A 288,358-nucleotide genomic window follows, 5' to 3' on the forward strand; every position below is an offset into this window, starting at 1 on the left:
GTTTTCAAGGTACCAGAATAGAAAAGAGAGGTGGCTTTCCAAACATGTTGAGATCAGGCAGTATATTTCAGACAGATGTCAGCCCTCTACATATTGCTGAATAGAGGAGTTTGGTCAGCTATGAAGTTGAACCAAGCAGATTTGCACTGCTGTTGAACTTCAAGATCCATCTGGAGTTTCTGCTACATGAGGAATTTTCTGAAATGTGCTTATAAGATTGGGAGGCAATTTGACTGAAAATGGTCAATTAGCATACAGCATTTCTGTGCAAAGGAAGTTGAGAACCACAAAAACTACACACCCCAGCATCACCAGAAAGTGCCGGCCTAACAATGCTGAAATGGACCAGGGAAGAAGGAGACATACTACAACTTTATTTGGTTCCCTTACGTTTCAGATCAGCACCAGAGGTCCCTCACCTCTCTACTGCAAAGGGATGCTGTATAGTGTTTATGCAGCTGCCAGACCAGATCCTTTCTCCCACCTCCATTTCCCCCCAACTTATGCAGCATGGCTCGGTGCAGGGAATGGCTAGACACCAGGGGACAGGAATTTGTAACAATTTTGCAATTTTCCAAGGGAGAAAAGACTGCTGTGACTAACTTTTCTTCAGACAACCCAACAGTTCCCATCCTTCCTGGACCTAACTGCCCTCCCCTCCACTTCAGCCATCCCCCACATTTTGAACAGCTCCTCTTTGAAAGGAGTTGGTAAGATCAAGAGGGTGGGTAGCAGAAGCGTTGAAACTATGTAATCTTCTAAGGGACAAAAGACAGCTGTCACTAACTTTAGATGAACTCTAAGTTCCCTAAAAGCAGCAAAGAATCCTGTGGCACCTTATAGACTAACAGACGTTTTGGAGCATGAGCTTTCATGGGTGAATACTCACTTCGTCGGATGCATGCTCATGCATGCTCAAAACATCTGTTAGTCTATAAGGTGCCACAAGATTCTTTGCTGCTTTTACAGATCCAGACTAACACGGCTACCCCTCTGATATCTAAGTTCTCTATTACTGTTCCATCCCCAACCGGGACCTTTCTAACATGCACTCTCCTGTCCCCTGGGACTATCACTGCCTGATTGTGCATTTCTCAGCCAGAGGTACAATGATTGCTCGTTAATAATTTATTTTTAAGACATATGTGACAGTGCTTCTCATATTTTTCATAGTAATGTTATGATATGATTGTGTCACAATCATAATGTATTTTATGCAAGATAGGTCACGTGAGGTATCATTGGAAAGATTATGATTTACTGAATAGGATTATCCTATTTGCATACATGTATCATTTTTGTATCCAAAGTTAGGAATATTCACTATACGTCTGTACTACAAAAGTGACAGAATACAATCAGTTTGGCTGACAAACTGGGAATTAGTCAAGGACCATTAGGGAGAACAATAGGTCTTTGAAGATGCTAATCTCCCATCTTCCTGAGAATCTTTCCTGGGATGCTACAAACAGCCTCTGACTCGTGGCTGCTTTGACACTGCAGTGTCATGTGATCAAGTCACCTGGTACTGGACTCCATGATAGAATACCAGTATTTTTCCACTGGGGGTCAGGAAGACACATTGGAAAACAAAGGATTCCCACCACATGTAAAACCTATTTAAGGCAGGGGAGTGATATAATCAGTGTCCATTCTTCACTGAATCCCCAGCCAAGATGATTGCTGTGAACATCTAAGAACCTAAGGGCTTGTCTACACTGGCAGTTTACGGAGTTGCAACTTTCTCGCTCAGGGGTGTGAAAAAACACACCCCTGAGTGCTGCAAGTTTCAACGCTGTAACGTGACAGTGTAGACAGTTTATGTTGTGTCTTGGTCTGAGACCATTTTGGGGTGGAGTGGAGTAGAGGCAGGAATGCAGCATCAGAGTAAGAAAGGATATTGGCAGGGGAAGGTGGCGGTCCATTATAACTTACCAGCCTCAGGGTTCTCCCGCCACAGCTTGGGATCCTCCTCATGTTCATCAGGGTCAGGGGACAGTTCCTCAATTGACTCCTCTGGGCAGAGGTGCAAAATCACATTCACCTCATTCTCCAGGGCATTCTCTACAGTCCTTGCTGCCTTTTGTCAGCAAGGTGCACAACTTTCCCTCCTGGCTTTTCAAGCTTTTATACACCTTGCAATGCTTTTATGGCTTTGGTGAACAAATGGAGTGTTGCCTTGAATTAGTGATGCAGGATTGCAGTCCAAAGGTTACAATTGTTTGTATAGGTTACTTCTATATCTGCCCACAGTGATATGAAGTCTTTTAGAATAATTCCTATTATTAAATAACTATATTGACATTTCACTTTGGCTTAACCACTTGTAGCTTTTATTTGTGCACACCTTCCCATAACAGGTGTGTGGAGTTACCCAGGCAGTGCTCTTTTGGAAGTCCAATCCATCTAAGATAGCAGTTCTGACTGTATAATGAAAGGGGAGGAAAGTGCTTTTCTCTTTGTAGTAGCCTGATATGTAAAATACACCCAGATATTTCAGAGATGGGCACTACAGAAGAAATGCACGTGTTTGTAACCATTATAATCTAGAAGTTCTTAAGTAAAAAAGTAAGCAAAACTCCCACTGACTTTTGGCCGAGTAACTGAATTGACACTTAGTGGGTCAAATCCTCAATAATAGCTAACGTTAGGAGGCTTTTTTTTATATGTTACAGCCATAAACTTTGCCTGCAAATACCAAATTATCAACTTTCAGCCCTACATCAGAGAGTGCTACTCTTTATTTTTAATGTGCCCATCATCATGGTCTGTGAGCACAAATGCAAGACAAATAGGAGCAGAGGAGGAACTACAACCCTGTGTGTAACTTATGAGGTGTTGCTCTTTTCATTCTTTTGGACCGTATAAAAATGCAGACTCAGGTTTCAAGTGAGTTTGTTAATATCATTCTCATCCACACTCCATGTGAATAATAGCCTAAAATCACTAAATGTGCAATTATACTGAGTCAACAATCTGTACTGGGAAGCCACTGAAGGCATCCAGGCAGCCTGAAATAGTGTTTTCATGAGGGAAGAGGAGGGTGTTAAAAATTGTTTAACTTGTCCTTAATTGCTGCTTTGTTTAGTATAAAATTTAATTCTTGAGCACTATCCATCTGTCTGTCACCTGTATGAAAATAATCTAGAAAAATGTTGGTTAGGATACACTGTTACAGCTTTGCAGTTTATATAATTCCCACACTTTACAGACTTACTACATAGTGTAGGAAGGTATAAATATTTTGGACTAAAACAGAGCAGAGTGTATTAATACCACTATTAGATACCATTCTTGCCTGGGTAGTATATAATCATTCAAGGCAGATACTCTCAATTTCCTCTCCACCCCTAGAATCGTTTACCAACATTTCTCTACCATGAATAAGGTAAGCCACTTATCGGATCCTGCTCCTTACCTATCTAAGTCATATTGATTTTTATTGCCCTGTCCCTTTGTATTGACTCTCCTACCACAGCTTCCCATTAAGATGAAATTTCATCACATTACTGCATGTTCCTTCCTCAAGGTTATTGCTATAAAAAGCTAAACTAATTCACTCGAATTCTCAGTTTGTAGCCTTTTTTCAGACAGATACCTCTTCTACAACAAGCTGCTTTCACTCACAAGTACCATGTGCCTTTGATATGGAAACCAATTCTTTTCTTTTCTTCTCAAGTATTGATCTTGTAGATCAATCTTTTAGGAAATCACCTTTTTAGAAGCTTTCACCAAACAGAGAAATCATACCCATGTGTCCTCCATCAGCTCTCTCTTCTAGTTCCTTAAAACAATAAGGTGTCAAGTATGATCTCTCATTTATCAATCCTTTCTATTCCTCATTTTAAGATGACTGTATCATTTAGGTGTACTTTTACTCTGTCCCACACCAGTTTTTCCACAATGGCCTGTCTTAAAATTTCCCCACGCCATGTAGTTAAAGGTAGATTATGATAATTTGCGTTTCTATAGCACCTTCCATCTCAGGATCCCAAAGAATTTTACAGACATTGAGGAGTTAAGCTGTGCAACCGCCCTGTGAGATAGGTAAGTATAACTATCTCCATAAAGAAAGGACACACTGAGGTACTAAGAGATTTTGTGGAAGCCTGTGGTGAGAAGGGGATAAAACCCAGATCTTCTGACTCACAGGACTGTGTTTCATGTAGTTAGTTCTATTTTTTTAATTACCCTGATCAGATGCTCTAAGTGTCTTTACAATAATTAAGATCTCAGAGGCTGATTCTGCCTCCCACTCTAGCCCTTGTCTGCTGCTCTGCCAACATATAGAGTTCATACACAATCTGCAAGTGGATAAGGGGGAATTACCCCAGCACGGGAACAAAATAGAGATAATGTAAGCAGCCTGACACTGTTTCCCCTGCAAGCCACAGCGCTGGGGATGGTGTATGGATGGGGCTGTCAGAGGGAGAGATTGTGCCCAAAGAGTTGAGGGCAGTGGGGATTCTGGGCTACTGAGCAGCCCTGGGGATACTCTAATGTATGCCAGGGACTACTTTGGCCCTGCGGCAGGGCAGAATCCAGAGGACAAAATGTTAGCATTACCTTTGCCCCCATTCCTTTTGCTGCACCTTTCAGGAGGCAAATGGATTTTAAACATGCAAAACAAAGAATAAAAACTTACCTCCTGAGCCTCTAAAAAGACTCTGTTGCGCTAACCTATATTAGCTACATGATTACCCTTCCCGGACTTAGGAGTGGCAGGCTTTGCTATGACCGCACTTAATTTAGTGTGTAGCTCCTCCCCATCCTTTCCCTCATTGTTTTACTGCAATCAGTTGCACAGAGTACTTCGTATATTCTTGTCAAATCAGCTCTGCTGAGAGTCAGTGACTGTGTTCTTCTTCTTCTTCTTCTTTTTTTAAATTCCTTCTTTGGTCGACAGTAAAGCCTTTAACTTGAATATTTATGGTCAGAATTGCCTATTTCCCCTGTCCCCCCAACTCTATAGACTTGATGTTATTTTTAAAAGTAAAGCCCAGGTGAGGATAGGGTAATGGTTTAATCCCACAGCTACATTCTTAGGTTTGTTTTTGTTTTGTTTTTTTCTAAAGTGTCCAAACAATTGAATGAGGATAGCATGTCTAGAGACTGGAAAAAATAATTCAAGGTGACTCATTTTGTAAAAGGGTCAGAGGCAGAATTTATTGTTGGAATAAATCTATAGTGGGTATTTACTACCAAGCAGCTGAATGAAAGGAGAAAAATATGAATGACTAAACTAATAGAAATGGGAAAAGTATATGAAAAGAGCCAGCTGAGAATTTGCTCAACAGTGGGTTATTGCACCAGCCATTTCAGACCTGGAGATGGATTCAAATCCTGGTTCCTGCTTACGTGGCTATAAAGAATTCATAAACCTCATGCCACTATGGATAGGAATCGGGGACTAGACCTACCAGTCCTGAGGACTCTTGTGCCCAGTGTCCCATGGAGTGGAGTTTGCCCTCACTCATTTAGTGGGACTGAGGTTGCAGTCCTTGATAACAAATGAACTTTAGTTTTTTTCTTCTTGTGCTCCACAAAACCACCACGTTTCAGCATAGATGGAAGACTCATTAGTGGGGCAGTGAGTGAAGAAGTTGGCACATTGCTGGTGTCCTATGGGCAACATGGATAGGTTGCTCTACTATTTCCTTTTCTAGGCTCTGGCATGTTGGAAAAAATGAAGCTCTTAAGCTTTCTTTTAGGAATCTTACTTTCCAGTACAAATCTCCCCTATTGATTCCATATACGCACCCTCTTTCACCTACCTCCACCCACTGTTTTCCTTTCTTCTTTTCGGTCCTTTTCACTGATGTCACCACTGCATTCTGAGGTCTGACTTTCCACTCCCTCTCTTCCTTTGCAAGCCCTCCAAAAATCATGCTCAAAGTGAGACTCTGATGCACTAATCTAATTTGCAATGTGCTATTTGATTTCAGCAGCTCAACAGGATCATCCATTTGCAGAACTACACACTCTCCTGCCAGCTTGGCAGGACAAATGTTAACCTCTTACTTCAAAGCCCAGTCTTTGCTGAATGCTGATTGTTTAACCATAAATCAATCCCTAAATGAAACTAACAGCATAATCCCATATGGAAACTCCTATAGAATATAGCAGGGTGAAATCAATAGACTTCTACTGACAGTTAATAGATATTGTTCTAAAAACCTATAGAATTTAACCAGGGAAAGGGAGTGTGGGCTTCCCTTCCTCTGCTAAAAGTGTAGAGGACCTCCTTTCTCTCCCTGGCTTGGGTAAACAGCACTCTTCCAACTGCTCCCCCTCTTGACCATTGCAGTGAGTACTCCCCTTTCTTGTTCCATCTATTTTGACAACTGCATTTAAGAGAGATCTTTTTTTCAGTTATTTTGTAAGCATCCTATACCATTCTTTAACAGAGATATAATTCCTATAGGGTGGCTTTAAAAGGACCAGCTGCTATGGGAAGGTTATCATCTATTACATTCTACAGGACTTTTTTCATAAAGGATTTCTGATCATTTATGTACTCGCAGTTGTACATGCTTCTCCAACATGCACTGTGTTTTGCAGGACCCCACATCTGTAGTTCAAGTGGAAATACATTGAAAAAAGCTTTACAAATAAATATATAGCCCATAAAAAACAGAACTTGCTCCTACCAAGTCAACTCTTTCAGTTGTACTTATAGTTGGTGCCACTTATAAGTTGTACTAGTTGCTGTCTGTAGGCTCTCAGCTTCCCTGAAAATAGTTTACTCTTAAATATTTAATGACCATTTGTTTCTTTAGGAGATTCAGCTCCCGCTCATTCTTTGGGAAAAAGAAAATCTCTCCCAGCATCATTCATATTTAGGCCGCATGGTGTTTGGAAGACTTTTCAATAATCTTCTAAGCTATATTTGGGGGCCAAGAAGAGATTGCAAAACTTACTGGAGTTCATGAACCATTTTCTCCTGGAACTGACTGAGTGTATGGGGTTTTTTTTCTTTTTCTTTTTAAGTTAGATTCATTTTTTTTAAAAATGATCTGTAGATAACATGCTATGTGCGTATTATGGATAAGCTAATACTCCAAAACCAAACCTAACTCAGATTTTGTCCTATGTATAGTGGATGCTTATATATAACATGTTTTTTCGTTTGATTTTTCTCTCTCTGCTTCTTATCTCATAGTGTCTTTATGTTACTTTTCACTCTGTTCATCCCTTACTCTATTTTTCATTTCTTTTAAAGGTTGAACTGTTTTCTTTTTTCCGTAGTCTCTCCCAGTGGAAGGTAATACCAGCAGGAGCGGCACCAGGGTTTTTGGCGCCCTAGGTGGGGGTCCTTCCGCGCTCCCGGTCATTGGTGGCTATTCTGCGGCAGGGGGGTCCTTCCGTGCTCCTGATCTTTGGGGCACTTCAGCGGCGGGTCCCGTAGTGAGTGAAGGACCCACCACAGAATTGCCGCTGAAGACCCGGAGCGCGGAAGGACCCCCCACCACTGAATTGCTGCCAAAGGTGGCAAAATGCTGCCCCCCCAAATCCTGGTGCCCTAGGCGACTGCCTAGGTCACCTAAATGGAAGCGCCGGCCCTGAATACCAGTAATGTTTTACTTGAAGTCCAGCTTTCAAACCTGTGATGTGAAAATGGGTTCAAATTAGGCAAATGCTCAGTGTATGTGTGACTTAGGAAGATGTTGGCCAGTGAAGCTGTGTTTTAGATACTTTTGCTTGAAGTCTTGCCAGTGAAAACAATGTTGAGGTTTTATTTCTGTCTGTTGCTAAAGGAGAAGTGATATTTCTACTGTTCTTACCTTTTGGCCACTCCGGTCACCTTACTTCATTCTTATTAGTCGTGCTGTGGTGCAGTTTTGTTGTTGTGAAACTAAATGAAGCATAGATGGCTTTTGTCTATCAATTATAGACTAGAGCAGACCCATAAATCATGGTAAAACAAGGATTTTTCTGAAAATTGGCTATATGGACATGCACTAAGGCAACGGTGCATTAGTATCTAGTATTTTCTGATATTCTACTGTGGACTAATATGATGCATGAAGGATAGTAATTGCTATGTGTAAATCAAGCATATTTCCATGTTAGCATCATAATCATTATTTACATACTTAGAGTGCTGCAGAACCCTGTATGAACTCTGCATTGCACACAATGTTATATGATTTACAACTGATAAATGTACAGAACAGTAAAATAGCAGTACCCCCAGGCATGATTCCAGTCTCACTCATGCTGGTTTTTACATCATTGCAACCTCATTGTCGTCAATGAATTCCTCCTGATTTACAACAGTAAAGTAACATGATGATGAAATATAGAGCACAAAACCAACCATCATAATTGGGTACTAATTTAACAGCTTTGAAGCAGTCTTAACAGAAAAACCAGAGATTGAATGGATCTGGAGTAGGTTTGATGCAAGACACCTTTGCTGCTGCTAACTGTTTTGTATCATGCTGGTGGATAAATAAAAGACATCCTTCTTCAAGCCTATGAAATTTGTACCTTTCTTGAATATATAGTTCACTTAAAATCTCTGTCTAAACTTTCTAGCTACTCAAACCACATTCCCCAAACGTTGGAGTTAGATGAACATATTTCTGTTATATAACAGCATTAGGTTAATAATACAAAATGAAATATTACTGTGGGAAGATACAAGTGCAAAACCATACATATATTTGGGGGTTTGGTGGTGCAAATGCAAAAAGAATCCTGTTACACACTTCATAGGCAACATTTCCACTGACTTTACAAGGTTTCTGATGACCTGGGATCTTAGTTTTCTGTGATTAAAAAAACCCTCAAAATTCTCTGATTTAAAAAAAACAATAAAAATCCATGTTTTTTCTGTGATTAAAATGAAAGGCTGAACTTCAGTTTTCCTAGCCACAATATACATAGGTTTCAGTTGAACACATTTTATTGATATATAGTAGAACCCTGTTTATCTGAGTCTCCATTATCTGGCTCCCTGTATGAACTGAATCACCAGCTGTAGGGGGCTCACTGCCCCCAGACCCTGCCACTGTCAGCCCCAGGCAACTGGTGGTTTGGTTAATATGGAGAGCTGGATAATGGATGCTCAGATAAATGAGGTTCTACCGTGCAGGTTTTTTTGTTTTTGTTTTTTTCAAAATGTAAAAATTGAAGTGTCTCTGTAAAAACATGCTACGTTTTTCTGTGGCAAATGGGTTTCTAAGAACCCTGATGATGACATACTCTTTCCAAATACACACTGTATCCAGCATCTTTTGTTTAGCTTAACAGCTACCTTCTTTATCTAGGGCAGACCTCACAGAAGTTTGTGCTCTTCTCCCTTACTCTGAAACCCTTTTTGTTTCTTCTAGAAATCTCCATCATTTGCAGTGCAGCCAATCCTGCTTGTACTGGCTGCTTCTTGTAAATGGATGAAGTAAAGATTTATTATCATCAGAACATGTGGAAATTAGAAAATGGACTAATGGAAACCATTAATGTCCTCTCAACAATCAGATGAATTGTAGATCAATACAGTATATTAATAGATTGGAAATGATTTAATATGGTATGAACATCCAGTCTCAGACAGTCAATGAAAAGAGAGAGCAGCTCTCTACTATATATATATATATATATATATATATATTTGAAAAATACAAACCACTATCTCATAACAAAGACATGGTTCCCATCTAGTATTTTGATATCTCTTGGAAGGGATAATATGAAAGAACTGTTCAGCATCCTATTATAAAACCCACCTCGCTTTGTTTGATATGAAACAATATATCTCCTTATAAACACAAGGTTGCAGTACTATTTGTAACAATGAATAAATCCTTTGTCATGTATTCCACAGGTAAAATAATAATAATAATAAACCCCTTATAGCTTGCAGACAGTAATTGTTACTTTCATTAGTATCAATAGCTTCTTTGTTTGTAGTGCGTGCATAACATTGTAAAAAGAATGATTAAATATGATTGATATAATAGTTGTGGTCCCCACACACACTTTATATAAACCTCAAAGGAAACCTCAAAGAAGTTTTTAAAAAAAAAAAAAACAACCTCCAAAGGAAAATTACTGCAAAAGTACTTTATGCTAAACTGGCATCAGGCATAAAAAAAAAATAATGTCTGTAAGTGAATGATTCTTAAGCTTAAGGGACTAATTAAGATTTTAATGTGGTCTCATTCCTTGGAAAATATTAGAAGCCTTATGATTTAAGAAACTTTACTTCACAGATAAGAATTTGTGGAGGTCAGCCAATATATAGCTTCCAGGACTGGGTTTTAATCACAATTCTTCAATTAGGTCCTACTGGATCACATTGTGTCATTACCTGTGGGAGCATTTATGAAAACAGAGAGGATGATTTGAACTACCACAATTCCCATAAATAAGGGATCAAAAGGTTAGACCATGGTAGTTCAGTGAAAAAAAGAGAAAACAAACTATCTCCATCAGGAGGACAGCACGTTCAGCCAGACTTCACAGATTTTATTTTTTCATTGTTGGCAGTCCTCCAACACCCTCTTTCACAGGACTTGGTTTTAATGCCTTGCTGTATGCTGGGTGGGTCACTCTGATCAGAAAGAGAGTTTGGGACACACACCTACAAATATAACTTTCAAAATATAGCTTGTTAACTGTGGGAGTTCTAACTGATTTTAATAGGTTGCGTATAGTTTTCAATGGTATCCAGCAGAGGAAAATAGGCATGAATCTTGATGGCCTAATTTCTTTAAAGCGTGGGTTTAAAATGTCAGGAGTGGTGATGGAAGGTGGCCTAAATACCCCTTTCCATTAATTTTGACAGCACACACATAAATGAAAAGCAAGAAAAATTACAAAAAGCTGGTTCTTATTATTCAGATAGGAAAAATGAACGGGAGGAGGAGCCTGGCTGAAGGATTTGGTGTCACATCATTATGAATTTACTTCATAGTAATGTGGATTCTGTAAGTGCTCTATTGATGTTCAATTATACTTCAGTATTAGTTAAGTGTACCATTAAAGTCTTGTATTACTGACATAGGCAATATTTATTTAATTTAATTTTATGGCACATATTTCAAACAGGATAAGATGAAATATGGTCCAACATTCTCAGTGATCAGGAGGTTTATTAGCATTGTCAAGCAGACTGAGGACTGACAAACCAGTCCCATTAATGTATCAGAATCAAGTGACATTCTGGGACCTTGCAAATTAAGCAGGGGTGCAAGAACTGCCTGAACAGGCTTAATACTTGCTGTCCTCCAAAATGGTTATATCTGTGATCATGGGAAGGATGGTTTGATGTCAAGGACTGGGGAAGGAGGAGGAGGAAACTAAGGAGCTAAAGTTTCAAAATTGTTTTGATTTTAGGTTGCAGATGAGCATAATTCTGGTTTGAATAGAATGAATGAAATCAGAACTTGGAATAAATTGGTGGCCACACTCCAGCTCTTATCAGGTGTAATCTCACCATGCAGGCAGTCTCATCAGAGAGCTCAAGAAGTGAATGGTCTGAGTAAATGAAGAACACTCCCACCACTAGAGGTGGTCCCACCAATGGAAGGTTGAGACACATTGGCGGAACCACATGGGAAAACCTGCACTGCTGCCTGTGCTTATAACTGTTCTGTGGAGAAACAGAGGACTGCAGTTTCCCAGGCTGTCAATCTGCTAACTTTGGCAGCAGTTAAAAAAGAAAATGCAAGGCAGATCATTGGATACAATCCTAGAGGTGGGAAGCTGAAGTTGTTTTGGCATCAGAGAGGGCACTAAGTGAGACCAAGCTGGGAATACTGCTGCGTGCAGTTTGATCACTGGTGAGACTGCAAATGTTCATCAGGAGACAAACAGAATGTTAGGATCCAGGCTGCATGATGTTCATATAACAGTATTACTTGTGACTGCAAGGCAGAATCACATTCTTCCTGTCAAACACAGATGTATGGATATGTTTTATGTATGCTTATTTAAAAAAAAATGCAATATATATTTAATTAAAAAAATGAAGCAAGATTAGCCAGCCTTGGCTTGAATACGGTAGGCAAAAATGAGACATGAAGGAATATTATTAAGGTAAATGAGATCCAGAATGGAAAAATATAAATTAATGCCAGTAAGTCTCATTTTATAGGAACCAATTTAAAATGTGGAGGTTAAAAAGGACCAGTCTACCGGCAACTCAGTCAGCATTTATTTTATACTAGAGTAAGTCGTGGGCTTAGTATTCAAATTCAGCTCTTTGAAAGGCAATCCAAGTCCTATATTTGGAAGCCCAAACAGTATCATAACTGGAAGTGAAATAGCAAACTCTCTAAGTCACACCTTTAGTTATCTGGCTGCAAGCTTGTGTATGGACACTCATTTCACAGTAAGAGTGGTCTCTTGTGCTATAACCCAAGCTGATTTTTTACCACCTTAAATTATGTTGAAGTAGGCTACTCTTAGTGTGAAATAAGAGGGTCCATACACAGACTGCACTGACATAACTAAATTGCTTGTAATTTACAGGGTTATTTATTTCAGTTTCAGTTTTTGTGTAGACAAGGCCTAGGTGAAATGAGCATTTAGACATCTAGATTTTTAAAGGTATTTAGGCACATAAAGAAGCAGATTGGTGCCTACTGTCAGAAGTGACTAGATGCCTTAGGCCAGGGGTTCTCAACCTTTTTCTTTCTGAGATTCCTTCCCCCTCCACATGCTATAAAAATTCCACAGCCCACATTTGCCACAACAACTGTTTTTCTGCATATAAAAGCCAGGCTGGCATTATGAGGTAGCAAGCAGGGCAATTGTCCAGGGCCCCATACCACAGGGGGCCCTGTGAAGCTAAGATGCTCTGGCTTTGGCTTCAGCCTCAATAGGTGGGGCTCGGGACTCGGGCTTCAGCCCCATGCAGTGGGGCTTCAGCTTCTGCCCTGGGACCTCATGAGTCTAATGCTGGCCCTGCTTGGTGGACCCCTGTAACCTGTTCATGGCCCCTCAGGGGACCCCCAGACTACTGCCTTAGGCTGCTCTTTCTGTTTTGCTGTCCTTCTGTAGGTTAATTGCTTGTTCTTTTATTTGGTAGAGTCAGTTTTGCTTTCCTCTTCCTTCCTGCCCTCCTTGTATGTCCCCACTTGATGTCTCTTTGTCTCCAACCCCAACCCCTTCTCTCCACAGAGTGAGGAGTTTAAAAAAAAATCTTATTCTCAGGTCTCACTCCTTCCAGGTCACTGAAAGGGACTAATATCACATGGTGGGTGGGAGTGATTTCTAGTGTCTCACATTGGGGTCTGGGGTGAGTCCCATTTGCTCTCTCACGTCTGGGTCCCTTTCTTACATTCATTCTTCCTGAGTGAGTAGGGCTGCAGGTGTATTTTCAGATTAGCTCCATGTTCCCAGGCAGATGGGGGAGAGCCATTTGGTAAGAGTAAAGATTCCTGTACCTCATCTCTGCCTAGGCCAAGCCTGGTAAGCTGAATACAGAACAGTACACTGCTGACAGAGAGAGAGTACTTGGAGTATGAAAGTGTAGCCAGTGGCATCAGCACAAACTGTGACAGGGATATTTTTTTGTAACCCTGAGCAATGTCAGGTGATTCGGAGCCAAGAAATGAAGTTCTTCCTCTTGCCAGCACTCCAGTAGGTCACACCTTTATTACAAGGAGAAAGTAACCTAAAATCAGGTAGCTCTGTACCCATTCAGATACCCTGGGGTATCTGAGATTTTTTTAACTATTATTCTGTATCTGCGGTCAGCAGTGAAGGGCGAGACAGAGAGACTGAATCATGTAATTACAGAAATCATGTAATTTTTTCCAATAAATGAGCAAGATGTTGAGAGAGATGTTCATTTGGATTATTGCTAGTGATTATAAATATATCCCTGGGTACAGTATAGTATACAGATTCTGTTCTTTATTGCAATTGCACTGTGGCATCATACTGCATGCTTGCTGTGCAGATCCATAGAAAGTCCCATCCCTCTAATTATGTATCTGCTCACAGAGAAGCAGCTGTTGGAAGTTGCCTTACCTGTGAGTCCCAAAATGTATGCGTGTGGTTGTTTGTTTGTTTGTTGCATGCTGGGACAGTACAGCTGGTGCATAACAAACGGCGCATGGGAGTTTCCAGTCAGAAGCTATGTAGTGTGCTCAATCCCAATGTCAAGTTATGTGCCATGGAGTCTCTAGCCAGAGTCCTCATGTGTGCTCAAGTGCCATGTAAAGTTGTAGCAGAGCTGTCTGCTAAGTTTATTATTGCCCGGTCCTAATGAATTGTTGATTTATTACATTCTCTTTTGTTTGGTCACACTGCTTTGTAGTCATAGGTGTCTTGAAGTACGGGTGGACAGTCTTCTGGAAAACTCTGAACTGGGCTTTGACTACTTCAGGCTGTCTAGAGGCACACCCAGGAACTTCCAGTAAGGAAGCAGAGTGGGGAAGGGGAAAATTCGATACAGGCATACATGGCATGGAAGTTTTTCTCACTTATAGACTCAATCTGTTTATTCTGTTTGGGAGGGGAGAGAAAGAGATTGAGACATTACTAATCTTTAAAAGCCTTAAATCATAAAACAGTTAAAATACAGCTAAAATATAATAAGGTATGTAGCACAGTGTCCAAAAAAAGAAAATCACTGCACCTAATAGAGGAGGAGGTGATGGTTTTAGGCAGTGACCCTTGAAACCTCAGGGATTTGTTTAATAGGATGAGTACATAGTCTTTAAAAGTCAGCACAGATTTTTGCCTCTTAACCACTCAAGTGTACACTGTTGCCCCCATTTTATGCCCTGGTGGGTCAAAAGTGAACATTAGGATGGATACACTATTCACTCAGGCGTCACTAATTAATCACATGTTGCTAATGAGGTACTGAGTACAAAGCTATGGCCTTTTGAGCTTAATTTTAGTTCTTTGCCTTATTTTTTATTACAGGTATACTTTCATTAATGGCTACTGTTTTATGGCTTCTTCCCCTTAATAAAATGTACTAGTATTTTATGTGAACATAGTAAAACCTGCTGGCAACATCACTCTGCTTCAAAGCTTATGGCAATTTGACAATCACTTGGTTTTTAGTGCTGATTTGAAACTTCTTGTTTTTGTCTTGATCATTTTTTATAGTAAGCTGCAAAGTGGCAAAAATTAGTAAACTTTTTTTTCAGTGCAAAATGTCGTCCGCAATAATTAGATTTTTGATATGTATAGTACGTTTTGAGAAATCAAAGAGGAAAACTGACAGACATAAGTCTGCTTGTTGCATGTCCATTATAAATTACAGAATATTATGAGGGTGCTGAATATTCTGGAGAAAATAATGAATTGTAGACAAAATAGAAGGGGTTCAGTGAACAGCGACAGAACTTATAATGCACTTGACTTATGATAAAATCTCCAAACTTATTTATTTAGACATTTATATTACATTACTATAGTATCTGAGCACCTAAAAAGCTAAATGTATATTTGGATTAGTTTGGTAAGAACTGTGTTAGTAGCAGTGGAGAACATAAGTGTCTATAGATGTTTGAAGGAGAAAGGGGAATTTTTTCTGGTGCTGCTAGAGTGTATTACTAGAAGTAACGGGATCCAATTAAGAAAGTGAAAATTTAGACTGAACATCCAGTAAAGCTTCCTGACACAGAGATCTACTAGAATGACTAAATAGGTCTTTTCTATGCCCATCTACAGATGGGGCTGATTTGCAAAGTTTGGATCTAGAGGCGTTCCGAACTCCCCCAAAGAGCAGGAGATTGCAACTAGGGTTTTTCATTTGTTGAACCACAATATTTACATCTTTATCTGGGTCTGTATGTGCCCAAATCGAGGGCTTTACTTTATATTTTTTGAGCTGGTGTTTTAGGTTCCAGTACATCTCTGAGTAACCTGCAAGGGTCACATGATTGGAATGATGGGTGTTCAATAACTGAGGGATTTAAGTCTGATTTATCTGTCATAAAAGTAGGGGTAAAATAAACTCACAATGTCTACTTCCTGCCTTTATTTATGTAACTCTTTACTTCAGCTAAGACTGGTGAAGAAACAAGGGAAATCTAAGATGAGAACAAAGCAGATGAGAGAGAGAAGAGTGAATTTATTTGAACTATCCCTTTCTCCTCAAACCTGTCCAGGTCCCTTGACCCAAACCCAAGTATTATATTTGAGGTTTGGTTACAGACCCCCTGAGGAGGAAGACTGCTAGAAGGGAGTTTTCCCATGGAGTTCGGAGAAAGCAGGATCAGTTCCTGAGCCGGTAAAACTTGTCCAATAGGGTGTAAATCAGACACTAAATATATGAAACTCAGAGGGAATGTGACTAAATCTGATGATATATAAAGACAAAGAAACATGTTTTATTGCTGGGAAAGTACATGGGGGCAGGATGAGTTGCTTTATTTCCGTGAGAAGTTCATGTGTCTGGAGAACGTCTGTTAGGCAGAGAAAACAAAAAGGGGATGGCATTAGCCATGGGGACCTAACTGTGAGGCTTTGAAAGCACGGCGGGCTTTTGGAAAGGAAGGAAGTCTAAGTCAGAACCAAATTTAGGGTATTCAGCGCAATTATCATCCAACTGATAAATGGGAGAACTGAGCAAGCACAAATACAATGGAAGGTATTTAAATGTGGATGGGTTTGAAAACAAATGCTTGATGAGGTTCATAAATGTTAAATGAACAGATGGAACTGAGAGTGAAACCAGCAGGGAGATAAGGCAGAGATTGCTGTAAGCAGGGGTGGAAAACAGGAAACTCCAGTTGGTGGGCTAAAGGGTTGGGATGAAGGAGCAGGGTTTGCCAAGATAAGAGCTGGAGCAGAGGCAGATATGGATGATCCTCAGGCTAAAAGGAAAAGCACAGGTCAGATAGATCAATTAAATGAAAAATGACTCCTTGGAAGTGCTGGAAGAAGAATGAAGTGGGAAAAGAGTACTCACTGCAAATACATTGTTAGATTCCATATAGATATATTCACTATTCTCTGGCGCCATACAGTATGACATTGAAAGATTTTATCATCAGTTTTGGTCCCTTCATGTGTCCTCAAATTTGAGGCCATCACATGCACAACCATTGACGCATCCATTATACAATGTACTTGTAAGATCTTTGGGGCAGAGACCATCATTTTGTTCTGTTTGTATAGCATCTAGCACAAAGGGGCGCTAGTCCATGAATGAGGCTCATAGGTGCTCCTGCAATACGTACTGTAAGTCAGCATTTTTCTATCCACATTATACCATATACTGGAGATGAACAAAGTGATCACATTTTCTTTTGGTGAAATTTCACAATTTTAAAAGGCAAGTATATGCAGAGAAGGAACACACCAAATAGCCAACTTCCCACTTCAGGTGCCCTCTGTCCTGACCCATATTCTGATGGTTTCCTGCAATTTGGCTTTACTTCACACTATGCCTCAAATGGAAGAATTTGGGCCTGTTTATTGTATATGTGCAATAAACTAGTACAGTCATGATCACCTAAGCAATCAAGCTCTCTTCCTCTCAGGCTAAATGTTCTCACAGTTCTAGTGAATGGTATGTATACGTCTCAGTAATTCTCTCCAGTAGCAATTGTAGTGTTGAGGAAGACCGTAGGCCTAATTATTAGAGGCATTGAGATCCCACAACTCCCATTGATTTTAACGGGAATAGTGAATGCTCAGAACCTCTGAAAATCAGACTCTGGGATCTTATCAAGTTTGTATTTGCTGCCCCCCTCCAACAGTGTCAAGAATTACCATGTAGTGAAAGCATCCATTCATTTTCCCTGCAGGAATCTATGATGCTATTGATATCTTTCAACCTTTGATGATGACATACCAGGCATGAAAGATTAATGCTACTGCCACTTCCAAACTCCCATTTGGAAGGGACAGTGTCAACTCAGACATCATACTTCATCTGAAAGTGCTTTATTTACTAATATTGCAAATAATTCCTAAGATTACTGGAAGTGAAAGAGATTAGAGAGAAAATATTTTTCTATTTTTTTTTCAGTTTACTTTGTTCATTTGACACCATTTTGTGTATAGTCAGTTCCCTTGTTATCTCTGTGTAGTGTCTAAGAATAGGTATTTTAATAGCCTGTGAGTTTTCTAGTGGTGCTCACTGTATTCTATGTTTTAGAAGCTGAAAAAAACCGATCAGAACAGCATTACGTATGTAGCTAGGCCTTGTATATTTGTGTAAATATGGCTATTTGGGATCCAACGGTGCCCATGTGATTTCTTCATATTATTTTGTTGTGTGAAGAGCAAAAGATACCACAAATATTTTTCCCTTTTGTTTTGTGAAAAAAACCCTGAAAAAGTGATTGCAAAACTAAATAAAAATGAAATCCTATAAATGATTTAACTTGGTTTTTTTTAAATTAGACTAGATTTGAAGTTGACTATCTCTTTAAATGATGCATTTGGTTTAAAAGACAGAAATTCTGTCTCATCCTAGGATAATCAGCACATATCTCTGATTTTTGTCACTTTGAAATATTTATAAGACTTGTCTTATTTACAGCCAGATAAAAGCACTTGTATATGAACTTGCAATAAGTTTTTATAACATTCATTGACTATGAAGATTACTCCAGAGTGTTTATTCTCTGTATTTGTCATCCACCCTCCTTACTCTTATTTAAAACTGAGTCTGAATGCAAATAAGGATTAACCTTACAGAGTCTGGCACAACAATTGATGTACTTGCTAACTTTTTCCTACTTAGCTCTTAGCAGAGAAAATTTAGTTTAAAGAGTTGCATTAGAGAAATATCATTTTTAGTTCTTGACTTGCTGTAATGTTTTTCTTTTCAGTAACTGAAAACTTTCCTTGCCCTTTGAAGCCCCATGAAGTCTTTGTATGATAATATTTTAGATAGTGACTATCACAAGTTCTTATGGGCAACTGAAGGAGCAACCAGGCAAGTGAAATAAACTATTGGTTTGCTTATAATATATTTTTATTTCATTTATCCTTGATTGTAGTAGTGAGTATTACATTCCTGCAGAACTCTCATTTTACTAGTATTTGGTAATTCAGTTTCATGCAAATAAAGTGAAATTTTGAAATATCAGCAACTAAACACCATTGAGTTTTCTAAAAACTTTTTCAGTAAATGTAGTGCTTATAAAAGCTGTAACTCAGGTCCTAGAGAATGAAGCCCCAATTCCTCAAGAACATGCTTATTTTTAATATTGTGTGTATGTCTGCTCATATTCAGCAAAGGACATAAGCCAGTGCTTAAGTACCAAAGTTTCTTCAGTACTTTGCTAAATTGGTGTCTAAAGTCTTCTTTATATCCACAGAAAAATATTGCATAGATTCCTCACATTGTCACGTGAATGTGCTTACTTCCTGACCTGGAGTAGCTACCTCTAAGTGTCTCAGGATTGTTCACTCTCCGGGCCCATTCAGCCCTTGGCTTCTTGGCTGAAACTGCCCATGAAGGTGTCAATTAGTGCTAAAATGGTGTTGTTGTTTGTACAATGGATATCTATTGCCTGGAAGTGATTTGAGACCACCAGATTCATTTGCATAGGCCTGCAAACTGCCATCAGATGGAAACAATTTAAGTTGGTCAAATATTTAAAACACCTAATTCACAAATATTGTCCTGAGTACAAGCATTGGCCTAAATTTTGAAAAGTGACCAGTAATTTTGAGTGCCCAATTGGGTGCCTAAAGGGGCTTCGTTTTCAGAGGTGAGCTGCTCAGCACTTTCTTTACTGATTCTTCAGTATATGCTTTAAAAAGAATTGTGTATTATTCTTTCAATGCATGCTGTAACTTCTATATTTGTGAGTGTAATATTAAGTTGTCTTTCCATGTTACTTCACTTGTCAAGTGTGCTGTGTCAGAAGTAAAGCTCTAATTCTGAAAACCACTAAAAAATGTAAGCAGATGCTTATGTGCATACTTAAACACTTGACTGTGTGCTTAATTATAAACTGATGCTTAGGTTCCATTGAAGTGAATAGGAATACTCACTTGATTAAAATTATGCATGTGCTCAAGTTATACCCTGAATCAGAGGCTAGGAACTGGAAAGGAAATGAGTCATTTTTGTGTATCCATCTCTATCTATTTAAGTATCAGAGGGGTAGCCGTGTTAGTCTGGATCTGTAAAAGCAGCAAAGAATCCTGTGGCACCTTATAGACTAACAGATGTTTTGGAGCATGAGCTTTCATGGGTGAATACCCGCTTTGTTGGATGCATCCGACGAAGTGGGTATTCATCCACGAAAGCTCATGCTCCAAAACATCTATTAGTCTATAAGGTGCCACAGGATTCTTTGCTGCTATCTACTTAAGGTGATCACTTTTAGAAGTGAAAATGACAGGAATAGCAAATTATAAATGTTTGTAAGCATTTTGGATGGTTAACTTTCATATTTAAAAAAAGAAGTAACATATCTTTTAGTCTTTTCAAATGTTCTACAGTATGATCATAAAGCAAAAACAGAATTTCTGATACAGATATCAAATACAGAGCTGAATTGGCTGAAATCATAGCAGTATTTATCCTATTAGACCAATTTTCAAATGTTGGCATCTTAATGGTTATCCAGATCTTGCATCGAGACACTCTAAATAGCACTAGCCATAGGTATTTAAAATGGTCATTATCATGCCTAAACGGAGGCCATCCAAATGTGAGATTTGGCCAGCCTGTTTAGGTACCCATGTTTGAAAATGAGGTTATTATAGATGTACATGAATATAATACAAAAATATTGTCTGGAGTTTGTGGTTATATTTGAAAAGTACTATGGCTTTGTCTGAAGAAGTTAAAATGAAAGTTCTAGGTTAAAACACTGGACCTATTAAAGTCACTGGCAGAACTCCCATTGATTTTAATAGGTCCAGAATTTCACCTTTGATGTCATAAGCCAAATACAATTGCAACAGTTTTTTGTTATTTTCTTAAACTGTAAGGAAAGCATATTAGTATCTCTCTTACTACACCTTTTGGTCATTTTGAAATGCTTGCCTGGTGAAGGTTGAAGAGGAAGCACAGAAAAGAGATCCAACTTACAAAAGAGACCTGGCCAACACAACTATGGATCAAGGCTCTGTCTAGCACAGTCTGTACAAGAATGCTGGCCTGGTTCAGGCAGTGAGTCAGTGCAGTGAGGAGACAGAACAGTTGGGATTCTTCTATGAATATTGTAGCATACTGTAAAAGGGATGTGGTAGGTTGGTATGGGGTTTACTCACACGGTTCATCATTCCACTAGGACCTCTCAGTAGAATTATGCTATTGTATTACATGATTTCTTTCCTATTATGTTTATTAGATGTATCTTTATAAATTCACCAACTCCAGATGCTGTAACTGGATAGGATGGGGTGAAGGGACAATAAGAAGGAAAATATTTCACAATAATACAGTCATCATTTTAACAGCATAGAGCCCTTGTTTTTCATTTCCATAGAATGAAGGGGGCGGAGGGCTTTCTCTTTACCTTCATTTTTAATTCCTTAACCACTGCCTCCTAATCATGAGGTATAATGATTCAGCTAGAGATACAGGCCTTGATCATGCAAGTAACTATCTAAGGGCTTAACTTTATGCTGTATGAGGAGTCCCACTGCCTGTAAGCAACTTGTGTAAAATTAAACCTGCATAAGTCTTTACAGGATTGGGGCCATAAGTTTCACCTATGATGATAGTAATGAGGCGTTTCTGTGGGCATATCCTTTCCTAACTCCCAACAAAAGATTCTGCATCTCAGCTGGCAGGGCTAGGTTCAGCAAATAATTCTTTCAGTGCTAGAGGACACCTTTTTAATTAGATAGAGTTCATCTTTCAAGACACTCTGTTCCAACAATATATTTTCATGTCTGAAAACCTCCTCTGTGAAGACATTAAGTTCTTTGGTTAAAAAAGAAAACATAATTAATTTTCTTTTGGCCAGACTCCTGAGATTCTATAGAATTACTTAAAATTTAGGGCACAGAATGCAGTAGTCACCCCCCCCCACATTCATATTCCATCTTCTCTTGGGGTGAAGTTCTCACCCATGTAGAGGGCCCACACAAGACCCCTGCACCACTTATGTGTCACTTAACCTTTCAGAGGGGAGCTTAAGTAGCACATAGGTCCTGTTCAGGCATTCTGAAGCCATTCTGCAGAGCACTTAATTTTGTGTCGGGGGTGAAAGAAAGAAATATGTAGTATTCATGACCTGGGGAGGTGGGACCTCCGGTTCTGCCACCTCCAACCTCTGATGGAAGGGTTGTTGGGGTTATGGAGATGTACTGCAGCCACTAGAGTGAAGCAGGAACAGCTAAACTTGGAGTTTAAAAATAAGGAAGGACTCAATTGTTACAGTCAATAAGGCAAACATTTACCACCAATATCAGAATGAGTTTATTTCATCATATGAACTCTTTTAGTGTGTGTGTGTGGTTTTTTTTTAAAAAGAATATTCCAGCTAGAATTAGTGTGGGAAGTAACAAATTTTAAGCCAATACTTCAAAGTAATTGTACAAGCAGAAATCTTGAATCTGAAAATGTGAATCTTTTGACTGGAAATCTGATTCCAAATAAGCCATTAACATGAACTCAGAGACAGTCCCCTTGGGTATTCTCATTTATCTTGTCACTGAGACAAGCTTGCCTTTGTGATAGATGGTCCTTATACCAAAAATCACAACAATATTCAGGTTACTCCCAGTCCCAGAGGACCAGTCACTTACTCCAGCTTAATTGTACCTTAGATTTCTTACCAAAGACAAGCTTGTAGTCAATCCTATAATAAATTAATTAAAGATTTATTAAGTAAGACAAATAAATGAGTTATTTACAAGTTTAAAGCAAGTAAACATATACACACAAATGAATTTCAGTCTTAGATTCCAAAAGGTACCATTATGCTGCTGTAATATACAAACTCTGCATGTCCTTTAGAACTAACCCAAGCCAAAGAGCTTGGAGATCCCTTGCCTATGCTTAGAAATATTGCCCTCTCCAAATTCCAAGTAGCATAGTAATCTAGTTCCTACTGATCAGGGATTTTTATTCCCTTCCCCAGAGTTCAAACTGATGGGACAAGTGTTGGCACCTGTCTCCTCTTCATAGGGATGTGTGAGAGGAGGCAATGAACAAAGTCTTTGTCCTTTGTTCAATGGGCCTTTCTGTGTGCAGGATGAGCACTTCACATATTAATTAACATTTCTTTCCTTTTTGGTGAGTTATACAATTCTAGAGCTTTACAGTGCAAATACTCAATATAAATTTATATCATGGGCTACAGATGTTAAAAGTGAGATCAATATATGCAGCATTCTACTAGCATCTCATCAAGTCTAAACATATTTTTATCAACTTAACATCTATTTTAACAATGCTAATGCACAGGTGTGCCAGACTGGTTTCCAGCTATGCATCTGTCAGTGTTCAGTGTGGCCTAAGGGCCTTGACATGAGCTGGCATCTGGTCTCCCAGCATCACAACTTCATCACTAGAGCTGCCTCTTTCTCTGTATACCCTGATTTTAATCTCTTTTTGACACCACAGGGTAGGTGGTGGTATTTAATGTCTATTTATTATCTACTATAATCCATGCAGGACAAGAACACCTTTATTCCAACTACTGATTCATGCCTTGTATTAAGTATAATAGTGATAAAACCTATGAATTAATGTTATATTTATGTGGATGCCACATATTCTTCCCTATGAATTCTATTACATGTTGTGTTTAACTATGCAGAAGATGCATATTTGATGATGACCAAGGCTGGCTTCAATCTCTGCCCGCTGGCAGGTAATGAAAGCTCTGTGGAGGTAGCACAATCAGTCCCTGTAGAGGAAAGAACTCCTCATATTGCTCAAAGGAAGCCAATTAAGAAGCAGTGCAGATGGATTCCAAAGGTAATTGCAACCCATTCTCCTCGGCTGGCAGAATGATGGCTCTGATGTGGATAGAGGGGATTTAAATCAGGGTGGGAAGGGAAGAGCCTCAGGTTTGCAAGTAGCTTCTTTGGGGTGAGAAACAAGTGAACTAATGGAAATTTAAGATAAAGAAATAACCTATTAAATGACTTTTGGGGTTTTAGTCCCTCTGCTCTCGTTGAAGCCAATGGGAGCTAGAGGGAAAACATTGCATAACATTTTGAAAATCACCCCCAAAGTGTGGTTTGTAAGTGAGACATCATCAGTAATTCATTTGATATGCATCCTTATAACGATGATTGCGTGCTGTCCCTCCAACATTCACAACATGAACATTATGGAACAATACAGTACCCAGGGCAGTCTCGCTAGCAGCAGAAATTTGGCATTTCTGCTGCATTGGGTGGAGCGAGTGGGCAAAAGGGATTAGAGTGTGTATGGTGGAAGAGTGCTTTTCACTGTGGGGTCCATCTTCACAGGGGTTCTGAATGCAACATTATCCAGTGGGTAGGTTGGGATATAGTACAGGTGAACTGAGGAACATCAGGGCCAGAGGATCAGGTGATGCCTGGATCCTACAGTTCTATGCCCTACTGCTGCCACTTTGTATGGAAGGATTGTTGGGACTGTGGAGATGCACTGCAGTCACTGGACTGAAGTAGTTTCCACAGAGAAGTTTTGCAGCTGCTCTGTGGCCTTGGTGATGGTATGATTCTTTCCCCTGTGGTATCTCCGTTAAGATATGAGGCCCTGGTAAAAATCATCACACAGCTGTGAAATTAAAATCCAGGTTCAGAATCTTTATTCCCCTTTGCACTGTAAAGTTAGAGGTATTCAGATTGCACATGTGGTGGGCAGGGAAGCAAGAGGTTGGGCTCATCTCTTACATAATTCTGTATAATTAATAATTATTATTGTATTTTATTATTATGGATGTGCATAAATGTGTTATGAGACAATGAGATGAGTCTCCTTCCAGAACAGAACACTGAGAACACTTGCAAGAGGAGGCAGCTTCCTCAGGTGGGTAAGACCAATAGCATCAACTTCTTCACAATTGTAGGTTTCATTTACAAGCAAGCAAATGCATCAGGAAGCTTCAGATACAAACCCTTTAAATGCAGCTATTGTGGAGCTCCCTAGTCTTCTGCAAACATATGTTTACCAGATTACGCTCCAAACACAGTCAACTGTTACACCAAATGTATCCCTGACTAAGGGAGACTCAGGGGTGCACAGCAGTGAATGAACTCTTGTTACTGAACTGTAGAGATGCTGTGGGGTTAGACCTTCCAGTTTTGCATCTGCCATGCCCAGAGGAATCTGAGGCTGTGGGAAGATGCTGTAAATGGTCCACAAGGGGGCACTAGTCCAGCTGAGTCACTACGTGCCCCAAACTGAAGAAATAGAGGTATCCCAGAGCAGTGGACTTAGACTCTTTGCTAGGATACTCCTGCCAGTGTTTCTTCACACAGGGCCCTGCGCTGTAACCTGGTGGAAAGGGAGGGTCTGAATCCTTATGGATGTGTGCTAAGGGGGCCGAGGTACCTCTGCCAGGGAAGCAAGGGGCTAGAAGTCAGATGCACCAACCACCAGGCTGCCCAGCCCTCCAAGCACCCTATTACAGGAACATAGATTGGCATGTTTTCAGAGTTTCACTGAAGAAGGGTGGTCTCTAGGAGCTGTAAAGGAATGTATCTGTCACCCCCAGCTTTTTGGCCAAAGTTATTCCTTTGTTTAGGTGTGTATATTTATACATTGCCTTTAAGGAGAACAGGATCAGAACCACACTCTACCAATCTCAATCCAGGGGGTCTTTGTAATATGACTGCCAGTAACTGGGGAACCAGTTATTTGATTTTTGTTTGTTTGTTTGTTTTTAATAAAGAATAGCAGCAATAACCAATAACTTTCAGTCACCTCCAAGTGTTGGCAGAATTCTCTTGCTAATTAGATTAAGCTTGGAAGCCAAGAGATCACTGTTGTGGAAATAGTGTTTGCATTTCTGCATCTAAAAAACAGGACACCCTGATGTTAGTTCCTTAGAAACTTTCCAGGCTTCTGGAGGTGATGAGTCTATCTGCAGGAACACAGTAATTTCAACACTACATGGAGTGAATGCCTTAAAAATTCCTAACAAAAATTCCTAGCCTTTTTTATGTTGGCTGCTCCCTCTCTCAAAGAAAGTCAGACTATTAGTTCTGTTTTACCAATGTGGCATGAATGTTAATTACAGAATTATCTTGGCCATTCTAGGACATGTAGCCAGCTGGGCTCACTACTCTGTGTGGTAATAAACACTATGCACATTTCCTGTTTCCTGATCTCACACTGGGTATTTATATATATATATAGAGAGAGAGATTTGATGGTTGATTTCAAGGTTTATCACTCTTTCCCCACTCATTTCCTGCTTTCCTCCTCTCCAAAGCACACTCCTTCCTGAAATATATCAAAGTAAAGTACATTTCTGGGTGGGGAACTTTTATTTCTGGACAGGTAACACCCACTAGAAGCAGTTAACTTTGGAGACTTGAGATTTGAAAATAAAGATTTTTCACAGTACCCCTGGCTCTCACTACCACTTCTGCATGTTGTTGCCTGACCCTTTTTAAGGTCGATATTGTTTCGATTAATGACCAATAGATCTGACTACAATAAGATTCTTCCCCCTAAATCAGACTACACTGAATTCACCCTGTGAAGTTCAACATCTTGTGGGGAGTCTTGGAGTGGATAACAAGGACACTCACACTGAGGGCAAAATAAAACCTTAGGTACCTTTTATTAAAATAATAGCAAAAGCTTCAAAAGATCCAAGCTCCATAACAAGATAAAGATAATACAGGCGTGGGGTAGTTTGTGGTATCCTTCTATGCATAAGCTTTTAGAAATGCATACTCACACTCTTAGTTGAGCACCGGCCCTGTCTCTGACTCTTCCCTAACTTGGGTGATTGAAAGTTTACCACTCTTAATTAGTTTTGCCTAGAGCCAAATCATTTACCATGCTGCCGTAAGCAGTGTGTCTATATGTAAATGAAAAGCAATGTCATATCATAGCATCAAAGACCCATCTAGTCCATCATCTCTGCCAGTGCACTACATTTCCCCTGTTTGTTCTTATTTCATGGTCCAGTACATATATGATGGCTTTATTGCCCACATGATAATGCCTTTGGCATTAACTGATGCATTGTAACTTTATTCTATTAGCTGCTTTATTCTAATAAGGTCTGCATATTAATTGTATTTTACTATTTTAAGCACAGACCTCTCATTTTAGCTTTCTGCCTTGGTCAGGTAATGCCTTAAAATGGTTTCTTTTTTCTTATGTGATTTTCAGTAAGTTAGTGGCGTGCACAAGTGGTTATATATATATATATATTTGTCTGTTACAGCTATCCCCTATTCCATTTTGTTTCTTACAGCTGTCCCCATACTCCATTTTGTTTTTGTTCTCCTCCTGTGGCCGCCCTGCCCTGGCTGTTAAGTTGTTTACCAGGGCCACTGCCCTTCTCAAAGGGAGGGCCTCTTAAGTTGTTTAACAAGAGCCATTGCCCTTCTCAAAGGGATGACCACTTGTGCTGCGTGCTAAATGGGGCCACTGCCCTGTTCAAAGGGTTAGTCCTGTTATCACCTCTTTGAACCTGGGCTTGGTGTAGGGCAGGCAATGTCCAGAGCTGCAAGACCTATTGTGTTTTTAAGATCCTGGGCATGAGTCATAGGCCTCATGTGCTTTTGAGTCACCTATTGCACAGGGCTCTGCCCAGACATGTTTCTGTGCTCACCTGCCTGGTTTTTCCCTGTGCCTCCTCCCCTGTGACAGAGGGAGCCTATCAGGATTACTGGCGGGAAACTGCCTGAGTTTGCCTTTAAAAACAGACATTTTTGAAACCAACATCAGAAAGGTTCCTGCATTGCTGCCTGGTCTGATCAGCCACGGGTTCTGGGGGGTCCTTTCTCCGCTCTCTTTTTATTTTTGAGCATACCTCCGTTTTTTGACCCCCCCCCATGAAGAACGAATTGCTACCTGAGAGATCTCCTGATTATTGAGACTGTACTGAGCCTTCTGATGTTCTTGCTGCTTCTGCCTTTGTTGCTGCCTTGGGGACTGGTAAGAATCCCTCTGTGAAACTTTCCCTGCTTTTATTTTATTACTTTAGCTGCTGGCTCTGTTTCCCCAGCACACAGACTGAAGCTAAACCTTGGTCTGCGTCTTAAAACCTCTCAAACTCAGGGGCGCTTTGCTGCTAAAAATAAGTTTGTGCCGCTGCTAAGCTCTGCTCCTGTGGGCTTTGCCTCGGGGCTCCCTGCTTTCAGCCGTATCCCTTGGCTTCAGCCACCATCCCTTGGCTTCCTTGGGAGCTATATCCTGGGCACATACCACTCTGCCCTCTGTGACTTCCCCATAGCATAAGGTGCACCATAGGTTTTGGTTTTTTTAGTTTAATAAGTCATAGTTTGTTAAGATTGTAGAGCTTGTAAGTTCACCTTATAGTTTACTCTTTTGTTGCTCCGTATAGTTGCTTGTTATAGTTTTGCTTAGAATTGTGATATTTGTTGTTTTGCCTAGTCGTTGGTTAAGATAGATAAGGTTTTTGCTGCTTGAATTCATCTCCCCGCTGTCCTGATCTCTCCCTGAACTTTCCCGTGTCCGTTTTTCCCCACTCCAATCTCCCCCTCTGTGTACTTCTCCGTATCTATAGACAAGGTTTTTGGCACTTGAATTCGTGTCCGTTTTTCTCCCGCTCCAATCTCCCCCTCTGTGTACTTCTCCGTGTCTATAGATAAGGTTTTTGCTGCTTGGATTCATCTCCCCGCTGTCCCGATCTCTCCCTGAACTTTCCCATGTCTGTTTTTCCCCGCTCCAATCTCCCCCTCTGTGTACTTCTCCGTGTCTATAGATAAGGTTTTTACTGCTTAAATTCGTCTCCCCGCTGTCCCGATCTCTCCCTGAACTTTCTCGTGTCTGTTTTTCCCCCGCTCCAATCTCCCCCTCTGTGTGCTTCTCCGTGTCTCCCTGTTATAACCCTTTGCTGCTTTTTTCCCGCATCTGCATTCTCTCCGAACTCCCCAAACCCCTTGCTGCTTCTCCCCCTGTGAAACTTCCCAAATTCTTTACCGCTTTTTTTCCCTTTGTTTTTGGTGTCCGCTTGTTGCGTAAACCTCTCTCTAGCCCTTCTCCGCTGCCCCTCCCCTACCGAAGATCACCATCACGCTGCTCCATTGTCCTTGCCTTGCAGGGCTTCAGAGTCACTCTGCTGCTTCCAGCCGCACTCTCCTCTCATCAGTTGCCACTAATCATTCACTCTCCTCCCCCCTCCTGTTCCTTGACAGATTATCTGCTATCCTAGCCTCACAAATTAAGTCATTACTTTTCTTTTATACCGTTACATTGCATAAATTCACTTATATTCACATTTTACTTGTAATTATAACACCCCATTGGTTGCTTCCACTTTTCTAATATACTTTGTATTTGCATTGATACCATTGTGTTACATTGTGTATAAGGCCACCAACCACTTAATACATTCTATCTAAAATTGTTGACCATTTTATATAGAAGCTACCATTTTATTTTGCATTTCTTTTGATACGCTTATTGACTGTACTGTATCCCATTGTGCTGAACCCCACTTACTGTACCCCACTGTTAGAACTCCCTACACTGTTCAATAAGAAGAACCCCCCCATCATTGTCTATTGTAAACACCCTATACACCCCATCCCATCGTATTTCATTGTTAAATTCCCACCACTTCCTTTTCCCTTTAATAAAGAAATTAATTGGCACCCCACCTGTGTGGTAATTGCTCCCCAAGATCCCATATACCTGCTGGCAGGGACAATATTAATGCTTGTGAAAGATGAGTTTGATGGCACTCTAACCTGAAGTCCTCTGATTCCCTAGGGAGCAGTTCCAATATGGTTAGGAGCCAGACAACCCACACTAGGTTACTGGCACTTTCCTGGAGGAATAATGCTCAGAATGAGGAAATAGTGTTCTTGCCTAGAACATCCTCATCTTAAGTTCCCTGCTGAGAAAGCCCTTGAAAATGCCATTTGTATCAGAGGTGAGTTTTTGTTTGTTTGTTTTTAACCCTGTCTATGAGAATTGGACTAGGATCATTTCACTTGGGCCATTGGACAGCTATCTGACTTTCATTCATTGGCTTACTCTGGATTCAAATTTAGTTACCTAGAGATAAGTCTCTTATACCATAAGCATTCCTGGCTTTTTATATCTTTATTAACACAAACTTAAAAAAAACCCCAAAAAACTAACTGCATACTCATGTGATACTCAATGTTTCTGCTCACACGGTACAGACACTCCTGCACCAGCCTTTTAGGGGTAGTTTTTCAAGGAGAGATATAGGCTCCTATTGAGCTAATGGCCCCTATTAACTTTAATGGGTATCATGGCAAAATCCCACACAAAAAGCATCAAATATTTAGGGAGCAGCCTGTCAAAATAAACACCCCAGATAATTAAATCTAGTGGTAACGATAATTTGTTCAAAAGATTTTGCTTTTTTTCTGTTGGCAAATTGCTCATGAACAGGTTGATCTCAATCAGAGTTGGGGGTGCTCAGCACCTTGCAGCACCATATACATCCCAAATTGTTGGGATTTCCCCATCATCACTTGTAAGACGTGCTGCATGCCAACTAGAAATAGTTTTTCAGGTTACGAAGTTCTGCAGATGCCAACAAAAATTATGATACTATATTAAAAAAAGAGATCAATAAAGTGACATGAACAGTTTCGAAAAACTCTTACTTAACTCTTTCTAAGAAACTTGATTATATAGTTCTAGTAGATTACAGCTGGGACAATGCCAGCCATTGTAGATCCAAGAAAGGAGAAAATCTCTCAAAATTAAACTGAAATTAATGTGGCCAAAACTCAGTTGAATGTCCAAATAAAACTCCTCTGTAACTGCATTGGATGCCAATAAATGGGTCAACTTTAAACCAAGGAACTTGAAATATAACACAAGCCAAGTGCTAGTTTACTATATTTCATGGCAAGAGGGATTCTTTTTTCCAACTGAGGACATTAGAGGACACTTTTCTATGTTAAAAAAGTTGTTGTCTGATTTTTGCCTTTTTATAAGCTATTTGCTTTATTATTGACTTTTCAGTGAGACAAAAAAGGCCGATATAAAGATCTCAGTCCAAATTCTCCTAAAATAGGGATAGTTATTCTGGATTTACACCAGTGTAACTGAGAAAGGGATTTGGTTCTTCATATGAAATTTACTGTGAGTGCTCAACATTGCCCTCCTTTTGATTTTTGCCTTTTTTACTATGGAAATAGGTTGGTGATATATGAGAATTTACCACTACACTTGAAACCTCTCCGCATCCATTTTCAACCCTTAACTATGCCATTGCAACCCTATCAAGGTAGGTGTGTGGTTGTATGTAAGCAAAGGTAGTGCTAGCCCATTGGGGGACCTAAGTAGGAATATTTGGCCCCTACACAAACACACACACATAAAACATACTGAAAAAGTGAATTGGGTGTCCCCTTGAGCTACTTGGGACCATAAGCAGTAGCTTAATCTACTTATGCCTAGCTCTGAATCTGTATGTAGGCAACATTTTATAGAATTAATGCCAGTAAAATATTTGGTTTTTTAATACAGACATGAGTCTAATATAAAATAATTTTAAAATAGAAAAAGCTTTTAATTGTGCATGTGCCTTAAGTACCTCCTGCATAGCATCTCCTTTTCTTAGGTCTTTGACCATTGACAAAAAAAAAAATCTGAGAAAGATTTCTCCCTGGTGTCATTCCACTGATATGCCAGGGATAAATTTGCGCCCTTCTGTCTATTTCATTGTATTTCCTTTCCAAGACCTTTGAGACATGTCTTCTGTGAGTCATGTTCAAAGTTGGAAGGTGGCCCACTATCCTAAGGGCTCTACTGAGCATTCAGTTTAGTCAGCAGAAAGGAGAGGGCACTCCAGGGCTGATTGATGAGAGCTGTCCTGTATGTGAGCAGCCTGCAGAGAGTCTCCCATACAGCTTCATGAAAAAAGTTTTAAAAAATGCAGAACTTTGGAGGAAGGGTCTGGTTGCCTACAGTCAGACAGAAAAGGGCTGTTTGTGCAGTGCTGGAACTCAGCTGGCAGGAATAGGGAAGGGTGCTGCTTTCAGTGAGCCTCACCTCTGTACTATGGTGGCCTCTTGAGTTACCGGGGTTCAACCCTGGCAGAATCCCAGCACTGTCTAGTGTGCCAGTAGAGAAACTTAGTTTAAAAATAAAATGAGGAGTTTTGTCAGCAGTGTGCATGTGGTAGGCTAGTAGATTTTGATTTAAAAAAAATGTATAATCTCAATTGGTATAATTGGCTGAGGATTTGTGTAACTAACATTAATAGTGCTAACTAAACATAGGTATTGGGAGGTCTGAAAGAGAGTGGAAGGGGAAGATGAGAGGAATTGATCTGAAGGGTTTTCAAAAGGGGAGTGAGGTGAACAAGGAAGAGAAGAAATAAGTTTGACAGAGAAACTACTAGGGACGCAAGGTGAGTGAGGTAATATCTCGTTGTATTACTTCACCCACCTTGTCTCTCTAATAACCTGGGACGGACATGGCGAGAATAACACTGCACACAGAGAAACTACTGTCATTTATGTCTCAGAATGCTTAAAAAAGGGGAGGATGGAGGGAATAAGCAGCCATATGGAAATGCAGAAAAAGAAGAGGAAGAGTATTGGGCACAGAAAAGAGAGGAAAGATGAATACTTTTAGTAAAATGAAATGCAAATGTACATTGAATAGATATAGTAGAAAAACTGACTAACATAAGCAAACCTAGAAGAAGGCAGAGAATAAGTTATACCACAATGTACCTGGTCTGCAACTGACTTGTTGTGTAACCATGGACAAAACACCTACATGCTCTATGGCTTAGTTTACCCATCTATAATATGGTGTTGATAAAAAGAAGAGTGAATTTCAATGGAGGAAAGAAAAAGGGGAGAAAGAAAGAACATACTATCTTTTAAAAATTGTGCCACTGAAGTTTGATACTGAAAGCCGCATGTGCACTAAAAGCACTCAGAAATACATCTGCAGAGGTCAAGATTCATGATTGTGTAAGAAGGTGGGGGTTGAGGGTGGTTTAGGAGACCCAACTAGAGTTGGGAAGTGGGTCAGGGGCCCTAGGTTCCTATGTATGAAGTCCCCTGCTTCAATAGGGAAAGGCTGATATTTTTATTTAAATTAAAATGCTTTCATATATGTTTCTTGTGATGATGATGTGATATTTGTACATATGTATTTGTTTGCATCTGACGGGAAATATGCCAAAGTGTTGGAGGCCCTGTGATTTTATTAATTTATTATTAGAACAAAACTTACCATCGAATCTCAGATAAATATCAATTGGCTTCCATGTTTCAATATAAAACGCTTGCTTTTAAATGTCTTAAAGTCTTCTGCAAGCAATTGCATTTGGTATTTCAGAATTTGCCTGGGGAAAGTCCTGGATCCTGCACTTAAAAAATGTCCCTACTCTCCCTTAAACGAAATTCTCTCTGCTGGTTAGTCTAATTGTTTTCATGCATGTCAGATCTAACAGTGTTTTATATAATGTATGCCTGTGTAATAAAATAGGGTGCGAAAGTGGTTTCTCATATTTCTGTCTCTTCCTCATTCTCAGGAATTGTCCTTTGCAACGTTGTGTTTAAGGAATCTTCAGAGATGAAAACCTTTGGGTTTGTTGTTTGCATTATCAACTGAAATGGAAACCCCAAATCAGGGTAATTATTCCAGAATAAAGAAGTGTCCACAGGGAGCCAGCATAGCTCTAGCAAAATAGTTATTCTGCTAGAGCTGTGCTGGTCAATTTTCCCATCTAGAGAAGCTCTAAAAGTGGAGTGCTCAAGAAGAGATGAAAGGCTTGATTCTTGCAAACCCTTTGTGCAGACCTAGCATCTATCCTAAATACACTAGCCAGCAAAGACTTCTTGGGGGTGCTTATGACTTCATGTTCCTGAGCATTGTCATCCATAATAGGGAGATGCAACTACATACTCTCATTTGTGGGACAGCCATTTGCTCCTATGTTGTGTACATAAAAGTCCCACAGCTTTCCAATTTCTGGACCTATGCTGATCTCATTGATGTCCCATGGATTTGGAACTGAGACATAATGTAAAAGGGAAAACTTTGTTATCTGGTGCTGCTCTTTAAGTTATGCAAAACGGGGATGCTGTCATTCTTAAAATCATATAGGTCTCCAAAATGCACACTGTCCACACAGAAGTGGAGGTATCCTTAAAAGTAGATGGGACTATCTGTCCAAAGCATTCTGATCCTGGAATTTCATTAAGCCCATTGTAGAGTTAAAGGTGAAATTTGCATTGTGGTTAGGATTCTGAACAATCCCTAAATTCAGGTGTATATATTCTGGTGTGTACAGATCATCTGTGGTTTTGGTTCTACCCCATCTCTATATAAAAACCTCATTTTCCTCAAAATGTAGTGAAGACTTTTCTCTCTTCCCCTGTAAAAAAAAAAAAAAAAAAAGAAAAGAAAAAAAAGGGTAAGTGTAATCACTTTTGTAATGTTTAGATAGTTATGGTAATGCTCTTTCTCTTGTGGCAGTGTTCTATGAAAAATGCAGTCAGTTCTACCAGGTACATGAACTCTATAATCTGTGCTTCAGTCAGCTCTCCCAGCTTCATTTTTCACTGCATGCCTGGTAAGCATTAGCAGTCAAGCTAATAACGTTTCTCCATTGGCCCAAAGAGAGATGAATTTCTATTACTTTTCTAACACAAAACATGCTATTTAATCCCAGGCATTTAGAAATGCTCTCAGCCTCTTACCTGGTGCCAAGTTGCTGGGATGCTGCCAGAGGACTCCAAAAGTAGTGCTGCCAATGTGCTAGCCCATGACACAGAAACGTTGGCTGTCACTAGCTAATCTTTCCCAATCTTGCAAGAACTAGCATCGATCAACTGGATACCTGCTAGCACATAGAGAAGAGGGTGCAACAGGCAGAATCACCAGCATTTGTTTGCTGCTCGTGCCTTCATAACATGACCCATTTTCTTCTGCTGCTGCCACTTGGTGCCTCCTGCTTGAGATGGTGAAACGATTGCCTCTGATACAAGCTGCTGTCCCTTCTGAACCCTGCCACTGACATGCTGCTGCTGCCATTGCTGCTCCTTACTTCCGGTGCTGCAACGAGCCGACAAGCATAGGCTGCTTCAGATGCCCCATTTGTAGGATCTCTTACAACCCTGGATGTCTAAGATCCTTCCAATGAGATGGATGACCTTGTGGTTCTCCAGGCTGAGGCTGTTTCTGCTGCTGCAGCATTGCCATGCCACCTTGCTTTTTTCTACAGTGTGTGTATTAGCATACAACACAGAGATCAAGAAACCTCTCTTGTCAGCTCAATTCTCTCCACTCCCAGATGATCCAGCAGAAATTTTCTCAGGGCTTGAAGCCTATGCCAGAAGATCCTGGACATCCTCATAGGGTACCAACATGAGGGGAAGTGGACTTTATGTATGAGTATTGGCTCTCCATGGAGGCTGATATACCGATTTCTCTTCTTGATGAGGCTGTAACACATTGGATCTACCTTTCTGTGCCAAGTGGTACACCCCAGTGGACCCTTTCTTGTACAATGACAGTAGCACCTAAAAATCTTCCCTCTTTTGACAGTAGGCTGCATGTCAGAGGATGAGCTGGGTCTTTAAGGAGGTTGGGGCTCAGCCTCACTTGTGTCAGATTTAATCTGCCTCCCAGGAGATAGGGATAGGAGAATGCAGAGTCCAGAGATCAGGTGGCAGTCATATGACAATATATAAGGGAAGACAGTAACTCGGTCAACTCTGGTGTGGAAGACTGTTTGCGTTTCCATTAGATTTCATTATATGCCACAAGGGGTGAACTCTGTGATCTAATTGGAAGGATAAGCCACCTCAGTGTCAGCAAAGCGCTGAAAACTCCTGTTCAAAAGGACACAAGGTCCATCTACCAGTCTGGGGAAGGCAGCACAAGAGGGAAGCAATTCTGGCAGATCTTTGGGCGTAAGAATCCATTACATAGTCCCACATAGGCTAGTAAGATTCAGAAGCAACAGTTTTACTTTTCTGTGTGGTTTTCTATGCTACTTTCTTTGGGAACTTGACTAATTCCCACCCTAATTCTATGACCCCAAAAATAAATCCATCCCAGATATGTGCATAGATTCATATAGTTTAAGACCAGTATGGACCATTTGTCCTCCTAATCTGCCCTCCTATATATTACAGCCCATTAATTTCACTCAGTTACTCCTGTATTGAGCCCAAACACTTGTTTGACTACAGCATATCTTCCAGAAAGGCTTCCTGTCTTGATCCGAAGAGATGGAGAATCCACCACTTACCTTGGTAGTTTATTCCAAGAGTTAATCACCCTCATTGTTAAACTTGTGCTATATATCCAATTTGAATTTGTCTAGCTTCAGCTTCCAGTCACTGGTCCTTTTCTCCACTATATTAAATAGCCAGTTAATATCCATTATTTTCTCCCCATTAAGGTACTTACACACTATGATCTAGTCACCTCTCAATCTCTTTGATTAAACTAATCAGATTTATTTTCTTAAATCTCTGTGTAACGCATTATCTCCGGCTCTCAAATCATTTTTGTGGTTCTTTTCTGCACCCTCTTCCATTTTTCAAAATCCTTTTAAAAATGTGGATAACAGAACTGTACTCAGTATCCATCTCAATGCTATCTATAGAAGTAAAATTCATCCCTGTATGCCTACTCACCTGTTTATACAGCCAAGAATTGTATTAGCCCTTTGTGCCACAGCATTGCTGTGGGAGCTCACCTTGAATTGCTTGTCCATTATGATCCCTAAATCCTTTTCAGACTCGATGCTTTTCAGAATTCAGTGCCCCACTCTGTATTTATGGCCTGCAGTCCTTGCTCAGGAATGTACCACAGCATACATACCTTTGCCTGGTAGTTTTCACCTGCACCTCTCTCTAAAATGAATCTGGATATCACAGAGGCTGTTTCCCTTATGTAGGTTGCAGGTAATCTGGTCTGTCTGGTAACTGCTCCAGAGGCTTTTCTTTCTAGACAGTGAGGCTTTGTGTTTCTTCAAAGAGACTTGTCCTTCCCACATGGTATCCATTCCTGTCTCTGTTGTTCAAGGTGCTGGAGTACTTAAATCAGGACCTTTGCTGAGTTCCTGATTAATGAGCCTCAGGCCTTAGATACATGGCATTCCACTTCCTTTCAGGAGTATGTTAGGTGTAATCCCTGCTCTAATATGGCCCATCCCCATGGGTTGCCTCAAGATCTCTGGTACCTGTTTTCATCTTGTTTTTTCCACCCCCCAGTGCCATCCATATGTCCTGGAAGCTTATCTCCTTCATCTTTTCTTACTGGATCATGGGCGTGGCACTACACATTGGCCATTAAAGTAAGCCTTTGGTAAATGCTATCGTTTCCAAATTAACTTCTTGTTAGGCAGATCCAGCTCACCTAGTCCAGGTATTAGGGAACTAAATGTGATCAGGGCATACCCATTGTCCACAACCTCTGCAACTGCCATACTGTACTGGATGCGATTACTGTACATACACCTCTACCTCGATATAACGTTGTCCTCGGGAGCCCAAAAATCTTATTGTGTTATAGGTGAAACCGTGTTATATCGAACCTGATTTGATCCGCCGGAGCATTCAGCCCTGCCTCCTCAGAACACTGCTTTACCATGTTATATCTGAATTTGTTTTATATCAAATGGCGTTATATCGCGGTAGAGGTGTATTAATGATAATGATCCAGTAATGCCCACTAGAGTGACATACAAATGGACTATCCTGAGGAGATTGTTTGCAGCTGTGGACAGGTTATTAGTATGGTCTGAACTCTCACTATGTTAAGTTTAGAAGAGAGATACTTGCCAGCGTAGATGGGGACAGGAAAGAGAGATCCATCATGAGCTCAAGTGTTCCATGTGCTCTTTTGGCAACTGTGCTAAAGCATACCATTTGATTATCCTGGACTCTTTTGTGACTGATGTGCGTTTCTCCGACATCTCTGAAATCTATCTCCTCAACATAATGACTTGGCTTGAGGCATGGCTGGGCCTTGTTGAGGTCAGAGATACCAATTAAGGATCAGAATAGTGGTATTTGTGGTGAGTGCTGTTGGAACAAAGAGGGAGATCATACAATTAGGGCTAATAAAGTCTCTACTTCTGAATTCAGAGCTCCTGTGTTGTGAGTTTATGACGTTTAGGGAGCTGAAGCAAATATCTATAATTTTTGTTTAACTTGACATTGTATGTGGCTGAGCTTCTTCTAACATGGCTGTTTAATAGTTCACACACTCGTGTGTGGTTTTCTTCCCCTCCACAGTTCCCATTCTTCATGACCATCATGGACCCCGGTTCATGGAGTGAGAATGTTTTAGTCTGCCAAGAGGTGAGTTCAGGGTTTTGTTACTGTTTCAATAGTTAATGACATCACTGACACCTAAATCAGTGCACAGAATGCAGCTGTGTTCTGCGTTAGATGTTAAGGATGCTAGGGAGGCATTCAGATAGCAGGTGTAATGGTGGTTATATAAGTACCTGAGATAGACTGTGACTCTGTACATAGTAATATCTGTCTCTGTTTTTACTCATGCCTTACTTGGGCAAAATGCTCAATGGAGTCCTTAGAAATTAATGTTCTACATGCAGTGGCTAAAACAGTGCATTGTAAAAAAATCCCTTATGTTAAGTTCTACACAATAATGGACGGTATTGGAACCATGTATATTTTAGTGTGTTTTTATGAGAGAGGGACTCAAGTTGCAACATTTGGCTCAGGAGTCAGCTTTCAAGCACGGCACAGCCTGCAGGTGTTGTATCAGGGATTCAGCCCATTTTAAGTGGAAGGGACTTGTGTAATTGGATCTGTGGGTGGATTTCAAACATCCCTGAAGTTAAGGGTTGTTGAGACCCAGGGTTTGGGTCCAGGCCTATGATTCACACCATACTTGTATGTGAATGCCATACAGCTTCTATAGGTATGTTACAGATTAACTTCTGCTAAGTTATTGCTCTCTCTAGGAGCTCTGGCCCTGGTTAACTATGCAAGGGCAAAAATAAATCTTCCCCTTCCTTGCATAATTATGTGGAAGCAAGCCACTCACAACAGCAATTATTAAGCTCCCTGTGCTTTGTGGAGCGTTGAGACTGGTTGCTCCTCCTTCCCCTGGAGTAGGATGTTGTAAAGGGGGTGGAGGAGGTAAGGCCATGGCCATATATTGTGGGGAGGCAATTTGGTTCACTGTAATGAATGAAGCAGAATGCATTCCCTTTGTGACTAAAGAGAAGCCTTTAAGGTACAGTGATGGTGGTGTGGATCTGCACTACCCCTTACCCAGACTTGGCTTAAAAGTCATTACTTACCCCTGAGTTTTGTCAAACCTTTAGCTCCCTGACTGGAAAAATAGAAGGTTCTCCCACTCCATCTCACTCTGAGTGGATCAAATTCTGAAGGCTTTACTCATTCTTTATCTCAGGCTTTGCTCAGTCCTTACTCAGACACCCTCCCTTTGAAGTAAGTGGGAGATGGTTTAAAGACTGAACAAAATCCAAGTTTAAAGACCTCTCGATTCGGTCTTGTGACTTGATAGCTGAATAGGTCAGTCATACTCAAAGTCATTTCTCGTGTCTTACAAAAGATAATGTTGTTTTTCAACATTTCATAGCTGCACTTTCTAATTTTTTCATAACGAATAAGTCAAATATGTTTTGCATCTGTTGTGCATTACCAAATTTACAGCTAAATGATTTTGAGACTAGCTTGAGAATTATGGTCATTCCCTGCGCTTTCAGCCAGGCTTATATTTAAATTTACGCTGTTTATGTTTTTTCTGTATTTGAAGGATTAAGAGTTCTAGTCAAACTGAGTACTTCTCAACAGGGGGAGCTACACGATATTTAGCAAAACTTCTGAAATAACCACACACAATATGTCTAGACAAATGTCATTCAAATTCAGTTAGGTATATTTGGCAGATCATCTCAAGCCTCAACTAGTTATTTGACCTAAAACAAATTCCACTATAACTAACCAGTGTTAGCTCATGATCATACTCATTGTCTGAATAAATTTCCTACATACAACACTAAATAAGGAAACCAATTTCCACAGTCTAGTAATCGAGTTCCATGACTGTGGTGACACCTACTGGTACAATAATATTTATAACTATTACACATACTATTTGAGACAAAATATGACCAACTTGTTAAGCTTGGTATACAGAAAATATTACCCCTTACGAATCACTTATTTTTAAAAAATAACTTGTTAATATAATTAACATTTTGTTCTAAATGAAATGTACTGTCAAACAATTTTATTACTTGAAAAGATTTTACATTAAACATACCACTGCAGTATTGCATATCTTTTAGCAAAGTGGAAAAGAAATGTATGTTCTTAGTTCTGTAGAGTAATTGTCGTTAACTTCACTTAGGCTAGCAAAGGAAAATGCAATGATACTGTAGCCAAGGGTATGTCTAAACAAGGATAAAAGACTCGCAGCCCAAGCTCCGTGAGCCCAAGTCAGCTGAACTGGGCCAGCTGCAGCTATGCTGCAAGTCTTTTATCCCTGTGTAGATGTATCCTTAGGGTTCAGGCAAAATGAGGTCATTCTGTGTTAAATGTATCTGTCCCCTCTGTCATCAGCTTTAAATGGTGATGATTGTCAGATCCCCACCTCACAGAAAATTGCTTAAAGGTGTGGCCAGCATAACTCAATGTCTGATTTGACATAGTAGGTCATTTGGAGCCCTCATTCCATCAGCCCCAGTCAATGTAGTATGTAATTCTGTGATTGCCTTTAACTGCTAATAATTCATTTAAATTTTTGCCCTCAGAAAAGTACAATGGTAAAAGAAGCTCTTCTGGAGAAAACTATATTTGCTGAAGATAGCTGAAAATGGGCCGCAGAAGGAAAGGCATTAAGTGCAGCCAAATGGTGTGGCTCTGCAGTGCTTGGTAATCAGGCAGCACATGGGGCCTCCTATGCAATTCTGCAAAACTCTGTCTATTGCTGAGGCAGTCTCCATGGTGATCCATGGAACGGGAGCATGTGAGAGAGTGGGGTTACATTATAGATTGGCTAGGGAAGTGGCAGGGCTGGGCTTGGTGGGTCTGCAAAACGCAGGATCTACTGGTCACAAACCCTGTGTGTAGGGGAGGTCTAGGTCCTGATTCAGCAAGGTACTTCTTAAGCACGTGCCTTTATTAAAGCACAATGTTAGTCCCAATGAAGTTAAAGGGACCACTCGCACACTTAAGTACCTTGCTGAAGTGGGACCCTAGTGAGCCATAGCTGATGTGTCTTCTTCTCACTGGCTGTGAACATGGCCGACACCCTGACTTTTGATCTGAAGGGAGAAGTACTTCCTCCTACTGCATCATTGATCCCCTGAACTGTTATATTTGCATGCTGATTGAGGGAGGAGATTTTTAATTCTTAGCTGGCCAAATACATTGTGATATCAGTGGAGTTACAGCAGGGTTGAATTTGGCCCAAACATTCCTAGGAGGAGATTGGCGGCTTTTGTTTTAGTTTTTTTAAAAAGTCTAGTCTGCAGACTCCTAACATCTAACTTTCATCCTAGTTTACAGAGAAATACATCTACTTTTGTGCTACCTTTTAAAAAATGTTTCATTACTAGATTTCATATGGAACATGAAACCAAATATTTAAAGTTAGTAATGTTCTCTTTCATTTTAGTTGAGAATCTCCAGACTGTAAAACAATATTCTTAATCTTCTCCAGAAAGGGGAGGCATGGAGAAGCAAGACTAAGAAATTAGATTCCTTTCTGATGTAATGAAGAAAGATATGTTGATGTGCTCCTAAGGTACTTATAATGCGAATGTGGGGCTCTTGGACTTAACATCCCTTTTAAAATGAAATAAGTTGTGGGACCTCTATAGTAGCAATTGCTTGATTTTGTTTATTATCTTCATAAAATTTCCCTCAAAGAAGTAATACAAAAAAGTCAACATAACATACTAGGGACCCTTGTTAAACTGAACAGAGCTACCTTTAAAATGGATGATTTATGCTTGTCTTGGAACTAAACAAGACTTACTCTGGACATATACTCCTTTACTGTAGGTATGTTAGGAATTTTTGGTCTCAGCTTTTGGATTTTAACAAAACAAGACCATAAATTTAAACTACAGAATGATAATAATGAAATCAGTGGTCCTGACAAATGATTATGAACTTAATTTGAAAAAATGAAACAAAGACCTGATGTCTTGCTTATTATTTTTTGCTTAAAATCATATTTTGCATGTCTGAGAATTTCAAAGCACTTAGAAATATTAATGAATTAAGCATCCAAATAAACCTATGTAGTAGACATGCATTATTCCCATTTTAAAGTTAAGACCAAGGGAGATTAAATAACTTGCTTAAATTCACAAACCAAATTGGGGAAGTTAGGGGTAGAACTCAGATTTCCTGAGTACTAGTCCTGTGCTTTAATCTAAACGTATTTGTTTGTTTGTACACTTTTTTTCCTTATTTTTTTCATAAATCCAGTAAGTATTTGAAGTTATTTGAAGAATAAAAATCTTAGATTTAAGGGTGCAAATACATCATTAATTCAAAATATTATTGAAATGTTCAAAATTCAAATGTTTGAAATTGAGGAAACTCAGAATTAAGTTTGCCACAAAAAACTTTAAATTTGAGCTTGCATTCTTTCAAACACTGGAAATCTTTCAGCTGATTTCAGTAGGTCTTTGGATTTGGCACAATATGAGGATACTGGTAACTGCTAAGTGCTATGACAACTTTAGAAGTGGTTCATATCATTAACTACAAATGAGAATGTAATACACTGCAGTAGTACATATGATGAATTTAATTCAGTGACTAATATTTCAGCATATGAGGCCAACTGGTATATTGTTAAGTAGTAACGGTGACTATTGGGCCTACCTGTGAAGGACAGCATCTTAGTGACATGGAGAGAGAGAAAATGGAGGAGGTAGCTACAGTGGGACTCCCAGTCTGTATTTATACATTCAGAGAGTAAGGCCTGAAGGGATCATTATATCATCTAGCCTGACTTCCTGTACATCACAGGCCATTACATTTCACGCAGGCCATTAAATTTCACTCCTGTATTGAGCCCTATAACTTGTGTCTGGCTAAAACATATCTTCCAGAAAGGGATCCAGTCTTGAAGACATCAAGAGATGGAGAATCCACAACTTTCCTTGATAGTTTGTTCCCATGTTAATCACCCTCACTGTTTATTTCTGTTTTGAATTTGTCTGATTTCACCTTTATCCACTGGAAATATAAAATATATTAAAGTGTATTATCTTATTCTATCATTTAAATAACAGCACTGATAAACACAGAAATTGATGTCTTGGTCAGTGTATTAGTTTAATTAGTCTTAATTACTCCAGGGTCTGCTCTTATTGATAAAAAGTGCTCTGTAAATATAAAGCATTATTAGTACTAGTTCCTCTCCTCTGATGTTGTTGAAAGAGACTTCAGATGATTTGATTTGAGTAAGTCACACATTGATGTGGCTTTATCTGTCTCTAGATTTGGGGTCAAGTCCAGTATTGGTGACTTCCACTGACTTTGATGGGAGTTTGTTACTCATAGGGTGACCAGATGTCCCGACTTTATAGGGACAGTCCCGATTTTAGGGTCTTTTTCTTATATAGGCTCCTATTATTTCCCACCTCGTCCAGATTTTTCACATTTGCTGTCTGGTCACCCTAGTTACTCATGCCAGGGCTGAATTTGATATGTGTTTACTGTCTGAGTCAAAAATGTAGAGAAGACAGCATATTCAGTCAGCCTCACTCTTTACAAACAATGACTGTGACAACTATTTCTGCACCTGGCATCAGGTAAACTATTAAATCCAATACTGATCAGCTATTTTGTGTATCCCATCTTCACTCTTCAGTTAGAAATGTTACCAATATTTTATCATATTGTAATTTAACAATGGTAAATGTCAATAGCTTCCACACGCTGCAAGGGTTTCTCCCCAGTGAATTAGTGAAATGTTAATGTTACATTTACTGCTAGGTAATAATAGCTCTGACTTTGAAGAGGCAGGATAAACCCTATGCTATGTCTGAGCCATGCTGGATGCCTGATTAAATAGAGAAGCTAATCTGGACTGGCTGCCTTTCCCGTTTTATGATTCTATAATAGATGTAGTGAATTCCAGTGATGAGTGTTTGCCTGTAGTGCATGCCTTTTCTTATCTGACAGTCCTGGTAAATGTAATCCTTAAATTTCTTAGTGTTTCTGGGGTGTTCAGTTGATGTATTCACAATTTTGAAGAGAAATTAAGACTCTTTCTGAGAATTGTTCCAGATCCTAGTTTACTGAGCCATCTGCCAAATTAATTTGAAGTATCTATCTTTTTTTTGTTTGTTTTGTTTGAGCTTCTATGCTGAAAGTCTATCCAATTTATTATTTTTCTCATTGGAGAAACACTTACTGAGCTTTAACAGATGTTCAAATTCTTTAATTTCTAGAGTTTGCAAGTCCCCCCGGTCTTAATGAGTTCCTTCAGTACTCTGGGTTACAAGACTTTTATGTTCTCACAGAAAATTTGATTTCTCAAATCTCCCATCAAGAGTGAAAAATTACTTACCCCCTGTGACTAATGCTGGTTTTTATGGAAGACCCTCTTGTAAGCAATGCATAAGTGTTAGTACCATACTTAGTGCTTGCTTCTCAAGCTGACTGCTGATGCCTAGAAGAAGTTAGTGACATCTGAAAGTGAGTAGACAAAACTGACACATGAAGTTTTTCTCCAAATTTATTTGTTGCAGGGCTGGGAGAGATAAAGATCCTGTATCTGATTCAAAACAGAGTAAGCAAAGTTACTCTCCGCATACCACCAACAGAGCCTCAACTGCCATGGATGCTGGTTTGCAAATTAAAGATATTTCTTGGTTTTCCTTTATAAATTAGAACTAGATCCAAATCATTTTTTTCCAAACACTGGGGGCGTTGTTTGCATTAGGTAATCCAGTGTGAGACTGGACTCTCCAGCTGGACTCTCAGGACATCAAGCCTTGGTGGTTGCACAGGAACAGACCAAATGGTGAACGATTGCTACAGCCGACTGTCTAGCTAAGTGTAGAAGAATAAGAAGAAGAATTTGAGATGACTACAGATATGGACCCAAGACATACGGACCAGATCTGGCTGTGGATTCAGATTTTAGATTTGGCAGTTCCAGTTTGTGCCTGTCTCTATTTTTAGTAAAAGTTGAATAGGGATTAATTCTGCTGTCACTTACACTAGCGTAGTCACTGACTTGTGCCAGTGTAATTGGGATCAGAACATGGCCCACAGTTATTTCAGTGTGGAACAATGAACTGTCACATTATTATAGCCTGTGGGACAGATACCTCAGAATAGGCACAGCACAGAAGGTGGAGTCCAGGGGATGTGCAGGAAAAAGATTTTGGGTTGGCTGCGGGCTACTGCAGCCCCTGCTCTAACGTATGGCAGCCTTATCTAGGCTATCCATAGGTTGTGCCACAGCCTGGAGCAGTCCAGAATTGCCATAATGCTCAGCACTATAGATATTCAACCTCTGCCCTAACATGCTTCTTCCTGGCACTACCTTGGCACATCGCTTATGCTGAGGGCTGTGATGGGGGCCAGACAGCAAACCTACACTGCTCTTGCACTGGGGGAATTCTGCAGCTGCTGCAGCACCTGTACAACCCTTATATGCCAGTAGAGTCACCTACAGGGTGTGGGTTGGGGGCTAGAATTAGGTACCATACGTTAAAGAAACTCCTATCTTATTGCAATATAGGGTTATATCTCTCAAGAGCTAAGATCTGTCTGTATTTTCTACCTTTTAGCATTCTTTCTCTCCCCATGTGTTTAGTGACATTATTTTTTCAACTTTTTAATACTATTTTGCAATTTAGACCTGCAAAATCAATAAAATCAAAGTTCCCAAAATGATGTAGGTGGCAGAAGCAGCACCCCCCCAACAGAAGGTTTATTTTCTAGAACAGATTTTTTATTATTTTCTCTCTGCTTATAAATTATATGACGTTAAAATATTAGTAACATCAGCTTAAAAATTCATCACGTTGCAATTCTTAAATTCATGTTCTCTTCATTTTTTTTTCTTTTTTGTTACTACGAGGACAAACCTAAAAGCAAGCATTTGATGGAGGTGGGGGAAATCACAGCTCAACTGAGGCTTTCTTTTCATAGCACATTGAGAAGCTTACTGGCTGTAGATTTGATTATTGACTGAGGCCAGAAAATTGAAAAGATGTTTTATGACAGACCCATAACTCTATGCTTTGCTCTCAGTGATGTAGGGACTTTTACAGGCACTGATTGGTGAATAGAGTCAAAAATTGAGAGCTGCTAGTTATTGGCATTGCTAGTGCTGAAACATAGCTAGCTAACACTTCTCCTCTCTTCTCCACCTGCACCTATATCCAAACAGAGAACCTGACCATGGATACCTCTACCCAGATCCTGATGTGGATTTGCAGAGACTGTTGTCTGCATTTCCCACTCTCTGAAAGCCAGGCTGGGGGACAGTCCACTGTGAAAGGTACCTGCTGATGGAATCTCTCAGGAAGCAGGTGGGAAAGCCTACAGTAGGAGGTGGCTAGACTGAGGAGCATCCGTGCCCATGAGGAATTCATAGAGAGTATTCATATGGAGATGTCCAAGGCTGAGGAAGCTATCTATCTAGTAAGGACTGTTGTCATGCCACCAGGGGAGGAGGATATGGCTCTGTCACAGGGAAGACACTGGCTGCCTGTTACTTCTGGTAGCAGGCAGTGCTCCACTCTTAGTTCCAACCCTCCTACCATAGTGATGAAGAACTGTTATGCTGTCCTGGCAATGATCAATGAGGAATCACCCCCAAAAGTGGAGGAGGAGAAGCCATGTACCCCCAAGGATCACAGCCACTACTCCCAGGAGGAAACATAGGGTAATGGTGGTTAGTGACCCTCTTCTGAGGGGGACGGAGGCACCCATCTGCTGCCTGACATGGCATCCTGTGAGATATGCTGCCTGCCAGGGGCCCATATCTGAGACTTTATGGAGGGATTTTTAAGGATCATCCAGCACTCTGATTACTACCACATGCTACTCATCCATGTGGGCAATAATACTACTGCCAGGTATGACCCTGAGCAGATCAGAAGTGACTACAAGGCTCTGGGAGTAAGGTTGAAGGAGTTGGGGGTTCAGTGGTGGTCTCTTCGATCCTTCTGATCAGAGGTAGGGGGGCCCAAGCAGACAGATGCATCCTGGAAGTGAATGCCTGGCTGTGAAGATGGTGTCACCAGGAGGTCTTCGGATATCTTGACCATGAGATGCTGTTCCAGGAAGAACTGCTAAGCAGAGATGGGGTCCACCTATCAAGGAAGAGGAAGAGCATCTTTGGATATAGACTGGCTAACCTAGTGAGGTGGGCTTTAAACTAGGTTTGATGGGAACAGGTGATAAAAGCCCACAGGTAAGTCCAAAACATAGAGACCTGGGAGAAGGTTCAGAATTTGGGGGGAGAATGTGCCATTATAGCAGGGATAAGGGAGAGACAAGAGAGAATGTAGGGGAAAATCAAATTCGTATCATAGATGTCTGTATACTAATGTGAGATGTATAGGGAATAAGGAAGAACTTGAAATGCTAGTTAATAAAGTATGACATAGTTGGTGTCAGAGACTTGAATATTGCCATAGGAGGGTACAGCTTGCTCAGGAAAGACAGTAAGAGGGGGGAAAGGGAGCAGGTGTTGCCTTATATGTTAAAAATGTGTACACTTGGACTGAGGTTAAGATGGAAATAGGAGACAGACTTATTGAAAGTCTCTGGGTAAGGATAAAAGGGGTAAAAACAAGGATGATGTCATGGTAGGGGTCTACTATAGATCACCTAGCCGGGAAGAAGAGGTGGATGAGACTATTTTAAGCAACTAACAAAATCATCCAAAGCACAGGACTTGGTGGTGATGGGAGACTTCAACTATCCAGGGCACAGACTATCCAACAAATTATTGTATTTCTGTAGTATATTTCATTTTTATTTTTTTAAGTACAATTTCTAGCATGTATTGAGCATTGTAGGGACTGATAAACTCTGCTCTGCTACACACATGTAAATCCTCAGCAACTCTGTTGACTTCAGTGGGGTTACTGTAGCTTCACACTGTCAATAACCTAGTCCCAGATTTGGACCTTAGCGTCCAAAATATGGGGGTTAGCATGAAAACCTCCAAGCTTAGCTACCAGCTTGGACCTGGTACTGCTGCCACCACCCAAAAAATTAGAGTGTTTTGGGGCACTCTGGTCCCCACAAAAACCTTTCCTGGGGACCCCAAGACCCAAATCCCTTGAGTCTCACAACAAAGGGAAATAAATCTTTTCCCTTCCCCCCTCCAGGTGCTCCTGGAGAGATACACAGAAGCAACCTCCGTGAATCTAAGCAGAGGGAGTCCACCCTCTCTAATTCCAGTCCTGGAAACAAAAGCACTTCCCTCTTCACCCAGAGGGAATACAAAGTCAGGCTAGTAAATCTAACACACACAGATTTCTACCTGACTTCTTCCTCCCACCAATTCCCTGGTGAGCTGCAGACTCAATTCCTTGGAGTCGCTCACTAAAGAAAAACTCTAACAGGTCTTAAAAGAAAGCTTTATATAAAAAAGAAAGAAAAATACATACAAATGGTCTCTCTGTATTAAGGTGACAAATACAGGGTCAATTGCTTAAAAGAAATATGAATAAACAGCCTTATTCAAAAAGAATACAAATTAAAGCACTCCAGCCACTATAGACATGTAAATACAAAAGAACATAAAAATCCCCTATCTGATCTTTGGTACTTACAACTGGGAAACAGAAGATTAGAAAGCACGAAATAGAAAAATCCTCCTCATAGCTGAGAGAGATTCAGGCAGACAGAAGACAAAAACTCAGACACAAACTTCCCTCCACCCAGAGTTGAAAAAATCCAGTTTCCTGATTGGTCCTCTGGTCAGGTGCTTCAGGTTACTTTTTTTTCAGGTGAAAGAGACATTAACCTTTAGCTATCTGTTTATGACACACACCAATATTACTTAATGGATAATTTCTTATCCACAAGAGAATTTGCTTATCAAAAGTCAAACCATGTAGTATATTCAATAGAAGGGGGGATCTATTGAAACAACTCACTGCTGATTATATTTCCTGTAATGTCAGGGACTGAGGAATTTTTTTTGTTGTTTTTTTTTTTTGCAACAGACTTACATTGACTCGTAGTCTGTGATTCACTATAACTCTCAGATCCTTTTCTGCAGTACTCCTTCCTAGGCAGTCATTTCCCATTTTGTATTTGTGTAATTGATTATTCTTTCCTAAGTGTACTATCTTGCATTTGTTGTTGTTAAATTTCATCATATTTATTTCATATCATTTCTCCAGTTTGTCAAGATCACTTTGAATTTTAATCCTGTCCTCCAAAGCACTTGCAACACCTCCCAGCTTAGTGTTGTCCACAAACTTTATAAGTGTACTCTATATCAGTGCTTCTCAAAGTCAGGCTGCCGCTTGTTCAGGGAAAGCCCTGGCGGTCCAGGCCAGTTCGTTTACCTGCCGCGTCCGCAGGTTCGGCCGATCGTGGCTCCCACTGGCCATGGTTCACCACTCCAGGCCAATGGGGGCTGCAGGAAGCAGCAGCCAGCACATCCCTCAGCCCGCACCGCTTTCAGCAGCTCCCATTGGCCTGCAGCGGTGAACTGCAGCCAGTGGGAGTTGCGATCAGCTGAACCTGCGGACACGGCAGGCAAACAAACTGACCTGGCCAGCCAGGGGCCTTCCGAACTTTGAGAAGCACTGCTCTATCTATATGCCACTATCCACAACATTTTATGAAAACCTTGAATAGAACGAAGCCCAGGTCAGATGCCTGTGGGATCCCATTTGATATGCCTTTTCAGCTTGACACTGAACCATTGATAACTACTCTGAATACACTTTTCCAACTAGGTGTGAACCCACCTTATAGTAGATTTGTCTAGAATATGTTTCTCTAGTTTGAGAAGGTCATTGAGACGGTATCAAAAGGCTTTCAGAAGTTGAGATATCACTTCTTAAATTCTGTGGCTATTCATTGCCTGCTCTATCAACCTGGAGTCCTGTTGCTGCTCTTTGCTTGGAACTGGAAATCATATTCCAAGAAATGGAAACTGCTTATTTAAAATGTGTGATAAGGTGTCAGCATTCTGTGGCATGATGCATATATGTTAGTGAATGGAGAGTCAATTGACCACATGCTTTTTAGTGAAGCTATGACAAAAAGGTTATACCAGGAAATCCAAACCAAACAGTTCACCCCCAATTTTGGGGGTAGAGGGAAGCAGGCATAAAGTGAAGAGAGAGCATTTATAACTAAAAGAAGGCTGAGGTCCCATATTTATGTACTGTATAATCACAGATCAATCACAGTCCTGACTGAACATCAGAAGCCTTGATTTATTAAATGTTGCCTTTTTTATTAAATAAGTTATTTGACTAGCTGCTTTTGTATCACACATGGAGGTGGTGATATCCATGTGATTAACTGTAGCTATACACGGCGGACTGCTTCCCCTTAGTCCCACTAATCCATCTTCAGAGAGTTTATTCTAAAAATAAATCAATTTGCTGTAGAAATGTCCTTGCAAATATGGTTCCCCTCCCGTGCAAATACATTTTTGGTTTAGCATGGACTCTTCTCAGCTGAATGTATCCTCCTGAGTGATGAGATGACAGAGAATGGAGACAAAGGAATACAATGTCACTTAACCACATGACACCATGTTAACATCCAGGACAACATAACATGCCACAGAATTGGTCAGCTCCCCTTCTTTTTATTTTAAATCCACAGTCTCCCTCATCTAGGCACTATCCATTTTTCTAATTGAAACTTTATTAAAAAGACATCTTGTCTCTTTAAATCCTGGAACAACTATTGTATTGATGAGTCTCCCATGTCACATTACATCTGGACTGGATTCCTTGCAGCATTTCTGAAAAAGTGTCTTTAAACTTAGTGGTCTGCAGCTGGGGTCTGTGGAAATCTGTGGGCACCTTGCAGAAAGTACAACAGTTCTTAAAATAGCCTTAATCTGACCAAACCAGACTCTTCTTGTAGGTATTCTGCATCTGAATAATCTATGATAAGGTTAATATGCTTTGTCACTTATTTGGCTACACTATTCTACCAAGAGCCAGGCCTATGGTTTTAAACCATCATGTTTGTATGTAAATAAATGCCCCTTTAATTTGCTGTAATTTCAAATATTTTATTCTGTAGTTATAAATAATTAACATACCTTTTATGAGATTTTTGATTCTGTTTTACCTTAAGGCATATTCTACCCTTCAAGCAATGAGTAAACACCAATAGGAATAACAGTTAGAATATGTCTCCAGGGGAGACAATCTTCCTCTCTCCTCACCCTCCCAAATGTAAATCTATGCAATACAATTTCCAAAATATATGTTCCAATAAATCAAACTAATATTCCGTACTTGCCAGTACAATAATACAAAAATGGAATGAATCCCAAATATCAACCTTGACAGAGTTCCTAATTTTAACTTTACATAATAACATGAAGGGTGTTACCACCAGCTGCACTGCTGTCTGTTTTGCCTTCTGATTTTGAAGCATTATTTTTATGCTGAAAATGTAGGGGAACATTATTTTTTATGTGAATGTATGTTTCTTAACTAAAGGTTGTACTATCATTGTTTCCAAACCTTTCAAATGGTGGGGCAAACCCTTTTGGATGGGGCAATACTCTGTAATTTAGGGAAACTCACATGGCTTATGAAACTATTTAGTGTTTTTTTTAATATATATAATTAGTTATGTATTGTTTTTCTGGTTAAAATTTGAACATATTTTGAGTTTAATGCCCTTGAATTGGAGGGAAAAAATACAATGGCTCAAATTTATATTTTCTTCTGTACCGTTACAACAAAAAGAGAAGACCTGAGAAAATAAATACATTGTTTCATACAGCCACCAGCAAATCCTTTCTTTCTGAGGAAGGGTTGGGTTGGGGAGATATCATTGTTCTCGAAGGAATCTGAATGAATCATTTTAGTCTTCTGCCCTCTGTTGTAGGACTCATCTAAAAAGGAAAAACAGAATAAACCAGCTAATTACTCAGGCATCAGATTGCTTATCAACTGTCTTTCTAGCCACTCCCCATGACTGTCACATAGATCCATTAGTAAATTGATCTATGTAATTTATTTCTGCATAATTTCCTTTACAAAGGCTTAAGAGAACCAGTACTACTGTGACATTTTTTGTTATACCAGTATAAACTTCTAATCTAGACATGTTGAAGTGGTGTGAAGTAGATCTTGCATCACACAAACTCCTGCTACAGAGAGTGTACTTAAATTGGTGTAGTTATGCCAGTGCAAGTTAATATAAGCAAGGGCTAAGAAAGTACATTTAATGAAATGTAGTAGATGTAACCTGACTACATCAAGAGACATGGCAAAAGCTGAATTGTAAATGTCATTTTACTTGAAGAGTTAATGAACGTACCTTACCCAATATTCTGCATATTAAAAAGATTTTAAAACATAGATCCACTACAACTGCACAGTATACTTGGAAGTTGTCATACAGTAGATATTGTTATATACCTAACATGGATAATTACCTTGTGGGCCTAATTCTGGCCTGCCTTATGTTTCCTGTAAGTCTACTGACTTCATTGTCTTTGACTTGAGGGATGTCATGGAGTGTAAACCAGACTAGAACTTGACCTTACTGAACTAATGTTTTTCCAGTAAGCACTTCAAGTCACTTTGATCTAGGTTAAAAAACAAGCTCTAATTGCATCCCCTAGGAACACAGGAATTGACATACTATATGATATCTGTGGTCCACTCAGTCCAATATCCTGTCTTCAACAGATGCCAGCACCAGTAGCTTCAGAGGAGAGTACCAGAATTCCACCGTAGGCAGATGTGGGATAATCTACCCCCAACCAAAGTCTCATCCTCCTAACAGCATGTTTTCTTTTTTTTAACCAAAGCTGCACATTGACCAGAGGCCTTAATTGAGCTGTTTACAATGAACTCAGATTGCTTTCCTGAGTTGATACAGTTAATTTAAAACATTAGAAGGTGTCTGGGTAGTTCACATCTTTCCCCCCAATGAAAACGATGTAGAATCTACCTAGCGGTGCAAGTAGGGCAGTCCCGTATGCCATACCAGTAAGATATTTATAGACACAGGAAAAGTTGAACGGGGGCCGCTGAGTGGTCCCACGCTGGCAGCTCTTCCAGTGTGGCTGTAGCGCCCCCAGTCTTTCCACACAGTTGCATCTCCTGTCTGGTCTGTACAGCAGCCCCCCAGGAGCACAGGGCTGGGGTTGGTACAGCCACGCCGGAGGAGCTGCCAGCAGGGGCTGCCTGGTGGCCCCACATTCTGCTCCTTTCACTGCTCTGGTTTCCGGGAGACCCCTGCAATTCAGAAGTCTCCAGCGCAGCGGGAGGAGGACAGAGCCTCTCTCACCCTGGTAATGTGGGAAGGAACATGGGGAGGGGAAGGGGAGAATGCAGGGCCATGAGGAGTCACGTGGGGTCATGTGAGGAAGTCACGTGTCCCCTCCCCCCCTTTAGCTGGTGCAGTGTACTCAATGAATTGTAATGAATTCTACTTGTACTGCCATATCTACCAACCACCTTCGAAACTGGCATGCAGAGGTCACTAACTGATTCTCATGGTCACCACATTCCCAACTGTCTGTCTGTTCCAATGATCTAACTCCTATCACCACAGCCTGCTTTTCGGTCAACTTTAACATTCCCAGGAGTGATGTCATCAGTGTATGAAGAAGCGTCAGCCTCCTTTATATCAGTTAGAAGGTATGCCCTAGCTGAGGGTGGGATTCCTCCATTCCACATGTGTGCCCTATCAGCATGGGCCTGGCTTCTTCCACTTTCCCAACTTCATTCTGTATTTTCTGCTGAAAACTTTTTTTTTTAAACCCTCTCTTGTTGTTAACCCCCAAGCTTTGCTACACAACATAATATAGCATGTGCCACCACATCTCATATTTGCAATGAATTGATAAGTGTTCCTAATAGGGAAAAAAAATTCCTAGACTAAGAATTAAAAACAAAAAAGTCTCCACCCATCAGTATGTTCTTAAATAAAGTGTCCGAAGGCCTGAACACCCAGACTTCCATTGATTTAATTTGTAATATTGTCTGAAGGATTTTGGCATTTTCCTGATGAGACTAACAGACCTAAGACTTCTGGCCCTGCTTAATTTGGGGTCGTTAGCCCTTAATTTCTGTGCAAGGACAACTACACTGCCCAGAGCACAAGTAACATTCTCAGTTAGCACCATCTGAGCTGCAAGTGACTCCAAATTTTCTATGGAGGTGGTGTCCTTACCCCCATTCCGCCTACTGATCAGTGGAGCCGGGTAGCTGCAGAGCGGAGTGCATGCTGCATCGTATAAGTGATGGTACAGTGGGTGTCAAAGAGCTCCAGGAAGCATTCTGCTTCACAAGGCACAGTGTATCCTGGCCACAGGTACTTTGCAACTCTTTCACTGCGCCAATATGGAGCAGTCACTAACACACGCAGTCTGGTGCTGTGTTTCTGTTCTTCTGCAGCTTATTTTATGTGAATAATTTTACAGCTAGTAATTGTACAAACAAACAAGCTCTAATTTACTTTTTCAGTTTTGGGCTGGTACAAAAAAAGTGTGTGCAAACTTCAGAATTACTGGGGAACTTACAGAAGCCCAGTATAGTACAGAACTGTCACTGTGACATATAACCCTGCTATTTAATTAAAAAAATCAGTGGACAAACCAGAACATGATGGACTGAGAGACAAAATAGAACTTTCCAGGTTGTAAATGAGTTTAATACCATAGCTGTATTTGTAGGATCTCTGTTCAGATATAGTCCAGTACAATCCTATTTAGCTAAAGGACAATGTTTTTTACCATATTTGAGATGATGAACACAATGGTGTCTTTTATTGACCTAATGTGGCGATGTTTACAATTCAGTTACATTTTGACAAAGTAAACCAAATCAAAACAAAAACAAGCAAATCAACACATGGTACCAGGCCCCAGTCAACTGCAACATGAGGTATTCAGCAGGGTGAGCCTGCCTTCTTTCTGGTGCTAAGGATGCTATCACAACAGGGCTGCCTGAGTAAACAGGGAACAAGAGGCGATTTCTTGGCAATATAAAGGAAAATAATGACCCTACTGATAGTTACTAAATAAAAAAGTACATTGGATAGGAAGCAAAATGCTCAGCAAACATAAGAAAAAAAGCATTAGCATTCCTTTTTGTGCTGAAAATAAATTGCACTGTCATTGCTCTTATTCCACTTACATATTTGTTGTATTTTACTCTAGGGATATTTGTGTATATATATCTGAAGGGAGCACAGTAATCTCCATCTGTGTTTTTTTGGATATTATTTCAAATTAAAATAAAAGCTTAAATCTCTCCCAACACCTCCCCTTTCTTTTAGCCCTACAATCCTATTTAATAACAAAAACAATACATTTTAAGGAAGTTTTCTGTCTTCTTCCCTTCTCTGTTCAAACCCTGAACAAAATATCCCTTTCCCTGTACAAACAGCAGGATGCTTGGTTCCCTTATTTAGTTTGTACAGTATAATACAGCTATCCTGCTCCTATTTTTTCTCCTCTGTAAGAAGAATCTCTTCCCATTCAGTCAGTTTTAGAAAACAGTAATAAGAAAACTGTAGCATACAAGTCGGGGAGGGGTTATTTATGCAGTCTGTCCTGAATTCATAAAAGTGTTGCCTGAAGAAGAGATACAAGATTAGACCCAAATGTACTAGTGATCAAACCTGTTTGATGGTGGAACAGTTTCTCAAAGAAGTAGGGGAAACAATCGCTGGTGCTATTTTGTCTATTTTTTTTCAATTTCCTTTATATATTTTATAGCACTTGGTATAGTCACTTGCAATATTCCCATGTGCACACAGTCATTTTTTGTGCTTTTCTCACAGTGAGGGGGAAAAAACATTACAAAAAAAAAAAAAAAAGAAAATGTGACAGCAAAACCACAGTAACTGGGAGGAGAGGAGGCAGCTCAGGTCCAGGTCTAGTATCTGAAACAACAAATAACTTCTACAAAATGATTGGATTGCAAGTTGATGTCCCTTTAAAATTAGAGTGAAAAGAGAACTAGCTAAACGGCTATAGCGAATAACGCTTAAAAGCCGTGTGGGGCAGACCAACTTTAAAAAGGCCACTAGCGCCCCAATCCTGCGCAAAACCGCGTGCGTTACTCTACTGACTGGAGTAACCCTGTGTGTTTGCGGGATCGGGGCCTGAATTTGCAATCTCCAGCGGGACGGCACTACGCAGCGTCCTGGATGAGCACAGCTCTGCATGCTGTCCCACAAACTGCGTGCAGGTGTGAGGTACCGTTGTGTGTGTGTAATGTGTTACAGGAGCCATCCTTTCCCTCCCCTCTACAAGACATGCTTGTGGCATGCGAATGCGGAGGCCGCCACTTTGCAAACGTGCCTCGGAGCAGAGCAGCTCCGAGCCCCCGCTGCCTCGTCGCTCAGCAGGCAGGGCAGACGCAGCACAGAGCAGCGAGGGCAGCAAGTGGGGCCCCTCCTGTTGCTGGCTGCTGTTGTCATGGTTCCTCCTTTGCAGCCGGTTCCTACTCCCACTTCTGCGGGGCTCGGCTTACCAGCGTCTGGTAGCTGGGAGGGAAGGGGGCGGCTCGCCGTCTAGCCGCCTGATGGTTGGGCAGGATTAAGTTTCAGGGTAGCCTCTGCGTGTTTATCCTGCACCTCCTCTCAGGGCCGTTACTTGCGGGCGGGGGGGCAGGAAGGGCTGCAGAGCCAGCAAACAAGGGCTGCGAGTGGTCACCCCCCCACCCCCGGCTCGGCTGCGGGGTGCCTGGAGCAGCAAGCCGGGTAAGCTGCGAGCGGCGGGGCTGCCCCGGAGGGCAGCGCTCGCTCCGCCCGGGGAACGTTCTGCGGGAGACGCCCCGGGTCTCTGTGTCCCCCCTTCCCGCGGCAGCCCCCTTCGGTGTCACTGTGAAAGGATGGGGGAGGGCCGGGCATGTTCCCCTCTCACCCCAAAGAGGGGATTTACCCATAAGCCCCCCGGGAAGTTCCCCTGTAGGAGGGGGCTGGGGTCGTGGCCCCGGGGTTTTGCTAGGCCGAGGGGAGGGCGCCACAAGGCCTTGCGCGGAGCAGGGGAAGCAGCCGCCGCCGCCGCCGCTGCTGGTGGGGGTGGGGGTCTGAGCCTGTTGCTTCTTTCTTGCGCTGTAGTGCGGGTGGCTGGCGGGCAGCGCCCGGGCCAGGCTGCTGCAGCGGGGCACGCTCGCCGGCTGGCGTCCGCTAGACCCGGGGCTGTGGGAAAGCGCGGAGGAGGGAGGGGACCTTGGGCATGATGCTCTACCGCCAATGGTTAGCTGGCTCGGCTCTTAAGGGCGCGTCCCTGGAGGCGGCGGTGGATACTGGTCACTGCTGCTCCATGGCCGGCCTGGGCCAGGAGAGATTCAGCTCTAAACAAAAGCCACATCTCCGCTGGGTATTGCAAGTAGCTTCTGGCGTGGGTATTTTGTAACCCCTCCGAGCTGACCAGCTCGCCTTGTGGGGTCTGCACGCACAAACCCTATTTTTAATTTGGTAGTTTGCAAACGATCTTGTGTTAGTCAGAGGCCCCCCACCTCATTCAACATAATAAAGTCTGAGCTCCAGTTTAAGGGTGGCCTCGAACGTGTTGCACGCCTGATTGCCTGGAGTAGACAGAAGGTGAGAATGCAGGTTATGAGGAGCACCCTCTGTCCACACCATCAGTCCTACAGAATTTGCAAGGTGTTCTAGGTCTGCTGGGAAGAAGAACTGCATGTATGGTGAATCTGTAAAATCTTTTGCTTTGAGTTGTAGGGAGTGTATCCCAAGCTCAAATCCTTCCCCAACTTCTTGTGATTATTTGTCTTTGAACCACTTGGCTGAAAAAGAAGACCCCTCTCCATCCCCTATTCCCCAGTTTAGTGTGGGCAGGCAGAATGTTTGCATGGGAGATTCCATGAAAGCTGAAGTTGAAGAACTTGATGTAGTTACTAATAAGAATGCAGAACTATGTGTAGCCTATCTTGTGATAAATAAACTACATTTGGTGTTGGGAAATCATGATGACTCCCTGTTCACAATTTCGCTGGAATTTCAGGAATTTTGATTTTGAAAAAATATTTCTTTTATTCAACATGTTTGTATTCTGCTGGGAAAATGTCTAAATAAGGGCCAAATTCTGCCCTCAGATAGTCATGTTTACCTAGTGGGAATTGTGCAAGTATCAGAGGATAGAATTTGGTCTTGTGTCTGGATAACTTTATTTTATTTTATTTATGTTTACTTAGATGTATATGCTTTTAAACACTTGAGAAGATGAAACTAATCACATAGGTGTGGAATAAACTATAATACCTTTTGAGGGAAAGGTAACATTGTTTGTACTCTGTTTCATATTTACATTTCATGAGATGGATGCATTAGTTTCTGACTTGTGTTGTGATGTATTTCCCCTCCAGATTTAAAAATAATACCTCATACTGCACTAAGGATTTTTGGCCCATATCACCTGCTGCCTGTTGAAAAGAAAATGTTAGTTTTGCTGGGATTTCTTATAAAGTAAGAGGAACGTGAGAGAGAAGAACAGCAACCCCTTCTATGAAGTTTTGCTTGAGCACTGATTGCCAATTAGGGTCTATTATTATTTATTATTGTATTACCTGGGGTCCTTAGTCGTGGACAAGGACCCCAAGGTGCTAGATGCTGTACAAACAGAACGAAAAGACAGTCCCTGCCCTGGAGATATTGCAATCTAAGTAATATCTGTAAGGGTCCAATCCTGCTCCCATTGAAATCAGCGGCAAAATGTCCATTGATTTAATTTTTAGCAGGACGAGACCCGTTGCATTACTATATCACTCACTTCTCAAATGGACAAATTGTCGGGGGGGCTGGGGGAATCAAAACTAAAAGAGAAAAAGTGGGAGAATGTTACTTTAGAATAATGATTTGCTTTGCATTTGAAAACAAGAATGGGCACAATATAGCAAAGAAAACGTAGTGTAGTTTTTAAATGTTTAATTAAACAAATAATATATTTAAGAAAGTGAGCTTCCACTTCCTATTTAGCTTCAGCATGAATGTATTTGTCATTAAATGTCTGAGTTGACATATTATATGTTGTGAAAACTTTCCTGATTAGCCAACAATTTATGTGAAGGGAAACTGGGAAAAAATGTCAGTCACTTAAGAGAAGGAAACCTTGGATGTCTTTGTTAGCAGGATAGAGAAAACTATGCCATTTGTAGTTTTTTAGTTTAATGTGCCTAAGAAAATAAAATTATGAAATAATTCTAACAGGTCAGACATATTCTGTTAGTGTTAAAACATATTTATTTGGAGAATTAGATATCTGTTGTGTGTGACTGTCATTTTTATTTTACGGCTGTCTGGGGTAGTTGATGTTAAGTTGCTATAGCTGACATGCTTATTTTTGTATGGCGAAATGGTACAAAATGCATACTGGAGTAGTTTATATAGTGAAAATGACTTATTTATATAATAGCCCAGACATGGTCAGATAAATAATAAATATCATAGAGAGATATTTTTGAAGAGTTTATTTCTTTTCTTTCAGCATCCTAGTTTTATTTAGAGAGAGAAAACATGCATCCACAGCTACCTACCTACTCTGGTCTTCCTAAATTGATTTTTTTCCCTTGCTGATTATCCATTTTGGTACCATGCTAATGCTTTCCCTTTTTGCTAGCAGAGAAATGGGCCTATAATCAGTTACTTATGTCACTGGCTTTTATGAATATGCTCCTAGAACCTTACACTGCAGCCTACTATTGAGTAGATTTTTTTCTGAATACATTCTTCCTGCTTTGGGATAAAATCTGCCCTTAGCCATCTAATTGATACCAGCACGAGGAGACAAGAAAAAGCTTTGCCTTAATGCTAGTACATACGCCTTATTTTTATTCTTTGTGTGTCTTTGAAATCCGCAGAACAAAGTTCAATGGAACTTTTTACAGCTTATCAATTTATAGACCAGTTTGAATATTTTATTGTAGAATAAATCTCCTCGCACACAGGCCCCATTTTAATCATCAGATTTAAAACCATCTGAAGGCTTTCAGGATCATTCAGTCCATGCTCCAAAAAAGTAAAATAGAAAATACAGTACTTATGTAGATTATGATTTCTGTGAAATTTACAAGGGCCGAATAAATCAGCTGCTTAAGTGACTTTTACTAGCATCCTACTGAGGTACCTGAAGTCAGCAGGCTACCATCTTTAATGAATATGACCTCATTAATTTAATATTCATAGCAATGATATTTTTATTTCACTCATTGGGACTCCTACTGAGATCATATTGTAAGATTTAAGTTTGTTCCTTTTCTACATCTGTCTATACATTTATGTATAAATATATGCCCTCTACTATCTTGGAAAGAAACTTTGGGGCTGTTTTGGCTGGTAGTTGAGAAATAAGTGACCCAAAAAGAATTAAGGTGCTAAATTGGTGGAATTCTCATTGTTACTAGGAGCAGGTCTTTCCATTGAAAATATTAGCATAGTCAGAAGAAACCTGTTACATATTCCAATATGACATTATAAAAATATGCTGAATTTAATAATCTCTTAGTACAGAAGACATTGTTTTATATTTTCATGTCCTTCAGTTGTAAGAAAAACACTGAATCTTTGAGAGACCTTTTTTTGAACTGTTGCTTACTGTGCTGGGAACTATCCAATATCCTGTAAAATATGTAGATGTTTTAGCAGTCCTAGAGTAAATGGTTCAATTTATAAATGTTTAAGAGTGTAAACATGTTTGGATTTGAAATACTAATTCCCAAAGTATATTTGTTGAAAAGCTTGCCTTGTTTTACAACTTGTGATTAGTTTTATAATTGGTTGAAGTGACACAGATATGTACAGTAATTCCATCCACGTAATACAAGTTTACATTTCATATAAATGCTATTTAAAAAAAATGGTTTACCAGAATATAATGTAACTTCCTTATGAAAAATTCAGTTCTCCGAATAGATTTCCATTTTATAATGCTGCCTGCAGTTAATGATAATTAAAATAATTCTGAATAAATGGAATCAGGTGCATTTGTCAGTAGGAAAAAAAAATCTTAAACATGTTTAAAATTTTGAATCATACTAAAAATATACTTAATTAAAAATTACGTGTTAGTAAATAGAATACTTGCATGTACTTGTCTTATCACAGAACAGATTGTAATATTAAGAACAGGTGTATAGATAACTTCATCATACAATGTTGTGCAAAGTTCCAATTACACAGCAATGTGATTTATACAAAAGTGTTAACAAAATAAAACTTACAAAAATAAACTAAATAAAACTAGAAGCTAATTTCAATGTTCAAATTCTTTTTTCATCCATCCCTCAAGAATATTTAACATGACTTTTAGCTAAGTAAAAATATTTTTATTCATTGTCATAATTAATATGTTCAATGTATGTATTATATTTTGTGCATCTTTTTTCATCTTGGTTCATACAAAATTATACTAAATTTACAGAGATTGGGAATAAAGCTTTTCATACTGAATTATTTATAGTCTTAATATGACCTACAGTGGTTTGTGAGCTGTCTGTTTTTTAAATACTTAATTGCATTTTTACTTTAAGGGTCTCAAAATCCTCTTTCATTGGTTTAACTTTTAAAATTTAGATTTCAGGCTTCTTGGGCCTGTCAGTTACATACTGCTTAGTCAGGGGAAATTTGCTTGGTTCATGAACTGTGTAGAAAAGTGCAAATTGCTTTTGCTTATATTAAATTCTCAGTGCAAATTGCTTTTGCTTGTATTAAATCAGTCCTCCTCCCATCATGCAGAAAGGTGTGCTCTAGACTCTGCTGGCTGAGGGAACGTGGTTAATCTCAGTCTGGAACATGGATGTCCTGTCAGTAAAACTCTGTATATCGCTCCTGTGTTTCTTTTTACCTCTTTGTCTCTGCACCTCCCCATTTCTCCATTCCCATTCCCAGTCTCTCCAAGCACCACCAGCAGAAGGTTGTGATTTGTGCATTTCACAGTGATAGTGATACAGTCCATGAAATTCTTGTCTGTTTCACTCGACTTTTGTTGGCACTCCTAGGAAAGCTCTTCAGGCAGTAGCATAGCCATGATTCTCCATGGAGGTGAAAGTAAGAATATAGCAGGGTTCTGCCAGAAAACTGGGTTTTTCTTTATCCATTGCCCAAATTAACCTACCTATATATCTTAGAAACAAAATAACATGATCAAAACAAAACATTTGTATGCCCTGTGAGAGCCCAGAGTTCAATGTTTGCCTCCCGCTCGGGGTTGCAGCCGGTGGTGGCAGTGAGGCTAGGTGACAACAAGCTTACCTTTGGGGATTGCAATCTGAAGTGGCAGGGGGACTTGGCAGTAGATAGTAGCATCCCCAATTTGTGGGTTGCAGTTTGTACTCAGTGCCACTGACAATGACAACACGATAGCATCTGAGTGGCAGCCAGACAACGGGGGCGGGGGGCGGGCAGGGAGAGACAGGACAAGGATGAAAAAAGGAGTACTGAGCAGGCCAAATTCAAGTGTAAATGTAGATGTAACATTTTAAAATGTTGGTCTTAGTACATATAAAATGTGTGTCCTGAATATTCTTTTTGTTTAATTGAAGCAGATTTCTGTTTAGTTCTCTAAGCCTTATAGCCAACATTTGGGCCTGGATATCAGTCTTAATATATTCTGAAAATGCTACCGGTACAGTAATGATTGTAGGATAAAGCCTATTATGATGCTTTCTATTTTTGACATTGTGTGTTTGCTAATCCAGCACTATAAGCATTAGTTTCCAAGGTATTTATCTTAAAAAGGATTTGTGGAATACTAGATGGAGTATCAATCAGTGAGGCAGGATGAAGCACTCTCTTGGAAATTATATGATCAAATATAAAATAACTCATTAGATGTGGGCCAGTTTTTATTTTTGGTGAAGCTTTTGATGGTTGAGTTAAATGATTTCACTGCTGTAGTTAAAGGGGTACTGTCAACATAAAGCTCACGGCTAGATTCAAGAAGGCCCTACTCCTGCTCCCGTTGATGTCAGTGGTGCAGGATCGGGCACTAAGGGTTCAAAGCTGTGACATGTTGAACACTTCTTGCCAATCGCTCTGCAAAATTGGCCCTAAAGTTGAAATAAGGAGGTGTTACTTACATTCTGCTCCAACAAAAGAGGATTCAACCCAGAGGAGGGCAAGTGCATTGCTGCTGCTGCCTCCCATTGAGTTTATTCTAGGGGGTCCAGCTTTAGCTTTTATGTCTAAGATGTAGGAGGTTGGTGGATGGGACGCACTGAATCTGCCCTCACCGAGCCTCTTTCTAGTCCGTATCACCTGCATTTTGTTGCTCTTTGGGTCCCCTGTTGACCTTCCCCGGGAGAAGGGAAAAGGTGCTGCCACTTTTGCCATCTCCTTGTCCTCCCTGTAGCCTGTGCCATCATAAACCCTGGTGTGAATTTAACCTCATATTTAAATAATCATGACGATTATCATTGCCTCTACTGCTTAAAGGATAACTTAATGATTATTAAATCATTGCTTAAATTAGAACATACATTTTAAATGTGCAGTTCACTTTTTATTGGCTTGTACAATGATAACAGAGAGCAGTTTCACTTCTCTTTCCAGTTATTGAGGGAATCTAGACCAGAGGTGGGCAAACTACAGCCCGTGGGTGGCCCGCGGGATCCTCCTCCCAGGGCCCTGAGCTCCTGCCCCGGGAGGCTTGCCCTGGTCCCTCTTCTGCTGTTCCCCGTCCCTGACAGCCTCAGCTTGCCCTGCTGCTGGTGCAATGCTCTGGGTGGCAGGACTGTGAGCTCTTGCCAGGCAGCGCAGCTGCAGAGCCACAGCCTGACCTGGTGCTCTGTGCTGTGCGGTGGCTGGCTCCATCTAGGCGGCGCGGTGTGGCTGCCTGTCCTGCTGCTCTAGGCGGCGCGGCTGTAGCACCGCCAGCCACCAGTGCTCCAGGCAGCGGGGTAATGGGGGGAGGAAGCGGGACAGTTGGATAAAGGGGAGGGGAGTTTGGGGTGATGGTCAGAGCGGTCAGAGGGTGAGGAACGGGTTGAATGGGGGCAAGGGTTCCCAGGGGGCAGTCAGGAAGGAGAAGAGAGGTGGATGGACTGGTGGGGGGCAGTCAGGGGCAGCGGTTCCGGGGGTGATCAGGGGACAGGGAGAAGGGGTGGTTGGATGGGGCAGGGGTCTTGAGGGGAGGGCAGTCAGGAATGAGAGGTGTCCAATTAACATTGCTATAGTTGTGCATATTAGCATAGGCATTACAGTATTGATGAAGCCAGTGCATAGAATGGTTAGAAATGGTGTTCAGCTCTAATAGAAGCAGAGTAGTAGAATCAACATCAAGTTAAGATAGTAAACACTTGAAAACACAGTCCATGCCCTAATCAGATGTCTGTAAAAAAGCTGGATTGGGGCCTCTAGGTGCTACTTTAATACAAATAACTAATCAGAGTAGCCTATTGAAAATGAGAAGATCAAAAAGAAAATGCACCTTATTTTCAGTCTTCTAAGAATGTAATGCAAAGAATACGCTGACTCCTGCCCTCAGATATACAGGTGTAATTCAGCTATGCCTCCATATCTGAAGGTAGAATTTGTCCCAATGAGCGGAGAGTAAAATACCAGGAAACTCTTAAAATAAAAGTTTTTTTGGTTTTTTTTTAAGTGAGCCAAGAGCTTTTGTTGTAACTGTTCATGGTGTTTATATGGTTAAATACAGAGCCAGACCAAGGCATAGTAGTGAAAGCCATTATGATTGAGAAGCTATCTCTCTCCACGCCCCTCCCCCAATAAATAAAACCGAGACAAGCTTCTCATCTTGTATGTATCAGCTTCACATATCAATATACCTATAAAGAACAATCTGCTTCTAACCCATTAACATACTCATCCTTCAACATGTAAAATTACTGGACTGCTCCGATACCAGTTCCTCCACCTCTCACTCATCAATACTTTCTGTTCTATCTGGAAGAGAATTCACTCACAGGAAGGTCACCCCAATTTAGACAGAATTTATTATTGCTGGATCGGCTCCTGGCAACGAGTCATTTTGAGCAACTTTACATGTTCATGGACTGTTCCAGTGCACAGGAGCTTTGGGATTGTGGATGCCTTTTCATGTCCCTCCTGAGCTATGCTGTGTGCTCTTTGGCTGCAGATACGGAATGGGAACTTACTCCCTATTTGTTTTCAAAATGGGACCTGGCTGGGCTTGAAGGAAACATAATTGGTATGAATGGATTACAATGGCGAGAGAACTGTAGACTCGTCCATCAAATTATAGAAACCTCTCTAAGCCCAAATATGGGCTTTGAATAAAGGATTTGATTTGATAAATTCAGGTATTTGTGTATCTGGCAAGAATACTGGACAGACTAATTTGGGGAAGCCAGTCCCTCTTCAATATGTAAAACCGCCTCATCTGTCCACTCTCTTATAAAATACAGCGATATGTAATATTATGGAAGCTGATCCAGGGAAACCATGGCCTCCTTCAGTTTTAGGCTTCTTGAGATTTGATAGGCATGTGTGATCATCGGCTATGCCAGATGAAATGAGAGAACAAATTCATTAGAGCTTGTAGTGTCTGTTACTGCTCTGTGTGTCAGTATGGAGTGTGTCATGTGATAAGGTTACTTTTCATTCAGTCACTTGGAGAATCTGAATAACAAGCTTGATCTGAAGTGATTAATTGCCATGAAAAAGACAATTCTAACTGTGAATCATTGAAAGCATCCAAAAATAAAATGGTGTGAAATATTCAGACTTGTTGGAACTAAAGAGATATTTGCACATAAACTGTATTTAAAGCCACTAGATATTGGGTTTCTCTACTAACTCAAAGCACAGTCCATGTTTATCAGCCGCTCTTCATTGTTCATGACTTGTTCAAATGAATCTGGGCAGGTAGATCTTTTCTCAGTTTCTATGTAGGGAATAATTCCTCTTACATTGTTCCCAAACTGCATGATTAATTGCCCTGTGGAGTTGTTCTCCTAATCCTGCCCCCATGCCTTCATCTGTGCCCCACCACACAGAATTTTTAAATGACCAGGTCCATCATGTTTCCCACCTCTCTGGTCTCCTTGACAATACACTTCTTCTAAACACCTGTAGACCACAGTTCTTTGCACTTTGATGTGTTAACCAGATTTAAGTTAGGATGCAATATATTGGATATATATATCACAGGAACATAATATTGTTACAGATGTGGGGGTAATATTCATGTGATAAGTATCAGAGAGGTAGCCATATTAGTCTGGATCTGTAAAAAGAAACAATGAGTCCTGTGGCACCTTAAAGACTAACAGATGTATTGGAACATAAGCTTTCGTGGGTGAATAGTGCATGCATCTTACAAAGTGGGTATTCACCCACCAAAGCTTACGCTCCAATACATCTGTTAGTCATTAAGGTGCCACAGGACTCATTGCTTCATCCATGTGATAGATACATTTTATCATGCATTTGTCTGCACTCAGCCCACTAATCCATCTTTCTGGCACTCAAATGCTCCAGACTTTTGAGCAACTTCAGAACGGCACCATTTTCTTAATTAAATGAAAATATCTCATAAATATTTCCTCCCCATATGGAATTCCTCACCCCCTCCACCCAAATCTCTGCTGCAAATAAAATTGAATCTGTTTGAGAGCCAAGATAGCAAAATTCAATCCTGTGTCAGTGATGGATTTAAAATCCAATAACAGATTTCAGAGTAGCAGCCGTTTTAGTCTGCATCCGCAAAAAGAACAGGAGTACTTGGGGCACCTTAGAGACTAATACATTTAAACATATTTAAAATCCAATGTCTCTTGGTACTGTAGAGCTTGAGATGGGAGTTATTCTATTCTAGTCCTGCAGGGCTGCAAGATATTACATTTTAAACATAGCTTTTCTATTTAAAAAAAATCTATGTAAGGTAATTTTATGAATTTTTTGTGTGGCTCCTTTTGAGATCTTGTATAGTTGACTTCATGGTAGGTGAAGCTCCTGACTTTATAGGTGGATGGATTTGAAAAAAAAAATAGACCCAATCATAATTTTTAAATCTTTCTAAAACGTTTGTAAAATGGTCTGTAAAGTATATCACACATACAAAATACGTGCTGGTATATTGTTGTATAAAGGTTTTAATACAGGGGTTGGCAACCTCTGGCATGTGATTCACCAGGGTAAGCACCCTGGTGGGCTGGACCGGTTTGTTTACCTGCCATGTCGGCAGGTTTGGCCGATCACGGCTCCCACTTGCTGTGGTTTTCTGTCCTAGGCCAATGGGGGCTGTGGGAAGCAGTGTGGGCCGAGGGATGTGCTGTCCACAGCTTCCCGCCTCCCCCATTGGCCTGGAGCGGCGAACTGCGGCCAGTGGGAGCCGCGATCGGCCGAACCTGCCGATGCGGCAGGTAAACAAACTGGCCCAGCCTGCCAGGGTGCTTACCCTGTCGAGCCGTGTGCCAGAGGTTGCCGGCTCCTGTTTTAATGGAAGTAATTTTGGATGACATGCATAGCTTCACTACTCATGAGTAGCTGAAACATCTCAAAGTTGTGCTTATAAAGACCTTTACACCAGCACATATTCAGTATTAGTACACAATAATCATGGAGTTAACAAGATACATACTAGTGTTTATCTTTTCATCCCTTTTGGAGTTTTTTTTTTTTGTTCTATCCTGTCTTATGTCCTTTGTTTGTACATTGTCAGTTTAGACTGCAACCTCTTGACTATGAAGTGCTATCAGATTTTTGATGCTGTGTAAATAATTGTACTTATTCCTTTGAAACTCATAGTTTTGCTTTGTTATGGTGCAAAAACATGGATTCTAACAATTGGAACTCAAAACTCCAAAACACAAATTGTGCATATGACACTTGCAGATTGATGTTGCAGGAAGTATGTCAAGTGCTCATGCAAACAGAACCATCAAGTTTTGTACAGTGTCACTTGGAAACTAAATTTACCGCTTCTGGTTAAAATAGTACACTACACCTAGCACATCAGTAGGCAAAAACACCATTGTTATGGAAATTTAGAAACATTATGAATAATCCTAAAAATAGTTTCCATTCTTAGTTTTCCGGTTCAGAAGTGACTTTTGGAATATAATCAGCTGCTAGCTTATTTTAATTGTTGGAAGAGTGATTGTGTTGATTGTTTTTCAAGAACTTCAGTGTTTTAAGATTTGATTCTTAAAATTCTCTTAATGTGATCATTTTTTTTCTACTTCTGTTATTTTTAGGGAAGTATATTAGCTGCCATTTGCAATTTTGGGATAGAAACTAAGCAGTGGAAAACATGCTGGAAGCAATAGGTGAGGTTTTATGTTACCACTATGTTTGTAGCCAAACTAGGTTTATATGATAGATGTGAACTTAAGACATTACTGTATAAGATAATTGAGCTACATTGTGTCAAACATAGCTCCTGTACATAGAAATGTCTGATGATGTTTAGATTCTTGTGTTCGTGCATGTATTTTGAAGTGCATGTCATTTTCTAGGTTATGTTCATTATTCCTGATGAGCTATTTATTAGCATTGTCTGTTTCAGTTTCATATTTAATAACAGAGCTAGATGGAAAATCATGTACCTCTTTTGTGAAAATTAAAACAAAAAAATCCACAATATCTCTACTTAACGGTGTTTGTGTTACAACAGTTGATTGAAAGCTCACTAGCTGTGATTCCTGCACCTAAGTTTACATGAACAATTTTTCACATATAGGATCTAATTCTGCATGGCCATGTACCACTACTATTGGCTTCTGCCCTTCCATTGATGTCCATGGGAATTGCACCCACATAGTTGAGGGCAGAATTGGTTTTTTTTTTAAATTGTTTTTTAATGTTCAATGTTTTTCACTTAATGTTAAAATTTGTAAAATATCACCCATCTCTAATTTTAGCTGGTGAGAAAATGATGTTGTTTATATAGTCTTTGCCAGCTGTGGATGAGTAGGGTTCTGTGGCCTGCTTTGTGCAGGAGGTCAGACTAGATGATCATATTGGTCCCTTCTGACCCTAAAGTCTGAGTCTATGAGCTGCATGTGAGCTTTTGAAAGCTACTGCTGACTGGTAATGAATATCATTGCAGATACACATCGGGCCCTGCAGGCAGTGGAGCGCCTACAGGCGAAACTGCGGGAACGAGGTGACTTAGCAAACGAGGAGAAGTTGAGCTTGCTAAAATCAGTGCTGCAGAGCCCTCTCTTCAACCAGATTCTGAACCTTCAGACTTCTGTCCACCAGTTGAGAGATCAGGTAGGACAGTAGTATCTTGGGGAGAAGAGGAAAGATAAAATGTTGTAAAAGCTTATGTTTATCTGATTGCTGCTTGTGATAAATTAACAAAATGCACGTTGAACAGTAAAATTAACTAAAATTGAAGGGCTGATCCAAAGTCCATTAAAATCAATGGAAAGACTCCCATTGATTTCAGTAGACTTTGGCCCAAGTCCTGAAGCTCATGTATATGTATAGATGTTTCTAGCTGTTTGCCTGTAGCTTATTGCTCTGTACTGTAGGAAAATGATGACAACATGTGGAAAGTTGTCAGAAGGCTGACTACTACCACAACTCAAAAAAGAAGGAAAAGGATACAGTCATGATAAATTATTATAGGATTAGGGACAGATCCTTAGCTTCTATAGCACGATTTACTTCCACAGAACTACTCCGATTTACATCAGATGGCATTTCAGCAGCAACGCTTCTTGATGACGCCGCTTCTCGGCGGCATTTTGGCGGCTGGTCATCCGGTGCCTGCCACACTCTTCTGTGAACATGAATGTGCTATTGCAACAGAAAGGTTGGGGACCACTGTTCTAGACCGTTTGGTTTTGGTCTGCTGGTTTGTTTATTCTGGTGTTGATGTTGTGCACTGCCTTTTAGGATGTTGCTTAGGTGCCCTATAGCTATTTTAATTGAAATAAACGATTTTTGTTGGTTATTTTGAGATTCTTACAATGCAGAGTTAGGAGATGGAATAGGAAAAATACTTTCTCCCACTAAGAAAAAGCACGGATTCAGTTCAGTTCCTAATAACATCATGCCTTCAGCACTCATTTGCATATAAGTGTACTAAAGCAACCAGGATGCGCCCCCCCTCCACCCAGCAGCCTCTCTCTTTACTGAATGTTTGCTTTCTGATGCTACAGAGCAAGCTCGGTATTTGAAGATAAGGGAGCAACAGAAAAGACAAATAGAAATTCTGCCTTGTGGTTTGTTGAACTTCTCAAGTTTTAAATTATTTGATTTAATTTTTTTCACCATGTAAAAATATTCTAAACATATTAATCACCCAGCAGTGACAATCCGCTCTTCTCCTTTCTGTCTTTCACTCTGTGCATCCTCTCCTCCCCCCATCTTAAGAGCTCAAGGCACTGCTAATGAGAAAAATCCCTTCCTTGGCTGGACTGCATTCCTCAGATTTTTCTCCCTTGGAAATATTGCCATTTTACATAGGATTCAGGAATGGAAAAATAACCCCTGCAATGCAGACATATGCTAGCTTGCCCACAGTGGTCAGGTGATCAGTGCTGTAAAGTCTATACAGCAAAGGAATTAAACACAGGCACCTGGAAATTAATTTTTTTTTTTGCCTGTGAAAGGTCATGTGATGAGCAAGTGAAATCCCTGCAGAGCATTACACCAAAAAAAGCACTCACAGTTACTGTTTTGTTGTCTTTCCACTACAGTAGTGACTGTTGGTCCTGGAGTCTGTTATGTGATCCAAAATATTCCACATGTTCGTAAAACCAAATTTACTCTGACCTAAAAACTCTCCATGTGACTCAGTGAAGTATTAGTGGCAGGGGCAGTCAGCATGGCTCGTTTGGAACAGTGCTGCTGGGGTTTGGGGTTGTGGGGACGGGACTCCAGCGATTCAGAGCTAACACTAAAAATTAAGGCTGCTATGTAGGTAATGCTGCTAGCCTCCATTGAACGGCATGTTCATTTTTAAAGAGCTGTGGTGGGTGGTGGTGGGATTTGGGGCCAGTCCTAAGGCCTTTTTTTTTTTTTTTTTGAGTGCTCTGTAACCCCCTGCAGAAAAAAATGAAGAAAAACATTACAAAGAGAGCTTTGCAGAGTTAGCCTCTCACTTCAAGTTTTTCAGGATGCTTGGACCCTTTATGATTATTATGCATGCTTACAACCATCTTGATTATTTTAGGAGACACAAATACCAGATTAAATACTGTATTGAAGTCTGTGTGGTCTTGGAGTGACACCTGCTGAGCCTGACACACACAAACGCTTAAGTTTTAAACAAACTAATTTTGAGAGACCTAAAAATGCTGAGTTGTTTCTTTAAATGCTGATGTACCAAAGATATGACTGGAATAGGATTTTTTTTTATTAAAAACATTTTGAACAACCAAATGAAAGTAGTATTTGATTGCATTGAGAATCTAACTATGCAACTGTAACATAAGTTTTATCACACTGTGTAGTGTCAGTGAATTTTCTTTTTGTCTAATGCCAAATTATGTCAATATTGCAGATGTTACATACAGTAAAGCAAAGCCAATCAAGGCAAATTAGCATAAGCCAAATTATAGAACAAAGTAATATTCCTTCTTACAGTACTTACATAATCACAGGGCTATAAAGCTACTTTATGATGGAGTTATAATGGTTTTATTACTGCCAAGCAGTGCAATTTATATGTTGTGAAAAATATTTCTTATAACCACAAAAGCATCATTTTTTGTAGGACTTCCATTTGTGGTTAAATGTCACCTGGGAATGACCTCTGTCTGTATGATTAGGAGTAGTGTGCACCAGTGGTTCTCAACCGTGTCTATACTGTGACCCTTACCTAAAAAATAAAAACAAAAAACAAACAAAAAATCAGGATCCCCTTCCTATTTAGCCACAGAGAAAGGGAGTATGGTCTTGACCTTCCTTGTTTGCGGTTCCCCTTGGTGTTAACATCCTGCAGGGGAAGAACTCATATCATATACCAAGGGACAGCCACTATATAGCAAGATGGCTTTGCATAGTATCAATACTTTAAAAAAACCCATTGTTTAAGTGTGTGTGTGTGAGAGAGAGAGAGAGAGAGATTATGTTTTGAATATATGTGAAAAACTTTACTTTTTCAACCTTCCCCCCCCCAAGTTATGATCAGGAGTCAGAAGCCACTTTGTCTGACATAGTCTTCTCGCATTAAGCTAATCCTCATTGAACATTCAACTAATTTCTTTAATTAGATTTAAAGATAAAGATCGTTAAAGTGGAGTGCCACCATCAATTACAGTAGAAGAGCTAGTATTCAATAATGCATCATAGCTGTGCTGTAGTCAGTGTTTTGCTGAAAGATTTTTTAAGAAAAGAAGTCTTCCTGTGAGTGTAGATTTAAGAGCATCTATGATTTTAGTTTTTTCATATAGTGTATGCAAGGGGCATGTCAGTATTCCTGCTGTAAATTCATACATAGGAGAAGCTTTTCTCACCTTGTGCTTTCATTTTTGGACACAGTAAAGGATTTTTTTTTTCTTACTGAGCTCCTTGCCCTTCCAGCAAAGTAAGTGATTTATTCCGTAACAAGGAGGAGAAACAATACCATGATCCTGTAGAAGAGCTGCTGTTCTTAAAAAGGTCAGACCCAGGGAGTCACTGTGGTTCACTCCAACTGGGATGCTGGTACATCTGACAGATATGGAAAGTTCTAGATGCAGCACAGGCATTGCTGTCGCGCTCTTTGTGAGATTGAGAGCTCTTTTCAGAGGCAGCTGTTCCTAAAGAGCATGGTGAGAGGACAGGGATGAGGCCAGTGGGACTATGACTGCGGGGATTTGCTGGTCAGGGATGATGATAAAGGGGCATAGTAGTTGCATGGCTGCAGCTAGCTGTGCTGGTGCTCTGCATGTTAGGAAGGTAGTATACTATCCTTCCTCACCTATAGGATGATCTTCTATGTAAGACATCTCTATTTAGCTTTGTTCAGGTGGTTCAAAATCTGTCTCTTCATCAGCATTATTTTCAGACTTTCTGTGCTTTTCTGACTTGGTTTTGGAGGGTGATTTTACACATCCCATCAAAGGTGGTGGCTTGAGAACCACACAGACTGGTCAGACTTCCGTGGAGTATCAGGGAAAGGGAAAAATGGGGGCACTAAGACAGCATTTCCCTTACTCCATATGAACAGGGTAAAATCTCCCCTGGGAGGGAGGGTCCCTGCCAACCATGTGCTGTGTAAGAGACAGCTTGGCATTCTGATATTAAGTGAAGAATAATGGCCCCCAAATACAAGTCTGAGGATAAAATATTTCATATGCTTCTATTTGATTGTTTTCATAAGTAAAACAATTATAACACACATTTCTATAAACAGCTCCGCATGGTGCCTGCTTGCATTTGCAGGTTTGGGTCCATGTGTTGTGACCTCAGGTTGCACATCTAAAACTTTTTGGGCATGATTTTCATTTACACTCAGGCCACTTCACATCTGCTCTCGGAGTGTAAAGGGGCTGTAATATGGGAGTGAATTATTATACCTGCTTTAAGGGTACTTTATGGGATTATGAGTGTGTAAAATGGCCTTTTTGTAAATGAGAATCAGGCCCTTTAACATGTACTATGTAAGAAACATGACTGTTGTGATATTTGAAGATGGAGCGTACAGAGAGGGATATAGAGCAAATAAAATGTTTACTAGCCTTCAGACTGTCAAGTTATATCACTTGATCCCTATTGTGCAGCTAACACAATCCGAGCAGGTCATCCCTTCATGTCATTATACTGTATTTGGCAGTGAGCAAGGATTGGGTTTTGAATTCAGATTCCAAGGGCCAGATTTTTAAATCCTGGCCTCCAGTTGTGTGGATGTAAATTGCACAGGCAAATAATTTTGGACATAGTTTTCTGCACATAATTATGGGCCCTTTTAGAAGGTTAAATTTCTGACTTGAGGGTGCAGTCAGGTATGCAAATGTCTGAATTAGGGATTGTAACAGGGCATAGCAGGACCCCCTTAGTCCTGCTTCTACTCTGCTTCAAAAACCACTCGGAGACCTTCTGGCTCAGCCCGTGTTCTGAGGAGTAGAAAAGAATCAGATGATTCATCATTAAAAGAGATAATAGAATATGCACAGAGTTGACATTTTGTGACAGAAAGAAGAGTCATAGAATCATAGGCAATTTTCAGCCCTTATGTCTGTCAGGTATTCTTGTCCATCTTCCTGTCAATGCAGGATTGTGTCCTACAGTATATTTTTAAGTGCTCTGTCCAGCCCTGTCCACTTCTAAATAACTCAAGCAAAGAGACTGCATCATTAACCTTAGGATACTACTTCACAGTCTGAGAGTGTGTTCAGTCTACATTTTCCTTGAAATGAGAATGAATAGAATGAAATACTCCTCTGCTGTATTTGAATATGTTGGAGGATGTTTACCAGAGTGGCACTTGCAGGTAATGTGAAAGTTTAAAGCTGAGGAAGGAGATAAGTGACGGAACAAAATAATGATTATAGAATGGCAGAAATAATAGTAAGATGATTTGATTAATTTCATTACCCAGTGTAAGTACAGTAGTTAGGGCAGTGATATTGGAGTTAATAGAATAAGATTAAGTTAAGAAAATGATTTTAAAAATACCCCCAGGAATTTTGAGATTTTCTATTGATATTTGAAACTTTGATGACAACTTTGAAGTTTTCCTTCTTTATCTTTAATCTCTTGTTTTATCTCATTTTTTCTTTGGCATTATAGGACATGATGCAAGCATTTTGGTACAGTGTTTGCTGTTGTAAACGGGAAATAAGTCCATAATTACTAGTCACAGTGCAGGAGGGAGAGCAGGTGTTCCAGAGCTTCTGTGTGTGGACAGGCAAGAGTGGGGAACAGAGTCTTGACACCCTGCCTTCAAAGTGCCAGTCAGCACAGCTCTACTTGTGCATTTAAAAAAAAAAAGGTGATCTGCTACTGTCCAAGGGCAAGCAGGGAAAGGATTGTGATCCTCTGAGTTAGTTTATTCTCCGGTGTGCTCTAGGGACAGCATGATACACAAGCCCTTTTTCTCAGGGCAGATAGTAGAAATATAAACTAGGGCTGAAAGATTTTCAAAGTAGTCTAGGGGATTTAGACACATCATCTGTTAGTTTTAAATTTAAATCCTTGAGCTGACGGAGAGGTTAATAGAGAGTGACAGTCTTACCATATGGTCACACAAAAGACCAGACCAGAACTCTCAGTGAGACTTCTAATTCTGTCATCATCGCTGAGGTTTCTCTCCCTAAGATAAATCCAGATTTTTTTAAACAGGGTTAAGTTGAGTTTAAAAGACTCTTTATGGTGATGACATCTCTGTTCAAATTTGTCCTGAATCACCACAATGCTAGAACAGTTCTGTCTGTTTACACTAAAAGGAACAAATGCATTTTATATAGCATACAGATGATGCTTGCAAATTGTTTCCATGACTTTTTACTCATATTTTTATGGTTCACAACTTTATATCAATTAACATACTGTGTGTATGAGGAAAAAGTGTGTTATTTTAAAAAAAATCTAAGATAATTTTTGTGTTCTTTTTGTCATGGCAAGAAGATCTGTTAATCATGATGCTGTTTATCCATAATGATTGTTTTGCCACACTGTAAGACTAAAATTCTATAATGTTGTGAATCATCTTCAGGTAAATGTCGCACCATCCATACTTTCGGCTGGCGAATTCCCACAGCTTCCCCATCATGGTGCTAGTGTGGGTTCCTTGCCACATAACGAATCCTATTTATTGGCTCAGCAGAATGGCAGCCCTGCTAATGTGCTAGAAGCATCTGTGAGATCCGTTACTCCTCAGATTAATGGGAAATCCTCCAGCTCCAGTGATGAGTTGGAGCAGCTAATCAGAACTATGTCACAGGTAAAACAACATGCCTGCAAATAGTTAAATTTTCCATTGATGTGTTTTATGACTTATGGTAACCACAAATAGTGGATCATTGCAATTGTTGAATGAATTCAAAATATTTTTATTTTTATCCTTCTGCTTAAAGAGAAATGAATTACAGTCTTTAAAAGCAAACAACCCCCTCCCCATTTAAACTATTTTGCTGTGTGAAACAAAATATTTCTAGCCTTTTTATTTGAGAAGCACTTGAAGTTTTAGAATAAACATGGAAATATTCTCAACAAAATAGCATTGGTACTGTGCTATTTATTATTTACCACATGGTTAACTACACTTCTCTTAATGGAGCAATATTCTTCACAGCAGATCTGCATTCCGGTATTCCTCTCTCACCATATGTGAAGAACTGCCATTCCATATATGAAAGAGTGTGGATTATCAGAGTCTGTATCAGTTTTGTGGCTCTCACAGTGGAATTCTGCTGTTATGGGCTTTTAAAGGGTTAATAAAGTATATAATAGATTCAGGAATTAGATGTTAAGACCTATTAAGCCATCTAGTCCACCTCTCTGCCATTATAGTGGGCCAAAATCTGCCTTAACTTACTACTCCTTTGACTTCAGTCAGGTTGTACAAAGGGACGGTTAAAATTTGGCCAGGAAGTTCTTTCAGTGCATTTCCAGTTTACTTTTAAGAGACTCAGCAGAGAGGTTTTCCATCACTTCCCTTGAGAGATTCTTTCCCAGTCTAATAGACAATACCGTCAGGAAGTTTCTCCTGAAAGCTTAAATGTTCTCTTTCTGAATTTCATTCCGTTATACCTAGTTATACTCCGTAATTACTCTTCCTCCTTCAAATATTTATTGATATTTAAGGTTTCCCTTTAGTCACCACTCAGCCAAGCTATATGTATCTAGCTCTTTTCAGCCTTTTTCCTCCAGGTTATAACAACTTTCTTGCTCTTCTCTGAAATCCTTCTATCAGCTTCTGTATAGCTCAGAGATACCAGAATTTAGGGTGACCAGCCGTCCTGATAAAATCAAGACTGTCTCACTATTTGGGTGTTTTTCCCATGTCCCGACTGATCTTTGGTCGGGGACACAGTTTGTCCCGATATTTCGCTCGCCAGCAGCACTGTTGTGTATTTTTTTTTTTTTTTGCTCAACCGGCAGACACCCCTCCCCCCCAAAATGTGTCCCGATATTTTCTTCATCTCATCTGGTTACCCTACCAGAACTGGATGCAGCATTCCGTAGTTTTTCTGTATGTTCTAATAAGTTATTCATTTATTGACTTGAGCAAAGTCTACTCTGATTGTAAGAGTTTATTAAAATGGTTCATTAATGCTGCTTTTCAGTATATTTAATGTTTGTACCTTTTTGTTTATTTTGCTTGAACAGGGTCGCCTCATCGAGACCTTAGAGCTGGTTAAACCTCCAAGTGGTGGGCTGGGCTTTAGTGTTGTGGGATTGAAGAGTGAAAACAGAGGGGAGCTGGGAATATTTGTGCAGGAGATCCAAGAAGGAAGCGTGGCATATAGGTGAGATCATTGGTACTGAATAATGGCATCATAATTTAACTTAGTCTTTGGCGTCCTTGTTTGTGCTTGTCATTATTCACAGTACCACCACCCATTCTCTCTTACTCTTAGGCCCAAGACATTTGAACTCTGCTTTTCAATTGAGAATTAAGATTTGCATTAATAAAATTTCAGTCATAAATGTAATCCTAGTATCATATTACTGCTTTGGTAATTAGATCTCTGTATAATCATTGATGTAGTATTTTTAAAATTTATTCTACCAGATGAAAGAGTTGATTCTGATCTCAGTACCCTGGTACAACTCCTGTTTGTGTTACTGGGGAATATTGTATACCTTTTGAAGACAGAATAGTCCCCTCAGTTCTTAAAAAATAGTTTCAAAGATGTATGTTTGAGCCAATTGTTTTTGACCAAGATTCTGACACCCTTACTTTAAATGGTAATGTACTGTAGGAGTATCTCCACTGGAGTTACCAGTGCTGTTTGCAGAGTAAGGTTCTGTAGAGCAACAGTAAGGGGATCAGAATGCCATTACAAACAGTGCTTAACCTAATATGCTTACACTTTAAAAAAAAAAAAAGGAATTAACCAAATATAGCCAGAAAATGTTACCTGGAACTCACCAATAATTATTGTTTGTGAAAATATCCTTTACACCTTAATCTTGATCCCACAAGCCAGGCTTGAACAAAGAACTGTTGGGCTTAGGAGCTACATAGGAAAGCCCCTACTCCTAGAGACTATTAGCAGGTGTAGGAGAACTGATCCACTTTGCTTTCCCCCTCCAGCCCCAGATGGTTTTTTACCCAGTGGATTTGCACTGTGCATGAACCCACTGGCTGTGCCCCTGCCTAAGTTTACCTCTCTGTGGCCATGGGAAGTCCTTGTGGATATCCTCTGGTATATGCAGCAGTTCCCTGCATAGAATCTCCCTGCTCACCTCTCTGGGCAACAGATTAATATTTAAACTACTTTTGGTCTGAATGCAGCCATTCAGATGAGTGCAGTATATGGACCCTAGAGTTAAACTCAGCAACATATGGTTTGCTGTTCATTGCAGCAATCTTTTCTAGACTGTTTAAGGCCCACCTTCAAATTACTTTTCCAGGCAAGTGGTCTGAGTTGCCTTAATCAAATGGATAAGCTGAAACATGTTTTTATTGAATCAACTTCTTAATGATTTGTGAAGTGAAAACAAGTACTATGTCAGTTTTAGGATCACTTTAGTGGGATACAGAACTGTTCAATTGTAAATTAGAGAGTCCCTGAAGCAATAAATCATACAGAGGATTTCAGTTCCCAGTAAAATATTCCGGACTGGGGCTAGAGGACATTTCTTCCTGGTCACTTCTAAGTACTTTGGCCCCTTTTCCAGGCCAGGCAACCAAAGAAGTATGTGATATGGATAAACCAATTTTCGACTTGATGTGTGTTTCACAGAACATTGTCATGTATATATTTTGAAAAAGAGCCTTTGCTTGTTTGAATCTTTCTGAAGCAGTAAAGGTTAAGAGTAACTCATCTGTAGATTTCATACACATTTTTTTGAAGTAGGTCTGGGAAAGGGCTCACTGTGTGACTGTAGATCAGTACTTCCTTTGCCACAAAATGATTTATTTTATAATTTATTTGGGTGTTTCATTTAAAAGGGATCTGTTTTATCATACGTTCTCTCCCTCTTGCTGAAAAGAAAATTGGTTTTTCCTAGGATCTTGATGAAAGTATGTTCCAGTACATGGGTTCGATGAATATTCAGAACTTGCACATTGAACAAAGTAGTAAAGCACTTGGTCTGTTAAGCAAGCTCAAAGTCAAGAATAAACATAAGTTCCCAGGCTATGGATGGGAGCAGCTCAGATCTAATATGCTTAGTCTCGGATGGGGGTGCAGGGAGAAGAGAGCTAGCTAGGGGGTAGCTAGGGGGTAGGAGAGAGTGGCAGTGGGATTAACTTCAAAGGGAGCTGATCTCCTGAGTGCCATAATAGCACCTTGTAGCAAAACTGCAGGGAAAGATTAAGTAGTGGGGAAAATAGAAAACAGGATAAAAATACTGGAAAATTGTCAAAATACTATGTCTGTAGCAACATTTTTTTTTCTTGTGTGGTTTTTTGTTTTGTTTATACAATTGTGACAGAGATGGAAGGCTGAAAGAAGCAGATCAAATCCTTGCTATTAATGGACAAGCCCTAGATCAGACAATTACACATCAACAGGCTATCAGCATCCTGCAGAAGGCAAAAGATAATGTCCAACTAGTTGTGGCCAGGGGTTCCTTGCCTCAGCTGATCAGTCCTGTAGTTTCTCGATCTCCATCTGCTGCTAGCACAGTCTCTGCCCATTCCAACCCGGTGAGTACCTCCCAAATGTAAGGGCTGTGTCTGTTTGCAATTTCAGGTGCATATAGGCTTACAATATCCTGTACTACGTAACCCATTTATTATTTTTTTCCGCCGCTCCTGACTTCTTCCTCCCAAAATAGGCCAGTTGGGCTGTACCTTCCTCCTGTAAATACTGGAAACATTTCAGGATTGTCCAGGGGGCTCTGGGGCTTGGTCATGGCTTTTCTTCCCATGTGCCAAATCCTCTGTCTTCAAAGAGGCAAATAGAGCACTTCTGCTTTATCCATTGCAATCCCAGCTTTTGAAGCTTTTTGGGAAGCAGCAGAAAATGGAATCTCCTCCTGTGATCTTCTCTCCTTTTAGGGAACAGAAACTTGTGGGGCTTGCAATCTGATCTGTACTAGCAACCAAGCTCATTCTCCCTGTTTATGCTCTCGTTCTTATAGGCAGAGAAGGCCAAATGGAGCATGCAGAAGGCCAAGGTGTGGGAAGGGAGGCACAGTCCAAATGTCTCAGATTGAGGGAGACATTTATCATGATTACAGGGCTATAGCTGCACCTCTGTCTCCTTTTCTGGTCTCTCTGAGTGCACCCTCTCAGGTGTCAGGTCTGTACCAGGGAGGAAATACACAGTTCTCCAACTCTTAGACTGGACTACAGTCCCTTGTGTAACAGCAGCTCTTACCCTGCAGTTCCAACTGAATATGAACTCTTCTTTTCGGCAGTCTGTGCCCAGTGGTGTATGTCGTGACCAGAGAGCCTTCTTAAAACCAACTATTGTTTGTTTTTACAAGGAAAAAAGCATCAAAAGAGTCTTTAAAAAAATCTGCATGGATGTCTGTCTTACCCAAGGCTTACTGTCCCTCAGTTGTACCCTCAGAAAGTTTAACTTTTTCAGATGTGCCAAGCAGGTTCCTGTCTCTGTCTGGTTTCCCCAAATTCGCCCTCTCTTGAAAGCGTGTTTGTTTTGAAACTTACCACAGGTCTGCTGATCTCCTCTGTGCGTGGACCTTTTCCTGTTCTGATGCTGTCTCTTAATCTTAAAGCATTTGCGGAGAAGTGGCTTATCTTGAGCCTGCTTGTTTTTCTTTACAGTGAACACCCCAATAAGCAGGTCAACGTACAGCATAGGGCAGTGGTTTTCAAACCTATTCTGCAACCCAGTTCTGGGTTGCGACCCACGAAAGGACTGAGTCATGGTGGCTCTGGTCAGCACCACCGACCGGGCCGTTAGAAGTCCTGTCAGTGATGCTTCCTGGCTAAGGCAGGCTAGTCCCTACCTGTTCTGTCACCGCGCTGTGCCCTAGAAGCGGCCAGCAGAAGGTCCGGCTCCTAGGCGGAGGGAGCAAGGGGTTAGGAAGCCTGCCTTTGCACCCCAGCTGCGCTGCTGACCGGGAGGTCCCCGAGGTAAGCCTGTGCCCCAGTCCCCAGCCCTGAACCCCTTCCTGCACCCCAAACCCCTCATCTCTGGCCCCACCCAAAAGCCTGAACCCCCAGCCCAGAGCCCTGACCCTTCCAGCACCCCAATTCCCTGCCACAGGCATGAGCCCCCCCAAACCTAGAGCCCCCTCCTGCACCCCAAACCCCTCATCCCCACCCACACTCCCAGCCCAGAGCCCTGACTCCCTCCTGCACCCCAGCCCCCTGCCTCAACCCTCCCACACCCTGAACCCCTCATTCCCGGCCCCACCCTGCAGCTGTCGCCCCTACACCCCAAACCTCTGCCCCCGCCCTGAGCCCCTCCCACACCTCAAACCCATCATTCCCAGCTCTGTTGGGTTGCGGGCATCAACAATTTTCTTCAACTGGTCACCAGAAAAGAAGTTTGAAAACCACTGGCATAGAATATCCATAAACCATTACAGAACAGCTCCCACTTCCATCACAACATCAAGCCCAGACAGAAAACCATTGGCAACAAATATTCCATTCTTATCATATCAACCTCAGACTACCTGTTGTAGCCTGGGAACCTCTGCTTACCACTTAAGGGACAGTTCTGCATGTGCACAAAGCTGTTGACTTGATGTGGAATGTGAAATGAATGATAGCTGATTATTTGGATCTACACTGAAGAGGCTTTCGTCCTTTTCAGTGGGCTGAAAATGCCTGATGCTGTGTGATGTAATCATACTGATTTACACCACTTAAATGAATAGTACTGTTCATGTCCTAATTTCTTTGAATAGGCACAGATTTTCTAACCCATGCTACTTTCATGTTGTATAGGGAATAGAAAGCTTGTTGAATTTTCCTTGTTGAGGTAATCTCTGGCATGGAGGACTCCTCAGGCAGAATAAAATTGGCATAGCCAGTCATGCAGCCTCCCGGTGTAGCGACCCATTGGGATTGGGGTTTGGCTAGAGTGAGCTCTGCTTCAGCTATTTCTATTGGGTGAATGATCCCCTATGTAATCATAGCCGGTGTATGTCATTTACAGCAGCTGCCAGGCTAGTCTCATCTATGCTGGGGATGGAATAGAACTGGAGTAGAACTCTTGCAGTTTCCCCCTCAGTGGTAGCTGAGAATTGGGTCCATAGCCCCTTTTCAGTGCATGTATGTGACTACTGGTGAGAGTGACTCATCTACATTATAGGAGACTTTGAGTCCCAGTCCAGTGAGACGCTAAATGCTTCCCCTAAGATATTAAGCACATTTTATTCCTTTTGACTGGGTTGGGAATTGAAGGCACTTACCACCTCCCAGTATCCCCAAGAATTTGATCTGTAAACAGATTCATGGAGAGGCTACATAGTGGAGAAATTCTACTTGCTAAAGGCCCACCTTCCTTTCCAGTGGGCTAATAGTAACTGATACAGAGCAGCCTTTAGTTTTTCTTTCTTCCCTCTTTTCAAAAATATGTCATAGAAATACTGTATAAGTGCCTTGTGACAAGATTTAATAGCTGTGTTCTTACTTCGGTCATTTGCAAGCTTATTTACAAGTTTACTCCTTGTAGGTCCACTGGCAGCATGTGGAGACCATTGAGTTGGTGAATGATGGATCAGGTTTGGGATTTGGGATAGTGGGAGGAAAGTCAACTGGAGTGATAGTTAAAACCATCCTCCCAGGAGGAGTAGCTGATCAGGTAAACTCCCCCCTAACAATTTCTTCTTTACTGTTTAGTGTGGGGTAAATTTATCATGTAAATCTGCCATAATAATGTTAAGTGACAGTTTTCTTCCTTGTAGGCTGGAAGAAAAAGATGATGCTAGTAATGTATATGAGCAATTTTGTCCTTATTAATGATCATCTATAGAATGTGGGATCTGCACATACAAACCCAAAAGTGGAATCTGGTGTTCAGTCACTCTCCTAAATCTATTACTTTGCACCACTCCTATTGTGTGCTGATAAGTATATCATTTCTAACTCTGAAATAAATAGCACAATAGTCTTTCACCTGTGCATCTAATCCAACCTGAGTTGGAAATGACCAAAGGTTATTACCATCATAGTGACCTGTGTGAGATGAGTTTGGTGATCTCGCTCCATTTCCCAGGGTGGAGGTGTCTATAACACAAAACTACCACCAAGGGCACCCTTTTCAGCAGTTGTGGCAAAGAGCTCAAGGATTGAATGGGCTCAGAGACAGATTGTCCCTCTGACCTGTAGTCTCTGTAGGTCAGGACTGAGGCACTAAGGGAATGTCTACACTGCAATCGGAGGCGTGATTGCAGCATACGTAGACCTACCCAAGTTAGCTTTAATCTACTTAGTGCAATTACCAATAGCAGTGAAACCACAGCATCGGCTAGCCTATGGTGCTGTGGCTTCACTGCTACTGGTTCTTATGCCAGCTAGATTAAAGCTAGCTTGGGTAGGTATACACTTGCTGCAATCACATTTGCAGTTGTAGTATAGACATACTAAACACTGCTCGGTCTGGGGGTAGCTTGTGCTGCTGATGTCCATGCTGCACGTGTTCTGTGGACCAACAGATGAATTCACTCCCCCATTCTGTCAGTTTTAATACCTTTCATGGGTACTGAATTCACTTGAAATATTTTTACAGTTTAAAATAAAAGAAACAAGAAATAAATGAATGTTTTAAAAACTATAAATAACTGTGATATCACAGTAACTGAGAAATATAATTTATTTTAAAAATATGGTTAATCCTGAGGGCCAGCTCTTAAATAAGAGGCCCAAGATCTGTACACACACAAATGCATGTTTGTGTGTGCACAAATGAAAGCTCAGAAAATTACTCAAATTACAGGTGCAAATCAGGCATTAGTGGGTGTACAAGGGGATTTTGAAACAAAATTCCCATCTTAGTATAAAATTGCTAAATGTGCAAGCCGTTTACATAATTATACACAGTTTTGTACGCAGAAGTTGGTCTCCACTTCTAAAAATACATTCCTGTACACATACCACTGCACTTGTATCACACATGGGCATAATCTTTTTCCTCTGCCCCACCAGGAATGTATGGCATGACATTTAAAAACTACTTGCAGAGCACACATTTTAAATTGACCAATATGATCGTTTGTGTGAGGGAAGGGGGAGATGGCTGCTAGTGTTTTTTATGATAATTGTGACTGGTTGGCTGGTTACTTCCTCATCCAGCATGGAAGGTTATGCAGTGGAGACCACATCCTGAAAATTGGCGATACGGACCTGGCTGGAATGAGCAGCGAACAAGTGGCACAAGTGCTGAGACAGTGTGGAAATCGAGTGAAGCTGGTCATTGCAAGAGGTCCCATAGAGGAACCACCTCCACCAGCTGTCCCTCCATCAACCCCCGTACCAACTTCCATACCAGAGAAACAGGTACATATAAAGAAATATCAGTAAAATGTGGCAACTGTCACTCTGTTACCAGTTGGATAATATTACATTTATATCAGGGGTTAGTGTTTTAATGACCAATAGCCATGTTTTCATCCTTTAGCTATTGAAAACGGGATCTTACAAGCCCAGGGTGTAAGGAGCCTCACTGAACTGAGTGAGAGTTGTATGGATGGAGTTATTTCAGGATCCAGGCTTGAAGACGTGTGTGGTGGAAATAATTTTTAAGCATCCAGGTTGACTAACCCATTAACTTGGACGGGCCTGTTAGTGGTCCTTTGGGACAGCTGATCAATCAATGTGTTGCAGCACCTCCCTGAACTTTGCAATCCTTTCTCTAGAGTGGGCCAGCTGGATCTGCAGTACTTTCCTCTGTCTGCCTCTCCGTCTCCTCCTCCCCAGGCACATCTCTTCATCCCCATATTGTCATCACCATCTGTCAGACAACTCCGCAATGTGCCATCCAGCACACAGCTGCAGTTCCTTTCCTTGGTAACCTGACACAGCTTCATGAGCTAGCCCAATGCCAGACAGTTACCCAGCTGCTATCTTTATTCCTCCTCTGATGTTCTGACACTCCCTCTTTCCTCCATTGTTCTGTTTCTCTCTCTCTCTCGCCTGACTCCCCAAAATATACCCCGTCAACCAGTGTCTCCCCTCCATGATTTCTTCCTTTAAAATTCAGAAAAAAATGCTGAGGGAGAAAATGTTAACATAGGGAAAAAATGGAAAATGCAAGAAAGTGAAAGCATTAGTAATCTAAGTGCAATTCATATGTCAAGTTCATTTATTCAGATGTTTCCTATCATGAGAATTACCACTTTTTCACAAAGCACAGTATAGTAGGTATGTCACAATGAACTGTAAATTTAAAATAGGAAGCTGAAAATCTTTGTGTGTGTTTTTAACATAGCCTAGTTCAATGCAACGAGTAGCTACCCAACTTAAGTGTGGCAGTATCAGTCCCATAATGAGCACACAGAAATAGCCACATGTAAATAAGTGAATGAAACAAGAGAGAAGATTGTTTGTTTAAACTTTTAAGACTAAAATAGATCTTATTTATACCCCATAATAAATTTCTCATTTCAGCTTTTCTTACTATTTCTAGGAATATGTCTACTAATGTCAATGAATTTAAAACACTTCTTTAAGTTATATAGGCCACTTTGAGAAAATTCCCTTTACCTGTCTTAAAAAAAAAATGAAAACAATCTCCCCTCGATTACTGATTTTATACCCATAGCTATTTCATGTTACAGAAAGAGGATAGAATAGGCAGATAACTTCACCCCTCCTGTTATATTATAGGCAGGCTTCTACATGCCCACTTGGTGGTCTTGAAATAGTTTGAGAGGAGATTACTATTTTCACAATGCCCAAAGATTGCGGGGGTAGGTGGGGGAGGAAGAGAAGTTAGCTCTTCTGACCCTTGTTTACAAATTAGAATTTTCCCCCTTTTTAAAAAGGAAATGTCTCAATTCAGAGCATTTCAACAGAAGTTTCTTTGCAGGAACCATCAAATAGAGGAGTCAATAACCACCCTGCATATATTATTTTGCTGTAAAACAGTTCTTTTAGAAAAGCAGTTGATTCTCATGACATCATGTATCAGAAAATCTAGATTTATGTTGTTCTGGCTGTTAGATGATGTGAAATGCTGATATTGGAGATTGCAATCTTGAGGATGATATTATCCAGTGCTTCCATTACTACTACGGAAATAATGCCAAATCTCACTTCTATTTTTTAGCTCCCTCTTACCCCCCGTGTTCTTTTTTTTTCTTCCCCACCTTGTCCCTGGCAGGAGGTGTGTTGTCTTTGGGCAGCTGCCCTACGTCTGCACAATATCTCCCTTGCTGAATATAGAAACTCAGTTAATGATGCCGAAAGCTGCCGTAACTTATGTGTGGACATTTACCACCAATGTTTTGGAGACTGTCGCTGATGCAGTTCTCCCTCAGGCATCCGTGGCTCACTCTTAAATGCAGAATGGGAGGATGGGCCTTAACCGGGTAAGGCTTCAGCAGAGGGGCTTCTACAGGACATCAAAAACACAGGGATGATGCCATGAAACTGGCATCCCTCTTCATGATTCTCAGGAGAGATTAGTACTTCTGGAAACTAATCAGCTAATGGAAATGGAAGGAATTATTGGGCTCTAATCATGGATTGTTATAATTTATGTGCTGTCCAAATAACCCTGTAATATGAAGGAGGTAGGTTTAGAGCTGCAGAATTAGATGCTTTGCTTGTGCTTGACTGTATTTTTAGATGGAGTTATTCAGATAAAGAAATGGGTCAGATCTTCACCTGCTGTATATCAGCATAGCTCTATCGACTACAGTGGAGTTACGCTGGTTTACCCAAGCTGGTAATCTGGCCGCTGAACATTTATTTTAAACACTAGAAAAAAGTCAGTTCTGTGATGCCTCAAAGTGAAGTTTTCCAAGTTCTTTTTTTAATAAGACATTATTGACGTGGCCATTTAATGTGCATTCTCTTGTTGTAATCAAAGCACTTCCATTAGCAATAAATAAATGAATTAATTACCAACAGCCATTTCTGTCACAGAAGTTCAGAGGACCATAGTGGGTGTTAGTGGTGATTGTCATCATTTAAATAGCTGGAAGTATAATTGCCACCTTCTAAAATAGATATTTCAAGTCTTTCTAAAAACAGGAAACATAATTGTTTCACTGGAAATAGATTCCATTATGTTTTAAACTTGGCATGTATAAGAAAAAAATAACTAAAATTAGTGGCCATTTATTTGAAGAATTACGAGTTTGAAAAAACCTTTTTGTTTGTGGTTATTTTAAATTTAGCACAAGCCTTTGTGATCTGCTTAAAGCTGAGATTAAAGGAATGTCAGAACTGTTTGCATCCTGTATTTAAGCATGTATTGTGATATTATTGTTCAAGACATATATTGCTCAGCTTATTAGAGCTTCTACCGTCATTTATTTGTGTGTGTGTGTGTGTGTGTGTGTGTGTGTGTTGAGAAATGTCAGGATTCCAGTAACATTCTGGTGAGGAATGTTGTCTGTGTACAATATGGCTGTCTGTCTGAATATCAGGGTTGGAGCAGAAGAAAAGTTGCTACTTTGTCTTTGACATTTGTCTCTAATGTTTAACTTCATGGAATGCAGCTTCTTTTTTTAAAAAAGGTTTCCTTTTTCATTACACTCTCTTGTTAGGCAGAGACTTCTTTTGATATTGATGAAGATGGAGAGAAATTTGATGTAGAACTCACTAAAAACCTCCAAGGATTAGGAATAACTATTGCTGGTTACATTGGAGACAAAACCTCAGGTAATGTTAAAATAAATTCCTGAAGTTATTGCTTTTATATCACTGCAGCATACAATGGCCTATATGCATTTCTAATTTGGTTTAGACATTTTGGTACATAAAGGGAAAAAAGATTCATTAAAAAACATGTTAAGGATTATTTTAGGAGTTGTAACTTCAGATAGAATAGGCTAGGATCAATCAGTCTTTCATCATGAAATTCTGTTTTAAGATTTTGTAGCAGTCTTGAAAATCACTCTTGGTTGAACCTTGATACGCATGTTTGAAAAATATTTTTTAAAATTGATACAGCCATTTTAAGGTATATGACTATTTTTTAAAAATATTTGTATTTTAAAGGGAATTTTGGAGACAGTAAATTGCAGGACTTTTATTTGAAGTATTGCAGGCAGTTCTAGCTGATGTTATTTTTAAATCAGTGAACCAATTTCTGCTTTTGTTTACATCAGTACAATATAGATGTCCACTATCTCCACTGATTTCAGTTAGGTTATTTGGTGCAACTCAAAGCAGAATCTGACCCACTGAGTTTTTTAGAAAAAAATTTAATGTGCACATTTAGTAATTTATATTACTAATATTTTCAACTACATTTTTGAGAGAACTGATTGTAAAAATCTGTCATGCATCTATATGAGGCAAATTGATGCAGTACTCTTATTAAAACAGATTAATAAATTGCCCCATAATGATTTTCAAATAGCTGCTGCTGTGTTTTCTGTCCTGGTATATATTGAGAAAAACATAAAGAAATCGCATTTCGATAATATGAAATATTTGTTAGTACAGTAATCACTATCCTCATCCCTTTTGAAGGTTCTGAGCAGTAATGCAGACATCTTGACTAAATTTTATGGTCCACTGGCCTATCAGATCAAAAAAAGCTTCAATTGCCATAGCAAGGAAGGAGCACAATTTCTGTATTCCCCTTCTCCTAGCTCCACCTACTATCACCTTTAAAAATACAAATGAAATTTAAAGTGTAGAACATGTTGTGGGTTTGATATCTGACTCACAAAAGCGAGGATGTACGTCTGAAATGTTGCTAATTGAATTGCTCCATTGCACCTTGGTATACTAGGAAATCCTACTGCCTAAGGGAATGACTGATTAACTTACTTATTCCTCCAACCAAAAACCATTGTTAAAGAATAGCCCTGGTTGCACAGAAGCACCAACACACCTTTAAAAAGTTGGGAGATCATGATCTGAGTCCTTGACTAGCCCTTGCAAGCTACATTGCATATTTTGGTGTGGAGCTAACAGGCTCCTTTATCGTTGCGTGGTATGTTGAGGCAGCAGCACTTGGGAGACTTTTAGCTGTGTTGCCCTAGTACAAAGGCACTCAACTTCACCCCTCCCCCAATCCCAGACCTTCTGCAAAGCTGTGGACCATTCTAACACACATAACCCAATGAAAAACCCTCTTTCCTCGATTTATCTATCCATGTTTAATACTCCAGCTTCCACAAAAGCTGTAATCAACTCCTTATGCCTCCCCAAGGCCTGCTCTTTCTTCCTACCCCCATGTTCCTGCTCACCATCCGATGTCCCTGCTTGCCTGCCAGTTATCCCTCAGAGCATACTCTCTATAACCTCACTGGCCTTCCTGGCTCCTATGTTCTCTGTTAAGAGTGGAGCAGGTAACTAAGGGAGACAGGATGGCAGCATTGGAGAATAGAAGCAGCTGACAGATTGTGTGTGTGTGTGTGTGAGGTGTTTGGAGTTGATGGAGACTGTCATTTAGATAGTGAATCCAAAGAATTATTGAGAAAAGCAGGAACATTTTTTAAATGCTCCTCTGCAAAATGCAGTAAGTGTTTTGCTAAAATGACAATTTAGGAAATTCATTTATCCTCTGATTTTAGTCTACAAATTTGGAGATTATAATTTTCAATCATGAAAGTGTGAAACACGTGGATTTTAGTCCCGCTTTGTGTATAGGGTTGCTAACTTTCTAATTCCAGAAAACCGAATGTCTTTGCCCCACCCACTGCTCTGCCTGTTTACCAAAGCCCTGCCCCCTTCTCACTCCATCCCCACTCGTCGCTTGCTCTCCCCCACCCTCTCTCACCTGCTCATTTTCACTGCCAGGACCAAAGAGGCATATTAATCGTTTTTACAGATGTGTTCAGGTTCATTTGTTACAGAATGCTAGAGCTGGCAGCAAGAAAGTCAAAAAAGGAATTAAAAAAAAATAGAAATTTCACAAAGGTTTTCATAATTTTTTCCTTCCCCTCTTCCCATTTTTTGTAACCAGCTCCATGTTTTTTGTTCACTAAAGTTGCTGTAATTTTATGTGTGGAATTAAGGCCACACATTATCACAGTTGCAGTGGGCCCATTAAAGGTCCACTCCTGAAGTTCAAATACAAATCTATAGAGCACAACCACAGAAATGCACACCTGTCCGGATACCTATATAAATAAATCTGCAGAAACTGACTTCCACGCCTACCTGCAGATATACATGTGTATTCTTGTGTACACATCTAGCATGCACTGACACACATACTTCCACATTATTTAATATTACAATTGTTGTTTAGTGCCTAAAGACCCATCTAAGATCAGGACTCCAGGGTGGTAGTTGCTGGACATACACATAAAAAGAGAGAATCTGCAACAAAGAGTTTATAATGTAGATAGACAAAGGTGAGGAGGAATGTATGATAAATTGGCTCTTCTGCAATTAATAGTCAACAACATTCACTTTTAAAGAAATAATACATTTCTTTTCGAGTTCCCTTCTCTTGTTATGAAATGAATACATACATATTTGATGTCTTCAATTTTTTTGAGCCCAAGCCAGCAAAAGGAATAAAAGTCAGAATTAGGCTGCAAATTGTATTCACACAGGTATACTCACATGCAATACACGCACCTCCCTACACAAAGACACACAGTCTCTTATGCACATACAGTGCATGCATGCATACACTTGCCTACACAGAGATGCTTTTTCATACACTTTTCCAGGGGTGCCTAAATCACCCAGCTGGGAAGGAAGGAGAGTGGGCTGGAGGGGAAAAATGTGTGTGTGTGTGGGAAATAGGATGGGGAGGGAAAGAGGCCAAGGGTGAGAACAGGATGGAGGTGAGAGGAGGCAGTGAAGGAAAGATGAAGGGATGTGGGGGGTATGTGGGGTGGATGGGGATGCAGCGGGGGGGCAGAAGACTACGGGTGCATGAGGATGTGGGGGACATAGGGGTGTATAGGAACATAATGGGAGTGCAGCAGTGTATGGAGGTGAATGGGGTGCAGGGCTGTGGGGCATGAGGGACATGGGGGTGACAGCTGTGGGATGTGGAGAGGATGGGTGGGAGAGTGCTATAAAGGGTACAGGGCTGGGATGGGAGGTGTAGTGGGGCAGGACAGGATGGGATGGGGAAGGGATGCAGTGAGGGGGATGGAGATACAGGGGGTGGGACAGGGAGGGATGTAGTGAGGGGGACGGGGGGGTGCGGTGGGGTGGGACGGGGAGGGATGCACAGACGGGGGATGGGGGTGCAGCTCTATTCCCAGCACTTGGAGACAGGGATACACATACCTGGAACTCCTGGGTGCTGGCGATGGGGTGACAGACAGACCCTGGTGTGCCGCAGGGCATGCACTGCAGCTTGAGCCCAGCCACACGAGGATCATGAGGTGAAGAGGGCCGGGCAGCAGCAGAAGAGGCATGCACCACATGACCCCTCAACAGCCACCTGCTGAGCACTTGCGAGTTGTGTTTGCGCTAATTCCTCCCCTGCCTTGACCCAGCCAATGGAAGCTGCACATGTGGGGCGGGGCAGCACGCAGACCATCCTGGCCACCCTTAAGGCTAGGGCTAGGAGCCGGACATACTGGCTGCTTCCCAACCAGGGAGCCACGTGGTGCAGCGGCTAGCAGGTCACCCTATTTGTGTGCAGTGCCCCTGTGCTATCTGTTGTCTGGTGTTTTGGGGGTGGGTTAAGACATGAATTCCAGCTATACCAAGGCAGATTAGAAGTAGAGCTGGCTGAATTTTTTTTTGATGGAACAGTTTTCCATTGGAAAACACTGATTGGAGAGAATAGAAACATTCCACAGGAATGTGTCAATGCCACTGAAACTTTTGGTAGAAACCAGGCCTGCAGGCAGGCTGTCCACCTCTCTGGGCTGCTCAGCTGGCTTCCCAGACAGACAGCTCCCTGCCTCCTTGGGCAGCGGGCGGCTTGGACTCCCAGGCTCTGCAGCTCCTTGATAGCTCCGTCTGCAGTTCCCGTGGCTCACTCGGTCCTCTGGCTCCATGGCTCATTGGGCTCAGTGGAGCCAGGATTGGAAATTTCTGAAAAACTTTGTTTTGGTTCTTCTGAAACAGAATTTTTTGAAAATGTTCTTCCTACAGAAAATTTTGCATATCTGACTTTTCATTCCAAATTGGAATGAAATATTTTTTTGCAAATGCAAAATTTTCTTTGGAATGGAAACTCCTCTTCTTGCCCATTTCTAGTTACAATGCTGTCCTATTTTAGATAGGCAGCTTTTTCCATTTGTAAGTTCTTCCCTCTGGAAAGCCTAGGGTGACCAGATGTCCCGATTTTATAGGGACAGTCACAATTTTTGGGTCTTTTTCTTATATATGCTCCTATTACTCCCCCCCCCCTCGTCCTGATTTTTCACATTTGCTGTCTGGTCACCCTAGGAAAGCCAAGCACATATTTGTTCATTCAGACTTTTTAAAAAAATATAATAGAAAAGGAACCATGTAGCTTTGTCATATTTATAATAAATAAACCGGTGGATGTATGCAGGATGCATGCTAAATTTTCTTGCCTTTTGGGGTTAGGTCAGACCTGTATCAAGGGTTCTGTGGAGTTTTTATAGTCAGTTTTGTCAGCCATGGTTAGAATATTTGCTTACTGTAAAAAGGTCTAGTCCTGCTTTCATGGAAGGAAATGGGGGTTTTGGATAGCTAAACACTTGGGATGAAAACACTGATAATTTTGTGAGAAGAATAATGGATGTATTAGAATTAAAATCTACACTTCCTTTATGGCTTTTTCCTTACCTCACTTTGATACCACTTTTTTTTTTTTTTAGGGGCAGAGGAAGGAAATATTGTTACAGAATTTGGACAACCTTTGATATTAAATAACGTTTTTTTTTTTTTAAAATCCCAGAACCTTCTGGTATTTTTGTGAAAAGCATTACGAAAGGCAGTGCTGTTGAACATGATGGTAGAATCCATATTGGCGATCAAATTATAGCTGTAAGTAAATACGGAGATAAGACTTATACAGCCAGCTCTGAGAATGTGAAGTTATTTGCATGAGAAAATCTCTCCTGTTACTGGGAGGGTTTTTGTTGTTGTTGTTTTTGGTAGATTTGCTAGTATCATTTTAGAATACTTATTCAAACAGATAAAGATTGGGTGTGAAATGACATCTCGTTCATTTTGATTGAATATTTTGTCACACTATCTTTCCGGTCATGCTGGCTATATAAATAAGTGGGAATTTTTTCCCTCTTGTTTTGAAAGAAATCAATGACACTTTGTTTTCTCTTGGCAATAGAGAGTTCTTTATTTCTACAAAATACTTGCTTGTTCAGTAGTTCCAAGCAGACCTAATAAAATATGCCACTACAGTTCTTTAGCAGCACTGAGATGAAAGAGAATCTTTTAAAAAATACTGATATTAAGGGTGAAAGGCTGGAAGGTTTTTTTAAACTTCTCTGAAGGTTCTTCATAAGATGTATTGTGCAGGGGGATTCAGAATACAAATGCAGGAATCATTTTTGTCTTGAAGATGTCAGAACTGGCCTCTTAGCTATGTGCAAAGAAAGAGGAGAAGGAAATTACAGTATGTGCACGCGCACATGCATGCACACAATTAAAATAACTGAGTATGAAGTATGTATATTCTGTAGATAAGACCATTACTAGGGTGAAGGGATATGATTTCACTGGTAAATTTTTGAAAAATAAAGATAGCAGACAGAGGAATAGTTTAGAGTGATTTAGGTCTTGGGGGGAAGAGGAAGAGTATATTACTAAGAATTATGGAATAAATTTGAGAGAGAAAACTTAGGCTTGTTAGACCGTAGAAGAGTTTCACAGTGACAGTTGTGTAGGCCCCATTGCTCAGCCCTTTAAAAACTGTGGACTGGACAAAAAACGTAATGTAATCCTTGATTGGCTGGGGGATTGGATTTGATGGCCTAGAGTAAAACATCTTTTCCATATCTAATTTCTGTGAAGCTTTGATAAATAGCGAATAAACAGGGAAGAGGTTTTGAAGTTTTAAATATTGCGTATAATAGGAATATTCCTAGACGACTAAGAGATGTTTCCATTCTTTCCTTCTTATCTCCTGCCCTAACCCAGTAATCACAGAGGACTTTTGTTCTTGACTTGTTTTTTTTTTTTTTTACATTCACTTTCCAGACTATTGGCAGCCTTAGTGTGAACAAAGCTTCTGGAGGCCCACCAGCATTCTAAGTGCTTTGCTATGTAACCCTGCTCAGAGTAGGTCGACATGATAAAGGGCTAAGAATACTGGTTGCCACCAGGAGTCTGCTTTCACCATTGCTATTATGGCGGTAGTAGTAGTGGGCTATTATAGACACAGTGCCTGGTGTAGATCAGCCACAGTGGCATTGGGTTTTTTTCCCTCTGTCCTCCCCTTGTTTTGTGCTCAGATTAAACAAGTAGTGCCCTTGGCATTTTATTTTGCCTTGGAAAAAAATGTGATTTATTTTTTCTGACTGTTTTATCCGTGTAGTGGCTTGCTGGTTAATGAGATGTGTAATCTTTCAGGTGGATGGAACAAATCTTCAGGGTTTTACCAACCAACAAGCAGTAGAGGTTTTGCGGCACACAGGACAAACAGTTCGACTCACTTTGATCAGAAGAGGGCTTACACAGGAAAATCACATTCAGCCCCATGAGGACTTCACCGCTGCTGTTGAAAAAGACTTAATTTTCCAAACTATGGATAACAGCACAGCCAAAGGTAATTAAAACTGGCTTTGCTGTAAGGTAGCTGGAAATATTTTTCTTCACATGATATGAACTGGACATGTTGAGCCTAGTTAATTCCTAGTGTAACTCAATTGAATTCAGTGCTGCTTCACGAGGGATGAATTCAGCCCGGTACATTTTAATCAGTTTTGAGAATCAGTGGCATTATTCATTACATTTCTAAAGCAGATTTTGAAATCTGTGCACTAGTCTCTGCTGATTTGCACTAAAGCTTTGGTCTTTCAAGTCCTTGCTTCGTGTGAAGCAGTGAGTGCAAAGTTGTGTCATGCTCAAGTGTGAGTGAAGCTACATACAAGGACAAGTAGGATTAGCAAAGACGTACCTTCTGCAGTGAACAGAGGTAAATCTCAAGGGTATAAGGGCAGAGGGTATAAAAGGGGAGTGATGTGTAGGGAGAGAATGGGCATATCCTGGACAATTGATGTCTGTCTTGGACAGTGCTTCAGGTGTACCCAAGTCAGAAGTCCCTGTAAATAGTAAGGCTTGCCAGGGACTGAAATGCAGATTAGCAAGGTTTTAATGGAAGCACCTAACATTATTTCGTGTATTCACTTCTTGAGATGCATGTGTACTACCAGTAATTTGCTAATATTTTAGATTATGCAATTCCCCCATCACATAGGCTCTGTATGCATGTGAAGAATTCTTAAAACAGCTCATTTAATTCATTGATTATTATCAACAGAAATAGATCCAACTCACAAGTTAAACCATAATCATCGCCTTCATGCAAAATCTTGAGAGAATAGAAGCCTTTTACACTGTGTCTTGTAGGTTAGCATTCCTCAGGCTCAGCTGAAGCCATAAAGAAAATAAATTGCATGGCCAAGGGCCCTCCTTCTTACTGCCCAGAGACTTCCAAGCCTGGTGACTGCAGTTTAGTTAATCTCGATTTGCCATAGCGGCACATAAAGGGAGAAGCAGTCTTTGAATTAGCCAGGGCCAAAAAGATATGTGACTATATAGATCAGTGTCAGCTCCTTGACCAAAAAAAAAAAAAAAATAGAGTTGGTAGATTAATGTTAATGAGAGTTGCATGTTCTCAGAATCCAGCAATCATGTCCTTATACCTCCAAGTAACAATAATGGATCTAGCAACTTATGGACATTTTCTTCTTTTATTGAAAACTGTTCATAAAAAACAACATTTAAAAGAAAACAAAACTTCTTTTTAAATGCACCACTTTTCTTCAACACTGCAATAGAGAGGCAGATCCTACAAGGCATTGAGACCCTCTTTCTCCGTGTTGCCCCCTGTGGTAGTTTGGTCACTTAGCACCTTACAGGATGGCATGGCAGAAATCTTGGGGAGCATTAAAATGCATAGAATGGCTGAGGATCTTCTTCTTCTTTTCCAGAACAGTGTGGAAGAGAGCAGGGATCTCCACCACTGCCGTGCAGTGCTGGTGTGGTACACACTGGAGAGGACAGTAAACAACAAGAATCAGGTTCTTAATATTCAATAGAATTTTTCCTGTGAAAATGCACTGGTATGTGCTTACATAAAAAAACAATAATTTTGTACAGGTTCCCCAGTGTTAACTGCAGTACATGTCTCAGATTATACAAGTGGACAATGGAAGAGAGTTTCCAAAATCTGGTTGTATGAAAGCAAGTATTGTCATTGAGTGTAATTGTATATACTTAAGACTAAGATGAACGTCTCAGTGTTTAAGGCAAAATGTGAGGCAGTTTTGCTTTGGCAAATAGCCTTTTAGTTTAGTAAACTAATTCCAGTTGGTCTTACTCAGTCAATTCTTTATTTTTCATGTTAAGCATTTTCATTCCAACCTTCTGTAACCATCCAACACTTGTAATTCTTGTGATAGACTTCCCTGTGATATATCTACTAAACTACCTTTATTTTGGAGGTCTCTATTCTCTGATAGTGTTTGAAATTGAGACACTTCTTGTTCATTGGAAAACTGTGATTTTCCTGTTCTCTTTCCTGAAATTCTTATTTTCTATCTTCCATTCCTCCTGTCTCGTGAGCTGCTAGTCTCACTGATGTGCTATGGAAGGCTATATTATGTAATATCAAGCTCTTACAGTTTCTTGATTGGCATGTAACCGTTCTGTACATTCCATATCTAGGGAGCAGCTGAAAAATGCCATCCCAGCTAATTCTCTAATGTAACTTACTACTTTTCTGAGTTCTCTGTCAGTTGCTTTCCGTCTTTCTAGATAGATGATCAAATTTATTCATTTATTTATTTTTAAGAGGTTCCACTCAGATGCTTCATTCCCAGCTGAGTCTTCTGATCTTGGGAAAATATTTTCAAACATAAGTACCAGTGGACATCTAAATAAATGGCCTTATTTTTATTTAAGTGCCTAAATATAGACTAGAGTTTTTAAAGTAGCCTGAGGGAATTAGAGAACCATTTCCCATTGAAAGTTGATGAGAGTTGAGAACTTAGCTCCCATTAGGCAACTAAAGCTGAGGTTTTGATATGAGCGTTTCATTAGCACCCATGTTTGGAGAATATGTTCTTAGTATTCTACTAACAATTCAATCTTTGTAGCTTTGGTATTGTAGCTTTTGCTTGGTCACTCTAGATTCTCATTGGTTTGTGTCAGTATCATCATGAGAATCCAACTCTCTGTCTGTGTCTGTTAACTCTTTTATCTGAACACTGTTGTTTCCCTTCCTAGAATTGAATCAATTTAAATGAGGAAAAAATGAACAACAGAAAGCTGCTATTTCTTTGTAGTTTTCAGTTGCATATAAACTTTAGATCATGTTAGAATGACTGGAGTTTGCTGCCTTGCCTAGCACATGACTGTTTCTCACAGCATTCTCCTCTTTTGCCCCCTTCTTCTTTTCTAATAAAGCCTTTGTTGTTCCCATAACCTCTGATGTATGAGTTTTCTCTTTTTATGAAGAAAATTTGACTTAGGAATTTTATTCTTCCACTGCCCTCTAGGGACCACAGTTTCAAAAGCAGCCTCTAAATTTGTGCTCCCAATTCTGAGGGCTTGAAATGTGTGCGAATTGGGTACTTAGGCTCTTGTCACGTAAGCTGCTCTACGTGTGCACAGGTGCCCGCTCATAAGGAGCAGTTTGCAGTATCAGCACCTTAGGTATGTAAACATCAAACTGGCTCACACTCTCCGTGTGTGTGTGAGACTCAGACATTTGGGGCATGCTTCTAACTTGTCCCTCCACAGTATGAGGTTGGATTGAGGCTACTTTTGAACATTTTGCCCCAGGAGTCATCCTTACGTCTTTTTCTGACCTATACTTCCAGCTCTTTGTTTGGACTTCATGTGTTTGGGAAAAACATATATTTAAAGCTTTATACTGTATCTTACTGCTGCCAGTTTTCATTTTACATCATCATGCAATAGTATAATTTAGATATACCTATGATATGATATAATATAATTTTTATTAAACTGAAAGTGTAAGTCAGTGTAATGGGTAAAAACAGCATTTGGAGCTACCACTGTTAGTCTTAGCCCACTTTTTTGAACTGTGAGGAGATGTTATAAAAAGGAAGAAGGTACTTGCAGTTTCTCCTTTAATAGAAATGGGGATGGCATGGTAGAAGGTAACCAGAGAGACCTCGAGGGTCTTAGTTATTCAGGAAAGTCAAATAAGTGAGGACTGCATTCTTTGGAAGAGAGGAGTTGAAAGAAGCTCCTTGAAGCATACATAGCACTGAATGGAATAAGGGTTAATAGGTGTTGAAGGCTATTTGTGCTAGTGTTAAATACAAAAAACAAAGAGACACAAAAGTAAGCTAAGAAGATGTTTTTCTGAAGGAATTTTAGTATGCGGTCTCCACTCTGCAAATGTGTAATGTTTGAAATATACTACTAAGGGCAGCGATAGAAACAAATAGTGTAAGTAGTATTAAAAATAATTTGACATGTATGTTACATAGACAAAATGTTTGTGTGCTGCAGGTGCAACTCTAAAGTTGTAATAGCGCAAACTGTCTTTCCAGCCCTTTTTTCCTTATTAAAATTGCTAATGTTCCTGTATGCTAAATCTGAAACTGGGGAGGAAACGCATGTTAAATAAATAACATTTAAATAATGTATGATAGTATTTTCAATATTATGGAATACTGTGCAAGTGTTGCCACAGTCCAGGTACTTTACTTACTATAGAAATAAGATTGTCAGGTTTTCATTGTAATAATCTCGATACAATTTCTAGATTTCCAGCTAACTTCCACAGGAGAAGCAGTATTGCAGAATAAATGGCAGAGGATTATGGGTACAAATTATGAGATAGTGGTATGTAACCCCTAATTATTACTATTAAGTGTTTTTTCTAGTGCTTACCTGTAACATTTACTGCATTCAATTTTGCATTTTAAACTACCGACTCACAAAGTGTGGTGGTTGTTTTTTTTTTTTTCATTTTAAATGCTGAATGTAAAGATTTAATTTTTCCTAAATACATTTTTATGCAGTAAGCCAGACAAGCAAAAATAAGCTCAGGCTTCTGAGCAAATTTACTATTTGCTGGAAAATGGATTTTTTGGGTGCTGAAACAATTCACAAATTTAGTGAATAATTTTGGCCAAATGCAAAAGAAAAATTCAGAAGTGTCAAAATGCTTTGATATTTCTGAACAATCTATTTTACACATAATTTCAAAACAGCATTTTGGAAATGAAACATCATTTCATTTTGAAAATATTGATTCAAATCAGCATTCCAGATGTTTTGTTCAACCCGAATAAAAGATTTTCATATTGTTAAGAAAAAATGAAAATATGCAGTTTTGGTTCAAAACGAACCATATTTGTTTCAGATTTTTGATCAGCCACTGAACTGAACAATCAGTTATTCACTCAACTCTACTTAGGACCCTCCATTCACTCTGTGTAATGAGTGAATTGTTTTGATTGGTATAATGATCAAACTACTGCATGAGGCATTTATAATAAACAATGAAAACAATCAGTGAAGGGACAGATTTTTCAAAATTGCTTGCCCACAAGTATACACTCTAAAATGTGTGCTCTATTGCAATGTAACTTTTTATGTACAGTGACTGCATTTGTACTGGCTAAAGGGGTAATTTTGTGTGATAATGACCAGGTACTTATGTAACTGCTCATTAGTACAAGCAGTTACACTATTTGTATATGCCAGGGGCAGGCAACCTATGGCACGTGTGCCGAAGGTGACACGCGAGCTGATTTTCAGTGGCACTCACGCTGCTCGGGTCCTGGCCACTGGTCCAAGGGACACTGCATTTTAATTTATTTTTAAATGAAGCTTCTTAAACATTTAAAAAACTTATATGTAAAGTAAATAACAATAGTTTAGTTATATATTATAGACTTTTAGAAAGAGATCTTCTAAAAAAAATTGCAATGTATTACTGGCACGTGAAACCCTAAATTAGAGTGAATAAATGAAGACTCGGCACACCACTTCTGAAAGGTTGCCAACCCCTGGTATATGCAGTAGTGAAAATAGTATGTACTGAATTTAGGTGAAAAGATCCTCTCTTGTACACCCAGTGTAGGGGTAGCCAGAATTTCAGTTTCTTTGCTCAGGAAATTAAGAAGACTTTTCTCCTCTGTACTTCCTGGAAGTATGCAGCACCTCAGAGGAGCATGCAGGGCAGCAGGAGATTGGACCATGGCTCCAATCTCTCCACCCCCATTCACTGACTAGTACAGCTAGCAATCTACAAATGTAGTAAATTTAATTTTACAGAGCTCCAGTAGAGAAGTGTCTGTGTGGAACACCTAATTGTGAATCCATGTCTGTTGTGTAGAAGACCCGAGGGAGACAAGGTCGGTGAGGAAATATATTTTATTGGACCAGCTTTCAAGCTCCAATGAGTTGTCCTTTGCGTCTGGGGAGAGCTCTGTGGAGCTCGAAAGCTTGTCTCTTCATCAGCATAAGTTGGTTCAATAAAAGATATTACCTCACCCATCTCCTCTCTCTCTCTCTCTCTCTCTCTCACATATATCCTGGGACCAACACAGCTACAACAACACTGCAAGCGTAGAAGACATTCCTTTTAAAAAAACTGTATTAGCCTTTGCAGCTGCATAATTTCTGCTAGACTGAGCCCTTTGATTTTAGCCTTCATTCCATTTGTTTGGAGTTCCACCTGGATACCTTTCATCTATAGAGTAGTCTTTGCTACCACCAGTTATAGTCCTCTAAGTAAAATGGGAAGTTACAGCTGGCTGCTTCCTTTCAACTTCTGTGGTGATTCCGTCTTGTGTTTGATGTAAAACTAATGAGCAAAGATGCTCTTTCAAATGTGTGAACTTGTAGTTTAAAAGCAGAATATATCCGACAAGTGTAATATTTCCCTTTTAAAACTGTTTCTTTGTATGTGAATTTGACTGAAAAATAACTTTCTCAATCTTTTTAGGTGGCTGAAGTTAACAAATTTAGTGAAAGCAGTGGGTTAGGAATAAGCTTGGAAGCTGCAGTGGGACATCATTTCATCCGATCTGTTTTACCAGAAGGGCCAGTTGGACGATGTGGCAAGCTGTTCAGTGGAGATGAACTGCTGGAAGTAAGGGAGAATTAACACTTTATCTTTGCTCCTTTATATAGCAAGGTTCTGAAAAGGTGGCCTAATTTCTCATGTAGCATCTCTTGTAACATACAGTTCTTTAAATAAAATAAAATAATAAAAAAATGAACAGATACTTGTTGAATTTTCAAAGATACAGTATGTAATGGGCCAAGAAGTGTACAAAAATTCTGGATTTCGTCAAAACATAATTTTAAAAAATTGACGTAAGTTTGGTTTTTACGAAGGCAAGAGAACAGTAAGATTCATCTTGGTCCATACATAGTGCTATTGTTCCTACCTAGCTCTGCTAATGTTACTCATAGACTCATAGGTCAGAAGGGACCAATCTGATCATCTAGTCTGACCTCCTGCACAAGGCAGGCCACAGAACCCCACCCATCCAATTTTATAACAACCCCTATCCCAGGACCGAGTTATTGAAATCCTCAAAAATGGTTTGAAGACCTCAAGCTGCAGAGAAACCACCAGCAAGTGACCCGTGCCCCACACTGCAGGGGAAGGCGAAAAACCTCCAGGGCACCTGCCAATCCGCCCTGGAGGAAAATTCCTTCCCGACCCCAAATATGGCTATCAGTTAAACCCTGAGCATGTGGGCAAGAGTCACCAGCCAGCACCCAAGAAGGAATTCTCTGCAGCAACTCAGTACCCATCCCATCCAACATCTCCCCGCAGACCATTGAGCAGACCTGTCTGGTGGTAATTCAAGATCAATTGCCCAAATTAATGATCCTATCATAACATCCCCTCCATATACTTATCAAGCTTTGTCTTAAAGCCAGGAAAGTCTTTTGCCCCTACTACTTCCCTCGGAAGGCTATTCCAGAACTTCACTCCCCTAATGGTCAGAAACCTTCGTCTAATTTCAAGTCTAAACTTCCTAATATCCAGTTTATACCCATTCGTCCTCGTGCCTACATTAGTACTAAACTTAAATAATTCCTCTTCCTCCCTAACGTTAACCCCCTTGATATATTTATATAGAGCGAGCATATCCCCCCTCAGCCTTCTTTTGGCCAGGCTAAACAAGCCAAGCTCGTTAAGTCTCCTTTCATAAGGCAGTTTTTCCATTCCTCGGATCATCCTTGTAGCCCGTCTCTGAACCTGTTCCAGTTTGAATTCATCCTTCTTGAACATGGGACACCAGAACTGCACACAGTATTCCAGATGGGGCCTCACCAACGCCTTATATAACGGTACTAACACATCCTTATCCTTGCAGGAAATACCCCGCCTGATGCATCCCAAAATCGCATTTGCTTTTTTAACAGCCGTATCACATTGGCGACTCATAGTCATCCTGCTATCAACCAGTACCCCAAGGTCCTTCTCCTCCTCCGTCGCTTCCAACTGATGCGCCCCCAACGTATATCCAAAATTCTTATTATTAGTTCCTAAATGCATGACCTTGCACTTTTCACTATTGTATTTCATCCTATTTCTATTACTCCAGTTTACAAGGTGGTTCAGATCTTCCTGAATAGTATCCCTGTCCTTCTCCGTGTTAGCAATACCCCCCAGCTTCGTGTCATCCGCAAACTTTATTAGCACATTCCCGCTCTTTGTGCCAAGGTCAGTAATAAAAAGGTTAAATAAGATCGGTCCCAAAACCGATCCTTGAGGGACTCCACTGGTGACCTCCTTCCAGCCTGACAGTTCACCTTTCAATACGACCCTCTGGAGTCTCCCCTTTAACCAGTTCCTTATCCACCTTACAACTTTCATATTCACTCCCATCTTTTCCAATTTAACTAACAGCTCCCTGTGCGGAACCGTGTCGAACGCCTTACTGAAATCTAGGTAAATTATATCTACCACATTTCCTTTATCTAAGTGATCCGTCACCTTCTCAAAGAAGGAGATCAGATTGGTTTGGCACGATCTACCTTTAGTAAATCCGTGTTGCAATTCGTCACAATTACCATTGTCCTCTATGTCCTTAACTACTTTCTCCCTTAAAATTTTTTCCAAGACCTTACATACTACAGATGTCAAGCTAACAGGCCTATAATTACCCGGATCACTCTTATTCCCTTTCTTAAAAATAGGAACTACATTAGCAATCCTCCAGTCATACGGCACAACCCCCGAGTTCGTCGATTGCTTAAAAATTCTCGCTAACGGGCTCGCAATTTCACGCGCCAGTTCCTTTAATATCCTCGGATGGAGATTGTCCGGGCCCTCCGACTTCGTCCCATCGAGCTGTTCAAGTACGGCCTCTACCTCAGTTGCGGTAATATCCACTTCCATATCCACATTCCCGTTTATCATCCCTCCATCATCGCAAGGTTCCTCACTAGTCTTATTAAAAACTGAGGCAAAGTACTTGTTTAGATGTTGGGCCATGCCTAGGTTATCCTTAACCTCCATTCCATCCTCAGTGTATAGCAGCCCCACTTCTTCTTTCTTTGTTTTCTTCTTATTTATGTGGCTGTAGAACCTTTTACTATTGGTTTTGATTCCCTTTGCAAGTTCCAGTTCAATGTGGCTTTTAGCCTTCCTCACTTTATCCCTACATGTTCTGACCTCAGCAAGGTAGCTTTCTTTACTGATCCTGCCTTCCTTCCACTCCCTATAAGCTTTCTGCTTTTGTCTAATCCCCTCTCTGAGTTGCTTGCTCATCCAGTTTGGCCTACATCTCCTGCCCATGATTTTTTTCCCCTTTCTCGGGATGCAGGCTTCCGATAGTCTCCGCAGCTGTGACTTGAAGTAATTCCAGGCCTCCTCCGCATTTAAATCCACTAATTCCTCCGTCCAATCCACTTCCCTAACTAATTTCCTTAACTCTTTAAAATTAGCCCTCGAGAAGTCAAAAACCCTAATCCCATATCTACATTTGTTTATCCTTCCATCTAGTTTGAACTGAATCAGCTCATGATCACTCGAACCAAGGTTGTCCCCTACCACCATTTCTTCTATGAGGTCCTCACTGCTCACCAGCACCAAATCTAAAATGGCATCCCCTCTTGTAGGTGCTTCAACTACTTGATGAAGAAATCCATCCGCTATCACATCCAGAAAAATCTGACCCCTATTATTTTTGCAAGTACTCGTCCTCCAGTCTATATCCGGGAAGTTGAAGTCCCCCATAATCACACATTTCCCCTTTGTGTTTACTTCATTAAAGACATTAAAGAGGTCTCTATCCATATCCCAATCCGATCCCGGCGGTCTGTAGCACACCCCAAGCACTATCTCAGGGGAAGCTCTAGTTGCTTTTTCAATCTTGTTCAATCTTTAGCTGCCATATCTTTGCTTTTCCTCTCCTGGGGGGGCTCTCTCCAGAGAAGAGTCCCATTCAAGCTAAAACTTATGATGGTTTATGATGTGAATACATGGTTTTTATGAAATGACCAAACTTATTACCCACTTTTGACTATTCCGTTTAAAGCTTATTTTGGATCTGAGCCTGCTCAATGAACTTTCATAGAAGCAGGATTGGGTCCTATATTGATATATTTGTGCACAAATCAGAAAATCAAAGGAATTGAAGAGAAGAAATCCTTTAATTGGCTTTACACTGATGCTGGGAGCTTGGGTAACAAACAAGAGGAATCAGAATTGCTTGTCTATAAGCATCAATTTGATCTAGCTGGTATTACTGAAACCTGGTGGGATGATGTGCTTGACTAGAATATTAAAATCAATGGTTATAACCTATTTAGGAGGGAAGCAAAACAAAAGTGGTTGGGGAGTGGCTCTCTATGTCAAAAATGGCATTACCTGTTTCTGAGTCACTGACAACTCAGAAGAAAATGATTTTGAATGCTTATGGATCTGCGTTCTAAGAGATAAAGCACACTAATTGAGTCTTGCGACAGACCACAAAATCACCCTAGGGCAGTGTTTCCTAAACTTGGAACGCCGCTTGTGTAGGGAAAGTCCCTGATGGGCTGGGCCGATTGACCTGGAGCAGCGAACCTCGGCCAGTTGGAGCCGCGATCAGCCAGACCTGCAGCTGGGGCTGGGAAAGAAACTGCCCTGGCCTGCCAGGGGCTTTCCCTACACAAGCGGCATCCCAAGTTTGGGAAACACTGCCCTAGGGAATAGGATGACTAGCTCCTTAGGGGCCTGCGTATATAGGAAGAAAAGCTGTGAGATCATGGGGAACTTCAATCTGAATGACATATTAAAACATCCTTGCTATTTCTAAATATTATAGATGAGTTTCCTAACTCAAGAAGTGTTGTGTCCAACATTGAGGGAAGGGAGAGAATTCTATATTAGACTTCATCCTGATGATAAAGAATTATTGATTATGTAACTATAAATTAGTAGTAGCTTAGGTATAAGCGGTTGCGTCTCTCTCTCTCTGCCTCTCTCTCTCTCTCTCTCTCTCTCTGCCTCTCTCACCTGCTTCCCCCTGCTTGTTTTCTTTAAAAAGGGCCAGGTTCACAACCCATTGGAACAATCTACCAAGTATTGTGTTGAGTTCTCCATCACTGGCAATTTTAAAATCACAATTGCATGCTTTTCTAAAAGAGACTCTCTAGTTCAACTGGAATTATTTCAGGAAAGTTTTGTGCCCTCTGTTATATAGGAGGTCAGGCTAGATGATGGGCGTGGTCTTTGCTGGCCTTAGAATCTGTAAATCCAGCTAACAAGTTTATTCTGATTTTTATTCTTTGTATTTCTACTGAATATGTTTTTGTTCTGTTTTTCCTCAGGTGAATGAAATATCTTTGCTTGGGGAAAATCACAAGGATGTGGTAAATATTTTAAAAGAGCTGCCTATCAAAGTTACAATGGTCTGCTGCCGTCCCATTGCTCCACCCGTCAGTCAGTCAGAGTTGGACAATCTGACCCTCTCCGAGGTTCAGCTCACAGAAAAGGTACTACTGTTAATTTAAAAACAGCACTTCATTTATTTATTTTTATTATAAAATATACCTTATTATAAACCAACAAGATTTCATGTACAAAGATTTGAAAGACCATTATAGTTTTAAATTAGCGATGGAAAAGGACAAACTTTCCTTCCAACCTTATACTAACTTACCAGCTCCGATTAACGCAAAAGAAGTGATAGCTTTGCAACGTGCCTAAGGTTAAGATTTTGTTATGGGTGTTTTCAGTAAAAGGCAGGGACAGGTCATGGGCAATAAACAAAAATTCACAGAAGCCCATGACCTTGTTAGACCCCCAACAGACCTGTCTGTGACTTTTACTGAAAAATAGCCTGGGGGAAGCTAACAGTTGGAGCACTGCCAGGGGTTGACCTCTGGCAGTTGTTCCAATCCTGCCGCTGCTCCTGCCCCTGCTGGGTGTGTGTGGGGGTGTTGACCCAACCATGGCTGTTGCTTCAGTCCTGAAGCTGCTGCTCTGGCAGCCCTGGGCCAATCGCTGGCTAGCTGCTCTGTGGAGGCCGGCCACCACAGAAGAAGTCATGGGAGGTCCCAGAAAGTCATGGAATCTTAACATCCATGACAGAATCGTACCCTTAATCATTCCCTAAGAGAAATGGATATAATCTCCATTTGATCCCTGTTGAAGGAAAATTCCAAGTCAAGGTCTGAGAAACTCCATAGCAAGAATTTTTTAGTGAATTTGTAACTTTGAGGGTTGTAACCTATGACTGGAGAATTGCTACTATGGAACCTATTTTTAAGAAAGTGAGGAAAGATCCATGGAACTACGAGCCTTTTAGTTTGATCTCGGTTGTATGCAAGGTCTTGGAACAAAAGAAAGTAGTTAAGGACATAGATGTAAGCTGTAATTATGGTGTGTTTTAGAAAAGGTAGATCTCCTTTTTTGAGAAGATAACTTATTTTTAGACAAAGGAAATGCAGTAGATCTAATCTGCCTGACTTTCAGTAAGGTATTTGATTTGGTTCCACATGTGAAATTATTAGTTAAATTGGAGAAGATGAGGATTAATATGAGAATTGAAAAGTAGATAAGGAACTGGTTAAAGGAGAGACTACAGTCGGTCATATTGAAAGGTGAACTGTCAGGCTGAAGGGATTTAACTAGTGGAGTTCCTCTGGGATTGGTTTTGGGGCCAATCTTATTTAACATTCTCATTCATGACCTTGGCACAAAAGGTGGGAGTGTGCTAATAAAATTCATGGATGACCCAAAGTTGGAGGTATTGCCAATATGGAGGAGGACCAAAATATCATACAAGATCTGGAGGACATTAAAAACTGGAATAATAGAACTGGGATAAAATTTAATAGTGCAAGTTGAAAGTGATTGAAGAGGAGGAAGACCTGGATGTATTGGTCAATCACAGGATGACTGAGTCAGCAGTATGATGTGGCCATGAAATAGGCTAATGCCATCTTAGGATGCATCAGGCAAGATATTTCCGATAGAGACAGGGAGGTGTTAGTAGCATTATACAAGGCACTGATGAGACCTCATCTGGAAAACTGTGCAATTCTGGCCTTCCATGTTTAAGAAAGATGAATTCAAACTGGAACAGGTGCAGAGAAAGGCCACTAGGATGATCAGAGTAATAGAAAACTTAGCTTATGAGAGGAGCTTGGCTTTTTTAACCTAATCTATTGACGGCTGAGGGGAGATGTGATTGCTCTCTGAAAATATATCGGAGAGATAAATACCAACGAAGGAGAGGAATTATTTTAGTTAAGCACCAGTATTGACACAAGAACAAATGGATATAAACTGGGTTTCGTCAAGTTTAGGCTTGAAATTAAAGGTTTCTAACCATTACAGGAGTGAAGTTTGTGTAATGTACGCCATCATGTGCCAGCAATGCCCCTTCGCTGTGTATGTCAGCCAAACTGGACAATCCCTCCATAAAAGGATAAATGGACACAAGTCAGATATTAGGAATGGTAGTATACAGAAACCTGTATGAGAACACTTCAACCTCCCTGGATACACAATAGCAGATTTAAAGGTAGCCATCCTGCAGCAAAAAAAATTCAGGACCAGACTCCAAAGAGAAACTGCTGAACTTCAGTTCATTTGCGAATTTGACACCATCAGCTCAGGATTAAACAAAGAATGAATGGCTAGCCAACTACAAAAGCAGTTTCTCCTCCCTGGGTGTTCACACCTCAACTACTCGAAGAGGGCCTCATCCTCCCTGTTTGTACGTACTAACGTCGTTATCTCTAGACTGATTCTTGCCTGCATATTTATACTTGCCTCTGGAAATTTCCACCACATGCATCTGATGAAGTGGATATTCACCCACGAAAGCTTATGCTTGAATACGTCTGTTAGTCTATAAGGTGCCACAGGACTTTTTGTAACTTTGATATTAAAACACTTGAGCAATGATGTTTAATCCTTCTGTATAAGATTTATTATATACTTTTGTTTGTTACACTCCCTAGATATTCTGCACCGTCAGTTAAAATGAAATACAACCTTTGAGCTTTTGTCTCTATTTTGGTGTGCATCACTTGGTACAGGTAATTCATGAATTTTTACATGTGCCACATTAATATTATGGGGTTGGTGGGTTTTCTTTGTCTTTCCAGCCTCATGTAGACCTTAGTGAAGTCATTGGCTCCTCAGAGACAGAGGGTACTGGCTTGGAAATGGCTGATGTAGGTCAGAATATTGACGAGGTGCAAGGATCTCCTTTGGCAATGTGGGAAACAGAAATACAACACGTTGAGCTGGAGAAAGGGAGCATGGGACTTGGCTTTAGCATATTAGACTACCAGGTAACTTCTATATTCCTTATTTTAACAGAAGAAGGTAAAATATTTTGTATTGAATGTAGAGCCCATCCATCTTATAAATATATATTTTATATCTGAGGTGGATGAAAACCAGACAATATTCTGATGTTAGAGTAACCTGGTAATAAAATTTTCATACTCCTCCTGGATCTAACTCAGACATCTCATTAACTATATTCTTCATTCCTCTTATTATATTAAGAGCACAGACTATCAGTCCAGCACAGATAGATAAATATTCACATAAAGGGCTAGGTTTTTAAAAAGCACTGCTTCCTGTTATTTGAGTGCAATGAGTTGTGCACACAGTTCAGTGTATTCAGGGGTTCTAACCAGGTGATTTGCACCTGCAGTTAAGTACTGAGCTGCACACGTGTTCTGGTTTGCATCCAGAGTTCAACTGCAGTTGAAAATTATGCCCACACTTCATTTCTTCATTCTTCGAAAATACACCCCCACAGTATTTCTTCACATAGTGAGCAGTTAAGGAATTTAATAGCAATACATTGTCTAATAATGGTTCCATGTTCTGGAGATTATCAGATAAATGTACAGTTCATGTGAACATTTTGATATTTACTATGAACGTATTTCATATTTATTAGTTCTTTGAGATTTAATTAAATTGATACTGTTCTCATGTATAATACGGAAAAGTCATTCACAATATTTGTGCTTCTTTTCTTTCAAGAATATGAAGGATGAGCTAAATTTAAAGTTTATTTTATATTTGGAAGATGGTTTGTCTTTATTTCTAGCAAATTTTCAGTTAATTCTTAATTTTGACTATAGTTACTGTTACATAAGCATGAGTTGTTTTCCCCTCCCACGCCCGATGAAGATGAGCGAGTGAATGAGGGTGGGGGAGAGTGAGCGATGGAGAGAGGGGGGAATGGAGCGAGTGGGACGGGGCCTAGGAGAAGGAGCAGGGCAAGGGTTTTCGGTTTTGTTCGGTCAGAAAGTTAGCAGCCCTAATGTTGAATAAGGGGATAACTGTAAGTAGATTCCTTGCAATGGGAGAAGATATTCAGTGTGACAGGTAAAATGCAGTCCCATCTCAGATAAATGTTCTTGGAGGAACTTGTGAAGGTTGCTTCCCACTCAAGTAATGTCTCCAGAGAGATTATACTCTATAAGACATTTATTATATGGTATTGTTTACCATTCTCATGGATCTCTACCTTATTATGTCATACTAATTCCCACGCGTTGTCCAGGATCTTGTCATTTCTTCATATTAACTCTCAAGAGTCACGTGTTTCCATATTTTCAGTTGTACAGTTTGTAGTGCTAAGCTAGCATCTTTTCCAATACTTAATATATTGGCATGGAAAGTTGCTACGGTATCTAAGTTGAAGTTGCTAAATGTGTTGATCTAGGTACCACTATGTGATTTATGGTTTTAACCACTAAGCTTTTAGAATTAATAAAGCTTACATTGTATTATGTAATATCCTACTGTGCTTGCACAGCGGAAAGAAAGTAACATATTGTGGGAAATTAACGTCTGATGTTCTAACTATGTTCCTTGTGAGATTCTGTGCAGTATTATGCAAATGTATATAACTCCGATACTTTAGATGTTGTTATAGAGATTAAGTTCCTGTTCTTGGTCTTTGATTACAGTACGTTTAATTAAAATGTGTGTGTCAGGGAATGGGGATTATATTTTTAAAAGCAAACTTTACTCTTTTTATATTGCATTGTTTGTTTATAAAGTGCTTCATAAACTTACGTTACAATAGCATGTGTCGGTCTCTATTAAAATGTCTGTCTCATGTATGTATAAGGGCTCTTCTCTTATTCTAAAGTCCCTTCATGACTGAGTGAGATCAGATACTACGAGCTGCAAGGAGACTCTAAATAAACCCTTTGGTCCATCAGAGCCCAGATGTGTTAACCTTCTAAGCCTTTATCCCCAGGCATTTGAACATGTGGAAGATTGAGGGCTGGAGAGATGTTGTTACTGTGGAAGGTGTTTGTTTTTAATTGCTGGCATGTAATTATTTGTTACTCTGAGAAGTGCAGTCTATGATTCAGTAGCTTTACTGTGAAACTACATGATGTAAAAGCACTCAGCGCATGTGAGGGCTAATTATTTGTGCTTTTATGTATCAAAATAAATGACTAAATAATAATGAGGCCAAATCCAGAGGTCTTTTCTAAGTGTCCTTAGCCGTTACTGAAGTATGCTCACGTTGAAGAGTCATCTGGAGTTTTCCTGAGTAAGGACTGAGTCGGGACCTCAGGAGCTGGCCCATACAGGTTGCTAACTTTTTATTAATTAAAAATAAGCATGTGAACTGGTTTCCTTTCTTTGCTTTCAATTAGGACCCAGTGGACCCGGCAAACACAGTAATTGTAATCCGCTCGTTGGTTCCTGGTGGTGTTGCTGAGCAAGACGGCAGGCTTCTTCCTGGAGATCGGCTGATGTTTGTCAATGATATCAACTTGGAAAATGGCAGCCTGGAGGAAGCTGTACAAGCACTGAAAGGAGCACCAGTAGGAGCAGTCATAATAGGAGTTGCCAAACCACTGCCTGTAAGGATTGGGCTCTAGATTTTCATATGTTGCTGGCCAATATCTTTGCTTAGTCTATGACTGCTTTTGTGCCACTCAGATGGCATAAAGTTGCCAAAAGGCATTTTAGCTGACTCACTGAATCTTCTCTTTGCCTGTGGGAAACCCTTGGGTGGTACAGAGCTGGTATAGTACTTCTACAGCTCCTCACTCCTGCCCCCTATCTGTGGGGCATGGCTAGGGAAAGGGGAATGATTGGAGCATCCCAGCTACCAATGCAGACGCCTAGGGCTGTGGATAGTGAGGCATAACTTAGCATTGTCCTGAGGATGCTCTCAGATAGGATGGTATGTAAAAATGGTTTAAAGCCAACCTTATATCACCTTTCCAGAACTATGCTCACTCTGGTGTTAGTCAGGACTTACGCTGAACCATATACCTATTTAATATCAAACATATTTAGATTATGCTCTTTATGTTAAAAAATGTGTACATTTTAGTTCATCCAGTGTAAACCTCTTAGTTATACTGAAATGGTATAGTGTTTCAGCTAATTGGAGTGTGAGGATGTTGTGCAGTTACTAACCTATAACTGTATAGTTACCTGTTATTAATTCACTTCTGTGCACTGTGGCTGGGGGGTCCTAATTTGAACAATGAATTCAAAACACTTTGCAAACATTAATTAAACTTCAAATTATTCTTCTTCGTTAAGCAAGATTACTCACATTTTAGAGAGAGAGAAATTAAAGCACTACTATGAGAGTAAATAGCTTGCTCAAGACCACATAGAGAGACATGAATAGAAGCCAGAGCTCATAAAACCATATGCCCTTCCTCACTGACCAGGGAAACCTTTGGAATAATGCTTCTTTGAAAAACAACAGAGTAAAAGCAAAACATTAGGCCAGATTCTCCCCTAGTTTAAGTTGGAATCAGTGGAGTGACACCAATTTCCACCGTCTGAGGATCTGGCCCATTTTATTTTTAAGACCGAGTAATTTTTTTTTCTCTCTGGAATGTTACATTCCCACAATCCTCTCCTGCACAGAATTCTCCTTGATTTCAGATTCTGGCTCTTAGCAGGTAACCCTGTAATAATAATAATAATTTGCAAGGAATATTTTTTCCATCGAAAGAGATATTTTTAACTTGTTTCCTGTAAGAAACTTATGCAGATTAGAAAGAATGCTGCATGTTGCACAATAATGCAGAATTTTCAGAATTAATATCTTGTTTAAAGCATGAAAGAGGATGGGGCATGTTTAAATGTTACTTTTCTCTGGCTTTGTATAAAGCTTCAACTTTAAAATATTTAACACATTACACTTGCTGAGTTCCGCCACACTAGAAATAATATTTTGCTCTATGGGGGTGTTTGACAGATGCACCTAACAACAGCAGCAGCAAATTACATGGAAAAAAATTGATTCATCTGTACCATGCCAACTTTTGTCGTCCTCTGGTGGCTGGCCTACATAGAGGATAAGAGCTCACTACTGCTACCAGCTAACAGTTACTCCTTTAGCTCTAGTAGTAGAGACCTGTTTCAGTGATTAAAATTTTGGGCTCTGTACCCCTGACTGGACCTCGTGATGACTGTTTTAGTAAATGCTTAATTATGGGCAAAATATACAGAAGGATCAGACTTATTTGTACGGTATGTTGTGAGTTCTTTGGACACTAATGGTGGATAGCCCAATGTTTCATTACTACAGCAGGTAAAACAACATGTAAAGATTAAAATATGTATAATTTTATTTTCCTCACACTATAATTGTGATTGAGATGATGTCACTTCTGTACTTGGTATTTATTTGCATTTCTAAAACTCCCTTAACATTGCTGACTCTGCATGTCCTGTATACTGGCCACTCATCCAACTCAGAGCTTCATTCTTTCTGCAGCTTTCACCAGAAGAGGGTTATATTTCTGCTAAGGAAGATTCCTTTTTCTGCACTGCCCAGTCACTTGAGGAGGAAGGGCCAGCTGATGCAGCCCTCTTCCATGCTGAGCTGGCTCTGGTTAGTGGGCACAACTTACTAAGATTTCTCTTAAAACCCTTTTAACATTGTTTTTTTGTCTTGTCCAAATGTAATGAAAAGTCTTTTTCATCACTTTGCTTATGATTTTTTTTTTGAAGTGTTTAGCCTTACTTCACGTGTGACCTATCATGATCTCGCCAGATATCCAGATGCTGTAAACTGGCATAGATCCATTGAAATCAATAGAGCTCCACCAATCTGCACCAGCTGAGTATCTGGCTGGAATGTTTTAGCTACTGGAAAATAAGAAAATACTTGGCTGTGATTTTTTCAAAGCCAGCTAAGAGATTTGTATGCCTAAAAGAGAACTGGATATTAAAAGAGAATTGGATAAATTCATGGTGGTGAAGTCCATAAATGGCTATTAGGCAGGATGGGTAAAGAATGGTGTCCCTAGCCTCTGTTCGTCAGAGGATAGAGATGGATGGCAGGAGAGAGATCACTTGATCATTGCCTGTTAGGTTCACTCCCTCTGGGGCACCTGGCATTGGCCACTGTTGGTAGACAGATACTGGGCTAGATGGACCTTCGGTCTGACCCAGTACGGCTGTTCTTATGTAGTTCCAATTGTAATGATGGGCACTGGGCATTCAGACTTCATAGGTTGCTTCGAAAAACTTTGCCCTTTCTACATAAGCTTTTATTTAATTACATAGTAGAAACTTCTATTTACCAACATGTGATAATGTGGATGTCTCTTTTTTTTAATAATTTGAAAAGTCGGTGGAACTCTGTTTTGCCTTTAAATGACATTCTTGCTGTTCAGCTTTCTTTAAAAGTTGCCAACGTTTCTTTTTTTAATAGCTATGTTTACACTATAACATTGTTTTAGTGATGGCAAGATTTTAGAGTATAAAAACTATGGATTTTCAGAGTGCAAGCAACTTGCATAAACTGTAGATACTTTTATGCATCTCCAAAAACTGCCAATAGGAGTCCAGATTTTTAATGTACTGTTCTCTTTATTTGCACAGACCTGGGTCCTAAACTTGCATGATGCTGAGCACTTATTAAGAAATATTGAATACCTTCGGCTCTCATTGAAGTCATATTTTGATGTAGATACGAGTTGAGAAGTTTAAGTTAAATTTATGAACAACTGTCAGCATCCTTAAAGGGGATGTTTCATACAGAAAAAGTGTTGAATAGGAAAATTAACTCCGTCCACATGTTTTATCATAGCTTTATCTTAGCTTGTTTGTGAATTACAAAAGTGCTTTTTTCTAACAATGTCGTTAAATCCCACTGTCCATATCCTTTTCCTGTTCAGTCTTGCCTTGCTGTCATGGTACAGTATTTATAATATCACAGTTATTTTCCTGACAAGATTATGACTTTATTGATACATCAAAGAGAAACTAGGTAGTGGGTGAGAAATTTTCTTTCAAGCTAGTTTGCTTGAGTAAGGATTGAATAAAAACTGAGCTCAGAATTTGGCCCACAGATTTTGCCCATGCAGCTCAGCTGCTCACATTTCAAGGATGTTGATAAATTTGAGAGGGTTCAGAGAAGAGTCTGGAGAATGAATAAAGGATTAGGAAAAACATGAGTTATAGTGATAGATAGACTCAAAGAGCTCAATCAGTTTAGTTTAACAAAGAGAAGGTTAAGGGGTAACTTGATTATAGTCTTGAGTATCTACATGGGGAACAAATATTTAATAATGGGCTCTTCAGTCTAGCAGAGAAAGGTAAGTCATGATCCAATGGCTAAAAGGTGAAGCAAGATAAATTCAGACAGGAAATAAGAAGGAAATTTCTAGCTTGTCAAAGTCCGGGGCCCTGAGCACAGGGTCAGACATGAGTATCGCCTTAAGTTGGGTAAAGGCCTTTTGACACTCATCAGTCCACTTAACTGCATTTGGCTGGGTCTTTTTGGTCAGGTCAGTCAGTGGGGCAGCGATTTGGCTGTAGTGTGGTACAAATCACCTGTAGTACCCGGCCAAGCCTAAGAAGGATTGGACCTGTTTCTTTGACTTTGGGACAGGCCACTTTTGGATAGCATCCACCTTGGCCTGTAGGGGGTTTGTGGTTCCTCGACCCACCTGGTGTCCCAGGTAAATTACTCTGTTTTGGCCTATTTGACACTTTTTGGCCTTAACAGTTAGTCCGGCCTGCCTGATGCGCTCAAAGACCTTTTTCAGGTGTTCAAGGTGTTCGGGCAAGGAGTCAGAAAAAATGGCCACATCTTCGAGGTAGACAACTGCATATTCTCCCAGTCCTGCTAGTAGACCATCTACCAGCCTCTGGAAGGTGGCGGGTGCATTTCGCAGCCCGAAAGGAAGGACATTAAATTCATACACCCCCGCATGGGTGACGAATGCTGACCTTTCCTTGGCAGGTTCATCTAGCAGTACTTGCCAGTACCCTTTGGTTAAGTCTATTGTAGAGATGAACTGGGCACGTCCCAACTTCTCCAATAGCTCATCGGTGCATGGCATTGGATAGTTGTCCGGATGAGTTACCGCATTTAGCTTACGGTAGTCCACGCAAAAGCGTATTTCCCCATCTGGTTTGGGTACCAGAACCACTGGAGATGCCCATGCACTGGTAGATGAGCGTATTATACCCATCTATAGCATGTTCTGGATCTCCCGTTCTATAGCAGCTTGGGCATGAGGAGACACTCGGTAGGGTGGTGTTCTAATGGGGTGAGCATTACCTGTGTCAATGGAGTGGTATGCCCGTTCAGTCTGTACTGGGGTGGCTGAGAACAATGGGGCAAAGCTAGTGCACAGCTCCTTGATTTGTTGCCGCTGCAGATGTTCCAGGGTGGTTGAGAGGTTCACCTCTTCCACGCCACTGTCTTTTTTCCCTTCGTAGTAGACACCTTCAGGCCACTCAGCATCATCTCCCTGGACTGTAAACTGACAAACTTGTAAGTCTCTGGAATAGAAAGACTTGAGAGAATTAACATGGTACACTCTGGGTTTTAGAGAGGAATTGGGAAATGCTATGAGGTAGTTAACAACTCCCAGGCGCTCTTGGACCGTGAATGGCCCTTCCCATGATGCTTCCATCTTATGGGCCTGTTGCGCCTTCAAGACCATAACCTGGTCTCCTACCTTGAAGGAACGTTCTCTGGTATGTTTGTCATACCAGGCCCTTTGCTCTTCCTGAGCACTTTTTAGGTTTTCTTTAGCAAACGCTAAAGAGTGTCGGAGGGTGCTTTGTAGGTTGCTTACAAAGTCCAGAATGTTAGTCCCTGGAGAAGGCGTAAACCCCTCCCGTTGCTGCTTCACCAACTGTAATGGCCCCTTAACCTCATGGCCATACACAAGTTCAAATGGTGAAAACCCTAAACTGGGATGTGGTACAGCCCTGTAGGCAAAAAGCAACTGCTGCAACACTAGGTCCCAATTATTGGAGTGTTCGTTGACCAATTTACATATCATGGCCCCCAAAGTTCCATTAAACCTTTCCACTAGGCCATTGGTTTGATGGTGGTATGGAGTGGCAACCAAGTGGTTCACCCCATGCGTTTCCCACAGCTCTTTCATGGTCCCAGCCAGGAAATTTGTCCCCGAATCTGTAAGGATATCGGAGGGCCAACGTACCCTGGCAAAAATGTCAGTTAGGGCCTGGCACACAGCTTTAGCCCTGGTGTTGCTTAGAGCTACTGCTTCCGGCCATCGGGTAGCAAAGTCCATGAAAGTCAGTACGTACTGCTTTCCTCTGGGTGTCTTTTTTGGGAAGGGACCCAGAATATCCACAGCTACTCGCTGAAATGGGACCTCAATTATGGGGAGTGGCTGGAGAGGGGCCTTGACCTGGTCTTGGGGCTTTCCCACTCTTTGGCATACCTCACAAGACCGGACATACTTGGCAACATCCTTGCCCACCCCCTTCCAGTGGAAGGACTTCCCCAACCGGTCCTTGGTTCTGTTCACCCCAGCATGGCCACTGGGATGATCATGGGCTAAGCTTAAGAGCTTTTCTCGGTACTTAGTTGGAACCACCAACTGTTTTTGCAGATGCCAGTCTTCCTGGTGTCCACCAGAAAGTGTCTCCTTGTATAAAAGTCCTTGTTCTACAAAAAACCGGGATCGATTAGAAGAGCTGAGAGGCGGTGGGGTGCTCCGTGCCGCCGCCTAAGCTTTCTGAAGGCTGTCATCTGCTTCCTGCTCAGTCTGGAACTGTTCCCTTGAAGCTGGAGACACCAGTTCTTCCTTAGACTGTGGACTTGGGCTTGGTCCCTCTGGAAGCGATGTAGGTGATGGGGTTGTTTCCGTTTCTGGTGAGCCGCTCTCCGCTGGTGCACCAGGGGGTATTTCAGGCTCTGGCTGAGCCTCTTGGGTGTGGTTGTCTGCTGCTTCTGCCAGTTCAGGCTCACTGGCGCACTCTGGCGTTGGGGTTGAAGATGGATTTGCAAGCACTGTCATCAGTGCTGGCACCGGTTCTGGTGCTGGCTGCTTTTCCAGTTCCTGGTCTGGGACTGGAAGCACTGTGGCTGTTTCCATTGTTGGCATGCGATCTGGGTCCACTACCTCTGTCTGGGTCTCTTGTAACATAGACGGGGCCTCAGTGGACGGCTCAGGAACAGGAATGGGTCTGGAAGCTTGCCTGGTTTGGCTACGTGTAACCATTCCCACTCTCTTGGCCTGCTTCACTTGGTTGGCCAAATCTTCCCCCAGTAGCATGGAGATGGAATAATTGTCATAGACTGCAAAAGTCCACATTCCTGACCAGCCTTTGTACTGGACAGGCAGTTCAGCTGTAGGCAAGTCTACAGCTTGAGACATGAAGGGGTAAATTGTCACTTGGGCCTTTGGGTTGATGAATTTGGGGTCTACAAAGGATTGGTGGATAGCTGACACTTGTGCCCCCGTGTCTCTCCATGCAGTAACCTTCTTTCTGCCCACTCTCAAAGTTTCCCTTTGCTCCAAGGGTATTTGAGAGGCATCTGGGCCTGGGGATCTTTGGTGTGATGGTAGTGTAATGAACTGCACTCGGTTGGGGTTCTTTGGGCAGTTGGCCTTTATATGTCCCAGTTCATTACACTTAAAGCATCTTCCAGCTGACTGGTCACTGGGTCGAGGTGGGTTACTGGAGACTGGTGAGGTGGAAGAATAGGGCGTCTGTGGCTTTCCTTGGGTTGTAGGTGGGGTCTTTGGCTGCCATCGGTTCTAGGGTTTATTGTCGGTGTGCCCCCTGGGGTATTCGCTCCCCTTGTCAGTAGCTTTTTTGCATTCTGCCACTTCCATCCATTTGGCTCCAATCTCCCCCGCCTCAGTGAGATTTTGGGGTTTTCCATCTTGTATGTACCGTGTTATGTCCTCAGGAACACCATCCAAGAACTGCTCCATTTGTATGAGGAGGTGCAGTTCGTCTAAGGATTTAACATTGTTTCCTGATATCCAGGCCTCATAATTTTTCCCAACGTAGTAGGCGTGTCTGGGAAATGACACATCTGGTTTCCACTTTTGGGTTCTGAAACGCCAACGGGCATGATCCGGGGTTATCCCCATTCTGAATCTGGCCTTGGTTTGAAACAGTTCATAATCGTTCATTCTGTCCTTTGGCATTTCAGCCGCCACCTCTGCTAAGGGTCCACTGAGCTGTGACCTCAGCTCTACCATGTACTGGTCTTCAGGCATGCTGTACCCAAGGCAGGCTCTTTCAAAATTTTCTAAGAAGGCCTCAGTGTCATCACCCGCCTTGTAGGTGGGAAATTTCTTGTAATGTGGAACAATCATTGGCGAAGGGTTGTTATGATTGGCTGGCTGTGTTCTGTTGCTTAGCCTTTTCTAATTCCAGGGCCTGCCGGTGGGCTTCCCTCTGGAGTTCGAGCTGTTTTTGGTGGTCTGCATCTTTGGCTGCTTGCTCTTTTTTGTAGGCTGCCTCTCTTTCTCTTTCTCTCAGCTCCATCTCTTTTTGTTTTATTTCTAGTTCCTGTATTTTTTTCCATATCTCGCTTGTGCTCTGCGTCTTTGATTTGTTCCTCTGCCGCCATTTTTGCCTTAGAAGTCATGGTTCCTGTTTTCTTGTGTTGGAGTGCCCTCTGGTGTTTATTGTTGGAACTTCTGGCTCTCTGTTGCCTCCTGGGGTCTGCCTAGCAACAGTGCCTTTTTTTTTCTTCCTCTAGCTAATCTTTTAAATGTAAAGTAAACCAGAAAAACCACTTTATTTGCATGTGTATTGTGCTGGGTACTTGACTCTCAATCGGAGTGCTATAGTTTAACAAAAGACTTAATAGTTCCTTGCTTAATATGCAAGCCAAACTGCAACCAGAGAACAGAAAAAAAATTATCTCTGGTTCTTTTTAAAACCACCTTTTCTCTCTGCATAAAAGCCCTAGCAGAGAGAAAAAAAAATATTCCTACTGGCTTCTGGATCTTATCTTTCCACACCGCTGCCAACCATGTCATAACTGTCCTACTCAGATCTGACCCTTAGAGTTCAGAACATGAGAAGCTAGCATGAAACCTCCAAACTTAATTACCAGCTTGGATTTGATATCGCTGCCACCAGCCAGAATTCCAGTGTCTGGCTTACTCTGATTTCCCCAAAACCTTCCCTGGGGAACCCCAAGACTCAGATGCCCTGAGTTTCACCACAAAGGGAAATAACTCACTTCCCTTCCCCCTCTTTACCTCCTCTCAGATATCCCCGCCCTGGGTACTCTAGGAGATTCCCTGCTTCAAGTCCTTGAAACACCGCACCGAGAAATCAAATATTTCTCTCCCTTCACCCAGAGGTTATGCAAATTCAGGCTTAGTAAATCTAACACAAAGAGATTCTCTCTTCACCCTGTCTTCTTCCTCCCACCAATTCCCTGGTGAGCTGCAGACTCAATCCCCTTGAGCCCCCACAAAAAAAAAATCCAACAGGTCTTAAAAAGAAAGCTTTATATAAAAAGAAAGAAAAAGACATAAAATTGGTCTCTGTATCAAGGTGACAATATACAGGGTCAATTGCTGAAAAGAAAAAATGAATAAACAGCCTTATCCAAAAAGAATACAATTTAACACATTCCAGCAACTACACGCATGTAAATTAAAAAAAAAACAATATAAACCTATTGTCTTACTTCCTTGTACTTACAACTTGGAAACAGAAGATTAGAAAGCCTGGAGATTCCTGTGGTCACTCTTAGAGCCCAGAAAGAGAACAGACCAAAAACAAAGGACTCACACCCAAAACTTCCCTCCACCCAGATTTGAAAAAGTCTTGTTTCCTGATTGGTCCTCTGGTCAGGTGTTGTTTGTTATCCCTTTCCAGGTGAAAGAGACATTAACCCTTAGCTATCTGTTTATGACACTGACACTGAGAGTAATTAACAGTTGGAACAATTTACCAAGTGTCAAAATGGATTCTCCCTGACTGACAATTGTTTAATGAAGATTGAATGTTTTTCTTAAAGATCTGCTGTAGTAATTATTTGGAAGAAGTTCTATGGTCTATATTGTACTGGAGGTCAGAAGATCACAGAGGCCCTTTCTGGACTTGGAATGTGAAAAATGTTTGAAAATAATGCTGATATATTAATAACAATACAAAAAATGAAATAATTACAAGATTTAAATTTTCAAAATTGGGTGTCTAAATTGTATCTGTGAAATGGGAATTTGCTTGTGCAGTTACAAATTCAAGACTCGGAGACTGCGAAGTATATTCAGTTTCTTGTTTTCCATTTACAAATATAGGGCCAAATCCTGAAGTGCTTATTCACTTTACTCAATCCTTTATTCAGGCAGTTTGGAGTTCAGTCTAAATTTTCCTGCATATGGACTGAAGGTAAAATTCTCCAAAACACCTAAGTGACTTAGCTTCTTAAGATGCATTTTCAAAGGTGACCTAGGATCTTAGGTGCCTGCATCTCCTTGGTAGTCTATTTAAACAAGCTATAGGGGGAGGGAAATTAATTTGTCCCTAAAATGTGGCAGTAAGTGAAGATTCCCATTTTTGTAGCATTTATTCATCCAGGAAAACAAAAAAAAGTCTTGGGGATTTGTTGACGGCATGGGATAAAGCAGCATTTTTCCACTATCTAATATCAGTGGTTGTGGCCATTAGCCCATCTCTGCTCTGAAGTATTTGCAAAAACTCAGAGCCAAGTTTGGCTTTCAGATACACCTGTGCAACCTTTATTCAGTTTTGGGTTACATAGGTGTAACTGCATGTGGAATTTGGCCCACTGTGTATAGAAGATTTTGTATAAAACAGAGAAACAGTAAAATATTAAGCAAAGTACCAGCAAGGATTTAGCCACACATGTGTAAGTGTTTGGGGCTTATGTGGTCTGAAGATAGCAGATAGCCTGATTAAATTGCCTTTGTTATTAGGTGGACTCAAGTGAGGCAGATCTAGCGGATGAATCCACCTTTGAATCACAGTATACTTCAGATAATGATGACACCTTCCAGGCTTCTGTGTTAGCTCTGCACGGCAGTAGCTGTAGTGATGGTGTGAACTATAGCCTCTCTCTTCCATCATCAACTCCCAAGGTAAAAAGAAAATATAATTGTATTGATGACAGACTTTGATTATAAGTATAAAAAACTCAATGTTTATGTCTAGCTGCTGTATTAAATATAGAGGTATTATGTTGCCACAGTTCCATCTGATCATAGGTTCGTTATCAGATTAAAGTGCAATTTCATTTAGGTAATGTTGATTGGATACCTTTCAGACTTGTATATCAGAGAGAGGAGAAAGAAGGTTCAAAGCTTTGGTTGTATTTTGTATCACCAGAAAGTTAACCTATTTGGAGACAATTTGTACCATCAAATTTGTGCTGAGTAGTCTGCTACAAAAATGTAAATTGTTATTAAATTTCAGAGCATATTAAAGACTGGCTACATAAATGGTTGTACACAGAAAAATTGCATTCTAACAGGTACAATAGTTTAGGCATGAAAGCAAAAGTTAGTCTCATTTTCAGCATATCTTTATCACAGTTTAGTTAGAATTATGTTAATTTACTATGTTTCTGAGACAATGATGCTGTAATTAATTGCTGATTGAGATTCCATTAGCAGTTAAACTCAATCAGCAAAGAACAAGTTGCTAAGAAATGATTTTTTAATTTTTGTGCCATTCACATACCCATGTTGAATTGCTTTTGTATATTGATAGTGCCTTTTTTGTTTCTCTCAGTCATTGCTTTTTCTCGTTTTCTTGGCAAATTAGTAATTTTTTTTTTAGCCAAGACTTTTCCAGTGTGTTTCTTCAAATATTCAAGGTAGACTTGTCATCATCTTTGCAGGCGACACCATGTAGTTTGCTTGGATGGTTTGCAGTGTGTAATCTTGAACAGAGCAGCTGCTGCATTTTCCTCTACACCTGAGACTCAGTGGCTGGCTTTATCCCTTCTGGAATGTTTTCAGCCTTTACTATCCATGGGACTGAAAGCTGAGTTCATCTCCTAATAGAATCTCCTAATCCACAACAGAGTGTACCTTTGCTCTGCCAATGGGACAGATTGCATTGTTTAATTTAGTAATTGTTACTTAAAGGGATTATGCACTATGCATGCTGAGAAACATACATTTTACAGGACAAAGGACGGTTGTACAGACTACACGGTGCTGAGGCTCCCTGAAGTCTTCATTTTTTTCAGCATTTTTTTTAAAGTTCGTATTTGTTGGAGCTTTTAAAATTTATAGGTCTGATTCTCCACTGCCTGGTTCCTTGTGCAGATATTTGCATCAGTGCACAGTGGGTGTAAAATGTTAATGTTTTAATCTGGTTGCACTTTCAACTCTGCAAAAGTGTAAACTACTACACATGGTGAAAGGCAGTGGAGAAACTAGTGTTAACAAGGAGACATGAAACAAGTGGCTGATGCAGTACAACTCAAAGAAGTGTGTGCTATAGGCATTATGAGAAACACAGTGAAACTGGATGTGTCTAGCCATTTGGAAGGTGGATCTCATATGATAGATCACTGGAATACAGGCTGTGGAATGCTTTATTGTTTTCAAAATAACTGAAGAAAAATGTTGTAAATCAAAATAATCTGTTGCATTTTCCTCAGATAAATAAAATATAGGTAGCAAAGTTTAAAGCTTTGGCCACTCTAACAGAGTAACAAACAATGTGGGGAGTGGCACCAGTTTAATTCATTTGTAGTTGCATATACACTAAAATATAGAACTTAAAGTTTTTCAGGCAGCAGAAATAGCATCATCAGGAGACTAAACATGAACAAACCGTGTCTGATGTAGCTTTCTCATCCTTGTACCATGAAATGAGCCATATCTGTACCATGAATTGAAGTCAGTGACAGTCTAAAGGAAGTTGCTTCTTTTTTCCTGAAGACCATGTGAATTCTCCGTTTGTGTGTTAAGACTTAAAGCATTCTCTTGCAGTTTGTGTGTATGTATATATAGGAGAATACCTGAACTGAAATATGATAGCTACACTCTACCACCTAGCCAGTGCCCACCCATATGTCCATGCATGGCTATGCTTTTCAGTGTACTAGTATTCAATGCAGTAGATACACAGAAGGGAGAAAAAGATAGATATGCACAAAGAAACTGTTTCAGAAGACAGCCTGCACTGGATAGTCATCAAAACAGGCCCACATTTGAGTATTCCATCTAAGTTGCATTTGAAGAGATAAAAGCCTAAATCCTTCTAATCACCATAGTGCAATAAAAATAAAATCACCTCCTACCATTTACAGAACACAACACAGGAACCCTAATCTATTTAGTCATCATTAGCATGCTTGAAAGAGGGCTGCTATTCCCACCTTTAACACTATATTTGATCTTAAAGGGGTTGATCCAGCTCCCATTGAAATAAATGAAAAAAACGTGTCACTGACAATGAGAACTGATGCCTTCACATCTGCTGTACTGCTTGTGCATTTGCTCATACTTGATGATGGGACTGGAAGCAAGCAGAACATCTAAAAAGCCAGTGAAAATAAATTTTAATGCCTTCTGATGTAAAATGTCACAAAACACTGCTGCTTGTTGTGCACTCTTGAGTTCTAAAGGTGTGCCTTATAGAAGACGAGTGAGAGAGGAATAGGGGATATTGTGTGAGCAGTGTAGGAGAATTAATGGAGGGGAGAGTTCTTGTAACTGTAATGAAGGAAAGAGAAATTGCACACTATTTCTGATGTTGAAAGAAAATGCTTTAATGTCTTTGTTTTAACAGTAGTGAGTAGCCTGCATTTTCAAAAATTTGCTTTGGGCACCCTAGAGCCCTTTGAATCCCGGCTGTGGCTGGGATTTAAAGGGCTCAGAGGGTCCTACGGCTGCGGGCACCCCAGAGCCCTTTGAATCCCGGCCGCGGCCGCTGATTGCCCCCTCCCCGGACCCCTGCCCCTAATTGCCCCCCAGGACTGCCACTCCCTATCTAAGCACCACTGGTCCTTGTCCCCTGATAACCCTCTCCCGGGACTCCTGCCCCTAATTGCACCCCAGGACCCCATCCCCTATCTAAATGCTGCTGCTCGTTGTTTCCCAATTGCCCCCTCCCGAGACCCCTGCCTCTAACTGCCCCTTGGGACCCCAGCCCCTATCTAAGCCTCCCTTCTCCTTGTCCCCAACTGCCCCTTCCTGAGACCTCCTCCAACTTCCCCCCCAGGACTCCACCCCCTACCTGTCCCCTGATAACCCCCTGGGACTCCCATGCCTATCCAACTGCTGCCTGTCCCCTGACTGCCCCCCCAACCTCCGCCCCATCCAACCCCCCCTGCTCCCTGTCCCTTGACTGCCCCCCAGAACTCCCTACCCCTTCTCCAACCCCTAGCCCCCTTACTGTGCCACTCAGACCAGTGTGTCTGGCTCTGTGCAGCTCCAGACACATTGCTGCCATGCTCCCCTGCAGAGCCCACAGCCACCTCTTCACCCCCCCAGCACCTTCCTTCCAGATTTGAACACCTCAAAATTCAGGAGCACTCAAGCTCAGTTTGGGCAGCTGTTACTTCATTTCTCCCAAATCAAATATAGTGATCCACTGTAACTTGCTGTAGAAAAAGTAGAATAAAATGGAGCAAGAAATGCTTCCCAGTGGTTATTAGGACTGGAATTGCTATTTTCAACAGGCATTGCCTTTTTGTTTGTTTAAAAGGAAGACAGTGATATTGCATTGGCAAATTCCCCATAGAAAGAGAGTGGAACAAAAGAATAATAAAGGCACTTCAACTTTTCCTCATTTATGGAGGACAGTCTTATAATATGCATCCAGATATCCTCCAATCACACAAGCTGAAAATTGTTCCACTTCACTGCAGCTCTGTAACCATATGGGAACCAGTTCTGTCTGTGCTTTGTGCACATCCAAAATTCCTACTGAATGACCTGCCCTGGGAGCAAGTTACCAGTGACCCAGGGCTGCGGCGGCAGGAGGTGTGGGGGGGGGGCACTGGTGAGGGGGAGACCAGAGCTGGGGCAGCAGCGGGGTGGGGGGAGGGCACTGGTGGGGAGGAAAGGGGGAAGCCCAGCGCTGGGGCGGCAAGGGGTGTGTGTGGGTGGGTGGGGGGAGAGCCCAGGACTGGGGCTGCAGGGGGTACAGAGGGGAGCCCAGGGCTGGGACGGGGGGGCAGCCAAATTTTTTTTGCTTGGGACAGCAAAAAACCTAGAGCCGGCCCTGCTGGGTTCTCCCAGCCACCGGAGCCCCGGGCCCTTTAATTTGACCCGAGGACTCCCAGCCACCTCTTCAGCTGGGAGCCCCTGGTTGATTTAAAATAAAGTATCACCTCCCCACCCCCAACCTTTCTTTTTGGCCCACAGCTGTTTTGGTGGGGCGGTGCTGGGGAAGGAGAGTTTGTTTCTGCAGGGCTGGGCGGCCCTGGGGCGGGGTGTTTCTGCAGGGCCGGGAGGTTTTGGCCCTCAGCTGTTTTCTTTGGAGTATTGTGGCCCTCGCCGCTTTACGAGTTGTGCAGGCCTGCTTTAAGGTGTCATAAACTGTGCATCCAAAAATCAAGACACCCAAAACCACTAGTCAAGTTTAAAAATTTAGCCAATCTTGTATAAAAAGATGAACTGTGGTAATGCAGCCCCGGTCACTGAAATTTGGAATAAATGCTGCTTGACCTCTCTTTTAAATAAAAATGTGGATTATTAAAGAAAGCTTGGCAAACTTGAAAACATCCACACTTGTTTGTTCAGCATTGGGTCTTCTGGTCTTTTATATGCCCCGTCCACCTATTGCAAGTATGCCTTGTTGCATGATAAGCATATAAATATTGATGTAAAAAGTCTCTAAAGCTATGCAAGTTTATGCCAGCTGAGGATCTGGCCTGTAAATATTTTCTGCCATAACTATTTTAATAATAGAAAAGATGCCACAAAAGAAGACATTTTTTATAAAAGAAAATCATGTTATAGTAAAATGACTGTCAGTGATCTGTGAAGACACTGTATTGTATTTGATAATAAGTAGTTCTTAACAGAGTTCTATAAGTTTTAGCTTCAGTTTAACATATTTAGCCTAAAATATGCATTTTAACAATACTATATATAGCACCCTACTAAATTCACAGTCCATTTTAGTCAATTTCACAGTCGTAGGAATTTAAGTCTTAAATGTCATGTTTTGAGCTATTTAAATCTGAAATTGCATGGAGTTGGAGTTGTGTAGGGGTCCTGACCCAAAAAAGAGTTGGGGTGTTGGGGATGCAAGGTTATTGTAGGGAGTGTTATGGCAGTGCTACTCTTATTCTACCGCTGCTGCTGGTGGCTGTGCTGCCTTCAGAACCGGGCAGCAGGAGAACAGAAGCTGCTGGCCAGGAGCCCAGATCTGCAGACAGAGCCGCTGCTGGCAGCAGCACAGAATTAAGGACGGCATGGTAAATAATTGCCACCCTTACCTCTGTGCAGCTGCCTGCAGAGCTGGTCCCTCAGTCAGCAGCTGCCACTGTCTGGCCGCCCAGCTCTGAAGGCCGCATTGCATAAGTAAGGGTGGCATGGTATGGTACTTCTGTGCTGCTGCTGCCTTCAGAGCTGGGCACCTGGCCAACAGCCACCACACTCTGGCTGCCCAGCTCTGACAGCAGTGCAAAAGTAAGGATGGCAATAGAGTAACTCCTTGTTTAACGTTGTACTGATGTTCCTGAAAAATACTACTTTAAGTGAAATGATGTTAAGCGAATCCAATTAATGTAAATGGAGGGGCGGGGTTAAGTTCCAGGGAATTTTTTTTTCACCACACACACGCGCGCACACACACAGTTTTAAGCAATTTAATACTGTACACAGCAGTGATTGTGATGCTTGGTTGAGGTGGTGAAGTAAGAGGGTGGGATATTTCCCAGGGAATGCCTTACTGCTAAATGATGAACTAGTACTCGGCTAAGCCCTGAAGGGTTAACACATTGTTAATGTAGCCTCACACTCTACAAGGCAGCATGAATGAAGGGAGGGAAGACAGCATGGCAGAGAGAGACAGACACACACCTTGTGTGTGAGAGATGCACATTGCCCCTTTAAGTACGCTGACCGCACTCTAAGAACATTGCCTTTTTAGATAGATCAGCAAGTTGAGACAGCAGCTGCAGCCAGCAAGCCCCCTCTGTCCTGTCCCCTATCATGTCCTGCCACTCCCCATCCCCAATCTGTGTATGGGGTAAAGGAGCAAGGGGAAGGAGGACACCTTGACATTAACATCCCTTCTCCCCCCATCCCCTATACAGCAAGCAGGAGGCTCCTGGGAGCAGCTCCAAGGCAGAGGGCAGGAGCAGCACATTGGCAGTGGCGGGAGGGACAACAGAATTGCTAGCCTGCTGGGCGGCTGCCACACAGGGAACTTAGGGGTGCGGGGAGCTGATTTGGGGGCAGCCAGTCCACCCTCGTTCCAAGCCCCCATCAGCTAGGTCCAGTGGCTGCTCTTTCTGCAAGCAGTGGACAAAGCAGACGGCTTCCAAACGACATTATAAGGGAGCATTGCACAACTTTAAACAAGCATGTTCCTTAATTGATCAGCAACGAAACAACGTTAACCGGGATGACTTTAAGTGAGGAGTTACTGTACCTAAAATAATCTTGCAATCCCTTAAAATAACCTTGCAACCCTGCTGCAACTGCCTTTTGGGTCAGGACCCCTAGTTTGAGTGCCCCGTAAAATCTGTGTAGTATAGGGTAAAAGAACACAAAACACCAGATTTCATATGGAGAGACCAGATTTCACAGTCTGATGCATTTTTTTATGACCGTTAATTTGGTAGGCCCTAACTATATAAGATCATGAATTTTTTTATTCACTATTCCTGATTCTGTTTAACAGGGTGTTGGTGAAGATTCCTCAAATGCCTCAATTGATTTCCGACCATCCAACAAGACTTTATATAACATAGAGCTAATCCAGGGAGGGGGAGAGAACCAATCCTTAGAGGACATGAGCATGGTACCAGCTGGTGGTGTTTCCAGAAAGGATCCTCTGCCTTCAGATGTTTCTGAGAAACTCGCTGAATATGAAAATATAGCTGCTTGGATGGAACCCCAGATGTCAGCCGAAGTTGCACAAAATACAAACTCTGCTATCCCAGTGCACCCTGACCTTACTGGAAAAGTAAAGATCCTGTTGTATGGCTTTTATACAGAGAGTATTTATCTACATTCCATGGTCATTGTTAAAAATCAGCATTTGCTCACAGCCCCTTCCTGGTGAACATAAAGTTATTTCTGGGAGTCAACTATGGTATCTCATAACTAGATTAGGCACAAACCAGAGTAAGGACTACCAGTCCAGAGCAAGGACTACCAACCCAGGAGTAGCCCTGTCAGGTGGTGTGGCTCAGAGACATCCCTAGAGGGCCGTCCCTATACCTATGCAAAGTATGCAGCCGCGTAGGGCACCAGGAAATTTGGGGCACTAAATTTCCTGGTGCCCTGCACAGCTGTGTGCTGCTCCAGCCCCTGCCCCACCTCTTCACCATGGCCCCTGCCCCTGCTCTGCCCTAGCCCCGCCTCATCCCACCCCTGCTCCGCCCCAGCCCCGACCCACTCCACCCCTTCCTGCTCTTCCCCAGCCCCATCCACACCCCCCTGAGGACTGCATCAGGGCCTTGCCTGAACTCACCGGTGGCGGGAAGTGTAGTGACCCAGCCGTAGCTGCCAGTGAGTGTGGGCGGGCATTCCCCCTTGCCCCCCAAACCCACTCCTCCCCCTGTGGAGGCCTGGGCCCCTCCACACCTCTCTCCGGGGGGGCTGCCTAGGATCCCAGAATAGCTAGGGACAGCCCTGCATCCCTGAGTCACAGTTCTTCCTCTGTGTCCTCCTTGCTCTGGGGGAATGGAGGAGCTAGTAAAGGAATTCATTGCTGGCCTATAGCAGCAATAAATCACTACCACAGAGGCTGAGCAAATAGGGGAACTGGAGCCAAGGCTCAGTGTGATTTTAATTTAAAAAAAAAAGATAAATTGCAATTTCTTATTAAATTAGCTGTTATCAGACATGCCAAACTCACGAAAAAACACAGAAATTGGGCTTGGTTTTGGCTTAGTTGGCTTGTTAGCTGCTTGTTGGCTAGTTTTTGGCTTGTTGCTTGTTATTGCTTGTTGATTCTTTTTTTGATTGATTCCCGACAAGTAGGGGCAAAGGGGAAGCAGGGGCAAGGGGAGGAGAGAGTCAGGGGTGCACAGTGGGTCCACCACTGTCCCAGACTGCACACTGGGGAGTGGGATCTAGTCACATAGAGTTTTGGGGTTCTTAGAGATTGGCTTGTTTTGGCCTTGTTTTGAAATGGGATTTGCTTGATTTTTGGCTTATTGTGAAAGTCCCGGTGCTTATTTACCACCTGATAGTTGGCAGTTGTGGTGGTTGTTCTTAAAGCTTGGCTTATTGTCAAATATTTATGATTTTTACATCCTATGAAGTTCAGTCATATTTTGAACTTGCTGTTTTGAATTGAAATGTTGTTTTTCTTTGTATTAGGATCCAGTGTATTTAATGGAAAAGAGCTACCTGACATCTACTACTGAGGGAAGTTCCACAATCCAGAATATACCCGAAAACATGCATGAGAAGACTATCACTATTGCAAAAGGCAATTCAAGTCTAGGTAGAGTATCTGATCATTGGTCTGATTGCCCTTTCTTGGCTAATATTTCCCCACCTGTATGGTCTTCACAGTTTTCAGCCTACTCCAGTTACTGCTAAAAATCTTCACTGTAGTATAGTAGGTGTACACTTCCTTTTACACTCTGTCCTCTCCTGGTCTCAGTTCATTGTGAGTTTTGAAAGCTGGCGTTGCCTCATCACTCAGTCCAATGCCAATAATAAAATAAAAATCAACAATCAAAAAAGCAAAGTGCTTGATAGTCCAACCAAATATATTTCCTTTTGATAAATCAAAAAAGGGAGGAACTTCTACACTGAACTGTTTTGTCAAAAAATCTAACACTTTTAATATTTTTTTCTTAGTTACCATCAGCATTTATATTAACTGATTTAGATGGAATAAAATAAAGCTAAGGTCATGACTGAAACTTGAGGAAAATGAGACTAAGCAGTTTGTATAATCAGCTATCAGAGGGTTGAGGAGTTCTGCACTGGAGCATGAAAAGGACTTTGTCAAAGGACTCTGGGTCAGATTTTCAAGGGTATTTAGGCACCTAAGCATAGAGTTGGGTATCTAGTGGGATTTTCAACAGGGCCAAGCAGGCTGAACTCCTAAGTCCTATTGATTTCATGTGACTTCTGTTTTCATCTTTAGGTGTCTAAATATATTTGAAAAAGTTGCCCTTTGTCTCTTTAATGGATAGTGCTTTGAGTTCAAAGACTCAATAATTGTTAGACGGTATTCCAGACTTTATGGTCTTATGTTTAACTGGGATGTGTAACTTCCTGAGCCTACTGACTGCACCTTCAGTATGACTAAACAGGCCCCGTTGTCAAGTTGAAACATTTTGGGCTAGATTGTACCCTGCCCTTCAGAGGCCCTGCAGTGGGGAATGGACAGTAATAGCTCCCTGCTCCATTTGGTATGTCCTGTATAAGGGCCATCTCAGCCCCGGTACCTGGCTATGCAGGGACTACGACCAACATGGCCATTACCTGGAAACAACTCAGCAGAAAAGAGGTGGAGATTCATCCCCCTCCTCCCGCCCCAGGCATTGGCCAACAAAGCTGGCTGCCTGCATGGAGAGGGATATAGGCTGCCCCCCTTAAAGGTTGTGGTAAATTACTCCCTTTACAGTGCATCTAGTCCAGGGGTGGGCAAACTTTTTGGCCCGAGGACCACATCGGCTTTGCAAAACTGTATGGAGGGCCAGGTAGGGAAGGCTGTGTCTCCCTAAACTGCCTGGTCCCTGCCCCCTATCCTCTCCCTCCCACTTCCCACCCCCTGACTGCCCTCCTCAGAATCCCTGACCCATCCAACCCCTCCTGCTCCTCATCCCCTGACCGGCCCCTCCCGGGACCCCCGCCCCTAACCACCCTCCTGGACCCCTTCCCTATCCAACCCCCCTCTGCTCCCTGTCCCCTGACTGCCCCACCCCCTATCTACACCCCCACCCCCTGACAGGCTCCCCAGGACTCTCATGCCTATCCACCCCCGCCCCTAACTGCCCCCCTGGGACCACACCCCCTATCCAACCCCCCCTGCTCCCTGTCCCCCTATCCACACCCTCAGCCCCTGACAGTCCCCCGCCCCCCTGGGATTCCCACACCTATCCAACCCTCCCTGTTCCCCATCCCCTGACCTCCCCTCCCTCAAACTGCCCCCTGTGCCCCGGGACCCCCTGCCGCATATCCAGTCCCCACCCCGTTATGATGCTCAGAGCAGCAGGAGCTCACAGCCCCACCAGAGCCAGCCATGCTGCCCGCGATGCCCAGCAGGAGCGGTGGACCAGAGCGCTGGCGGCATGGCATGCTGTGGCTGCGAGGGGACAGTGTGGGAGTGGCCAAGGGCTCAGGGGCCGGGCAGGATGATCCTGCGCCGTAGTTTTCCCACCTCTGATCTAGTCAATCGCAGGAGGCACTGTGTCACTCTGAGACAGAATCCCTCATGATGTTCCCCACAGGGCGGTGCAGCTCTGGACTGCCCCCAAAGTAGGGCACAATGTAGCCCTGTGTAGCCATTTCCTTCTAGTTCGCTAAATAGCTAACAGCCATGTATTGATGATTGAAGCATGTAGGGGGAGTCCTAGCCTGCCGTCTTTCTGCTCAGTTGTTCTCAGGAGAGGTGTATCTTGACAGCTGCTCCAGTGCCCCTTTAAGTGCAGATGGTATGATCCTTGATATCCCTTACCCAAGGTGTGCAAAGATGGGTGGGGAGCTATTACTTTCCCTGCCCCCCACCATATAGCTGGAGGGCACAATGTAGTCCGAAGTCCAGCCTTTGCCGAGAATAACTAAGCACTGGATACTGTCCACATGTACTGTAGGTGCAGTGAGTAGGGTCAGTAAATTTGCATGTCAGTGAAACATAAACATAAGAACACCCAATTATGTATTTATATGTAGTCCAAAGTTAAATTGCAAAAAGCTGGAATTACTTAGTAGTAGTATGTGTGATACAATGTGAAAATAAAAGAATCTAGCTTTTGGCCTTCCCCTCCCCCATCCCCTTGCAATCCCATCTTGTTCTGGACCCCTGTGCTGCTGAGGCCTGGCCAACGTTTTGCACACATGGCTGCACTGCTTTTAACTTTCACTTTTAGTAAAGGAGCTAAATCAAGGGCTGTGTAATAGTGTTGAAAGCTGCAGCTGTGTCAATTATTTCAGTTGAGAACTGGCATTTTGTTTCTTTAAATGGCATCGGTCATGGCTTCAAACTCAGACACAACACTGTTAGCTGTGGTTTAATTAAAAAAACACTGTTGGGAGAACTGAACGCATCAGATATAATGAAAAGTAAGGTGTCATTACTCTGTGTGAAAAGTAAGGTGTCATTACTCAGTGAAAGCTGTCGGTGCACCAGCAGCGGCGTTCAATTTTTTTTCGTTGCTTGTACTTCTGAAGTCATGGTTGTGACATCCGACATGCAAGTATTGATGTGATCTCATAGGTAATGGGCCAAATTTGTCGTTGGTGTGATTGTATTGATTACAGTGGAGCTGTGCCCATTTACCCGAGGGAGGAACTGTGCTCATACTCTAGAGACATATTTTGGTTGGCACCCTGGAAATGAGTAATGCCCACAGAGGGGAGCACACACATGCTAGCTGTGTTCTGGCTGAGTGCAACTCAGCATAGAACTACATGTGCATTCTGTCTCTCTACTAAGAATAACCCGTGCAAGTGGATCTCCCCAAAGATTATTGCTGAATGAGGGAGTGTATGAGAATAAACATATGGATGATGCCCCCAGACCATAGCCTGTGCTGGCCATCTGTCATGTGTGCAGCATTTGCTTTGGACATAACTAACCTACAAGGCAGAATAAAGGTAGCTGACTTCTGTCATGTACTCCCACTACTAGCCATGGGTAGAAGAATTTATGAAAATCTAAAGCATCGTTTCCTCTGGGTGATTTAGATTAAAATACACGTTCACTGAGACAATCAAAGAACCTGCCCAGAGCTCAGATTACCTGCCAAAGGTGTCCTCTTCCCGAAATAACCTTGTGTCCTTCCATCTGTTTCATTGTTAAATGCCCTGGAAAAGAGATGGGCTTTTCAGTGTGCCTGGGAGGTTAATAAATTTGGGCCCTGGCATGCCAAAGCAAGGAGGAGCATTCCAGAGTTCAGGGCAGTGCCCTGCTGACAGCAGCCCCCTGCTTCAACTCAGGAGGCTCCAGCTCAGTAGCTCCACTGATCTCAACTGCAAATGGGGAGAGAGAGGTGGTTTCATGTAATCAGGAGCCACTAATAAGAGCTTTATAATTTCTGGCATGAATCCATGCATAGGACAAGCCAGAATTTGGTCTATTGTTACTTGTTTCTTTAAATCATTACATTTCCCCCCTCTCAAAATGCATTTCTCACTTCTTATTTGGGAGTGTGAAAGAACCTTTATGGTCGTGCCTATAGGTGCCCAGTTTTGTTTGCCTCACCTTTTATGCCTGTTTTCAAAAGCCCTAGGGCTGTAAGCAGGCTAAGTATAACCTTAATGAGTGTTCCAAGGTCTTGATGTGCTGGGCAAAATTTTCAGACTTTGGGTGCTGGCTCCTATATCTACATTTAGGCCCCCCGGTTTGCTTTGCAGAAGCAACGAGTTCCTAAAGCCGGTGGGAGCAGTGAGTAGTCAGAACTGTAAAAATCAGGTCCCTTTAATTTAGGAGGCTAAATATGGATTTAAGAGCCTAACTTTAGGTGCTTATATTTGAAATATTTGGCCTTGGTGTTAACTGGCACACTTTGTGGCAGTCTTACTAGAGAGAACAAAGACAGAATTGGTTAAGGAGATAGTATTAACCTCCCATCCCTAGAGGTTCATTGGCAGTGCTGAGTAGGAAAGATTGATCTGCTGTCCTACAGGTACCTTTCTTTTGCCTATTCTGTGGATTATTAGAGAAAGACAGCTCTGGGGAATGACAGTCAGGTACTTTTCATGAGAACTAAATGTCCTCAAAAATAAAAAATAGAAAAACTCGTATTTAAAAAATACCCAAACACACAAACATACTTGAAATCCTTCAGTGAGTATGAGTCAGAATCAAACAAAATAGTGAGCAGCATCTGTCTTTCCTACTTCCTGTAGTGAAAGGAAGATGGAAACAAGGATTGACTGTACCTGTAGGCTCATAAGGTACTGCTGTGACCTAGCTAAAGTGTATATAACTGACATAGGATCTCTCTCTCAACAGCACACACTCTCACCTAAATCAGAAGGCACTTCTGTACTTGATCCAGTGCCCATTGAAATCAGTGGGAAGATGCCCATGAACTTCAATGGACATTGGATCAGGCATTCTGTACGCACCAAGAATATACTGCTCAGTGTTAGGTGTACTGACTTTTCTGTTCCTATTTATTGATCCTGACATTGTTTCAAACCTCAGGGTTTATTTTTGTTTTTCATTTTAAACTCTTCTCTAATATAATTAAAATAAATAAAATTACCTTTAACATTGTGTTATAAAAAATCTAAGACTGATCCATCTGGTCATGTTTAGAAGCAATTTATATGATATCCTTATCGATAAACTAGGCAAATACAATTTAGATGAGGCTACTATAAAGTGGGTGCATAACTGGCTGGATAACCGTACTCAGAGAGTAGTTATTAATGGCTCCCAATCCTGCTGGAAAGGTATAACAAGTGGGGTTCCGCAGAGGTCTGTTTTGGGACCGGCTCTGTTCAATATCTTCATCAACGATTTAGATGTTGGCATAGAAAATACGCTTATTAAGTTTGCAGATGATACCAAACTGGGAGGGATTGCAACTGCTCTGGAGGACAGGGTCAAAATTCAAAATGATCTGGACAAATTGGAGAAATGGTCTGAGGTAAACAGGATGAAGTTCAATAAAGATAAATGCAAAGTGCTCCACCTAGGAAGGAACAATCAGTTTCACACATACAGAATGGGAAGAGACTGTCTAGGAAGGAGTATGGCAGAAAGAGATCTAGGGGTCATAGTGGACCACAAGCTAAATATGAGTCAACAGTGTGATACTGTTGCAAAAAAAGCAAACGTGATCCTGGGATGCATTAACAGGTGTGTTGTAAACAAGACACGAGAAGTCATTCTTCCATTCTACTTTGCGCTGGTTAGGCCTCAACTGGAGTATTGTGTCCAGTTCTGGGCACTGCATTTCAAGAAAGATGTGAAGAAATTGGAGAGGGTCCAGAGAAGAGCAGCAAGAATGATTAAAGGTCTTGAGAACATGACCTATGAAGGAAGGCTGAAGGAATTGCGTTTGTTTAGTTTGGAAAAGAGAAGACTGAGAGGGGACATGATAGCAGTTTTCAGGCATCTAAAAGGGTGTCATCAGGAGGAGGGAGAAAACTTGTTCACCTTAGCCTCTAATGATAGAACAAGAAGCAATGGGCTTAAACTGCAGCAAGGGAGATTTAGGTTGGACATTAGGAAAAAGTTCCTAACTGTCAGGGTCGTTAAACACTGGAATAAATTGCCTAGGGAAGTTGTGGAATCTCCATCTCTGGAGATATTTAAGAGTAGGTTAGATAAATGTCTATCAGGGATGGTCTAGACAGTATTTGGTCCTGCCATGAGGGCAGGGGACTGGACTCGATGACCTCTCGAGGTCCCTTCCAGTCCTAGAGTCTATGAATCTATATCTCTTTCACTCTAGCTTTTTAAATTTTTCTTTCTCTCTATTTTAAATACCACTGCACTCACATTTTTCGTTTGGTAAGAAACTTCAAAAATGAATGTCTTTATGTAGGGGCTGTGACTGCTGTTCCTGCCCATGGGCTGGAATAGCATCTTTGGGCCTGTAGAGTGCATTGAATCCTGTTCAGCAGACCCAGATTTAGGGGGTGGAATTCTCATCTCTTGCATCTGCACACCCCGTTAGTGCTCAGTGCAGGTGGAGTGTCTTTCATCTTATACACTGTGTTACTTATTTATATACACTATAATTTGCTCCATGCCTGTCTTATAACAGGGATGACAGTAAGTTCCAATAAAGATGGCTCGGGAATGTTAGTCCGCAGCATCATCCATGGTGGTTCCATAAGTCGTGATGGACGAATCGGTGTGGGAGATTGTATTCTGTCCATTAATGAAGAGACAACCACTAATTTAACCAATGTGCAGGCCCGTGCTATGCTGAGGAGACATTCACTCATTGGACCTGATATAAAGTAGGTAAAGCTAGGGTAAGCATTGTGGTGGGAAGGGACTAGCAGTCAAGAAATATAGTGCAAGTCAATATTCTAAACAAGACAGGTTTGGGGGGGAGTTTTTTCCTCCTGGAAATTAAAGTCATCTTTAAATTGGGGCTTTATATGATTGAAAGTTGAAATCATTTGTGAAAGGTTTTTGTGTGTTTCCTTTGCCATTATCATCATTGCTCTGCCTGTCTTTATTCGAGAACAAGGTAATCAAAACCTTTTAAAGAGCAACTTTCTCAAATCAGGCTCATTCAAGTCCCAACGTTTCTATTTCTATCAAGAAAATAATAAGACTTTAGTTGGGGATTTGTGATTCTGAAATGTGAATTGTTCTTGCCATGGCATAAGTGATTTTGTTTGCAGAATATCTTTATAATGAGCTCATCTTTGCTGGTTGCCAAACAGAAAGTATGACACATGATATTAATGCAGAAAAAGAACATTGAAAGGATAATTTTCAGTACATCTATGACAAATGGCAGAAATACAGTACATCCTGTGAAGTCTTTTCCAGTTTTCTGTTGGTATGTAAAAAGGAACTACTATTGTAATAATAGCACACCAAAGAATGGACTTTTTAGTGTTTGCATGATTTAATACAGGGCTTGAAAAATCCACTTGCATGTGGCGAGTAAGTAGTCGCCCCCCTCTGCTCCCCTCCCCGGTATATTTTGTCAGCTTCAGAATTTAAGCTTTTATTTAAAATGAAATTGTGTATGGCTCTTGTGGTTTTGGAGATAACCCTCCAAACATGAACCATATGTAAAGGGATTCAGTGATGTCTTCCTGAGTCTGCAGAGACCAAGCTCCCGAACCTGTGCTGCTACTGCTCAGAGCTTTGCCAAGCTGATCAGCCTTGTTAGTTTTCTGAACCCCCAGTGAAATTGACAAACATCAGATCAGTTTCACTTCCATTCCTGTGTGGGGAGGAGGGGAAGAAAAGGCATTGTCTGTACTACAAAAGTACACTGGTTGAAGTGAATTGATTTAAAACTCAGTCTAGCAGGGTCAGTGCAAACCCCTAGTATTGATACTTAAAACCATGTTAATCTTTGCTTATACTGAATAAACTTAAATTGGTAATTTGCTGACATAAGCTAAATCAATGCAGGCAAGGGTTAAATCATTGTTAAATTGATTTGATGTGCTTCTCTAGTATAGACAGATCCTCAGAGGGTATGTCTATGCAGCTCATGGCACCCAGTCTCCCAGACTGGATTGTCAGACTCTGTCTTACAGGGCTCGTTTTACTGTGCTGCAAATAGCTTATGTAGACAGTGCTTTGAAGTTGTGGCTTGTCCTCTGAAGCCCACCACACTCCCGAGGCTTCAGAGCCTGAGCCCCGCAATATCTACACCTCTGTTTTTAGCCGTTTGTGCAGTCCCCTAAGCCCATGTCTGTCAACCTGTGCATTTCCTTTGCTATCATCAGCATTGCTCTGCCTGTCTTTACTCGAGAACCAGGTAATCAAAACCTTATGAAGAGCAACTGGAAGGCTCATGGCCACAGGTTGTGTAGACAAGCATAGGAGCCCCAGTAGCTGTAATTGGAGATATTCATGGGGGGCGGGGGAAGGGAGAGAGATTTAAGAGTTTTGAGAGGGTTAGAGTAGAAGAGGCCCCCTACCCCCGCACACACTCCAGTCACAATCAGAAGGGGAGAGGAGGGGTAGAGCAGTGTATCCCTCCCACCCACCATTGCATTAGAAAGATGAGACCAAAGATAGACTGCTTCTTTCCACAGCAACCAAAGAGAACAGGGAACATCACTACCATTTGATAAGAAAGAGGGACCCAAGCATGGTCAAGGAGAGCTGCCTGCTGGGAACCCAGACACACCCCTCTTTCCCAGCATGATGCTGGAGAAGAGTTTGCTTCTGATCTGCGTGTTGTCCTTGAATAGTGCAGGCTGCCCATTTTTGTATGAAACTTTGGCTAGTACATTTAATCCAGTGATTGTTAGGCGTCTAAATAAAAATTAGGTGTAAATAGGTCTGTGAGCGGGTGTGGGAGTAGAGGAGAGAGAAAGATTGAGATTAGAAAAGAGAAATTGACATGAAGATTTTGAGGGGAGAAGTGGAAAAGGGGAAAAGAACAGAAAATGTGAGGGGGTAGAGAACACGTATGAAAGGGAAGAGAGAGAGAAGGAAAAGAAGAAACAGTTACTTAAGACAATGCAGGAAAATATGCATCAGGATCTGTGGTAAGAAAGAAAATATGGTGTAAAGGGATAAATGGAAATGAAGATATAAATAAGGCAAAAGATATGGAAATACACATTTTGAGTGAGCAAAGGATTGACAATGTGTTGCAATTAAATGCAGCACATAAGTTTATTGCTTTAGATTGCAAAGGGCATGGCTTGGGGCAGCTGTGGCTGTGGGTATAGCTATACCAGTATTTTTTACCCTGGTTAGTTCTTTGCAGTGTGAGAGGAGTGGACTTCCACTTGTATAAGTACCATTGATACAGGTTTTTGAAAATGTATTTGGTAGGCTTTTAACTGGTAAATGTAGATGTTAAATGAAAAATTGATGATGTAGTCAGTGGAGATTTGATGGCTGTAGCAGTGTTCAGAAAATCTCAAAGAAATAGGGCATTTGCCATTATAATTCTGGATATGTAAAGTTTTCATTTGACATCTACAGTTATCAGTTAAAAGTCTGCTTAATAAAACTTCACAAGTTGAAACCTGTTCTCTCCACTGCAAAGAAATAACAAAATAAAAGGCCAGACGCTGCTGTGACTTCACTGGGAGTCTTGCAGGAGCAAGAACTGCAACATTTGGCTCAAATGACTCTGGTTTTGCTCTTGCTCTCGTTGCCCTCTTTTATGGGGAATATGGTTTGTTGAAAACCCCCCCAAAACATTTGTACTGTGCATCTATTGCAGACTGCAACTTTGTTTTATTTTTATGCAAGGATATTTGAGCTTTAGGAGTTCAAGACCAGCCAGTTTGAATTCCAGGTTTCATTATTTTTTTGTGGAAAACCAGATGTGTGGCCTTGCCAGAATGCATTCTGTTTCACTTCTCACTCCACCTTGCCAGAGGCTCTTATATTTCTGTAATAATAGCCAGGGTTTTTTGCTCAGCAGCAGCTGCTAGTAACATCTGCCAGATAATTATTGAGCTGAATCAAAATTCACCTGCCTTAACCTAAAGTGTGTGGATGAATTCCTGATCAAGGAATAAAAGATTGATTGCAGTTCCATTTTTCCATGCTTGTTAATAATCACTGCTATAGACACCAATAAAGAGCAGATGCTTTCCGGGGGAGGTGTAGATGTAATATTGGTGGAGGGGTAAAAATAAATAAAATAAAGAAATAGAAGCTCACACTTTTAACTACATATGTATGCAACTCACATTCAGCATGAGACACTGACATTTGTTAACACCATTGTAAAAAGATGCTGCATCGTATGCTTCACATTCTAGATCTTCTCCAGCACCTGCTGATGATCAGGCCCCCTTTTATGTGTGAGTATCGGTGATTCAAAAGCTCATTATGACTCTATGTTGCAACTTGTCTGTGAATCATTTCATGCTTTTGTAACATCCAAAATGTCAGGGATGTATCCAGATATAGGTACAGTAAATATTTATATGGCTTTTAAGCATGCAGATTGGAGCATACTTCCTCAGACTGTATTAAAAACACTGGTTTCTGAAAAATTGCTGATTTTTGTTTTATTTGTCGTATTATCCATGTAGAATGTATCAAAATAGCTTGTGAGTAAGGAGACTATCATTGGAATTGATACATATGTGGATGTACTGATATCTGGATTAATCTCATTGTCATATTTTCTTTGGCACTAATGTTCTATTTTCTCCACATGTAACAAAAAGGTTGGGTATAGTGTTAAAGTAAACTGTATGTTAACTACAGTAACTTGTCCTGAACGCTTTCATACTTCATTACTCAGTTTGTTTCCTCTGTTAGTGTTTAGAAGTTTTTGTGTGGCTGTTTGACCAAGCATGCAGTGAATGTTCCTTTTGTACTGCATGCGGTGTTGTGTTTATGAAATGTTTTCATATCTACACCATTTGATGTTTCCATTGTCACTGCTTTCTTTGCAAAGTGTATGTTCATTTTTTTTATTTTTATTTTTTACATCTCATCAGAAAGGCAATAGCAACATTTTCAATATAAAACTGACTGTTAAAAAGGAGAGGAAGTTGTTAAACTTTGACATTTTAACCTCTTACAGATCAGAAATACAATGCAACTATAATTCACTCATTTACCCTTTTTTTCTCTGATTTGTATGTCCACCCTATTTCCCCACTCCCCTCCCCCCCAGCAGTTTGTTTCACTTCTCCATCCTTCTTCCTGACCACATTTTGGAGTAAATTTTAAAGCTGGTGTCAGTTTCTCCTATGGACGAGCCTTTTCAATGTTGGAGTGGAACACTGTTATCTTTATTTCTGTCTCTCAGCACTAAGAACCACAGTGGCACAGTGCCTGGGAACCCTCATAGTCCTGGGCCCCTGGTGGTCAATGATTTGATCATGCAAAGTACTGAGCAATTCCTCAAGACACTGAGTGCCCCCAGCTCTCACTGAAGATGGCAGTCAAAATCTTTCAGAGACTAGCAAAGAAAGCAGCCCCAGTAAAAGAGGGCTTTTAACAGAGCTTTGCTTTGTTAGGTCATTGTGCTATATGCTCTCATGCAGAGCCTCACTCCCTACAATTTTGGTTATTCCACTAGATCTAATTCTATAATTTCATTTGAGTAACCTAGTGTAAATATAGAGAGGGAGGGAGAATTCTAAATGGTGCTAACATTACAGTGGAACCTAGCTAATTGCAGGAATGACTGGGGAGCTGATTACAGATGGCTGAATTTTGGAAATTGTTGACTTGCTAATCGCAATAACCTCCCCACGCAGAATGTAACTTCATCTATGACAAGTATAACTTAGTTTTTTATTCATGCTGATACTTTCTGGTGTACTATCAGATATTCTGTAGCATATTTTATAAAACAACTGAAGCCTTTGTAATCGGCTACATAAAAAAGAAACTCACAAATGGACACCCCTATCGAATCTTAGCTGAGAAGTGAGAAGAGAGAGGCAGGTTTTGTGTACAAATGATAGAGTGTGTGGATTAGGGCAGTTTAAATTAGCAAGGTTGTACTGTATTTATTTAAGTGCATTCAAATACATGTTTGCTTTGGTATGTTTACTGTAGACAGAGAACTGATAAAACTTGAGCTTTTGGGCCCAATTCTTCCTTCAGACACATAATAGCTCCCACTGATTTATATCAGTAGGATTTGTTTGTGCCTATCTCAGGGCAAAATATGGACCATATTGTTTATATAAAACATTATAATGGAATTAATTAGGAAGTCCAGCTTGCCTTGTTCACATTTGCAAACATAATAGTGAAGATAAGAGACTTCTGTGGATGTGATCCCTTGAAACAATATATTGTTGTTGTTTTTTTTCTTTTTAATCTGGTCTTTTAGGTCTTGATTCTTGAGTGTGGAAGACTCCAGGGGAGACAAAGGTGGCTTTACATCACCATAGCAATCTTGTGATCCTGGGAGTCAGACCACCTCCCAACACAATGTAGAGCAGCCTCAGAGTGAGGCTCTAAATAACACACTAGCAGAGACTGTTTATGGTCCTGAATTCTTTATAGCAGATACCTTTTAAAAATATTTTATCATTGTTTGCCTTTTATATCTGCATTTATATTTAAGGTGAAATTTGATTCATTTGAGTGAAGGGTGGAAATAACTAGACCAATAGATGCTTTTCTCTTGTTTAAATGACATTTTAATGTTTTCATGGCTTTTATAATGGCAGTAATTCTTATGAGCTAGACTGCAAAAGTAGTAGTTGTGTGGCTGTGTCAGAGCAGCTCCAACTCTTTGTTCCCATTTACGACACTCACATCTGGGAGATGAGGTTGTGTGACAAGGGAGGTTATTTTAAAATGTGGAGAAACAAAGGGAACTTTGCAAAGTAGTTTTATGAAAAGTTTGATGTGGTCTTTTTTTTCCTATTTCAGAACATAGATCTGATAATATAAATATGTTGTACTATTGTATGTCCTATTAGTGATGTCCAAGAATTCTAGAAATCTGTTGGCTATGGAAGAACATGGAATTTGTGAGAATCTTTAATTTTTACATTTTGTGAAAAAATAAAAACATATATGGTAGAACCCCATTTATCTGAGCCTCCATATTTGTGTCTCTGTGTATTAACTGCTACCAGCTGCCTGGGGCTGACAGCAGCTCAGGCTTGGGCGGCCAGCACCCACCGCGTCAGCAGTGGGCGGCTGGTGATTCAGTTAATATGGAGAGCTGGATAATGGAGGCTCGGATAAACAGGGTTCTCTTGTCTATGAATAAAATATTGTGTTCAACTGATAACGGTATATATTGTGACTAGGGAAATGAAAGTTCGGCATTTCATTTTAATCGTGGGAAAACGGAGATTTTTATGTTGTTGTTTTTTAATTACATAAAACTAGTGATGTCCTACTCTTGAGGAAATGCAAGTAGAAAGCTGTGGCATTGCTCTGAATGTTTTGTATTGGCATTTTGTGTTTCACAACTGAAAAGCACTCGGTAATTGGCACAAGTGTTTGAATGGGGGCATTTTCATGATGGCCCAGGCACAAAAAGCTATAGATCTTAGGAAGTAAAACCAAACAATGTGGGGGGTGGGAAAACCTGGAATTTCAGCCAAAGGGTAACGATTTTATTGGAGAGGATTGTGTAGAAGAGGCATTATTTCTCCCTCCCTCAGTGGAAGCCCCTTGTGTATTTTTGAGACACTTTGATTGTATGGTGGGGAGTGGTGCATGCCTTGTTGGGGACAGTGGAAGGGGCTTTTCTTTGCTATCCATTTCATACCCCAAAGCTGTAGGCTGACAGCATTGTTTTATGTAAGTTCCTTCTATGTGCTCTTCCCTTTGCTCCCTTATCATATGCAGTTGAAAATCAATGGGAGCACAAGATAAGGGATACTTCTGTGGAGTAGTGAAAAGGAATTGGGCTTCTGTGCAAATATCCCAGCCCTGTACAGATACACTGAGTGTTGCAGATTTCCTTCCTCGTGGATCTCGGGATCTCTCTGCATTTACTAGGCTTTGTCTCCATGCCCATTCTGTGAGGGAATAAATTGCCTTGCCTTTTCCACAACCAGATGATTGGCAGGATAGACCTCCGTTTAAAACTAGTAAGTTTTCTTCCAGTGTAGGACAAGATCTGGACCAAAAGATTTTTGTTTTCTAGAACTTATAAGAGTTTTGGGGAAAAAATGGTGGAAAATCTCACTATTTTCCCCCCACTAAACAGTAGGAACAAGAGAGTGATCCCCCTGATTATCTAGGTTCTTGTCATATTCTTTGGAACTGTTCTCAAATACTCAGCTGTAGAGAATGTTCTATCAGCATCATTCTCCTGTTTGACTATATTGGAATAATCCATGCTTTTAATTGGTAAGAATGCTGAAGGGCTTTTTGGACTTTTTTCCCCCCCATGAAGATGCCATTGTTATTAGCATTGGCTGTAAAACAAGGGACCGATATCCTTTTCCTGCACTTCCTTCCCCTCTACTGTTTTGCTGATGTGTCATTCAGGCTCACCCTCATAGCTGTCATTCCATCTGCCTGCTATTCTTTCTGTTTGTTAGAGTGTTTTCACAGGAACTATGGAGAACAAAAATCAGTTTCCAAACCTTGATGGAAATCATAAAAGCTACTGTAAAATGTGTGCAAACAAGCTTTCCTGCTAGCATTTGGAATAGTAGCACTGCTGCACACCAGTCATGTTCTTCAGCGTGTTGATGCCGAGGGCTTTTAGTTGTAAACCAGCCCTTCAGCAAGACAATCTTTGCCACAAGTGAACTGTACAATATCCAGTATTAGAAATGAAAAATGGTGTGATGAGCACCAGTTAGCTTGGTGAAGTGGACAGGAGCTAACGTGACTACAGATGCATAGTAATATGACTGCTTAATTAGAGATATATGGTTTGCATAGTTGCAAATCATCCTTCCTTGTACCTGGGCTATCCGTTTCACATCAATTGATACTTGAGATGGTCTGAAAAGGCTATCATTCAGCCTTTCCTTGTTACCTGAGGCATGACCCATGACTTCTGTTTTGCTTTTGTGTGTTTTGTTTTGTGTTTTTATTGCAGGATTACATATGTGCCAGCGGAACATTTGGAAGAGTACAAAGCCAGTTTGGAACAACAACCAGAGGACACAATACCACTCAATCTCTTTTCTGCACATACTGTAAGGTGAATCAATATGTTCTCCTATTATCCAACTGTAAGGGCCTTTTGCTTTAACTCCTCCCATGCATAGACATCAGTATTGCAGACTTCTGCTCATAGAGAATTTTTTTTTATGGGAAGCCAAAATATCAAGATTCTTTCTTTATCATTATGGAAAAGCAGTGGCAAGTAGATTTTTGTGCCTGGCTAGCAGTTTTCCATTACGTTTTTGAAAGACTAATATATATGTGTCTGAAAAGAGGTGAGTATACACCATTTAAAATCCTATTCTAATTAACTTCATCCCTTTCTAGGCCTCTCACTGAATAAGATGATGATGTGTATGTAAATATTGGTTGGGAATACTCTTTATTAATTAAATAGTTTTTTAAAGCAGCAGAATACTGAAAAAAATACTGATACTTCAACATTATCAGATTTGTGAGACTATGGGAATATCCTGTGAAATCAAGCAGTTAAAGAGGATGGGGGAGGTTGAGAAAAATGTTTAAATATTATGTCTTATCAGCTGTACTTTTTCCAAAATTTGAAAATGACATTTCTGTTCCATCTAGAATGTATGTTGCAACAGTAGTGAATTTCCAGTCACAGAACGAACTGTTCTCAGCATTCTCTTAGGCCTCAGAAAATCATTAGAATTATTGGCCAGGATTTTCAAAAGTGACTACCAATATGGCATACCTCCATTTCAGCTTGAGACACTTTAAAGAAACCTCATTTTCAGAGAGAGGGAGGGTGCAGATCACCTTCAGAGTGTTTCAAGTTGGGCAACAAAATCACTAATGACTTTTGAAAATCATAGCTGTCTTTTTTTTTTTCCACTTTGGAAACAAAACTTCAGTTTGTTTAAATTTTGGCTCCACTCCCATATAGAAATGCAGAATATTCTGTTCAATGGTTGTCACTGGTGAAAGTTTAATTGAAGAGCGTGGAAAGGGAATTCCTAAACACAAGATATATTATATCAGAAGCTTACTGGGAGCGTGGTGACTCCAGATGGTTCACAGCTGTACCATAAGAATTTTAAATCTTTCTTACAATATAAGGGGAACACTCAGAAGTGTGCTAGATACTGAAGCACTTTTCTACTCATTATTTTCACATGTAAAAGCACGGCTACCTCCACGCTCTGTAGAAATTCTAATTCTGGCAGTTTGATTCATCTGGTGTTCATTGCATAATGTCACCTGTGAATTTATTAGGATTTTAAAAGTAGTTTGTCTGCTCTTATTTATTAGCAGAGAAATTCCAGAACTACCTGAACGTGAAGAGGGGGAGGGAGAAGAAAGTGAACTTCAGAATGCAGCTTATAGTCACTGGAACCAGCCCAGACGGTGAGTATGGATTCCCAGTTGAATGACACTCTCTCATAAACGCTGGTGTGTTGAAATTAGAACTACAGTGGATCCTTTCTATACTGTAAAGTAAATAAGGAAGCAATGAAAACAGTGTTGTGTTATATCTGTGCATTGCACAAATAGAGAGTATTTATTTTTACTGCAGTCAGCCTAAATCCCTGTGATCCAACTTGTGTGCTGAGTGCCTGGGAAGATTAGTTTTAAATTTAATTTGCACTGATCAGCCTAAGCCAGGGGACTACAAAATTAACTCTTTACATAAATGAATGGGATAGTATCCAAGCTCTTGGAGGTATCCTTACAATTATAAGTATATGTTACTCTTGCTGTAGCTCACATAGGAGATAAGAGGGTTAGCTAGAAGCCCAAAATAAATGGAGGGCAGTACACAAAGGTTAAACACTAAATAGACTTGTTGGTCATTCCCAACCCACTGTCATAGAAAGGCATGAAAACATCTAAGGAAGAATTTTTCTCAGAAATGTTCCATAGAATTGTACAAATGACAGGCCTTTGGAATTTGTAGACGAGAGGCTGTGATGTAAATACAGTGCATTCCTTTTTATTTTTTTGTCATGGTAGGGTTGAGCTTTGGAGAGAACCTAGCAAGTCGTTAGGAATCAGCATCGTTGGTGGACGAGGGATGGGGAGTCGGCTGAGCAACGGTGAAGTGATGAGGGGAATCTTTATTAAACACATTCTGGAAGACAGCCCCGCTGGCAAAAATGGAACCTTAAAAACTGGAGATAGAATAGTGGAGGTACCATGCAAACTTATAATATGCTTTAATTTTTCCCATGTATATACATCAACCTTGCAAATGTCTGCTTGTGGACATAATTTTGTTATGGCGAAGAGATCATGATTTTTTTTTTCTCATCAGTCATCATGGTACAAGGCCAGCAACTAGATTTTGTGCCTACAAACACAAGGCCTATGTGGCGTACAGTTGTCAGTCACTTTTTTTATTTAAGTATTTCTGAATATAAAACCCCCAGCACCACAAAGGAATGTAGGTAGCAGTATGATTATTGCACCTCCCCAATGTCTCCATTACTATATAATAACTGGAGATATACCAATCTCCTGGAACTGGAAGGGACATTGAAAGGTCATTGAGTCCAGCCCCCTGCCTTCACTAGCAGGACCAAGTACTGATTTTTTCCCCAGATCCCTAAGTGGCCCTCTCAAGGATTGAACTCACAACCCTGGGTTTAGCAGGCCAATGCTCAAACCACTGAGCTATCCATCCCCTGTCAGCACTATTGGTAGCCCTTTTTTTTTTTTACCATGTGGTATACCGAATGTAGTTACTGCCTTATAATCATAGTCCTATCGTGTGTGTTTTACATGCAAAGGGCCTCAGGCCTACATAAAGCTTCAAATGTATAGAGTCTTCAGAGTAACACGGGGATGCACAAGGTCCTGGATACTGTCCTTTAGAACAGCTGATTCAGGAGGAAGATTACCATGTTTCATGCAGCCGCATAGGGTAGTTAAAGAGAGAGCCCTAGACAGAAGGAGAATTGCAAATAGGCGTCCGACTTACCTGCATGTTAGTGCCTATCTAGATCCTGTCTTTCATCTTCACTTATGCTCCACGTCTGGGTAGGAGTACATAGAGCTCTGCTTAGCTGCTAATAGAGAGGTGGTTAGAGCCAAATTTGTGGGGCACATAGAGAAACTTTTCCACTCCTGCAGCTAGGTTAAGGGGAGACTTCTTTCTCCTGATCACTGATCCCCTTTTTGCCATCTCTGCAGGGATGTCACTTGTACCTTCACCCCACCCTGGTTCAGCTTTGGAGCAAAGTTGGCAGCCACACTGTTCTTCAGCCAGCTGTCAGTTAATACCCCACCCCGTATCTTAGGTTGTCAGGAAATGGAGTATTCTTTATGATGTCTAGTATTCCCTGGACCCTGACTGCCATTCACTAAGGTCATGGCAACCCACATGGCAGAGACTGTGATTCTGCCTCTGGGGTAGCGTGGTTCTAGGTGGGTAATGTTACAACTGGAATGATATGGCTGCTATTGCTACCCAGGAAAAAGTATAGGACATAGATTCAGAGCATCAGAATAGATTCTACAATGAGCAACCAGAGAGGTCTGCAGAGCTTCCATTGGCCAACAGGTATGAAGGTGGAATTTGGGCTGGAAAGGACCCATTTATAACATATTGTATAAATACGCACTTACATAATAAAAAGATACAGCTTCACCTAGGCACTCAGATGACCTATCTAAACACCAGTGCAGAGCTCTATTAGGTGTTGGTGTATATAATAGCACAAATAGTCTCGTATTCAGAAATGCCTGGCGTTGGCCTAAATGTTTTGATCTGTCTCTGATATATGAAGACATTGGTTAATAACAAGGATGAGAACTGCTTTTACTTCGCAGAATGGCTAGAAATGTCATTAATGGTCAATAAAAGTGAGTAATTGGGTTTAATGAGCATATGGACTGTCCCAGAAAATGAAACTTGCAGAAGTGTATATGGGGGAATACACATGTTAACTAGTTGACCACAGATTCAGTGTGTGTTCGTGTGACCATGTATGTCTGGACGTGTACATATAGTTTCCCTTTCTCATACTGTAACATAACCTGATTCTGCTCTCTAGTTGGCAGCTGCCACTGTTTTTGTCATTGGAAGTGATAGAGTTATAACAATACTATCTTTTTCCTAGTAGATTTAGAATCTGCTATCTTAAATTGTTTTCCTTCTCTTCTTTATTTTACATTGGATGGTTAAATCTCAGATAAGCTATGAAATTAAAGAGGCAGAAGTAACTCTCACTATATGGCTTCTTATGCAAGTACTATTAACAAATAACCCTTGTATGTTGGCTTTTAGCTATTATCGTAGTCATTATGAATATGCTTTTCTAATGCTAACCTCACCATAACATGGATTTTTCTTGGATACTTTTTTTTAATAAACACATCAGTACATGTTATACAGAGAGCAAAAGAGAGAGTATGTTACATCTCAAAGAAAATTGTTCTTAGCCATCCTTTGTAAATACTTTGTTTAGGGAGGAAGAAAATTGTTCAACTCTGAACTAAAACTAGTTTCGGTGAGCGGGGGAATGTAACAAGGAAAAATTATCTAACATTAAAAAAAAATACTTTGCACTTATATAATGCTCCTCCTCCACCAGGGATCTTCAAGTGCTTTGTAAGTATCATATAATTAAACCTCACATTGGCTCAGTGAGGTAGGTTTAAACAGCACTGATTCTGAGCCATAAATCACTTGAAGCAGTTGTTGGCAAACTCTATCATTGCTTTCATATTATTACATAGTCTAAAACTATGGCTTTTGGGACAAAATATCGACATGCAACTTGAATCAAGCAGATTAATAGCCTGTTTTAAAATCCTTTAGAATATTGAAAGCCTGAATTATGTGGCTGGGATTTCAAAAGAGCCTAAGGGAGATAGACACCAAAATTCCCAGAGTTAAAAGTGGGTGTCTGTGTCCTTTTGGACTTGTCTAATGTAGCAACACAAAGGCCTTGTCTACACTGGCAAGTTACTGCACAGTAAAGCATCTTTCTGCAGTGTAATTCCTGAGGTGTACACACTGTCAAGCCACTTAGTGCGCAGAAGCTCCTCAGCTGCAGCATTGCAAAAAAAACCCACCTTGACAAGAGTCATAAGTCTTAAAGCGCAGAGATTCCAGCACTGTATTGGCAGTGTAAAGACACTACAGCGCAGAAAGCAATCAATTGGCTTCCAGAAGTGTCCCATAATCCCTCAAGTGGCTGCTCTGTTCGTTGTTTTGAACTCAGCTGCCCTGGACACATGCGCACCTTCCCTTTCAGAGCTCCATTTCTAACAGCCATTGCATGCTGTGCTGATCTGCTCTGGGACACAAAACAAACCATTAATATGGAATGCTCCTGCTGTTGAACACAGAGGCAGGTGTGTGTGAGAGAGAGAGATTGCTGTGCAGAGTGCTGAAAAGCAGCTGGCAATGTGGTAGAATGCCCATGGAACAATGGGATTGGGAAACCTGCATCATGTGACGCTGTGCCTGCCCCATAAGGCATTGCAAACCCTTCCCAAAGCACCCTGCGGCCAGTTGCACAGTAGGATAGCTACCACAGTGCACTGCTCTCTTCGCCGTTGCAAGAGCTGCTAATGTGGATGCGCTCCACCATCACAAGGAGCACAGTGTGGACACGCAACAGTGGTTTATTAATTCCAGCGCTTTAATAAAAGTGGTATAACTTGTTGCTCAGAAACTTGCCAGTATGGACACACCCTAAGTTAATATGCACTATGGAACTTTGAGTGTGCACCAGCGGGGTCTACGTGGACCAGTTAGTGTGTAGCATGTTAGTACATTTTAGCGTTCACATTGCTGTGCCATGTAGATAAGCTCTTAGATGCCTTTTGAAAATCCAGTCTGTACGTTGTTGAAGCCTAAGGACCTGATTCAACATATGTTGAGGTCAACACGACCGTTCTGCTGAGTGTAGAGGCCTTTGGCTCAGGCTATAATAGAGGATCCAAAATCAAAATAGTAGAATTTGCTTCATTATACTTTAAGCTTTGTGTAATGTTAAGCTGAGGCCTTCCAATTTTCAGGTGGATGGAATTGACCTCAGAGATGCAAGCCATGAACAAGCTGTGGAAGCCATACGGAAGGCAGGCAACCCTGTAGTCTTTATGGTACAGAGCATTATAAACAGACCAAGGGTAAGCATCTTAAATGTGAAAAAGAGACAATAAATAGTGATCGTTTAAATAAATGTCCAAGCTGATATTATTTTTGGGGTGAGGGAGAGATATGTAATCCTGCAGGTTCCATCTCAAACAGATCATTATAGGAACAAAGGTTTGATTTTTTTTTTTAATATCATTTCCATTTAGAATGAAATTGATTTGGAATTGGAATTTACCTACAGTATGCTCACTTCAGAGTATTTTGAAAAGCCTCCAAAATTGTTTGTTGAGGAGAAGGGAAGGAGCTTATCTAAAAACAGTCTTAGAGTTTGATATTATGTCTAAGTGCATGCAAAATATATGGCAACAATTGTTGTTATATTAAGTGAGCATTAGTGAAAGGACCTAGAAGTAAACAAAGAGAATTTTTCCTTCATTAAGCTGCATGGACAATGCAAACACAAGCTAATAAGTTTTAAAATAGTAGCTTGCATAACCTGAAACTAAACTTCCTCATTGTAGATTCTGTGTAATCTGCATGTTTATTTACTAGTTGTCTCATAACTTTTGTTTCCCAGCCAGAATCTCTCAATAGCTCTTCATCAACCTCTGCTCTCAGTGGGCAGAAACCTACTAACCCATTTTATCATCAGTCATCTCAGGTAACGTTGCATGGAATAGCTTTCCTGAATGTTGGCTATTGATACTCAGGCTGCTAAAATGAGGATTGTGCATTTGCTGTGATATGGGCAAGATTGATGTTGTTCAATGAATGTTTAGGATGAGAGTGATGCTTTTACTTCACAGATGATTTTTTGTGTGTATATGAGTGTTACTTCAGGAATTTTTAAAATTACAATTTTCCCTATTGTTTCTCTACCCCCTAACTAGCTTTGCTGTATTTTAAAATAGACTGTTTATTAAAATATCCATACTTTTGTATGTAAAGCAAGGCACTGTACGTGCTTTTCACTGTACACATGCTTTGTGATATAATTTTTAAAACAACACTTTTTACTATCTTAATGTTTTGGAACTTAGATCTGTACATATAGTAAGAACCTACGAGGGAATTTCCAGTCTTCGTTCATGTGTACTCATCCAGACGGCTAGCTGCATGCAGATAATAACAATCTTTAATATGATGCGACAACACATCTACTAAAAATGACTGTTTCAAGAGAGTCAGATTTTTTCATCAAGATACTGTACATGGAGATTAGAGTGTGGCCTAGATAATATGAATGGGCTGTGTTGTCTGCTGGGAGCAAATTTAGTAGTTCTCCATGAAAGCAGTTATGGGCCATATCTGTGATGCATAATGATTCTGCTCTGGTTATTTTTAAGAATTACCGATTGAGATGAGTGTATCTCCAGCCACATTGCAGGGCTTCACCTTTATGCATTTTTGAATGCTTTGTTTGCTCAAGTAACTAAATACTTTTTATGATAATGGTTCCTTCTGTTGTGCTATGTAGATGTGTGCTTTCTTGCACAATGGTATTGTTGACAACAGTCTTTTTTTAGATTACATGAAATGGAAGGTAATTCTCTAAACAGCATCCTGATTTATCCTTTGCACTGCCTCAATAACTTCAACACAGTGGCATGGGATAGAAGTCAGGGCAGCCAGTATCTTTTAGTTGACAAATCATTATGTCAGAAATATCCGAGGCACAAATATGAATGGTTGGGATTGATTTTCTGTGTTAATAGTGGAGCTTAATTATTTAGGCTCAAAATATGTGTTATGCTAATTTTATTTATATAACACTCCGTCAAGATAGTTTAAACTCTTAATGCAGGTGGCAAATCTGATTGTTACATAGGAACATTAATTTCACAAATACTACCCAGAAGACATTGCATGTGTAAACGGAAATTCTTCTTATAGGGAAAATGTTCTCTATCAAGTTTGAGTGGCATTGTCACAATGGATCCCTTGTCTTAACATCGCTCTGCCTTTCAAACAGTAAAATACTGTAGATCCAAGAAATGTTACATTGGCAAATTAGATCAATTTTATTTGGTAAACTGAGGCCTGAATATGAATATTGAATATTGAATTTTCTAATTCTGTGGGTTTTTTTTTTAATAGCAAATGTTTTAGCTGGTTCAGAGATTTCTTTACACAGCAAGATGAAGGGCTTTTCTGTACAGAGCAGCAGTACACACCGTTAGTGCATCAGAGGGGGTAGGGAACCTTTAGTGTGCACCCAGCAGGTTCTATAAGTCACACCCCATAAGGTTCATTACTCCACTATGCAGACAGGCCCAGGAAATAGTGATTTTTGATATATATTTTCCCCCTGAAAATTCTCCTGCTTTTTTTTATCATTTTTTCTTTATCAGTGCTAAAGTTTGCACTTTTCCTTTTACCCATTACTTAAGCATGTCTTGATTATGTAACTGTGGTACAAGAGGCGTTCCTTTCTAAGCACTGTGCTGCCTGTTTTCCAACAGTGTTAGGCTCATAGCTGCAAATAATTTTGGCCAGCATAGCAGCCGGTTCCCTTGTAGAATTTATTTGCATGAATTTAGGACACTCCTACTACAGAACATCAGAGTGGTTGCCTCTTTCTTTTAAGTGAGCACATTTGTTTCAAAACAGTTCTGGTCTTGCAATACAGTACGAGAACTGCATCAGTGGTATAAAACAAAGGTTAAAAATGTTGATGGTAAGTGAGAAGAGGAAAGTAACTAGTATTGTCTCAGGAAAAGCCAGCTAATTCTTATTTTGTTAAGCCATAAACCCAATAAAGTTTACTAAAAAAGTGGTCCCTCTCACTTAGCTGCACATATTTAATGACAGTATGCTATAAGATCCTGTATTACTAAAACTTAATTACTTCTGCAAAATATCCTGCTGCCCATTTATTAGTATGCTGTTGTTTACTTGTCAAAATAAAAGCACAAACTAAATTTTGCGCTACCTTTTCCACAAATTGTTCTTATGTTTGTTCTTTTCCTGATTTGCAGAATTTGTATCCAGGTCATAAATGCGAATTAGTGACAATCTAATATAGTTCCATTGAAACATTTGGCTATCATCAGATAATAATGAAAGAAGGCAAATTTTTCATCTTCTCACTCATGAAATTTTAAGACACTAAGTATGTGTATGAATGTGCTTTTATGCTATGTATACCAATTCTGAATTCCTTATTTAGCAAAAAAACTGCCGTTTATATCAGTGGGAGTTTTATCTAAGTAAGGACCATGAGGATTGGATCAAAAGACTATAGGGGGAGATTTCTGGAGGTACAAATGGCACTTATGTGCCTAATTCCTGTTGGCTTTCAGTGGGAGTTGGGTGCCTGACTGCTGTTTGTGCCTTTAGAAATCCTCACTATATGTAATAGTGGAAATACTAGCTTCATACTTCCTATAGAATGAGGGAAGAGGGCCATAACATATGGGGAGGATAAAACTGGTAGACTGTTGTTCTACTCATCATTTAATGTCACCAATGTGTATGAAGCGAATGTAAATGTACAGCCTTGCCTTCCTTCGCCTACAGATGTCTTTTAGCATAACATGTGAAATGGGCATTGTTTGTTTAACACAAGAAACCGTGTGGTCTATTCTATAAGCCACAAGGTTTTATTTTAAACCTCCCTTCTTTGTTGTTTAGTTCCTTTTGTTTTCTTTTTAGCTGCCTTTCAAGCAGCACAACCTTTTCTATGGGCCTGCTACCATCAGCAGCACTAATCCATTTGCTGATTCTCCTCAGTTCAACACTAACAAGGTTGGATGACATCTGATTGTCTTTATTGGTTCACCGAACGTTATTTATGTGCTTCTGCGTCACTTGTGTGTCCTTCTGTGTTTGTGTTTTTACCACATTTGGGTAAAATACTGTGCTGGTGAGGATAGAAGTTCTCCATGATAAATAAGAATGTGTAGAAGTATTGTACAAATGCCAGCTATGTAATCATAAGGTCTAAGACTGATATTTTCGGAGCCCCCTAGAGGAGTTTGGTAGTTTCGAAAACCTCAGCCTAATATTGAAATGGCTTTTCTCAAGGGCAGAGGTATTTTGTTATCATTTGTTTGTATGTCGGTCCTTTCTCTGCATGTGTGTGGTTAGGGGTTTCCTACTTTATTTTTGCCATGAACAATGTGTCAGTACCTCACATTGTAAGATGGTGACAACTTTTTTGGAAATTCTTGCACTGTACCACCAGCAGGGTGCCAACATTTTTTGGAAATCTAGAAAAGTTAGATTCTTCCCTTCATGATTGGTGCTAATGCAAGTTATGCATGTGAAGGGAGAGACTAGACCTCTAACGCATCCCTGATTAAAGACGAAATCCTATCTGCATGTACATGCACACAGCTCTGATTTTGCACAGTCACTTATAGCTCCTCATGCATCTGGGGAATGAATTCAGCTATAAATCTGTGCTTCCTCAATTTTTATATTTTTCCCTTAATCTCATAACAATCTCAAAATGTATAAAGAGCATGGACTGGCTGTATAACTGTATATGTATGTTTTTGAAAACTGTGCCCACACTTATAGTTCTGAAGTAAGAAGAATAGAAGTGTAACAGAGGTAATTGCTTATAATTTCTAAATAAGCAGTTGTTACAAAAAAAATCATGTTGCACATAATTACATGCAAAAACTTAGTTCTTACAAATATTAGAAAAGTCAAAACCACCTTCCACCCCCATCTGAACCCTCCTCCCACAGCATCTTTTTGCTTTTTCTGCCAGATTTTTGTGAAGAAAATTATGAAGGCCCTGATTCAGTAAGATACCTTGCTGAATCAGGAGTTAATTAGGTCATGTAAGCAGTTTTGTCCATTTTAAAATAAAATGTGTGAATTTACTGCAGTTTACAAAATACACCTGTCATTTAAAAATATGTATACATTAGTTCACATTGCTAATGCTACATATTGTCGAAGGTACTGTAATATATGGACTGCTGTTTTCTGTTACTGTAGGATGTGCAGAATCCTGTTAGGGTTGCCTTCCATTGTTCCCCAACTAACCCTTTTGCCCCCACACCGTTTAAGGTTTGTCTCCATGTGAAAGTTAGAGTAACTTGTGATTGTGTCACACATCCTTTTTGTGCTGTGTTTTGTTTATGCCTGTTTGTATGTGGCATGTGATAATTTCGGAAAGTACCGATCTTCCTTCCAAATCGGTCTGCAACATTGAAAGTGATACTGCTGTCCATTCACTGCCATTATAAATACATGCTTGTTGTCACTAGAGCCACATGGATAGCCAAAAGGCTCCATGTGTTGTCAGATGTTTGCATTTCGGTATGTTATGAGTCAAAATATTTTTTACTTTTTGTATAGGGCCCAATTCAGAGAACAAAGGTCTTGTGTGTAAATAAAAGGGCCAAATTCTGTCCTCAGAGATGCATACATACCTTCCAATGACTTTGGAAGAAAGAATTTGGTCCTGTACATTTTTAATTGTTGTTAGGACTTTGTTTACTCTGCTTGCAGAGAAGACTTCAAGCTTTTATCTGCTTGCATATCAGCATTTGCTTCAAACTAAAACAGAGTTTATACATGTACATATAGTGAGACATAAGGAAACGTTCCTTGTTCATCAATATATGGCACTTTGTGCTTTCTTTTAATGATAAATTCACTGGAATTGATTCATACATACAGAGGTACACCCATCCTTCCAGAGCTACTGGATAGCAAACCATCTTCTTGTTGTCTTGATCATTGTCTTCAATACTGCAACATTTTAGGCACTTCCGTTGCTCACAAAGAACAAGACTAAAATGATGCATTACTCTGAGTTAGTAATTGTAAACTACACTGAATCAGTCGATTCATATCCTTCCCTAATCTTTGTGTACACCCCCCCCACACACACACACATACAAACACCTGCATTAATTTAAGGTTATATGGCCTCCAGTGAATATATAGGAAGTGCTTACTGAGTTTCTGGAACTCCTCTACCCTCACCTTGAGGTAACATTCTGCTACTTACTTTTTTTCAGTTAGGAATATGCATTTTAAGCATAAAAGTACAGCATGAATGCTAATGTGTGCTTTTGCTGCCACCCGACACATATTCTGAAGTTTAGGAACTGTTTTGCAATAAGTTTGGTTTATGAAACATCACCTTCCCTGTGCACATTGGTGTTTGAGTTTTTCAGAGAGTGCTCCCACAATTTAGATTATAGTAAGTATCTCAGTTTTCATAAAGACTGATCTCTAATACCCTACATCAGGGGTCAGCAGCCTTTCAGAAGTGGTGTGCCGAGTCTTCATTTATTCACTCCAATTTAAGGTTTTGCATGCCAGTAATACATTTTAATGGTTTTAGAAGGTCTCTTTCTATAAGTCTATAATATATAACTAAACTATTGTTATGTGTAAAGTAAATAAGGTTTTTAAAATGTTTTTAAGAAGCTTCATTTAAAATTAAATTAAAATGCAGAGCCCCCCGGACTGGTGGCCAGGACCTGGGCAGTGTGAGTGCCACTGAAAATCAGCTCACATGCCACCTTCGGCACGTGTGCTATAGGTTGCCTACCCCTGCCCTACATCATCCCAGCTGGCATTTAGGAATTTCAGCAGGTTGCTTTGAACTCTCAGATGCTTTTGCACAATGGGTTCAGAACAATTCAGATGCCTCACATTTACTTAAAGCTCCAAGTGCCAAGGGCAGGTTGTGTATAGCAGTACTCGCTTGTGTAAGACTGAGTTTTTTGCACCATTCTGTCAGCCTCTGGCTTGTTCTAAGTGTGTGGTATCTAATGTGAAGGCATTTAAACAGATATACCATTTTGGACCCCAATGATATTTTGAGTTAACATGTATTCAGCCTCCTTCATATTATTTCATTACTTTTTTGAAAAGCTCTTAGAATGAGAGGAGAAAGCTCATACAAGCAACAGAGGAATTTGGGGGCTCATATGAGACATTAACATTTTCTTTACATGTTTGGAGGGGGAGAGAAAGAAGGTAGTTTGTTTCCTCTGGACAATTGGCATTTTCCCAGATCTTCATAATAATAAGTTAATAGATTTTTAGTCTTTTCAGCTGAAAGGATGTTATCTGAGTGTGGCACTGTGGTGGGGCGACGACTCACCGGCTGCTGGTCGTCCAGGGAATTAGCTCTTTCCAGCCCGGAGCACCCTCTGTGGGCCGTTATCTTGCCTGCCACTGGCCCTGTGTCCTTCCCAGACTCCGGTGCCCTTTGCCCAGGGGCTCTGCCCACAACAGTACCCCGTCGCTCTGGGTCTCTCCCAGGGGAACCCCCTATCCCCACCTTGCCTGAGTGGCTTCTGCCAGTCTCTATTTAGCCCCTGCTCACAGGGGCAGACGGCAGTCTGTAAACCACTCATCATGGGCAAAGGGGGGTTGGACCAACTGCCTCTGCCTTTTCCTGGGCTGCCCCTCTGCAGCCCTAGTACCCTTTTTGTGGGCCCTCAACTCAGCCTGCAGCCTGGGGCTCTGCTAGGCTGGAGCTGTAATAACCTTAGTCCCAGATTTGGACCTTAGCGTCCAAAATATGGGGGTTAGCATGAAAACCTCCAAGCTTAGCCACCAGCCTGGACCTGGTACCTGCTGCCACCACCCAAAAAATTAGAGTGTTTTGGGGCACTCTGGTCCCTCTGAAAAACCTTTCCTGGGGACCCCAAGACCCAAATCCCTTGAGTCTCACAACCAAGGGAAATAATCCTTTTTCCCTTCCCCCCTCCAGGTGCTCCTGGAGAGATACACCGACACAAGCTCTGTGAAACTACACAGAGGGACTCCCCCTCTCCGTTCCCAATCCTGGAAACAAAAAGTACTTTCCTATTCCCCCAGAGGGAATGCAAAGTCAGGCTAGCAATTCAACACACAGATCTCCCCTTGACTTCTTCCTCCCACCAATTCCCTGGTGAGTACAGACTCAATTTCCCTGAAGTAAAGAAAAACTCCAACAGATCTTAAAAGAAAGCTTTATATAAAAAGAAAGAAAAATAAGTACAAATGTTCTCTCTGTATTAGGATGATACAACACAGGGTCAATTGCTTAAAAGAATATTGAATAAACAGCCTTATTCAAAAAGAATACAAATCAAAGCACTCCAGCACTTATATTCATGCAAATACCAAAGAAAAGAAACCATATAACTTACTATCTGATCTCTTTGTCCTTACACTTGGAAACAGAAGACTAGAAAAAAGAAACTACTTCTCCAAAGCTCAGAGAAAGCAGGCAGCCAGAAAACAAAGACAAAGACACTCAATTCCCTCCACCCAAAGTTGAAAAAATCCGGTTTCCTGATTGGTCCTCTGGTCAGGTGCTTCAGGTGAAAGAGACATTAACCCTTAGCTATCTGTTTATGACAGGAGCTCCCCAGCTCCCTCTGTTCTTCCCCAGCAGTGCACCACCCTATGTACCTTCCTCAGCTTCCCAGGCAGCCAGGTCCTTCCCTCTCAAAAGACGAGAGAGAGAGAGAGTATCTCCTGGCCCACAGCCTTCTTATAAGGGCCAGCTGGGCCCTGATTGCACTGGCTACAGCTGTGGCTGCTTTCCCAATCAGCCCAGCTTTTCCCCTGCCACAGCCCTCTCCCAGGGCTGTTTTAAGCCCTTCAGGGCAGGAGCGGGGTAACCACCCCCTACAGGCACCGATGGATTGCTATCTTTGAAATCCCTCAGGGTGAGGAGGCCTAATAGAGTTCTCATGTTGGCTTTGAAGAAGATTTATTAAAATTTTTGACCCCCTAGCAACACCATCGGAGTTGTTATTCTCTCACTTCCCACTAGAATCAGAATCTTAAAGCTGAAGTGAGGAAGGTAAAAGCTGGATGAAGTCAGTACAGTACCTGCTAATTTCAGTTATTTAAAATTGTACTATTTTTCATAGGACCTCTATCAGTTGCTGAGTCTGAGCGCCTGACTTATCAATTACCTAGCCCTGATGGCCTATGGTTTATTATTGATCACAGTGCCAAGTACATAAAAATGATACAAGTTAAGAAGATGGCGCCAAATCATACAGTTCTTGATCACATTTCCCTCAAGCAACCTGACTGTATAATGGGAGTTTTACCAGACTAAGGAGTTAAGGGTATGACCATGATTTGCAGTAGTAATTTGTGTGCATATACACCTCTACCTCGATATAACGTTGTCCTCGGCAGCCAAAAAAATCTTACTGCGTTATAGGTGAAACCGCGTTATATCGAACTTGCTTTGATCCACCGGAGTGCGCAGCTCCACCTCCCTGCAGCACTGCTTTCCGTGTTATATCCGAATTCGTGTTATATCAGGTCGCGTTATATCGAGGTAGAGAAGTAGTTTTGTTTTTATTTTTTTAATTGAAATGAATCACAAGACCAAGAGTTGTTCCCCCCCTCCCCTTACGGCAATTCTTTCTCCTTTGTGACATGACTGTTCATAGGTTGTATAGAAGACAAGTAAAGGACTTGGAAGAAGGTATTCTTGTGTTCTTCACACTTGTTTTGTTTTTTAAATAGGCCTTTCTACCAACATTTCAACTAAATATTCTTTTTACAAGATTCTTCAATGCTACCTTAACTCCATTCCTCCATCTTTCCCATTTGTATATATACAAAATCATAGCAGAAGAAATTGTTTAGTGACTCAGTTTTTTTCTTTAGACATAAAAAAGAAAATCTGTGCAAATTGGATTTAGAAAATATTCAATTCAGTTTTCACACAAGGTTGTTTCTCAGGCAAAGAGCAACACACAAAACTTCACTGAATTGGGCTTTTAATGTCAGTTCTGTTTGCTTAAAAATACATTAGTCCTTCTTGCCTAGTGTTCTTTACATCTCTGATATCCTGACGCCTCTGTATGCTATGTGCTTTGTTGAGAATTCCTGGTGCTTGGTATTTAAATTTCAAAGCCATAGCCATTGCCATTTTTATATTTTCATGTACTAGATTGCCCTGCTCTAGAGTCTGCATATATTTAGCCACAGCATTTTTCTTGTTCTCCACAGGCGTCCAGTCAGTCAGATTCAGAACCAGAAAAGACTTCATTTAGTAACTTGCCTCTGCCCCCTCCTTCAGCATTTTCAGAAATGAACTGTGAAATTGCACAGTTATCTTCCAGCAAAACTGAAGAGGATGTGGAAGATGATGATGAGTTTGGTTACAGCTGGAGTAAGTTTATTTTTTGTGCTATTTGAAATGCTCAGCATTGAAATAGTAATGATGTGGAGTAGGTTGGGGTGCAAGTTGAACTCCTTCATTTTCATCTATCTGGGTATAAAATGTTATTTTCAGCTTTAACTTTTGCTTGGACAGCCGCACATTCTTGAAACACAAAATCATGTGCCCTTGTTTTATGCATTCAGTTTCGATGCTGGTCCTGGTAAATGTAGGTTCTACCTTGCGCATAATGAACCGCAATAACAGTTTCGATGTTGTATATGTCACCCATTGTAATTGCATATACAGTTCTGTTATCTGAATGTAATCTCACCTGCAGTTAAAATATAGATGTGCGTGGGCAGACAGGGGGTCTAGTGCTTTTAGAAAAAATCTTCGGGGGGAGGGGGGCAACCAAACACTCCTAGAAATGTGGGAATGAAAGGGACCTCGAGAGGTTGCCTAGTCCGTTCCCCCACATTGAGTGAACACCAAGTATACCTAGACCATCTGTAATGGGGGGCACTCACATCTTGACTGCCCTCTGATATTTCGGACCTTTTCCTGCTCCTGGGCACCTATTGTAGGTTGTTGACTTTGCTAGGCAGGTCTTCAGTGACTCAGCGCTCCAGCTAGGTCACAGAGTCAAAATGGATGAACCCCTTCTCGCGTAGCAGAGTTCAACAAAATGTCAGCCCTCACCAGTGTCTTCAGCCCTTTAAGTCCTGCCTTTCATTCGGTCTTATAACCAAGCCTTGTTCCCTTTTCAGGCCTTAGGTCACTTTCTCAGTGGCTGGTGGGGAAACTTGGGCTGGTTGACTACTCTGGGTCCCAACCTATGGACCCTATAAACAGCAGCCACTTACTGCTTCCTTGGTTGGTTGCTGCGATGTTCCCTGGGCCTCTTCCCATCTGGTCTCTTCTTTTACCTCTGTTCCAGACCTTAAGGCTAGAGCTCCTATCAAATGCAACCCAAGGAACTCTTTTGACCAGAGTGGAGTAGAGCCCTGCATGGGATTTTTTTTTATCCCACTCCCGCTATTATGGCAGCGGTCCTGTGGGATTCCAGTCCTGCTGCAGGGCTCTAGAGTGGGGCACTTTCCTTGCCTCTCTGGTTCTAGCCAGGGACTGACCTGTTCAGACCTTGCCGCTTCTTTTATCTGAGCCTGCTGGGCTCTCATTGTCTGCTTCTGTGCAGCCTTTCTGGGCAGGCCTGGAGGACCCATCTTCACTGCTCCTTCCAGAGGTGGGTGTAGCAGGACCTCAGGGGTCATGAAGGGCCAGGCACACCTTGTCAGACCACCTGTGAGAGGTGTTTGTCTAACCTGATCTTAAGAACATCCAGTGATGAGGATTCCAGACCCTCCCTTAGAAGCCTATCTCCGGTGATTAACTACCCTTATAGTTAGAATGTTTTCCTAATACCTTACCTCTATCTTCCTTGCTACAAATTAAGGCAATTACTCTCTTACATGTCCTTACTTGGACATGGAGAGCAATTTATCACCGTCCTCTTTGTAACAGCCTTCAACATATTTGAAGACTGCTGTCAGCTCCCCCGTCAAAATGTTCCATTCTTTTCAACCTTTCCTTGTAAGTCAGGTTTTCTAAATCTTCTGTCATTTTTGTTGTTCTCTGGACAAACTTCAGTTTGTTCACAACTTTCCTAAAGTATGGTGCCCAGAACTGATTACAGTATTCCAGCTGAGGCCTCATCAGTGCCAATTACAGTGGGACAATTACCTCCTGTGTCTTACATATGACACCCTAAAATATAAGCCTTTTTTGCAACTGTATTACATTGTTGGCTCATATTCATTTTGTGATCCACTATAACTAGGGCCCTACCAAATTCGCAGTCCATTTTGGTCAATTTCATAGTCGTAGGATTTTTAAAATAATAAATTTAATTATTTCAGCTATTTAAATCTGAAATTTCTTGGTCTTGTAATTGTGGGGGTCCTTGCCCCAAAAGGAGTTGTGTGTGTGGGGGGGGCGAGTGAATCGCAAGGTTATTGTAGGGGGGATTGTAGTACAACGACCCTTACTTCTGCGCTGCTGCTGGTGGCAGTGCTGCCTTCAGAGCTGGGCAGCTGGAGGAGGGCAGCTTCTGGCTGGGAGTCCAGCTCTGAAGGCAGAGCTGCTGCCGGCAGCAGCACAGAAATAAGGATGGCCTGGTATGGTATTGCCATCCTTACTTCTGCGCTGCTACAGGCTTGCCCCCCCCCCCGCCCCCCTGCAAATCTCTTTTCGTTCAGAACCCCTAATTTGAGAAACCATGGTCTCCCCTGTGAAATCTGTATAGTATAGGGTAAAAGCACACAAAAGACCAGATTTCACAGTCCATGATGTGTTTTCCTGGCGTGAATTTGGTAGGGCCCTAACTATAATCTCAGATCTTTTTCAGTAGTACCTAGCCAGTTATTCCCCATTTTGTATTTGTGCATTTGATTTTTCCTTCCTAAATGAAGTTCTTCGCTCATCTTTATTGAATTTCATCTTGTTGATTTCAGACTACTTCTCCAGTTTGTCATGGTAATTTTGAATTCTAATCCTGTCCTCCAAAATGCTTGTGATCCCTCAAGGCTTGGCATCATCCACAGATTTTATGTGCATACGATCCACCCTATTATCAAAGTCATGAGTGAAAATTTTGAGCAGTACTGGTTTCAGGACAGACCCCTGCAAGACCCCTAGCAATATCCTCCCATTATTAATTATGCTTTGATATGGTCTTTCAACCAGTTATGAATGTATCTTTGTAGTAATTTCATTTAGATCAGATTTCCCTAGTTTGCTTATGAGAGTGTCATTTGGGACTGTCAAAAGCCTTACTAAAATCAAGATGTATCACATTTACAGCTTCACCCCCATCCACTTGGCTAGTAACCCTGTTAAAGATGGAAATGAGATTGGTTTGGCAAGATCTGTTCTTGACAAATCCATGTTGGTTGTTACTTATTACCCTATTATCCTGTACATATGTACAAATTGTTTAATAATTTGTTCCAGAATCTTTCCAGGTATCAAAGTTAGATGGGTTGGTTTATAATTCCCTGGTTCCCCTTTGTTTCCCTTTTAAAAGATAGGTACTGTGTTTGCTCTTCTCCAGTCCTCTGGGACCTCACCTGGCCTCCATGAGTTTTCAAAGATAGTTGTTCCAAGATTGCTTCAGCTAGTACCTTAAGCATCCTAGGGTGAATTTCATCAGGCCCTGCTGACTTGAATACATCTAACTTACCTAAATATTTTTAACCTGTTCTTTTCTCATCCAGGCTTGTGTTCTTTCTCCTTTATTGTTAATATTAATTGCATTAAATATCTGGCCATAATTAACCTTTTTAGTAAAGACTGAAGCAAACTAGGCAGTAAGCAACTTAGCCATCTTGATGTCATCCATTATTAGCTCTTCTTCCCCACTCAGTAGTGGACATGCATTTTCCTTCCTCTTTCTCTTGTTTTTAATGCTTTTATAGGCCATCTTTTTGCATTTGATGTCTATACATTTTGTGTTTTAGCCTTGCTGATTTTGTCCCTACATCCTTGTGCTATTCTTTTGGAAAAATTGCTAAGGATGAATACATGTTTCCACTTTTTCTGGATTCCTTTATTTTCAGATTGTTAAAGAACTTCTGATGTTGACCTTGTACTGTTCTTCCTATCTTTCCTTCATATTGGAAAAGTTTGCTCTTGTGTTTTTAATGTTGTCTCCTAGAAACTGTCAGCTCTCCTCAACTCCTTTTTGCCTTAGTTTTTCTTCCCCTGAATTTTACCTATCAGTTCTCTGAATTTGTTCAAATCCTTGTACTGCTGCACTCATGCTTTAGACTCATGAATTCTATTATTCCATGTTCACTTTCACCCAAATTGGCTTCCAGCTTCAGATTCACAGCTAATTAATCCCTGTTGATAAGAAACAAGTCTAACATGGTTGCCCTCTGGTTACGTCCGCCACTTGCTGCAACAAGAAGTTGTCCCCGGTATGCTCTAAGAATGTACTGAATGTTTTTGCTTTTGCTGGATTACTTTTCAAACAGATATTTCTTTAGTTACATTCCTCCATTATTACAGGGCTTGTGTTTTGGATATTTCTCTTGGTAGTTCTAGAAATCTTTCATCCATCTCCTTCTGATTTGGTGGTCTGTAGTGGACCCCCACCATGATGTTTCCTATTTTTCACCATTTATGCTGATCTGCTCAGTCATACCTGTCAGTATCATTAATTCTCACATTAGTGAGCAGCATGGGATAGTTGTCACAGGGACAGATGAGCCTTGGCAGCCTTTCCACAAAGTCTCAGACATAGGCTCCAGTCAGGCAGCACATTTCCTGGGACATCAGGTCAGAAGACGGATGCCTCCATCCCCCTCAAAATGAAGTCCCTGACCATTAGCCCCCTTTATCTCCTTCTCTTGGGTGTGGTGGCCATGAACCTCCCAGCCTTGGGATGAGTTGGCTCCTCTTCCTCAGCCACTGGGGCCTGCTCATCTCCTGTTTTCTGTACAGCATATCACTTCTTGACCTCAATGGAAGTAGGACCTTGGAGTGAGGTGGAGCACTTTCTGCTGCCCAAGCTGGCTAGCAGCCAATCTTCTCCCCCCAGAGCAGCTGGTTCTCCTTCTTCCCCTGGTGGTGCTGTATTCTGTTCCAGCTGGCTGCATTATCCATCCTGGACGTCTTCATGTGCATCCCGTCAGTATCTCCTTGTGCTTCTGGCAAATGAGCCACACCTCCTGCAGCTCTCTTACCTGCTTCCTGAGTGACGCCACCAAGAGTTTCCTCTTGTACTGGGAGTGTTTCTCCCTTCCTGGCTTTCTTCAGCAAGGATGTGCAGGTTGCATTCCCAGCAAGTCAAGACCATGAGCTGAGTGGAAGCGTACAGGATCAGGATGCCTGGCTGGGCAGGGACTCTGCAGGTACAGGCCAAGGAAGAGATAGCAGTGGTGTCAGCAGTGCAGTGTTTTCCTGCCACTGAAGATTCTTTCTTGCAGAGTACCTACAAGTTAAGGGGAAAAACCCACTTTCCTTTGTTGAGGAGCTCAACTGGCTAACTCCCATAGTCTCCCAGCTGCCTTTGTCTCACCAGCCATGTGTCCATGTGAAAGATGTTTTATTTATTGGTATCGGGGAAGAAACCCAGAGAAAATAATTTAAAATGTTCATTTTAAACCCAGCCCCCAAGCAACTGGGAAGCATTGTTACAAGTGACATTAGTTTTAGCTGAAAAAGGGAGTAGTTTGTGCTGCTTCAGGGATGCAGGGATTCTGCTGTTGGATAATGCCTGTTGCGCACTAAAGCTGATTAGCTGAATGACTTGTAAAGGGTTCTAATATGAATTCAAGCCCTTCTCCCCCAACCTTTTTTCCCCTTACGTTTAGAAAAGATCACACAGCGTTATGGAAATCTACCAGGGGACCTGCACATGATAGAGCTGGAAAAAGGAAGGACTGGTTTGGGACTTAGCCTTGCTGGCAACAAAGACCGGTCCAGGATGAGTGTCTTCATAGTGGGAATTGATCCAAATGGGGCAGCTGGAAAAGATGGAAGGTTACAGATTGCAGATGAGTTACTAGAGGTAAGTTTCTAGCAGTTGTACTTAAAAGTGAACATGTTGACTATAAAGGCAGTAGAGTGGTAGTTTCTTGGTGCAATATATAGCCTTGAGTTAACTATATAGCCTTGTAATACCAAAATTATTTCTTTGAAAGCACATTTTCATTCTGGCATGTGCCTAATGGTTGAAGTTGGAAGGCTTTTTTCTTCAGTCAGACCACTGCTGCATAACATTTTATATACAGTACGTGAAGAACACAGCTTTGACATCATGGAGCAGGGTGGGTAGGAGGAATTAGTTTTTGAACTAAGAAAAATACTGTGTCATACAGTGATAGTCCTTCTGAGGTTCTCCCACTAGATTCTGTGGACTGCTGCAGGCCATTGTTGTTACAGCTCTGTCTATATTGTTTATACATTCGTCACATGAAATGAAAGGGAAAAAAGAAATCTGGAACAGCTGTATTTGTATCTTGGGCTTTAATAATTTAATAATCTATTTAGGCTGCTTACACATGGTGTCAAGGTTCCTTCCCCACTCTGAACTTTAGGGTACAGATGTGGGGACCTGCATGGACTCTTCTAAGCTTAATTACTAGCTTAGATTTGGTATCGCCGCCGCCACCCCCAAGTACCACCCTTTTCCCTGGATAGTCTTGAGAGACTTCACCAATTCCCTGGTGAGTCCAGATCCAATCCCTTGGATAAGGAGAAATTAACCATCCCCCCTCCTTTCTCCCACCAATCCCTGGTGAGTCCAGATCCAATCCCCTTGGATCTAAAAACAAGGAGAAATCAATCAGGTATTAAGAAAAGACTTTTAATTAAAGAAAAGAAAGGTAAAAGAAAACCCTCTGGGAGAGATTAGCATACCAGATACTCTCACAGACAACAGATTTAAAACACAGAGGATGTTCCCCTGGGCACAAATTTAGTTACACAAAAAAATTTGATTCTACCTCTAATTGCATAAGACAGGTTACAAAGAAATAAACGTAAACCTATTTATTCCTTTCTTAACTTACTACTCTGATAAGAGGCTGGTTCCTTGATCTTTTTCACTCCGGCTGAAACTGAAACTCTAAACAAAGGAAAAACTTCCCTCCTTCCTTTTGAAACATCTTGTTCCCCCATCGGTTCCTCTGGTCAGGTGTTAGCTAGGCTAGGTGAACCTTTTAACCCTTTACAGGTAAAAGAGGCATTAACCCTTAACCATCTGTTTATGACACATGGTATCCAGTGATATCAGGACCCTTGTTGCACAGACGGGATCCTCATTCTAAACCACTGTTGGTTTTTTTGTCTAACGTGTAAAGCTTTTTTTTTTAAATACTGTCTCAGTTCAATAGATGGCACTTGCAGCAGTTGCTATCTTATAACTTTTGCGCTCCTTTTCCTTTTGGTGTAGGGTGACATTCTGCCTGTTGCACAGAACTGGCAAGGCCATCTCCACCACTTCAGCTGTGTGGTGGGGCTATGCAAAGGGGAATGCCAGTGGAAAGGAGATGTGGGGGCAGGGAGGCACAGCAACTCCTGAGAGGCACTGTGCCAGTTCCAAATAGGCTGATGCAGAAACACGTGCTTTCAGACCAGCGGAAAAGCTATGGGATCTGTCATGGTATAATTCCCCACTCTGAACCTTAGCATCCAAAAGATGGGGTACCAGCATGAATTCCTCTAAGCTCAATTACCAGCTTAGAACCTGTAGCGCTGCCACCAACCAGGAATTCCAGTGCCTGGTACACTCTGGTCCCCCCAAAACCTTGCCCGGGGACCCCCACAACCCAGACCCTCTGGATCTTAACACAAGGAAAGTAAACCCTTTCCCTCACCGTTGCCTCTCCCAGGCTTCCCCTCCCTGGGTTATCCTGGAAGATCACTGTGATTCAAATCTTAAAACAGAGAGGAAAATGCACCTTCCCCTCTCCTTCTCTCTTCCCCTCCCAGATCCTCCCTGAGAGAGACAGTAATCCTAACACAGAGAGAAATTAGCTTCTCTCTCCCCCTTCCCTCCTTTCTCCCCACCAATTCCCTGGTGAATCCAGACCTCGTCCCCTGGGGTCTCACACCAGAATAAAAAAAACAATCAGGTTCTTAAACAAGAAACTTTTAATTAAAGAGAGAAAAACAGTAAAAATTGTCTTTGTAAATTTAAGATGGAATATGTTACAGGGTCTTTCAGCTATAGACACTGGGAACACCCTCCCAGCCTAAGTATTCAAGTACAAATTAAAATCCTTTCAGCAAAATACCAATTTGAACTCCTTCCAGCCAAATACACATTTGCAAATAAAGAAAACAACCATAAGCCTAACTTGCTTTATCTACCTAGTACTCACTATTCTGAACTTATAAGAACCTGTATCGGAGAGATTGGAGAGAAATCTGGTTGCACATCTGATCCCTCTGAGCCCCCAGAGTGAACAACAACCAAAAACTAACAGCACACACACAAACTTCCCTCCCTCAAGATTTGAAAGTATCCTGTCCTCTGATTGGTCCTCTGGTCAGGTGACAGCCAGGCTCACTGTTTTTGTTAACCCTTTCCAGGCAAAAGAGATATGAAGCACTTTTGTTCTATTAACTCTTACTTATCTGTTTCTGACAGGATCCGTGACTGTGGGGATCCGCTGAGATGGGGGTATTCACATACTGGCTGCCGAGGCCCAGTTTTCACTACAAAGGACTTTTTCAAATCAACCAAAATGTCTTTTCATATAGAGCTTGATCATGCAGGATCAACTTTCATTGACCCTCAAACCAGCGCCCAGAACTGTACAAACAAAGGTTCCCACCCTAAGGCACTGAGAGCTGGTTCCATTCATTCATTCATTCATTCATTCATTGCAGTGCTAAATGGACACTGAGGGCTCTCTGCCACACCGATCTTGTGAATGCCAAGACTATAACAGGGTTCAAAAAAGAACTAGATAAATTCATGGAAGATAGTTCCATAAATGGCTAGTAGCCAGGATGGGCAGGATGGTGTCCCTAGCCTCTGTTTGTCAGAAGCTGTGAATGGGCAACGTGGGATGAATCACTTGATGATTACCTGTTCCATTTATTTCCTCTGAAGCACCTGGCATTGGCCACTGTCGGAAGACAGAATACTGGCCTAGGTGGACCTTTGTTCTGACCCAGTACGACCATTCTTATGATTGTCTCACTCCTTTTGCTCCTCCAGAGCCTTCCTGCTAACCACCACCACCCCCGTCCTCCCCTCACACTTCTCTTTGTACCTATCTTCCATGCTACTTCTGTGTTTGTAATTCCTTCCTTCTCCTCATGCCTCCATACTCTCCTTCAAATCCTTCCTTTAAAATGCTTCTACAGTTCTCTCTCCAAGTGCTCACCACAGCTTTTGTGATTACGCCAGCAAGTGTTGCTTGTAAACCGCATTGTCTGAGTAAATGAGTGCCTGATTGTTCAAAAACAGGAGTAACTTTCCTGACATGAAAATTCCCTTCAGTTTCAATAAGACTTGTCATAAACAGATGGTTAAGGGTTAATGTCTCTTTTACCTGTAAAGGGTTAAAAAATTCACCTAGCCTAGCTAACACCTGACCAGAGGAACCAATGGGGGAACAAGATGTTTCAAAAGGAAGGAGGGAAGTTTTTCCTTTGTTGAAAGTTTCAGTTTCAGCTGGAGTGAAAAAGATCAAGGAACCAGCCTCTTATCAGAGTAATAAGTTTAGAAAGGAATAAATAGGTTTACGTTTATTTCTTTGTAACCTGTCTTATGCAATTAGAGGTAGAATCAAATTTTTTTTGTATAACTAAATTTGTGCCCAGGAGAACATCCTCTGTGTTGTAAATCTGTTGTCTGTGATAGTAGCTGGTACGCTAATCTCTCCCAGAGGGTTTTCTTTTACCTTTCTTTTCTTTAATTAAAAGCCTTTTTCTTAATACCTGATTGATTTCTCCTTTTTTTAAGATCCAAGGGATTGGATCTGGACTCACCAGGGAATTGGTGAAGGAGTCTCTCAAGGCTACCCAGGGAGGGGAAGGCTTGAGGGGGAAAGGGAGTGATCCAGACACTGAAAATTCTGGATGGTGGCAGCGATACCAGATCTAAGCTAGTAATTAAGCTTAGTAGTGTCCATGCAGGTCCCCACATCTGTATCCTAAAGTTCAGAGTGGGGAAGGAACCTTGACAAGACTACTCAAGCAAGTAATGTCACACACACACACACACACATGGTTAGAGGATCCAACTCTCAGTGCCTTAGGGTGGGAACCCTTGTTTGTTCAGTTCTGGGCACTGTTTTGAGGGTCAATGAATAATGATAACTTTCTTGTTGGATAAAGGCAGTTCATTTACTTGTACTTACAACTGGTAGCGTTTTCCTATGACTCGGTTCTGTCTACTGCTAGTGAGTCATGAAGTGATCAATGACAAATGGAAATAAATGATATGCCTAAAGGCAAGCCATTGTAACCTAGAGAAGGACATTTTTCAGCACACTGAGAGAGTCTAGAGCCAAACCAGCATTGGGAGGAATGTGATGAACTAGAGGGGTAAAAACAGTGTTGTATATTGCAGAGTAAATTTTTAAAATGATGTTTAAGAGGTGATGGTGAAAGAAGATAAGTGTTTGTAGTAGATCACTTAAGCTGGTGGAAATTTAGGGAAATTAACATTCTGAGCCATATTTGCCATTCTCCTTCATCTAGATCAATGGACAAATTCTCTATGGAAGAACTCACCAGAATGCTTCCTCAATAATCAAATGTGCACCATCTAAAGTGAAAATCATCTTTATCAGGTAAGCAGTGTTTAAAGTGTCTTTCCTACAGTAATCTTTAACTTGTTTAAAAATGAATTTTTTCACAAGCTGTTTTTATACAAAAAAATTAAGTCTTCCCAATATCACAGTTTTTTCACCCAGGTAATTTTGGTGATGTACTTCTGTAAGTCCAACATTTGGACTTTACAGGTTATGTATTTTCTTTTTTGTGTTTTGATCTGCATCTTGACTGCCAAAAATAAAACAAAATAAGAAATGAAGGTAGTAAAATTAAACTTGTGAATAGAACTATGGTGATTCTTCAACACGTGTGTGCTTTAATATATTGCAGAAATAAAGATGCAGTGAATCAAATGGCTGTTTGCCCTGGGAAATCAATAGAACCTTCCCCTTCCCCTTCAGGGACTCCTCAAAATCAAGAGGTAATCTAAACATTGTGTGAGTCTATTTGAGCTTTCAGGAGGAAAAATACTCTAATATTTGTTATATTTTACAGCAGAAAAAGTCCTAGTGGAAAACCTGATGGGGTTTTAGCATAGCAGTTGAACATTTTGGTCCTGATGCTGCTGTCAGTTTACACCGATGTAAATAAGGCGTAGCTACAGGAAAGTCATTGAAATTATACCAATGTAAAATTAGCTTGAGGGGGGAGTCAGACCCACCATATGTTTGTTCAGTTTTTAAGGGTACACCAAATGCCTGTTTTTAAAATACAGTTGTGCATTGCTAAATTGTCTTCCTCTCTCAGGGCCAACCAAGTGCTACAAATCCTGTTACGGCTATAGACTTAAATACATATAAAAATATTCAGCATGTGGAACTCCCTAAGGTAAATTTATATTTTGACTAAATTTATATCAGTGCAAGCTTATTGTTGCAGGATTTCTCTTCTGTGATTGTGTCCCCCTGGAAACGGAGGGACTGTTCCTTCCCTTGGAGGGTGAGACGGACCACTGGCAATTTTATTCTATTTGCAGGTGGTCCCAAAAACTCTCCTTAAAGCAGCAGTTGGGCCCAGAAACTCCTCAGCATCTCAGCTAGGCGCTCCTCCCACGTAGTTGAAATTTAGCACATCCCATAGCTACATTTCTCAGGAATAATGCACTGCTTGTCTCATCTCTGCAAAGTTTTCAGTAAACAGCAGCAAGGGCCCAGCACAGACACTTCTGGAGATTTTGGAGGTCTCGTGCGATCAAGAAAAGGTAGGCAAGAGAGTCAGGAGACAGATGTAGGAAGGCCAGCTATGTTGCACTGGAAAACTAAGCGTGGTGAAACCTCCATGGTACATTTTGGGGTTGCGCCATCTCTGTCCTTCTGTGAACTAGTTTGACCTAAACAAAACTGTTTGGATTGAGAGCACAGAGCAAAGTTTTTGGTTAGGACTTACCTGTGACTGTCCAGGTGAAATCATTGACTAAATTGTTCCAAGTAACTTAATTAGCAGACTGCAAGCACCAAATCCCAAGGACAGTGTATCCAGGAATAATATATACTTTGCTACCAGAAATCATGCATCTTCTGGGAGAAAGGAGCAATGTGGTCTCTGAATATGCACCTGCCAGAGGAGGGAAGGAAAATGTTTGTTGCTTTTTTTATAAACTCATAAAAGCTAGCTGCATGCACTAGACTTTAAGCTCTGAGAGTTGAAAGTTGCTGGTTAGTCTATATGCACCATTGCCATCTGGTCTTTTCCATCTAACTGGGAATAGATATTACAGATAACAGAATCCAGATAGTAATTTGTTTGTGGGTGAGGAAGCCAGGGAAAATTCACCCCACCCCCACAAAACATTAAACATTTTCACTGAAAGAGAATGTATTTTTCCCTTTTCTACATTTCCCACTCTTCTATATGTTTTCCTGTGGTCTGCAGTATCATTTGTTTAACCATGGTATGCCACCCTATTTTCATCATTTCACAGCTTCAAAACTTTTGGTGTGGCTTCCTCCCATTTAAGAATTGCTCAAATGAATCACTGTTAAAATCCATTAAATTTTAGAATGTCACAAGTTAGAATTCAAAGCATTTCAAGCTTATTTAGATTCTCTGACCCGTTCATGGGTTAGAGAAAGTGAGTCCTTTCCAAATAAGTCATTAATATTTATTTCAAGCTTTGAGACTTCATGAAACATCAAACTTCTATGACATCTACAAACTTCAGTAGGTTCACATGAATATGTGTAGTTCAACTTTGATAAATGTAGCACCTTATTGACTGTACATTCCTATTCCCACAGGATCAAGGGGGACTGGGTATTGCCATCAGTGAAGAAGACACACTTAATGGAGTGGTTATTAAAAGCTTAACAGATCATGGTGCAGCCGCAAAGGTGAGAATTATAAATGACGACACATTTGGGAAAGAGGATAGTAAACCACTGAGGAAGAAAAATCCTACATTAATCTTTTTTTGGTCAATTTTATTTCCCAGGATGGACGGATCAGAGTTGGGGATCAGATCCTTGCAGTGGATGATGAAGCTGTTGTGGGCTATCCTATAGAAAAGGTACTTTAGGAATAAAAGGACAATAGCAGTTATAGGAGACAAATCCAGACTCGTCCTCTAAAGTTGCAGAGCAACCTGTGCAGGAAATCTTGTGTGGTTCTACTGTGACTGAGCTATGCAGTGTGGATTGTAGCCTGAGGATGATGGTCTGTTAGTAGTGCAACCACATGCATTAACACTGATGTATTCTACATTAGCATGTCATTCTCTTTGGGAAAGCATAATTCCTGACAGCAAATCATTAAACTGTGGTGACACTCTGGGAGGTGACTGTAAAAATGGTATTGTGGGGTTCTGAGTTCATTGGCTGTGTGGCTTCCAGATAAAATTTTACTCAATTAGCGATTTTTTGCCCCCTAATTTCCAGCTCTGCAAACTCAACCTGGTCTCTGTAAGGAGTCAACCTGGGCTCTTTCTCGCTCTTTGTTACCACAAATAGTCACTCTGCAATTCTAACTGAGTTAGCACATTCTGTTTGATACAGCACAGCTGGAATAGAATCCATCTCTCTCTCCCAGAGCTGTATTGGCTCTGCAGAATTAACAGGCAGTAACATTCATTGTTGTCTGTAGAGGAAGCAGATGTGGTTTGGGGTATAGAACAGATCTGTTGCCTAAGGTGTCAATTTTACAAAGTCACTGTTCCAATTTGAAATCTACTTTAAAGGCATGATCCTGGGGGGTGCTAAGCACCATCCACTCTCACTGAAGTAATTTTTAAGTCAGTGAGATTTGAAGGATGCTCTATATGTGTGTCCGGATCATGACCTAGGGAAGTTGGGACCACAGGTCAGAGCAGGATCAAACCTAAGGCTGAGTATCAGTTCCAGGTTGGGGTTGATACCAAAGATCAGAGTCTGAGTCAGGTTTTAGGGATCTGGTCAGGAGGCGAGATCCAGATTAAGCCAAGATTGAAGCCTGGAGTTCAAAAACAGGGAGCAGGAATGATCATAGCAGCTACAGGAGAGCTGCACTGTTACCTGGATGCTTCCTGGGATTCCTCTTGGGGTTATACAGGGCAAGGAGCCAATCAGGAGCCATGAGGCTGCTTCTTGTCAGACCCCTTGAGGAGGGACTTCCTGTGGTCTTATGTCCTCAGTGGATTGTGGGTAATTGAGCATGAGCTGGTCATAGCTGACACAGTATGGCAGCATAGAGGTGTCTGCTGCCTGGCCTGCATTCGAGACTCTCTGGCCTTACAACCAGGCCCTGTGTTTGCCCCCACCTCGCTTTCCTCTTCAACATCCCCTCCCTCTGCTCCATAATTGAAATATTAGTTGTACCATGTTTCCCACCCCCAAACCAAACATTTAATCAAAGACATTGGATGGCCTGCTCCTATTCCTATTGAAATCAGTTTTGACATTTACTTCAGTGAGAGCAATATTGGGCTCTGCACCAACATTAGTACTTACCCCTAGTTTTCTGATTTTGTTCTAATAACTATCAGTGTACAATGTAGCATCCAGGAAAGCTAACATGGATTGTGTGCCATAGCCTCAGTAGAAATTGGCATAGTTTCACTGAAGTCAGTTGAACTAATCTGATTTAGACCAGCTAATGATCTGGCCCACAATAATTAACTGTGTTGCAACTCATAATCCAAAACATCAATCTTCTTCATTCCCGGCTCCAAGAACAACAGGTATGTGTGACTTTTTGCTCCTTATCATGGAGCAATTGCTATGACTGGTGTTACGGTTGGATCATTCGCTGTTCTCTTTATTATTCAATAAGTTTATCAGTCTGCTGAAGACATCCAAGACCACAGTGAAGCTCACAATCAACTCAGTTGAACATGATAGTCAAACATCTCTTCAAGCACCCACACCCCCACTTTGCAGTGCTACCCCAGGCGAGCGGAAGAACATCCAGCAGTCGCTGATGATTCCGTCTTCTGGGTCTCCAGAACCAGAGACTATTAAAAGTAAGAACCCTATTGTTGTCTCTAGTCTTAACAGTGGGCTAAGTGATAAAAAATGAAGAGCATCGTGAATATCTTCAAAGAGCTTTTCTTCACTTTCTTGCACCTCTGCTCCCAGACCAGTCACAATTGCATCCTTGCGCTTTTCTGAGTGCAGAAATTGCTTCCTTCTAGCACTCTACATTTGGTGACCAACCTAAATGGAGCAGGAAAGCAACAGAGCTATGACCTTACTCTGTCTCCACACTGCCCAGGTTCAGAGGGAGGAGGACAGAGAAAAGCATCTGGCTCCCATCCTAAGCTCCGTTTCCCCCTGCATGTTAGGGAATGGTTGGATACTCTTGTTCTTCCTGGGGCAGTGGACGTTGCAGCACCATCAGCCTAGGCCAGGATCTGAGTGAAACAATCTGGCCCTACTTGCGTACAGTGAAGATGGGTGCATATGTTGATATAAATATTTATTTATTTTTCTAGTTTTTCTCTAGCTGCTTGAGTGGAACCTCTGAAAATCAGGTCCCTTTTATTTATTTAGGATTTAGGTGCCTATCTTTAGACAACCAAGTTTGAAAACTTTGGTTAAAAACTTGGTTGTGGGAACTCCAGCACGTCAGTGGTATAAGTGAAAATAAAATCCAGAAGCTCTCATCTCTAATCCCCTTCTCTGGTCATAGACAAACACCTATCAGAGATTGTCTAGGTCAGAGGTCGGCAACCTATGGCACGCACGCGAGCTGATTTTGCCTGGCACACAGCTGCCGGCTGGGGTCCCGGCCGCCGACCCTGCTCAGCCTGCTGAGTGAATGGAACCCCAGACCGGCAGCCGGGACTCCAGACCGGCGGCAGGCGCACCCTCCAGCTCCTCCCTCACCGCACTCGGGCTCTGCAGCTCCCAGGAGTGTGAGCCACCGGGGCGCAGGGCCCTGAGCCTGCTGCGGGAGGTGTGGTGGCTCACACTCCTGGAAGCCGCAGAGCCCAAGCGCGGTGAAGAGGGAGCCAGGGGGCGCACAGGAACCACTTCCTGCATGCATCCACTGCCGGAGCCCCCCTGGGGGGGGGCACCAGCCTGGGCAGGCGTGCCCCCCAGCTCCCCGCCTACTGCGCTCGAGTTCTGCGGCTCCCGAAAGTGTGAACCACCGCTGCCCCTCCTGCAGCTCCCCCCCCTCCCGCTGCCTCAGCACTCCACATGGAGTTTTGCCTCCACGTGGAGCCAATTTCTGACCAGCATGGGTATGGTAAGGGGAGTCCCAGGGGGCAGTCAGGAAGCAGGGGGAAGGTTGGATGGGTCAGGAGTTCTGGGGGTCCTGTAGGGGGCGGGAAGTGGTTGGATGGGCTGTCGGAGTCCCGGGGGTCTGTCTGGGGGTGGGGGTGTGGATAAGGGTTGGAGCAGTCAGGGGACAGGTAGGGGGTAGGGTCGTAGGGGGGCAGTTAGGAGAGGGCAGCTGGGACAAGGAGCAGGGAGGCTTAGGTAGGGGATGGGGTTCTGGGGGGCAGTGAGGCAGGGGTCCCAGGAGGGGGCAGTCGCGGGACAAGGAGTGGGGACCTGGCAAAGCCAGTGAGTGAATTCGGGGCAGGGGCCACTGGGGTCGGGTGTTGAGGGGAGGGCTCGTGTGGAGGCTATGCACCCTCCAGGGGAGTTCAGGGGGCATGGAGGGGGGAACCTGGTCTGAGGAGCAGCCCCTAGGCACGGCTGGCCCCTGGGCAGGCTGACCCCTGGGGTCTATAAAGGCTCATTGGGATTTGCCCCTCAATGAACCAGTGTGTGCGTGGGGCGGGGCGCGCAAGGTGGAAGTTTCGCCTAGGGCACAAAACATCCTTGCACCGGCCCTGCCCCAGGGGGTGCGTGCACCCCAGGTTAAGAACCACTGCACTAAACTGAGAAGATCTGCATTTTAATTTAAATGTAAATGAAGCTTCTTAAACATTTTTTAAAAACTTGTTTACTTTACATACAACAATAGTTTATAGACTTATAGAGAGAGAGACCTTCTAAAAATGTTAAAATGTATTACCGGCATGCGAAATCTTAAATTGGAGTGAATAAATGAAGATTCAGCACAGCACTTCTGAAAGGTTGCTGACCCCTGGTCTACATATAATCCTGCCTCACCATAGGGGATTGGACTAGATGACCTCTTGAGGTCCCTTCCAGCCCTACACTTCCATGATTCAGGAACACTGCCTCCCTAATACATTTTTCAAAGCAAAAAGGAAAGCCAGGAAATCCACCCAGTGGCCCTAATTGATCAGGTACATCAACATGTACGAGAGCAGGGTGTGGCCTGGCAGTGAAGAAATAAGGCCACGTGCAATATACACATCTTTGTTCACAGTCTCAACAAACTGAGTATCATGGACCTGGTGTTGGTTGCGCACCAAGATTAGGAGTTGTGATTTAACCAGAGCACAGCTCTTTGGGAGTAAGGGGAGGGCCAGAAGTTTGTATAATTTTATTTCTTGGGAGTATTTTTAAAATCAGATGAGTAATTAGAGTAGGTTGAATTTTGGGTCCATTTGCAACTATTCTTGTAAGGCTGTCAACGATCTCTCAAAATGTTATTTTAAAGTTCTTTTTTTTCCCCCCAGTTATTGTGGCCACTCACTTTAACCAACCAGTTTAATTGCTGTGTTTAGATACAAGCAGGTCCTCAACTCCAGCCACGTTAGCTTCTGACCCAGCTACTTGTCCCATCATCCCAGGATGTGAAACAACCATTGATATCTCCAAGGGACGCACTGGACTTGGATTGAGCATTGTTGGGGGAGCAGACACTTTACTGGTTCGTAAAAATCAGTGATACTTCATAATGAGATGACAGTACCAGTTTTAAGTCCCTAGTAGAAAACGTTTCTCTGAAGGTGAATATATTATTTCAACAAGTGACTGGAGACAATGTCTGTCTGAGATTTGCTGCACTGAACTGATTTAAGCTTGAACCACAAATATTTTTGTAATTACACTTTTTAAAGCAGAAGAAAGTGACTTATTTAAAGACCTTTTGCCTTTAGAAATGAGAATCTGAGTTCTCTTATAGCCTGCTTAGTTTGATTACTTAGTTTGCTGTTGTCTGTTTACAGTCCTGTCTTCTCGTACTAGGATTTTTCAAAAGCTTTCTCCAGAGCCAAAGTTTGGACCAGTTGCAGTGCATACAAGAAGTGTTCTCCAACATGCAATGTATTTTTATTGTTAATCCACAGGGAGCTATTATTATCCATGAAGTATATGAAGAAGGAGCAGCATCCAAAGATGGAAGGCTCTGGGCAGGAGATCAGATTTTAGAGGTGCAGTCTTGTGTATATCACTTTTAAATGCTCATGAACTCTTCAGTCATTTAACTCATGAAAATACTCAATCAACATGTGGTTACATTCCAGGTGAATGGAATTGACCTCCGGAATGCCACGCATGATGAAGCAATAAATGTTCTCAGACAGACACCCCAAAAAGTCCGTCTCACTGTCTACAGGGATGAGGCCCAGTACAAGGAGGAAGATATGTACGATGTTCTCAATATAGAGCTGCAAAAGAAGCCAGGCAAAGGCCTCGGATTAAGTATTGTTGGGAAAAGGTATGAAGTCAATGGAACTACACTGATGGACCCTAGCTTGAGACTTAACCCTTGGACCACAGAGCCAGCTCCAGGATTAGAGGAATGAAAAGATGAACCCTCCCTCCCCAAACTTTACTCCTCCACCATAGATGAATTGTCTCTCGCAGTAAATCTGTTCGTTACCAGCATGTTGTCAAACAGTGTCGGTTGTTTTTTTTTTAAATAAAACAAAAATAGAAGGTGATTATAATTTTACTGTGGGCCCATTTGGCCCCCTTTCTGTGGGATTACTCAGGAAGTAAGGTACTACTCAATGTGAGTAAGGGTGGAATGGTGGGATCTAGTCCCCATTTACTAACCAGAAATTCTAGGAAACAGTTTCTCTGTTCTAAGCAAAAGTCTTATTACAATATGGATAGTGAAATGGTACAAACAGTGACAAGCTTGAAGCAGAATACAATTGTGTGTTTGCAGAAATGATACGGGGGTGTTTGTGTCAGACATCGTCAAAGGAGGAATAGCAGATACAGATGGGAGACTAATGCAGGGAGACCAGATCTTAACAGTAAATGGAGAAGATGTTCGAAATGCTAACCAGGAGGCTGTTGCTGCTTTGTTAAAGGTAACTGTAAAAACAGAGTTGGAGACAAGCTGCAGAGTTTAGATCTGGAGCCAAACTGTCTTGAAGTTCAGGTTGGATCCAGGGCTCAAATTCAGACCATCATAGAGCTGGAGGAGGTAGTGAAGAACTTTGGAGCCAGATCTGAACTTTCCCAACTATAAAGATGTACACATTTGGTGTTTTACTGTATGCACATTTCTAGGTCAAATTAGTAATGTTGGTGGCACACAGATTCATATATCTTAAATATAGAAGATCATCTAGTCTGACTTCCTGAATAATGCAGACCACAGAACCTCACCCAGTAATTTCTGTCTCAAGCTCGTAACTTCTGATTGAACTATAGCATATTTTTTAGAAAAACATCCCATCCTGTTTTATTTCACGGTATATAATTGATATACTATCCCATTCTGGCTCTGATCCTGCAATGAGCTTCACCTGTGCAGTGCTCATTGCAGGATTGGGGCCTGTGTTTATACACTTTCCATAAGTCTTATTATTTCCATCATCAGTAACTAATATATGCCTTTAATATTAGTACGTTAATGGGTCCTTTCACAGTTGGAAACTGCATTATCAATTTCCTGTTCTTCAGTGTTCATTAGGTATTGTAAGACTAGAAGTTGGAAGAATAAAAGCAGGTCCATTCCATTCTGAGAGGAGACCATCCCAAAGCAGCCAGGTTTGTAACCGTGAAGCAGTTTAGTTTGGAAGAAATCAACTGTGTTTAAATAATTCCCTTTATTTGCTTTTATTGATTTTTACAGGGCAAAGATTAGTGAACCCAGGATGAGTTAAAAAAAGCAGCTTTTATGTACTTCACAGCTTTTTCATAGCCACGTCATATGTTAACTTTAGCATATTATCTGTTTAAGGCATCATACAGCCAAAAATTATCCCATGGTTAAAGTTTACCTCTTTGCTGCATTGCCTGATCATGATTTTAGGGCCCTCTCCTAGGAGGTGCAGAGAGCTCTAACTCCCACTGAAATCAGTGAGAATTGGAAGGTGCTCATATTCTTGCTGGGTCAGGCCCCTAACTTAAGAATTCCTCTCCTGATCTATATTATTGTCCATTAGGTATTTTATTCAGCTTTCTGCCACACTGCTCTGATATACCTACAGAAGGCTGCAAAACAATGAAAAGGTTGAGAAAACAACAGCGTTTTAAATGGTTAATAGAGCCAGTCAGAAAATGGAAATTTTGGTCTCTGTCAAGCTTTTCCAATCAGCTCTACTGATTAATTCTAACATAACAAAAAAGTGTATGATCTTCATCTGTTTCCATATCTGATGCCTTTTCTACACTGTGGAGCTAGACATGCAGCTAGACACTGCAGTGAAAAACAGGCTGCATCCACATTGCTGTGTGTTGCTATACAGGGCAGTGAAAGGCTCTGGCAGAGGAGAGGCAGGGAGGAAAGGTTCTAACTACGGGCAGGTCCCAGTGCCTTTCCCCTCTGCCTCCTCAACCAGAGTATTTCACTGCTGTTGCAGCCTTTCCCTATTGCGGGGAGGGGCTGAGGTAATGGGATATTACACTGCTAAAAATAGTAGCGTAGAGGTGAGAAGCACTGCTTGGGTGTAGTGAGCCATGTAGGGTATATACCCTAAGGTTCTAACATGTCTAAGCAGTGCTTTGTCATCTGCACTTCTATTCATACCAATACTGGGGCAGAATGGAGGGGTAGGGGCGTAGCTTGAATGTGTCCTTAATACTAAACAGTTCAGATTGTACTGCTATGGTGATGTGCCTGTGTTTTCATTATAAACTTTATTTTTCAAAGACTCAGAATTTTTATGAAGATTTCTCTGACTAAACAGTAGGCTTACAGACCATCAAGGCCTCTGCCTAAAATGTTCATCATCAAAGACCATCAAGGACCTAAGCCTAAAAAACTCAGATCAGATTAGTTAGGAGTGAGGTGAAGATTGCAGGATTTGACCTGGATGCATTTTTCAGTAGGAGTTAGGATTGAGTAAAGACTGCAGTACTGGGTCCTCCTTAAATATATATGGATCTTCAGAATTTGGCTAAGGTGAAAATACAGAATCAAGCTATAACCCAGGCCGTTAAGCCAGTAGAAATATATAATGAGTAATTTTTACTTGAAAAATCTATAAAGCCATTGTAGTCTAATAATGACACAAAATAACACAACATCAGTCACTTTGTCCCCTCTGATATATATATATATACACACGCAGCTGATGTCAGAGTTCTAATGGGAGATGCGCGTACACAGCTGAGAGGATAGTCTGGCCTTAAACTTTATTTATATAGCATCTGAATTAACAAGTGAGTACAGACAATGGAAAAAATATGTTTTCATTTGAAATGTAAACTGAGTAGAGAAATTCAAATCACAAGAATTACAGAGCAGATTTTAAGACAAAGAAGATATGGGGAGGAAAAAGTGTTTTTATAGTTGTGGCTGATGATGTGATTACAGACAGCGAAGGAAAATGGATGGTGTGGATTGAGGGGGAAAAGATGCAATGGAATCATATGTTAGGGTTCACCTATCTTCTTTGTCAATGTTCTATACTCTATCCTTCACTTTTTAACTTTTTGTTAGAAGATTGTCATCAGTTACACCCATAAAACTCCAGCAAAGTCATAGGAAGTTCCATGAGTTAATCTGAGGGCAGAATTTGGGCCCCTAGAAGCAATCTTTTGAAAGGTTATGGAAGGTTTTAGCTATGCAACCACAAACCTTCAACTAAGAGAGCCCTCCAGAATGCTCTGAGGATATAGAGGAGTTATTGTTAGTCTCATTTCTCATCATTTCTTGCTAGGCATAAGAGGAAATAGTGCTGCAGCAAATAGTGCTGGAGCTCATAATTTTATTTTCTGGCAAGTTAGAAGTTTGAAGACTATGGTATAATCCCAGTGTGATGTTATATTTTAGGTCAGTGAAGGAAGTGGCAGCCTGTCATCATTCAGTTTCCCACCTTCTGGTTCCAACCCATCCGAGGGCTTTGAAAGTGGTCTTAAGAAGAATGCTAGTAAGATTCATTTGGTGCCTTTAATATTTTATATCTAAAACTTCTCCCCATTATCCTGTCTGAATCAGTAGCTGAGATATCTTTTGTTTCTCTGAAGTGCTAGATATTGTTTTGAACTGTAGGCATAAAAGCAGTCCCTTTGTAATTCAAGTCTAAAATGCTGAGAGGGCAACTATTGGAAAAAAAACCCCACAAAACAACACATAGGTATCATTTTATATCCCTTTATAAGCGTAACGGTGGCAGCTTGTCATATCCTATGTTGTATTGTAAGAATGCAAGTTGTTAAATCAGAGACTCTCATAAAATGTAAGCATATCTTCCATTAAAGTGTCTCATGCATCCCGCATGTGAATCTGTGGACAGAATCAGATTTTGTATCATTATACCAGGAAAGATGAGTAACAATTTTCTCATGTTTAAGTTACAAGAAAGTCATTATTTTGCCCTGAATTTGTCTTGTTAATTGCTCAGATTGAATAAGCCTGGCAGTCTTTTTTCCAGAATATATGTATTATTCAGAAAATGAATGATTGGGTATCTTTTTTTTTTTTAATTTTGTGTAAAATACACCTATTCCTTCCCATCTCAGAAGTAGTTCAGTCTTGTTAAAGTAATGAGAGCAGATGTCCAGGCATGTTACTATAAGAAAAGAGCAAAAGCTAAAATCATTATAACTCTTTTTATGGCTATAATGGAGAGCTTCCTTTAAAATCTTACCCAACCGTTTATTTATTTATTTTTATCATTTCACAGAATCATCTGAAATACAAGGATTAAGAACGGTTGAAATAAAAAAGGTAAGTCGTACAGTAAAAATGTACTGGGAACTGGAACCCCTGAGCAGCTATAAATTAGTGTGTTTACACCCACTGAGGATCTGGCCCTAGATTTTTACCTATTGGAGAGAGGCAGTTTTATGTCCCAAGACTTGTGAAAGATATTTTAGGTTTTCATTAACATACATCTAGTTTTGTGAGTCAATCCATTTTATAGAACAAACACACTAATGGCACTTTTACATCCAGCCCCTAGGTTTTCCAGCTGCTGTGGGGATGTAACACACAGATCCCCGTAATATCAGTCTGAGTCAAGCATCTAGATTCCTGTAACCTACTTTGAAAATTTAAGGGACAAAGAATTAGCAAAAGTTTGGGCCATATTTTTATTTTAGTCACACTGAGTTAAATCCAGAGTAAATGGAGTTTAGGATGTACAGTCTCAGTTTTTATCATATTTTTCTTATTGAATCATTTTCAGTTAGTTATTGTATAAGTACATCCTATTTTTAACTGTACTGTATATTTAATAAAATCATCAGTATATAGATTCTGAGATCAGTTTCTCACACCAGTTTTACACTTGTGCAGTTCTATTGACTTCCTGATTTATATGCAAATATCAGCAAAATCAAGCTCTTTTATTTTCCCAGTATTATTTATTCTTACAATTGGCTTGACATTCAGGGTGTTTCATTGTATGGATTTGTTTTAGTTACTTTATTCTCTCTGTCCCTTCTATAAATAGCTTTTTATACTGTGCTGAAATGTTATTTTGAACTTTCTAAAGCCATTACTGCTGTGTGTATCATACAGCGTCAATACACTAGGAGGAGTATTAGTCCTCTTTCTGTGTTTGCAGTGTGACAAAAATAGTGTACATCACCATAGCTAGCCTGATTACTTACAGAGACAAAATCAGTAGATCCTCTTCTTAAAGCGCAGGCTTATAAGGGGGGCAATTTCAAATCATGGCCGCTATTTGAGTGCGGTGACAGAATCTGCATGCTCAAAACCCTGTTTGTTCATATAAATTGAATTCAGATAGATTTTGCTCATGTCACTGGTGTGTGCAATTGATAGGCCTGGTTATAAAATCAGGAGCAAGACCCCTAAAGTCAGTAGAATTACATGGGTGTAAAAACAATGTAAGAAGGGCGGGGGGAAGGGAGGGGGAAATCAGGCTGTAGTGTGAAACCAATTTCATGCAAATGTGATACATACACATGTAATTTGCACCACACAAATGGCAGCTGGATTGAGTCCTGTCTGATTTTTAGGTTGAGATTCTTGATTCCTTCTGTGTGGACAAGTTTGCTCTTTTCTTTTCATCTCTTTTCTTTCCCCTGGGAGATCAACATTGTGCAAGGGGAGTTAAATTTTTACATGGCTTCCTCACTGCTTGTGTCATTGTTATAAAAGCTTTGGGTGAGTCTACAAGCCAACACTCCTGCCCTACCCCACAGTATCATCTTTAATAAGCCTCATTATTGGCTACGCTTCACAGTCAGTGGTGTCAGGGAGCCTTATTCTGGTCAGTGGTTATCAGAGACTTCATTCTGCAACTTCAGCGATAAGGGCTCGGTATAATAAAAAATCACAACAGAATAGCCAGTCTGATGACACAGAGGTGTGAGCTCAAAATGCTTGCCAGACAATCTACAGGGCAATAGTGAAGGTGGAAGGAACAGAGATTCCCATCTTCTTGGCTAGAGTAAAAAATTCTCAGTGCTAATGAACCAAAACAATTCAATTCATTGTTCCTTCTCCCATTACTGTCTTCCATTCTCCCCTCACTGTACGCTGTTCCTTGCTTACTAGCATCTATAGACGATTTATGCTTCAACTTTATTTTTCCTTTTTTTCTCCACGAGAAACTATTGTCTTCAAAAAAAGGCACTTTCTCTTTTCTCAGTGAAGTTTCTTGTGACACTATGTGAAAGACCGTACATGAAGACAAACTGACATGCTTTGAGGAATTTGCAATGGTGGAATGAAAGTGAAGAGGAGTGGGAGTGCCATATCCCCTCCCTGTACATTGACCTGGAGGAATTAGGGCTGAGTTCTTTATAAGTGAATAGTTATTTTACATTCCTGAATTTTAGGGTGCCTGTTTTAAGACGCCAAAAAGGGGCCTGACTTTGAGGGTGGGTGTTCAGCGTTGTGTGAAAATCAGGCCCCTTTAAGAGGTCTCAAGTTGAGTACCCAAAATCACTAGTCGGTCTTGAAAATCTGGGCCTAAAGGTAATTGTGTATTTTCTCTCAAGCAATATCTTAATCTGTTTTCCTTACTGTAACAGGGTCCTGCAGATTCCCTAGGAGTGAGCATTGCTGGAGGAGTAGGCAGTCCCCTGGGAGATGTTCCCATATTTATTGCCATGATGCATCCAAATGGAGTTGCAGCTCAAACTCAGAAACTCAGGGTAAGTTAATTGCTAAGAAAGGAGGTTGGTAAAAAAGCTTAATCTGATGGTGCTAAATAAATTACTCTGGCTTGATCACAGAGTAGAGCCACATGGTGTATTCACTAGCACTTCAGGCCATGCCAGGAATTTCTGCCATTCAGATCAAGAGTACAATAGTTTTAGATGGTAGAATTCTTTTCATGAACATTAGCAATTTGGGAGAAAACCTTAAAGCAACCTTGGAACATGAAGCCAGCATGGCTTTTAGATACCAAAGTGAAGAGCTTCATCAAGAAAGTTAATAGAGAAGTGTTATTTATCCTTTCACACAATACAAAAACCAGTGATCACTCAATGAAATTAATAGGCAGTTGGCTCAATACAAACAAGAGGAAATACTTTTTCACACCACACACAACTAACCTGTGGAAGTAATTGCCATGGGGTGTTGTGATTGCCAAACATATAACTGGGTTCAAAAAGAGCTGGATAAATTCATGGAGGATAGGACCATCAATGGCTATTAGCGAAGTTGGTCAAAAATGCAACCCCATTTTTGAGTTGATCTTAAACCTCTGACTACCAGAAGTGAAGAGGGGAAAATAGGTGGAACACTCTATAATTGCATTGTTCTGTACACTCCCCATGAAGCTCTGGTACGGGCCACTGTCAGAGATAGGATACTGGGCAAGATGAACCATGAGCTATCCCATATGGCAGCTCTTATGTGTAGATAAATAGATCCCACATCTGTCCTGATTATTGACACAACAGTCAGCAGCCTTCTCAATGCCTGCAGTTATGTGATTTATTTTACTTCCTTCTGTTAGTTGCTTTTCCTGCAGCACATTCAACTTTCCCATCTCATTGTGTAGGCTTTTCTTATTTTATACACCCAGTGAGTGCAAAATTGGTATGAATGAGTGCATTACCACTTGCAGCCATTTATGTCTGGTTTTAAGACTAGTTTGCATCACCACTGAATGTGGCCCATATATTCCCCTGGGAGTTGCACTGGATTATTCCAGGCTGCATTTGAACCCGAGAGACCTGATGATAATATGCTACATTGGTCTGTCTTCCCAGAATGTGTAATGTTTGACTATCGTCTACTGATTGAAATATCAGAGGTGTGTATGTGTTGACTTCTAATGTCTAATTACAACTATAATACTGACATCTCTATATTTATGTGATTGTATTATTCACTAGTAGATTCAGACCTTAGAGGATATAAAGCTCAATAACTACTACAGAATCAGACACTTTCCTAACCAGATCAGCCACACCATCACTGGTTCATTCACCTGCACATCCACCAATGTAATATATGCCATCATATGCCAGCAATGCCCCTCTGCTATGTACATCGGCCAAACTGGACAGTCTCTACGGAAAAGGATAAATGGACACAAATCAGACATTAGGAATGGCAATATACAAAAACCTGTAGGAGAGCACTTCAACCTCCCTGGCCACACTATAGCAGACCTTAAGGTGGCCATCCTGCAGCAAAAAAACTTCAGGACCAGACTTCAAAGAGAAACTGCTGAGCTTCAGTTCATCTGCAAATTTGACACCATCAGCTCAGGATTGAACAAAGACTGTGAATGGCTTACCAATTACAGAATCAGTTTCTCCTCCCTTGGTTTTCACACCTCAACTGCTAGAACAGGGCCTCATCCTCCCTGATTGAACTGACCTCGTTATCTCTAGCTTGCTTGCTAGCACACATATATATCCCTGCCCCTGGATATTTCCATTACATGCATCTGAGGAAGTGGGTATTCACCCACGAAAGCTCATGCTCCAAAACGTCTGTTAGTCTATAAGGTGCCACAGGATTCTTTGCTGCTTTTACAGAATCAGGGCTGTTTCACCAGTTATCACTAGAGAATTGTGACTTGCACTGGAAACGAAGGGCCAGATTCTCAGGTGGCATAAATTGCTGAAGCTTTATTGAATTCACTAGAGCTGCCTTGATTTAAACCAGCTGAAGATCTGGGCCAAAGACTTTATTGTATCCAAGAACAAGAATGTGCTGTAGACAGGTGATAAATATTTCCTTGATGCTATATATTTTTTGCAAATCCTACTAGCTAGATCCAGTTCTCAGTTCAAGTAATCTTCATGGAAAGGGTACCATGTTATTTTGTGTTGAAAAGATGGCATGTAGATCTGAGTGACATAGCTTCTTATTAATGTCTAGCTCTTTAATTTTTTCTTCTGTAGGTTGGGGATAGGATTGTTAATATTTGTGGAACATCCACTGAGGGCATGACACACTCCCAAGCTGTCAGCCTACTGAAAAATGCTTCAGGCACTGTTGAACTGCAGGTAAGGAGTTTCTCTGCACCGATGTTCAGAACGCACTTTGCAGTTTTGATTTTGAGGCTGAAAAACCAAGAGTAACACACAACTGCTGAGTTCTGAGGAAAATATAGCCAGAGAATATAGAGGGTTGGAAGGTTATGTTGTGCAGTTTTCACATCCTCGCCATATTTTGCTCCAAAGTTACCATTTATTCTTATTTTAGCTGAAAGGAAGAAAGGTTTTTGCAACAAATGAGGCTTGTTTTGGTCATTTCACCTTTGTAAATACTGTGGTGTTAATCACTGTGTGCTCAGTTGTCCAAGCATCACCTTCCTCATTTCACTGCTATCTACAACGTGCCCTCTCAGGTGGTGGCCGGAGGGGATGTAAGTGTCGTAACCGGTCAGCAACAGGATCCACCAGCTTCCAGCCTTTCATTTGCAGGACTAACCTCAAGCAGCATCTTTCAGGATGATTTAGGGTAAGTGCGTATATTATCCTTGATGGATCCTTTCTAACTGAGTTACCATAAGGCCCACTGGCTGGGACTGCACCTGAAAACTGAGATGTCCTGCTAACTTAGTCATGACTGTCACACGAAGCATAGAACTGGGCTCCATAGGCCACATAGGACATTCTGGTTCATTTCAGGGTACAATTCACTATGCTGGTTTTGACCCATAAGGCTATGATTTGATTTGATTTGATTTCAGCACTGTAGAGGCTGCTTCATTCCTTGTGTTGTACTTGAGATCAGCTGAAGTACTTAAGCTAATTGCCCCCATGCTTAAATGGCAGGGCATTTTAAGTATGGATCTGCTGACTCTCTGAAACTCACTTTCCCTGCCAGTCTATCAGAGCCTGAGTTTGTTGACTTGTCAGGTAAGCTGTCCATTTACTGCCTGAGAGAGTTTTGGGGGCATCATATATTTTGATAGGTCACCTGATTTCCTAGGGACAACACAACCTCCATGGTGGTTGGGGGTTTTTTGTTCTTGGGGCAGGGTGTTGGTGTCTAATTTTATACCTAATTGTACCTGGAATACATTGCTGACACAAATATTAGTAGCTATTTAAATACATGCTGTATGTGCGCAAGTAGGTAGTTGGATGCCTATCTGCTAACATTTCCATCCTGAGTGCGAAAATGTGGGCACAGTTCCTTGTAGTTCAAAAATTAAATTATTTCAAGGCAGACCATCACTAAAAATTGGCCCCCAAACTTCTAGGTATACAGTGTATATTATATTCTACTGGGGGTGGTGAAAAACGTGATTGAAATTGTAAGTTCTGTAGTTCTTATAGTCTCTCAAAACATTGCAAATTTATAAAAATATAAGACCGAACAACAGAAGGGAACAGGAATGACTAAACCAGGCCTAGGAATTGGTTGGGGGTTTATTTTTGATTTTCTCTTATATATGAGTTTTTTGGGAGAAGGAAGATTTTTTTAAAATAATGTTGTAGTTTTTGTGGGGTTTATTCTGTTTCTCTCTGAGCTCCAGGATATTGGTACTTACTTATCCATAGATAACAAGCATATCCATAGGTAATAAGCATCAGTAGTGGACTATTCAAACGATTATGCAGTGTATTAAATGACAGAATGAATAAACTTCTGCAGACAGAAGGTAAAGTACCATGGAGAAGTTATGAAAGGAAACTAAATAAGTAACCAGCTTATGGCATTAAGCAGGATTTCAGTGGTTGACGTGAACTGAAATATTCACCGCAAGATACTTAAAATCCTGTGTAGAGTTCTCAGCAAAGGAAAGTTTATTTGTTAGTGTTGAAAGGTGAAGAGCCTCTTTGCTGAACAATCCACGTACTGAACTAGACATTCACAAAAGAAACAGGATAACTTCTTTTCTCTGTTGTAGGCCCCCTCAGTATAAGACCATTACTCTAGACCGAGGACAGGACGGTCTAGGCTTTAGTATTGTGGGAGGATATGGCAGTCCTCATGGAGATTTACCCATCTACGTTAAGACAGTATTTGCAAAGGTAAGTGCATAGGTGTAAAACTACTCAAACAATTCAGTGCTCAGCAGCTGATTTATTAATATATGGCGTGGTGAGAAGCCAGTGGGTTCTGAACAGTTTATCTTATTGCTTGTCTTCTCCAAGCAGGAATGCAGGTACCATTTAAAATTGTGTCTGCAGTTTGAGGCTTTAAGGAAACTGGGCTCTATTTTCTGAATTCCCAATTTGCTCACATCAAACATTTGGATTTGAGGATGTAATTTAGTTGTCCATCTTGGACAATTGGCCCCTCACTGTTTAGATTGCATTCTCTTCAAGCAGTGCTTGGGATTAGTTTGAATTATTTGCTATGAATATTGGAATCAAATATAGGCCAGAACCACTGGATCCAAACCTTAACTTTGGAGCAGTTCAGATCCTGATCTACACTTTGTGTATAGCAGGCCTGAGTCAGAAAACCAAGTAGAAAAACCTCCAGACCTTGAAGTTTAGGTTCAGACCTGGATTTGATTACTAATTTCAGTTGTTGAGAACTTGGCCAGCCAAACCAAGATGGCTGAAGGAGTTTAAAAATTCCACAGCTCTGACTTATAGAATGTATGCAGTACATCATTCCCATGCTGTAAATTTCATTCCATTCATAAGGTGATGAGGACTTTCATTACTCCATCTGGTTAGTTTGCACAGTGGAAACTTTATGCAAAAACCTATGGGCAGATAGAACCAGTACCTACTAAGGACAAAATGATTTCTAGTAATGAAAACTGATCAGCTTAGCCTTTGTCAAGCAGAAAAGTTTAATGTGTGCTGTATATTGAACCTATTGTACTAGGACCCTCTTTAGATTTCTCTGTGAACAGCTATAAAACCAGGAGTTTCTGAAATGCATGTCTGCAGTTACATGCTGTTTAATTTCAGGGTGCAGCAGCAGAGGACGGACGGCTGAAGAGAGGGGATCAGATCATTGCTGTCAACGGGCAGAGCTTAGAAGGGGTGACCCATGAAGAAGCAGTTGCTCTTCTAAAAAGGACAAAAGGGACTGTCACTCTGACTGTTCTCTCATGAACGGGCTGTCCAAATAATAGGATTAACAAGATTCCATTATCTACATTCCACGTAGCAAAGAGAATGGAAATGTTTATGTAGCCTTCTTGCTATTCCAGCTTTACCAGACTGTTATATCACTGAAGAAAAATAACACTTAATCATATTTTGAACACAATAGAAGTATTTGTCTTACTGTCGAATCACTGGGATGGGCTTATGTAGTCTCTGGCAAAGACTTAAGGTTTTTTATTATTATTGTAATGAATACAGGTGTCCCACCAGAACATGAAAGTTTGCATTAGTAACCGCATTGCAAAGCTGGAATGTTTTTTGCATAGAGGCTTTGAATATTTGAGATGGGCGTGGGAGGGAGAATGTGTGCGCTTAATAGTCAAGGGGGGAGGAGATAACTGAGACTATTTAAATAGCAGAAATAAAGTGACAGGAGGAACAACAGTTTAACAAAAGAAGATAGATGGAAAAATTAGTTAGAAAGTCAGTGCTGCTAATTACATGCTCCAGAAGCAAAATAATGGGGGGGAGGGGGTTGGGGATATTTTTGGTGCTCGGGGGTTGAAAAATCCACTTGCAGGAAACTTTCCCTGGTGAATGAGGGAGCCCTGCTGTATCTGCAATATCACAAGGATTTAGGCTTCTCTTTTAAAGTAGTGAAGTTCCTAAGCTTGGTGGGTATGAAGATAATGTTCCCGATGTGAACAGTAAAATGAACACTGCCCTCTTCCTGAGTTTGCAGACGGGCAGCTCCAGTGTCACAGTCACTGCTGCTCAGAGCTTCTTGAAGCAGCAGCACAAATTAACCACTATGGATAGCTTCCATGTCACTAGTCAGAGCCCAGTGGAAAATAGTGAAATGGGTGAGGTTTCATGCTGCTGCTATTGCTCTAAGCCAGTGGTGAGCAACCTGCAGCCCATTACGGTAATCTGATTGCAGGCCATGAGACATTTTGCTGACGTTGACTGTCCCCAGACATGGCCCCCTGCAGCTCCTAGTGGGCGGGAACAGCAAACTGCAGCCACTGAGAGCTGCGATGACCGTCCGCAGGCACGGCCCAATGTCAGCAAAATGTCTCACAGCCTGCAATCAGATTACCGTGATGGGCCTCATGTAGCGCGCAGGCCACAGGCTGCCCAGCACTGCTTTAAGTAGAAGCAGAAACTGAAGACATTCAGAGAGGAGGAGGACCCAAAAAAAGAGAGAGAGGAGGGGTAGAATAATAAAGACCCCCCCAGTATAGAGAAGTCCAAGAGTAGGGCAAATGGTAGAGGTTCCTCTTCATCTTCACCCTAGTCAGAAGCATGCAGGAGCTGAAAGGATGCGCAGCTGCTGGAAGGACTTCTAAATTATTGAACGCTTACAAGCCAGGCACTGATATGTAAGATGGAGCCCTGTAAAGCTCAAGGAACAACTCTCCTAGCTTCTCACTATAAAGTGTTATCCCTGGACCTTGTGAACTCCTTGTCAGTTTCCCCCCTTTTGCCTAGTACTGTATGTATCTGTTTGGTGAAGCCTCATCTGTGATTTACCTTGTCACTAAATACAATATGTCTTTTTAAAAACGTTTAGAGAGGAAGAAATGTCAAAGATCATGTGAGCACTGGCGTTCTTCTAGGCTAGAGTGCTGCCCACAGTGTACTTTCATGTAGCTGCAAGACTCTGCATATTGACCAGCAAAAACCTAGAGCAGCCGGAGCACCATGTCAGTTGTTTATAATATTTAATTATTGAGTTCTGAAGTGGGGGCACATTCAAACCGCGCTAGAGAAATATGCAGAAAAGCCACCATTCATTCATCTGAGTGAAAAACAACAAGGTTAGGAATGTTTGAGAGATACTACTTGTGAATTGATAGATAAATATAAGTGGATTAACTAAAAAAAAACCCTCTTTTTCAATAATTATTTTAGATGTTACAATACAATAGGCTAAGAAAAACAGATGGTGCCAGTACTTGAGGCAACTGTTGATGCATCATTCCCAGTATAGGTGTGAAATGCCCATGTTAGAGTATGAAAAGTCTCTTCAAATATTATCTATATTTGTAACAGAAGTAGTGTACAGAATTTTATTATTGCCTTCGTGTCTAAATGCAGGATTTAAGAGAATAAATATGAAGCTGTAAGAGGTGAATTAATAAAGTTGCAGGTGTATTTGTGGTTGCTTTGTGATGAAGTTGTTTTTTTCCATTATTAAAGGGTTGGTATTAGGCCCACAATTTAGTTTTTGTAAAATAACATCAGATTTAACAAAACCAGGATTAATGATGTAAATGAATCGAGAATTCTTTTAACTTTTCCACTAAAAACTATATTTAAATGTGTTTTTGCATAGCTGCATCCCAAACAGAGCAATACTGTCTTCCAACTAATTCATGAGACCCAGACATCAAAACTGACTAGAACAAAGGTTCTCAAACTGTGGTCCGTGGACCACCAGTGGTCTGCTAGCTCCCTTCAGGTGGTCCATGGATAATTCCCTCTAAGATGCATGCCTGGGCGGCTGCACACAAGAGAAGGAAGGGCCACCCATCTAATTAATGGAGTTGCACAGGTGTGGCTCCACTAATCAGGTGCCTGGACCCTGGAGAAGATGCCCATGTAAGGTGAGGTGGTGGCCTTGTGGGGACTAGGGGGTAGGTGAGAGGGGGCAGTGGGATGAGAAGCAGGGGGGGGGATTTGGGTCGTGCAAGGCTGCGGTGGCCAGAGGGGGCACATCTATCACATTAGAAAGATAAGACTACTGATATTAAAATATGAGTTGTGTGCTTTTATTTGTAGAACAAAAAAGTTTAATTATTGGGTTTTTTTTAATATATAGTGCTCTTATCCAAAGAGCTTTACCATAGTTAGCTAATGGTACAAACAACATTTGGAAAGATCATTAAGTGGTCTGCTGAGCCCCTCAGCAATTTTCAGGTGGTCTGCAAAAAAAAGTTTGAGAACCACTGGACTACAAATAAATGTGAAGTCACAAGTAATTTTTCTCCAAGTTGTCAGATGGAGAAATCAGTGAAAATAAAATTAGATTAGGGAGATGGGACTTGCCAGAACAGTGATCCAGCTAGACTAGTATTCTGTCTTTGACAGTGGCCAGTACTGCTTCCTCAGAGAAAAACACAAGATACCACATAGTGGACAAGTATGGAATAACTTATGCTTCAGTGTATATACCAACCACTGATGGCAAGGGGCTGATACCCTTCCAAACTTTCTTTTCTCTTTCATCATTGTGTAGTTATCTAATGTAATTGGACTCCATGCTGCAAGGTGCTGAGCCCTCTGGCCCTGATTCTGCAAAGCACTAGTTTCCCAGTTACTTCGATGGCTCTACTCCTGTGCTTAAAGTTAAGTACGTGCTTAAGTGCTTTGGAGAATTGACATCAGAAGGAGGGCTCAACATTTTAGAGGACCAAGCTCATTATTCATACAGATGTCTCATCCTGTAGTTGAATCCTGCTAAGTGCTTGACTTTTAATAAGATAGCACAGTATTAGTAAAAGAGATGTGTGAAAAATGTGGGTCTGGATTGAACACAGCTCACATGGAGGGGAGCAAATTTCTCTCCCCGGCAGTGATAGTGCTGTTTTGCAGGAGGCTCTCTTTCCATCAGGGTCTCTAAGGTTCCACAAGTACTCCTGTTCTTTTTGCAGATACAGAGTAACACAGCTGCTACTCTGAAACCCATCAGGGAAAGGAGACTTTAATTTGTGGCTAGGGTTTCACAGCAGCCCAGATCGGTGCTTCATCCAGTGGGGTTGAGATTATTCATCCTCTCTAGGAATCTGGCCATAAAAACAAGAACATGAGCTGTATATTACATGGCAAAAATTGCACCTGCTTAATGGGCCTGTTTGTTCTGCTCTTCAGTGGCAAAGGGGCACGTACTGTTGCAGGAACAGAGCACAGTGGTTAAATATTCAGCAATGATTAACCAAACTGTTACATTTTGCAAATCCAATATTTTCCCAAGCTATAAAATGTAATCCACGTTACACAGGGTTTTTTTTCCTTTCCACTGATTTGTAAAAAACAAAACCCAACTTTCTGTAGAATGGCTAAGCTATTTATCAGATATTTCTCATCTATGGCACATACGATGCTGGTGGGAAGAGATGAAGACTTACTTTTACAAATGTTACTAAAGAGGTTGCATGCATAGACTACTTTAGTGCATAAAGCCTTTAAAACTACATTATACGTACTTTTTATTTTGTTCCTTTCCAACTACTGGATCAGGGATCTGCCATGGCACCTTTACAGATCTCAAACTTTTGGAGTTACTGGGTGTTCGTGGTCACTATAGTAAGGTTGATGTAAGCATGTAACAATATCCTATTGCTTTTAGCAAAACTTCCACTTACTGATGGTGGACACATTGTAATAATGTCCCTGGTGAATGGAATATGACCTCATTTCTACTGCAGAACTAGGACAGGCGTCACTTTACATTGTTCTCATTTCCCCACCCTCAGCATTTTTTTCACTATGGAAAATGCTTCCACAATGGTCTCGATATGTTATTCCTGATAGAAACATAATTTGAAACTATACATAAAAAATGAATACTGTTCCCCTAATAATTCTGAATAGCAATTAAATAGAAAGGCTATGAGCTTAGACCGTGCAAATCCTGAAAACGTTGCTTGCATCTCAGATTAAAGATACTGGCCCTCTCTAAAATCCTTTATTTATTTTAGCTTGACTTACTGTTTATCACCAGCATTGTCATACAAGAAAATTATTGTATTAAAATATAGTGGCAAAATGTATTTACAAGAAAGAAACCCACCTAATCTTCTTCTTTGAGACACATTTTAGAAAACAACCTTTATCAATAAAATCTGTGAGACGCAGTGGAGGTATTAGCTCAGGAATAGTGAGTTCTGTACAAAAGATTTTTTTTAAAGGCCATGAATGTGTGAATCAGATTACTTATCAATATAACTAATCTTAACTGAGTGCTATACTAGAGGTTTTAGTATCTGATTGTATTTGCCTGCAGCAGAATTAGCAGCTGCACTGCTAAAAGCAGGTGAGGACCAGTTTCAATTTCAGTGCTCAGACAGTAAATGTCTGACTTGTTACCCAATTATTTAAGAATGCATTCTGATTGGACAAAACTATGTTTGTTTGGAAACTTTTTTTCATCTCTCTCTCTCTCTCTCTCTCTCTCTCTCTCTCCCCATCTTGGCAGACTTAACCAGCCCTATACCTGCAGCATATGAAAATAATCTACTGGCTAATGGGATAGCCCAACACAGCTATTGTCATACACATTTTTGTCTATTCATGGTGCTTTTGTACACCTCACTTGGGAAGTGGGTTAAAATCTAGAACTTATTCCGTGGAAGGAAGCATGTCATGGGATGGGAGTCGGTCTGAGTTCTAATTCTGGCTCTGCCAGACAGCTGGTTTGCCCCTGAATAAATCATTTGGTCTCCACTTCTGCCCACACACAACTGAGATTAAGGAAATTTGTCTCATGTTAGGAACTTTCTGTTTGCACTTAAAGTGCAGGCTTAGTACTAAACTCAAATAGTGAATACAGTTATTTTCAAACAGCTGATGAAGTGAGGAAAATGAATGAGGTCTACGATATTGCATGCAGGTTTTATGTAACGACCTAGAGTGTTTTTTCCACCAGAAAAAAAACTAAACTAAACATCTAGTACTTTGCATGGCACCCATAACAAACAGATACGTTAGCCATGAGGTTTCTGTGATACTGCAACAAGCCTATCCATCACACGTTAACATATTTCATTTGGTATGATGCTTTAATTGTTCATATTAAAACAGTTGGCTTTCTTTGGTTTACAGTTCTTCTAAATCTCTGATATTTCTGGAAAGAGTAATAATAGTGTGTGGAAGGGAACAGCTGGGGGTAAAAATGTAACCAGTGCTTGGGATGTACAGTAGATGTACTGACAATCACTGATTCTTGTGTGTGATTCATCTACCCATATTTATTTTCCTCTGAATCATCCCAAATTTCATGGTCCTTTCTCTACCTTTTCTTATTGACCAGGTTCTGTAGCACAGCCTGTGGGCCAGATTTTCAGCCTGTACTTAACTATGCCTTGGTTTTTGGCAACTGCAGGTTTGGGGGTACAAATGAGGCTTTGTTTTATATGAATTAGACACCTAATTAGCTGCCTAGATGTCAAGATGATATAAGTGCCCATACATAATTTTTGCAATGAACTTGCATCTGCAAGTATTGACTCTCAAGAACCACTAGAGTCAAAGGATACTGATCCCTGTCACCAAGTAAGGATGATATTAACCTCTGTAACTGTGACCCAGGTCAAGTGCTGGAGGTAGAGCATCCAGTTCATGATGCATCACCCTTCCGTGTAGTTATGACTCCCAAGTATTTCCAGCAGATAAAATGGAAACTGGGTTTTCAAAATCTGACACTTTAACTCAAACATAAAGAATCTGTACAGGCCCAAAGAAATATTGTTTGAATGAAATTATTCTGAGGATTAAAGTGAGGCTAGTTTTAAATATGTACTAATTTTCATTGCCAGTTGTGTTACCTGCAACAAACAAGAATAATATAACCCTTTTGATTAGCTTTCTGCCGAGGAATTCCACCACATTGGGCTATCATACTGGCTGTGTCAGTTTTTGTAGCTTGGACTTGAACTAGGGGACATGACATGCATTGGTGGAGTAAAATTCAGGTTGTGCAGAGCTAGGCAGACGGGTCATACTTACTTACTATAAATGCTACAAAGCTTTAAATATATTAGTAAAACCTCATTTGAATATAAAATACAGCACCGTGTGCTCACTCTGGCCCAGATCCACAATGATTCTAGGTTCCCAACAGTGAGAGCTAGGTTTCTGTGTTGCTCTAGCTAATTTCAGGTGGGGAAGCTGTGCGCTCTACTCCCTCTCTGTTGATTTGTTTTCCCCAAAAGTCAACTGTAGGGACTCCAGCATGGCTAGAGCACAGCCCATGTACTTCTCCTTTTCATGTACAACAATCCAATCATGTCCTTTCCTTTGTCAGTCATTGATGCACTTTTACTATTGACAGAGGCTAGAGCCAAGTCTGGATCTGTTTTATAGGTAGATTATGATCCTATCGCAGATAGGGGCAAGCGGTCGACCATATTGTTTGGAAACGGGTATGCAGCCTAAAAAGTTTGAAAACTAGTGCTCCAACTAAGGAGACCTCTCGTCTTCCATCTATGTATGTTAACTGTTTTTCCTCTTTGACCACTAGATAGCACTAGAGAATCAAGGTAACTTGTGAGTGGTGTAGGAGCTGAAAGTTTATTTTAAGGGGGGGAAAAAAACAAACCAAAAAACCAACCACCAGGACTGCCTTGCTTAGTGCTTTAACTCTGCCCAGTGGTCTAATGGAACCTAGTCAGTCAGTGTGAGTTTATTTCACCTGATCCTAGGTTTAAAACTTCCATATAACCACATCCCCAATGAAACAAAATGAAATTAGACAAACAGAGATAACTACATCCTCTAGTCCTCTTCTAAGGCCTGCTCCAAAGCCCACTGAAAGCAATGGCCTTCAAAAGTGAATGCTTTGGAGGGTTAAACAATAATGACGACAACAACAAACAACCGCACAATCAAAACATAACCATATGGTTGGCCTTTGTTCTTGAAATGAGTTCTAGATATAACTAAACAAAAAATATCAATTATGCTTGTCAATTTCTGAAGCTTCACCCCAGCCCTTATAAAATTCTCTGATACTCTTTTCTGAAAAGCTAAATTCAACCATGATGACACAGATGAGGTTACATAATAGAATATGAATAACTGACTTTACTATTGAAAAAAACCAGGAAGCACTGCTAGTGACTGATGGTTTTAATCTAATGTTTTTAAAAGGGAAAGCAATAATGATATATTTAGTCACTAAAAGACCATCTAAATCAATCCAATCATCTCTGGACACATGCATCAGGAAAAAAAACAAAAAGTTCACAGATGTTTGAATCATCAGCTATTTGTACTATATATATATTACAAATAGCTGATGATTCAAACATCTGTATGCCTGCCTGCATGTATACAGCCCATCTTTTTCAATTGGCTTGCATCCTCACACAGTAGAATCTAGTGTTTTATCTGTGCATTCTATATGCAGAGTTTATGGCAGTCTGCAAGAATATACATAGGCTGGAGAGTAGTAGCCCACATAGTGATAAGAAATTTGCACCAAACTCTGTTAGTCCCTGAAAAATACGTGACCGGATACATTTTCAAAACATTGTACTGTAGGTACTCACAAATCCTGTTGTTATTCATTAACAGGAGTTGTACATAATTCCCACATGGTACTTCGAAAATTTACCTCTACAGTTAATGGCATGAACATGAAATGTTCCAGTTTGGAAGTGATTGATGAGAGCGAGACGCAGTTAAACCTCCCATATGCTTATCACCAAGGACAGCCTTGTAATCAAGATGGTCATCAATCTCTAGTGTTTTGCTGATAAAATTAGATTAAACAGATTAACACTCAAGCATATGCAATTATTCCAGAGGCTAATTTGCTGTAGGCATGCTTCATTTCCTTGACATTGGCCTTCAGCAACAGTACCTTAGCTGTTGCTGATGAAGATTTTGAGAGACTTATGAGTCAACGCTGTTTAAACATAAAGAATTTCAGCCATTGAGCTTTTTCTTCCAGAAAGAACAACCTGTTATCAGATGATGCAGGTGGAAGTCTTGAGATTAGCTTGCAAACACAACCCATCCAGAGTATCACTGCTTGACAGTTTTCTGTAGAAATTCAACTTTTCCTTTCAGTGACTGAAGGAAGAGTGTTTAAACATGATAAGGGATTGAGCCGTACTAAGGATTGATCATCTATTTCTCCACAGTTAAAGTTGAATGAAAGCACCCTCTTGCCAATGCCTTCCATTCTGGTTTGAAGGGGCAAACATTCTATGGTAATGAGTCAATTAAGTCTATGCTAACTTGGAGCGGAGCAAGGGCTGCAAATCATGCTTGTAGCCAGTGTCAAGCACTCTTGTTTAATAGACAGCTAGTCACAGCAGGCGGACTAGCAAAACAGTTAAATGCAGACTAGAAGACAGGCTAAAAATCAGCATGCACCTCAACTGCGTCACAGCAACCCCCATTCCCCCGCTTGATGGACTTATTCGTTTATTGCGCATATAAAACTATACTAATCATGTCCTGGCCATACAGTTATACTGCACTCTGAAATGCAGCTAGTTTTACAGAGAGGTTGTGCTGTGATTCATTTCCTTCCAGATGCCAATGGTGGGGAAGCTGTTTGGTAGCTAAGAGCATTGAAAACAAGTTCCAGCAAAACTGATCTTTATCAGATCCTGTTGAAAAGGCTGTATTTATTAATTGAGTGGTGAAACAGGCTGAGAACAATCCTTTACGTAACCCAGATTAAAATTTAACCAAAGGAAAGTGGCACAGACTGACATTGTTTTTACACCCATTTTTAACGCATAGTAGGGTAGGGAACCGGTCCAAGCTATTTTTTAAAAACAGTTATAATAAAATGATATGAACCTGACTTTTCTGCAACTTCTCTGCTGGCCTGCGTTTGGGAGGCAATCACGTATAAGAGATGCATTATGTAATTCAGTAACGTCATATGAAGGACAGCGCTTGATTATGGGACCTGCTGCCACCAACTAATAGTCTAGTCTCCTGTGTTCTGAAATACTATCTTCTAATTTTGGCTATTGGATTCAGTGTATGAGGGCTTGGTGGTGTGGTGGCCTATGATATACAGGATGATGAGCTGATGTGATCTGATGGTCATTTCTGGCCTTAAATTCTCTGACTTTAAAAGGAATGTTTCTTCCTCAATGTTTGTTTCTGTTTGTTTTGTTTTTGTGATGCTCCCGCTCCAAAAGTGAAGGCCATTATTAAACTGGAGTTAGGGAGAATTGCAGCTAACAATATAAGGGACTTGGACAAAATTAGAACTCCTTATCTCGGTGTCAAACAGAGAGCAGTAATGTGCATAGCCAGTTCATCACCATATTCAATAATTATAACTAATGGGCTTTTACATTTAAGGTCTATTTTTTTTAAACAAAATGTCTTATTGGCTTCCAGTCTGTACAAAGAAATTGTAGTAGCATTACAAATAATATTAGTAGGAATAGAAAAAAAACGCTATTAAGATTTTCCTCTTAAACTGGTGTAAATCCTCTGTGTGTCTATTAAAATCAGTGGACATAACACAGTTTAAAAGAGAAGAAAATCTAATCCTTTAACATTTTTTTCAGTTTTATTTTATTTCTTAGCTACTGTGAAATCCAAAATAAGGACCAATCCAAATAAGTAACCTCAAAATTTAAATAAAAGTTTCTCCAAGGCTTCCATTCCATTTATGTTTGACCTTTCTTTAAAAGGACACCAACACTTAAAAGCCTTTATTTAAAATACAGAAAAACTGTTCTTAAGGTCTCAGAGTACATAAATTCCTATTGTGTGCCAAACTCTGATGTCATTTACACTGGTGTAACTACAGATTAACTCTACTGAAGACAATGGAGTTACTCCAGATGTATAATTGCGTAACTGAGACTCGAATTCAGCATACTGCCTCTGGCCTTCCCCTCTGAGTACAGACACCTTTCCACTGGCATCAGTCCAGCTTTTAGTGAGGCTTTGCCTACATACAAGATTGCTTTTAAAAACTCATCACGTGACAAACTTTGCTCACTTCACTTTTCAACACAAGAATGAACTAGAAATCAGAATTCTGGGAACACTCCTGACTAAATCCTTGGCCTTGACAACGTTTACAAGAGGCCACTGCTGGTTGAGGTTTTACGGTCAGTGGTGAGCCACACAGTCAGGGGTGCAGAAATTGTGAGCGTCAGAAAACAAGGTGATTCAGGGCCTGATAGCCCCACTTCGTGCCCTTGAGAAGCAGAGAAAAAAAAATCAGCAGTAAAAACCAAACGAAAATTAAACAAACTGACAAACTTGTTTCCTTTGTCTACAGTTCTCTTTAGTAAGTCAGGCCCCCTCCTCAAAAAGTGAACAAGGGCCACAGCTGCCCAAGTGAGTGAGGCTATTTCTTTCTCATGCCCTAGGCTTTTCCATTGCACTCAGAGTGAAGCCACACTGAAAATTGGGGGGCGGGGAGGGAGAATGAAGAAAAGAAAGATGGGAAATGCTCTCTCTTTATGTTGTAAAGGCAGGGCCATTGCGTGGGCCAGGCTCATTCACTAGCTCAAGATTACGAGAATGCCAACTACAAAACAAGGACTTCAGGGTTTGGCCAGGGACAGTGGTGGTAAGCCATCTTTATGCATTTAAAAATGAATGAATGGTCATTAAACATAATCCCCAGTCCCATGTAGGTGAGGTCTTAAATTTCTTTGTGCCTAAATTGTGAGTTCTGATTCAGTTATATCAACTCTTAAGTATGATAAAGACAGGCTATGTATTGATAAATGGAGGCTGGAATTAATGTAATCTGTAGACAAACTGCTAATGGACCATAACTAGAAGGAAAGATGACTTGAGCATACACAAATACACAAAACTGTGTGTCAGTGATGGATGGATTGTATAATGGGAAGAGCAAAGCATTAATCAACTGAAAAGATTATGGGCAAAATTCTGCTCTCTCTTGCATGTATGGGTTGGGGACAGGCTGGGGGGGGGAGGCTTCATACACCCACCCATCCCATTCCCAGGGCTCACAACCCTAGTGTGTCAGCTGACTTGATGACCTGGCATTGGCAGCTCACCCATTTCCCCTCCCCTCCCGTCCCTGCACAGGTGCTGCGGGTGGCAGCAGGTACTCTGGAGAACTTCACTTCAGAGTAGCAATGAGGAGCTCTGCAGAGCACATTTCCCTGTGGCATCTGTCCTGCACAGGTAAAAAGAAAAAAAACCCTCCCAAATCCACTAGACTAAGAGCTCCACTCCTTTCCCTAGCATCTTTCACTCAGAAAAAAATCAGAATTTAGCATTTGGATTCCTAAACCAAGCTAAAATTAAAGTTAGGCCAAACTGGTTATCACGAGTTCAAGCACAGAGTGGGGTTAGCTAGCCTTCCTTTATGGTCTCTACTACACTGCATATGCCCTTTGCAGAGTGCAGTCCCCCATGCAGTGCAGTGCAGAGTCCAGGCATGGTGTGACACACAGACAAGAGGCCAGGCTAATTGTGGCTAGGCAGCAAATATTCTGTAAGGTGGCAGATATTTAAAAACAAGCACATTTCTAAAGTGGAGTGTCCCATATGGAATACTCACATTTTATTTTCTAGATTTCCAGGATTTTTGTGCAGTCTGGGAAGGTATATCTGAGTTTCAGCTTCAAAATGTTCATTTTCCCCTCAGCCTATATAATTATTGTCTCTCCCCCTCCACATCTTTCAAAATACCATAATTAGGAGTTTGACAGATAATCCATAGAACTAGAGTTAAAGCAAATATAATATGCAGCTGCCTTTGCATTAAGCGACTAAATGAAATAACATAGTTTTGAAGCAGATCTGTAGAGCATAAATTTACCTCATGGCAAAACTGACTATGTAACACACCCTGCGCCATCTGCTCACTAAAAGCTTCCAGTGCTCACATTATAAATATCCCCTGGAACTACTGTTACAGACAATAAACCAGCAATCAGTGATAGTTCAAGTGCTGTAAGAAATGCTCAGTTTGCTGGATCACATTCTTGGCTCTTTCTAGGGATGGCCATATCAATTGTCTATGTTGTGACAGGTTGGATCACAGAAACCCCTTGGGAGCTGAAACGTGATGTGCCAAGACTACTTTTACCCCTGCTTTCCCTGTCAGCTCAGGACTCCAGCACCCTGTCTTGCTAAGACAGACACTCTGGTATCCTCCCACACAGATCCAGGGTCTGAATTACTTGCCCTAGAGCTGCAGGTTTACCTGAAAGCAGCACACAGACGTGTGCTTGTCTTTATCACCCAGATGCCCAACTCCCAATGGAGTCTACGCCCAAATAAATTCGTTTTACCCTGTATAAAGCTTATGCAGGATAAACTGATAAATTGTTCACCCTCTATAACACTGATAGAGAGAGATGCACAGTTGTTTGCTCCCCCAAATATTAACACATACTCTGAGTTTACTAATAAGTAAGAAGTGATTTTATTAAATACAGAAAGTAGGATTTAAGTGGTTCCAAGTATTAACAGACAGAACAAAGTAAGTCACCAAGCAAAATAAAATAAAATGCGCAAATCTATGTCTAATCAAACTGAATATAGATAAGAGCCTCACCAGTTCCAGAATGCTCCCTTTTACAGGCTAATCTCCTTTTAGCCTGGGTCCAGCAATCACTCACACCCCTGTAGTTACTGTCCTTTGTTCCAGTTTCTTTCAAGTATCCTGGTGGGTGGCGAGGATCCCTCTTTAGCCAGCTAAAGACAAAATGGAGGGGTCTTCTAGGGGCTTAAATAGACTTTCTCTTGTGCGTGGAGACCCCTTCTCACTCCTACGCAAAGTCCAGCTCCAAGGTGGAGTTTAGGAGTCACCTGGGCAAGTCACATGTCCATGCATGACTCACAGTTTTTACAGGTAGCATCCATTGTTTACATGCTACCTTGAACTTCCTCAAGTAGGCGTCCTATGTGGATTGGAGCATTCCAAGATCCATTGTCTTTTAAGTATTTCTTGATTAGGTACTTAATTTCAACATTCCTTTCTCCAGGAACTGATCAAATGCTCTACTACAGTTATTTAGAAATCAATCACAGTCAACATTCATAACATCGAATACAAAAATGATACATGCATGCAAGTAGGATTAATACAATCAGTAGACCATAATGTTTACAGAGACATGTTACATGGCATATGTAGCATAAAACACACTCTAAGCTTATTTCCATAGAGCCATGGGCAGTACTGTCACATATGTTACATCCAAATGTACATATTTTAAGCCAAAGTGTGTGATGTAAATCCTGTCAAACACCCTGAAGCATCAAGGCTACAAACATAGCACATTAGAAAAAAGCTGGTGGAAAGATCTGTCAGGTTTATTATGACATAAATGAGCATGCCACATTCAGAAACAAGGGAAAAAAAGTTGCCATGATTCTTATTTAACCAAAACAAACAAGAAGTAACCTTAATCCAGCCTCTTGTGCGGATATATTATGAAACCATCTTTAATTACATGATCACATATTATTTCCCCATCAGCTCCTAGTCCCAGTCTTCTTGTCCAGCCTGTCCTAGTCTCCACCACTCACCCCAATCCACTTACCAGGAGGATTCTTTTCCCAGTCCCCTCCACTACCCTTGCCCCCACCGTCTGGCTCGTGTGCTTCTGCATTTGAGACAGGTGACTTCCTATTTGGGATGCCTGGGTTCTAGCAGAGAGATCATTAAGAGCATTGAAAAGAGCCTCCCTGCTTTCGGTGTCTGTGCCTGGCCCCACAGTGGCCCTCAGCAGCAGGAAGCAACAATTGCAAAGAAAGTGCTGCTCAGCCCCCTATTGCCAGGTTGAAGCATGCCCAGTACAGATGCAGTCTTTGGAGAATTTAGCTGCCAAACTCTAACAAGTCTCTTCTGAGCATGTATAAATTGCGATTTTTTGAAGGGCTTATAATTTGGCCAGAGGTAGGCATGGGAACTGCAAAAGACATATTAGTTACGGGTATCAGAGATATCTCTGAAACCTACTAACTGCCCATCCCCAAATTTCAAGTCTTGTCTCCAAAGTAGGGTGGCACTAGATCATTTAAGCATATGCTTATGCATAACTTTAAACACTGGAATTTAAGCATGTGCTTAACAGCTTATCTGAACATGGAAGCTTTCTTGAATCAGGGGCCTTTAAAGAAAGGAGCCTCCTTCCTTTTGATATTGACATACAATGCTCCATATGGTCTGGGTTCTGGTTATCTAAGAGACTGAGTCTGTCCCCATGCCTTGCTCTGGCAGTTGTAAAAGCACCTTGGGCAAACTCACAGAGTCTCTTGATTTATTTATTGTGATATATCATAAATATGAATCCTAAAGTGACTCTCCTGGCTTTTTGACAGAAATTAAAATGACAATCAAATAAAGAGAATCAGTAGCAGTTCCTGCCCCATCCCCCTCACCAAGATCAGAGGCAACAATTCTAAACAGAATAATTAAGTTCAAAGAACATTCCCTTCTCCCCCAAATCTTAGCTCTGACAGTACCCTGACAGTCAACATATTCAGGCTATTTTGAACCAAGATGCAGGGAAAGGGTCTAAAAATGAGGTCAGTTTATGGCTAACACCCTTCATTCCATACAAGCTGCCTCAGAAAAACCCTCCATATATTTTGGCCCAATCTCAAACCAAGATCTAGTGACACAGTGCAGCCAAGAGGATATGAGCACCATCATTGCCAGGAGGCACTGGACATGGATTGGCCATGTGCTTCTGATAGAAACTGATTCCATCGCCAGAGTAAGAATAAGATGGACACCTGAAGGCAAATGAAAATGAGGCCGCCAGAAAACAACCTGGTGAAGAGCTGTGGAAGCTGAGCTGAAGAACCTGGGGCACAGCTGGGGGAATCATTGTAAAACTTACCAGAAACAGACTGGAGGAGAGGAAGTTTGTTGCTGCCTTAGACGCCAGAGGCATAATGGGAACATAATGATGATGACCCTTTTGGGAGCTCCTTCTCCTTTATACCAGGAGACACCAGTTGCAGGGCATCTGCAAGTTCTAGCTGTAGTAAAATGACCTGGGGACAGAGATGTAAGCTCTGAGGCAGGCAGGACCCAGTATTAGTTAGGGCTTTATAGGTCAAAATGAGCGCCTTAAACTCTATGCAGAAATCTATAGGCAGTCAGTTCCAGAGTAATGGGGAGGCAATATAATTAAAACAGTGAGGAAGGAATTTTCCCCCTTTTGAAACAGGCAGTGAGTGACCTTGGAGGGTTTTTGACTTTCTCTGCAGCATGTAGGTGCAGGTCATTTGACAGGATTATCTGATTATATCTCACTATTATTTCTTTGCCGCTGCAGTGGCCTGAGGCACTGGTGCACCCAAGTCCTTCCTATTCTCTGCCTAACACAATAGTTTAGTCTCCCCTGGGCTGTAATAGTATGGTCTCTTTCTGACTGTTGGCTTAGTGTGTGGGTGGTGTTGGTGGCTGTGATATGTAGGAGTTCAGACTAGAAGAACTTGTGGTCCCTTCTGTCCTTAAACATTATGATGGCAGGGAGTGGGGAGGCTGCGTTGGAGAATGTTAGAGTGATTAAAAAAGGATATAAGACCTGAATAGGAGTTTTTACTTTCTAGACAGAAAGAAAAGGATTGTGCTTGGAAATGTTACAGGGAATGTTGTGGTTATAAACCAGTGAACCAGAAAGTACCAAGGGAATTTATTAGGATTTTTTTAAAAAAAATTACTTAAAATGTATTGTTTTCTGTGCTAAACATTCCTCAGAGTCAATAGTGGGAAGAGCTAGCATAGAAAAGGACCTTAAACCAATGTTCCTGAGTTACAAAATGCTATTTACAAGGTAGCGGATATTTCAAGTAGTATGCTTCAGACTAATCTTATCAGGGCATTTGGTTTCACTTCCTAACCCAACAATAACTTTTACACTGTGACTCAGGTCGGGTTTAACTAGAGCAGAATTACAGATATGCAAGTGCAACAGCATCCATGCTAGCTGCTCATCTAGGGTGCACACATCTTCTATGCACTAATCACATGCTGTGAAATCCTAATCACATCTTGCTAGCATCTTCAGGTATTCAGTGCAAGGTTTTTAATGTTTCTCAGCTTGGATATTAATTTCAGCTATCAGGCAACCACACACAGGGCCCGATTCTGCTCTGCTACACTAGTGTAAATCTTGGCCTTCCTTCCTGCAAGTATCTTCTCAGATGCATTTGAAAATCTATACAAAGCTGCTTCTCTATAAGTCTTAGAATAGAGATAGTGTAAACATATATAACATTCATCTAATAGTGCTTTAGCCTCTTTATATGATATCATACCTAAAAATTGCATTCAATTCTGGAACTTCACTACAAGAAAAATGTCAACAAACTGGAGGAAATTCAGAGCACAATAAAAAAAAAGGATTAAAGGGATAGAAAAAGTTAGGAGTAAAGACTAAAGAACCAATATAATTGAACTTGACTAAGTGGGGCCAACAGGAAATAATGATGGTTTGGAAGCATTTGAAAGAAGAAAATACCCAAAAGGGAGAAAGGAGTGGGGTAGGAACTTCTGTCTAAGAGTTATAGTGTGAAATTCAGACGAGAATTATTTAAACTGAATATCTAGGAAATTTTTCCTAACAGAGAGACCTATTAGAGGCTGGAATAATCTCAAAAGGCAAGTGGTAGAAATTATTTTAAAACTAGACCTGATAAAGCCATGGGGGGGAGGGGGGAGAACCTCTTGGGAAAAATCTTGCACTGGCAAAGGAAAAACTAGACCTAATAGATCTTTTCCACTTCTAATTTCTATCAGCGTAACACCTACACTATGTGGAAAAAACAACATTGATTTTAGCAACGGATAGAGACATTTTAAAAACAAGCTATAATTTGTATCTCAGGGGGTTTTATGTACCATTAGACAGCCACTGTCAAAGAGCAAATCAAAGTGGGATTTATCTCCCAGGCTCTGCTCTCTGGTTTGGTTTTGTTATTACTGACATTGGAGCCATACTGCAGTGCAAGAGGGCCAGTTCACACATGCTAATCCTTGCCTTGCTAGTCCTCCCATAGTCTACCACCTTCCATTTCATGTAAACATACCCACCTGCATACTAGGTAGATTCCAGTCTTTCTGCTTCTATGAGAATTGTTTTACTTCACAGCTTGTGCTAATCGTTATCTTTCACCTCCATGCTGCACAATGCCCTCATTGGGGTCCCCAGGCAGCACAAAACTTGAACTCAAAGGGTGTGTCTACACTGCAGCCAGGAGCGTACCTCACAGCTCAGGTAGAGCTCTACTAAAGCTAGCACGCTAAAAATAGCTGTGAGGATATTGCGGCATGGGTGGTGGCTCAGGCTAGCCACCCGAGCTTGGACTGAGGGAATCGGGCAGGCTTGTACTGGGGTAGCTAGCTTGTACCACTGCCTGTGTTACAATGGCTACACTCCTATTTTTAGTACCCTAGCTCAAGTAGACCTAGCACGTGTCTGTCTGCCTGGGCTAGGAGGCACTCTCCTGTGAATGGAACCAGACAGTCATGTGCTAGCACTACTCAACCTACCGCACTCAAAAAAACCTGTGTGAGCCTCTCAACACAGGCAGCAGCACGAGCTGCCTGACTACAAGCCAGCCTGAACCCCTGGGCCCAAGCTAGCAAGACTCGAGTACAGAAGAAAGACTTGGGTGAAATCCTGACCCCACTGAACACAAGGTCTCTCAAAATGTTTGAAACACTGTAAACATTTGGAGAGTGACAGAATAATGAACAGGAGAAGGGAGTGAGAAAGAAAGTAGTACTGGCAAGGGGGCCAAAGCCCCATATATCTTCAGGAAGAGAGACAGAGACAGGAAGGCAGAAGCTGCAGAGGAAAAGAGTCTCATGCCCTAAGTGATGATATGGCTTTATGCGACAAGCAGGCAGCAATAGACAAATTCCGGGACCAGAAATGTGAGTTTAAAGAAAGTCATGGTCAATGGAGGTGGTTAGGCTAGATCCATGAAGGTTTTAAAAATGAGGATTCATTTTTAAAGCAGCATAGTGGCTTAGGACATTTTTGTCCAGTGCAGTAAAGATTGACAAGATTTTTCCATCCACATATTTATTTCAGACAGGATGAAAGTCCTTCCCCATTCTAAAAAATCATGTTATATAAATTCACAGATTTCTGACCTCATTTGGTCTGTGTTGCACAAGTTCTCCTGTGTAATGGATAACTTCACTGCCTTGACAAAAACTATTTGAGCTGTTAGCTAATGCTTTACTAATGTAACATACTTTTGGGAAAGATGTGTCATAGAAGGATCTCTGACTTTCAGATGAGAGAACACCTTTGTCCTGATCAGGTGTCCACCAACAGCCACTCTCTCTCAAATGCCAGTCTTAGTGCTTTTGAAACTGCCAGCCAGGCCACAAAATAGAGAAGTATTTCAGATCTGTCACGTTGCCTTACTATGAACTACAAGAAAACTAGTTGTTACTTTGCTGGGATAGATATATTTGGTGCAGGCAACTAACTATAAGCTACTTAATAAGGCTGCTCTACGTTCTGTGGCTAATGCAGATTGAAGCCGCTTAGTTAGTGCCTGGAATAGGCAGACAGAGTCCTGCCCACACACTGCTGCAATGAATGACTTCTCTAGCTGCCTGTGCAGACAAAGACTAAATTTAAGATTCAGGTTTAGCAGTAAAGGCTCTTGTGGCTGTACAGCACTGAAATATTTATCCTTCACCACGCTGCCTTGCCAATGCACTTTAACTCTAACCTGGATGGTGAGAAGGGGTATTGGCATCCCCAAGTATTCCAAAATCATTAGACAAGCCTAAACCAAATGAAACCCATGAGATATTTTTAATAATATATTTTCAGTTAATTGTATTTGTCTCCTCATTTCTTAGCCTGTAGTATACACATCATGTTTTCAAGCTTTTCACTACAATCAAGAGGGCTAAACGTTTACTCTTTTTAAAACGAAAGTTGAGATTCTCTCATAAACACATGACTCCAAGGGTTGGGGCTTTATGCAAAACAGTGAGACCTGTGATAAAATGTGAGTTGGCACTGCTGAGAAGGTACCGGTAATTCATTTTTCTGTGTTCATTTCTGTGTTGTTTGGATTCTTTGCTGCGACTCTCAGGAAGAAATCTGAAAGTAGTTTGAAAAGAAGATTGTCCAAATTTCCCATCAGTAGCTGCCAGCTGACATTTATACATTTCAGCAGAAATCCTCCTAAAAGTAGCTTCAGAAGTTTCATCATTTTTTCCAAAATACATTTCGGAGAACAGCTTTGGCAGATAGTGGCAAACTGTTTACTCTCTGTGACTTTGTACACATGGAGTCAAATTCAACCCAGATGCAATTCCACAATGAAGCCATCATATTTGGCTCACATCTACATTGGTGTAAAAACATTGTCAGATACCTATTTCTGAAGCCATGGAGCTAATAGGTTAAACTTTAAGACGTCTTCAGGTTTCATCATACTAACATTGCGTAGAAGAAATGAACCAAGCAGTACCAACTCTTAGCCCTGCACAATACTCAGCGGACCAGGTCCTAAGCACCCATACCTGACATCACCTGGGGTTTGGTTCATTCACAGCCTTTCTCACTTATTTTATTTGAATGTATTGGCTTTTCCATATCAGAGCACCTCACATACTTTAATTACTTTAGCCTCACTCTACCACTGTGAGGTAGGGAAGTGGTTTTATCCCCATTTTACTGGTGAGGAACTGAAACACAGAGAAACTAAGTGACTGGCTGAGCTTACTGGTGGTGCCTCCTACTGGTAAGGTCTCCCCTCACCGACAGTTACCCCAGTGCTCTAGTGGTCCACTTTTCAGTAGGTAGCAACCCAACCCTCCAGCCAGGGTCATTAATTGAATTCCCCCTCTTCAGGTGTAACAGAGTACAACACAGTACATATAGTCCAAGGTCCCCACAATAGAAAGAGTTTTCTGCCTAACTCCAGGCCCCTAGGGATAGCACACCCTTGACTCAAGGTGAGGGTAGAGAGGTTCTGAGCCATATATCAAAGGAGATAGAGGGGATTATGCCACTCCTCAAAAAGTGTGGTTGATAAGGGAGTCCAAGTCCTCCCTCTCCACCGGGCTCTGATGCAGGGCCCTATGAAAGGCAGCAATATCAAATACCCTGGAGATCTTTGAAGTTGCCTTCCTGGGCCACTTCCTACCACTCCCTCACCCACAAGGCCTTACAGGTACATCTACACTGCAAAAATAAACAGAAAAAAACCAAAACCAAAAAAGGCATCAGAGAGTCTCAGAGCCCAGGCTAACTGACTCGGGCTCATCCTACAGAGCTAAAAATAGCAGTGTAGCCATTTCTGCTCAGGTTGGGGCTTAAGCTCTGAGACCCACCCCCACTTGCTGGGTTTCAGACCCTGACAAGGAACATCTCCACTGTTATTTTTAGCCTTGTTGTGCAAGACCCATGATCCTGAGTCAATTGACCTGGGCTCTGAGACTCACTGCCGCTGGTGGTGGTGGTGGTTTTTTATTTTGCAGTGTAGACATAGCCAAAGTTCTTCACGTAAAGTCCAACAGAAAACACTTAAAACACATGCATAGGCTTCAGTGGAACTACTCATTTGTCTGAAGGGAAGCATGTGCTTAAATATTTTGCTCTGTTAGCTAGAGTGTTCAGCACCTTGCAGAATTGAGCCCATATGCTGGCAGAGCAGCTCGGTGTTGCTGTGTGTACTGGGATGTGATGCGGATAGGATATGTTCTAAATAAGAAGGATGGTTAGTGGGTTTTAAAAACCCTGGAAAGGAATAGGGGTCTAAAAGCAAAAAGCAAATGGTGACTGGATGCGGTCTGAGGGAAAACGACTTAAGTAATAAAAACAGAGAAAACTGTAAATAAGATTAGGTAAAGTTCAAGGGCTAGGTGGGAGTATAATAGGGGTTAAGGAAAAACAGGACAATATTGTATCCCATGCTCACCCCGCGCTGTTTTCTGTATATTGCCTCGACAGATGTAAACTCTTCAGAACAGGGACCGCTCTAACTGTGTCAGGAATGCAGCTAGTTTGGGCTGCCATATAAGCAACTATGTATTAGGATAGGATATTTTTAGCTTAGACTTTTGCTTTCTTAACAATAAATCATCACTAAGAGGAGCACACAACACAATGTACTGCTGGACCTATTCTTAAATATGTGGTACACAAAGGACCCTTAATATTTCTCAGTCAACAGGACTGACTAGTTATATGTATCAATTTATGTAGAGGTTCATGCAGTATTTCATTCTGAGGAAGTGAGGCTGGTGGAATATTGAGAATGGAAAGACATGCCAATAGAATTTATATGCTGGGAATAAAACTTTGTGAGCTGTGCCGTCGATGAAAATTTGGTTATGTACAACATCTTCTCAACAGCTATTAATCAAAATGACTGCATTTTACATAGCAGCTTCCAATACAGGCAAACTGTCTGCACGTAAACTACAGTACTATACAAAAAGCATAGCAAAAGTCACTCACATTTTTTCATTGTGCTGTCCATCCTTTTGACTGGGGGCAGATGTCAAGAGTCTTTCTCGCTCTCTCTCAACTCCAGTACACTGAAACACTGTCCTCTTAGAACATCCTTGCTTTATCCCTGCCTGTTAAGTCTAAGCCTGCAAAAGTACTCAGTGTCCTGAACTCTCACTGACTTTAATGTGTGTTCTGGGTGTGCTGCACCTGCAGGCCTATGTTCTAGATATGGCACATTCTGTCACCTCCAGACCCAGTACCTCTGAACTTCATATTTTGAAAACATGGATCAAGGACATGGGATCTTCTCATCCCCAAAAGTCTCAAAACAGTGATACTGTATACCCCAGTCTGTCTCGCCATGAGTTTATATTGATTTTAACCAAGAAAAGCTTCCAGATTACATGGCAAAAAAACTTCATTAATGCAGAGTTTTATGGTGATAGTTTCTGCCCTTCCAGAATGATGAGCTCAACAAAACGCAAACTTCTGAAACCCAGGAAATACAGACTAAAGGTAAATGCTTGTGAAATCTTAACTCTTCCCCACTGCAGCTGGCATTAGCCACTGGGAATTATCTGCATGAACTCCAGCTGCATTCACTGTTAGGTGTATCTGTGTTGAATAGTGGAGGGATTAGTTGAAACAGCTTGTAAGAGCCATGACTGTGAGATGAAGAGATCTAGGGATGAGTTTGAGGAGTGTCATAGAGCTGTGATAGGGACATAAAGCAACCTGGACCTGTGTCCCCAATATCTGTCCTCTTTCAAAGGAAAGAGGCTTGAAATCATCTAATTATAACACTTAAGCTCTTATACACAGTATTTCATCCATACATTTTAACCAGTTTTAATTAGAGCTGGTGTCAAGCAGCCATGGGGAAAGCAGAAATTCAGCTCTTCTGCAATACCCTGCCCCCAACTCCCTATGGCAAAAGCCCCTCCCCCCCAAAAATGTACAGCACCCTGCACAACCCTGCAGGCTGAGAGGAGCAAGTGGTGAGCATGGGGGAGACAACAGGCTGGCGGGGTCTTGGGACACAGTGCAAGTGGAGCAGAGCGGGGCCCCTTCTGAGCATGGCCCCAGCTCCATGGTGCCACTGTAAACCCAGCACTGGGTCACGATACCACTCACTGAAATTTAGCCCATCTGTCCAGAGGAGTGGCTGGATCAAATTTCAGTGGCGTTGTGACCACACAACCAGAGATCCAAACCACTCCAGAAGCAGCCTCACAGATTTAGTACAGGACCACTCCTTAAAAGTGGCTGAGCTGTGGCCTCCAAGACTCTTTGAACTTTGAGCAAAAATAATTTTCGGGGGTGAGATGAGAGCATTTCCCCCCAGCCCCGTCGCCTCCTATCTGGTGCACTGATAGGAGCTGCACTGCAGTGTGTGAGAAGCAGAGACAGCGTGACCACAACAGACTGCATACAATCTCTGTTAGCATGAGTCCCAAGTGTTCTGCACTCTCGCTTACCACTTGAGTAGTATAATTTAGGGCCTGATCCTGGGGTAAGGCCATTGACTGCCATGGAGTTACTCCCAGTTTACACCAATGTTAATCAGTCTCTTAATCAACTCATCAGCTTTATACCACCTTTAATCTCTGCTTCTGAATCAGAGCTTGAGCTCAGAAGAGTGCTGAAATTCACAGGAAATTCACTTTCTGAGAAGCTTGGCATTCAGAAGGAAGTCATTATTAAAGCTTAGGGCAAGTCTGCACTACAAGATTAAGTCAACCTAATTTACATTAACATACAGTCACCACAATAATTAAATTGCTTTTGCATGTCTACACTACACTTCTTGTGTCGGCGGTGCACGCCTTCACCAGGAGCGCTTGCACAGATGTAACTGTCAGTGTAGGGTATTTTGGGACAGCTTCTGAAAGGAAGCAACAGTCAATGTTAACAACGCAGTGTCTACACTGACATTGCGTTGACCCAAACTACATCAACCTGAGCGCTATGCCTCTCATGGTGGCAGAGTTATTAAGTCGGTATATTGGGAGCTACATTTTAGTGTAGATGCTTACAGACTTAGGTCAATATAAAAATCTTACGTCAACCTAACTCTGTAGTATAGGAAGGCCTCAGAGGAACTGCTAAAATATTACTGTCTCCAATTTTGAAATAATGCTTAATACTTATTTTAGGGCTTTTCTGCAACCACTGTAAATGTATTTGCAAGCTAGTCTTCTAACACATGATACATCATATTATCCTTATATAGCATAGATATAAATTCTAATCATTTAATATTTTCATATATTCAGAGCGCTGAAGGCCAGAAAGACCATTAGATCATCTACTCTGACCTCCTGTATATAGCCCAGTTATTTCTATACTGAGCCCAATAATGTCCCTGTTAGATAATGGGGTCTCATTTTAATGGATTGTTAGAACTTGCTGTTTTACTATCATAGGCACATCCATGACTTGGCCATAGCAACATGGGTAGATGGACCCTAAAGGCCATATGGTTGAGCACTAAAGAGAATCCTCTCCATTCCTCTTTAGCAAGGCAAAACTTTGAGGATGGGAGAATATTAATGGCTGTAGAATATAAATGACCATCTCCCAGGAGAGAGAGTCAGAGTTAAAAATCCGAGAAGTTGTTGTCATCATCCTGATAGCCTGACCTGGAGAAAGAGCACAACAGTCCAGCTATTTACGTAAGGAGTATTTCTATTTAAAACCTCAAACGCTTTTTATGAAAAAAAAGACATTTGCTTTCTCACACTTGCTTTCTCTCTTTCTGGTTCCTTTCCTTTGAAATGAAATAGTCCTTATTAGGACATGATAAACTATGTATTATCTAAGCCTGTCCAAACCTCATAGATTTAGAACAGCTGGAGTTACTTAAACACTCCCTGGTGCTGTTCTTGAAACTTGATGATTTACGGTTAGTGATTTACAACTTTTATTTAGTTTTATCATGCTTTGCTTTTCCAGCTCTTTATTTCATTTGTAACAGTTCTGTAATAATGTAATTATGTCACTTGTCACAGTTATCTCATGATAAAAGCTGGTAAATATGTTGCATGTCATATGTTCTCAGGAGAGGAGAATGTTGAGAACCAAAAGATTTGGGCTCAGAATTAATAGTCCAGAATTCCTGGATTCATTCTGGTTTGATGCTAATTTTAATTGGTAGGGATGCCTAGAGGTCTGTTCTTAACATCACTCTTGAATTTTTCTGTCCCATCCCACCACACAGGCAAATCCAAAAGCAGAAGTGGCCCAAAGCCATGAAATTTAGAGCTAGAGTTCAAACCCTTCACCAATGTTCAAGGGTGCTTGGACTGGGGTAGTACTTCATGCCTATAGATTGAACACATAAATATCTAAGTGTTGTATTTTCCATTAGAAACTTCAAACCAAGCAGAGTGGCCTGATAATGCTTAGAAACCAGATTCTAGTTTTATTAGTTAATATAAACCAACATGTTGATTGGCGTGGTAGGACTGTATACAAGCAATCACTCCTAGTCCCCCTGAAGTCAGTGGCAAATTTTCACTTAAGGGCATAGGATTATATGTTTAGCAAGGCATGTAGTAGTCTCTGTAATTAGGGGGTGACACAATGGAGATCTGATTACAGACTGATCTTCATTTCCTGGCTCTAGTCACATGACATGGGATCAGGATTATATAAAATAACTGTGGTCTCATGACTAGGGTCAGAAAAGAGGTTAGTTTCATTTCTCTTTTATTGTTGCACGGCACAGAGATGGACATAGTAGAAATGCCTAGAAAGAAAGATAGATGTGTATTAGTATGGAAATATTTTTCTAGCTGATCTAAATTTATTTCCCACAGGTATCAACAAACTTATTGAAGTTGATGGATCTTGAAAGGACAAATGTTAAACAAATAAGTGCCAAAATTAACAGCAACAAAAAAATCGTACTCCACAAACATATAAATAGAGGGCTGTTTTTTTTTTAGACAGGGTGTGTAACCACTAGTTGCATATTTTAGCTTTAGGGCATCACAATTTATTTCCAACAAATTAACATGGAAGTCTATGCATGCCTGTCTATGAAATACGCTTTTTATTGTATTTTCTGCTTAATACAACACCTTGTTTGCTTTTTCAAAAGTGACTTTAGTTTCTCTCACATACTTTCAAGCATATGGATGTCAACTGCATAGCTCATTTTATAATTCTTTATAAAGAAAGTGTGTTATGATAGGCTGGTATTTCTTGGAAGAAAAGTGAAGATCTCCATTTAAATTTTACTGAATTGCTTAAAATTTGAAGGGGCTAGGATCTAGCATTCTGGATCAGTTCCATTTTACAGTGATGGTGGCAAACAGGAGAACATGGCTCTGGCTAGGAATCTCTACAAAATTCAAGGGACTTTAGGTACAGATCTGGCCCTATTTAATCATTTTATAAATACTGTGGTATAATTGTGTTGGTGTGGATGGGGTGGTTAGTATAAACCTTAAATATACACATGTTCTTTTTGTTAAGTACTTTTCTTTTTTAAGATACTAACTACTAAGCTTTAAACAAAATACAATACATTCAGTTCAGATCAAAAGAAAAAGTCATATTGGTTATTGCAAGCTAGGTTTGCGAAAGAAAATTAAGTAAAAGAAAGAAATAGAGCTACATCCTCAGCTGGTATAAGTCACCATGGCTCCAGTGACTTGAAGATCTTGCCAAATATTTAACTTTAGCTATTCTGTTTAGAAAAAATCTTCAGAAATTGCAGTTGTGGATTCATATTACTTATTCATTTACTGCAGCACCCACAGCATTCCAGGCACTTTCCAAAAATTCAAGAACAGTGTTTGGGTTAAGGAGCTCATAATCCAAGGACAGACAATAGACAAAGGTTGCAGGAAAAGGAACATGAACAATAGCCAAATTCCATATAAATGATATACAACATGATTCATTGTAAGTAACGCTACAGACCACCACCATTGATTTCATTTGGATGCAGTTATGCCACAGATAACTTGGCCCATGCTATTTCCATCTGTTTGCTTATTATATAGAATATATAAAGCATCACTCAGAGGTTGCATCAACATGCCGTAGACAAATCATACTGGAATGAGGGATTAACCCCCACCCCTCAAATAATTTTACATCAGATATATTTGGGAAGCAGAAGCTGTGTTGTTAAGTCACAGAACAGTACATTTCCATAACACTAGCCATAGTTTGCTGTTCTTGACCCTATCCTCTAAGATACCAATTTCTCTAGGGCAATAGATACAGATTAACTAGGTATTTTGCTTTGAACCTGGCATTTGATTTAAATGAAACTAAGATTAAAAAATGTAATCACCAAATCCAGTATTTCTTATTTAATCTCTGTTGTCAGATAATTGGCTACCATTTTCTCTGTTGTTGACTTTAACATGACTTCTGATACAACAGAAGTAGGGTGGGATTTTCAAAAGCACTCAATCTAAGTGATTTAGGAGCACAAGTCTCATGGGAAGTCAATGGACTTTGTGCTTCTAATTCGTGTCAGCATTTTTAAAAATCCCACCCTAAATTCAGACTAATTCTTCTCAATTCTCTTACACATTTTATACCACTTGAGGAACGATGGTTTACAAGACACTTAAGGCTTCAATTGTTTGTTTATTTTCCTCATTGACATGGGATACATCCTGGTGATACATAAAATACTATGTACTGAGTGCAGTTTAGTAACCTAAAATCCAGGGGATACATAAAGACTTTGAAGTACCTGGGTAATTCTTTCCCTTTCTTCATGCAGATGTCATAATTAGGTGTGGTGCAAGAACTCAGAAAGAGAGAGCTATGTGAGAAAAGATCTGGCTTGTTGCAAAGGCAAGTTACATTTTTCATCATAGTGCCGAAGAACATAGCTCTCCCTTTCTTGTCTTGCCCACCATTCAGACTGGTACTGCACTGAGACTTCATGGAGGTTTATATTATCCCTACTGCTATGCAGAAATTAAATAGCCTAGCCCTTCTGGTTTCCAGGGAAACCTTCCAAATATGAAACATTGGAATTTTCTCTTCCTGCATGGGCAGATAGCTCAAAACAGCGGCTGTAATAGGGGTGTGAACTTTCCACAGTCCTCTCACAGGATGTTAACTTTGAAATAAATGTTGCGAACTTCGCACAGCTTTAACATGAGTTCTGCACTATTTGTTGTTTTTCTTAAAGCCCCAGCATCTGGAGACATAAGATTATGTGAGAATATCAGCTTTTTTTTTTTTTTTTAAGTGGCTGCAGAAAAGATTCTTGAAAATGTGACTCCCCAACGGGTAAATAACCAACCAAAATCTCATGATTTTTAAGCAATCTTGTGATTAACACTGGCTGTTGGTAATATCAAGTGGCTCATTGAGATTAATTAGATCACAGCTGATCATCTTATCGAAAGATCAAACAAATATTTTTTCCATTGTTGTTGGATGCAGTGAGCATTAAAGAAGTGCCACATTGTAAGTGACAGCACTGTAGATTCATCATTCCTTTCGTAACTTTTCCAACCACCTGCTGAATTCCATGCTTTCTGCTGATCAGAATGGTGAGGGTGCTGCTAAGAGAATGCAGCCGCTGTAAGCATTTTCCAGCCCTGGCGCCAGTCAGGAGAAGGTGTATGGAAAGCTACGAATTGCTGTTCCTGTGGCCATATTTTTAATTTATATATATAAAAACAAACACCAATGTGATGTTTAAGTCTTGGCCAGGATATACACAAGGCAGAGTACAAATAATCTGGAGCGCTTTCAAAATTTCTTTGTCTATATTTGATTTAGTCATACACACAATTGCCTGAATTTTTAAAAGACTTTTTTCTTTAAATGCGATCCAATTCTCATCTAATAACTTTTGTCAGTCTGGTAATTTAAACTAAAAAGGAGGTTTAAGTTTGATATAAGAAAAAGTAGAGAAAAAAGGAAATTGTTAAGATTTGATATAATTAAAAGCCATTTTGAGGCAGTTGCTTCCTTAAAGGGAAGACTGAGCATAAAGAAGCACACTTTAATGGCAAGGACTTCTTCAGTGTAAACTGATAGCAGTTATTAGGATTGGTGGCTGAGTTACTGAACAAAGGGAAGATGGAAAAAAATACAAGAATAAACTGAAAGTCAAGGGATTTTTTAAAAATTATATGATGTATGTTGTGGCACTTGGCAGTAATAAAGGTTCCAATGAAGATCAGGGGCCCATTGTGCTAGGCCAGCGGTCCCCAACCTTTTTGTGGCCAGTAGCACATTTATGTTTTCAGAAGAGTGTGGCGGGAGCCAACAATTACTCAAATGCAGGGCCGGCTCCAGGCACCAGTGGAACATGCAGGTGCCTGGGGCAGCACATGCTATGGGGAGGCATTCCGTCCATTCTGCAGAGTTGGAGCGTTTTTTTTTGTTTTTGTTTTTGGCACCAGTTCCGGGCAGTGCAGAGAGAAGCCGGGAGGACAGAGAACACAGCCGCCCGCAGCCTGCAGCCCCGAAGTACTCTGTCTCCAGCAGGTGCAGGGCACCGGCTTTTCTCCTCTGCTGGGCACTAGGTGGGCCCCGTGCCTGCTGGGGACAGAGAACACCGGCACTTGCAGCCCACAGCCCCAGAGTTCTCTGTCCCCGACAGGTGCGGGGCAACGGCTTCTCTCCGGCTTAAGCTGCGGCCCTGCGCTTGCCAGTGACCGAGAACACCGGCACCCACAATCTGCAGCCTTGGAGAAGCTGGAGAGAAGCCGCGGCCCTGTTCTTGCCTGGGACAGCGAACACTGGCACCTGCAGCCTGCAGCCCCGGAGTTCTCTGTCCCCGGCAGGCACGGGGCCATGGCTTCTCTCCCCTGCTGGGCACTAGGCGGGCACACATAAATGCCTCAGCAGGCGCCATGGCGTCCGCAGGCACCATGTTGGGGACCACTGTGCTAGGCATTGTGCAAACACATAGGATTAGGTGATAAAGGGGTCATTGAATATTCTAAAGGGATGTGACTGCAATAAAGGTTAACAAACCAACCCCAGGTTCTGAAGTAAAGAATGGACTAAATTGGAACCAAGATAATGAATAATAAGTTTAGATTCACACTGTGCATATGGTTTTGGAAGAGTATTCTAATATTGTTGCTGGAGAGAGCAGAGGCAGGCCATGAATAATATATATGCACCACTCTCTGGCCTAGCACATGACATGGAACATTTTCTCCATTTGTCTGCCATGTGTCTGGCAACCACTGCCCCAATGTACACCTCCAGGCACATACCAGTAGGTGTTTCCTAAAGCTTTACTGAGCAGAAACATATACCACCAAATCCGAGACTGTATAAATGTGCTGGATTACATAAAGTGCTTGGGGAAATTTTTGGAACACTTCATCACTTCATCTTGAAAGTGTCCCAAATTGGTCCCTACTGCCACCTGGCATAAGCCACCCCACAGATACAACCCCACCCTCCTCTTTCACCTCTTCACTGACTGGAGATGTTTTAGCTCATTCAAATGCATTTATCACTTTGACAACTGTGCCAGGATGCTTAATCATCTGCAGAGGAACTCCCCTTTTCAGATATACTTAAAACATCTCCTTACCTACCTCCTGTCAACAGGTAAGTGTTTGCCACACCTTGTGTACTGAACAGGTTTCTCCTAGTAACTAAGAACTTAGTTAATGTGCAGTAAATGGGAATCAAATCTATATTGCACTAGCACGCCAGCACTAACTGACTGTGTGGAGTTACTGTTACTCCATAGTGTCCTTTGATGAACTATTGTTTGAAACTTTAGGTACACAGTCTTGCATGATTTCTCACCCCTGGTCCCAAGCTTGCGATTCTGATATCTGCTCTTAACCTTAACACTAGCTTAATGAAGTTTATTTCTGGAAATATAAATATAAGATATTAATATTAACTAAGATTGTTTTATTTAGTACCATCATGCCACTAAACTAAGTCACTTTTTGTGAAAAAGCTAAGTAAGCACAAAAAGTACATTTAAACTCAGTGAAAGTGTGTATTGATTCTGGATTCAGATTTGGATTGTCACTTGCTAATAATGCAAAATATAATCCTAAAAATTATTCCCAAAATACATAAAATCTGATTTAAATTACTCACATATCTGTTTATACAGCTTTTGTGTGATAACCATCAGCCACTGGAGTCATTTCACTCTAGGTTCTAAGGGCAGGTAAAGTACAGTAAGTGGAGAAAAACCTTTCAGATATGCCCTGAGTTCTGTGCAAATATTATTCATGGGAGCCAGATTGGAAAATCAGCTAATATTTTTGCAGTGGTAGGTTGGGTTTGGATCCAGAGTTCAGCTTTGGGAATATCTTTGCTACCTATTTCAATTAGAGATCTCAACATTTCATGGCTTAGTTACCTTAATAACTTTATAATTTGGTACACCGTTGGCCTGGTGTAATTCAACTGACTTCATTGGAGTTACACTAGGAAATAATCTCTCTCAGATGAGATTCCTCTGTAATGCAATTTTGACTCAAGCCAGTATTACTAGTACCTCATCTGAATGCTACAAGATTCATGGATGTATTTAAGAATTAAGGAAAGCAATAAGCAAACTTAGAACTCTTATCTTTTGCATGTTCTGAGTGATCTCAAACACATAGTGCTCTTCATGTGATAAATTAAAGATGTACTATGTAAATAAATGGTTAAAATTGAGTTTTGTGTATTAATGTACTATATCAAAGTGACAAGAGAATTTGCAATTTATAGCCTAATAGAATGAAGAGCCATTTTCCACCATGATTGGTAGGAATCATGCATAACAAACTAGGAATGCCAAGCACTGCACATGAATTTCCTCATACACCACATTGAGCATTCAGCCCTAATAATTGATTTATCAGGGGAGGAAAATGTATTTATGAATAGGGACTTCCATTCAATAGCTTTCTTCATCAACAAATTTCATAGGCTTTGGGCTTACAATGAGTGTCAGAAATACAAAAATTCAGAGAACTTTAAGTTGAGATATTCAAACCTCAAGCAAAAGCTTTTGGTGTTCAATATTAAAGAAAATTGGCTAGGTTTTTTAATACATGATGGAATGTTCATACCAGGACATTGGGATTTGCTTGCTGAAAATTATAACTTTTTTCCAGACTACACACAAACTTAACTCTTCAATTGCCATATGTCTCTCTAAGGCAATTTTTGTCTTCACAGCTTTTTTATTGCAACTGGCATATTATTCAGGACAGGTGAACTAGTTCACATGAAATAAGCAAACATCAGACTTTTTTTTGAGCTTTGTGGGATTTTTTTACCCAGGTTTATTTGCGATCAGAAATTAAAGTACCAAAATGCCACAAGGCAAATGCCAGGGTCTGTGTCCCAGAAGATAAAACAAGAAAATTTGTTTTTATTAAATTAATAAATATTAAATTTTATTAAATTCTTAAATTTTCTTTTAGCCATGTCTGCCATACTGTTCCCATTATTCATAGAACACAGCCCTCCAATATGAGTAAGTGAATCAAGAGAACAAATGCTCAGTGTAATAGGTTTATGTTTAACTTTTTCAAGGTGCCAGAAATTTTCTTCATCTTATTTTAAGAGGCGGGTCTGCAGAAAATAAGAATGTTAGTCCACACAGAGATTTCTTTATCTCAGAGAATGAAAAAGGGAAAAACGGAAAGAGAATGAACTTAAGGTTCTTGTTTTTCTAGTTTTTTCATTTAATTAACTGAACCTCTCTCTAAAAGTGCTGTCATGTCAGTTGCCCACTGTGATGTTCCCCTGGTGTTATCTGGATAGTAATCTGATAGGTCACTCCAATCCTTGACTCTGCGATCCAGCCTTACCCTGCTCTGCTGTGAGAACCCCCACACCTCTGGCATGTAAGCTGCTTGGATTGTGCAACCGAATGACAATATCTCCAGTCCCAGACCCAACCCTAGGAACCTCCATCTTGCAGTGTTCAGTTATGCCCGGTGAATGCTGCAAGCTTCTATGAGTTTGTCAAATTAACAAAGAAATTGATACGTACCAGCCTTCTTATCCCCAGTGGAGGCTCTGACACGCTTCAAACCAAGCGCACTGCTTCAGGTAGAATAAACAAGCAAATTTATTAACTACAAAAGAAAGATTTTAAGTGATTATAAATCCAAGCACAAGAAGTTGGATTTGGTCAAATGAAATAAAAGTAAAATGCATTCTAAGCTGATCGTAACATTTTCAGTCAGGGGCGGCTCTAGACATTTCACCACCCCAAGCATGGCAGCATGCTGGGGGGGGGCGCTCTGCCGGTCGCCGGTCCTGTGGCTCCAGTGGACCTCCCGCAGACATGCCTGCGGAGGGTCCGCTGGTCCCAAGGCTTCACCGAAGCCACGGGACCAGCAGACTTTCCGCAGGCATGCAGCCAAAGGCAGCCTGCCTGCCGCCCTCCCAGCGACCGGCAGAGCCCCCCTCGGCATGCTGCCCCAAGCATGTGCTTTGCGTGCTGGGGCCTGGAGCCGCCCCTGTTTTCAATGCCCTTACAAACTCAGATACTTCTCACCACAGGCTGGCTGGTTGCCCCTGAGTCAGCTCTCCCCTTTGATCAGCCCTTCAGTTGCTTGGTGGTGATGCCTGTAGATGAGGTGGAAGAGAGAGGAAAAGCATGGCAAATGTTTTATCATGTTCTTTCTTTCCTCTTGGCTTTGCCCTCCCCTTTCAGGGTCAGGTGAGCATTACCTCATCATAATCCCTGACTGACCAAGGAATGTCTTACTTACTCAAGAGTCCAACAGATCCTTTGTTGCTGCCTAGGCCAGTGTCCTTTGTTCCTGTGAGGCTGGGCTGGGTTTGTCCCATACATGCCCTGATGAGGTGTGAATTGCCCCTCTGCTCCTGGAGAGTTTTGCCTGAGCTTGTTTTAAGCCATGAGGACACATTTTCATGTATATACACATGAAATTACAACCTATAATATTACTATAACAACAATGCTCAGTGCATCATGAGCCTTCCAAAGATACTCAACATGATGAACTTTGCATTGGATACCATATAATTGTATTCTAAGGATGAACATGGTGGTGCAGGGCATTTTCCAAGATACAGTGTGTCACATCCAGGTAAAATATTACTCACTTATTGTAAGCAGAAGAACCAGATTCATCTGTGGATCATTGTAACCGAACTGGGGCAGTCAAGGAAGGATGGCTTTGTGCTGAAAACATTGGGCAAAAGACTCAAACTTTGAGCTCAAATCTTGGCTTTATTGGAGACCTCTTACATTCCAAGTCACTTAAGCCTGGTCCATACTAGAAAATTAGATCAGTTTAACAAAATCAGTTGGGGCGGGAAAAATTCACCACTCCCCCCACCCACAAATGGCATTGTTGAGCCGACTAAAGTCCCCATGTAGACAGTGCTTCTTCTGTCGACCTACCTACTGCCTCTTGGGGAGGTGGTGGATTAACTGTGCCAATGGGAGGGCCTCTCCCATTGGAATAGGTAGCATACACAGTCTATATGGTGGCACAGCAGCTGTGCTGCTGTAGCATTTTTAATGTAGACAAGCCCTTAATCTCACTCTCTTCGTTCTTCACTTCTAACATGGGGACAACAATGCTTCTCTAACTCACAGGGGTGTTGGGAGAGTAAATTCAATAATATTTGTGAGATACTACAGCGAGGGGAGCCAAAGAAAAGCTTATTTATAAGAGTGACAAGGTGAGGTATAGCTCATTTTTCTCACGCTTTTTTTGGGTGTGGTGTTATTTATCTGTTTAATTAGCATGTTTCTGCTACAATTCCAGGATCTTGCTAATTTTCTAGGTCTAGATCATAGCTGGCCTTTGCATGGGTGTGGTAAGGTGTAATGAGTCTGTACCAGCCTCCCTAGCAGTCTCTGTGCTTTATCCGGCACAGTGATTGTTCCCCTCCCAGCATGCCTTGGGGTGCAAGGCACCCCTAAAGGAGTCAAAAGTAGGCAGAGCTGCTATTCTGCCCTCCCTACTAGCTGACCTGTGGAGCTGGCTAACCATGGAGGACAGCATATGATGCACTCTCCTAAAGGGTAGTGCAATGGGAGCGCTTCCCTGAAGTCCAGGAAGTATGATGTGGTTCCACATGAGCTTGTACTCAGAAGGAAACAAAATCTTGCATTGGCAATGCAATGGGCTACACCTAAATGTATATTCATCCTTAGTGCAGTACTCTACAGCCACCTAATTTATCTAAGCTTCATACCATGCTCATTAGTTCAGTTACTGAGTGCCTGACGTCAGCAACTTGCACCAGGATGAATTTGGTCTTTTCCCTCTCTAATTTATATCAATTTATGATACATTTTCTGGTATTTTATTTTAGTCACTACAAATGCTCCAAAATTAGAAGAATATTGGACTTTTTAAAAATCAACATTCACAAGCCTCCCAATGTAAGATAACCGTTACTGGCCTAAACCTGAGGAAAGCTGGGATTTTAATAATAAAAAAAAACCCTCAGATTTTAGACTGAAAACAGATGTTGTGAAGTCTTGGCAACAATCTTCAAATCAAAGGGGAGAATTATTATTCTTGCACAGTTAGAAAAGAATTTGTTGGAAGGAATCCTTGTCAGGTACACATTCCCAGCACTCAGTTCGGGGGGATTTTTCCTTTGGCCCAAATAAGAATATACAGGGCCCCTGACTGTGGTGAAGTCATTGTAGTGCAGGCATGGAGAGGGTAGGAAGCCTGTGCAGGAAGCCTACGCAGCTATTCTACATACCCCATGTACCCAAAGAGCAAGGTCAACAGGCTCCTGAAGTGCCATAGGCTAGAGTTATGCTCTGGCTGATGAATTTCTGACTCTGTGGATCCACTGGCCAAAACCCCTGAAGGAAGCAGCTTGGGAGGGATAGCTCAGTGGTTTGAGCATTGATCTACTAAATCCACGGTTGTGAGCCCAGTTCTTAAGGGGGCCATTTAGGGATCTGGGGCAAAAATCTGTCTGGGGATTGGTCCTGCTTTGAGCAGGGGGTTGCACTAGATGGCCTTTTGAGGTCCCTTCCAACCTTATGATTCTATGATAAGCCCGTACAGGAACTGCAACCCTGAGACTCTAGTAACTACCCCAGACAGGCTCTTGTGCTGCTGAGCATTATTGCCCCACCAGGTTTCGCAAATGCTCCCAGCACACAAGCTGTTTAACTGGGCTGCATCTTGAGAAAAAGATTTGGACCTTAGTGATTAGAAGTATTTAAACACTATCATAAGAGAGAGATTCAGAAAATTAGTTGGCATGTCAGTTGGAAATCCATCAAGGATAATAGAATAAAGATACACACCACCTGAGAAAAACATTGAAATCCGTGTCACATAAACACAATGTATGAATCTTATGAGCATGAAACGCATGAGCATGTCTTAAAATTTCCCCCAAGAGACAGAGTCTGATATCACTGACACTAATGTAGATCCAAAGCAGCTCCGTGGAAGCCAGTGCAGTTATTCTGGATTTACTCCAGAATAAATGGGAGCAGAATGAGGTGCAGAATATTTTCTTTTGGAAAGAGTAATATTGTAATGTGCAAACTGATTTTAGGTTTTAGCATACCTCTGCGTTTGTATTTCAGACATTTTAGTGAGATCTTTGTTAGCGATGGGATTTTTGCAATAAGGTAATCAGGAAAAATAGCCATTTACAAATACTTATTGGTAAAATACAATATTTTTACTATGGTTATTACTAATTGTGAATCAAATGAGTGTCACTAGAACTAGGAGCTCCACAGGTTTGAAAATGAATAATGAAAAATAAAGACAAAGGAGATAGCTTTACTTTATCATGCTAATTATCAAGCCTATATTCTTATTTCACAGTCAGAAAATCAGGAGTAATTCCATTTAAATCACTGGAGTTACAGCGGGTAAAACCTGGAGTGAAATCAGGATCAAGGCCTGATCAGTTTGCAGATATGGTCAAGTAAATCTTTGACCCCCCCTCACTAAAAAGCCAATATCGCAACTGTATCTAGGGTCCCAATTGAGCAAAACATTTCTACTCAGCCTAGCATTTAAGCACCTACTTAAACCCCATCGACCTTGATGCTTTGCTGAATCAGGGCCTAGAATACTCACTTCCTAGGTGCCTGGTTCAATAAAAAACTATTTGATTTTAATGGGAGTTGGATCAGGACCATAGTGGGTAATTGTACCTTTAAGGTTTTCCCTATGTTCTGAGTGACAGGAGCAGCTGACTGAACAGTTGATTCCTGAGCTGTTAGGCAGTAGGACTGGATCTCAACGTATGTGTCCATAAAATGTTATCTGAACCCAACTCACGGGAGAATTCTTAAAACATGAGATAGTGCTGTACTCTGAGTTCCCATGTGTGGGTGGACAGTGCTTAGCACATTGTAGGTGATACTGTAATAGCAAATAATACAAAGCCTTCATTGAGCGAGGTCCATGTAACCTCACAGACTGCTTCTCCTTCAGGAACACTTCATGGTAGTTATGATATGCAGTACACTATGTTTATCAAAAACTAGATACAGACTTGTCGGAGTTAGAGACACGGCAGCAAGCTCGAAACTCAGGAACATCCTTGAACCTCTCCCTCAAGTCTATTCAAAATGCTTCTGGCTCATCTTCCTGGACCATTTTTCTGACTCTTGTTTGTGTATAACAAGTTCTTCACTACATTAAAGACAAGGGTTTTTTTCTTTGTGTTTTATTTTTAAGCAGTTTTGTGGGCCTTAACTATTTACCTCCACTCTACATACCAAATTGAATTTCTTATTGCAATGTCAATCCCATCCCTGGTCTGCTAATGATTCCAACCTTGTTTTCCCATTTGTTTCCCTGCAAACACCTCCCTTGTTTCTCCTCTGCTGATTCTTACACAGTTGAAATTCATAGAGCCACCACCTTTATCTTCTTTTAAATCCCTTCTCAAAACCTTCTTCTGCTCTGGTGCCTGCAGATCAATGGCTAGCCTGGAGCCAGGGCCACCCAAAAGATTCAGGGGGCCTGGGGCAAAGCAATGTCGGGGGCTCCTTCCATAAAAAAGAGTTGCAATACTATATTTTTTACATTTCCAAATACATGATACTAGCCAGTGAAATACATACAAAAATTATTTTTTAATAATTTGAAAATACACAAAATACATTATTTAAAAACATTAAATGCTTTAATGGTATGTATACATTTGCAATTACATAATGGGCTGTCGTGGGGTGATGGTGATGGTTGGTGCCAATGGGCTGTTGCTGCCTGGGGGTGATGCCGCTGTTGATCAGGGCTGGGTGAGGAGCTGGGCTCTGGGTCGGGGGGTGCCCGGTTCACAGGGGCTGGGCTCAGAGCTGGGGGTCAGGGCTGTGGGGGGATGGAGTCAGGGGGGTGTTCGGCTCAGAGGGGCTGGGCTCGGAGCTGGGGGTCAGGGAGTCAGGGAGGTGCTTGGCTCAGAGGGGCTGGGCTCGGAGCTGGGGGTCAGGGCTGGGGGGGAGGTCAGGGAGTGTCCAGCTCAGAGGGGCTTACCATGTTGCTTACTCCTGCCTCCCCCTCTCCTAGAGCGTCGGCATGCTGCGTCCAGAAGCGACCCTGGACAGAGCTAAAGCAGCCTGGCTCCACAGGACTTGAGCTGCTGCCATTCGGCCGCAGCCCCACCCCCTTACCACATGGCTCCGAGTGGGAGAAGCTCAGGCCCCAGCGAAGCCAGGGTGCTTTAGCTCTGTCCAGGGCTGCTCCTGGACGTGACACGCTGAGGTGCCAGGGGATGGGGGAAGGCGGAGGCGGGGGGAAGCCTCTGACATTGTCCTGGGGGCCCCTGTGGGGCCCAGGGCAAATTGTCCCACTTGCTCCCCCCCCCCCGGTGGCCCTGTCTGGAGCCCACTCAGACTACTAATTTATGCAAATATCCCTGTCCTTAATTTCAATTGGTCTCCCATCCCACACAAAATTGTTTGTTTGGCCACATGTTGCGTCTTTCTTAATTATAGACTATGAACTCTGAGGCAGAGACTGACTATTTTGCTTTACTCACTGGTACTATGCCTCACAAAATGGAGCAGCAATCACTGACTGGGACCTATAGGCATTACTGCAATATAAATAAAGCCTCCTCCTCCTATGCCCCGGGATCCTCGTGCATTTTGAGGTCATACTGTAAAACATACTTCTTTGCTGCAGAATTCCCTAAAAATTACAGAGTAGAAGAAATCCTGATAGCATGCTCAATGACATCTGATGAATGAACCTACAGAGGTTAGAGAATGAATACTGTTCAGAATCAGGGGTTGCGACTACACTTAGAACAGGATGAAGAACTGAAATGGCTTCTGTGAGGAGAAGAGCTTGTATAGGCATATGGACCTTATATAAATATACAACTGAATATTTTAAATGGGTTACATCTTGATGTGCTTTAAAAGTAACAAATTGCTGGTTTAAATGGGACATTTCCAAACTATGCCTGCAAACTGTGACTGAAATCAAACTTGATTGGACTGAGTTGCTTGGCTCCAGGGTAGGCCTCAGACTGGGTTTTCCCAAAGGCCTTATAGGGAGGTTTTGCACGAAAGAGTGGGCTAGCAGAGATCCCAGTGTGACAGTCAGGGTCCAGACAGCTCAAGGGGATAACAGAAAGTTTAAACACTTAAAATGAGCAATTAAATCAATCCATTGCTTACAATGCTATTGTACTATAAATGCTATTGTACTATAAAAATATATTGCATAAGGTCTTTTAGGAAAGCATGTAATGTTCTGATCTTGACTTCATGGAGATACGAGTACAGATTGTGGTTGTGATTTTATGTTTTTGTGTATCTAGCAAATGTGCTCAATCTTTGCTACGCCTCATAGCAGGGGCTTGAGCAGTCAGGCATGGAGGGGCACCTCCCAAGCTATTTGTTGACATGAAACAACTATCCAAGGTGTAACCCAGGAAAAGACAATGATGAACCATTAGAATTAATGGAAAGACATTGAGACAACTGAAAAAATCACCCTGGTTCTCACATCAAGACAGAATTTCCCCACTTGAAATAATCATGAGTCACCATAAACAGAGAAGAGGGAAGGAAGGAAAATAAAAAGGCAAAAGCCTTTTAAAAGCAGGCCTGATACTGATGGTTTTTAACCAGAATCTGAGGGACAGTCTTGTGGTTGGATACTGTCCATGACCACTGGATCCCTCCTCTAGCTAAGGGCTACGCTGAGAAGCTGTTTATAAGGCAATAGGTAACCTGTACTAGAAAAGGGATTTTGTCTAGTATGAAAGTGTAAGACCGGAGTTTCATCTTTATGTTTATTTCCTGTGTAACTTCTACAGGTTCTCTCTCTGTAATTATTTCATCTTTGAATCTGTGGTTTTTCTATTAAACAGACTTTTTGTTTATTTTCATGCAAGCAGGTCCCGGGTATGCAAAACTACATGGAGTGCTTATGCCCATGTGAGCTGGTTTCGGGGGAGGCTGATTTCATGCTGTGTGAGAGAGACAAATCAGAGGGGAACAGTCCAAGTGTCAGGTAATTAAGAATTCAGAGAGGATGTATTTGAGGAGACTGCAGAGTGGAAGGGCTTTTGGTATCACCCTGCAAGAAGTAACTAGACTAGTGAGAACCAGATGAACTTATGCTTGTGGGCTGGATAGTGGTGTCAGGGCTCTGAACCATATCTGCAATTTACAAAGCCCCCCTAAAGTTATAGGGCAGACAGTGACAGAACCGCCAACTAGTCTAGGTGAGCATCAAAAATGTCACGGCCAGACACTCCATTTTCTTTATTTTTAGGATGAAAGTGTGTATGTGCATGTAGGTATGTGAGCTCACCCATATAATCCAGACAGGGAAGGTACTCAAAAGAGTTTCCCAGATCCATACAGCCCTAAATCATCTGACAAAGGTATTCTTTAAAGCATTTTCTGTGTTTAAATGTCCTGAAAGACCTCAGCGTGTCACCCATAATTTTTGGTAAATAAGCATTGGTAAATATCTGCTCATCATCTGTTAAAGTCTGTATTACAATATCCATTCTGAGGGGGAAGGAAAGGCTTAGCTACTACAAAAGAACTGAGGTTTGAGGGGGAAGCTTTATGAAATTAATTGAGATTATGGTTCAGACATTTGATACTTTGATTCAGTATTAAGTGACTTTGTCTGAAATTATAGATTTGATTGGCTTCAGTTATAAAGCCCAGCTAACAAATTTTACCAAACAGCTTCTGCCTTTTAGAACTTCATTGAGGACTAATTATTTTTGGTACTTATTTTATAATTTAACTCTACTCCAATACTGAAAGAAATTTGTTTTATTTTAAAGTTAGCATTTACTAAAGCATATTTCTTTCAATAAGCAATATGGGTTCCAGAATCTTTGAGGCTCTTTAGCAGATATCAGCTGCTCATCCTAGAAGACTGACCATTCCTTTCTCCCCACCCTCCATAAAACTAGAGTCGATCCAGCTCAATGTTCAGATGCCTTTTTAAAAAAAAAAATTATATAGATGTCTACATAATACCTATAAACATTTTTAATTGTTTGTGATATGTAAGTACCTATAGGCTACACCTACACTGCACACTTCTTTCGATGGTGTGTAGAGTACTTAGGCAGGTTTATGCAGCAGTGGTGCCAGCGAGGAACAGCTTCGGCAAGTAGAGTATAGATGCATGTGAAGGGGGTGGGTAGGTATGTGATTATGTACCCTACATAGGTCTCTGTCATGATGCAAGAGCTGACTCCAGCTGAGGAGAAAGGCTCTGGCAAGGGGGAGCTGCTGGGAAAAGGCTCAGCCTTTCCTTGTTTCCTCCCTCCTGCCAGAACCTTTCACTGACATGTAGCTACACACAGCCATGAGGATACAGCTTGTTTTCTTTTCAATGCAGTGTGTAGCTACATATATCCTACACACTGCTGAAAGTCATGGGCAGTGTAGACATAGCTACAGTAGCAATAGCTGCTTTATAAATAATGAGGGGAAGGTGGGGAGCAGAGAATAGACCTACTTAAAAATTAACTTCTACCTTGCAAAACCTGAGGTGTTGGAAAATTTGGATAGGCCATATGTTGTGCTAAGTTGAAGCTTAGTGTTATCTAACTTCAGTGAAGTTTGCATTCATTCCACAAAGTGCACTGAAATTTTATATTTTTCATGCAATATTTTGAAAATTGAAGCCCTCCTTTCCTTAGCTGTTTTTGGCAACTTTAGATTGTTGAAAATGCAAATGGGACACTGGGGAAGATGAAGGTTTGTAGAAGTTTTGAACTATGAGAGGGGAAAAATATTTCTTTTTGCAAAACTTATTTTTCACACCACTTTTGCTGGTTGGGAGAACTCTGTTTGCTCTAAAATGTGCTTTTTGGAGCAGTGCAACAATGGCTTTCCCAAAGCTTTCTTCAGAGTTGCACACTTGGAGAGCTTTCAAAAGAAAAAAAAAAACATTAGTATTACTTTTATGGAGCACTCTCTTCACAGCAGTGGTTTTCCAAACTCATTAGCTCTAATTTTGTCTTTCAGACAGCTTAACATTTATACACATTTGGTTAATCAAGCCTTATGTAAGTGAACATAAGTTGTAATAGAATACTAAAGCAACTGGCCCTCTGATAATAGAATCCATGCCCGAACAAACAGTATATGACAGCAGGGATCTATTAGTAATGAGGAAGGAGTATTAGACAAACTAATAATCAACTGGAAAAAGGTCATTTTGAAGGAAATTATATACATGTAATTTCAGTGCCATTACCTCATTGGACAGGAACATAGGATTTGACATATTGTATCAATGCATTGGTCCATTATGTCTAATATCTGGCATCCAGCAGTGGCCAGTATCTGATATGAAAGCCTGCATGGTGGATTGATGTGTAAGAAGGGAGGAGGGATAGCTCAGTGGTTTGAGCATTGGCCTACTAAACCCAGGGTTGAGACCTCTCTCCTTGAAGGGGCCATTTAAGGATCTGGGGCAAAAATCTGGGGATTAGCACTGCTTTGAGCAGGGGGTTGGACTTGATGAAGTCCCTTCCAACCCTGATGCTCAATGATAAGCTTCTTTCCCTTAAGTCCAAGTTTTTTTAAAAAACCTTTATTTACCATAAAATTATCTTGCCCATTCAAAAATCCATACACAGTATTTGACACTGACATCCTGAACATTTATGCAGGATAGATTTACTCTGACTGGAAGATAAAGTGCTGTGGGAGTACCCCCCCCCCGGGATCCTGGTTTTGAGTTGATATTACAATGAAATCTTAATTTCACACAAAACCCTACAACTTCGGCCACCTTGGGATTGTTTCCTGAGTTTGCAAGGCAGTAGGCATACTGGTTTGCAGTAGTTTGTTTGCTGGTCAGCCACTTTTGCAAGCAAGGGCTGTGCAGGTTCCCATCTTACTCCACGTGGTGCCCCCCCGGATAATTGCCAAGCAAGCTCACATGTACCTTGGAAAGAAATCTAATAATGTCTCATGGTGTCAGTTTGAGTTTGTCTTGTCACCAAGGCAACAGCTGTTTGCACTGAGTATTACATATTTACAGTTTTACTCTTTAGCATAACATACCAGGCCCTTTCCTCCCACCACTGTCCTTGTGCTTGGCAGATTTTGGCTGGAAAAACAGCATATTGAGAGCCACAAATCCCCATTTTAGATAAGCTGCCTCTATCGGAGAGTTTAACAAAATTATTATTCTAAAAAGACTTGTTTCTAGGGATGGATTCCATTGGCAGAGTTCTGATCTGCACCTGAACTGTGTTTAGATCTGACCTTTTCAAAGAGCACTTTAGACTGAAAGGTCTTCAACCTAAGAAATGGCTTAATTCTTTTTTTGCAAAATGGCTGTCTAAAAATGACACCACGTTCCTCAAATCTACTCACTTTGTACAAGTTTTTAATGTTATTTCTGAAAGCCCAGCAGAATTCATAGGGGGCAAGGGGGGGGAGGGGAGGGGGAGTGAGAGGGCAGATAGATTCTACTCCACCTTATGCATTAACATAATTCCTTATGACCAATGAGGGTAAAAGGGATTGCACTGGTATTACACAGGGACTAATTTGGTTAGCAAAACCTTCATTACTAGCAATGATCCGCAAGAATGAGAACCCAGCTTAACTTTCAGAGTCCAGGTGGAGTTTACAGGGCTTGATGTTAGGAAAAAAAACAAAAGTCTTTTCATGCGTAAATGCAGCACAGTTGGTCCAACGTTGTTTCAGGAATGTCTGTTGATAATGCCACTTTAGAGAGCCCTATTTCAAAGTAGAATGGCACTTTTCAGTCCATGTTTATTTAGCTGGCACTGTTGAATTGAAAACAAAGATATATTGTAAATTAAAACTAAAAGTTAACTTCAAAGCTTTTAGCAGGTTGAATGAATGACAAGCATTCTCAGGCATAAACCGGGTTAATACAAGTCCCAGGTATCTGTCTCACACATTGCCATTGTGTAAAGCAATGTTTCTAAGTATGAAGCTCATTTCAGGGAAAGCGAGGCACTAAGGGGAAATCATACCATCCCTACTGGAGATAACACTCCAGAATTTGCAAGGAGGTTTCTTGCTGGTTTATTATGCAGATAATTTTCCATTTTGTAAAACAAAGACATTATATATGGTGAGGAACCTAAGCTGGAAATGTTGGTGTTAAAACGTTAGGAAGCTCAGAATTGCAGCAGTGTCAAGTTTATGAACCAAGTTCACATAAGGTACATCTCAGCAGAAGAAAGTCTGCCTGGAGGGGATTGTGGTGGTGTAGAGCTTGGGGGCTTAGGAGAGAAAAGAGGTTATGTGTTCTTAATGAGGGAGTGTCTAGGGGAAGGATGTGGCAATTCAGCACATTGGCCATGGCAGCTTGTGTCAGATGGGGTCCTACTGAACTTCTGGCAGAGATTAAAGCTGCCCTCATCCAGAACTCATGTGATGTGAAACTATAACATGCCCTGCTTTGGGAGTGAACTCACCCCTGATTTCAGCACATAAAAATATTACTAGAACATATCAGATAACCCTCATCCAAATATTTTTTTTCCATCTTTGCATACCAGGTATTCACTATTGCTTGGGACTGGGATATTTGGCAAACGTCTTCAGATTTGTATCACACATACAGTAGGCGCTCAGGATGGCCATAAGGAGTGCAAATGTACCTAAACAAGAGAGAGAGGGTGCTCACAATCATATCCAACTTTTAGATTAAAAAGATACATTTCCATACAGCCAAATTTTACATCTTTCAGTGCTTTTATTCCTATTTGTGACAATGGACATTGTGTGAATAAGGGTGAAATCCCCACCCTCCTCAGTGCAGTGGACCAATGCAAGGCCCACGCACCACTGAGGTGCGCAAAAAGAGGGTGAAAATTACCCCTAAACTAAGTGAAAGCTAAGTATTTCAGCATTTGGCCCATAATTCCTATGCTTATTGCAAACAATTTTTACTGGTATAGTACTATCTGCATCAGCTGTTGAAGCCCAATACAAGAGCATCTCTCACCCCCTTTCCCAGCAACACTAAGTTCTAAAAGGCTAGGGTGACCAGATGTCCTGATTGTATAGGGACAGTCCCGATTTTTGGAGCTTTTTCTTACATAGGCATATATTACCCCCCTACTGCCTGTCCCGATTTTTCACATTTGCCATCTGGTCACCCTATAAAAGCCTGATATTTAATAGAGCTGCAGTGAATTTTCCAGACACCTCTATGTCTAGAGAGAAGTAAGCAGGTCAGTTCATAGCCTGAAATGAGAGTTCTGAATGCTGTCTAATACCTAAAAACAGTGCACCACTTTATACTCTCTGTGCGCTTGGCATATGGAAAATTAAATGAGGACAACATATATAATAAGGGTGACAGTATTGTCTAAGGGCTAGATCCTCAGATGAGGTAAATTAGCATATCTTCATAAAAGTCTATGGCACTATAACAATTTACCCCAGTAGAAAACAGGCTTCAGGGCCAAATCCATTTCTGATATATACACACACACATTTTAAAAAATAATTCATCATCCTGAAACTGGCGCCTTGGAGTAGATTTCTTATTCCCATCACAGGATTATGTCTACTAGGGCACCTAAATACCTTTTTAAAAAATCTGGTCCTCTGTGTTGATGTACTGAGATCAGCAATGCCTAATTTAGGAGCCTAAGCCTCATTTTCACAATGGATTTAAGCACTTGAGATTTAGGCTCCTATATCAGTTAGGCATAGCTGCTCTCAGTGCAGCAAGATGAATTCTTTAAAAGTCTGGGCCTTGGAAAACATGTTTCTAATTTTAGTAACTTAAAAATAGATTTATGTAGGACCAGACAGAAGCCATAATAATCAGTCCAGTTAGCACTGGGAATAATGTTTGTTATATTTCACTTATGTCATATTTCCAAAAAATGTAGACACATAAGGAAAGCTCAGCTTTCATTCCTGCTCCAAGAAAGTGTGTCAAATTTTCCTTAAAGTTGCACAGCAAATCTCATATAGAAAACTGACAATCATATCTTGGAAACAGAAACCTTTCAAATGTTTTACCAGATAAGTCCTGCTGCAGAGGGAAAATACGTTTTTTAAAAAAGTATAAAGATTAGAAACTGAAGCCAGGCCTCTTTCCAACAAGCAAACTACATTTTTGTATTAAAATTATGCCAACATCTGGATTATAAATTAGTCTCCTGATCGCCCTCCTTTCTTATGAAGCCTAAATTTGAAAGATATTAATTGCTTAGTGATTTGTAACAGAGAAAAGAGTTTATTACTTTCCATTCCTCATTATGGAGGCTCTCTTTAGCTTAGAGACATTTGGAATGCTGTCCCCTTGTCAAGTCAAAGGATAAGGACACATTAAAAAAATTCTGTCCTCTGAGCAACAAGTTGCATGATCTCAGGATTTGAAACCTGTTGGCTAGCTGCTGTCTTCCTTCTGATAGGCTGCATAAAAAGCAGCAAGTTGGAAAAATTCTACCAATTACCAGTGATGGGGGAAAACTTCAAGGAGTTTAGGAGAATTGAAATCAGATTTTTAAACAGTGCATGGAAAACTTTGACATGGCCTGAAATGAACCTATTTCTCCGTATATCTCACTCAAGAAAGATTAAATATATCATTGAATTACTACTACAGCATCACAGGTGTGCACGGCTCCTAGGCACTGAGACTTAAACATGCATGCTCAGCTATATTACAGACCTGAACAGTCTGTGCATGAACTGGCTCAATTACTAACATTTCAATTGGTGCACAATGTAGTAGAAAGAGAGCCTGAGACAAACCCTTGTATCAGAGGCCTGGTATGAGGCAGGACCAGCTCACAGGATTTGGCAAGAACAGGGCTGATATTGCACAAATACACATTCCTAAGAAGTGCTAGTCACAGAATGCTCACGCAAACACATCCAGATATCAAGTGGTACCAGAACATCCCAATATCAAGGATGGTACAAAAACATTTTCCAGGGATAACAGGAACACACTGATTCCTCCTAAAAGATAAGGTCATAACAACAGTATATAATAGAGATGTTTTGATTGAAACAACAGGTACAAGATGATGGGTGATAACTAGTGACCTCAGGGGACAGTAGCATATCAGAGGAGTAGTACTAATTGTTTGTATCTAGGTATAAAGATTTATCTCAGAGGAAGTATCTTTGTCTAGCCTAGTGAGGAACAGAAAGTCCCACCATTCATTGAGATGGTCCATGGTTGTACAAGTATTAGTGGTCTGGTAGAGTCTGTGAGATACTAGTAGTGTGCTTTGTCAGCAATAAAACTGGCTGGGTGCTTTCATCCCTTAACGGATCTTGTGGTCATTGGCTAGTTCGCTTGAGGTCTGCCAGACCACCTGTCTGCGCAGGGCTGAGGCAGCACACAAAGGGAACACACACACATGCAGCCAAACATCTAACCACACATACTAGTCATGCAGAAAAGTTTAAATTCTGCCCTTTGTCTATACTAGTACTGCCTTAAACCATTTCAGTTGCAATGTCTTTTGGGTATCTACTCCTTCATTCCTCACTCAGCTCTCTGAAGCATTGCACTGTGGAAGATTTCAGGCCACCAGTGCACTATGGAACAACAAATGGAATTGTTTCAGTTATTTTGTGTCTGCAATACAGGTGGTTGGGAATTTTCTATCTGCTGATGGAAAATGCCCTTTTTCCACACAGAAAAAAAATCAAATTTGCAGAAGAATCAAAATGACAGATGGCTGATTGGCTATTTGCCTGGAAGGGTCTTGTCAGCTTTGTGTTCTCCTTGCAGCCTGAAAGTTAAATTGACAAGAGCCTTCTGGGAGGAAAGATTCTATATTGGCTGTCCCCAAACTGATTGTTTTGGGGAATCCCTTACTGCGCGGGTCGGGGGGGGGGGGGGAGCCAAACGCATTTTGGTTTTGGATTTCCCTTTTCTAGCCAGTTCTAAATTGGTTCAGATGGTAACAGTTAAGCTATAGCTATTTATTAAACATGCTGAAAGGCAGTCCATTCTAACCATTTGCAGCCTCTCTAAAAAGTGTGTGCACAGGAACACAAAGTGTTATACAAATGTTCTCAAACTTTTATACTGGTGACCCCTTTCACACAGCAAGCCTCTGAGTGCGACCTCCCCTTAAAAATAAATATATAAAAAAGTGTTTTTAAACACCATTATAAATACTGGAGGCAAAGCGGAGTTTGGGGTGGAGTCTGACAGCTCACAACCCCCACCCCCTCATAATAACCTTATGACCCTCTGAGGGGTACCAACCCCCAGTTTGAGAACCACTGCTTTACATTAAGTCATGTACTAGATGCTGCAGTGATGGGCACGACAGAAAAACCTAAGAGACAGATTTTTGTGCATATTTTATACATATTTATTATACCCCTTTATTAACTCTATTGTCAGTACTCTCTACCACAAAGTGGCTGGGAATAGGAGTTAGAAAAACAAAATGTCAAAAAACAAAACACCCCACCTCACTCCCCAAGCAGAGGAGCTTGGGAACCCACGCGACATAATTTTGAGAGTCCCTTCTGTTTGATTTAATCATCATACCAGAGAACTCCCTAGCTGAAGGAAAGTTGCCACGACACATAGGCTACGCCTTCACTAAGAGCTAGGGGCATGATCCCAGCTCATGTAGATATTCTCATGCTAGCTCGATAAGAATTAGTGGTCTAGAATTAGTAGATGTAGCCATGGTAGCATGGGCAGCAGCAAATGGAAGCACAGGTTAGCTGCCCAAAATATGCAGCCTTGGGGTGCAGGTGGAGTTCCACAGGATGGTTAGCCATGCCACCGCTGCACTGTTTTTAAGCAAACTAGCTTAATGAGCACTAGTATGAGAATGCATACATCAGATAGCGCAACAAAAACACACACACGCACAAAACCATACCACTGACTCTAAGCAGACAGATTTGGAGGTGGTGGAAAATGGGAAAAGATTCTCTGGATAAAATGGTTTGTTTGTTTTTTTTGAGATGTCCCAGAACTCATGTCTGCTTTGCAAGTTGATTACAAATTATGCTGGATGTTTTGTGGTTCAGGGATAAATTCTTTATTATTTTTATTATTGTAGCACATTAGGAGTCTCAGTCATGTACCACAGAATACAATTTAACTCTTTCTGGCAGGGATATTTTTAAAGTATAAAACAAGAGACAACAGAAAGATGGGAGAATACAAGGAAACAATATTTGTATGAATAATAGACAATGATATCAGCTCAGTGGGAGAGTCAAATATCTGGCATAAGGACAAGGACTGTGTATGTGTCCTTAGGGTTGTGCATATTTTAATAACTGAATATTTCTAAGATGACATATATCCAACTCATTGGATTGTTGGTATTTAGTTTGAACTGATTTCAAATAATCTGTACACATTTTTATATGCACTTTTCCAAAGTTGAGATTGTTAAGGTGTTCGAAGATTTATTGAAGTAGGAGACAGATGTTTCAGCAGGATTTATGCAGAGATAAGTAGACTTGTGGATTTAAAAGATTTTTAAAATGTGCATCTTTCATCTTGCTCTTCTGTCATATTGCAGAGGGTCAGTAATGCAGATGCTGACTTTTTAATTTTAAAAGCTATAGAAGAAAAATTAATTCCTATTTAGGTTAATCAATTCTTTAGATTTGTATATAATCCAGAGAGTTTAGGTTCTTAGTAGGGGTTTTCAACACATTTTTGTAGTTAGCACATGCTGAAACATGACACACACTTACTGGCCCTGATTCAAAGTTCCTAGGCATGTGAGTAGTCCCATTGATTTAAACAGGACTTGTGCTTAAAACATAGCTACATGTTGAAATAAGGCCACTGCGACACACAGAATGGATACTAAAGTGATGATGGAATGCAGATAGGGCTAATGTGAAAATGCACTCTCTTTATTTCAATGAAAATCGATGTCTGTTTATGGGGAATAGAGCATTGTAACTTTAAATACAAGTGCTCTCTCAAGGTATTGTTGGAAGGGCATGACCATGGCTATTTATTTCTCATCCACATAAGACAGAAGAGCATATGGCAGCTCTCAGAAAAGATGCATGTCCTCTCACAGTGCTCCAAAACTCAATAGCATCTGCATGACTCATTTGCTTTTATGATGAAATGGATACTTCCCTCATCCAGCCACAAGCGTTAACTGGAACAACAAATGGAGAGTACAATGAGTTCTGCTCCCCTCCAAATCCATTCATCATACTACGTGTGATGGAAGAGGAGTTGTTTTTTTAAATTCAGTGGCTGAGTAAAATACCAATCAATACAATCTTTCTTGAAGCAAGCCAAGAATTTTGTTGTTGAAGAATTTTATTTTTAATGTAGTCAAAAGACCAGTTGTGTGTGTAGGGGGGGGGAACCCAAACACTTCCCTGGTATGACAAACCAAGTGGAAAATAGGGAAAAGGATGTGTTGCCAGAAGTCACTGCCTTTTATTATTTAGTGACTGAAAGCAGATATCATTCCCCAGTAAGGAAAGAGCAACGGAGAAAAAGAAAAGAAATTACATTAGTGTAACCTATATAGTTTTCAGTTGAATGCAAAAGTTCCTTCGTCTTTAAGACAGATCATGTTTGTTGACAAGCCATAAGCTTTTAAAACTAGAAGACTTTACCTATGGGATTGAGTGTTTAACTCTGTTTTATTACTGTTATTCTTTTGAACTAGGACATCATTTTCTTATACTTCCCTAAGACTAGGAAAACTTTTGAAGCTTAATTCTTACTTCAAAAAGTTTCAGAGAAATGGTAGCTTTGCCACTGACTGCAGTGGACACAAATCAGATGCCTAATGATATTTCCACTGAAAGCAATGTGAGGATTCCCCCGCCTCCAGGGCATACCAAGTGCATTCTAAAGGAGCAAGGTACTGTGTGTAAGCCCCATGAACTTATAAGTCTTCATAATATCTCCACTGATTCTTAGGAGATCAGCGATAGATGGGTATAACTGGCTAGGTGCATGGAAGTCAAAATTGCAGGCACAGTAAAATTGGGTTCTGGGCCTTGCAAGAAGGATCAGTTGCTCAAGCCTGTGACCTCCTACAGACTGCAGCAGTGGCCTCCTTTCTGCATACGTCATGAAGTTCATGACAGTGGAACTAACTAAAAACTCTCACACATTATGCTTTTACATTCAAAGGGTAAGTTTCATTGACAATTTGAAAAAAATGACTAACTACTTTGAGGTTAAAAAATTTAAATGGTTCCTTTATGGGTTCTTTTTGGTAGTTAGTGCCTAATGATTTTTAGTATTCTTCCTACCAACAAAATCACCTTACCCCAAAAAGTTGGAAACAGATTGGTTTTAACCCTGGCTTATGCAAGACGCAGTTTAAGACAGGCAGGAATAGTCAAGTATTTATGGAATTATCACTATTTGAAAACTTGATGTGAAAAAAATAGGGATACAAAGAATAAGTTAATCATCCACCTCCAAACTAGTCAAAACTACTTTTCATTTAAATTCAGTGTGTCTTCATTTAGGTCCAGAACAACTCTCCTCCAAATTGCTGCCCGGGGCGGGGAGAATACCTAGGGAAGTAAACAATCATCTACATGCCCATCCCATTATTTACAAAACCCAAGATCTTAAGCAGGAAACAAGTACACAAGTCTTATACCACATGTAAAGCAATAAGTACTGCATATTTTGTCAACACCTTTAACTCTGACCACAAAATGAATATTGTTCTCACCAGTAATTTCAAAATATAAATGCAACCCTTTTGTTTATTTATATATATATATATATATATATATATATATATATATCTGACTCATTCCACTTTTTTTATATAAAATTCTTGCACCTACTTCAAGCGCATGCTATTCTCAGGATTGCCAACTCTCATGATATTTGGTGCTCTTAAAGTCTTAGCTGCTTAAAAAAAGAGATGGAATGAGAATCTTACCTTTCATTAAAATAAAAAGGAAGTTCCTAGACTTCATGGGTATGATGAAAAGCTTGGCAGTATGAAGAAAGTTCACCCTAAAAGCTCAGAAACTAAATGATAATAAAAACCAACCCACATTTTATCATTAAAAAAAGCCCTGTTTTTAAGCAACTCATGATTTTGGGGTCCCGACTCATGATTTTTCAGTGTTTGGGCTGGGAATATTCTATATTCCTAGAATACTTTCAGTTAAACCTGATCAGACTATCACGTTATGTGCTTGGTACATCAGTGCTGTACTTATTGGAGAACTGCATAAATACAGCTACACAATATCTACATAGATCTGAGAAGGAATAATGGTTAAGGGACTCCCTTACAGCATTCTATTTCTTATCTAAAGATAGAAATGGGTAAGTCTTCAGAAAGGTACACCACTCATATGAAGGTGATTGTAATGAATGTACCTTGTAAACTGGACCCACCGCATTTTAATGGGAGGCATTGGAGTGCCCAGCATCCTGAAAGAGAAGAGGGAATTAGTATGAGGGAGCATGAATCAGAGATCTGTCAAGTGGCAGCTCACATGGGACAATTCTTTATTCAGTCTGCATGTAACTATTCTGATGTCAGTAAGAGCTTGGGCATGCATTGGAACCACAGTATATAATCTTAAAAGGAAAATATGGCTTTCACAGGATGCAACTGGAAATGGAAAGAGGCTGTCCTTCTAGAGACCCAATTACAGAGGAAGATGCAAGCTGAGCTATCTCAGGGCTCTGGAGAGGTTGTAAAATGGTATGTTACAAACTGAACCCAAATGTGCTGACTACTTACAAAGTAAGGGGAACAACAGAAGGGACGAAAGCTCTAAACTTACTACATACTTCAACTATTCCACAGCCACACTCTTTTCTGTGCACCACAACATCCCACTAGACCTTTCTGACAAGTCTAAATCAGTTTTCTAGATTTAGCAGGTTCTTACTGCAGAAAGTAGTCCAGGTGTGGAAATTTTATAACAGCATGAAAAAAAAATAGTAAAGATGCATACCTTGACATGGAAGTTACCATGATGAATCTGAGTGTTTATAGGGGGAAAAGAAAAACCACACATTCTCTCATTGGAAGCCAAACTTTAAGGCATCAGGCTTTATTCCAAATTGGATGCAAACCCAACGTGTTGGCAGATATAGCCAAGTAAGAAGTCAGTTCTTCCACATGCTTTATTTGTATTCTCAGCAGACATTACTTGGAATTCTGCCAGTTACGGAGTGCATCTGGGATGTGTGCGAAGGGAACAGAAAAAAAAAAAAAAAGGCAACCCACAAACATTTTGGGAGTTCAAGGTCTGGAAATGTGATTGCCTCATCCCCTCCAAACAAACATGGTTGGGGTAGACCATATTCTGCTTTGTTACACTGCTGTAAATCTGCAGTAATTCCAGTGATGTTACTCCAGATTTACACTGTATAGCTAGGAACTCCATAATTTACCTTGAAGTGGATGAGATTGGTTTGCTCTGGGTACTGATTCTTTTGTCCTATGCTAGCCACAGTTAAGATTATGTACTGCGGACCAAAGGCAATACAGTTGCTGTAAATTTGTTGCTAATATAGTAGTGCCCATAATTAAACTATTTCTGTGAAATTTCAAGAGTAATTTTGTTGTTGCAAAGAGACTGCAAACAAAGCACAAACCAAAATGTCAAAGTGACCCTTTCACAAGTGTAGAGTTTGTTGCGAAGTCACCTCTGCAGACAAGAAGAATTAGCACAGGACTGGGACAAAAAGTTTGAGTTGAGTTCCCACCCATCATTTACTTTGCAGTTACAAACATTAGTTAGGCCTCCTAACACTGTTGGTATGTATTATTTCCATCTTACAAATGGGGAACCAGAGGCTTAGACAGGATATCAGTCTCAGAACAAGATGCCTCCAACTCCCATTCCAGTCCTAATCCACTAGACTGCTGTACTCTTTAAAACAAGTCACTTAGAGAAACTGAGGTTTTCTGTAGAAAAAGTATAAGTCTTTTCTACAGGTAACTGTTACCCAGGGTTTTCAGAGCCCACAGAAGTAGTAACTTTACTGTTTCAAGAATAAATCAATGGGAACACAATGCTCCAGCTGATGAAAGATTAATGCAAGTAAGCATGCTCTTATCTAAAACTACAATTTATTAAATTCAAGCACAGGCACAAGCAATAGGTTAGGAATCCCAAAAACCCAAGTTCTGGCACAGTATTGTGTAACTGACAGCAGGTCCACAATGACTAGTTGCTTACCCTCCAGGGAGAAAAAGTGTCAGAAAAAGGTCTCTCTTAGTGTAGCTGCAGATGACTGCTCCACTCTGTTATCCAATCCTTTTAGAGCTAACTTTTACAAATTACATAAATTATAGTGACCCCTACTATGCCATCACACCTCCTAAAAATCTTAGTCATAATAAGCTTCCATATCAAAAGGAACCCAAATTCATAGGTTCTCACCCATTTATTTTCTTTCAGTCTCAGTGTGTTGACTCTCTCTTCCCTCCTTCCACTCTGATTAGCAGAGTCTGCAAACTTGCAGCTAGTTTTGGCCTTGCCTTCACAAGTCCTATTTTATTCAAGTTAACCCTTAACTATGTGATGTTCTATTTAATTAATTCATGGCAGCTGAATGCACATAATATGGTTGCAATTGGCTTACTCATATTCTGGGGTAAACATACCTCTCAAATCCAGGGTGACTAACATCTGAAAACGTACAGGATTTAAAGCTTCATGCCAGTAGCTAAGTGATACTAGCTCAGTTTTACTGATTCACAAAGGAGTAAATTTCTTCTACCTGTTTTTCAGGCTCTGTATTTTTTGCCCCCATTACACTTAACATAATTACAGGATTGTGACATACGGAGAATCAGGCCCCTTTTCTTTCCTCAACTGTGGACTAAGGTGGTGCTCAACTAGTCAAGGAATGGAAAGATATGATGCTGGATATAGGTTACCCGTGCGTCTGATAATAAATAGTTCGAATTGCGTGCCTCGGATACATGAAGCAATGCTCTGGCAAGCAATTTATGAACCATATTTTGAACTATGTTTTCATGAAGTAATTGGGCCCAAATTTTTAGAGGAGCTGTGCAGAGCAACACCTAAATATCTCTAAAAATCTAGGCCTTGTTGAATAATTCTGAACAATGAATACATTTGAGACAGTCATTGTGGACAGTTTATGAAAGAAGGGCCCCAAGTCCCAGAAAAGTGAAACAAAAATCCTAACCCTACAGATTGTTGTTCACTGTGATGTAATGTATATAGGACAGAATACACAGGGAAAGGGCATACAATACAATTTCTTAAATTCAGCTCCCCACTCATTAGTTTTCTTAAGTCTTACTGAATGTCAAGAGGAATCTTAAGAACTAGCCTACCACCCTATCTCTTTATGCTAAAAAGATTTAAGATAAATAATTGTTAGATAATGAGATCTGGGCATTCATAACATGATCGGAATCTTTCACAGTTCCAATATGACTTTCGAGGGAGTGAAAAACCAAGAGCTGTTGCCATATGAACTGTGTGAGATGAGCTGATTGTCTGGTCTTAGTCCTAGTTCCCTGTCTAAGTGTCCACGTCATGAGATTTCATATAGTGACTGAATCACCATATAACTTCTAGAGATAGCTGTCTAGGGAAAGGTCATGGTGCACTGGGGAGACCGTATTTGGAAGTTTCCATTCTGGCTGCCCTTGCTATATCTGTCTCTGGGAATTCTGATCATCTTCCACGGGACTAAACTCAGAGTTATTGTTGTGCTTTTTAAGACTGAACACACTAGTGCATGAGTTCTGTAGAAAATATACAGATGTATAATACAATTATGGAAAAAAATCATCTTTTTCCCCTCTTATTCAGTCCAATTTAAAAAGTTTATGTTTTGTTTTTTTAAATATCTAGCTTAGTAAGAAAAATTGACTTCCTTTTCCCATTCAGTCAACTGCTAAAACAGTATTAAGAGATAGAATTCATGCTAATGTGATCAATAGCCAATTATTTAACAGCATCAATGAAAAAAATGGACTTTTTGCAAAGCAATTTTACATCTGTGAATGCTTTTAAGTTCCTTGAAGTCCACCTGTCAGAACAAGCTCTCTTCTCCAATTACTGATCATTTTTTCAGTAAAATTTATGACAAACTTTTTCCATTTAGTGACATAATAGTCACGTTTTTCCATGTGAAAAATGCACCATACATTAGATTCAGTTTAATAGCTGAATTCTGGTATTACATTTAACTCCAGAGTTGAATAATCAGCTCAGTTTTAAATCCATTACAGTTAAGTTACTTTGCTATTCTACTTCCACTTTTACTTTTATTGTAGTAGAACAATATAATGTTCTATACTTATACAAATCCCTTTGTTTATTTGCTCACTCCCTCCACCCGAGCTTTTATTAGCAGGCATGTCTCCTCCCTAGGTTATATGCATTCTCTGGACTCCTTTTGAGCTTAGCATACAGAATCTATTTCATACTGGCAAAGCTATCTAACTCAGATTCATTTCTATTGATCAAGACAAAAAACAAACCTGATGTGGCTTTCCCCTACCCCCACTACAATAATTTTAAAATGTTTTGGGCGATGATTAAGGAGTAAAGCTCTGGCTAGATTTTTTTTGGTCCAGAGGTAACAGTGTTTAGGAGGCATACTTCTGTTCCCCCTCTCCAGAGTCTGAATACTTTGCACTCTCACCGTGCAGTGAAAAGGAATGTGTTTTTTTCCCCCCTTCCCTTTATTTAACAGGCTGATAACATTTCTAGCCTTGGCAACACAGGGAGTGAAAGTCCCTAGTTTATTGACAGGCTGTCTTCCCCTTATACAGTACAACTGTTGAATCATCTCTCTGTCTGGAGCTCCATTTCTGTGTCCAGGAGGATGCTCACTGCAGCCAGGATGTTAGGAAGTTCTGTGGGACTGGGAACAGGTTCAGAAATTTTTAAACTTAAAGTAACAAGCTCTGACCATTTGCTAGTAGTGATTTTCAGAGGCTTATAACTCAGCCAGATCTGGGTGGATTTTTTATACGAACACAAAAGCCATTATTCCTGACCTCAGCACTATTCCATTCTCTAAAACATGGAGGTACTAGAGCTCTTCAGAATTGGTTGAAAAAAGTTTAACATATTGACAAAACTCCTGAATTTTTCCTGTAATCTTGTTCTCAGAAATAACCACACAATTTTTTGCTGAAACACACACACAGCATGGAAGTTTCAGCTTGATCAATTATATTATATTTTGGTGAACAGAGGCTCATAATGGAAAGTGTTCTGCAATCTTAGAAGGCCTCTGATTCTGCTCACTTTACACACTTTTCACTTGTTTAATTAATTTGTCCCAGAAAGCATTATGTTACATGTAACAAGTAACATTAAAAACTCCTGCTATTGCCACATCTCAGGTTATCATGGGCTAAGGGTGAGAAAATAATCAGGAAGGTCACCATATGGCCTGGTAAATATAGCTGATGACTCACTTTGAATTGGATGACACATATGTACTGTACAATGAATAACTGCTTTGTGCTGTATTATGACAGAATCAATAGACAATGCAAGGCCACCTGCTTTTTGTAAATCTAACCTTATTTAAACAAAATAAATGCACCTTGCTGGTTATCAAGGTTACCAAACTCAAGCCCATGCAGCCCAAGGAGAGCTCTAAATGAAATGAAATACTTAATATGAATATTTTTCCACTTCTCCACCAGCTTCCTATAGAGTATAATTGAGCCTCATCCCTTTATGTCTGGTACACTTCATGTAAAAATAGGCACAACCATTAGTAGCAATTCACCTGAGAGTGAAACTGTTTATGAGCATAAACATCTGATCTCTGAAATAATTCCCAATGAGATCCACTTGCCCCAACAGCAACAATAATGCCCTCTATTTCCCATTTTTTATCCTGGGTTGACTGATTATATTCAATCACTCAAGCAGACTCTTTGAACTTTGCCATATTAAATTGCAAGTAGGTGGACTCAATGATCACATAAGTAAAATTTGCACTAACAGACTGGATAGAAGGTTTGTTTTGTGTTCATAGCTCAAGATAGTAAATACAATCTAGAAGCAGCCAAGAAGGATGAGAATGGGCTAGAAGATAATGTTCCTTCTGAGTCTGAAGTAGGCTCAGGTATATTGCTTTACCTGTTTTCTATTCATCTTGTTGCTCACAAAGGGCCAACCCATAAGTTGGTGTGCCTGAAGTTAGGCACATAAATCCCTTTTCCTGCCTAGCTTCAGCCACTCAAGTTTCAAGATTTCCATGATAGTCCAAAATAGTCCTCTAATGGGTCTTATCCTTCATGCAGAGGACTCTTCTCGTTTTCCCTATAAGTACTACTTCTATCAGGAGGAGTAAGGAATAGTCTGCATGTGTATCAGCTTCTTCTGGCTAAATCTTCTTGTTTCACTTTATAGCTTCTTCCTCACCAGCAGATATTATAGGATTGTTTGGTTTTTTTAACTGCTAGGAAGTATAACAGAACTTAGACTCCTGTGAGAAGAGGTTTGGCACTCTATGAAAGATACAGTACTCAGGAATGCTGCTGAATCCAAACATATAGACAAGTGTAAAGGCTCAGAGAGCCAGCACTGACAATTTGGAAAAAATCTGTTCAATGAAATCACAAGGAGCTATTTAATATTTTTAGACCACTCTCCCCCCACACTGGTAACCTAATATTTAAGTTTCTAACACAGAAGAAGCTTACCAGTCACTTGGACATGATCTTGCAACAAAGAATTTATTGGCCAGCATTCACAATAGAGTGCAGCTTTAATCTTAATAATCTAGGAAAAGATCTCAGTCAAACAGCTGTTCAAAAGATCTTTTTTAATAAGCTGACCCTAGAATTGAACTAGCTCTGCAAACTTCAGGGAAGAAAATTAAATACACTCATACTACAGCTTTTCTCTGAGGTACTGGTGATTCAGTAGCTGTAGCTTACCTCCTAGCTCAGAATAGTAGTCTCAGGGAACCTGGTAACTAGGACACGGTACCAGTCAATCATCATGAGCACACCTCCAATTCATAAAAGCTCAAACATCTAGAACTTCAAGATCTTCCTTCAAGAAAGATGAAGTTTTAAGTAATGCCTACATTATATAAGGGTCCCAGAATTAAACTTTAGCTCATGCCTCAGTCCCCACTTCAGCCTGCCAGTGATATTAATTCCAGGCACAAGATAGGTTATATGTTTAGGGGATACTATGGAAACTAAATTATTCCAGATATTACAGGCCTTCATCTGGCCCCAGCTTTTAAAGAATCTAGCAATCAACAATAGATTTAAGATAGTGATTATATTTTAATATGCAACATTAAAAAAGGTAGTGAAACCACATTTATGTTTCTTTTACTAAATAATATCTTGCACAAAAGAAATATACCCCTACACACAAAAATCCCTTGCAAAACCTAGAAAAAGATATACTAGCAACAGAGACAGTGATCAACAATTGTGGCTGCTAAATGGAAAAGCCACTTAGCAATTCAACTGGGGCAGCGGGAAGTGTCCCATCTTCTACACCCTGTTAAGAATTGGATTTAAAACTGAATTCAGTTTGTGCCTGAAAAAGTGTTTAGATCTAGCTCTATTGATAGGCTTTGTAGACAGCTGATAAATTTCATTTTCAAGTAGTTTGGTCTGTAACATTGTAGTTGCCAACAACAAACAAGGGGACGATCAGCCAAATGATGGTCAGCCAGGAGGAGCCTTATTACAGGAGCTCTTGCTGAGGAGAGTTTGCCTTTCTTTGTTGCTCTTATATTCTGCATTTTATTTCTAAAGCTGTTCTCTCTGCAGACATAATTACATGTATTAAATAGATTACTAAAATGTGTGTGTGTTCTAAAATAAGACTGAATACACTCATGAAAACCTTTTCTCCGTCTTACCTACTGGGCTTGGCCCAGCATTCTATGGACATCCAGAATTCCCCACAGAAGTCAGTGGGAGTTTTGGGTTCTATAAGCAACTCAGATTGAGGACATATTGGTGTCACATGCTCCACTGATACCAAGGGTTTCAGATACTCATCTTATTATGCAAATACCTCATACCCCCATGCTCACTCCTGGTGTGAAACCAGCATGCATCCTATACACCCTGATATCAGAATTTTCAGTCTCCCTTCCCCATAGGTTTCACCCACCCCTTTCAGACTTGTGACACACTACACCTCCGCTCCCTGTGCAACCTGTGTTGTCATCATACATCCGCAAGATGTGCCAAATGAAGCTAAGCCATTCTGAAAGCTTGAAATCTTGTTGCAACTCTGACATGCCTTTCTGTCCCCCTCCCATTTTTTCAGATGCAAACTATACCATTGGCAGCAATTAGAAGAAAACCTGTTGGAGACAAATAACTTTGTTACTTCTTAAAGTTGTGTTCTCCAGATTAAAAACCTATCTGTGATTTACACTGAAATCATCTTATTCACATTTCAGTCAGATAAGATATCAAGTGTGAAATTAGTATATTTTCAAGCAACTTCAAGTTTTTCCAGTGTCTAGTAATTTAAAGTATTGTAAGTGTGACTGGTGCCAGCTGGCAAAGGATTCACTGCTATTTATAAGCAACTCCTGTCTCAGGCCTGACTAACTCACTATACTTAATATACTACTTTCATAGTGTTTATGCATAAAGAGTAGCATGTGAGGGCTGTATTGAAAGCTTGTAGTTTACCAGTATTCATCATCACGAGATGTGTACACAAGTAATTTTAAGAAATAACATAACTATATTGAAAATTATGGTCTTGGAGTGGAAGAGAATCCTGTTGATGGCCAACCCTTGTATCTCTGAAACAGTGAGGAACCCCCTTGGGTGAAGGCACCAGGTATCAGATAAAAGATGCCAGAACCCAAACCAAGCAAGGAGAGAGGAGAAGCCACTCCAGGCATCAAGCATCCTTTCTGAGGCTTACATCACACTGGAAATTAGATCTATCCCTGAACTATAAGGGATAAAGGCCTTAAAACTCTCACACAAAGTCATTATCAAAGCAACAAAAAGTAATTAGATCAGTTACTTCATTGTGAAAAAGTGAGTCATTCCCTTCAAATTACGAGTCCTCAAACTAAAGGCATTGTTTTTGTTTCTTTTTTAAAGAGTCAGATTCTGTATATTGCTTAATCCCTAAAGAGATTACCTGAGGGACATGTACAGCTCAAAAAGAAAAGTGGTCTGATAACAGACGCCATGCTGTGGGGATTCCAGTTTCTGGAAAGAGTTCCCACTGCTTACAACCTCTCAGTTCAAGGTCTGAATTGGCACTGCAAACCTATGTCTCTTATGGTACAGGGCCATTTCCAGGAAGACAAACAGAACAAGGATGTTGAAACCTCCAGATTTTGAGGACTTTTCTGGTCTGAGCCTATGGTTTACAATATTAAGCATACTACTTCCACAGCAAGAGTGAACATTTTGTGTTGGCTACCAAATCTAAGCTATACAGGTCTTACAGCAAAAGAAACCAGAATTGTTTGTGTCTAGTCTTAGTTATTAACTTCGTTGTTCAGCAGTAGACATGTCCCCTCCAAAAGACTACCTTCTTATGGCATCATCCACGACTAGCGGAAAGTAAAACAAAAGTAGACCAAATGCAGAACACAGGCTCATCTTCTAAGCAATATTCAATGCTCCTCCAATGGAGCCCTTTTCAGGGCCAGCACCACAAACTCGAGAACTGGGGTCAATTCTCAAAATGCTGCATTTCAATATCAAAAGAGAATATAAGACAATGAAAATGGATATTCTCCTCCACCTAGTTACTAGCCTTGAAGCACATGTTGTCTTGCTTCAGAAGACATGCTCCCACCACAGATATGCAACTTTCAGTTCCAGGCTAAGCTATGACAGCATATCACCATCATTAGCCCTATGGGAAAAGATGTTATGTTAGAGAAGAGCTGTCTGCTGTCACTGTAGTAACAACTGGGTCAAATTACATCATAGAATGGCAAGCAGTAAAGGTGACTGAGCATATGCTGATCGAGGTCTACAAGCCATCATCAGTTAAGTAGCAAACCTCCATTCTGCTCACCTTCCCAGACTCTTCTCCAGTTGAGGTCCCCACAATAGATGAAATACCCTGACAGAGTTTAACAAAGTGGGCAGTCATTACTGATCTACAACTCCTATGACCCAAAGAAATACCAGGCTTTCACAGTAGCAAATGGGCAACTGGCTCTTCGCCTAAACATCACCTTTTCATTTTTTGAGAAACTGCTGCCCGCAGGTGCTTGAAGCTTTCCTGCAGTCTCAGTATTGGCCATTTTGATCACTCTGGGCCTGTGGCTATCAAACAACTTTCCAAAAATTCTACTCTGTAAGCTTGATGGAAAGTCTTTCAAGTAGAACTAGAGACATCTGTTAGTGAGCTGGTGGAGTTGGACTGGACACGTCCAACAAACATAAAATGACTCCTACCAAACTGTGATTTAGTTCAGGTAGTTGTTATGAAATCATTTTCTAGAAGCTATTGCTGACTATATCCCCACGTGGTCATCAAGCTCTACTTGGAAGTCCAGTCTGCTAGTAACAAACAAGAGGCTGTTAATAAAAGCAAGCAACATTTCGACAGCTGTATCAGACCAGGCACGATCGATAGATTGAATACTGTCCATCTCTGGGACAGTCTCTATCTGGAAAGCATGGCAGACCACTAAAACTTTCTGGAGATACCAGCCTCAGCAAAAAGAGGTTTCCAGTCACCACAAATGCTATTACATCTAAGCTGGTGGCTAATGACCATATTCAGAACTTTATAAGTCTCAGCCACGTGGATGTATATATAGGCCACAGTGATGGCAGGCTCCTAATGTAGATTCAAACTTGATGGCTACTTTTTCAGATGGTGATGGAGTAGGCCATAAAGCTTATGAAAACAGGAAAAGTTCCAGGCCTAGGTTATATCCATATGGAGTTCCTGCCTAAGCCCAAAAGCTTACAGGTTTGGTTTCTCAACCAATATTTCCAGCACAACTGTGTCCCAAAAATCTGGTGCAAGGCAAAGGTTGTAGCCATTCTGGAACCAGCAAAACTGTTGGAAGATCCCCAAGCGGTACCAATCCATCTCTCTCCTGTGTCTCACATACAAGATTATGGAGAGACTGATTCTGATGGGCATCAACAAGGGTATCAGACCACAACTTACCTTTGTTCAGGCCGTCCTCAGATGATGACAGTGTACCCAAGATCAAGTAAATCAAGATATCTTTGAGAAAGGCAAGAAAGTTGGCACCTTTTAGATGGTGGGGGGGAAGTCTGCACGATACCATCTGGCATCTGGGGCTGATTGCCAAGTTGTTGCAGACTATTCCCTGTAAGTCCATGGAAGTGAAGATAAAAATATATATATCAGAGTTACATCTTACAAACTGGAGACAAAGTCATCTAACTTATGCATCTCTGTAACAGACTCCCACAAAGATCCATTTTAGCTCCCTTCTTTTTCCATATGTATATTTATGACCTACCAGCAACTAAGTCTGTATAGATGGATGACATCTGGCTCACTGATTTGGTAATGATCTATGTGATATCGAAGGGTCACTCAGCCAGAACATTAATGTTCTGGCTACTTAATGTAAGTCTTCACTGACAAAGTAAGTGAATCTATGATAGGTAGTGGCCACTTCCATTGGAACAGTTGACTGGCTAATCACCTCCTTATAGTCCGGAATGAAGATTGTCCACTTACATTCCAGACAGTGATCACTTATTTAGGAGTCAAACTAGATCACAGTTTAACATACAGGCCCCATTTAGAGACAAAGAAAAAGATCACCTTCTGTGCTAGCTTTTGGATCAAGGCAGTAAGAACCTCCTGGGAAGTAGAGGCAAATGTTTTACAAACCTCAGTCCTGGCACTAGTATTTGCTCCAGTGGAATATGGGACATGCATCTCATTTATTCAGTGTTGAATACAGTCATCTGTATTGTTAGTGTGGCTAAGACAACCACTAACATCTAATTTATAGATGTCAACTTAGATCTCGCTCCCAAAAACGTCAATAAGATGCAGTTTTAAGAGTGATGACTAAGTGCCATGACAGATCGAGCCAGCCTACTACACACAACAGTGACAATGGTTCCAATAGGTACAAATAAGCAACATCCCAATTCCCACAAGATCTGTCCGCCTCCAGAAGAGAAACACTTGCACTTCCTGCTGACTTCTCATGACAGACTTTATGACATCCTTTTGCAACAGCTGTTCACGCAGTCACATCCAGTGCTGCCAGTCCAGTGCCAATCTTGGATTAAGAACAGCATACCAGGGCCTACAGCTACGTCTTCTCAGAGTGGTGGCAACTCTGGAATAGACAGGGCTTTTGAAATTCATCAGCAGGCCTAACTTCCATCGACCTAGGACACAGATCCTGGGCTTTATACCAGAAGTCCCCAAACTGTGGGGCACGCTGCCCCAGGGGGCATGGAGAAATGTTGCGGGGGGGTGCAGCTAGGGCCCAGACTAGCCTCCACATGGGACAAGGCTCCACTCCTGGCCACTGGTCTTGTGCGTGGCTCCCGAGTCTCTGTTCCCGGCTCCCAAGTCTCTGTTCCCAGCCCCGCCCCCAGCCTCTGCCCTCTTACCCCTGTCCACATTACAAGCTACTGACTGGAACGGCCAGAGTGGTTGCCAAAGTGCAGAAATTTGGCTTAGTCAAATCTTCAGTGTTACTCCCTGACAGCAACAGACTGTTAAATATGTGGTGGAGGAGCGCACCATGAAAAGATTGGCAAGAGGACTGCAACTGTACAGTAGTTGACTTCTGACACATACTAAAGAAATTCAGCATTGATTTTTCCTCCCTCTCAGCTTAAGGTCTCCTTTATAGAGGTATTTCATTACAGCAATAATGAATCAACTCACTTTGCTTAGACAGATGAAAGGTCAGTGCTAATACAAACAACCCCTTCCCAAACCTGCAACCCCTAAAGTCTTAACAGGGCTTCCCTGTATTACTTGTTCTTAAGACTTGCTAAACTGTCTCTTCCCCTTTTGTTACTTTAGAATAATTTCACAGATTCAGCTTCAAGAGGAATAACTAGAAAGAGGACATTGTAGTAGAGCAGGAGGTATTAGCTCAGCTCTGTGGGTAAGGAGTTGTACAGCATCATCATTAGCAGAAAATTTAGATAAATTATTCTAACAGATCATAAAACAGGTCCATTGAGTTGATGTCTGATTGCAAGTCAATGATTTTTAACCAAATGTGTAACCCTTCTGCCAGTTAGAGTGGGCAGCAAGAAGGGCTGGTTTCAATATCTAGGGGGTTTTCCTTTTCAACAGTATAACACAACCGGCTCGAGACCGCACCCAGTAATCTGGGAAAATTTCACTCTACCCTCTGGGCACTGCTAAGAGGCAATTCTTCCCCTCTTGCAAGCACAGAGTTGGAGGTAGAAAGAGTTTCTTTAATAAAAGTAGCCTAGCATTAATCCGAGATAATAGCACAAGCAGTATTCATAAATATAAAAAACACGAGCAAGACCCCCTCCCCAGAGTACAGTGGGCAGTGTCCTTTGCTTCAGGTTCTTAAATCCAACACTCAAGTTCTTGTAGTGTGCCTCTCTTCCCCAGCATCCCACTCACAGTTGTGCCTGGTCAGTGCAGACCCAGAGATCATAGGTACATCTGCATGAATTCGTGTGTGTGTGCGCGAGCGCTTAAATGCCCCCCTCCAGCCACTAGCTTCTGCCAGCCGTGTGCTCACTGCTCCCACCAGCCAGGCCATGGCTACACTTACAGTTTTGCAGCGCTGGTAGTTACAGCTACCAGCGCTGCAGTGTGGCCACATTTGCAGCGCTATTGGGAGTGGTGCATTGTGGGCAGCTATCCCAGCATTCAAGTGGCTGCAACGTGCTTTTCAAAAGAGGGGGGTGGGGTGGAATGTGACAGGGAGCGTGGGAGAGACAGAGAGATTGGATTTTTGGAGTTAACACTGTTCTCAGCTCCCTGCCTTGCAAGTTCTAAGGACTGGAAGACACACAGTGCCTACCTTCAATCATTTTAAAAGTTCTTACCCCTTCCCCCATCCCTCTCTCATTCACTAAATGCAAATTATGCACTCCTAAATAGCCGTCAGACCAGATAAGCATCTGCTCAACATGGACTTCCCCCTCCCCCTCTGCCGTGTGAGAGTGCTGTTTCTCTCTTCAAGCAAACAGCTGTGAACATTCCAAAGTAATTCCCCTGCCTGCCTCCGCTCGCTCAGCAAACAGGAGCTGTGTTTGTTTTTTAAATAAGCAGTTTGGCTGAACTCCGAGTTCCCCCTTTCTTCCGGTTTGTTGTGGACAGGAATTCTGGGATACCTCCTTATACCCCGGAGGTCAATAAAAGCGCTGGTGGGGTCCACACTTGCTGACCAGCGCTGGATCACCAGTGCTGGAATCGCTACACCCGAGGCTCGACCGGGTGTACAACCAGCGCTGCAACCAGGGAGTTGCAGCGCTGGCCGTGCTTTGCAAGTGTGGCCACATCCTAAGTTGCAGTGCTGTAACCCCCTCACCAGCGCTGCAACTCTCTAGTGTAGCCATGGCCCCAGTCTCTGATTTGTAGCTCTGGACAGAAACACAGGCCTACTAGAACTGGTTTCAGCTCTGATTGAGCAATTAAAATAACAAAAGAGGCTCCCCTAATGAAACCTGTTTAGCTCTATTCTTTAAGCACTGTTGAGGAACAGATTAAACCAGTATAGGGAAGACCCTTGAGGATGTGCAGCCTCCTGGCTGGCATGCCTGCCCCCACCCCTCTTACTTTCACAGGGCTCTGACATTTGAGCCCCTGCTTAATGAGGATCTTTCCACTGAGAGTGATCCCCCTCATTTGGGACAGGTTAAGCAAGTCCTGCCTTCCTGTATTCCTACAATAATTATAATATTGGTCACCATATTTCACTACCCCTGCATTCATTACCAAGGTCATTTGTACCCAACACCAGCCAAAGTTGATCACTTTGAGAAAGCTGTACCTGATGAATATGAAAACAGAGCAGGAGCAAACTGTATTTACATAAACACACACCCACAGTCTCTTCTCCTCTCAGCTAGCTCTCAGGGAAGCATTCATTCAGACCCTGCTTATACCTGCACTTGGAAATTAGCCCCAATTTCTGCCTAGTATAAGTTGCACTTGTGTAAAGCCTTGGCAAGGAAAAACATTGGAACAGGAGTAAAATCCACAATGCAAGTCACGCTTTCCTGGTCTACACTAGGGGTTTGCATCACTAGAGCCTCACCTTGTGGCACATCCCAAGTGTTGGCAAGGCCTGAGTCACAGGATGGATCCCATCCTTTGGCATGCACACAGATCTGAGTTAAACCAGCTATTGATCCAAATGCATTTCACTAGTCAGAGCCATGCAATTTTTGAAGAGGTGGGACACAGCTTCTCACTCATGCATAAGCCACTTTGCATTAGCTTTTCAAGTCTCCACATATTAATTCAGCAGCTATCTTTCCCCAAGATGTTCATTTGTCCAACCTATCCTAGGGCTGATTGCTCAACTGGTTGTTTCAATATATGCCAAATACTTTGATTAATTTCTTGGGGCAGGGAGTTACAGGGAAGGAAGGACAATTTTTTTTGCATATTTTGCTAGGTTTTTTCATTCTTAACTAGCAAGAGATGGTGAGTGCTTTTGTGTAAGAGATTGAGGAAGCATACAGGAGTTCAGCCTGTTACTGTAACTGTATCTATTGCAAAAGCTTCAAGCTTTTTTGTTGCTGCTATAAACACACTTGCCAACATACAGAGTAGAGGCACATTGTAGTCTTTACTTCAGACAATCCATTCAACACTCAAAGGCAACCCTTGAAGGGCTAGTTTACATAAGCTGTCTTTACAACTGTTTACATCATTCAGTCTTTTACTGGTTTGAAAAGGTCAGCTAACTGCACCAGGAAGAAAACACTTCCCTTTTGTTGCCCTGCTTGGTGTGGGCACAGGTAGGGTATCAGTCACATTAGCAACAGCTTTGATAACAGCCTTCCTGACCTCTGTTGCCCCTAGTAAGGTATTTCCATGCTGTGAAGGGCTTAAGTCAGCCTTATGAGACAGGGCTTCTTACTTCCACTAACCTTAGGCTATGCCTGCATTGCTTCACAGGTAGGACTACTGGGAACGTGAAGTCCATTACTGTGAACTTGGGATCTTTAAGTTCCCCTCCACAACATCCACCTGGGGGAGTTACAGCACAGCACAACACTTTGGTGTGTGCTGCTGTCCACATCCCCTTCCAAATTGTGGGACAGCGTAGACAAGTCCTTAGTCTCACAGAGCTTCACTGATTATTTAACCCTGGCTGTAAATTGCTATGTAGCATGAGGGTGGCAAAATCTGGCAGAGAAAAGTACTACAGGTGAGATTTAGCATGTTTTGTGACCAGATCCATCACTGCCACAACAGCATTATGTGCACTAAAAGTGACCATTTTAGTAGCTACTTTACCAGGCAACTTGTTTACTAGGAAATTTGAGAACATACATAATAGAAAAAAATCCATGAAGTTCTCCAAAATGTTGAATGGATACTGGGTTAAACTGAGGAATTAGTGATGCTTCAGCTACCAAACAGGGTACAGGTCTGCTGTGACCAGGGTCCCAGAGAGGCCATGCTGAGGTTGCTCAATTAGGGCAAACTGCAAAGAACGGGGCAACCAATGCCCCCAAAGCTGGTAGATTTTCTATTACTTAGATTCACCAAGTCAGGAACAAAACAGCTTCTACAATACCTTACTGACCAAAACACAGTTCCCTTAAAAGCAACTTGGGCTTCCTCCCAAACAGCCAAGTCAAATATAGGATGGGGATTACTGAAAATCTTGTTTGTCATATAAAAAGTTCTACCAATCCCAAACAATTGGACACATTACCCACCAAGTTAATGAATATTTCAGATCTTACCCAAATACATGCTTCATAGAAAGAAAAAAGGTGAGAGTTAAAATTGGTTAAAGGAATCAAATACATACAATAATTGGATCAGGCTTAGAGCAGTGATGGTGTAAACTGCTCACTGTTTAAGTCTCTGGTTGCTCCAATTAATTGGAAGGTCCTCAGTCTCTTGGTTAGAATGCTCCCGTTAGTATATGTCTATAGTCCAAAGATCAGAGCAGGAAAGAGGCAAAATGGAGATGTTTCCAGAGCCTTTTATTGTTTCTGCCATGTGGAGGGAAACTTCATTCTTCCAAACAAAGCCCTTAGCGCCTTTTTTGGAAAAATATAGGCACACAAGATGGAGTTTAGTATCACATGACGTAGTATGCTTTGATGAGTCAAGGCAGCCATTACCCATGCTCTAGCTAGAACATCCACAGGAAGGTCCATCAGATAGGAATAAGACTTTTCTATAGTCCATTTGTGAGAGTTAACTTGAATAGTCCCTTCACAATGTGCTGGCCAGACTAGAAGTAAGCAGTCTTGTGGGTGTGATCACAGGAGCAAACATATTTGAAATACAGGCCTACAGTCAATATTCATAACTTTAGATATAAAACTGATACATGCATACAAATAGGATAATTATATTCAGCAAACCATTACCTTTCCATTGACAGCTTACATGACATACTTTGTACAAGATTTGTTGCAAGTATATAACCATGGTAGCAAAAACGATCTACATGGTCATATTTTTAATCATATATCTCATCTGTCCAGAAATATTATAGTGGTACAATGACCTACTACAGACTAAATAATAGGAAGCCAGAGCTGGCTGGAGTTAGGACATAGGAAATGCACTGATTCAACCAATCTCCTGACCATAGCTCTGTAGGATTAGCCTCTAACATTGCATTAACTTATAGAAAACACAAACAAGGAATTAGTATCCAAACTTTGAATAGCAAATAGAAAAAGGGCAGAAATTAAAAAGATCCCACTGCCCCACAAATCCTGCAAAAGAATCCATTTGTCCTTACACTCACAGAATCTCATTAAGTCAATGGATTCCTTACAAACTTAAGGGCCATCTGGCCAGCACTTGAATTCCGATGCACTAGCCAGGTACACAGGAAAAGCTCAGGGAACTTTTGAATTTCGTTTCCTGTTTGGTCAGCATGGCAAACTCAGAAGCACAGGTGACCATGCAGTCCCCCCAGAATCTTAGAGCACACAATGTTAAAATGCTCCCCCTATCATCTTTGTCCCTGAGGTTATCGCAGATTTGAAGGCAAGAAAAAAAAAACCCACCACACTTGCGATGACAAGTTTTCTGAGCTCATGCAGTCCTCCCGCATTGATAGGGCACAGCTTAATGCATGGAGGCATTCAGTGGCATAGGCCAGGAAAGGACATGATGAAGCATCTGTTGGGGGAGCAAACGAACATGATGAAGTGTCTGTTGGAGCTGCAGGAAAGCCAACAAGATCACAGACCCCCATTGCATCCACTGTATAACTGCCTACCCTCATCCCCATGTTCCTTAGCCTCCTCACCCAGATGCCCAAGAACACTGGGGGGGGGGGCGTGAGGAGGGGAAGAGGCTCCAGGCACCCAGCCACTCTACTGCAGAGGATGGCCAAAGCAACAGAAGACTGTTATTCATACAATTTGATTTTTAATGTGGCCTTGTCCTTCCCTTCTCCCCCCACTCCACCCGGGCTACCTTGTCCATTATCTCATTTTTTTAATTAAGAAAGAAAGAATGCAAGGTTTCAAAATAATAGTTACTTTATTTTGAAGAGGGGAGGGCGGTTGGCTTACAGGGAATTAAAATCAACAAAGCGGGTGGGTTTGCATCAAGGAGAAACCCACACAATTGTCACACGGAAGCCTGGCCAGTCATGAAACTGGTTTTCAAAGCCTCTCTGATGTGCAGCACACCTTACTGTGCTCTTCTAATCGCCCTGGTGTCTGGTGCAAAACGATTGTCTGCCATTGCTTTCATGGAGGGAGAGGCGACTGACAAAATGTACCCCAACCACCCACCACAATGTTTTTTGTCCTATCAGGCATTGGGAGCTTAACCCAGAATTCCAATGGGTGGCAGAGACTGTGGGAACTATGAGATAGCTACCCACAGTGCACCACTCCGTGAGTCGATGCTAGGCATGGTAGTGAGGATGCACTCCGCTGACTTAATGCGCTTAGTGTGGACATACACAATCAACTGTATAAAATGATTTCTAAAAATGGACTTCTATAAAATTGACCTAATTTCATAGTGTAGACATACCTTAAGATATTGAGCAAGCAGCTCACTCTAGTGCTGGATTCCAGCCTTCCAAGAGAACAGATGAGCCATTAATCAGACTATTCCACAACAGATCACCTTCAGGTGATAAATGAACTGCAGAAGAAAAGGAATGAATATAAACTATCACTGTTTATCAGTTATGCAAAAGCTTTCCACTCTACTTGGAAAAGTATCCTATAAATAGAGTTCTTCACTTCCAAGACAGCTGCAGAGGTGTGTTTGGGTTTTAGAAAGTATTTTGTATTTTCAAAAAACCCACAATTTCAAAGGAAAAAAATCAAGACAGGAATAGAAGGTTGATATTATACCAAACTATTTCCAGTCAGCCTTAGATGCTACATACTGCATGAACAGTGGAATATATGATTGTGAGGAATGTGATAAGTTCTGTACTAATAGTACATTTATATAATTTATGAACAAATGCATATTAGCATATCTAGCTATTTTATAGCCACTTTTAGGACATTAAGGGACAGATGTTCACCAGCTTTATAGATCATCAGAAGTATCATTCACAAGAGGTTATATAATAACATTATAAGAGTACAAAGGCTGAGTGAGGCCTGAGTCTTCCCCAGTAGCAATGACTCAAAGAATGAACCGAAAGATAGAACAAACTTTAAATTTAGAGTGACTTCAACTCTACCCAAAACTAAACCTAGGCTTTCTGAATATCCAGCAGGTTTCCTTTGATGTAATTACATTTTTCTCCTGAAAAAGTCTTTAATGTTTCTTTTCATTTACTCTGCATCTCATTCAGTTACTCATGATTAATTACGCAGGCATCCTTTTAACATTATGCTCTAGATTTATACATGCAGCAGAATGCAAGCAGAAAACAGGAGAAAGATGGGTTCAAAAATTCTAACAATTGTGACCCTTGAATTTGGGTTTTGTAGTGTTTTATTCCTATCATTTTTGTTCTTATTGTGTAATCTACCCAGTGAATTTTTCTGACTTTCACATTACCTGCCCGTAACGCACAATAGCAGCATTATTATTGGAAAAAAATATTAAGAGGCTTCCTTACTTTGACAGTGTCAAATAGATATTTAGAAGTTGCCAAATATCTGTGCTGATGAAAAAAAGCTGACATTCTGTTATTTGAAACAGAAATAGTATCTGTGCTTTCCACTCCCTCACATTCAAGAAGATATTTAGAAAATATGAAGTCACACACACATCCCCCAAAGAAAGCTAAAGCTGTTGAAATAAGAAAGACACATCCAGACTCAAATTCCTCCTGAATTATTCAAAGTTGAAGGTCATGCCTTAAGACACTAGGAAGGGACATTTCCCTTATTTTGTAACTGAAGTTTGAAGTTTGCCCTCTTCCTCAGGAATCATGAGGTGACCATGAGTTCTAACTAACCAGGCAACCAACTGTATGAATTTGTAAGAACAGTTACCAATATTCTATTAATTTACACAGACACTACATTGTTCCAACATTAAATACATTCCTCAGATGAGTGAGCTCCCCTATTAACAAATAGAGCTGATAGTTGTGATGAACAACTGAGCAAGAGTGTATACTTCATCCCTCAAATTGGAGAAACTGAACCCAAGCCTTCTAGAAAGTCTATCTTTGGCAGAAATGACCAGATAAGAAAGCAGAGGGCTCAAATATCATTAATGGATCTCTGGTCAAAAGTAGACCTTACTAGCTCTTTAATTGTACTGCTGTAAATATTATTCTAGAAAGGTTAGCAAGACCAACTACTGAAGAATGCTGAAAGCCCAGGATTTATCAATCCTAGTATAGAGAACCTGGTGCTGTCCTCTGAGCCCTGTTTCTAGAATTGTCCCCACCATGCATACTCAACATCCTTCCAGCTTTTGGCATATTCTTCAGACTATCAGAATTACCTGAAGAATCTGAAGACTTCCATTGATAACATGTACACGGTTTCCACTAGTATCTAGTTCTGACCGAGTTTAGGGGAAAAAAAGCTTCTGAATTTCAACACTGCCTGGACTCTCTTCACGTATGGCACACATTGTTTTCCTGATCCGATGGTGGATTATTTCCCAGATGGCACAGAGGAATGAAGGGAAGCATGGCCAGTTGAGGAAAAAAACGCAGGTATTTCATAGTCTTATTGTAGGCAGGTATTCCACTATGCTGCCATGTGATCTAGTCATTTACTAAATTAGAAACTCATTCAAAACAAAACAAACAAACAAACCCTTTGAAAATGTATTCTGTCAGAATAAGTCTTTCCTACTTCATAACAATTCACTGACTAAATTTCACAGCTACGTAGTAAAATGCAACTCTAATATCTTCAGCATGTATAGGCGAGAGCTTCTGGTTCCTGCACCTAACATACACACCAGTCAGTGCATTGGATTTCTGGAATACATTTTTTTTTAACCACAGAAAACAATTTTAGCCCCCTTCTCCATGAAGGAGAAGTGATAATGGAAGCAGGTTTGTCTGTGTTGGGTACCTACTAGTACCAGGGCCGTCCTTAGGATTTATGGGGCCCTAGGCAGTATTATTAAACTGGTGCCCCTATGCCGGATGGCAGCCCAAGCTCACAGCCTGGTAGGGGAGGGGGAGGAGGGACTTGACAGCAAAGGATAATGAGATGTCCAGCCTGCCTCATGGTGGCGGAGAGTCACAGTTCCCCTCAGAGACTTCCATGCACTCTCCCTCATGCAGAATGGACATGAAGAAAGTACCTAATTAAAAGCACTAAAATTTGGGAATAAAAAATGTCAGTCACAGGTTTTTTGATATGCCCTGAAGTTTGTTAGAGATTTATTTGCAAAAACTTCATAGTAAGGGTGAGTCAGCTGTCCTGCTGAATACAACATTACATATAATGGAATACATGATGCAGCTCTTCTCTGTTTTACATTTTCTTCATCAGTATTTCTAAGTTGAATTTATATTTTAAATGTACTCAAATCTTAACCCAGCATTCCAGATTACTACATATTTAACTCACTGAAACAAAGACATTCTTTTAAATTAATCAGAGAGATTTAGTGTGTTCATAACAATGTTCATTGCTTTTAGAAAAAGGGAACAGTAATTTACTTTGTGTGATCTCCATAACAAGAGACATGGTTATGAAATTTCACCAACTTTAAAAAAATGTGTTTCCAAAGATTTTAGGTACTGATTTTGCTGGAGGGTTCTTTTAAAACTAGTTTGTCGGATAGTCAGAAGTAAAGAAAGGGAACTCTTTGTCCAGCTATCTGGAAGGGAAGGACTGTTGTCCCTTTAAGGGCTCTCTTCAGTGGGGAGTGGGGGGAGAGGTGGTGAAGGGATGGACAGAAAGGACAGGAAGACTTGGAAGCACTTTTTTTTTTTTTAAACTATAGTAATTAAAATGTGTATTTTAGATAAGGGAGGTCTTTTGAAGGATTTATTTAAAAACTATGTGTGAAGATCCACACATTTAAGGCTTAGATGCACAATCATCTTTAAACTCTATGCAAGCATTTTTTAGAAATGTGATTTTATAATCTTCACCAGCTCACTAATGAAATATTTTTAAAGCAAATTTTAAACTAAGGTCCTGTAGACTGACATGTTCTGTGTAAATATTACATTAATGCACAACTGTTTTTGTCAGTAAAGTCAGAAACTGACAGTATAAAAATTTATTTGGCCATAAGCTTTCGTGGACATCTGATGAAATGGGTTCTAGTCCACAAAAGCTTATGCCCAAATAATTTGTTAGTCTTTGAGGTGACACAAGGACTCGTCCTTGTTTTTGCTGATGCAGACTAACAGGACTACCACTCTGAAACCAGTCAGTATATACCTTGGGGTTGGCAAATGCCGGTTAAATGGCTTTATTACCCCTTGAATGTCTCTTTAACACAGTTTCAATGTTGTGCTAATAGATCTGGCAGGCTGGAGGTTTTTTCACTTTTAAATACTAGATTCCCTCCCAAGGAAGACTAACCAGGCTAGAGCAGCCATCTGTGGGAGCCTGCAGGAAGGGTCAAAACAGGGATAGGAAAACAAGAGGGTGGACACTAAGACCCAGTGGTGCCCCAAATTTTCAGGTGCCCTACGCAGCTGCCTATGTTGCCTATGCCTAAGGACGGCCCTGACTAGTACTACCTTAAATTAAAAAAAAAAAAAAAAAAAAAAAAACTACTTTATAAAGCAAAACATATTTCACTTGGCCATTTGTTCTGCTGCATGTCCCTTCTACTCTGTTTATAGCCTCAGTAAAGCATAGGACAGAGCTGGAAAAGCTCAGTCAAAAATACAACCTACTGGAAGGGTCATATCATAGGAAGCCATCAAAGTTTGCTAACTTATTGTCATGGAAAACATTGTAATGGGAACAGGAAGGGCTACACAATTTAACCCAATCTAGGCAAAATGTCAAGACCTGTAAATTAGTCATCTGACTGCCAAATTAAAACCCTAAATAATGTAGCTCTTCCCAACTGCTGATCAGAATAAACATTTCCAGCTGTGTTACCCTCCATCTTCCAGTCTTCTCATGGTATTCTACAAAGATAAAGCTAATCAGAGGCATGAAATGCTGAGGAGTGGATGGCTCAACTGAGTGCTATACAGAAACTTTCACCTGCAGAAAGCTTGTTTGAATCTAGTAGTTTGAGGGTGACCAATAGAGTAATTATCTACTAGTTTTTTCATTACTACTACAAACAGTTCTTTTTCTCTCCTGCTGACAGGGGCGGCTCTAGACATTTCGCCATCCCAAGCACGGCGGCATGCTGCAGGGGGCGCTCTGCCGGTTACCGGTCCCATGGCTCCTATTGACCTCCCGCAGGCGTGCCTGCAGAGGGTCCGCTGGTCCCATGGCTTCTGTGGAGCTGCAGGACCAGCAGACCCTCTGCAGGCACGCTGTGGGAGGTCCACCAGAGCCGCAGAACTAGCGGACCCTCTGCAGGCATGCTGCCGAAGGCACCCTGCCTGCCGCCCTCTGGCGACCGGCAGAGTGCCCCCCGTGGCATGCTGCCCCAAGCATTTGCTTGGTGTGCTGGGGCCTAGAGCCACCCCTGCCTGCTGATAATAGCTCCCCTTAACTGATCACTCTCCTTATAGTGTGTTTGGTAACACCCATTGTTTCATGTTCTCTGTGTGCGTGTGTATATATATATCTTCCTACTGTATTTTCCACTGCATGCAGCCGATGAAGTGGGCTGTAGCCCACAAAAGCTTATGCTCAAATAAATGTTAGTCTCTAAGGTGCCACAAATACTCCTGTTCTTTTTGCGGATACAGACTAACACGGCTGCTACTCTGAAACCTATCTACTAGTTGTTTGGTGACTGATTTAAAATGAGTTGATGATCTCTGTTGTCCCTTTCCAGTAGAAGTGTGGCCACATCGCTCATCCCCACAATCATGACAACAGGTAGATTCTTGACAGAAAGGACAAACACTGAACAGATACATAGATTTGAGTTTCTCACCCCTAGAATTGCTCTCTCCAGCACTGGGTTAGATAAAATCATGAAAGGTAGCATGGGAAAGCTTGTACTGCTCAGCTGCTGTCTAACCCTATAGGTACCTAATTCACCTGCCTACATTGTCACCATAAATGTCACCTAGGCACCTTACTCTGCATGCTGCCACCAGTGTAGCCAAGGACTATGTGTAGTTACATATTGCAGTGAGAAGCCAGGGGGAGAAGTGGAGGAGGGAAAGACTTTGGCAGGGAGCTGCCAGAGTCTTTCCCTGCTTCCTCACCCTGCCAGAGTCCCTCACTGCAGTGGGGAAAGGCTCCAGAAGCAGCACACTATATAGCTAAAAGTAGTAGATGTGGAAGGTATTGTCTGGACACATGGAGACCCATGCAGGGGTCTGGTCTGTCTGAATTCTAGTCACCTAAACAGTGCTCCACAGGGCCAACCTTAGGGGAAATGGTGCCCTGGGCAAAATTGTAATTTGGTGCCCACCTTCTCTGGCCCAGCGTATATTTAGTTATTTATTCACAGTGAACAGTTTCAAACAGGAGAAATGGATCCATGTCAGAATACCCTGTAGTCCAGTGGTAGGGCACCCACCTGATGGGGTGAGAGGAGGGGAATGACCCCTGTGCAAATCTCCATCAGGTAGAGAGGGGAGCTGCATGAGGGTCTCCCATGTGCCAGGCAAGAACCCTAACTACTAAGCTGATGGTTATAAGGGAGGCCTCCTTCTCCATGTCCTCTCTTCCCCTTCAGCCATTTTGCATAATATTAGGCATGGTTACAAAATGGCTTAGGCAGCTGATTTCAGGAGATGGTTCCCAGCTGTAGATCCCAACCAAGGACAGGCACTGAACTCCCAGAGAGGAGCAGGGCTCAGGACATATCACTCTCCTTAGCATTTGCTACTGACTCACTTCCCCACTCAGGTGTGTAGGAACAGGATCCACAAAGCTAGCACACTATCTCTCCCCATGCATTGTACAAGGAGCCTAAGCACTTAACCCTGGTCTTATTGATTCAGCTAGGTGGCTAGGCACCTAAAAGTTAGATGTTGCAAGGCCTAAATCTCTTTGTAGATAAGATATTTGCACAGTTTAGCTGAAGCCCTCTTTCATAATGACACTCAAAACCAGGCAACAACTGGCTGTTCCTACTAGAATCTGTTGCCCTTATTCATACTTTATTCCACACAGACCTCTTGGGGAGAAAAAAAATGTGAAGTCTAGTGGAATCTAGGCTTAAGTTAAGTGGTATTAAATATGCTGCATTTGTGAATAAAACCAGATTTTAGCATTTACTGTGTGAAAAGTTTTTAAATCTCAGAAGCATAGAACTTAGTGATGGAAGAGATTTATAGTATATCCATTCAACACATTAGCTTTCTGCATTTACCTCTCATTATTGACTCACATGTCTAGCAGTTGGGAGTAACAAACCTTCAGTATTCTATGAGTCGCTAATGTTCTTCCAGCACAGAAACTAAATTAGGAACCAACATCAGGGTTAACAGACTGCAACCTGTCCCCCAGTTATGTCTTTAGAGTAACCTCACACTTTGAGGTACAATGGAAAGCAAGCTCTAGTATAACAAGTATGGAAATCTTTTCTTTAATGAGACTTTCAGCTTTAAGTTTCTAGATGCAGTACTCTGAGGTGGTTGGGATATATGTAAACACCAAGACTTTCATGCACAGTCTACATTACAAGAGTCCCTGGAATCCTGAGTCTAACATTAAGACATGTACCATTCTATTAGGAACGTTCATAGTCTGAATATACTGATTTTATCCATAGCTAGAATTGTCACTCAAATATATAATGCACCTCTGTAGTATGTTTATACATGCCTTAAACTCTAGTTAGGCAAGAGTGCAGAAAGTGAGTTAGAGAAAACGCATGCATACAAATGTTGTATGTTTATTGACAGAAGTTACACATGGCGATTAGGAAGGATTACACAAGGAGAGGTTCATATTTTAGATTACTGTACAAAATATGGGACTCACACCAATGCATGGGATTTAGTCAATGTATTTATATACCAGTGGATTACTGGCTTCTCACATGTCCAGCTCTTACCTGAGCTCACCCTTGAGTCTTTAATAGCACCAGCTGCCAGGCTGAAAAAATATAATGGCATTGCTATTTACTGTAAGGCAGAGATCCAGGGCCTGTCACTAGTGTTATTCCAGTCAATATCCCCTCTCCTTTACAAGGCTGCAAGTCCAAATAATGTAACCTACCTTTTCCCCACAACTCCAGGGTCAGGTCTCAGCTATCTGTAGCTACAGAATTCCAATATTTCCTTGCTTTTCAAAGAGAAGGAACATTTCCCAACTCCCAGACTTCTCCTTTCATCTAGATTTCAGCTGGTGCAATAACCAAACACAGCTCAAGCCCCTACTACAGGGGTAGATTAATTGTTCTAATCAGTCATCCCCAGGATGACCCAATTAAGTGTAATTAGTTACTCCCTTTACTCCTTTCTTGGTCTAGTCCCTTCTCTATACCACAGGTATTTTATATTTGTATTTTTAACCTAGCTACTGAGGCCCTCTTAAAAGTTGGCCTTTCAACCCCAAGCTTTTAATAATTAGGGAAACCATAGACTGTTTTAGAATGCAACACTTTGAGCCAAGGCTCCTCATAAAACCCAGGCTTCGCTTTAAAAAAAATCACAGTGCTAGAAAAACAGCTATGTAATATGTACATCATGAATGCACTGCAAAACTGTTCCCCATGTGTGGAAAATTTTAGATTCCTTTCACGTACACTTGAGGCATCTCAAGTTAGTCTCCTTCATCTTAATCCGAGTCTCCTTGAAGAAGATTTGCAGTTTGAGAAGCAACGTACCAAGGAAAGAGAGATAGGGAGAGATCCTTTTTACTCCAATTTATTTTACAAACCTCTCCCCCAACCCCACCCCCAACACTGTGCTGGGTGACTGGCAGCAACACAGCTGTTTTCTCTCTGTCTACTAATCACTTTGACACACCAGTCAGACACACACTATAGAAGGATAAACTTCTTCCCCATTGGCATTTCTGGTATTGCAGCATTTATGTATCAAGAGCTTTCCCATTCACATGATTCACTGGAAAGGAGGCTCAATGCTGTGCAATTAGCAAAATTCCAGCCTAGCAGAGTGGACAGTTAGTGTGAAACTTTTCTATGAAGTAGGGTTGCTAACTTTCTAATCACACACAACCAAACACCTCTGCCCCATCCCCCCCACTGAGCTCCAACTAGCTGCACATGTAGTCCCACCCCTCTAAGCCCCAGTCCCTCAACATCTGGACCCCCCACTGAGCTCCCCAACAACCAGACCCCCCTGCTGAGCTCTGTCCACTGATACCCAGACCCCCTGGTGAACCCCAACTACCTTCACCTGGACCCCCCTGCAGAGTTCCATTACTGTTGCACTCTGAACCCCACTCAAGCCCTTCTGCATCCCGATCCTCCCTTACCCGGATCCCTCACTGAGCCACCCACACAGAACCCTCTGAAACCACACCTGATCCCTCCCCACACTAAGCCCCTGCACACTTGGATCTTGCCTTGCTGAGCCAGCCTGCCTGCCCACACCTGGCATGGAGTGGCAGTGCCCTGGGGTGTTTCTGAGATAGGCCTGGTCCTTTTACTGTGTTAGGATTGGGTGCAACCTTGCTACTGAGTGTGCCTCATGGGGAGCTACAAAGTGATTTCCAACTTCTGTGCAGCCAGTGGCCTGTGCTCTCCAATATCATGCTGGAGCCTCCGCAGAATTTTAAAATGTGCACAGAATTTTTTATTTTTGGTGCAGAATTCCCTCAGGAGTAACCACCTCATCCTTACATTTAAGGTGGAGTCTTATGACAGATTGGTCCAGGCATAGTACAGCATTAGTTAACTTGTAGCTCCCAGCAGGCTTCCAATGCCTTCTGAAAGGGTGAATCCTGCCACCTGTTACAGGTTCTTGAAACAATTGTGGACAGCCACAAAAAGTTCTGAAGGACCACTAGTGATTGCATAGCACCAACAGCAGCAACAATCCTTCTCAAGAAGGTGGTTACAGACTTTGCTAGAAGTGCATTATGGTAATACAAATGTACAAAACTGCTGTAGAGTAGCTCTCAATGGATGCTAAAGACATCTGCAAGGGGATAGGTGATATTGCTATGAAAAGATTCACTCACAGCTAATGTATTTCAGGTAAATATCTGAAGTTATTTGATTTGTAATGGGATGTTTGATCTGCCCTGAGGATCTGTAATGTGATGAGGTGGGGCATAAATGTGTTCAGCAACATTTGCAGCAACAACAAAATTCACCTGGATACTGACAGAAAAGTCACTTCTTTCCCAAGTAAATGGTTGAATATTGTAGAGCTAACTGTCTTGCTGAAGCTTACAAATAAGTGATGGTTTGCTTTCCACAGTACTGTAATCATTAAAAGAGACAAAACACAGAATGGATTGAGGTAATGACTCTTGGCAGAGGTACAAAGCAGCAAAAGAGTCTCTGAAATACAGCTAGTGCATTATAGCATTAACAGTTAGGGCCAACATCAATTTCCAGCTTCTCCACCTCCTCCCCTGGCATGTCTGAACTATGTTTATATTCTTCATTTTCGCATCTGGCTCATTTGTCTGAACCTTTAATAGTTGTTGCTTTCAGTAGAAAGCAATGCTATATTATAGGTCTATACTAGAATTTGGGTGTAGCCAGCTTTTTATATAGAAACAATCCCTGGCCAACAAGGTCCCCAAAGTTTATAATGCACAGTGTTTGTCCATTCTGTGCATAGCTGGCAAATAATCCATATGCACTGAGACACAGGAGCTATAGAAGTCATGAGTTGCATGACTTGTAGAAAGAAATCCTAATACACTCACGTGTCTCTATGAGGCTTGAATATTGTGTTAGCGGAGGAACATAAGCAAATGGAGGGAAAGCTGAAAGAATTAAGCTTCCAACTACATATTTTGAAGATTTGTTTTAAATGTTGTGTTCTGGTGGCAGCAGTACTGAGTGAGAGTAATGATACCTTCAGGCAGTTAACCCCTGAACCTCCCTCCATTTCCCCCTGCCCCCACATTAAAGATTTCTACTCAAAGAACTTCTGTTTGTTAAAACTCAAGCAGAACATATGTCAGATCATCCTAAAAAAAAAAAATTGTATTTTCAAGTCTCTTTTCTAGGTTTAGGTATATTTAATCCTGCCTCAGCATGGACTAGATGGCCTCCTGAGGCCTCTCCAGACATACATTTTAGTCTTCTTGGATTTGGAGTAGAAGCATATCAGTTAATGCACCATGTCAGTTGGAGTGGTGCTTTTATTTATTTAAATATATACAGTCCCCATGTATCCTTAACAGCAGTGGTTCCCCCATTTGGAAAAAACAAACACACACAAAACACATACAGGCTATACACACAGGTATTGTTACCATGGGGCAACAGTTTGATGCTAGTCCACCTCATCTAAAATATGTACAGCTCCACAGCTTCAGTGGGAATATCCTCTTCCCAGCCAGATGGGAGCAATAATATGGTGAGGTATCTCCAAGTCTTTACCCTAAGTTTATTGATCTTCCTTTTGCAAGCTCAGTTCATAGCTGCAAAAGAGAGACTGCCAAATCAGTGGGTGGAAAAAGAAAAAAAAAGCAGGGGACATTTGCAAACACAACTTTTAGTAGTTCTAAAGGGTACCTTCGAGGTAATGAGATGGATAACTACTAAGATCCTGCACCTATTATATATCTGGGTTTAAACACACAGAAAACTCATTTTGAAGGAAAAAACAAACAAAAATGAGTCAATGTTTCTAACAGGCATAATTTGCACTTGCAATAGTGATTGGGGGCCAAAGCCCACCTAAAAAATGTATCCCATTATTCCTAACAAGGACCAACTCCAGGCACATTTCTAAGGCTGAAAATGAAATGCAGGTCTAAAAAGATACTAAATGATTTTGGAGAGAATTGAGAGTCATCTTCAACCCTACCACAATCACCTCTTCATTTAATTCTTGAGTCTACTAAAAGCAATCATGCCTGAAGATAAATGTAGGGAGGAACAGAAGGTAGACTAGTGAGAAAGGGCAGCAAAAGTTTTGTGGGCAGACAGATTGTAACCCTTGCCCTGAAATGGCTAGAGAGCTCTGTCTGAAGTCCCATTATAAGGTTCTTCTATTGCACACTATTACCCCAAACAATGCTCTGCTCTTTAGCTGTGCTTACACAGAAGTAGGCAGAGACTTGGAATTGTCATTATCATCTAGAGAATCATGTTTGCTCTGTGATTCACTATATTGCAGGGTCTTTTTTTAATGGTTCCAACATGAACCTTCAACAAAAATGTTAAGCACTAAGTATTAGAATATCTTATTTGCTATTTCATTCCTGTATGTAATTCCTTTAGATGGGGAATCAATTTAGTTTGAATCCTAATCTGTCAGTCTCCAAGAGCACAGTTCAAGCATTCTGAGGGTTATGATTATAAAATGTAAAATAAAGGTCATGAATGATGATGCATAACCTGTGCTCTGAAAGCAAAGAACTGCAACAGAAGAGATCGGTGGTAACAGTGAATATATTTCTGTTGAAAATCAGTATGGGAAGGGACATTATTCAGGTTCAGTATCTTAGTTCATAAGGACTTTGTTACAGTTCACTGATCTACTCAATCTATTTTTAATTAAAACTCTTTGCTACCCAAAGCTTAGACTAATCCCTGAGAATTGAGAGATGCCAAAACAAACAAGAGAAGAGAAGAGGTATGTTGATAGATGCCCCTGGAGAACAAGTCTGGGTTTTCAGGTTTTCACATTAGCTTCGGAAATGAGGCTTAATATACAGGTGGGCATTCAAGATTGTTCCACCCTGGAATAAGGGAACTGAAGACTGATAGTGTCTAAGCTACCTTAATTTCCATCAGCTATTGCAGTCAGATGTAACTGAGCACTCTTTTGGCAGGTTCAAAAGTTAGGACACATGTAACAAAATGATTCCTAAAAAAAAAAAAATTCGAAAAATCCATACTTCAGATCTTGAAAATGATGAACATTAAAACAATCCAAAACACTTAAAGCAGGATTTCTGGCACTGGGGAACAGTGTTTTGTTAATTAAACTTTGCATATAAGTGTGCAGAGGCCTGGACATTTCTGAACAGTCACTGCCTTTCTGGTTGTCCATTCATCTTGCAATCTGAACAAAACTAGATAGCCACAAAGGGAGTGAGCAAGTGTCCTCTCCTTTGAAACTATTTGACACACAGAAGATCCTTCTATTATCATCTTGATTACTACGCAGTTTAGTTTCTTCCCTAGATCCCCTCAGTGGAAGATTGAGGAAAGTCTGCTGCTTTAATGGATAACTACATGGTAAATGCTCATTCAGAAAACATTGACATCCAAGAGGAAGAAAGGAGAAACAACCAGCTGTGTGTTTTGCTTTTTTTCCTGTATACTTCAGTTTAAGAACTCTCCTGGTACACAAAGTTAAACAGCCATTTTGTTCTCAGAATTGGCATAGCCTGCAGCAGAACAGGCACACACTCGTTTTCTATTATAGAGACGAAAACCAAAAGTAAAATCTCCTTCATTTAAATAATGATTCCATACATGTTTTGTGGTGTCTCTCTCTTCTGCTGTAATTCTAGATAACTACATGGACTCTATATTGGCATAACTTTGGAGTCCGTCGACTCTGGTTTAAATCAGCAGAGCTCTATTGATTTGAATGGAGCTATGCCAATTTACACCAGCAGAGAATCTGGATCATTCCCAAATGTGCTGGGTCTTATCCCTTAAGGAGAATACAAGAAAGTGCAGGAAGCAGAGAAATGAGGTTGGATACTGCTTGTTACTTTTTTATAAACCTTCTTTTCATGATTAGATAAATATTTTCTACTAATAAAAGAGGTGACAGTGGGGGAGGGGGTTAACTGTAGGGTAACCAACGCACATTAACTAGCTCACTGTAAAACCCTAGTGGGGACAAGGCACCTGTAGTTTTCCCATGTGGTAAACTATGCAAGGTGAACCACAAATGGGATATGGTATTGACCTCATCTAGCTTCCTCACAGTAAAGGCTCCAGGTACCCTATCTCCACTGGGATTTCTCAGTGGAATAGTTAATTCACATTATTTACCCTATGTAAAAAATGTAGCTTTTCTTGGCACTGAAAACCTAGCCTATGAAAATTTCCACCTCAAATATTCTGAATGACCTCTCTGCCTTCAGGTTCAACTGAGAGACCTACTTTTCTGCTGTAGCTTTCCAAAATAGAGCAATACATGATTTTTAAAAAAGCAGTCCTAGTACAAAACACCTTCTCCGCCATTATATAGTGAGCTGAGGAGAAGAGAAGTATTCTATGAATAAAACTACCTGCTTCAGTTCTCTCCCAAGGTGAGAAGATGGCACATTGATGAATTCAGGGTATACAGACAATGGCTGCTCCTGGGAGAACAGCACAGAGTGACTCTTTGCTCCTTGATCAGTCAACTATTTGGACAAAACCTGTGCTGAATAAAATAACTGATCTTTCTGTGAGCTCAGATGAATCACTGTTAAGCTTGTCCAGTAAGTCCTCTCCTCATCATGAATCTGTCTATATTTATTAGACTTGTAACAAACTGGAAGCTTAAAACACAAATCACTGCAAATCTTGCCACTGAGATAAGAAATAGAAATATTTCAGAGTGTGGGAGCCAGAGTTGCTTCTGAAATGAAACACATCCCTGTATTGGGATCCTGCTATCAGCAGGCATGTTTTGGGGGCAGGGGAGGGTCAGGGGGAGCTGGCAAAGTGACCAAGCTAGTTCGATAGCGAGAGAGAGGTGGGGAGAAATCTTGGACATGTAAAGAAAAGAACAGAGCACTAGTACATGCTTTTATTGAGCTCTCCACTAGCCTTAAGCAATCTTGTTTAAAGTGGAGTCTCATAAAAATGTTGAGAAAACCCTGACTCAGATTTCAGAAAGCAGCACAGTGATTGATGCCACACCATTTGAAGCTATTAGTGCTTAAGCCTGCAATAGCCAGTCATCGAAGGATCACCTCAGTGTGTGTGTGGGGAAATCTTCCAGTAGTGTGGAGCCAATGTAGGTGCTCCTGTGCCACCACCTTCCTGCTACTGAGGTGGAGGTCTTGATCAGGGGAAGGTCTCCTCTATGCCTCACTGACCTACAGCTATCACATCAGCCCCTTGGCATTTGGCATAATTAAGTTACTGTGGAGGAATGCCCCAGCACACTGATGTTTTGTGCAGCAGGGGAGTGGAAGGGAAGGAGATGTTTACTCCTCTTCTCCTAGGTTTCTTTATGTGCTTCTAAGCACATGCCCTCACCTCTGGGGCATGCCCCTGCCCCATTCCTGGAAGCAACATTGCAAGTAACTTCACCTCATATCCCACCCCCCAACAGCCACATCCTTGGCCCCTGCAATGGCCAGTCCCAGACAGTGTCTTGACTCCCTCTCCAGGTCTTATGTGAGGGCTGAGCCACAGAATAGTTTACTCCCCTTCTGGGGTAACTGAAATTCCAATTTAAAGGTCAGTGTCCAAACCTGTAGTTCTTCAGCCCCTCAGGCTTAACTGAAGTCCTCTTCCTAGCCCCTTCGCCTTGGTTCCCTATAGAGATTCTCTTGAACTACTGCTTTCCCCAGCAATTACTTCCCTTCACCAGGAACCCCCACACTTTACCTCTACGGATCTCCCAGCAGGCCCTATCTCAGGGTTCTTCCATAAGAACCTACTCCACAATCTGTAGGTGCCTCAGGCTCTTCCTGGAGGGGAACACCTCTTATTTCTCTTTCCAGAGTATTTCTTCCTCTCCTCTGTTCCCAGCTCTATTTAAGTAATGATCTCCCTGTTTTACCACTACATCTGGGGGTAAGTTTAATTAAGCCCCATTAATGACTGCAGCTGGCTGCAAGGGTGAATTACATTGCCCTTTCATCAGTCAGGTTTAGGGATAGCTGCTAAGTCATGAGAAAAGCTGAGCCTAGCTTGCTTCAAAGGGCCAGCCAGCTCATGACAGTACTCTCTACCTGTAGCCATGAACATGGGCCATTAATGAGAATAATTTGAACTTCAATTGCACATATCAAAGCAATTTATACATATTTATAAGCTGTACAATACCCAGTGAAGTATTATTGACCTTTTTATCACTCATTACTAAAATACTGATCCACCTAGACTATATCCCTATTAGACAAAATCCTACTAGTATACTATGCATGCTGCCTCAAAAGACCACATTCCTTCACTTAATATTGGGAATATGGAGAATGGGGATTTTCAAAACCATCAGTAGGATTTAGAAGCACAAGCCCCATTGACTTTCAATAGGACTTTTGTTCTGAAATGTCTCAGGTGCTTTTGAGACTCCATTTTGGTGTTTTCTTGCTCAAGGCATCATAAAAAAGGAAAAAAAGGTTTGCCAAGCATATTGAAGAAAGAAAAGACATCACTTGGGCAAAAGATAGTTTACTGGCGGTGATACAGTAGTTTTGTACCATTACATGATACTCAACATGAAATGCTGGGTAGTGGTAAGTTTCCTTCCCCAAAATTGTACATATTAGTTAAAGACAAGTTACTGTATGTGAGCAGGATTTACCAAATGTGTTTCAATCTAATGGCCATCAGAGTTGTAGATGAGCACCCCAATGATATTTGGATAAAACACTTTAGTTTTAGTAGAAAATATGCTTCCAGAATCTGTCAGATCTCTGGTCAAGCTGTACATGTACATTTCTAGGGCTGGTGAATGGTAAGTGACAGGTAGTTTAGCACCTATTCTTAGGACTACAGTAGAGGGATTGTTAACTTTGAAACACTAGAACATCCTAATGGTGAATGACAGACAGATGACAAATCCTCCTGGAGGTCAAACAAACACTGGAGATTGTGTAAGCAGTTAAGACTAAACAAAGACCTCCTAGTTTTACAAAAAATGACCTACATTGGCAACAGACTGAAATAAAAATCTGCGTCTACATGGCAGAAGCTTTTTCAGAGGCTCCTATTCAGAGCAGGTCATAACTTCCAGCAATTTCATCCTATTCATCTCAGCCTCATAAAACAAACAGAGTTGAGTGGCTTTCTGAACAGGGTATGTGTAATGGGTTCCCCCAGGTTCCACCTGGAACTGGGGTACCACGGAGTCCCCGACCCATCAGCCCAGGCTCCCTCTCACACTGTACTTCTGTGACAAGCTGCAAAGCCCCCCAGTCTGCTCTTTCACCAACATTCATACAGGTAGGGACACACTCAGCTGCAGTTACACACAGGCTCTCTAACCACCAGCTTCCCAGCCTGGGACCTCAAAGCAGTGCTGTCCTGCCCTGGTCAAATCTGGCCAGTATATGGATTTAATACCCGGTCCGCCTCTCCCTCAATGTGAAGCAAACAATGCACACTTGTGGTAACCAAACAGAGATTTTCCCCAAGCACTTAAGTCAAGGCTCACTGGTTTAGATTAAAACAAAAACAAGTTTGTTAACTACAAAAGATAGATTTTAAGTGATTATAAGGGCTAGCAAACAGATTAAAGCAGATTACCTAGTAAATAAACAAAAACACAAACTAAGATTAACATAGTAGATAGACTGGATATGAATTAGCAGATTCTCACTCTAAGAGGTGATACAAGCAGGCTGCAGATTAAGTGGCAAGCTGCACTTGCTGTACAGCTTGGAATCCCCAGGTGTTTCCTACATAGGTTAGAAATCCCTTTAGCCTGAGTCCAGCACTTCCCCCAGTTCAGTCTTTCATCCTCAGGTGTTTCCAGGAGGCTTCTTGTGTGGCGAATAAAGCACTGATGATGTCATTCTCTGCCTTATATAGTGGGATACCAAACTTGGTTCCCAGACCAGTCTGTGGAAAAATACTGACATCCCAAGATGAAGTCCAGTATCATGTGCCCTGGTCACATGTCCTTGTAGAGCAGGGGTTGGCAACCTTTCAGAACTGGTGTGCTGAGTCTTCATTTATTCACTCTGATTTAAGGTTTTGAGTGCCAGTCATACATTTTAACATTTTTAGAAGATCTTTCTATAAGTCTATAATATATAACTAAACTATTGTTGCATGTAAAGTAAATAAGGTTTTTAAAATACCTAAGAAACTTTATTTAAAATTAAATTAAAATGCAGAGCCCCCCAGACTGGCGACTAGGACCTGGGCCTGCCACTGAAAATCAGCTCACATGCCGCCTTCAGCACGTGTACCATAGGTTGCCTACCCATTCAAAAGTAAGTTCTGAGTCTGGAAGTGACCACAGTGACTGTTTCTTTGAGGCCTTCACTAAGTCTTTTGAAAAGTTTTCTATTATTCAGGGATCATATGAGCTGGAAAAAGGGTAAGTGACTGTTCACATCACAGCTTTACTGAATGTACATGGGTCACACATTTCACCTGGAAACAAAAACTGCCCCATTAGGGTTCCTATTACCACCAATACAAGCCGAGAAAACAAAAGGATTGTATGTCAGTAATAATATATCAGGCATTTTTTCATTCAAACATCTTCTCCAGTCAGTGTCCAGGTAAAAATTCAATAATGGAAAGCACAAAACATTTAGTCTGAAATGTCAACACACTGTACAACCATGGTCAAAACATGGCTGTGTGAATTACAGCAACAATTCAACCTGTTCTTTACTTTCCATTTTCCTGATTCTGAAGAGAAAAAAAAAACTGTCTGTGATCAAAAGCACCCCTGTATTCACATCCTACACTCTAGAATGCAAGAACAGCCACACTGGGCCAGACCAAAGGTCCATTTATCCCAGTATCTTGTCTTCCGACAGTGGCCAATGCTAGGTGCCCCAGAGGGAATGAACAGAACAGGTAATCATCAAGTGATTCCTGTCACTCATTCCCAGCTTCTGGCAAACAGAGGCTAAGGACACCATCCCTGCCCACCTTGGCTAATAGCCATTGTTGGACCTATTGTAATCTCTGTGCTGTAAGTTTTAGCTAGTAGAACGTGTTCTATAGAAAGTTTTATATTCAGACCATGTCAGTTCAGAGTTAGAATGCTAGGTTGTAGTCCTGGAGTAATGTTTTACCAATGTCATGGGGCTTTTCAATAACTGCACTACCAATAGTTTTTACCATAATTTCCAGGCACTATACTGCATTAAATTGGGGGATTTTTTTTTGATATACCTCTTGCTACCTACCATCCAAATAGATGTATACATGCATAGGTCATGAGTATGTCATACAATAATGTTTTACTAGATTAAAGTCACTGAGCTCAGTTCACCCACTTTGAGATAGGGCAGTGATGCTGGCACTAGGTGTGCTGCTACAACCCCTGGCTTGAAGTACTAACAACAAACACCAAATACATTGTTTCCATGGTTTCCATTATCAGCACCTCCACTATAAAAATTGTTCCAGCACCTCTGAAATGGGGTGAGCACACTGCATCCGTCAGCATCAGTAACGGCTCAAGATCCCCAGAGGTGATTTCACCTCGATGAGTGCAGTGGTATTTATGGAGTCTCTTCCCCTCTGGTCTGTGTTGAGGGGAGAGCACCTTTACAATTCAGTGGGGACTTCTATGGTCACCAGCCAGTGGAGAGTCCCTGGGAGAGTCATTGGATTAACTTCCTCACCAGCAAGCATTATCTGCTTCCGGAGCCCCTCTGGGCTGACTTCCCACAGCTAGAGGCTGTGTTCCCTGGGTTGCAGCAGTAGGGGAAGCTGAATCTATGCCATAGAATTCCTTAATGAGATGAAGGTGACAGTCTCTCATGCTTGCCTACCAACTAAGGAGAGCTAAAGGAAAGCTGGCTGCCACTTCTCTCTAACTCGGGGCCTGATTCAGCTGATTTCTGTTGAAGCCAGAGAGCTGGTTCAAGTAAATAAGAGCTCTTCATATGAAAACAGATTTCAGAATCACCATCATAATCCTTAGCTGCAACCCAGCGAAAAGAGGCCTTTTATTTCCATATATTTTAATTTTGAAATGTCATCTACTTCTCGTTTATCAAATGGCGTTCACCAGGAAGTATTTTCCTTCCTGAGTAAACAATCCTGGGTAACTTTTCTTTTGGTGAGTTTTACCTATATTTTTTGTGATACAGTATCTCAAAATACCAATTTCCTCTTCACATCTTAGTTACTTATTTGATCAAGTCCATTCAGTAATGGATAGAGTGCAGTCCAGCCCTTTAGCTAATAAAGCTGTAGCTCTCATATTTGAAGAAAGGCTGTACCAACCAACCCTTTTCTTAAAAACAACGGTCCTTTCTACTGTTATTACCAATCTACAAGTTTTGCACAAGAACTCTTATTAAACTCTTTGAGGCTTGCTCGGACTGGTTCAGAGCATGCTAATTGTGCAATGCAGCAGCCTCTCTCTCCAACAGCACACTGATTATAGATTATAGAGTGCGTGAAGGCACTGAAGTGCATTTAATAAATCTAGAGGGCAAATCAATCCCTTGTGTAACTTCATTGATTTTACTAGTTACAGATATAGCCTCTTTACTTCAGCAGGGCCATTTTACACAATGCTAAGAAACCTGTGGCCAGGAAGATAGCATGCCGCCAGAAGTGCTAGTGATTGTTTATGTTCATGCTCTAGTGCCATAATAGGAGCTGTTTTCTGCTGAAAACTCTGGCGTGAGAATGACTTCAGGCCCCTGAAAAATGAGCATCCCTCTTCACACTGTATCATGGCCTGGGTTGGGAACACACTGCAGGTTCTCTCATGTTTAGCAGGAAATCTGCATCCACAGTTTCCCCTAACTCTTCAAAATAGTGCTAATTCCCAATAGAATGATAGAATATTAAGGTTGGAAGGGACCTCAGGAGGTCATCTAATCCAACCTCCTGTTCAAAGCAGGACCAATTCCCAACTAAATCATCCCAGCTGGGGCTTTGTCAAACCTGATCTTAAAAACCTCTAAGGAAGGAGATTCTACCACCTCCCTAGGTAACCCATTCCACTGCTTCACCACCCTCCTAGTGAAAAAGTTTTTCCTAATATTCATCCTAAACCTCCCTCACTGCAACCTGAGACCATTACTCCTTATTCTGTCATCTGCTACCACTGAGAACTGTCTAGATCCATCTTCTTTGGAACCCCCTTTCAGGTAGTTGAAAGCAGCTATCAAATCCCCCCTCATTCTTCTTTTCTGCAGACTCAACAATCCCAGTTCCCTCAGACTCTCCTTATAAGTAGTGTGCTCCAGCCCCCTAATCATTTTTGTTGCCCTCTGCTGGACTTTTTCCAATTTTTCCACATCCTTCTTGTAGTATGGGGCCCAAAACTGGACACAGTACTCCACATGAGGCATCACCAATGTCAAATAGAGGAGAATGATCCTGTCCCTCAATCTCCTGGCAGTGCCCCTACTTATACAACCCCAAATGCCGTTAGTCTTCTTGGCAACAAGGGCACACTGTAAACTCATATCCAGCTTCTTGTCCACTGTATCCCCAAGGTCCTTTTCTGCAGACTGATGCCTAGCCATTCGGTCCCTAGTCTATAGCTGTGCATAGGATTCTTCCGTCCTAAGTGCAGGACTCTGCACTTGTCCTTGTTGAACCTCATCACATTTATTTTGGCCCAATCTTCTAATTTGTCTAGGTCCCTCTGTATCCTTTCCCCTACCCTCCAGCGTATTCTCTCCATTGACCTGATGAATTCCCTAGGTAAGCTCTTTTGAGGGCAGGGACTGTGACTCCATTTGAGAAGGATCATAGTCCAGTGGTCTGTGCACAGGGTGCTAGCACAGGGACTAGGAGATCTGATTCAAGACCCTGATTCACAGGCTTCCTGTGTAACCATGGGTGAGTCACTTAGCTTCTGTGTGCCCTATCTCCCCAATCTGTAGAGTGGTAACGGTAGTACTACCCTTCCTCACAAGGGTGCTGTGAGGGTGAGTACATTTGAGAGTTACTCAGATGCTATGAAAATGAGCACTACATAAGTGCTTAAGGTAATGGATATGTACAGGACCTTTAAGTGCCACTGCTATAAAATTAAATAATAAGAATTCTCACTTCGCCAGCGGTCCTAGCAGAGCAATTTGGTAGAAAAACAACTGAATTGGGCTTCCTCAGGCATACCCAACTGACTGACTTTGCAGGAGGCCCCATAGAGACTTGACCCAGAACTCCATTTTAGTGCAGCATTTGATAGAACATCTTGTGCAACTGCACTTAATTCCAAATAGCTTTGCATTGCCATCTGTTACAATGTTCAAGACACTTGGAGGATCAGTGACAACCGGAGACACATTGTCATTCAGAATGTTACAAAGTAAGGGAAGGTGGTTGTTGAAGGGTCACTCACTAACTGGTGTACCTCCTCACGGCCAGACATACCTCTTCAACTCCAGCATTTACTTTTGACAGCCATTCCAAGCCTGTGGTCATTTACCCATTCAAGACTTTGCCCCGGCCAGGTTGTGTGTAGTCCCTACCCTGTTCATAGTAACACAGAATCCAAACACACAGTCCAATAACTCTGTGCCAGGTCTTCAGCCTCAATAGACCTTTCACTCTTGCATAAGGAGGGCTTTATAGCTCCTTCCTTAGATGGAAGTAGAGAACCTAGGCCTTCCCTCTGCTCTGGGTCCCAGACAGGGAACCTGCAATAAGCAGCAAAGGTCTGCTCCTTCAGAATCACCGCTGTTTCCTTGGGCCACTTCCTACCTTCATTTGTCTCCAGACCACTTTCACAGACAAATTTCTTCTAGGGCTTTATCTCTGGTGGATCCAGCACCTTGTGCTATTTCTTCCTTCTTTGCAGCTAATAGACAGTCTTCTCTAACTGTGCTGCAGTTTTTATCCCAACTATTGCTGGTCAAATAATTAGCTACAGGTGCGGGAGTAGACCTGTTGGATTCTGTTGCAGCAGCAGGTCTATACATCCCCATCACCAGGGCCAAAAAGGATCACACTCTTTATTAACGATCTGGAAAGAGGGATAAGTGGAACATTAACCACATTTAAAGATGACTTATTGGAAGTGTGGTAAACAAAGGCTAGAGAAGAGAATTGAAAAGAGTTAGAACCATGGGGAGGCAATCAGAAATAGACAGCTAATAGACAGTCTTCTCTAACTGTGCTGCAGTCTTTTATCCCAACTATTGCTGGTCAAATAATTAGCCACGGGTGCGGGAGTAGACCTGTTGGAGGCTGTTGCAGCAGCAGGTCTGTACATCCCCATCACCAGGGCCAAAAAGGATCACACTCTTTATTAACGATCTGGAAAGAGGGATAAGTGGAGCATTAACCACATTTAAAGATGACTTATTGGAAGTGTGGTAAACAAAGGCTAGAGAAGAGAATTGAAAAGAGTTAGAACCATGGGGAGGCAATCAGAAAATGAAGTTCAACCTGGAAAATATGCAAGCTAATACATATGGGGAAAGCTAACCAGAAACACAGCTATTCGACAGGACAGGGATTTGGATGCAACTCCTCAGGGGAGATAAAATATAACAAATTATATATGAGCTTGGAAAGGGATGTGGCAACAAAAACATCCTGGTAAACTTAGGCTGTGCATTTAGAGACACAAGGTTGAAAACCAGAGAGCTGACAGTCCTTTTCTAGATAGCATTAATGAGACCAAACTGAGGATACTGCATATGGTTTTGAGCATCTCAGTGCCAAAAAATATCAACAAGTTGGAGGGAGTTCAGAGAAAGCAGCATACGTAAACATATGGTTGGAGGGATTAATTTATGAGGAAAGCTTAAAGGAACTAAGTACTTTGGTTTAGCTAAATAGTTACTAGGAGGGGATAAGATAACAGTCCACAAGAATTTGAAGAATGCAATTGCTAAGAAGGGAGATAAATAGGATGCATAGGAGATCTGGTTTTATATCTGCTTTCATGCTAACCCATATCCTTGAAATAACCTCCCACCTCTTCTCTTCCAAATGTTCTCTGTCCCTTCATCCTTCAAAGCCTTCCTTAGAACCCTTTGTGTCTGTGTATCCTTCCTGTTTTACCTCCTCACCCAAGAGATAGCCACATTCTCCTCTATCTTAACTGCTGCCCATCGAGTTAAATGAGGGGTGAGTTTGTCATATTGTATTTAACCTTCACACTTGAAAGTAGTAATGTGCATTCCTATCTTAGCTCCTCTAATAGTAATATTTTAGACCAGTAAATTAAAGCTCTGTTTATTCAATGGAGAGGCCTAATACCTATGATATAAAATCCATCCTAGATATGGGTCATCTGCCTGACCAAATCTCAACAATACTAGCTCATCTTTAGTAACTGTTGGAGTGGGGAGACTGGCAGAACCTCTTAATGTGCCAGCAGGGAAAGAATTGACTTTCTGAGTCACAATTCCTTCCCATGGTGGCCCACAGCATGCTGTCTTTACACGGGGATGAGCTGAAAGGTTCCATTAGACATAAAGATATGAGTAGATCCTTGACCCAGAGCTGCCTTACTCTGCTTTTACACCACCAAAGAGTTCCCCTGCATCAGGGGAATCCTCAGTTGCCCCTTTGGTGCAACTCTGCAGCCACTGAGAACCTAAATTCAAATATATAGAGACCTAGATAAAGTGGCTGATTTTAATGAGGTTGTGCACAATCAATCCAATTGGCTGCTCAGAACCTTAGGAAAACTGGGCTACTTATTTTAGTTACTAAACATGGAATTAGTTTCCTAGCTTTAGACACACACGAGTTTGAAAATGTTGACCTTTGACAATTCTTTAAAGTAAAAGGCAAAATTCTCACTAAAGTCAAGGGAAGTCAGAGTTGAGCACTAGACTGTAGTACTGGAAAAAAGACATCAATATTGAGCTATTTATGTTGATTGAGGAAGTCAGTCAACCATATAACGGTCACATTGAAAAGCTCATAGACTCAGAGGCTGTCCTCTAAAACACTGTCAGGCTATAATTGTCTATTGGGCAAGCTAGTGTGACCCTCCCATATTGCCACAAGAGCAGAACGAAACCTAAAAGGATTCTAATATGCAACAAATCCTCAGTTCCAACTAAAAGAGATC

General features: G+C 41.1%; 1 protein-coding gene across 22 annotated transcripts; it reads left to right on the forward strand.

The window, feature by feature from the left end:
• Positions 1 to 56,273: 56,273 nt before the first annotated feature.
• MPDZ (multiple PDZ domain crumbs cell polarity complex component) lies at positions 56,274 to 194,388 on the forward strand. 22 transcript variants are annotated; one of them, XM_050942956.1, is made up of 49 exons: positions 56,274 to 56,410; positions 68,340 to 68,411; positions 69,194 to 69,360; positions 75,740 to 75,967; positions 77,356 to 77,495; positions 79,633 to 79,846; positions 82,797 to 82,925; positions 84,416 to 84,619; positions 87,838 to 87,952; positions 93,096 to 93,184; positions 94,733 to 94,928; positions 96,316 to 96,405; positions 99,126 to 99,205; positions 101,319 to 101,465; positions 106,154 to 106,318; positions 108,944 to 109,132; positions 111,482 to 111,691; positions 113,578 to 113,694; positions 122,000 to 122,161; positions 128,901 to 129,185; positions 130,550 to 130,676; positions 137,134 to 137,332; positions 140,801 to 140,842; positions 145,534 to 145,638; positions 146,874 to 146,969; positions 147,576 to 147,753; positions 151,593 to 151,703; positions 152,249 to 152,332; positions 155,326 to 155,418; positions 161,623 to 161,785; positions 167,152 to 167,348; positions 172,001 to 172,092; positions 172,406 to 172,496; positions 172,823 to 172,903; positions 174,313 to 174,405; positions 174,507 to 174,581; positions 176,318 to 176,507; positions 179,136 to 179,281; positions 179,700 to 179,783; positions 179,877 to 180,070; positions 180,527 to 180,674; positions 181,273 to 181,359; positions 183,590 to 183,686; positions 184,443 to 184,486; positions 186,766 to 186,888; positions 189,103 to 189,207; positions 189,552 to 189,664; positions 191,064 to 191,187; positions 192,085 to 194,388. In XM_050942956.1, the coding sequence occupies exons 2-49, from the start codon at positions 68,396 to 68,398 to the stop codon at positions 192,229 to 192,231; spliced, it is 6,372 nt and encodes a 2,123-aa protein (XP_050798913.1). In that variant the 5' UTR covers positions 56,274 to 56,410; positions 68,340 to 68,395; the 3' UTR covers positions 192,232 to 194,388. The 22 variants fall into 22 exon arrangements, with proteins under 22 accessions (XP_050798913.1, XP_050798911.1, XP_050798914.1 ...); XM_050942954.1 differs by having other exon boundaries at positions 56,274 to 56,400; XM_050942957.1 differs by lacking the exon at positions 56,274 to 56,410 and adding an exon at positions 56,736 to 56,755.
• Positions 194,389 to 288,358: the final 93,970 nt, after the last annotated feature.

The sequence above is a fragment of the Gopherus flavomarginatus genome, chromosome 3 (genome assembly GCF_025201925.1).
Source record: "Gopherus flavomarginatus isolate rGopFla2 chromosome 3, rGopFla2.mat.asm, whole genome shotgun sequence".
NCBI lineage: Eukaryota > Metazoa > Chordata > Testudines > Testudinidae > Gopherus > Gopherus flavomarginatus.

Bases quoted from the DNA above. Each gene is read 5' to 3' on its own strand.
- MPDZ (XM_050942956.1), top strand. The intron at 106,319-108,943 runs GTACTACTGTTA...TTGTCTTTCCAG, and splicing joins AGGTTCAGCTCACAGAAAAG to CCTCATGTAGACCTTAGTGA. The intron at 151,704-152,248 runs GTAAGCATCTTA...TTTGTTTCCCAG, and splicing joins GCATTATAAACAGACCAAGG to CCAGAATCTCTCAATAGCTC.